At 38.6% G+C, this 214,822-nt stretch overlaps 3 protein-coding genes across 3 annotated transcripts; all 3 read left to right on the top strand.

Annotated features, from left to right (window-relative positions):
* The first annotated feature begins 28,550 nt into the window (after positions 1-28,550).
* LOC113417444 (uncharacterized) lies at positions 28,551-153,468 on the top strand. The gene is made up of 20 exons (XM_026675845.2): positions 28,551-28,999; positions 30,767-30,867; positions 35,258-35,327; positions 36,804-36,934; positions 38,078-38,163; positions 40,735-40,834; positions 50,787-50,830; positions 51,075-51,152; positions 52,807-53,003; positions 66,430-66,494; positions 67,437-67,543; positions 69,531-69,642; positions 72,261-72,360; positions 95,344-95,383; positions 106,901-106,952; positions 116,838-116,949; positions 119,501-119,584; positions 142,583-142,706; positions 149,732-149,822; positions 153,132-153,468. The coding sequence occupies exons 1-20, from the start codon at positions 28,831-28,833 to the stop codon at positions 153,204-153,206; spliced, it is 1,938 nt and encodes a 645-aa protein (XP_026531630.1). The 5' UTR covers positions 28,551-28,830; the 3' UTR covers positions 153,207-153,468.
* Positions 153,469-167,913: 14,445 nt separating this feature from the next.
* LRAT (lecithin retinol acyltransferase) lies at positions 167,914-175,145 on the top strand. The gene is made up of 3 exons (XM_026675881.2): positions 167,914-168,163; positions 169,442-170,117; positions 172,586-175,145. Exons 1-3 carry the CDS (start codon positions 168,099-168,101, stop codon positions 172,736-172,738), a joined length of 894 nt encoding a protein of 297 aa, XP_026531666.1. The 5' UTR covers positions 167,914-168,098; the 3' UTR covers positions 172,739-175,145.
* A 21,673-nt stretch (positions 175,146-196,818) lies between these two features.
* On the top strand, positions 196,819-210,714 carry RBM46 (RNA binding motif protein 46). The gene is made up of 4 exons (XM_026675879.2): positions 196,819-196,974; positions 197,987-198,454; positions 202,196-202,978; positions 210,473-210,714. The coding sequence occupies exons 1-4, from the start codon at positions 196,824-196,826 to the stop codon at positions 210,670-210,672; spliced, it is 1,602 nt and encodes a 533-aa protein (XP_026531664.1). The 5' UTR covers positions 196,819-196,823; the 3' UTR covers positions 210,673-210,714.
* Positions 210,715-214,822: the final 4,108 nt, after the last annotated feature.

Here is a 214,822-nt window from a genome sequence, read left to right as displayed (position 1 = left end):
GCATTAACTGTATCTTAGAAATCATGTTTTTAAAATTTTCCTGGGAATAACAAATTTCTCTTTTAATTTAGTTACACTGTTGTGTGACGACGGACAAAAATCTTAAGTTATATTCATTATATACCATCAGATTCCCCCTTTTTCTGTGACTTTCTCCCTTGACAGAGCATCCTTTGAAAACAATTTGGAATATCCTTTGAACTGAATGCAAACACACACTCCTCCCTTTGCTGTTAATGAAAGCAATGTCACTTTTTTAGATTACCACACAACACTGAAAAAGAGGGCCTAACTTTAAGAGTCTAATTGCTGACAATAGCTGTTTTCAAGAATAGTAGAGAGGTGCTGCATGTAGAGATCCAAAGCATGTATGCATATATACAGTGTGTGTGTGTGTGTATACAAAAAAAATGATGTGATATGAAACTATCCAAAAGTATCAGTATATATTATTAGTAATTATATTATTATTACCGGTATATATTACAACTGATTTCCTAGAAGCTGTAGAAACCATCTATTTCTTTGTTAAATAGTTTGGTGGCAAACTTCTTCATAGTTCCCAGCCCTTCTTTTTTAAGGAGGGAGCTAAGATTCATGAATAAAAGTATAATAGTATAATTTTCTGTGCAATGATGGATGGTCATAACTAATCAAAGGTGAGAGGGTGGGCGTAATGGAGGTGTGAACCATCTCAAGATTCAGTTCACACCTGTTGATAATGTCCTTTAGCAATTAGACCTCATCAGTTACACACAGTGAGTTTATTATGCCAAAGTGCCCTTAGTATGAAAGCTTGTACTTATCATATCATTGAAAACTCAGGATATAGAACCACTTTGCTTTGACTTAATCTGTAAATATATAGTGTTTACAGAACTGGAAATTGAAACATTAACATATAATTGCTGAAAATTTACTTCAAAGCATCTGTTGCAAAACTTGAGAAGACACAGTTGAACACATGGGTTTTCATTTATTTGTTTGTTGTCTTTAAATTATTGTTGATTCCTGATAACTGCCTGGATTAGTCCCTTAAGTTTTATTGGCAAAATTTTAGAAATGTTTTTTCCATTGCCTGCTTTCTAGGGCAGAAAAGGAGTGGCCGACCTAAGGTCACCCAGTTGGATTTGTGCCCAAGGCAGGTCTAGAATTCATAGTCTCTCAGCTTCTAGCCTCAAGAGCCATGGTTAGAATGTAGTATTGCAGGCTAATTCACTGCCCATTCCCAGGAGTTCAGTTCTGATTGGCTCAAGGTTGACTCAGCCTTCTATCCTTCCAAGGTTAGTAAAATGAGGACCCACATTATTGGGAGCAATATGCTGACTCTTAAACCGCTTAGAGAGGACTGCAAAACACTATGAAGCTATGTCTAAGTGCTATTGCTATGCCCTAATGACTATATTAAACTGGCTCCCATTATTTCTTATAATGGCTCCCAATAAACAACTATCAATCCAAAAAAGAGCTGGAGATTTCTGATTCTCACACAGATCATCCCATTACTAAGTGTGTTAAAGTGAAATTGTTGACTGAAATAAGGTTAAGAAAATTCATGTGAAATAAAAGTTTCCATCCCCAGCTAATTTTATGCTGCAGTTCCTTGCCATCATAGTTTACAGTGAGCAGGATGCAAACCTGTTAAATTTGCTTACTCAGTCTTCGTTTAAGGCATCAGACTAGGAAATAGAGCATATATATTTAAAGCATTCTGGCTGGGGAATTCTAGGAATTGAAGGCCACATGCCTTACAGTTGCTGAGACTAACATTGCTCTAGAACACATGTGTCAAACTTGCGCCATCACGTTGCCGTCATGTGACGTATCACAACATTTCCCCCCCAGAGCTGGGAGGGGCGGCATGGCCTGCACATGACACATCCAGCCCACCAGTCGCCACTGTGATAGCCCTGGGTATGATAGAAGGTATGAATAACAGACACTGGTAATGTTAAATCAAGCAGGGAAATAGCTCTATTTTCCTCTGTTCAGAAAACAAACAATATGAAAAGGGATATTAAATGTTAGCCCAAAATTCTCTTATCAATGAAGTCTTATTTTCATAAATTAATGTAATCCTAAAATCATTTTAAGTGAAAGTAAGCTCTGTTGAACAGTAGAAAGTAGTTTTAAATAAACACACACAAGTTTCCTACTCAAGTTAAATCAATGACTGGTATCTTTTTCAAATTATTTCTGGCTTATTAAAAATGGTTTAGCTAAAAAAGAGCATGTTTTGATAAAATAGAGTTTAATTGTCAGTTTAATTTAATTGACAATTACACAAAAATCTCTCTCAATGGTCTAAGCTCGAGAGTGATTTGGCAACAGCCAAATAATTTGCCATTTCTCCTGTTGTTGTTTTTTAATATAAATTTTATTTGGGTTTCCACAAAAACATAATACAAATAAAACATCTTTTTTGAGAATAGCATGATCCTGGGTTATCACTTCTTCATACAGACACAAACTCAACTTCATATTCATCTTTGTGTTCTATTCCATATCTTATTACTATTTTAACATTTTCTCCATAATTTTTCCCCTCCCTTGGTTTTCTCAACTTTGTTTTTAATTATCTCATATCTAAATTCAATTATATATCTTTTTCAATGTCTTTCCAATCATGTTTATACTTTTGTCTGCCCTGTTTCAATTTCATATTATCTTTTCTCATTAAACAAATTTTCCCCTGTAGTTACTAATTGGAGTATGACACCTTTATATATTTTAATTTTATCCATTCAACTCTTATTTAAATGTCAATTTATGCCTTTAAAATTATAACATTCAATATAGTACATAACTTCTAATCAAATTCTGCTTGGTACATTCTTAAAATACATACTATTTTCTCTCTCTCTCTCTCTCTCTCTCTCTCTCTCTCTCTTTCTCACAATAATAAATAAAACACTCATTCCATTCCAATTCAATTCTATCATTAATATTAGTTAGAATCTTAACATCTTTAACATTTCTTTTCAATTGAATATCATACTTCCTTTCCTTTCCTTCTTCCCACTCTTCTTCTCCCTCCCCTTTTTGCCCCCTTGTCTCTCTACTTCTAATTCTCTCTTCTGTGATCCTCTCTTCTGTTGCTTCCTAATATTGTAATTATTTTTCAAACTATTTTTTTTTTGGGGGGGAGTTTTAAAATCTTAAACTTTTCACTCTCTTCCCCACCTTTCCTTCCCCCCCCATAAAATTACTTGATCATTAAAGATGGCTTCTTCTTTGTCCCAATCTTCTTGTTCTACAAGCGTTTCTTGTTGTTTCTCATAGTTCCAAATCTCCATTTCTAAAAAGTGAAATATGAAGCCAAAAGAACCTCTTCCTTCTTGTGCATCTTCTTTCTGTTTTTTAAGTTCCATTTTCAGTTCTTCTAAAAGTGATGCCATTTTAAACACTTTTAAACAACCACCCGATTGATTTTAGTCATTTAAATCCAATAGCCAAAAATCCAAAAATCACCAAGTAATCCAAATAATCCAAACTGTTTCTTCTTGCTTCTTTTTTTCCACTTTCTCCTCCTGGGGTTCTATTATTTTGTTACAAAGTTTCAGTTAGAATGTATCTTTTCGGAATCTTGTTTCACTGTAAGTTCCTTTTAGTTCCAGGCAGTCTCCTCCATTTTTCCAGATCCCGCCCTTTTATTCTTTCCTTTTCTCTCCTTTCCTGCTTTTAAAGGTTTTTGAGTATCCAAAAGTCTTTATTATCCCTTTGACATTTTAATTTCAGCTTAAATGCCTATTGATGTCAAAGTGGATTTTTGTCAATTTCTTACTTAAATCTCTTAGCTGTCAGTATAAGGAAGGGAAGAAAAAAAAAGCCAAATCCTTTCCCTTCCCCCTCTCCTTTGCTGCTTCAAAGTCTTCTTTGGGAACAATGTTATTTTTTATAGTTCAAATTCCAGGGTACCTTACATTGTTGCTTTTTCAGTTTAATCCAGTCAACCAAAACTTTCTCTTCTTATCTTCCTCCTGCACATTCTTTTCCGGTCAAGTTCTTCTTTGAGGTGGCCATTTCTGACCACCGCTGCAACCTCCTTCGGGAAAGGGAGTAATGGCCAGCTGAGGAGGAGAGATGTGGCTCTCCTCAACCCTGCTGGTGGTCTCCCCCCTCTTCACCACCTCTATGGGATAGTTTATCCCTGAATCCAGCCGGCTTGGGGCGCTCCAGTGGCGAGCACGGATCGAAACTGCACATGATCGTGGATTTTGGTCCATCGCCGAAGAAGCTCAAACCGGAAGTCCCCATTTCTCCTGTTTTTATGTGTTGGAACTTGGTATGTTTAAGCTTTTAAAACTTATTCCTATTTGAGTATGAGTTTAGTATCACATATTCAATGGTAAATTCATAAATGTTATCCTAGCTGAAATCCGATGCGTTTGACATTGAATATAAAACCAGCCACTGTTATTGCTCATACAACATTCACAAGTTGAGATTCTGTATCTCAGAAGTACACAATGATCGTAGATGACAGTACACACACAGCTCAACATATATGCATTGAGCATATAGAACCCTAAAAAATTTGGCAATCTCAATAGAGTTATCTCTTAATACAATTTTTTTTTTACAGGTGAGCAGTATTGTTCTACTAGGGCTGTCATCTACCTATTAAAAGATGAGATTACTGTCAAAAGTTGCCAGCTTTTGTGTAACTCAGGCTGTAATCCATCTAGCATATATCATTCAGAATACAACACAGCAGAATTTCCTATTGTGCAATATTCATGGGAATGGGTGAAAAGTTGAAATAAATTGTCCTTAAGAAATAAAATGAGCAATGAATGTGACTATTGTGTTCTACTACTTGTCTCCCAGAGCATTTGCTCATTGAGGTGATCCTCCTAAAAATGATGGATGTCCAAGTAAAATACTTTTTCAGCACATCTTTTATTTAAAAAAAGGCAGAAAACCTCAGTTTAGTTAATGCAATTTAGCAAATAAGCCATGTATCTTCATTTGGAGGCCCCAGTACAATTACAATAAAAGCTGATCAAAAAAGGGAACCTTTTGGACAGGATTGATTGAAATAATTCTATGTGATAATCTTCATTAAGTCAAGAGTTAACTCAGCACTCCTCAAGTTTGACAACTTTAAGATGTATGGACTTTTAACTCCCAAATTCCCCAGCCAATGCAATACCTTAAAGTTGCCAAGGCTGAGAAACACTGAGTTAAAATATCACTTTTAATTATATTCAATTACTCCTCCCCTACTATATAACAAATCCTCTGCTGCTTTTTCCAATCTAAATGTCTCAGGAAATTTGGAGTTTCATTAGTACTATAGTATTTTCCTCCTTCATTGTTGAAGTGTTATTCTAATATCAGATTTTCTTTGAAGGTGAATTTAGGTTTAGTTCAAAGAATCTCCTCACGCTGTGCCTATGCCTTCACTCTTGAGAGTGGTATTGAAATCCATGAAATATGAATCCATGTTTGCAACAAAGTGCCTTGTTCAAATAAACCTTGACTGAATTCCCTTTTGATTGAGACAAACTTTTTACAGAGAAGTGTGTGCCCTCTCACTATTCTATCAAACTGTATGTGTAAATACTTAATATTATGATTTGGTAAAAACATTAATTCACTGGCAGCATGGAAAGTAGACACAATTAACAGAATATATTTGGGCTGATGGTCAGGAGATAGCTCCATACATGATCAATTTTCTTGACATTCATAAAAAAATATTTCCAAATTTCAGTTCAAGTCATTGCTTTAAAATCTGATTTCCAAAAATACTTTAAAATAACCCCAAACATACATCTCTAGGTAGTTATTAGGTAGTAATTCCTACAGGCACTTCACAAAACCCTGTTCCAGATCTTTTCTCTAATACTCATAAATTGCCCCATATCCAAATGTTTGTGTGTTTCCTACTATGATTCCTAAAACTGGTCATTATCAAAAACTGATACCAATTAGTTATCTCCAAGCTCACTAAAACTTGTACTTGTCAAAGCTTTGTAAATGATTTGGCATTAAACACAAACTAATGAAATAAACGTCTCTCTTTTCATTCACCTTTTATCTCTGGACCTTGGAAATCTGATAAAATATCACCTGTGAAGCTAAGATCAATTGGAACTAATGGCTTGCCTCATAAGAATATTATTGCATGACAATGAGAGGCCTTCCTACCTCTATCACTGTTCTTTGTCGTATCTGAAAAGCTAATGCCACCATAAGATTAAAAACAAAGTGGTGCCAACATTTGATTGAATCTGTATGGATAATGGATATGACAATTGAGAAGTTTTACTCAATCCCAGAGCCTCACTTATTTATTTATTTATTTATTTATTTATTTATTTATTATTTTATTATTTATTTAATCAAGCAGATATGTTTTTCAGTCAGAAAGACTCTGAGCAAATACTGTATAACAATATCAGAACATGTCTATTATTCTGATCAATTTTGGATGTGAACTTAGTGAGGAACAAAAGCCATCTATGTCCATCCACCATTCTGCTGAGCTCTTTCTCTATGTGTTGTGCTGTCATTACACACATTTCAGCCTTTTCACATCTTTGTGCTCTGTATTGAATATCTCTGTCCTTAAAGTGGGGGAACAAAATCATTAGAAGCCTTTTGGCTGGAGAACTTCTGAATGAAATTTCTGAATTGAAAGTTCTATTGCCTTTTTTTTCAACACAACTTTATGAAAATAGACATCCAGCATTTACTAACCCAAAACCAAATATCAAAGTAGACTAAATGTTAAGATTTTCTTTATTAAATCTCATTGTAGCAATTGATGAAATGCACCCTCATTTGCAAACTTATACTTCCTCATCTGATCTACCTAGAATATTTTTTTTATTTTCATATATTTTTTTATTTTCAATATGCTGACATTGTAAACTGCCCAGACAGTGCTGTAAAACACCATGGAGTGGTATATAAGTCTAAGTACTATTGTTATGGCTACTTTATCTGATATTTATTGCCCCCAATGTGAAATTGTGCAAATGAATATATTTTAGCATCCAATTTTACATGAAGATAGTTTAACAATGCTTACAAATGTAGTTCAAAAATCTCTTTTATAGACCATTGGGTATTGTCCTAATATAAACCCAACAAATTATTACTACTTAAAAGTCTGTGCAATATTGCCTAATGGTTGCTGTAAAATGCAGTAGTTCCATGTTTAAAATTACTCTTCTGTTAAATAAAAAAGATTTTGACATGATGAATTTATGGAAGTGCAGCTCAATAAAATGACTAAATCACTATCTTAAATTGAGATAGGTTATATAGGTTGGAAGGAAAACTAGCCATAACTCTTAATGAATTGTTGTACATGTCTATGGGAACTGTAAATCAGCTTGCTAGAAGTCATTATGCAAATTTATTGAAATATATTTATTGACTGATTATTTGTATACCACTGACTCCACATAAACACTCAGAATTTTTTTAAAATCAGACCTACAATTCAAAAGCCATTAAAATCATAACCAGAATCTTTGCCCCTACAGCAACCCAATTAAGATATCTCCCAATTTTTTAAAAAAAACCTCTGTAATTTTCCATTAAAAATTATTCATTAATAAATTCCTCTGCCAGTTATCATTTAATTAAGTTATCAGAACCCCTAAATTTCTGCCAACTTGGTGAAGGCTATAGTATTTCCGATTTTTTTTCTAAAAGAGAAGATTGAGGATCTATGCAGGGGGCCTGTAGCCAAATGAGATGTCATCAGAATGATAAAACATACATTACTATGTCCTGCCATGCAGGTAGAAAAAAGGCAGAGCTGGAGCTGGAAATCAGATTTTTCTATTTCATCATTTGGTCCCCTCTCTCCAGTTCATGGATGCCTGTGATTACGAAAGAAATCAGAAGCAAAGATGAGGGTTCAACTAATTCTTAAGAACTGGCTATTCCCCCAAGCCTGGACAGGGTGAAGTTGGAGATGGAAGATAGTAATATTAGTTGCATTGGATTGGTTCTGGTGCTTCAAATTTGTTTCTGCTTTCACTGTTTTTTTGCTGTTATTGTTTTATGACGTTTGGTTTTACATAACTTTCTGAGCTGTCCAGAGTTGTGGTTTTAAGATGAATGGCCGTTCAAGGCTTTTAAATAAATAAATAATTTGTGAGTGGCATTATGCTTTCCTTGAAATTACCATTTCATACAATCCGTTACAAATCTACATACAGTATATCTTGTCTCCAGGTAGCATCTGTGGCAAAAACTACTTCCACATTCCATAAATTTACCTTCTATTATTCCTGAGCCAACTGAGTCTAGCAATAGTTAGATACGTCTTAGTTATTTCGTGCTTACACCTTAAAACAATTTAGCACCTAGTAATTTGTTTTGCTTTGACTTTTTCTAGGTACAATGATCTGTAGGGACAATTGTGTTGAAGATGCTCCTCTCTCCCCCCCCACCCACATACATATTTTGGAACAGCAGCAACTGCAGGGGAGGCAAAAAAGACAAAATGATTGTTGTTGTAAAGAGCCAGAGCTTTTATTCTGCTGCTTCAGCACCTCATTCAGAAGGAAGCTCACAAATAGGGAAATTTTGCACAACCACACACAATTTTAGAAAAGGAATGAACAACAGGTTTTAAACATTCTTTTTAGCAGTATGCCATAGTGCTTTGATTATGAATTTTGTTATAAGTATGTGTTTTAAATTTTATTTCTGTTTGCTTAATTTGGTTGCTTTTAACTTACTTTTTTATTTTTCTTGTTAACTACATTACCTGTCCTGCTTACAGGTGAGGCATAAATGAAATTAATATTTCAGTGACACTATTAGAACTATTACTGTGCCTGACCCAAAGAAAATATTTTTCACTTAATTGAGTTGCTAATACAATTCACAGTTGCAACATTTCCCTTATAAATGTAAAGAATTAGCTTTTGTTCTTGGAAATCATATGTATAAAGTCTTCAAGACATGCTTAATGAAACATCTATCTTGAAATGCTAAATACATTTTTTCATGAGAATTTAAAAACACAAATACTTATTTCAATTTTGTTAATTGTTTGTAAATAAAATATTTTGAACCATTCTTTTGACATGGATTGAGATAGCTTTTACAAAACTGTAATTTATAGGAATTGAAAGGATCATTAGATGTTTATTTTCCAAACTGAAAGGAAAGATTTCTAGGAAGTATGAAAATAACCAGAATGCCAAGGAAGAGAAATAAACTAATTTTTTATGATTAACTTTTCTACTTTGTATAAATCAATGCTGCATTTTCGCAAACTCCTGATCTGTTAGAGCAATGTGATTTTGTATATATGCTTCTTACACTTTCAGCCTTGAATTTTTGTTTTGTGTAACAGTTTGTGTATTGTATTTGTTAAGGTATTTCTTTACTGTTTATAAATGCATGTTTGAGGTGGATGTTGCACATATGTAAAAAAAAGTCCATTTCATGTAGCATTAGTGTTGTTTGCTGTCAACACAAATGCTTAGATGTTTTTCCAAAATGTTCTCTTGGATTATATTGTATATTTTATATGTTTCAGAATTCTGTAAAGTCCACAATACTGTGATTATTTGCATTGCTAATTCAACTGATCTGATAAGAGCAAGGACCCAATCAATATGAAGGCATCCATTGAAAGGCGATTGCTCCTGATAATTTCACATCATTGGGCCAATTTTAGCTGGGAATAGGATGCCACTGACCATTTAAAAAATAAGCTGCAAATAAATAAAAAAGTAAAGTATGTTAAGGTCACTTGTTGCCATTTTCTTTAAAATAATAAAAGTTACAATAGCACTTTAGAAGCTTCCTGCCTTGTGTTTAACCAAGGATGGTAATATTTCTCAGTTTCAAACATTTCTGTCTATATGTTTGCAAATGTTGGTGAGTTGGCTTCTTTTGGAACCATTACCCCCCTTATTTTCCTGATTAGGTGCTTCTTCACACCCAACACCCTTTATTAAGCTGTACTCAAAGTTGTGCAGCCTTAATTCAGGTAAATCACAAAAAATATTCTTTGGAGGAGTAGTTTAAGATAGCAATTATAGCAAGGACTCTCCTAAGCAACAGATTATAGCACTAAATAAAATTGTGAAAAATGTTTCATCATAAAGCATCTAAACTGATTAAATACTCAGATGCTCAAAATATAAACTACATATCTACTAACTAACCTGAAGAGAAGTTGTAATTCAAGATGTAAATAATCTCATAGTTCTTAACATAGTGCCTATTTGTTATGAAAGTGTAAATACTTCTGAGAGTTCTTAGCATTAATATATTGTGATAGTTGTTGGAAGTGAGTGGTTTACTCTTCTGTTTAATCCACAACTTTATTCCCAACCAGTGTTCTAAATACAAAAGTACCATTAATAAATCACTGAAGACTTTTCTAAACAGTCTTGCAATTAAAACAATGCCTCTGTAAAAATATTAATTTGCATTTTACATGACAATTGTTTTATAAATAAGCAAATTGAATCTTAACTTAGTGATAGACTGCACAGCTACATTACAGGTAATCCTTGACTTACAACCATTTGTTTAACTATTCAAAGTTACAATGACACTGAAAAAAAGTGATCTACAACTGGTCTCCATGACTGTTGCACAGTCACATCATCAAAATTTAGGTGCTTGGCAACTGACATGTATTTATAATACGGTTGTAGCATCCCAGAGTCATATGGTCACTATTATCTCAGCCAGCTTCCAACAAGCAAAGTCAATGGAGACAGCCAGATCACTTAATAATCCTCTGATCAACTTAACAACTGTTTAACAACAGTGACAGAAAAGGTTGTAAAATCAGGCACAACTCACACTGCCTTGTTTAGCAATGGAAGTTCTAGTCCCAATTGTGACCCAGGACTATCTGTGCAATGTCTTTCCTCAGGATACATTTAGACTAAATTATCCTCTTAATAACCCCTGAAAGAAGCCAGGTTAATGGTAACTTTTTCTAGACAACCATGTGAGTTTTGTGTCGAATTGCCAATGTGAGCTCAGGCCTCACTAGTGTTTAGCTCTACCTTTGAGAAATGATAAAGTACATAGAATTTGGAAGGTGACAAGCACCCCTAGTTGGTGGCCTTCAATTTCTAATTAAAAATTTCTAATCTAACAGCTGCAATTACAGGAGCATCTTCCTTTATTCCCATTTGGGTAATTTGTATATTTATGTAATTTATCTTTTTTCCCCAGTGACACAGGAACATTTCTTTTAAACATTTCACTGTCTTCATTACTTATAAATTTCAGTATCCCAAGTTCCACCATTCTTCTCTCCATATTGATTCTATTCTTGCTTTTTCATACAATTTGATTTTACCTTTCTGTATTTTAAAAAACAATAGCAATTCTAAGTATAATGAGGACAGTTAGCATTACCGTGATATGAAAATAGCTATTGGCCTTCCATTTCTTATGCTGTATTTATTTTTATTTTCCTGTTAAATGCTGCAGCAGTTAGGAGGTTAAAAATACAAAGATAAAGTAAAAGATAGTTGCATTATCTACCTTTTACCTTTCTTTGCAATTATTCGATAAAATTGTTCATTCTTTTATATGCTGGGGCTACATCTTCCTTTTTTGTCTGTGTAAAACATAAGAGTCTTTCACAAAGGCATCATTCTTGTCCCCATGAATAACAAATACAATTAAAAAGTGTACTAATGGTAGGGTACCAGCTCTATATTCAGACTTGTTTGATTATCAAGGAGATCAAAACTTGAAGATGAGCAACTAAGTGACCACCTTTAAAAAATTGCATTATGTTGTGTTAGTGCAGGAGTGGAGACAGTTCATACTTAAGAGTGGAATTGTTGCAACCTTGGCATTATCTTTCAAGATTTCATTATTGAGTAATATTGTCAGTGCCCAGCAGAAAAGATAAGCTTTCAGTTTGATATTTAACAGCTTGCCTCACCAGCTGGGTGTCTATGGAGATTCTTAATCACCCAGGTCACGGTTCTCCCAAAGATGCTTTTCAAAAGGCAACTGGACTTTCTGACTGAAGAAGCTTCATGATGTGAAGCAAAACAATTTCAAAGAAAAACCAGGAACGTCCAGTTGCCTTTTTGAAAAACAGTTTTGGGATGACCAGCTGCATATTTTTTCCTACTTGTTCTTATTTATCTAATGTCGGTTCCTTCCTATATGAGTACCAGTTAAAAGGTGTGTAACAAGACAGAAACTTTCAAAATCTTGCTGGTAATTTAGCAGAAAGAGGACTGTTTTACATGTCTATGTACACATGAAAAAGTTTCCTTTCTAAAGTCCCAGTCCAAATCATTACTGTTTAGATAAACAGTTTAAAATTACTTAGGGTTTTACTTTTTTTGTAATTCCACATATGGTTTCAGTTCGTTTTTTCTGCAATTCCATTTCAAATGACAAGTGGCAATAAAAACCAAAAGTATACATATAGACTGGGTGAAACCAGGCTTAATAGCAGTAACTGAGAGGGATCTTGGCATGGTTAAGAGTGGACAAGAGATTAAAATGTTAAATGTTTAAAAATGATTGGCTTTAAAACTTAATAATAGTAGAGGTTTAGAATATTGCGAGTTTAATAAAATTATGGTATTGATGTTATTATAAAATTTTTATTATAGTATTTTTTTTAATATTTGGATTTATTGTCTAATTATGCAATCCTAAATTGCATTAACAGAGGGATGCAATCAAGATTAAGTGAGGTAATAATACCACTCTATAAAGCCTTAGTAAGACCACGCCTAGAATACTGCATCCAGTTTTGGTCACCACACTAGATTTTGAGACTCTAGAAAAAGTGTAGAGCAGAGCAATCAGGATGATTAGGGGACGGGAGATTTTGGGGGGGGGGGGGAAAAAAATACAGCTGAAGAACGATTACAGGAACTGGGTTTGGCTAGTCTAGTGAAGAGAAGGACCAGGGGAGACATGATAGTGGTCTCTCCAATATTTGAGAGGCTGCCACAGAGAGGAGGCAACTGGACTTTCTGACTGAAGAAGCTTCATGATGTGAAGCAAAACAATTTCAAAGAAAAACCAGGAACGTCCAGTTGCCTTTTTGAAAAACAGTTTTGGGATGACCAGCTGCATATTTTTTCCTACTTGTTCTTATTTATCTAATGTCGGTTCTTTCCTATATGAGTACCAATTAAAAGGTGTGTAACAAGACAGAAACTTTCAAAATCTTGCTGGTAATTTAGCAGAAAGAGGACTGTTTTACATGTCTATGTACACATGAAAAAGTTTCCTTTCTAAAGTCCCAGTCCAAATCATTACTGTTTAGATAAACAGTTTAAAATTACTTAGGGTTTTACTTTTTTTGTAATTCCACATATGGTTTCAGTTCGTTTTTCTGCAATTCCATTTCAAATGACAAGTGGCAATAAAAACCAAAAGTATACATATAGACTGGGTGAAACCAGGCTTAATAGCAGTAACTGAGAGGGATCTTGGCATCTTAGTGGACAACCAATTAAATATGAGCCTACAGTATGCGGCGGCAGCCGAAAAAGCCAATGCAATCCTAAATTGCATTAACAGAGGGATGCAATCAAGATTAAGTGAGGTAATAATACCACTCTATAAAGCCTTAGTAAGACCACGCCTAGAATACTAAATCCAGTTTTGGTCACCACACTAGATTTTGAGACTCTAGAAAAAGTGTAGAGCAGAGCAATCAGGATGATTAGGGGACGGGAGATAAAAAGATATGAAGAACGATTACAGGAACTGGGTTTGGCTAGTCTAGTGAAGAGAAGGACCAGGGGAGACATGATAGTGGTCTTCCAATATTTGAGAGGCTGCCACAGAGAGGAGGGAGTCAAGCTATTTTCCAAAGCACCCAAAGGCCAGACAAGGAATAATGGATGGAAACTGAACAAGGAGAGGTTCAGCCTGGAAATAAGGAGAATTTTTCTGACAGTGAGAACAATCAACCAGTGGAAGACCTTGCCTTCAGAAGTTGTGGGAGCTTCATCACTGGAAGCCTTCAAGAAGAGATTGGATTGTCATCTGCCATCTGTCAAAAAAGGTGTAGACTCTCCTGTTTGGGCGACAGGTTGGACTAGACCAGGGGTCCCCAACCGCCGGTCCGCGGACCGGTACCGGGCGCGGAACAAGCCTTACCGGGCCGCTGGTTGCTGGGCGCCGCCATCTTTTTGGTAAAAAGCGCCCGGTGAGCTTTTCCGGGTAGAAAGCTCACCGGAAGCGCCGTATAAAACATGGCGGCGCCAGCGCTTCGTGAGCTTTTCCGGTAGAAAGCCATTTCTACCCGAAAAAGCTCACCGAAGGCATGCCGCCATCTTTTTGACGAAACAGCGCTCGGTGACGCCACCGGAAGCGCCTTTTCGCATAAAAAGATGGCGGCACCCAGTTGACGCCGTACCGGGCATGGCACCCAGCTGATGCCGGAACCGGGCGCAGCGTCGAAAAGGTTGGGGATCCCTGGACTAGACAACCTAGAAGGACCCTTTGAACTCTGTTAATCTGTTAAATCTGTTAAATATTTTATTTTTTAATATACTGTTAATTTTCACTACAAATATCATGCATGTACATCACTAAAGATAGGTGAAACAGTAATTGCTGCTGCCCAACACACTGCTTTTCAGAATCCCTCCAAGCAATTCCAAATGTCAAGCCAGGAATTAGACAAACTGATTTTCATAATTTAAACAGATTGATTTTTAACAGATTATTATATTTTCAGGTATCTTCCCGGATGTTGATGTTAGGCTGATTGGTCTGTAGTTTCCTGGGTCTGTTCCCCCCACCCCCCTTTTTTAAGGTGGGAAGTACATCAGCTCTTTTTCAGTCCTCTGATAGTCCCCCGGTGCTCCAGGATTTTTGAAAGATATGGTGCAGTGGTTCTGAGATGACACCTGCCAGCTCCTTTAGAACTCTGGGATGCAACCCATCAGGTCCTGGTTCGTATTCATCAAAACCAGACAGGTATTCTCTTACCATCTTTTTGCTTATTTTAACTTTTATTTCTAGTTTGTCTTTTACAGTTATGTTTTTGGTAGGTTGGATTATAGTTTCTTTTTGCTATAGAGAAAAAGACCGATGCAAAGAATGAATTAAGCAGTTCTTCTTTCTCTCTGCTGCCTGTTACCTTCCTCCCGTCTTCTCTTTAGTGGACTGACTGTTTCCTTGATTTTTTTCTTGTTACCGTATTTATATGTTGGAAGAAACTTTTAAAAATTATCTTTGACTTTTATTGCAAGTCTTTGTTCATTCTGAGCCTTTGCTTTCCTGACTTCGTCTTTGCAGATTGTGGCTATCTGCTGATATTGAGCCTTAGTTATGTGTCCACAACTAAGTTAGTTCTATTGTTTGTACTTGTTCTTTTTGTCTTTCAATTTGTTAGAGAGATCTTTATGCAGCCATGCTGGTTTCTTCTTGGATTTCTTGTTTTCCTTTTTCAATGGTACTGAGCTGGTCTGGGCTTTTATGATCATATTTTTCAGAGTTTCCCAAGATTCTTGAATTGGTTTCCCCTTTAGCATTTTCATCCAAGGAATCTTTCCTAAGTTCTCCCTGAGTTTGTTAAAATCAGCTCTTTAAAATCTAAGACTCTTGTATCATTATATTCTATTTCTTGTGTTTATGCTATGTTGAATTCTAGTATGACATGGTCACACTCGCCCAAAGTTCCTGCAGTTTCAACTTCCTCTATCGCTTCTCTGTTTGTAAGAATTAAGTCCAGTATGGCTGTCCCTCTAGTTTCATCCTCTACCTTTTGGACAACAAAGTTGTCAGTTAGGTTGGTCAGGAACCTATTCGATTTCTCACTTGGTGCAGAATTAGTCTTCCAATTGATGTCAGGGTAATTGAAGTCCCCCATTACTATTGTAGTATGTTTCCTAAATACAGGTATATTTGTTACTTGGCTAGCAAAAATTACATCTATTTTTTTCTGCTTGATTGGGTGGCCTGTAGTATATATCTATGGCAATGTCATTCTTTTTTTCTTTTATGCATTTCCCATATGCATTCTAAGAGGTTTTCATCTTTGGTTTCGTGCATTTCGTACATTTTGAAAGATTTGCTTTTCACTAAGCTAGCAAAAGGACAAAATATCATATAAACCAGAGAGGCAAATTGTTTGAAAACCTTCATTTAAACAGTTTATTTATAAACTTATATGCTGCATTTTGCTTTCAGGAGATAATACGTAGTAAGTGGACATTTGCATTTCCACAAGACATTAAACTTGAATTTAATAATAGCAGGGGTTCTTATGTGGGCTTGAATTTGTAATGATCATCTTGTTGCTATCCAGTTGTCTAAACTTAAAATATCTCATGACCAAAAGAACACATTTAAATTTAATTCATCCAGAAATTAGAATAATAATTCTGAATTAGTTGCATAGTCTTATCAGATAGATATAAGATTCAACATTGTATTAATTCTGTGAGCTACTTGACACTGTTCTGACCAAGGCTTCCTGAGGCCATAATTAAGCACATGCTTAGTTAAAACAACTCTTGTTTTATTTCAAGGCTGGGAATTATGTCCAGCCTGTAATGAGTCCCAAACAGTCCCTTGAGATAACCTTTCTCTCCTTTGAATTGCTGCCAAAAACTAAAGTGCCAAATGAACTATAAAAAACTAACCGAAATACAAAGTCCACACAGAGCTTCAAGGATTAATCTGAACAGAATGAACGACTTTGCTTCTTACAAAGGTTTCTTTACCTTTGCATGTCCTTTATACCTTATGGGAGGGGCAATCACCTCCAACCCTTACTCCTGAGTTGTCCCTTTTGTCTCAGCTGCTCTTGCCTTCTAGCAGCTCTGCACGCACACACACACACTGGGAACAGGCTCCCCTGGATCCTCTGCCTCACTGCTGCCAGACTCCGGAGGCTCCAGAGTCAGCACACCAGTCCCAGATGCTCCTGACCCCATCTCTGCATTGGACACATGATCCTAGTCCCACTGCCCAATTCCACTACCATCTGCACAGACTGCTGGCATACCACAACAGACAGCTTATGTTTCATTCATTTCTGATATACCCAATTATAAAAACATTTATTGATTTCTCCCACATACAAGTATTACTCTAATGTCATAAGACCACTTAACATGAATGGGAGTGTTCCTAATGTCACCTTCAAACTGATGTACTTAATTAAGTGCTATATTTCATTACGGATTTCAACTCACTGTGGATTTCAGACTCATGAGACCATCTGCTAAGAACTGGGCAATGTTCCTTTAAGAAGCAGCTTTCTGATTCTTCATTCCCCACCCCGCCCCCGTCTTTGCTAACAAATTTCCCAGTGCTATGGATTACAACAAAGGAAAGAAACGTCAGTGCCGAAAAAGGAGACGAGGCAAAAGAGTGGAAATTTTTAATAGACTAAGGAATTGGCTCACCCTTCAATCCTTCTGACTAATTTATGCTCACTTGCTAACAAGATGGATGAAATACTCCTTTTAAATAGATGCAATTCTGATTTCTACAACGCAACAGTTCTCTGCTTTACTGAAACCTGGCTTAATGCAGAAATTCATGACAACAGCATAAATAGCCCAGGATTTCAGATATTTAGATCAGACAGAAACATCAGGTAAAAAGAAGTGTGGAGGATTATGTTTATATATCAACAACAGCTGGTCTCAGGATATAACTATAATATATAAATTCTGTGATGAAAACTTAACAGTCTTTATATATCAACTGCAAGCCATTTTATACTCCACATGACTTTTCCTCATTTCTCCTAATAGCTGTATATGTTCCTCCACAAATTTGTGTAAACAAGGCATTACGAACTCTAGCTCATCAGATTATGGAGGCTGAAGCCAAACACCCAGATTCCCTTCCCATCATTTTAGAAGATTTCAATCAAGCAAATTTAAGGAAAGAGCTCCCAAAATATGTCCAGCATGTCAATTGTCCCACCAGAGGCAAAAATACTTTAGACCACTGCTAGACAACAGTAAAAGATGCTTATAGGTCTTTACCACAAGCAGCTGTGGGACGCTCTGATCACTGCATGATTCACCTTGTATCTGCCTACAGACAAAGACTTAAAACTACAAACCAACAATTAAATCAGTGAGGACTTAGACCGATGAGGCAAAGCTGAAGCTACAGGCTTGCCTTGGTTGCACTGATTCGAATGTTTTCGAAGATACCTCTGCAGACCTAGATGCGCTCACAGATACTGTAATATCTATCATATGTCAGCTTCTGTGAAGTCCTATGTGTACCGACCAGGAACCTGCAAATATATAGTAACAATAAACCTTGGTTCACAGCTAAACTTAAGCAATTATGTTGTTCCAAAGAGGAAGCCTCCAACAGAAAATGCTGTATAATCAGGCCAGAAACTATAGGTGGTGTTCAGCAGGTTCTGATCAGTTCTGGAGAACCAGTAGCGGAAATGTTGAGTAGTTAGAGAACCGGTTCTGGAGAACCAGCAAATATCACCTCTGACTAGTCCCGCCCCCATCTATTCTCTGCTTCCTGAGTCCCAGCTGATCAGCTGGATCTTCTTTTGTTGCCCTGCATAGGAGAATGGAGATGGAAAGCAGGTTGGTGGGGTGGGGAAGGAATGGAGATTTTACAGTATCCTTCCCCTGGAGTGGGGTGGGAATGAAGATTTTACAATAAACTTCCCCTGCCATGCCCACCAAACCATGCCCATGAAGCCACACCACACCCACCAAGTCACGCCCACAGAACCAGTAGTAAAAAAAATTGAATCCCACCACTGCCAGAAATGTATTAACAAGAGAGATCAGAGCAGCAAAAAGAAGCTACTATGAAAAGTTAAGGAATCAGCTCTTAACAAATGAACCAGCAAACATGTGGAAAACTCTTTAAAACATCACCAACTACAGCAAACCTCCTTCTCAGGCAGAAGGAAATCAATAACTAGCAGATGACCTGAATGTGTTTTACTGCAGGTTTGAAAGGAAACTATAGCCACCAATCTCCACAACCCCCATCTCAAACACACCAACAACATCCAAAGCTCCCACAACTGATCCCAACCCATTGGGCTCACAACCTCTGGTGATCACAGAAAAAGAAGTGCAAGATCTATTTCACAGACAAAAGCCAGGAATAGCACCAGGCCCAGACAAAATAACTCCTTCTTGCTTAAAAGTCTATGCTGACCAATTGGCCTCCATCTTCACCCGAATCTTCAATAAATCACTAGATATGTGCTGTGTTCCTTCTTGCTTCAAATGCTCTACTATCATCCCAGTGCCAAAGAAGCCCTCCATCAGGGAACTGAATGACTACAGACCAGTTGCTCTAACAACTGTAGTTATGAAAACCTTTGAAAGGCTAGTGCTGTCCCACCTGAAAACCATCACGGACCTGCTGTTAGATACCCTGCAATTTGCATACCGAGCAAATAGACTCACAGATGATGCTGTTAATATGGCTCTGCACTACATCCTACAACATCATGAATCTCCAAATACCTACACAAGGGTCCTCTTTGTAGACTTTAGTTCAGCATTCAAAACCATCATTCCAGACATTCTTCTTACTAAACTAAACCAGCTAACGGTATCTGAACACACTTGTAAGTGGATCATAAGCTTCTTAATAGACAGGAAGCAGCAAGTGAAGCTAGGCAGAATCACATCTGATACTGGTACAATTAGCACAGAGCCCCCTCAAGGCTGTGTGCTCTCTCCACTTCTCTTCTCCCTATATACCAATGACTACATCTCAAACGATCCACTTGTTAAAATACTGAAGTTTGCAGATGATACAACAGTGATTGGTCTCATTCGAGACAACGACGAATCTGCATACAGACGGAAGGTTGTACAACTTGCCTCATGGTGTGACCAGAACAATCTGAAACTGTAGAAATGGTGGTAGACTTTAGGAGAAATCCTCCCAAACGACCACCTCTTACAATACTAGACAACATAGTATCAACAGTAGAGACCTTCAAATTTCTAGTTTCTATCATATCACAAGACCAAAAATGGATACCTAACATCAAAAACGTCATAAAAAAAGCACAAGAATGTTCTTTCTGCACCAACTCAGAAAGCTCAAACTGCCCAAGGAACTGCTGATACAGTTCTATAGAGGAATTATTGAGTCTGTCATCTGCATCTCTATAACTGTCTGGTTTGCTTCTGCAACCCAACAAGACAGACACAGACTTCAGAGAATAATTAGGACTGCAGAAAAAACAATTACCACCAATCTGCCATCCGTTGAGGACCTGTATACAGCACAAGTCAGAAAGAGGGCTGTGAAAATATTTACAGACCCCTCACATCCTGGACATAAACTGTTTCAACTCCTACCTCAAAACGACGCTATAGAGCACTTCACACCAGAACAACTGCACACAAGAACAGTTTGTTTCCGAATGCCATCACTCTGCTAAACAAATAATTCCCTCAACACTGTCAAACTATTTACTAAATCTGCATTACTATTACTATTAATTCTCCCATCCTTCTTTTCACTCCCTTATGACTGTATGATTGTAACCTTGTTGTTTGTATCCTAACAATTTTTATTGACTGTTTCCTAGTATGATTTGATTGCTTATTGTACCCTATGACCATCATTAAGTGTTGTACCTTATGATTCTTGACTCATGACAAATGTATCTTTTTTATGTATACTGAGAGCATTTGCACCAAGACAAATTCCTTGTGTGTCCAATCACACTTGGCCAATAAAGAATTCTATTCTATTATAGTATGACAAAAGTAAAGTTAATGTTGATTTTAATAACCATTTTGTTAGACATGAGTTTGGAATAAATATAAAACAAGGCTCTCTTGAAGCTGCCCCTTTGAATGTCACCAGAGGAAGCTTTTTAAAGAAAAGAAATGGTGGCAAAACCAGATTGGCTGATGTGTGGTAAAATTTTATCTTTTAATTCTAGTGACCCAACACTAAAACTGAGGGAAGAACTTGAAACAGAAGATTATGCTTGCCACTGGTTTATTTCTCAGCAATTGAAAGAAAGGTTCAAATTGGATAAAAAGTGCTATGGATTTGTTTTTGTTTAAAATGAATGGGAATGTCATGCCCCTGTCAGAATCTGATTCCGAGGGGGAGGCCAAGAAGCTGACAGGAAGTGGGAATGTGGTTCTGTTGGCTGTGGAAGAAACGGGGGAAGGGCAAAGTCCATCTGGGCAGAGCAGTGGAGAGGTAGAGCAAGGCAGAGGGGATTCAGAGGAAGACTCAGGGCCACTCCCTCTTCATCCTAGGGCACGCAGGGAGGAACAGAGAAGGGAGCAACATGAGTTGCATGGCTTACAGGGGAGGAAAGGGCCCTGATTCCCTTCATTAGCTGCAGCTGGGAACACAGTGTTTAAAAAGGGAAGGTACGCATAGCAAAGTTGTTGGAAGCAAATTGTGAGTTATCTATTATTGTCAAGGCTTATCTGGGTTCCTGGTGTCTTTCCAACTGTGTGTGTTTTGTTGGCCTTTGAAGTCTGCAATTCCTTATCCTGCCCTGTCAAGTTAATTGCTGCAGCATGGTTTGTGTGGATTTTTATTTACAGTTTGTATATACTTTGTTTTTGGACTGAATTTCCTCCACTTAAAGACTGTTCTTGGGAGAAGTTTTTCTCCAGTCGAAGGTAACCTGGACATTGGGGGCAAAGTTAGAGGTATTAAAGGGACTCTTCTTACTTATGTGACTGCGTTGCCTTTATGCCATGTCCCGGGTCATCACAGGGAACTTTCAATATGTGGCAACAATGAACATATAATTGCTAAGATTTATAAAATGCTATTGAAATTTAATTTGGAAAATGGACATGTATATGATTCAGTGGGCAAGGAACTTTCGATATCCAACGATTTCCTCCTTTCTGGATAATCTAAATCATGCGGCACAGCTGATGGTTGTCCAGCTGATAGTCGGAAATACTGGTTCAGCTGAACCGGTAGAAATTTTTTTACTATCGGTTCGGCTGAACTGGGCCGAACCGGTAGAATACCACCACTGATATGGTCCAAACAATCCATCCCAGCTGGAGATGTTGTCCAGTCACGCCTCTCCAGGTGTAAGGTGAACGTCTTTGACTGCCAGAGAAAAGAATGTTGTAATGGCTATATATTTCCATCAACTCCATACAACTCGTCCCATTTTCCCACAGCACTAAATGTGGCAGCCCTGAAGATCCAAAGAAAAAGATGGCCTCCAGGGTGTCAAAGAAAAAGATGGCCTCCAGGCTGTCACCCCTCAGCCAATGATTGCATCCTGGAATGAGAGGAACATAGGGTGAATCTCTAAGTCCATTGCCACGGCCATATTGTACCAGTCCTGTATACAATCCATATGCCAGCCTTCAAGATCTTCTACTATTGCTTTGCATCTTTCGGCTGTCATAAGTAACGGGGGGAGGAGTGGGGTAAAGTCTGGGAAGCGAGCTGGAGGAGTTACATTCTAGTGTTGTATAAAATGAGGAGGGGGGAGAGGACATTCTTGCTTAGGTTTCTATTTCTTGCTTAGCTTTCTTTCTTCTGCGCAACTGCAAACTTTTATCAAAGTATGCCAAGGTCAACGGACAGAAACCTCATCACCACCTGAGGATGTCCACATGATCATATTCACAACTTGTAATTGGAAGACTCATCTGAACTACTAAAGTCCCAGCAATAATCCTTCCAAGGGTTAATTTCAAGAACAGACCTTATCAGTCCTTGGATACTTGCCAGGCTGAGAGCTTCCAGTCACAAAGCTGTAAATTAAATACCTGTCAAGGAGTCTCTGTGAGGCACAATTCTGATAAGCAAATATTCCAAAAGAAATATGAACTAATTGTTTCCTGCAACCACCACTACCCTTTTGCTTCCATTTATTCCCCAGGGAGGGGCCATTCAGCGTCCACGTGAGCCTTTCCTTCCAAGTTGGCCCCTGTTCTTTAATTGTTCTCCTCTCCTGATAGCTCTGTGCATACATGCATCTGGAACAAGCTCCAGGTGTTCTTCTTCCCCACTTATCTCTGACTCCGTAGGCAGCTGGGAAATGTTGGACAGCCCTGGCCCTATCTCTGCTTATGATGCAGAGCATCCATCAGAGCCTTCCCCAGACTCTAGGACTGGCGCAAGATCCTCCCCAACCTCCTCACTGTTCGAGTCTGTTGCCAGCTCTGCTGGCAGCTGGTGGGCCACAACAGGTCTTCTGCCTGTGGGCCATATCTTCCAATCAGACCCAGAGGAGCTGCATCCTCTAGCTCTGGGGCTCCCTCATCATGTAGCTGGGCTATACAATCCACTGAGTCCCCTCATTCATGTTGTCCGCAATGGCCGACACTATGTGTCGCTCAGTCTGATATTAGTCCCCATAACGGTAAATGTGGGACCAAATCCAGTTGTTTTTTTTCCTGTTGTTACGGGGATGGGGGAAAAGCAGGAGCGACTCAGATGCTGTTTTTGGAGACGGCACTGGCGAGAGAGGCACCAGCACCGGTGGGAACCGTGGAAGCTACGGAGGCCTGAGAAGCAGCTGAAACACTGCCGGCGGACATCCATGCTGACACCGCCCACCTGCTGACCTGGGTCTGCAGCAAAGGTGCTTGGTGGGGGTAGGGAGCCATCCACGCTCCGCCATGATCGGCTGTTAGGAGCAGCTGATGGTGAGGCATAGCTGCCCATGGGGCACTCCTAATGGCAAGTTCTCCCCGCCTTCCCCCCCAATTTCGCATGTTTTAAAATAGCCCTAAATTTGGGGGAAGGGGCTTAATTTCATTTTATGCCTAGAAAACATGCTGGGTCTTCCTATTGGGGGGGGGCGTATTGTTGGAGAAACATGGTAGCTAAATTTGTATGGTCAGGGAAGAAACCCCAAATAAAATTAAAATTATTACAGGATATAGAAGTACAGGTGGCTTCGGACTCCCTCATCGGGAACTATACTATCATGCAGCAGCACTAGCATGGATTAAAGAGTGGATACTCCTAATCAATAAAAGAATACTAACCTTAGAAGGACATGACGTACAGACAGGATGGTATGCCTTTTTCTGGGAAAAAAAGAATAAAACACATTCACACTTTCAAAATCATTTAATTAGGAATGCATTATTACAGGTCTGGGGTAAAATTAAAAAAAACCACTATATTAAAATACCTGGCTGGCTATCAACAATGGAAGCAATGATCTACCCAAACACACTAGACATAACCAAAATGATAAGATACAATCAACTGTTAGACAACCAAGGAAGATTGAAAACAAATCAAGAATTGAGAGAACAGGGAATAAATATAGACTGGTTGCCCTATCTACAATTGCAGACAAGATATAAAAAAGATTTAAAGAATTTGGTGTTGATAGGGAACAACAACAAATAGATAAAATTGTATTAGGACCAGAAGAGAAATTTATAACCAAAATGTACGATTATCTACTTAGATCTGATAGGGAAGAGGAAGTAGTTAAAGGAAATATGATAGCCTGAGCAGGAAATTTTGGTTACAACATTCAATTAGAGGAATGGGAAAAACTGTGGTCTAAAAACTAAAAATTAACAAGGGTGGCTGCCTATAAGGAAAATCTTTATAAAATGTTCGGCATCTAGCACCGGCAAGATTGCCCAAAATATATCCAAACATGAGTCCAGAATGCTGGAAATGTAAATACAGACAAGGTATCTTCTTTCATATGTGGTGGTCTTGCCCCAAAGCAATAAAATATTGGAACCATGATAAGGAAACGGTTGCAGGAAAAAACTGAACTCAAACCTGAAATGTTTCTCTTAGGAATAATTAGAGAAGTATTTAAGAAAGAAATCAAATATATAATAATACATATATTGACAGCGGCAAGAATCACTTACGCACAGAATTGGAAATTAGTAAATACCCTCCCTCCCAATAGTATGATATTAAAGAAAATAATGGATTGTGCAGAAATGGTCAAACTCACATTGGAATTGCAAGATAGAGAAGATATGAAATATAGAGTCTGGGAGAAGTGGTATAATTGGTTAGACTTTAAACCAATTGGAAAAGTCAATGTCATAATGCTGAGAAGATTGTATATGAGTTTTTAAAATGTGGAAAAGTTCAATTAAATTTAAAAATAATAATAAAGATACCAGCTGGTCTCACTCACCTCACAAGATATCCTAAGGAAATCATCCAGATTTAAGGAAATATCTCATGCTCCCAGAAAGGCACTAAAAAAATCAGTGCCAAGCTTGCATCCTGCCTCTTGAAAGTACACCCCAAAAGGACAGTGCCAGGAACCACTAAAGTAGTGGAGGAAGACCCCCTCCCCAGATAGAAAAAGAAACCATGAGGCATGAAAAAATTCAAACACAATACAAATAATTAAATCACAACAGTTTTAAATCTTTTTAGAACTAAAATACAAGACTTTTACTGGCTCATTGCTGACACCCCAGGCAAGCTCAAGTGTAAACACTTGAGATAAACCTAACTACAAAGAAAGCAATTAGTGCTAGAATGTAGCAAAAGAGCAAACACAGTAGCTGTTGCTTGCTAAACCAGAATAGACACAGGAACTAGCCAGATTTCTGAACCCTGCTTCTTTTCAGGAACAGAGATTAATATTTTTCCTTCCAAACAAAGCTGAATAAGGAAATTTATCCCATCAATAAACACAGGATTAAACCTCACCAAGCACAGAATTAAACTTCACCAAAAACCAGTTTTAGACAAAAACTGAGAAAGGGTATATAACAATCACGTTTGAATGTCAATCTTTCTAGCTAGCTTGCTGAATGTCACTCATCTTGGTTCCTTGTCATTAAAAGCTTCTTTCTGACAGCTCTGCTTCATTATTCAATTATTTCTTCAAAGTGTTGATCATTGCATCCCGGCTGGAAGAACTCCAACAGGAGAGTATTTCCTCCCAACAGCAGTATAAAAAGCAAAACAACCCTTCCCCTTTAAGAAAGTCAAGCCCCAGCAAAGTACCAGCAAAGAGGAAAAAAAACTCCAGAGCTCAGGCAACAGTAAGTCTGTGTGTACTGCCAAGAACCTTTAACTCAGGGGTCTTCAAATTTGAGAGTTTTAAGACTTGTGGACTTCAACTCCCAGAATTCCTCCTCCAGTCATGTTAGCTCAGGAATTTTGGAGTTGAAGTCCACAAGTCTTAAACTTGCCAAGTTTGAAGACCCTTTAACTGAAAGGCGGTTTCAGTAAGCAGGGCAATAAAGATTAGGTTAGAAACACCAAGAAACAACAAGAATGTTTCCTTCCTGCATTCCTTACAAGATTAGCCCTATAAAGTAGAAAAAAACAAAAGGAGTTTTTTTCCAACAACCGGTTCTCTGAACTGCTTAGAAAGTTAACTGGTTTTAGTGAATAGATATGAACCGGTTGAATCCCACCACTCGTCACCACACTATAAAAAAGATGCTGTGACTCTAGAAAAAGTGCAGAGAAGAACAACCAGGATGATTAGGGGACTGGAGACTAAAACATATGAAGAATGATTACAGGAACTGGCCATGGCTAGTCTAGTGAAGAGAAGGACCAGGGAAGACATGATAGCAGTGTTCCAGTATTTGAGAGGCTGCCACAGACAGGAAGGGGTCAAACTAATTTCCAAGGCGCCCAAAGGCCAGACAAGGAATAATGAATGGAAACCAATCAAGGAGAGATTCAACCTAGAAATGAGAACTATCAACCAATGGAACAGCTTGCCTTCAGAAGTTGTGGGAGTTTCCTCACTGGAGGGCTTTCAAGAAGAGATTGGACTGTCAGAAATGGTGTAGGGTCTCCTGCTTGGGTGGTGGTGGGGTTTGGAGTAGATGACCTACAAGGTCCCTTCCAACTCTGCTAATCTGTAAAGAATCTATTTAACCAACCTGATGCTAATAGCTCAAGAAAGGTTCTGCCCGTTTTCTTATTAAAATTTCCATTCTGGATATTTTCCATACATATTTTATTTAAAAACCCAATAAGCTGCATCCACCCGCTCTTGACACTAGATTTCTCCTCTCCCTGCCCTGGAAATGTTTTATCATTGACTTACCCTTTCTTGTCTATATGGATAACAAACATTCTTCCAGTTGAGGTCAATTTTGCACAACTTTGTAGGAATCCATTTTTTTTTAATTTTGCCTCAAATAAACACTTCTTTTTCTTTTGGGAAGTTTTTTCTTCATCTTCCCCGTGTAGCTCCTGGTCTCTTTGATGATCTCCCATCAGGTTGTATGAAAGAGACTAATTGCAGCATGATTCATATATAGAAAGCTTAAGTTCAATCTTCCCACTAGTAATATCTATTTTTAAAAGTTTATTGACAATTGTTCTACAAACTACAACTTCAAGATATGAAGATTAGTTTTATTCCCAAGTAAATTGCAGTCTGTTTTACTATTAAAGCTTTGCTCTATATACTACTGTAGGCTCAATATACTACTGTAGGCTTTCATGTCCAGTATCTGTTGGGAGTGTTGGACATCTGGGCTTAATGATAGTGGTCTAAACCAGGGACCACCAAACTCATAATTATAAATCCCACGGATCACTAATATGAATTTTGACTGACGGTGGCTGCAGGAAAAAAAGTCTGCAAGAAAATTCCCCACCCCATTTTCCTACCGATTGATCATTCTTTATTTGGGATCGCAGGATACCGTCTCCAGCTCCGTTCTCAGGGGGAGAGAGAGAGACTTTTGGCTTCATGCAAGGAAAGCAGCAGAAGTAGCAGAAGTCTTTCTTTCTCTCCCCCAAACTCTTCCAGAAATGAGTCTTTGTGAGACTTGTGCCGGCGCAGCCTCTTGGAGGATGCCTTGCAAGGTACCACTCATTTCTGGCAGAGTTTGGGGAAAAGACTTTTGCTGCTTTCCTTGCGTGCAGCCAAAAGCAGAAGTGGAAAGAAGCAGCCCGGTGGCCTCCCCCACCCCTCTGCCCTTTCCCCCTCCCCTCACTACATGTTGTTCACAATGCGACACAAGCCTTGTGTTCCCATGGGCCATGTAGGTGGCGCAGCCCTGTGTTCCTGGGCAGCCTGGATTAATTGCTTTGGGGGGTGACATTTCTGTGCAGACCACCAAAATTTTCTCACGGACCACCAGTGGCGACCACTGGTCTAAACATTAGATCTCCTGACAACTGTAGTTGGCAGGGACTGACTGGGTTCCAGTTGTGTTTCTGGCCATAAAAACAGGAGCCTAGACAATCCTGCTCATTGTTTGTATTCTGCATAGGGGACCATTTGCCTCTGAAGGTTTAGTTCTCTTTACATTTCCATGCTAAGAAAACTACCTCCAAGGATTTTAGTTGGATGCAATTTATAAGAATATACAGCAGCAGAAAGAATTCTGAGAAAACACGGCAGCCTGCTTGTTACCTAGAATTGTACGCTTTATACTTTTTAATAAAGGTGATATTAGCACTTTAGCATGGCAGCCATGCTTTCTTACGCTCAAAAGACATGTTTTCTTTTTAGCCATTTTTACATGCAAAAAAATAGTTTACTCTTGAAGGAAAAAAATGAAACATGTCTTTTCTCAAGCGTAAATCAATATTTTTTTATTGTTGCTTCGCGTAGACCAAATGTGTCGTTTGTTTTATGTACTCTATAGAAACACAAGCCCCTTTAACGGGGCGGAAACAGCCATTCTCTCAAATGCAGGGAATAGGATTCCGCGCAAACTCGGCGCCCGAGTTTTTAGGCAACATCTTCAATATACCTATTTCAACTTCTCGTCTATCAAGACAAGCAGGGGCCATTTCCGAAGTTCTGCGCAGAAAAAAAATAGTTAAATCGTCCAGCGGCAAAAAAAGATGAGGAGAGAATTTGTGTTGTGACTGACAGCGGCCGCAAGCGGGCCTTTCCCACAAAACTTCTTCCCTCAGAAAAGCCCGCCCAGGGCCGCCCGCGCCTGCTGAGGAGACGCCAACATGCACCGTCGCGCGTTCTTAGGATTTCGGGCCACCGCCGTCTCCTGGCTGTGGACGGGGAACAACTGTAGCTGCAGGCGCCGTTGTAGCAGCGAACCAGGCGCTCCTCAGCCGCGCTCGGTGCGGATCGGCTGCGCCTCAGGCTTCTGGGGAGACACGGCGGCAGCAGGTATTTCCGAGGAAGCCGCGCTAGGGGCAGGCTCCGCCGCAAAGCACAGGCCCTATTCTTTACGCCAGGGGTCTCCAACCTTGGCAAGTTTAAGCCTGGAGGACTTCAACTCCCAGAATTCCCCAGCCAGCTTTGCTGGCTGGGGAATTCTGGGAGTTGAAGTCCTCCAGGCTTAAACTTGCCAAAGTTGGAGACCCCTGCTTTACGCCAGTCGACAGGCAGCTCCTAGGGCGGCTTATAGGGCGAAATCTCCGCAAACTTAAAATCTGATTCGAAAAACCGGGGGACGGAAAACACTCTCCGCTCCACCGTCACGTTCCCATGACGGGAAGTTAACTCGCCAACAGTTCTCAATCTCAAATGAACTGACTGACGAATATACGCATGCGCCGTACGACTTTTTACCTTACGTCCCGTCGACGATTTGCCTTCTGACTTATGGCCCTTATTTGTATTTGTGCCCTTATTTGTATTTGTGCCCTTATCAATTTGCCCGACTTCACGGTGCTGCAAATATCCCAATGGGAGCCCGTCTGCATTCTGTACGTTGCGCCTTTTCACCACGGGCCTTCCGACAGATTCCCCTCTCCCAAAACAACTTCCCTTTACTTCATTATGCCGCTCCTGAGCATTGGAGTCTTGAACTGGACAAGTCAAAACACAAATCTTCCCATGGCCCGGAACTTTCAAGATAACTTTTTTTTTCACATGCATGATCTGAAAATAAACTGGAGTACCTGATCACTGTCATTTTTTTGGAGCAGTTTGGGAGAGTTGTTGAAAGATTAATCATTTGCCTTATACTATATATTTTTAAGCCTCTGAAAGAGTGAATGTTTGACATTTAACAAGATGATCTTCAGAGAGTAAAAAAAAAATTTGAACCCAGGAGGGATGATGGCTAAGAATGAATGAAAAACAAAGCTGAGAGCTCCTTTATCCCCATTATACAACATTCTGTGAATTTAGGAAACAGAGTAGGAAAGGACAGTTATGTTGGAAGGGGATGTACAGCAAGCAAGTCAAAGGACATGCACAACCTAATGTTATAAGAATGAAGGCAAAGTTCATAAAGAGTAATTTCTCAGGTTAGCATGGACAAAATATAACTGAAAATATATTTTCATAGGCACTTGGCAACTTTTAAGATGTGTGGACTTCAACAATCAGAAAGGGAATTCTGGGAGTTGAAGTCCAAACGTCTTAAAGTTGCCAAAGTTTGAAAAACATGACTTCAAACAGTGGGGCTTTTACCCAAAGAAGTGGATTGGATTATAGCTAAAAGCACATTTGATAGGTAAGGTGAAATTCCATCTGGTTTACTAATAAAGTAAATTTGAGACAAAACTAGTACCCTGTATCTTAATGAAAAGCTTCATGGATATTTGAGAAATATGTTATCACTACATAAGCCTTGAATTAAAAGCCAGGGTTTATAAAACCAAATCAAGAATTCTTGAGATTTGGCATTGAGCTTTAAAAAATTAATCCTCTCATATGGGAAGGAGTATATGTACATTTATCTTGTTTCTTGAATTACATTTTTATAATTCTATATAACACAAAGAGGAGCAACTTTTGGAATTTATTGTGAATTAAATTTATTAAGGATAGTAGTAATTATTTTTCATTATGTTGTTTAAGGGTAAATATTTGTCCATATTAAAGTCAGTTTTCAGCACAGTGTTAATATTGTTTGCTTAATGAAAGGCCGCATCTTGAATTGTTTCTGTTTGTAATCTTTTTCTCTTGATTTTCTTTTATCAGTTCCTCAAATGCTCTACAGGGGAAAGCTGGATTTCCTGGTTTTTGATTACCTTTCTGAAATTACAATGTCTTTACTAGCTAGGGCCAAAGCCAAATCTCCAGTAAGTAATTTTTTGCAATTTTTGGAAAATAAAACCTAGAAAAGAATATACCTATGAACTATTAAAGCTGTAAGTTTTGTGTAACATAACTTTTAACTGATCTACTTTGTTTAGAATTTTTGAAATGCTAGAACAGTAAAATTTGAAAGAAACAGATCACTGTAAACTTAATTACTTCAATCTAAAATGTACTTTCTCTGCAGCTCTACTTGCATTATGGTTATATTAATAACTTTAGATCTTGCATTTCTTAAGGACTTGCTTATTTTTTTTCTACAGCTGAACAATTCAGCAATATTTCTTTTTTTTTTTTTAAAACAAGTTTTATTAATTTTTAAAACACACAAATTATCATTATTCATTACATTCATTACCATTCATTACCTTTTTTCATTGTAAATTTAACAAGTCAGATAAATTATGATTCTGTTTTAAACCATTTCCATATAACATACCAAAACCTCTTATTCAATTTCTCTTTACTTCTCTTTACTCTTACTCAATATCATTATTATTATTTCATCTGTTTCTTTCTGACTTAGTTACCATTATTCTCATTCTATATTTCTACAAGTTTTTACTAATTCTCCCCCAAAAAGACATATACACACAACACACAAAACATAAAAAAATCTTTTTGAAAGTAACTTGGACCCAGGTGTCTCTCTCTTCATGGACTTCAATTATATTCATGCTCATCTTACATATCATTACTTATTTTATTTACCATTCTAAACCTTCTATATTAACTTCTCCACATATTTCACACTTCTTAATTCTATCTTAATTAATCATCTTAGTTTGAATCATTATATTTGTATCTTTTGTCCATTTTTTATCATCCCTTTGTCTCATTCCTTATAAAAAAGAAGAAAATAAGTTTCTCCTGAAATCATTAATCAGAGTATGATGCCTTTCTATCTCCCCTAAGTTAATCAAATTAATCTTTAAAATAATATCCAATACCCAATCCGATTTTGCTTGGTACATTCTATCTAACTAATACATCCAACATAATTAAGTACATAATTAGACAATAAATCCAAGTGTTAAAAAAGATACTATAATAAAAATTTTATAATAACATCAATACCATAATCTTATTAAACTCTTTAATTAAAACAGTATTCTAAACCTCCCTATTATTAAATTTTAAAGCCAATCATTTTTAAACATTTTAACATTTTAATCTCTTATCAACTCTTAAACCATTACAATACTACCATCTCATCTTATGTACCTTAAAATCTTTTTTTTTTTAAAATTATACTTTATCCATTATCCATAAAAATTCCTTTTTTCATTTAATTTCAAAACATTGTAGCTTTTCTCCACCTTTTCCCTTTCTTTCTTCTCCCAACAAACCTTTCTACCCCCTTCTTCTAGCCTCTGCCTTACCGGCTTCCCTTCTCTGTCGTATTCCTTTTCCTTTTGTTTACTATCATCATATTGGTTTTGCACCTTATTTTTCCCTTTCTTAAATGTTTTTTAGATCTTAAGTCCTTAAGTCCTTTAATTTTCTTCTTTTCTCTTCTTTTCTTTTCTTTCTCTCTTCCTTCTTTCTTGATCAAATTCTGAGATTCATTAAAAATGGCTCCTTCCTTTCTTTCTTGTTCCTCTGCTGTCTTCATCTGTTGTAATGTTTGTTGATAATTAATAAGCGCCATTTCTAAAAAAAAGGAAAGCTTCTTCCACACCATCTTTACCATTTTTTTTGCTTGTTCATATTCTTTTCTTAGTTCCTCAACAGAAAGAGCCATTATAAATCTTTTCTTTTCTTTTCCCCTTCTTTCTTCTTACAACAACCAGAATATTCAAAATAAAATAAAAAAATAAAATAAAACAGTCCCAAAGTTATCAGTCAGTCCAAACCAAGGCAGAGTTCTCACTTTCTCCTTCTGGGGTAATATCAATCAAAGAGAAAGAAAGTCCAAATCTGTTTAAAATCTTATTGCAATATATTCTAGTCTTCAAATCCTTAAGGCATCTGCTCCAACAAAGTCTTAGCATACAAATATTTTCTTTTTAACCTCCTCTCTCTTCCCACTCATCGCAAAACCAATTTTCACCTAAAAAAATAGGTTTCTTAATATCCAGTTATTTATTCCGTAGGAAAAGAGGAAAGCTATCCTTTCAGCACCTTCAAACAGCCGCTTTTTCCTCTTCTGGCAGGTATTATTCAGAAAGTCATACTTTTCAGGAATTTTATTAAATATGTCTTAGAGTCCTAGGAGCCAAGAAAAACTTTCTCCTCTCAAGCACTTTCTCCACTTCCTCCTGCGCATTCTTACCCGGCTGCCAGCTTCTTTGTGGCGGCCATTACAGACCGCCGCTGCACCGTCCTGGGAAAAGGGGTTCTGCCGGCCGGGAGGGGTCTGCAACACCCCCAAACCCCTCTCCGGATCCCCTACCTTCAGCTGCCCCTGCAGGGCAGCCTAGCTCATGCCCGTCTGGGTCGGAGCCCCAAGCGACTAGCGCGGCAGGGATCGCGAGAGTCGCAAATCCCTGCCGCTCGCGAAGCCGACAAACCGGAAGTCCAACAATTCAGAAATATTTCTTGTAGAGTCAAACTGCAAAAATCTATGCCAAGAGGAAAATTTGCTTAAGAAAGAGTAAGATTGAATTCTAACATAATCAGAGACACTTAAATAATTTCAAGGGAATTATTCTAAAGTATTTTTATTACAGAGAACATGTCGGAAACCAGATCTTCAATTAATTTTACTGTTCAGAAACAATTAACTAGCAAAATTTCTAGTCAGAAGTGCCAGCCATAAAAATGTTCTGAGTTTGGGGGGGGAAAAATTGGAGCTGAATTGTAGTGTCCATTGCAAAAAGAAAATATCTAGAAATAGAACAAGATCTTTGCTGATGATTTGGTACATGATCTTCCTACTTTAATTTCAGCTGTTTCCCTACCAATGACTTGCAGCACTTATTGGAATCATCCAGTTCTTACAACATAGCAGGCTTTTTACATTGTCAAGCAATGATGGGTAACATTGTAAAAAGCAATAGGTCACTAAACGGAAAAGTACTCCCCTAAATAATGTGGGAAGATTGCATTGATACTTTAGAATGAGAGTTATCAATCTAGAATAGTGATTTTTAAATGGCTCCAGGCATGCATATGTCTATAAAAATCAATACACAACAATTTAATGGATTTTCTGACTTTGAAAAATGGATTTTGCTATAGGAATGGACTTAAGTTTGCAAAATAAGCAATTCTTTTATTCCATACTGCTTTCTTATGCCTGCCCTATAAGTCCCTCAACCAAGGATGTTTGAGATGGACTGCTTGTAAGGAAGGTGAATTTGTTCTGCAGGCAGATGTATTATTTATAGTGTGATTTTATAAAATCTGCAGGACATTAGTATTGTTAAGGTTTAATTACACTTGTCAGTTAAAGAACAATCTTGTGTGAAATACAGTACGGCTTTTCTTTTTCTTTTTAATTGGATTTTGTTTTGGAGAAAAATTGAAACTTTATACAGGTGATCCCCAGGTTACTAGCATTCCCTTAGTGAATGTTTGAAGTTATGCAAAAAGCGTCTCCTAATGTTTGTGAAGAAGGCCCGAAACTATGAATCTTGCAGCACCACTGCAGTTGTTTACCCTTACGAACAACTGCAGAGGCTCTGCAACATTCATTTGGCATGTGGCTGGCCAAAATGGAGCTTCTGTTTGGGTGTCCAAAGGCCTCACCTGGCACATTGCCGACTGAATATGGAACTTGTGAAGGGACGATCCGCCCCTCCGAAGCGCCATTCAGCCCTCCATGGGCCTCCCTTATCCTGTTGCAGGCCAAAATGGAGCTTCTGAGGGGAGGATATACCCCTCAGTAGCCCATTCTGGAGTCCAGAGGCATTGTCTGGGCTGTTGCCAGCTGAAATGGACTTCTGAGGGGAGGATCCGCCCCTCAGAAGCCCTATTTGGCCCACTGTGGGCCTCCCCCGGGCCGTTGTTGGCCAAAACGGAGCTTCCAGGGGCCGAATCTGGTGCTCCAATGCTCTGTTCGGCCCTCTGTGGGCCTTCTCTGGCCTGTTGCAAGCTGAAATGGAGCTTCTGGTGGCTCAGCCCCAGCCCCTGGAATCTCCATTTCGGCTTGCAGTAGGCTGTGGGGAGGCCCACGGAGAGCTGAACAGAGCATTGGAGGGCTGGATCTCGCTCCCAGAGGCTCTATTTTGGCCTGCAACCAGCCAGGAGAGGTATAAGATCCACTCCCACGAATCCTTGAGTTACAAATGGAATGGGCAGGCTCCATTACATTTGTAAGTCCAGGACTACCTGTAGTTGGTTCAACTAAGGAGGGTTTTATGGCACTGAAATGAACAACATAAAATAATATGTTATCTGGTAAAATGCTTATTTGGTGTTTTTTTTTAGGATTTGGGATACGTTCCTGATTTTGTATCAATTGCAATGGCTCCTTATATAAAGGACATTTGCAGGAAAGGTATGTTGGGCATATGTTTGTATTTTAAGCAGAAGTCATAATTTTATATTGATGTTTATAATCATGTTTATATTAACTAAGAAGTCACAATTATTCTTTCTTCCAATTTACAGTTCTGAAATATTAAATTTAATTATTTGGAGTCTTGGTTCATTGTCTGTTCAGTTACAGCTGTTGCCTTTCATTGCTTCTTCAAATGTCAGGTCACAAACAATCCTTGGTTTTTTGATCACTTAGTCTGCAGGTTCAAGCTGGTCCAGAATTTCTGCCAAGATGTTTAAGACAGTCAGAACCAAAATCTGGCACCAGACCTATATGAATCTCATTTCGTCTCCCCTCTCCATATGTCAGGGGGCCAGCCGCCAAGTGATGTCCTTTTTCATTTCTTCATATCAGTCTGCCCACCCACCAGTCTTCTATTAGGTTCTTTGCTTTGGGTATTCAAGCCACCATCTCACCTCTCCATCCCCTCCCTTTTCCTTCTGCTCCATAACCACCATTACCCAATCAAAGCACATCCAAGCTTGTCACAAGCAACCCCTCCATCTTTGCAGCAATTTATTTTTCTTACCTCCTATTATATATATAAAACAGCATGTCCAAGCTGCTGATCCACATCTCATTTTTCTAACAGCTTTTTTTTCATACCTTCCTGTTACCATGTTACCGATAGTTGGCATATCCAAGACATTTCTTTATTCTTCCATTGCCCCACTTCCTCCTGATGTCATCACTGATTATTTTTTCCATTCCAAGCTAATTTTTTTTTTGGAATGCCTTTTGTGGAACCAAGTCTGACTGAAACACACATATCTCAAATTCATACTTCTCAAAACTAGCTGTTCCATACACAGGATAGTTCATATGGAATATTTTACACTCCACGATGTGCCTGGTTGCTACCTTCTTTTTTCATAAAGCAGCCTAATCGATTTTCTGACTTGTTAATTCAGAATTTTCCAATTCAAATACAAGAAATGAAATCTAATTTTATATATTGGAATCTGTGGGTCAAATGCAATTTCTGATGGGAAGAAGATGGCAGCATGACAAAGGCTCTCAGTCCTTACAATTATTTCTAAAATTCTCTTTCAGTTTATAAATAAAAAATCTGAGGGCAATCATAAGATATTTGTTACTTTTTAGTCTAAATAGAATAAGCTATTACAATAATTTATAGTAATTTGGTAGGTAATTACATATATAAGAGTCTGAGCAACTTAATGAGAAATCAAATGATAGTAAGCCTTGGTTTTAATAGATCTAGGTTTAACTGACTGCATGTTATAGATAAAATATGCTGAATACAAAGACGTTATCTGGTGAATCAGGTCTCTTCAGAAGGGCCATTCATTGTTAACAGGAAATAAGCATTTGGTTTTAACAGGTATCTGTTCTCACTAGTCCCTTAAATTAGGGTTTGCGTGTATGTCTTAGCTATATGCCAACTGTTTGAAGCTTTTTAATCTTCTTTAGGTGTTCGTGTTATTAGTAATGCTGGTGGTATGAATCCACTTGGGTGTGCTGCTGCTCTTCACCAAGTTGCCAGAAATGCTAATGTTGACTTGAAGATAGCTGTTATTACTGGTGATGATTTGATGGGAGAGGTATTTCAATATTTTATAAAATGCTAATTGTTTACAACTGGTAATTTTACTAAGTTTGGTACAATAAAAAAAGTTTTGATTGCTATATGACCCTGAATCCTGATCAAAGTCATGGTATTTTCATTAAACTCTTATTTCCCAACTTGATACCAGGTACCACAGTCACTGAAATTCCCTAATACCATGTATCATATGGTGTGAGTGTATGTTTGTATATGTGTGTACCAGTAGTGCACAAACTTAATAGACAGTATAGTCCTAAATCTGTTTATTTTTTTAATAGATCTATCATTAAAAGGGGATTATACTTGATAAAGTACCATAAAATCTTCTGCGTATGTACTTAAATGAAGCTTATTAGTAAGACTGTATATCCCTGCAACTTAGCTTTTTCTTACAATGAACTTCATTCAATTGTGGACTCAAGAAATGGAAGCATCTTTGATAGTTCAGAGCCTATAGCCAAAATCCTTGATGCCTATAGGTGAAATCTTCTCTGTTCTTCAACCACCTTTCCAAATCTGCAACACCATTATGCTATTTTGTGTCTAACTTATCATTCACCACTTTGTTAAAAAGAATATAAGTTACAGGTTTGAAGTGGTTCATTGCAAACAATCTCACATGACTCTATTTAATTTCAACAATTTATCTGGATATAAATTGTATATGTGCTGCAGATGAATTGACGGATTTATCAATAGCAACAACTCTGCAAGCAAAATCAAAAGAGTAGGTTTGTTTTCAGCTACTCAGTTGCCTAAATATGGGGTTAAATTCAGATAAATACAGTAGATAGCTCAATAACTCTTTCTATATTTTAACCTGTGGTTTGCTACCATGGTTGAAAAAGATTACTCAGTTTACAGGTTAGCAGCACTTCAAACTTCATGGCAAACAGGCAAGTGTTTTTTAAAATATGTGATAAATAATTGCAAAGAAACAAACTTAACATGTAGTTTCTGTAGTTTGTTAAATATTGAATGCTTTTCTAAAAATATGAAATGTTGATTAGTGTTTTGTGACTGAGGAAGTTTTGTTTTTATTAATGTAAATGTTTACATAACATGTACTATGCTGTTTATATCTGGGCATTATAAAATTATATTTTCATAGCATAGGTTACTTTTTATTATTTTACAGTTAAACAATATAAGAAACACCATCATAAAAGAGGAGAATGGGAAACTATTTCCAGAAAATGTTCAGAGCATGAATGCGTATTTAGGGTAAGATATTTATATATTTATTTTCTAAAATGTTATCTCAAGGAGTAGAGTAGAGTTGGAAGGGACCTTGGAAGTCTTCTAGTCAGGGATGGGATCCGATCGATATAACTGCCGGTTCTGTGGCTCTGCATCGCGCGCGCATGCGCGAGTCACGCGAGAGCAATTTACGACCTGCTGAGTTTCCCGGACAGCTGAACAGCACTGCGTGCAAGTGCGCAGCGGTTGGAAAAGCCCTTTTTTCCTGCTTTTTCAACCACAGCTGTGTCGCGCAAAGCAGCTGCGGTTGAAAACGCAGGAAATAAAGGTCAGGTAAGAGCCCGGCGGGCGGGTGGGCCAAAGCAGCAGCAGACATAGAACTGGTTCTGTGTATGCTCTCTGTTTGCTACTTTTCAGAGCAACCGGTTCTACAGAAGTGGACAGAACCGGTAGAATCCCACCCCTGCTTCTAGTCCAGCCCCTGCTCAAGCAGGAGATCCAATACAATTTCAGACAAGTGACTGAACAGTCTCTTCTTGAAAAACCTCCAGTGATGAAGCACCCACAATATCTGAAGGGAAACTGTTCCAGTAGTTAATTGTCCTCACTGTTAGAAAGCTTCTCCTTAATTGCAGGTTGCTTCTCTCCTTCATTAGTTTCCATTCACTGTTTCTTGTCTTGCTCTCTGGTTCTTTGGAAAATAAATTGACCCTCTCCTCTTTGTGGCAGTGTCTCAAATACCGGAAGACTGCTATCATGTCCCCCCAAGTCCTTCTTTTTCTCTAGATTAGCCAAGCCCAAATCCTGCAACTCTTCTTCATATGTTTTAGTCTCCAGGCCTTTAATCATCTTAGTTGCTCTTTGCCCTTTTTTTTAAAGTCTCAACATCTTTTCTGTAACATGGGGACCAAAACTGGATATAATATTCCAGGGGGTCTTACTAAGGCTTTGTAAAGTGGAAGTAATACTTCATGTGATTTTGATTCTATGTGTAAGGTCCTGCCTCTTCAATCCTCTCAAGAAAGCATTTCAAAAGGAAACTTTTAATGAATGGTAGTGATAGCAAGAGGTCTAGGCAGGAATTAAATTCCCCACTTAAACACAGTGAATTAAATCAGTGCAGACAGAGCCCCTCCCGAAGTCCAATACATCGTCAAGCCAATTCTGAAACATAAAGATATTATGAGAAACCCAGGCTGAGAAGATGATAAATGCCGGTCTCCAAGGCAATGTTGCTGCTCTTCTCCAGAGACGAGATAAGGCACCTGGCTTGAGGCAAATTCTTTCTCCCTCCCAAGGCCCCAAAAGTTACAGCAAAGCAATGCAGGAAATAGAAACAGAAACTTCATGAAAAGATCCCTCCAAGCCTCCTCCCTCCCACGAGAATGCAGGTGTCCCTATAGAAATATATGGGACCTGAGGCTATGCCTCTGCTTATAAAACCAAGGATTGTATTAAGTCTTTTGGCTGCTGCGGCACATTTCTTGGATCCCTGCAAACTACTGACTCATATTTAAGTGATCATCCACTAGGACTCCAAGGTCCCTCTCACAGTTACTGTTTTTGAGCCAGGTTTTGCCTAAACTGTACTTGTATCTTTAGTTTTTCCTGCCCAGGTGTAAAACCTTGCTTTTCTCCACATTACATTTCATGTTAAAGGATAGGGCCCGTTGTTCAAATCTGTCAAGATCTTTTTGGATCTTGAGCTTGTCTTCAGGAGTTTAGTGTCATCTGAAAATTTGATGAGTTCTCCTTCTGTTCCTTCATTTAAGTTATTTATGAAGATATTAAAGAGTACTGGGCCTAAGATAGAACCTTGTGGTATCCCACCGCTACTCTCTCAATGTAGATATAGTACTCTTAAAGACGACTTGTTCAGTACAATTTGTCAGCCAGTTGAAGTATTTTTATTTTATTTTTGGAAGATAGAATCTGTCAGGCTATCTAAGATTTTAATGAGTAATATAGCCATCTGAACTGGTCTCTCCACACGTCATCCTTAGTGAAGCGTACAAACCAGAATCTGCATTTCCTACATCAGATGAGGAGAGTACATCTTTCTCCTTCTATCCTGACCATTTTTTACAGACGCACGATTGAGAGCATTTGGAACGGAACTGCATTACTGTTTGGTTTGGTGGTAGCAGTGCCTCAAATAGAAGGTCCATACAGAGAGTGGTAAAGACAGCTGAGAAGATTATAGGAAACTTACTTCCCGTTATTCAGGATACTGCTTATAAGCACTATGTGCTTAGAGCTTGAAGCATTGTTAGAGACCCCACATACCCATTTTATGGTCTGCTTCTGCTGCTCCCCTCTGGGAGGAGGTTTCAAAGTATTTCTAGCAGAACTATCAGATTCTGTAACAGCTTTGTTCCCTACGCGATCCATCTGGTAAACTCGCAAGATTCAATTTTCTCACCATGTACACGTATACATCCAGACTAGACTGTGTCATGTTTATTTAGTGTATATTGGAGGTGGTGACCCTTGGAGAGCTGTATGCAACGAAATTTCATTTTAATGTATGCCGATTAGTGTACATTTAAACTGACAAAAAAGTTTTCTAAGCCTAAGTCTAAATTGTTTCTTCAGCGCAACACCAATCAGCAGAGCTCTTGATCAAGGAGCAGATATTGTGGTGATTGGAAGATGTGTTGATAGCAGCCTTGTGTTGGGACCACTCATTCATTCTGTAAGTGTGAATCAATATTTTTAAAATAATTTTTTTTCCTACAAGCCATTTTACCAGACAAAATACTGGTAGTCCTTGACTTAAGACCACAATTGAGCCCAGAATTTATGTTGCTAAGTGAGAAATTTGTTAAGTGAGTTTTGCCCATTTTTGCCACATTTCTTAAGTGAATCACTTAAGTAACATGATTGTTAAGTGAATTTGGCTTCCCCATTGACTTTGCTTGTCAGAAGGTCACAAAAGATGATCACATGGTCCCAGGACAGCGCAACCATCATAAATATGAACCAGTTGTCAACCAGTTGTACCAGTGAATGTAAATCACATGACCACGGGGGAAGCTGCAATGGTCATAAGTGTGGAAAATGCTCGTAAGACACTTTTTTCAATACCTCTGTAACTTTAAATGGTCATTAAATTAACTGTTGTAAGTTGAAAACTACCTGTATTAGCCATCTTTATGGATTTTTATACAGTACAATTTCAACTGTTGTTTTCTACATCTGTTGAAACCAGTGTGTTTTCATTGTAATGCAGCATTTGTTCTTCCTAGTATAATATGACTTGACTTGTCTTTGCCTTTAGAAAAATCACATGTCTTCTTTCATACAGCCACCAGTTATCCCAACCATAAGAATCCACAATAATTCCTGCAACACAGCTAACACATACATTACATAGGAAGTAAATTTCCCTTCCCTTCTTCCAGCTCAAACTTATCCTTCCTCCCAACCTAAGCCCCATGTACATATCGATATATTTATTTCTGTTCCACCCTATAACCTTCTGGCAATAAACACCGTCTGTTGCTAATTCTTGTCATAAGGAAGAAATAATGTTCTCCTCTTAATGTGATTTCCTTTTCTTAGTTCAGTTTCTTCCCAATGCAAGTTTTAAAAGATTTAAGGGCCAGGCATTTTTATGGGATATTTGCTTGGACAGATGCTGTATTGGTAGTTTGACAATTGAGCCCCAAATTTCCATTGTTGAGCAGGATAGTTGTTGAGTGAGTTTTTACAATCTTTCTCGTTGTTAAGTGAATCATAGTAATATGGTTAAGTGAATCTGGATTTCCCATTGGTTTTGCTTGTCAGAATGCCACAAATATGATCAAATTCAGATGCCTGGCAACTGGCTCAATATTTACGATGGTTACAGTCATATATATAAGCCAGTTGCCAAGCATCTGAATTTTGATAATGTGACCATGGGGATGCTGGAATGGTCATAAATGTGAAAAACAGTTATAAGACCCTTTTTTTCAGCGCTGTTGTAACTTTGAACAGTCACTAAACAAACTGTTGTAAGTTGAAGACTACCTCTGCCCATATTATTTGTTAATTGCAGAACTAGAACTTGCTACTCACATTTCAAGTGAGAAATTTCATAATGTCCATCTTTCCTATATTTAAAAGAGAAATAAACCAAACCAAACACAACTAAAGTCCCATGTATGGCAATATTTGCATATATATAGGTTAGGTTTCTGTAATATCTTTACTCTAAATTAAATATACATCTGTTAAGAAATAGTTATGCATATGATAAACTGAAATTCGATTAATTTAGATTTCTTACACAGATGCAACTATTAATTGAAATTCTGAAATAACAACTTTTAAATTTGTGGTTGTGACAATTTTCTTCTCTTTTACAAAAAATATGGTATGCACTGTTCTTTTTCTAAGAAAAACCAATTAATTTCAAAGAGAGATTTTTAATGCTGTTTTTCATTCTATATTTTAAACATATGTGCTGCTTTTCAAAATAATACAGCATCAACTTTTCTTTCATCTGAATTTCTTTAACTACAACTTGCAAACAATTCAGTCCACCACAAGATGGCAGAAATGGTCAACTTATGAAGAAACAACCAAAACATGTTTAAATTAAGGGGGTTCTTTTTGACTTAGAAACCACAAGTGCTTAATATTAACAAGTTAGGTTTGAAAAGTTTTGCACTGGATCCTGTTTTAAAGATATTTGGAAGTCGGATGGATGGATGGATGGATGGATGGATGGACGGATGGTGTCAGCTCTGACTAGTTCAGCTTGGGACCTCACAGGCATCCTGCCATCAAAAGCAGAAGGGGGAAAGGATGAAAGGGAAATAACGCTTTGTGTGTATGTGATAGAAAACAGCAAGGGGGGAAATGACAGGTGGTATGGACCAGGGCAGCTGGATCCTGTTTGTACCAGCATCCTATCGCCAGGTATCCTAAGAAATATGTGGATTAACTCCCAACAGCTCAGAGTTCTCAAAACATCTTGGCAGGCTCTGATTGGCTGGAAGTGGACTGGTCACAGGGGGAGGGATGGGCTGGGGGAAAACATGCACCTTATTTTTGTTATCTAGCAAGCGCCACAAATTTCAGAGCTGGTTTGATTTTACTGCAACCAACATCCTTAGTAAAAGTACCCTTTGTTTTAACCAAATGGAGTCGAAGGCTTTTCTTTCCTAAGGAATCAGATTGAGGCAGGTTTGACATTAAGCCAGCTCTGCAGTTGTGGTCAACCTAGAAAGGAAACCACTTCCACCATGAGGACCATGCAAACAATGTTGGTTCAAAGAGCGACTAGGAAGAGATTTTGGCTTGGGGGAAGCACCCTCAAAACCCTGTCCTGGAGGGCTGGATCTATCTGAATGGCTTGTACAGGAGAGGGAGAGGACAACTCACTAAGATGTGGAACAATGGGAAGAGAAACCCATGGGAGTGTCATTTATTTACCCATGGGGAATGTGGGGGCCACTGGCGAGAGACCCAAGTGGATCTGGAGGAATTGGAGGTAGAATCAAGCGCAAGCTAGCCAGAACGAGAGGACTGGATGTTGGAGCAAACCATAAAGTTCCTGAGGAGCTTTTGGTAGTCTCAAAGCTCAAGAAGCCCTAGCCTGGGTGGCACATCCAGTTGACCAGCCAACTCCAGCCACAGCAAGTGAGAGGGAAACTACCTCTGCCACCGCAATGGCAGAAACAGCAAGCTCCTAAGTAATCACAGCCCCCCCACCAGCATCTGGTCCCACAGCCCAGCCTCATCCGCTTATTATTATCACCAATCTCTTTATGCTGCGTCACCTGTAAAGTCATGGAATCAATTATTAACCAATCCATTATCCTCCACTTAGAGGCAAACAACCTACTCTCTAATAAACAATTTGGTTTCAGAAAAAAACTATCCTATAATCTACAACTTTTACACTGCAAAAACATGGACTACACAGCTCGATCAGAGCAAAGCAATAGACGCAATCTACATAGACTTATGTAAAGCCTTTGATTCAGTGGTGCACGATAAACTACTACTAAAATCTTATGGTATCTCTGGACATCTACATAACTGGATAGAAGCATTCCTGTAAAACAGACAACAAATGGTCAAAATTGGGAGTGTCCTATCAAATTCTGTACCTGTCAATAGTGGTGTCCCCCAAGGCAGTGTTCGAGGACCAACTCTCTTCATACTCTACATAAATTACCTCTGTGATCACATTAAGAGCAACTGCGTTCTCTTTGCTGACAATGTAAAGCTATTCAACACCAGAGACAATACTGCTACCCTTCAAAAAGACCTCGACTATGTATCAGAATGGTCAAACAAATGGCAACTTCAAATCTCAACAAATAAATGCTCTGTCTTACATATTGGCAAAAAAAGTCAGAAAATAAAATACAAGCTGAATAGTCAAGACCTTGTTGATGATCCAAGCTCTGTAAAGGACCTTGGAATACTCATCTCTAATGATCTAAGTGCTAGAGCCCAGTGTAACTACACAGCCAAAAAGGCATTAAGAGTTGTTAACCTAATCCTACGTAGCTTTTTCTCTGGTAATATCACACTACTAACTAGAGCATACAAAACATTTGCTAGACCAATACTCGAATACAGCTCATCAGTCTAGAACCCACATTACGTATCTGATATCAGCACAGTTGAGAAAGTCCAGAAATATTTCACAAGAAGAGTTCTCCACTCCTCTACTCGTAGTAGAATACCTTATGCCACCAGACTTGAAATTCTAGACCTAAAAAACTAGAAGTACGCCACCTTCAGTCTGATCTAAGTATAGTATATAAAATCATACATTGCAATGTCCTACCTGTCAATGAATACTTCAGCTTCAACCTTAAAAACACAAGAGCACACAATAGATACAAACTCAAGGTTAACCGCACCAAACTTGATTGCAGGAAATACGACTTCAGCAACAGAGTGGTCAATGTCTTGAATACTCTACCTGACTCTGTGGTTTCTTCCCCAAACCCCAAAAACTTTAACCTTAGACTGTCTACTATTGATCTCACCCCTTTCCAAAGAGGTCTGTAGGGGGCGTGCATAAGCGCATCAACGTCCCTACCGTCCCTGTCCTATTGTTTCTTTTATTTTTCTTATATGTACCCATTTCATGTATTCATAACTATGTATATACTTATACCTATTATCTTGTAAGTGATTGACAAATCAAATCAAATCAAATAAATAAATAAATAAATAAAATAAAATAAAACAGCACCAGCAAAGCAGAGAGGACGCAAGGCACCAGACCCTCAAAGCAGAAGTCACATAAAGATCATCATCCAATGACACAGGAGGGGTGGCTGTGTATACCCAGAGTTTCATGACTTGACCTGCTGACTGACTAACTGGCCAGAAGACATCATGATTGGATGCTTCCAAGATGGGCTAAGTGACAAGGTCTACAACACCTGCATTTCCAGAGGCACACCCCCCCACACACACATCCCCTTCATGGCTGGTATGTCCTAGTAGAGGAAGTGGAAATTGACCTGGCTTGATCCAAATACTAGCCAAGCCATGGATGGTGAAGCCCCCGCCCAAAAAAGAGGCCCCAAAACTGGCACCATGAGCAGAGCTCATGCTGATGATCTAGTGGCTGCTTCAGGTGTTGGAAGGAGGGACATTGATCTGCTGACTGCCAAGCTCTTGCCCAGCCCAGAAGGCAACTGGATCCTGCCAAAAAACCAGCAAAACCACAACAATGAGTCCAAGAAACCGCTCTGAAGGGAGTAGAAGTTGTAAAGTTCACCCCATCCCTCAAAGAGGGTGAGGTAACTCCAACTGACCCAGTGGGCAGTCCAGTGAAAAGCAAGTCGGACTACAATGATGATCCCTTGGTAAGTTGCCCTGTCAACCCAGTGACCATCCCTATAGAACTGGTGATTCAATCCTCAGGGTGAAAGGGAGCCTAGCGGACTCAGGATGTACCAGATACCTGGTCAAACTGCCCTAGTCAAGAAACTGGGCATGAGACTCAAACAGCTTAAAGTGCTCATAGCTTTTTGCCAGCTGGACGGCTCAGTGGTGTTGGGGGCAGCAATATTTGTTACTGAACCAATAGCGATGAGGATGGGGCGCACTCACAGAGACCCTGAGCTTCATCCTAGCTCCTGGAATGGAAAGGCCCCTTGTGTTAAGACTTTCTTGGCTCCAGAAATGGAACCCTTGTGTAAACTGGTGGAAGGGGCTACTTGCTGCCTGTGAAGGAGGAGGGGGAAAGGGCCATCCAAAACTTACCCAAAGCTGCAGCAGGCGAAACTGAAAAGGGAGGTGGGAGTAGCTGCCAAAGATCAGCCCCAAGGTGACCCTCAGATTCACAAGAAATACTGGGACTTATGGAGCATCTTCAGTGAGAAGGGGTCAGACGCATTCTCACTCTACCAGTCAGCTGACTGTTACATAGAAATCCTACCGGAGGCCAAACTGCCCAAACCCAAATTGTATTCCATGCCCGCTAGGGAACTGAAGGAATTGCAGATTTTTAAAGACAAAAACCTGAAGCATGGATTCACCCAACCCCCCAGACAGAGTGGCTGCCCCAGTAGTATTTAAGGAAAAGAATGGGTCCTTTTGTCTATGCACTGACTATCATGGACTTAATGCTCTGTGTGTGTAGAAAATTTTATCCACTCCCCTGCATGAAGGACATGCTGGCCCATTTGGCCAAAGAAAAGGTCTTCATCAAGTTGGATTTGCGGGAGGTGTACTACCAAGTGAGGATCAAAGCAGGGGATGAGTGAAAAACTGATTTCAATTGCCCCTTAGGATGCTTCTGGTTCCTCTCTTTTGGACTGCAAGGGGCCCCTGCTATGTTATTTAGCTAATAAATGAAGTGTTGCAGGAACACCTATACAAGGAAATGTTAGCTTACCTGGTGACATTTTAATCTATACTGAAACAATGGCAGAACATGTAAAACTAGTCAGAGCTGTGCTCAAGAAGCTTCAAGCAGCCAAACTATATCCCAAGCTGCAAATGCAAATTCTATCAGATTAAAATCAACTATCTGGGCTACCACATCTACATAAGGGAATAGAGATGAACCCCGAAAAGGTGCAGACAGTGCTAGAGTGGGCTTCTTCCTACATGCAACTACAAAGCTTCCTGGGATTTGAGAACTTTTACTGTTCAAAGTAACATTAGAAGAAAGAATAACAATGATGGAATTAACAGAAGCAATTAACAGACAAAAGAATGGCAAAACACCAGGCCTGGATGGACTACCAGCAGAACTGTACCCCACCGCCCGCCCGCCTGCTTTACTTCGCTCTGTTGCTGTTTGCCTTCAACTAGTTGTTTTGCCTGCCTGCCTGTCTGGTTGTTTAGGCAGCTTCGGCTGAGAATAATAACTATTAGCCTTTTATCAGCCAAAGCTGCTCCGAAGCGAAGGGCAAGGCAGGCAGGCAGAGATGGAGCACTGTGGATTGAACCGCGATGGCAGGCGGGCGGGTGGGGTGAAACGGCACTTCGGGAGCCTTTTCGGCGACAGGACTGAGCCTTCCCGGCTTCTTTGGAGCTGCTGGAGGAGCGATAGAGTGACTGAGAGGGAACGAGGCAGACACCTGAGGAGGAGGGAGGAGACACCTGGAGGGATGGGGCTGAGGGAGGCAGGGCCGGCGCTCCTGAACTTGGTGGTTTGCTGGCAGACGCTTTATTACCCGACTCAGGTAACAACATCAGATGTTACCTAGTCAGGTAATGAAACGTCTGCAAGCAAACTACCAAACTCGATTCTCCCCCTCCCCCCCCCCCGGTCCTTGAAAAAATGTTTTCTGCTTGAAACCGGTCCCTGGTACAAAAGGGTTGGGGACCACTGGTATAAAACATTACAAGACTCTTTAAGCAACCCAATGTTGGAAGTATTTAATGAACTACTGATTGAGGCGGAAGTACCAAATTCTTGGACGGAAGCATAAACTACTCTCATACCGAAGGAAAACTGAGACTTGCAACAGATTAAAAACTATAAACCGATATCTTTATTGAACGCAAACTACAAAATATTTGCATCAATAATAGCAGAAAGGTTAAAGAGATTTTTAAATCAATTTATACATCCAGATCAAAATGGTTTTATGTAATAAGGAAAATAATAGAATATGTAATAATAGGATGTAATAAGGAAAATAATAGAATGTGCAGAAATGAACAGATTAACACTTGCAATTGAAGAGAAGGAACAAACTGAATATTATCAGATATGGGAATTATTTTATCAATGGCTAGAGAAAAAATATGAAAGCTAGAAATAATTATTAGACCATTGAAATACAGAAAATATGTTAATAGAATTGAATATGTAAAGAAGAGAAATGTTATAGAAATAGAAATGATTTGTATACTAATATTATAATATGATAAGAACAGAGAATTAGTATTTAAAAAAATGAATATGGTTGTAAAATTTAATTGTTATGGCACAAGACTTTTGTAACCAGATGACACACCGTTAAATGAAAGATGAATGTATGTACTTTAAATAAAATTTAAAAATTTATTTACAAAAACAAAAACAAATATACATATACAAAGAGTCCCTCACATTATGAAGTTCAAAGATGCTTCTTCATCCTTACTAAGACTCTATCTTTCATTAGTTGCTTTTGGGCAATTCAGCAACATATGACCTACAAGGTAGTGTTGGATTGAAATATTTACCTTGTTGGAAATAAGGAACTGAAATTCAAGGAAGACATATTAATATATTAATTTCAAACATTATCCATTGAACTCTTGGCGTAGTTAAATGCAGTGGTGGGATTCAATTTTTTTTACTACCGGTTCTGTGGGCGTGGCTTGGTGGGCGTGGCAGGGGAAGGATACTATAAAATCTCCAGTCAGAGGTGGGATTTGTTGGTTCTCCGAAGTACTCGAAATTTCCGCTACCATTCTCCAGAACTGGTCAGAACTTGCTGAATACCACCTCTGGTTAAATGTTTCCATAATGAAGTACTTACTTACATCTGAATTTAGAGAAGAGACTTGTTCAAATTTTATTATATATATATATTTTTAGTATATGCATCTATCACTGGATTGTTTCTAGAATATGAGCCATGTTAAGCTTTTGTTAAGGGTGGGCTTCAAAAAGTTTAGCAACCAGTTCTGTGCCCGGTTGCTGGGTTGGCATGGCCATGGTGGGGGGTGGCCTAGTTGGCCTCCTGCACCACCCTGGCCTGGAACAAAAATGGGTCGTGGGGGGACATTTTCGCCCTCCGAGGGAGGCCAGAAACAGGCGTTTCAGGCCCTCCAGAACTTCCAGGAGGCCCATTTTTTTCATTCTCCCTGAGCCTCCACACAGGCCCTGCACTTACCTGCCATCCAAAACAACTCGTGTAGGGACTCCGGGGAGGGGAGGGGTGGGCGGGGCCAGCCAGGAGTGTGATTTGCTGGTTCACCAAACTGGCCATAAAATTAACAACCGGTTCACCGACTCATCCCTGGCTTTTGTGAAGGTGCTGTCAGTGAAGTACTAAAAACAATGTTGTCACTAAGTAAGCTTAAGTAACTAAGGAGCCTCAGTGGCACAGTGGTTAGAGTGCAGTACTGCAAGCTACTCCTGCTCCAATTTGGCGGATCGAATCCTACCAGGCTCAAGATTGACTCAGCCTTTCATCCTTCCGAGGTGGGTAAAATGAGGACCCAGAGTGTTGGGGGCCATATGCTGACTCTGTAAACCGCTTTGAGAGAGGGCTGTAAAACACTATAAAGCGGTATATAAGTCTAAGTGTTATTGCTATTATGTCAGACTCCTTATAGAATTTCTATTGGTATGTTTCTTGCTTAAAAATAAGCTAAAAATAAGCTAAGTTTAGTCTTTTAAGTACAATTTTAATTTGATTTCACTTTAAATACACTAGTTTTACAATAACATAGTTCCAACATGTCCTAGATAGGTGGTCTGTAGCTACAGACCTAGAATTCAGGCTCTTCATAAGGAAAGATATATTGAAATTGAGGAGGTTTTTTTTGTGGCATGAGATTTATTCACCATTTCAAGAGCTGATAGCCACTGAGTGTTTAAAAATATTCAGTAGTACAGATCAACAATGACATGGCTAAGATAATAGAGAGCTTGTTTAATTATGTCATCTCCTGGGAAACTAATGGTAATAAGAGAGGTGGGGGAGGGAGAGGGAGGGAGGGAGAGATATCACACATATACACACACACACACATACAAAGCACATACATATACACATACAAAGAGTCCCTCTTTGAGAGGCAATTTAGAAATGTGAAATGTGTGTGTATATACCCATACATATACACACATGCACTATATGTGTGGGTCTGTTTCTGTGTATGAGTGTGTGTGTGTGTGTATGTGTGTATGAGAGAGAGAGAGAGAGGGAGAGAGAGAGATGCATATATGTGGTGCTACCTTCTTCTTTTGCCTTTGTTGGTCTAATTGTCAAATGTACAACCTAAGTGAAAGACAAGACAATGATTTCCAATGGATTGCTAGGTCACTAGAGTATTTTCTCTGCTTACTTTATAGTTGCACAGGCAAATTATAAAAATAGGAAAAAGGAAATTGGATGGATGATGGAGGGTGTCTTATGAATTTTTATGAGCTTTGGGAAATGTGATTAACATTCTTTTCACTATTTAATTTTATTTCAATGTGTATTTTTAAACATTTATTTTTCTAGTTTGGATGGACTAGAGATGAATTCAGCCTATTAGCAGCGGGAAGGTAAATATCATCTTTGTTTCAAAGAATACTGTTAATTTTAATACTGTTAAAATATTACAATGGTCAAAATCCCTGAACCAATAGTTTAGTGATATTTCAGTCTCTGTCAACAGGATATCAGTTTGGATGTAATAAAGATTTGTTTGTCTAAACATTAGATATTATACAATAGAAACTCTCAGTAGATGTTAAGTTTTTAAATTCACTTCATTAAAATAGTTTAAATATCAAATGTGATTTTTAGTCTTGCAGGTCATCTGATTGAATGTGGGGCTCAATGTACAGGTGGAATATTCACTGACTGGCATACTGTGCCCAACTGGTATGTTTATTCTCCACCAAAATACATGTTGGTGAATATTTTTGTAATATGTTTTAATACTTAGATTGCTGAATGATAAGAGTTATAAAGACACTATTCAGCCTATGATCATATTAATATCTCTACAAAAAATATATCTTCAAAAATAACTTTGACGCTAAGTAACCTTTATATCAATCTCCTTATAGAAATTCTACTAGAATTTCTGTTGGAATATTTCGAATAGAAATTCTACTAGAATTTCTATTATAATGTTTCCTGTTTAAAAATAAGCTAGAAAATAAGCCAGTTTAGTCTTTTAAGTACAACTTTAATTTGATTTCACTTTAAATACATTAGTCTTACAATAAATAACATAGTCCCAACATGTCCTAAATAGGTGTTTTGTAGCTACAGACCTAGAATCCAGGCTCTTCATAAGAAAAGATATGTAGTTTTTTGTGGAATGAGATTGATTCATCATTTTAAGAGCTGTCAGCCACTGCGTGCTTAAAAAAATTCAGTAGTGCAGCTCAACAATGGCATGGCTAAGATAATAGAGAGCTTGTTTAATTATGTCATCTCCTGGGAAACGAGTGCTAGTTAGATTTTTATGGAACTTGGAGTTAAAACTGAAAAAAACTGCTGGGTCCTGGGAGAGTACAAAGGTAGATGTTATTATGTTTATTCCCCCTTAGAATTAATGCCTTGTGATGAGAAATACCTCTTGCCAATTGGCACTTGTTTCTGTGATCCATCTTTAAATAAAAGTTACTGACAATGCTGAAAAAATCAATTGTGCCATTACAATCTGCCCACAGTAGTCAGTTTGTGAATTGGTGCTAGCTCATAATGTGTTAGCATGTTTCATTATAGCATAGCATTATTTTATCTCTGCTGTGTTTCATACTTCGATTTTTAATAAGCTGTCATGTTCATGTCCATGAAGATGTGGCTGCAATTTGTTAAAGCTGCTATAGACAACATTCTATAGCTGCTATAGCCACAACATTCTCCATTTTGTCCTTGCTGTTTCTTTCTGGCAACTCTTTCCCTTGCATGAAAGGCCACGTGTTTGCAATCTCTACTGCATTTTGATTGCAGTATGGCTGACTCCGAATACCTCAATTAGTTGAAACCTGTTGTAAAATAATACAGGTAGCAAATGTAGGCACTGAACCTCATATAGAATGACTAGGAATTGTTCTGAGAAGTAGGCAAAGAATGTTAAAGATTGCAGAATGGCTGATAACTTGGGAAAAATACATTTTTCCCATAATACGTTTGCTTGAATTAAATCTCACCAAAGCTGTAATGTAAAAGTGAGATGCAACAAAAGCAATTAATATCTGATTTTGTTTTGTTTTGATACTTTTACTGCAACATGAAAAAGATTGTGCTATATGTTTTCTTGGACTGATATTGCTTACATATTGATAGCTCTTTTTTAAGCTTTGATACTTTTGTCTCTTTTATGTATCTAATTGGTTTATTCAGTTGGTCATTTGGTTGTCTGTACGATTAAATTAAGGAGCTGAGCTAAAAGGACTTAAAAAAACAACTGGTATACATTTTGATAATTTGTTTACCACTATTTTTAACCACATAAACATTCCCCTGAAATACATTATTGATATACTTTCATATAATTAAATTTAATATTTTGAACTTTTAGGCATAACATCGGTTTCCCCATAGTAGAAGTTTCTTGTGATGGAAGTTTTACTGTATCTAAAGCACCTGACACAGGAGGCCTGGTGACTTTTGGCACTGTGGCAGAACAATTGGTATATGAAATTGATAATCCTAAAGCATATCTCTTACCAGATGTCACATGTGATTTTTCTCAAGTCTCCCTTACTGAAATTGCAGGTCAGTGTCTGCTGATATTGCATTATACTAGGGAAATGACAGGGGTATATACAGTTTTATTGTTGTTTGAGAAAAAGAATGCTTTTATGTGAATGTCATAGTGGATGAAGTGAATGTCATTTTATGTGGATGTCAAGAGGAATCACTCTTCTATGAAAAGTTTATTCATTCATAGTTCCCATTGTCTAAGGCTGCCTGGGGAATTCTGAGAGTTGAACTCATACACCTTATAGTTCCTAAGATTGAGAAACAGTGGTTTGAAGAATTATGATGTGCAGATTTTGATGCAGAAGAAAAATGAGTGCTGGTGGTGGAGTGAGTGTCATATACATACTTGCATTGTGGCACTTTTTTCATTTCAACGTATCAATGTGTGAGTGTCAAATCAGGTTATTGTAAATACTGACTTTAAATTCATGTTCATGTAACAGCGTAGAAGCAGAGAACTTGAGATGGAGATCCATGGGTGAGAATCTGTCTGAAAGTTAAATTATTATTATTTACACAGTTTTGGCAGACTTCATGACATAATTTTGCCATTTACACAGAAGTATGTCGTGATAAACATGTTGTAATTTTTACTGTATTATGACTTGCTAAAAACAGTGATGAAATCAGCCTTAAACTGGAGGCACCCTACTCACCTCGACTCATAGTTTATTTTTTAAAACTTTCATTGGGAAAAAATCGCATTGCGTATTTCATATTATTAGTAAAAGCTAAATCTTGCCAGTTTGTATTTAATCTGAATAATACATTGCAAATGTTAATGGAATGGAAGGAAGAGGGGAAAAAATGTTAGTCTTAAGTGAAAAGTTAAATAAAAGTTCCCCCCAAAATTGAGTTCAACTCTTGGTGACTTTGAACTGTGTAATTTTGAGGAGGAAACAATATAGAAATGATTTTCTATTCCTTCTTATGGGATATTTTATCCATTTCCCAGTCTAACCTATAGCCCTGAAATTTCTTGGCGCTTTTACCAACTACATTTCTGCTTAGCTTTTTGAGAGTGGCCAATGTCAGCAAATGCTGCTACTTTCTGGACTCCAAATAAATAGACATGCAATGCTTTCATAACTACCTATCAAAAATATGCAGTTTCTAAATTATACCAAGATTATTGCATATTTATTACATGTTTTAAATGAGGTTTAATGACTTCTAATGTAACTTAATGCATGGAATGAAGAGAGATTATGCAATAATGAGTTCTGCATGCATCAAATGAGAAAATGATCAAGAGATCTGGAAAAGATCATTCTCCAGGGCTGGCTGAGCAACACCTAAAAAATATGTGTTCAGAATGACAGTGGGAAAGGAGTTTGATAAAAGGAAATAAACCAGAGTTATATTATTCTCTGACATTGATAGAAACTGGTTTGAAAAGATCTGCCAACTTTAATAGCTATTGCTAATTATTTATTTGCACACTGCACTGCTTTATTGTCATTGACTTTTGCCTACATTTCTGAATTTAAGACCTTATAAATTTCTATTTGCAAACTTTTAATTATTAATACATTTTAACATTAATTTTTAATATTTTGCATGCAATTTTAAAATATTGTTCCTCCATAATGTAATCATCAGAGCAGAAAGATGGGATATCCATTGAATAACTAAATAAACTTAAGGTTTTACTGAATATATGCTGCCTTTGATCAACGAAGCATTAATAATACCAAATAGGCCACTTTTAATATACTCCTTGCATGATATCAGTCCTATTGGGCAAGGACATAAAACTAACCTAAATATTTTCTCAAAATGTGCTTTATTTGCTCAAAATTTCTTCATTAAGCAGGAGCAGCATTTAAACAGTGTATTTTAACCTTCAAATGAACTTTTAGCTTATAAATGGCCTACTATGACACATTAGAACTCCAAATAAACTTTCACATGAACTTTCAGTTAGTTATTCTGCTAGAAATTAAACAGATGGAAAGTAGACAGATTTCTGAAATATCTTTAGATATAACTGCTGTGACATGTACTCTAGAAAAAGGACTGCAGGCCTTTCTACTTTAATTGTTTACTTTAGTAAATAAATAGTTCATATGGCAGGATTAGATAAAGCATTTGAGTGAACTTATTGGTGCTCTTTTTAATATTTTAAGAGTGATTCATTTTGTAATATAACTGGAACCAAAATTCTATTAAAAGCAAAATACTATTTGTTTTTAAAGGCATATTTCCGCTAAGTAGAGTGTTAAGGGTACAATTGCACTGCATATGTGTCTACTTAAAACTAAATTTCAGAAAGCTGATGTGATGTAAACCCATCAAACTGAAGTGTGATTTTATATTCTTTTATGTTGTTTATATTTTTTTTCAGAGTAGATACTGGCATTTAAATGCTTAAATGTAAAATATTTATAAAATATAGAATAAATTTAAAGATTAAAATACTATTCAAAATAGTGAAAGAACCCACTTTTATAATATTCTTAGTTTACTTGAGTAGATAGTAGAGTAGAATGGAATCGAATAACAGCATAGCATAGCATAGCATAGCATAGCATAGCATAGCATAGCATAGTTGGAAGAGACCTTGAAGGTCTTCTAGTCCAACCCCCTGCTCAGGCATGAAACCCTATACCATTTCAGACAAATGGTTGTCCAATCTCTTCTTTAAAACTTCCAGTATTGAAGCATTCACAACTTCCTATAACATTTCAGATAAGTGGCTGCCTGGTCTTTTCATAAGAGCCTCCAGTGTTGGAGCATTCACAACTCCTGAAGGCAATTTGTTCCACTGATTAATTGTTCTGTCAGGAAATTTCTCCTTAGCATGAGGTTGCTTCTCTCCTTTATTAGTTTCCATCCCTTGCTTCTTGTCCTGCCCTCAGATGCTTTGGAAAATAGTTTGACTCCCTCTTCTTTGTAATAGCCCCAAGATATTGGAACACTGCTAACGTGTCACCTCTAATCCTTCTTTTCATTAAACTAGACATACCTAATTCTAGCAACCATTCTCCCCTAATCATTTTTGTTGCTCTTCTCTGCACACTAGAAAGTCTCAACATCTTTTTTACATTGTGACGAGCAAAACTGGATGCAGTACTCCAAGTGTGGTGTTACCATGGGATTACAAAATGGTATTAACACTTCATGTGATCTTGATTCTATCCCTCTATTAATGCAGCGTAGAAATGTGTTGGCTTTTTTGGCAACTGCAACACACTGCTGGTTCATATTTAAGTGGATTGTCCACTAGGACTCCAAAATCGTCTCACAGTTACTACTATTGAGCAAGGTACCACCTATAATATAACTGCATTTGGCTTTTCTTGCCTAAATGTAGAACCTTTCTTTTTTCACCATTGAACTTCATTTTGTTAGATAGGGCCCAGTGTTCAAATCTGTCAAGATCCTTCTGTATCTTAAGCCTATCTTCTGGAGTTTGGGCTATTCCTGCCAGCTTGGTATCATCTGCAAATTTGATGAATTCCCCATTTATCCCCTTCATCCAAATCATTGATGAAGATGTTGAAGAATACTGGGCCTAAAACAGAGCCTTGGGGTACCCCACTGCATACTTCCCTCCATGTACATACAGTTCCATTGAGAACTATATGTTATGCAGTTGGTCAGATAGTTACGAATCCATCTGGTGATGATGCTCTCTAACCCAGGGGTCATCAAACTCATAATTTTAAATCCCGTGGACCACTAATATGAATTTTGCCTGACAGTGGCTTGCTGACGTTTGGTGGGAAAGTCGGTCCCATATTCCAGAGCTGCAGTAGTCACAGGACTGGCCCTTTGGTCATCCCGCAGCAGCTGCTCTTCCAACCCGGGTACACCAGGCCTGCCATGGACTGGAGGAACTGTTCTGGAATGACCAAAGGGACAGTCTTGTGACAACTGCAGCTCCGGAATATGGGACCAACTTTCCCACCAATGTCAGCAAGCCACCCCAGGGCAGATTTCTCTCTCCTGCCATTGGTCTTACCTTCCAGTTTCAGCTCGCATGGCTCTACTCAAGGTAAGGTTTGCACTTGGCCGAAGGGTGAGGGCCAGTGGGTGGGCGGTGCATCCTTGTGTTCCCGTGCAGCCCGGATTAATTGCTTTAGGGGGACATCTCTCTGCGAACCACCAACATTTTCTTGTGGTCCCCAGCCCACCGGTTAGCGACCACTGCTCTAACCCACGTTTTTCTATCTTATCAAGTAGTACTTTGCGGCCTACTTTATCAAATGCTTTACTGAAGTTCAAGTAAATTATATCAACAGCATTCCAATGGTCCACTAATTTTGTCACTTTGTCAAAGAATGCAATAAGATTTGTCTGGCATGGTGACAAACCCATGTTGGGTTTATGACAAACCCATGTTGGCTTTTGGTTCTGACTTTGTTTGCCCCTAGATGTTTGTTGATTTGTTGCTGGATTATTTTTTCCAGAATCTTCCCAGATATTGAGGTCAGGCTGATAGGTCTGTAGTTTCCTGGATCTATTTCCCCCCCCCCAGTTTTGGCTAGCAAGGTGCTGCCTTCGCATCTCTCCCCCCACTGCCACCATCATCAAGGACAACTACAATGCTGATCCGGCCCTCGAAGAAATCCAGTTTGGTACCCCTGGATTAGACTGTTTTTTCCCCGTATAAAGACAGGTGCATAAAATGAGTTTAGTAGCTCTGCTGTCAGATCCGTGTATCTGCCATTCTTCAACGGAAGAAGAAGGGGGGCGGGGAGGAAATTGGTACAAGTAATCCTTTTTGATGTAACTTGAATATCTTAAACCTTATATTGAATCTGTATAACTTGCACATGATATACAACTGGAGGACTGGAGCCAGATGTCTAGAAACTTGTCACCTCTTAGATAGCAAGAGGAGAAGGGACCATAAAAATTCCAGCTCTGGAAGATACTCCCTGGGAAACTCTTCTAAAATACATTCCCAGAAAAAAAAGGGGGGGGGGGGAACTAACATGTTGGTTCTTTGTTTGACTAAATCCACATCAGAATAAGGGGAGGGGTTCTAACTCCCTTTATCTATTACTGTATGCCTGGAAGCATCTTAGATTCTGCTTTGACTAGTGATGGATTCACTTCCTTACAATAAAGAATTCCTTTTGAAGTACCTAGCTTTCAGAAGTTCATTCTTTTCGGTTGAAGGGGAAAAGTCCGGTGCTTACATCTGCTTTCTTCCAGTTGCTTGTCACCTTCTTGCCATTTTCTCCCACTAATGAAAGAAAAAAGTTTCTTTGACTTTTTTCTTTTTTCTTTTACATGTTGAAAGAAGCTTTGTTGTTGTTGTTGTTGTTGTTGTTGTTGTTGTTGTTATTTTTTACTTTTTTTTTAAAACAAGTTTTATTAATTTTTTCAAAAACAAACAAATCATCATTAGCCATTACATACTTAAACCTTTTTCCATTATAAATTTAACAAGTCAGATAAAACCTTAATTCTATTTTAAACCATTTCCATAAAGCATACAAAAACCTCTTATCCAGTTTCTCTTTACCTCTCTTTACTCTTATTCAGTTTCATTATTATTGTTTCATCTATTTCTTTCTGACTTGACCACCATCATTCCCATTCTATACTTCTGCAAGGTTCTACTAATTCTCCCAAAAACATAAACACACAACACATATAACATAAAAGAAAAGAAAAAAAATCTTTTAGGAAAGTAACTTGGCCCCAGATATCTCTCTCTTCATGAACTTCAATTATATTCATGCTCATCTTACATATCATTACTTATTTTATCTACCATTCTAAGTCTTCTATATTAACTTCTCCACACATTTCGCTCTTCTTAATTCTATCTTAATTAATCCATCTTAATTTGAATCATTACATTTGTATCTTTTGTCCATTCTTTATTGTCCCTTATAATAAAAAAGAGAGAGAATTTCTCCTGAAATCACTAATCAGAGTATGATGCCTTTCTGTCTCCCCTCTAAATTAATCAAATTAACATTTAAAATAACACCCAGTACCCAATCCGATTCTGCTTGGTACATTCTATCTAAATAGTAAATCCAAAATAATTAAATACATAGTTAAACAGTAAATCTAAATGTTGAATCTTATAACATTCCCATTGTCTTTTCCAAAAACAAATGCTATAATAAAAATTTTATAATAACATCAATATCATAATCTTATTAAACTCTTTAATTAAAACTCAATATTCTAAACCTTCCCTTTAATATTATTAAATTTAAAATCAATCATTACTAAACATTTCAACATTTTAATCTTTTATCAACTCTTAAACCATTTTAATTTTCTATTTCTAATACAATGCTACAATATCATCTTATGTACCTTGCAAAACCTTTTTTAAAGAATTTATACTTTACCCTTTATCCCTAAAAAAGATTCCTTTTTTCCCATCTAATTTCAAAACTTTGTAGCTTTTCTCCACCATTTTCCTTCCTTTCTTCCCCCACCAAACCTTTCTACCCCCCATTCTTCTAGCCTCTGCCTTACTGGCTTCCCTTCTCTGTTGTGTTCCTTTTCCCTTTTGTTTACTATCATTATGTTGCTTTTGCACCTTATTTTTCCCCTTCTTAAATGTTTTTTTAGATCTTAAGTCCTTCATTTCTCTTCCTTTCCGTCTTCCTTCTTTCTTGGTTAAATTCTGAAATTCATTAAAGATGGCTTCTTCCTCTCCTTCTTCTTCTTCTGCTGTCTTCATCTGCTGTAATGTTTGTTGATAGTTAGCAAGCGCCATTTCTAAGAAAAGGAAGGCTTCCCTCACAGCATCTCCACCATTTTTTTTTGTTTGCTCATATTCTTTTCTCAGTTTCTCAACAGAAAAAGCCATTATAAATCTTTTCTTCTCTTTTTTTTCCCCTTCCGGTTTGTCGGCTTCGCGAGCGGCAGGGATTTGCGACTCTGCGCGATCCCTGCCGCGCTAGCCGTTTTTGGTGCTCCGATCCGGATGGGTTCGGAGCTAGGCTACCCTGCAGGGGTAGCTGAAGATAGGGGATCCGGGAAGGGGTTTGGGGTGTTGCAGACCCCTCCCGGCCGGCAGAACCCCTTTTCCCAAGACGGTGCAGCGGCGGTCTGCAATGGCCGCCACAAAGAAGCTGGCAGCCGGGTAAGAATGCGCAGGAGGAAGTGGAGAAAGCTTTTGAAAAGAGAAAGTTTTTCTTGGTCCCCGGGACTCTAAGATATATTTAACAAAACTCCTGGAAATTATGGCTTTCTGAATGATACCTTCTAGAAGAGAAAATAAGCGGCAGCTTGGTGGTGCTGAAAGGAAAGTTTACTCTCCTTCTCTACGGATTTAACAAGTGGATATTAAGAAACCTATTTTTTTAAGGTAAAAACTGGCTTTAAGTGATAAGTGAGAAAGGAGAGGACTAAAAAAAATATTTGTGTGCTAAGACTGTTGGAGGAGATGCCTTAAGGATTTGAAGACTGAAATATATTGCAATAAGACTTTAAGAAACAGATTTGTACTTTCTTTTCTTCTGATTGATACTACCCCAGGAAGAGAAAGTGAGAACTTTGCCTTGGCTTGGACTGATTGATAACTTTGGGACTGTTTTATTTTTATTTATTTTTTTGAAATATCTTGGTTGTTGTAGGAAGAAAGAAGGAGTTATTTTTTACTTTTGTCGCAAGCCTTAGTTCATTTTGAGACTTAGCTGTCCTCAATTCATCTTTGCATGCTCGGGCAATTCGCTGAAATTCTGTCTTATTTATGTTCGTTCCCCTCTTTCCACTTATTTTTTTAAATTCTTTTTGTCTTTCAGTTTATCAGAGAATTGGTTATGCAGCCATGCTGGTGTCTTTTGAGAGCTGTTATTTTTCTTCTTCATTGGTATTGTGCTAGAATAGGCTTTTTATAATCTCACTTTTTTAAAAAAATTCAAGCTTCTTGAGTTATTTTCCCCTTGAAGATTCTCATCCATGGAATCCTTCCAAAGCTCTCTCTAAGTTTAGTGCAATTAGCGCCCAAAAGTCTCATTTGACTTTCCTCTATTGCTTGTGCTTGCATAATGTTGAATATCAATAATGCACCTCCCCCAAGGTTTCTGTAGCTTCAACACCTTCATCATTTCATCTCTTGTTAGTGAGAATTAAGTCCAATATGTCTGATGTAGTTCCATTCTCTACTTTTTGGGTCTGCTAGCTTGGTCAGAAACCTTTTGATCTTCCACTTGGTGCAGTTTGTCTTCCAGTTGATGTCAGGGTAGTTAAAGTCCCCAATTGCTATTGTGATGTGCTTCCTACATACCTTAGTTAACTGGCTAGCAAAAAGTTCATCTATTTCCGCTGTTTGGTTTGGTGGCCTATAGCACATATCTATGGCAGTCTCGTTTCTCCCCCTTTTATATTGACTCAAATGCATTCAAGACAGTTTTCATCATTGTTGTGCTCTATTTCTGTACAGATGTAATTATTTCTTATATATAGTGCAACTCCACCTCCTCTTTTATTTGGTCTATTTCTGTTAAATAATCTAAATCCCTCTAGCTGTATCTTCCATTTGTGGGTTTCATCCCACCAAGTTTCCGTAAGGGCAGCCATATCATATTTGCCCTCATTTACTTGAATTTCTAATTCACCCTGTTTATTCCTCATCCTCTGTCAGTCTGTGCTCCCTTCAAATCCCAAGAAAGAAATACTCAGACTCAATGGGTTAGAGCAAAGTTATTCTTTTACTGGAGAATAAAGTGAAAGCTACAGATTTAATTCCGAATCTGAGAAATTGGCGCGCAGATCACATATACAAAGGGATGGAAATGCTCCCACCCCCCAAAGTCTAAATGAGTCTTCCAATTAAAAGTTCTGAATACGATCATGTGACCATCTCCAGGTGGTGATGAGGCTTCTGTCCGTTGACCTTGACATATTTTGATAAAAGTTCGCAGTTGCGCAAAAGGGGATAGAAGCTAGCCAAGAAATGGAAAGTTAAAGACAGGAATCCCCCTCCCCTTGCTACCCACAGCAAAAGGAATACAAAACACCTCCAGCTTTCTTCCCCTCCGAGTTCCCCACTCCCTCCGTTGCTAATGACAGCCGAAAGAAATAGATTTGCATAGCAGCAAAGAAGATGCAATAGTTAGGAGGCAGAATATATATATTATGGAAGATATCTTGAGGCTGACATCCTCTGTGCATTGGTATATTGACATTTGAGTCCTTTTTGACTGACCCTGTGTTTATTTTCTACATAACCTGTGCTGTGCCTGGGTTCTCCTATTTCCTTACCACATTTATACAATCTAGTATTTGTATTTTGCCATTTTAATTTTATTTTAAAGTAGTATGATCTTTATACCGTGTTTTTCACATAATAAGGCCGGGCCTTATTTTTTTGACCCCCGAAAAACGGCTAGGCCGTCTTTTTGGGGGTGATTTAATTCCCCCTTGCATCCTCGGGTGGGTGGGCGGGCAGCGACAGCTTGGATGTTTGGGAGACCTTCGGGTTTGGGCCACCGTTGCTTTCCCTTCTCCCTTGCTGCCGCGGCGTTAGAGCAACGCCGCGGCGTTTGGCGCAGCCACGTGCGGCCAGTCAGGGCTCCTCCCTGCAACCGGAGCCCTGAGGAGACATTTGGCTTCAGGCGCTCCCGTCGCCGCCTTCCCTTTGCTTTCGAAGGTAAAGCGAATTATTTTAAAAATGACACCCTACTACAACAAAGCCTCCCCTGCCTGAGAGGGCAGCCCTACCCCACATGGGGAGGCGAATCTCCCGGGGCCTCTTCGGTTCCTCCCCGACCTCCCTACAGTGCGCACCTCTGACGTGCCGGTCCCTTCAGCCCAGCAAGCTCTTCCACCTCAAAGAAAGGCCAGGCGGGCGGTTGCGAAGCAGCGGCAGCAGGTCCGAGCCACTCGCAGCGGAAACAGCCACCACCCTTAGCCCAACGTGGGGAGAACGACCAAGGTTAGCGCCCGCCAGCCCATCCTTCCCGCCTTTGAAGGCACCTGCACCGAGCGCCTCCGCGGCTAGCCTAGCCACGCCGCTTTAGGTAAAAATTTATCTTTTCTTTTAGGTAAATCACTTCATTTTTGTTTTTAGATTTTGAGAAGGTGCATTTGTATTTTATACACTTCCAACTCACGGTAATCATGCAATGTATTCTTAAGTACTTTTCTAAACTGCAGTTGATCTGTATAAAGAAAAGCTCTTTAATTTAAATGAGCACCCCATCTACCAAAACTGATAATGATAATAAGCAACAGATCAGCTCCACTGAGATAATCAGGCAGATTGTTTTAAAGTTCAGTACTCAGGATAGCTCTATCAAACTACAGTACTGTTACAATACAGTGTTGAATCATATAAAATGCTATAGTTAGGATTATTATACAGGAAAACTAATGTCAAGTGCTGCTTCAGCACAATTATCATTCCTATTTTAGGGGTGGGATTCTACCAGTTCAGACCAGTTTGGGTTTGTTATGATTCTGCGCAGTTCAGAGAACTGGCAAATTGTGCCACTGGCTGCCCTTCCCCTCCTTCCTCACTCCACTCCTTATCTCGCATGCGTGCCATTGCTGCCTGCTTTCTCCCGTCTGCCATCGCTTCCTGAAGCCAGAGCCAGCCATCCGCCGTGGCCCTGCCTGATCTCCCTGGGTGAGTGAGACTCTGCAAGCCCTGGTCACCTACCTGTTGCTGCCGCTGCCCGCCCCAGTTGAGTCCTGACTCCCGGGCTGCCCACCCACCATCCTCGCCCGCTATTGCTGCCTGTTTTCCATTGCGGTCCTGCCTGATCGAGGCTCTGCAAGCCCCGGTTGCCCATCGCAGCTGCCGCTGCTGCCAGCCCCAGTTGACTCCCAACTCCTGGGCCACCGGGCCACCATCTTCACCCGGCCGCCACTGCTGCCTGCCTTTGCGATCGGTGAGTGAGCAAGCAAGCCCCGATTGCCTACCTGCCGCCGCCGCCAGTCTTGGTTGAGTCCCAACTCCTGGGCTGCCTAGTTGCCTTCACTGCCACCTTCACTGCCTGCCTTACCCAGCTGCCATCTTCACCTGGCTGCCATTGCTGAAGGTGCTGCCGCAGATCGGTGAGACAGCCGCCTTTGCCAATGATGCCCACTCCTGCTGCCTGCCTCGCCTGGCTGCCATCTTTGCCCACCTATTAGAAAAAAGCAAAGAAAAAACAAGTATCAACAAAATATGCAACAAAATAAGTTTTATTTATTTTATGTTTTTATTTATTTTTTAAGAGTATATTTTGTTTTTATTCACAAATAATATTGTATTGTCAGGACATATCATTTAGGAAGAAGCAAAGGAAAAACAAACAGAAGTATCAACATATAACAATAGTAGTAGTATAACAAAATAATTTTAACTACATTTCTCTTTGTATTGGCTTATTTATAATTGGGTTAATTATATTAACATGTTTATAATTATCAACCCTCTTTGTATTTAATTCAAACAGTAATGATTGTTCTACGCCTAATTTCTACCTCTTATCTCTAACCACTTTTTTTAAGAAGCATAAAAAATTCAATACTAGTACAGTTGGGTACAGTTAATTTTATGTAATGATAATGACAATAATATTAATGAGTACATAACTGTTTCTCCATTTTAATGAACTTTCCTTAAATAATTGGTCTTTTCTTTTATACTTTTAGATTTTTAACTTCTGTTTCTGTTAACCATTGATAAAACAAATCCCACGTTAAGTATTCAAAATCTCCTTCTTGATTTTAAGTATTCTAATCTATCCATTTCTGCACATTGTAATATTTTTAATTACATTTTCATCTTTGGAAGTGGTGGCTACCCTTTTTGGGCTCTTGTACCAAAAATTGTGCATGTGCTTGCACGCTCGTGCTCACATGCCAGCACCCAGAAGGCAATGCGCGCCCCCGCACACACACACCCTACACATGCACGCGCAATCCCACCCCAACCCCTGCCACCCCCTTACCTGCACTGCGCCTCACAGCTGATTTTCGGCCAGTTTGAGGCCTTTTTCGGCCTCCCAAAGGCTTGAGGAAGGCAGGCTTCTACAAGCTGTGTAGGCCGAAATCTAGCCCCGTTTCATCACTTCTGGTTTTTTTCAGGAAAAACTTTATGAAAGTTTATGAAAATTATGAAAATCTGTTACTCTCTTCTCTGACCTGCAGGAACAAGAAGATTGTTTTGTTTGAATATGTGTTTGGTGTTTGATTTTACAGTTAAGTAACTTTGTGGTGATTAGACTATTTTCTATTTAGTTTGCCTTTGGATTTGTTTACTTTGTTTACTGTTTATTTATGCTTTTAATCATATTATTAGGCACTACCCAATTGGATGTACTAGTACATGTACAAAAATAAGCAAACTTGGATCTATTATGGTAATTCCATGGGTGTCTAGGTTTCCTGTGAGCAATATTGCTCACAATTATTATGTTTATGACCAGTGCTTATCTAGTTATCTCAAAAGGTTTCATGGATGATGAAGTGGGCTGTACAAAAGGAAAAGTTATTGGCACATGTACTAGTAAAAGAGACCTCCAATTTTCAGAAGAATAAGTTTTGGGACTGACATCTGATCAGCCGCAGTGGCGCAGTGGTTAGAATAAAGTACTGCAGGCTACTTCTGCTGCCTGCTGGCTGCCTGCAATTTGGCAGTTCATATCTCACCAGGCTCAAGGTTGACTCAACCTTCCATCCTTCCAAGGTCGGTAAAATGAGGACCCAGATTGTTGGGGGCAATATGCTGACTCTGCAAATAAATTTTCAGTATAGAAGTCTAAATGCTACTGCTACAGCATTCTCTGACAACTTACAGATTGAATAAAAATTCTATAAGAGTAGAGATTACATTCATGACTAAAACCCACATATAGAACTATCCTTTCTATATGACAAGTCTCATTTGTTGTTATTAACTGTGAAATATAAAACATATTTGTTATTCACTTTACTGCACCAGGAAGTTAGAGTTCCCATTAATACAACTTAATTGTTGATGTTAGTTGTTGCCTCATTATTGCTGCAGCAATAAATTTGTCTAGATGGTTTCACTTAGTAAAAGATAGATATGAAAAATCTTCCATTCTTCCAGATGAACCTAGTTAAAGGGATTACATCCTTTCAAAGTTACACTGAAAGACATATTGAATTGTCTCAATTTCCTTAAATTCACAAGTGCAAAGGTTTGGAACTACAGGAATTTTAGTCTATCTGCCAGATAATAGTATTGAAATATGTTATGCCTGATCCTGAAATATGTTATGCCTGATCCTTTAGCTTTTACAAGCTAAAGGAAGTAAAGGTAGAAATACCTTGCTAGTTCCACAAAGCCTACTTTTTTTAGCCTACTTCCGAAGCTCTGAGAAGGGAAGCTGACTTCAGACTGGTGTTCAGAGTAATCCAATGTTTTCTCTTCTCTTTTAATTGATTTTATTTGACTATATTTATTGCTCAGCTGTGTAAACTGAGATTTTTATTCGATTTTTTTTCATTCAATTAAATAAATAATCAAGAATTCTTAAAATGTTATTTTTAGGCATTGATGGTGCCGTAGTGAAAGTTCAAGGAGCCAGAGGATTGCCTCCTTCACAATTTTACAAGGTTCTTTTTCATTGATTTACAATTACATGGACTAGAGTTAGGTTGGAGATAATGTAAAACTATTACGATTGAAAAGTTTCAAGTGTAATTTTTGTCATATTTTAAAAAATGTACCTATGATTTAAAGTTAAGAAGCTTTAAATTGTTGAAATGGGGTTGGACTAGAACAACAGTCCCCAACATTTTTGGTTCCATGGTCCAGCAGGGAAGAGGGGATGGTTTTGCACATGCAAACATAAGCCTGCAAATGGAGCTTTGCATGCCCGCCTGTTGCTTGCATAGCTCACTTCCCAATGGACCACAGCCTGGTATTGTTCCATGAACTGTGGTTAGGCACCCCTGGACTAGAAGAACTTCCATAGTCCCTTCCAACCCTGTATTTCTCTTATTCTGAAATATATTTGCTTTGAAGTACAGAGTATATGGAATATAAGTAACATTTCATTAACAGAACAATACAATCTATATTGAATGTTTATAAAAATAAATGAAATATCTGGGAAGCAACAGAATTCTTTGCAAAGGCCAGTATATGTGCAGGACAATTAGCAGAATGTGTGCTCTCAATCAAAGTTCCAAACATCAAAAAATGAAGGCGGCTTTAGTCATGTGACCATAGCCACTATCTTCCCCTTTTTGATCCTCCCCTTAGGGGTCCTTACATTTGTGATTATTAAATTTAAAGGTCTTGGCTCTTGAATTCTTTGGAGGTTTTACAAGAATAATATAATAAGCTCTTTATTAGTTCCATAAATAAGCTTAGGTTTTAACCCTTGGTATACTGACAACATAATTTGCAATGATTCTATTAGTTTATTATTACTACTATAATAAAACAGACTATGGTTATTTGATAAATTTCATAACCATAAAATTGAATTTTTATATTTCTAATCAGAGATTGTCTAATTAATTATAAATCCTTTGCAACTACTCCCCCAGGTAAATGCCACTTATCTTGATGGATTCAGAGCAACAGCCTGCTGCCCAATGGGAGGACCAAGAGCAATAGAAAAGGGAAAAAGAATGTCTGAAAGTATTTTGGAAAGGTTAGATGCTAATGCATAATACATTTCCCAATTGATTTGTTATAAAACAGTAAATTATTATTTGGTCAGGATCCTAAAATGAAACTATTTCAAATGATGAACAGTGTCATATATACCCAGTGTTTCAAATAATGTGTTACTGTTATTGTGTTATAAATTATACATTCATGTCTATCATCATCCATAAATGTTGTTAAAGGGAGAGTGATGGTTTTCAAATCCTAAATAAATGGGTGCCTAGATTTCCTGCAAACAATGACAATATGATTGTCCCCTGCAATAAGACAAAAGAGGTAAAAATCTGGACTGGTTTCCAACATTTTTTTATTTCATGTTTTCCAACTATGGTTAAAAAAAGGGCCAATGATGAGGAAGTGCTTGAATCCCAAAAATTCACATAGCAGTAAAGACCTTCAAAAAACATCAAAGGACAAACTCAACCAAAGTTAGTCACTCTTTAGTTATTTATTTATTTCCCTTCAAAATTTACAATGAAAAGGTGATCTAAAATCAAATTTAAAACAATTAAACAATTAAAATAAAGAAAATGAAGAAATAAAAAACAATTAAAATAAAAGCTTAGACAAAAGGAGTATTTAAGGGTCCTTTCAAAAACCTAAGAAGAGGTTAGGTCCTCAATTTTTACAATTTAAAGACCAGAATTTGCAACAGAAAAGGCTTTATTCCATACTACCATTAAATGAATTTGCAGTATCTGAAGTTCTTTAGATAATATCTACAAGGAAATATTCTGTCCTACCCTCAAAAGGACGCTATAGAGCACCGCACACCAGAACAACTAGACACAAGAACAGTTTTTTCCCGAAAGCCATCACTCTGCTAAACAAATAATTCCATCAACACTGTTCAACTATTTATAAAGTGTACACTACTATTACTGTTAATCTTCTCATCACTCCTTATCACCCATCCCCTCCCATTTGTGATTGTAGGACTGTAACTTTGTTGCTTGTATCCTTACGATTTATATTGACTGTTTCCTAGTATGATTTGATTGTTGATTGTACCCTATGACTATCATTAAGTATTGTACGTTATGATTCTTGATTCTTAACGAATGTACCTTTTCTGTATGTATACTGAAAGTATTTACACCAAGACAAATTCCTTGTGTGTCCAATCACACTTGGCCAATAAAGTATTCTGTTCTATTCTATTCTATTCTATTCTATTCTATTCTATTCTATTCTATTCTATTCTATTCTAACCTCAAATAATCTTTTCTTATCTTTTCTTTTATGTATACTGAGAGCATTTGCACCAAGACAAATTCCTTGTGTGTCCAATCACACTTGGCCAATAAAGAATTCTATTTTATAAGGCAAATTACATTGGTACCAGTTATTACCATATGTTATGGTAATTGTTTTCCAGAAAGGAATGCTTTTGGCATACCAACCAGAGCTTATAAAAGGATTTCTGGAAATCACAATCTACCGTGTTTCTCATATAATAAGGCCGGGTCTTATTTTTTTTTGAGCCCCGAAAAAATGGCTAGGTCATCTTTTCAGGGGTGACTTAATTCTCCCTCCGTTGCATCTTCGGGTGGGCAGCGATGGCTTGGATGTTGACCTCGGCGTTGGTGGGGCACTTCGTATCGGGGTCAACGCAGGCAGCACCATATCCGAGTGTGCAACAAAAGTACTTCCTAACGGCAAGCCCCCACCACCATTCCCCCATTTCGCATGTTTTAATATAGGCCTTAATTTGGGGGGAGGGGCTTAATTTCATTTCATGCCTATAAAACATGCTGGGACTTCCTATTGGGGGAGGCCGTATTGTTGGAGAAACAGGGTACTAGTTTATAGCTTGATGCCTTTAACCAGAACACGAGGCTGGCTCTTGCAGACTGATGTTTTTACTTATGATTTTATTATATGTGTCCAGTGCTGTGATATAATGTGAGGTGGGATAAAAATACATGCAAATAAAATAGAAAAAGCAAAGATTGTATTTTTTTTTTCAGGACACGGATTATGTTTCATCAGCAGGGATATCAGGACTACAGTGCAGTTAACCTACAGATTTTAGGTTCTGAAGAAACATATGGACCTCATGCAAAGCAGAACATAGACGGTGTAAGTATGAAATGGATGGGCTTCAGGGATTAAGAGGAAGTCAAAGATTACACCTTTGCATTCTTCCTTCCCTTTGACTCTCCTCCATCATTTCACTTTCTTCATAAAGAAAAAGGTAAGAAGGCTGAATGGAAATAAAGATAAATATTTACAGAGAATGCTTCTTTTGTTTGTGGACTCTAATCTGCTATTCTTAGATAGGAACCTGGGCAGAAATGCAAGTTTGAGCCTAAGCATCGATAAGAATAAAGTCATTTTCATTAATGATAATTTATTTTTATTTATATAACACAGGTCTTCAGAGTATATTGTTTTTAGAGAAAGGTATAAGCTGTCTAATAAAACAATTGGGTTAGAAATATTTTAAAGAAGAGCTGTGGCCATTAGTCATCAGTGCTGAAGGGTGTTTGTTTTTATTGTTTATAATAATTTGTTAATATATTTTTATATTACAAACTGCTGGGACTGGTATAAAGATTGTTGATAAATAACTGCTTAGAATGTTAACAACCAGTTCTAGCGAATAGGTGCGAACTGGTAGAATCCCACCCCTGAGTATAAAGATATGCAAGTGGCCTCATAATTTATTGTTATCTTCACAATTTTCTTTTAATTTCATTTAGTAAAATTCTTTATGAAATCACATAACATTATAAATACAATACTATTTCATTGTAATATGGTTTCACTTCAAAATATAATACAATCAATAAATCAAATTCAAGCAAGATGGTTCCCTTATATACAATAGCAAATGTAACACTTACATTATGGCTTCTAAGGGAACCAAAATGCTTGTAAACATTGCAAATTAGTAGAGGCAGAAAGGGAGGAAGTTAGAAACCAAAAATCATTTTAAAAATGTTTTTAATTCGTGTAGTTTGTGTTTTTCCTCTTTCTACTTTATTATATATAAATGATTATAAGTAACATATGTATAAATAATAAGTAACAGTATTGTGAAGAGACAGAAGACAGAAACCAGAAACCTTTTATTGTTTAACAAATAGTTTGATTCTTCAGTTGTTCATTAATTTAAATAACTTTATGCTTATCAAGATTGACATTTTAGAAATCATAGTTAATATTAACTATTTACATATAAATCATACAAGCCATGCTTCTTGATCAACAGTCTAAAGATCATTTTGTATACAGGTCATTCTTGCTTACTGAACATTTAGTGGCCACATATTCAGCATCTGTATGGACTTCTGACAGGATTGAATGATGGTATTTACATTGAAACTCAAAGTTCCTACCATTGCGGCATCCGTGTGATCACATTATTATGATCCTGGAGCTTGACATCCAGCTCCTGATTACAATGTTGCAATGTCCCAGGGTCACATGACCATCACTTGCAACCTTTTTTTGGCAGCTTCCTACAAGCAAAATAAATGCGGAAGATAGGAAGAGATTGCAAATAGTGACCATCTTTGCTAACCCATGATGATTACAGGTTAACACCAGCAATCTAAAGTGCCAGAATTTCCCTTGTTAAATGCTGCAGTCATGTGACATTGTTCTTTGTGACCGCAATTTAATAACAGTAATTCTGGCCCTAATTGCATTTATTAACCAAGGACTACCTGTACACATTATTTCTATTGCTAGATCATTACTTTTAATATCTTTATATATATATATAAAAGTGAAATACCACTCACACAGGATCACGAAATCTCCAGAACTGTAAAGCCTACAAACTTGAAATTTGGCACGTATGTTCCTCTTGGCTTCTAGATGCTCATTAAGAAAGGATTTTTTGAAATGACTATCACAGTATTAGTATTTCGTATATTATTATTAACACGCTCTGATGCTAAGGAGTTCTACTCCACTTCCCCAGCTGAAAAGAACTCTGTTCCAACTGCCAGTTTCCTCACATTCTGTTACCTTAGTCACTTCACAGCCATTTGCAGCACTCAGGTGACCCAAGGACATAGACAAACCTCCAAGTTGCCTCAACAACTCTCTAAAGCAATGCAAACTACACTTCCAAACAGGAAGCTACTTTGGCATCAAAGGTTGTAGTATTTTTATTACCCACCATTCAGTTAGAGCTGAAGAAGCTCCTTGGATAAGAAAAACCAGAAAGTGCAGTTTCCTCAAAAAAAAAAAACACCTTTTGGAACAACAGTTGGAGGATCGTATTTTACAACACTTTTGCTGGATGGATGGATGGATGGATGGATGATAGAGAGATGGATGATGGAGAGATGGAAAGGAATGGAATGCAATGGAGAAAGGAAAGGAAAGGAGAAAGGAAAGGAAAGGAGGAAAGAAGGAAAGGAAAGGAGGACGGGAAGGGAAAGGAGGAAAGAAGGAAAGCCTGGGCTCCTGCATAGCCCGATCACAAAGTTTTGTCATGAAGCATGGGTATCCAGCTAGTTTAACATAAGGTTTAGTAAGAGTGCTCAGTTACAAATTTTACAGAATAATGACAATTTCTTATTAAGGTTCCGGGAAGTAGTATATAGTTTAAGTTACTGCAGCTTATGATTTCTGATTCACAGTTTAGATTTTGCTTTTCACTTTTAAAATAATTGTATAGTAAACAAATTCCTGTTTGTTCTATTAACCTGTCTTTTCTCTCTTCTAATATTTCAAAACAGGGTCCCAGAGAAATTGTTATTTGGCTTGCTGTATTTCATAAACAGAAAGAAGCATTAGAAATCTTTTCCAGAGAGATTGCTCCAGCTGGAACAGGAATGGGTACATCTTCAATTTCTAACTTTCCCTATTTGACAATTCAAAGTCATCACATTTGGGTTTTTTTTTTGTTTTTTTTGCTATTGTACTTTACAAATGATTTCTAATTAATTCTAATTAAGCTGTAGAAAAACTTGTGGTCTTTTAATTAAAAAAAATAAGTACTAATGATTAAAAGGGAATTTTATATATGGGCAGAAAACTTTCAAATTTTTAAAAAACTTATATGTGGTGATTCCCTGGCAGATTTATTCATTGTTAATTTCATTAATGAAAACAATTAATAACTTTCAAATTAATACTTCATGTATTTATTCAAAATCAACAATTTAGGAATTGTTAGCCAAACAAATGTTTGTATTTACAAACCATTTAAAAGAATTGGTTCTGAAAAATATCAGCATTTAAAAGTTGAGTGGAAAACAAGGTTTTCATTAGTGTGCTTCACACATTACAGATGGATCAGAATACTGGATCTGTGTTTTGGCTTACTATGTTATATAAATCCAAATATGTTTAAGGACAGCTTCAGAGTGACCAAAAGTGTTGTACTCTTCCTCCCACCTAAACCAATTAAGGGCCCCATCTTGTTGAAGAAAAGGAGCCAGTGAGTGGTGGGATTCAAATAATTTAACAACTGGTTCACCCAGGGTCAGGTTAGCCAACATGGGAGGCATGGCCCATCCCCGTCCTCCAGCTCCGCTGCACATGCGAGACGAGCCGCCCATGAGGGCCAACCTGACACTGGGCAAACCAGTTGTTAACTTAATCTTAGCATACCACAGTGCACTTCCCATAGCAGTTTTGGAGGGCCAAAACAAAAATACTACTACATGAGCTGAGACTGTGCCCCTGTGGACAAGGGGCCATTGAAGCTATAGCTTCACATCTTGCTGTACTGTATCTTCTATAAGGACTTACAGACTCAATTTATAACACCATACCTAATAAAGTATCCAGGAAATACTGCTCTTTTTATGTGAAACTACTGCTGTCAGATCAGTACAAATGATTTTGTCTTTAAATGTGGCCAAATTTTGCTCTGTGAAAATTAGGTAAAGTTTAATTGCCCACTGATAATCCACCATCAACTGTAATATATTCTGTTTGCCTTTTATTCTATTTATTATTATTATTGTTTTAATGCTTTTTTATGGTACTGGTCTATGGCCGTAATAAAGATTGATTGAACCAACAGAACATGAGAACACAAGCGAGCAGTTAGACAAGGAGATCCAAACTCATTGTAGCCTCATGCAGCAATTGACAAAGACATTAATTCAATTTTGCAGTACTACAAATGTTGGATGAGCAGGACAACAATAGGCAGAGAAATGATCGAAGCCCCTTGTCAATCAGCAGGAACATCAACTTATCAGACACTTAGGAGATGAGGGCGCAGCAGTAGAAGGAAACAAAAATCAATGATTTATGTCATCATTAAGCTTGAAAACTTGGAATAAAAAATCTTTGGTCCCAATAATCAACTCAGATTGGATCCTGCAATGTTAATCTGAGACATTTACCTTCGTTTGTGAGAATTAGAATAATATAATAACTAAGAATCTAAGTTTTGACTTGGAAACATTCTACTTCAGAAATTATTTTCATTGTAAATATATAGTTCATTTTGCAAGCTGTCGTATTTAGGGCCATAAACCTCAGTGAACTGAAGCAATGTCATAAAGAGTGATGGGGTCATGTAATCCTCTTTTGTGAATCCGCTTCTGACAAGCAAACTCAACGGGGAAGCCAGATTCACTTAATAACAATGTTACTAATTTGACAACTGCAATGATTCACTTAAAAATGTGGCAAGAAAAGTCATAAAATGGGGCAAAACTCACTTAACAAATTTTTCATTTACCAACATAAATTCTGGGTTCGGTTGTGGTCGTAAGCTGAGGACCACCTGTATTTGTGTGTGGCGAAAGAATGTGAACTTCTAGGATTAGCAGTTCATTTGGAAGAGAAATTAGAATAAAATGTTTAGAGTAAAATGATAACCAGGTCTGGGTATAGAAAGCCTGTCCTTATTTAAAGAACAGAATTAATCAGATTAATTAATCAGAATAGAGCTGGAAGGGATCTTGCTCAAGCAAGAGACCCTGGACCATTTCAGACAAGTTATTGTTCAGTCTCTCCTTAAAAACTTTCAGTGATGAAGCACGTACCACTTCTGATGGCAAGCTGTTCCACTGCTTAATTGTCCTCACTGTTAAGAACTTTCTCCTTCATTTCAGGTTGCTTCTCTCCTTGATAAGTTTCCCTTGATTGTTTGTTGTCCTACCCTCTGGGGCTTGGAAATAAGTTGACCTCCTCCTCTTTGTGGCAGCCTCTCAAATATTGGAGTACTGCTCTCATGTCACTCCTAATCCCTCTTTTCTCTAGACTAGCCAAACCCAAATCCTGCAACCATTCTTTATATGTTGTAGTCTCCATGCCAGGGATATCAAACTCCCGGCATGAGGGCCAAATGTGTTACGCGCTAGTCACACCCACGTTCTGTGGGGAAAAAAGGTGCTGATACATCACGTGACGCCGCCATGAGGACATGTATTTGACACCCCTGCTTTAATCCTCCTAGTTGCTCTTCTTTGCCCTTTTTCCAAAGTCTCAACATCTTTTTTGTAATATGATGACCAAAATTGGATGGAGTATTCCAGTTATGGCTTACCAAGGCTTTATAAACCGGTACTTCATGTGATTTTGATTTGCCTTTGTTTATATAATCAAGGATTGTATTAGCTTTTTTTGCTGCTGTCGTACCTTGCTGGCTCTGTGATGACCCAGGGTAGGATACAAAACAAACACAGACACAGAAAACAGGTGAAGCCCCTTTTATTCCTTCACTTTGTTTCCAAGCTCCGAATATTTTTGACGGAAGCCAAAATACTCCACACAAACAGTTACAAGAAGAAGGGAAAAAGCTACACAAACCAGGCAAGATAAGAGCTGGAGGGCGTCCACAGATAATACACACTGGGAAGGACGCCAAACTCAGGAAGGAATCATAAACTGGAAATATTTCCATGCTTTTTTTCCAGCATTCATCCGTATTCTTATTCACTTGTCACAGCTGCAGCCCATGAAGAGGATCAAGGTCCTCTTCCGAGTGGGCCACAGCTCCTGAGATGTTGGAAGGCTGCGATCACGTCCCCCTAGTCCTTTTCTCTAGACTGGCCAATACCCAATTCCTGCAACTGCCCTTCGTATGTTTTAGTCTCCAGCCCCTAATCACCTTATCCTCTCCTCCGTGTGTGCCCTAGGATGGATAGGGGATGGGCCTGGGTCCTCCTCTGACTGCTCAGCCGGCCTCCTCTATAACCTCCAGAGCCACACTTCCACTCCCTGTCAGCTGTCCCTCTTCTCCCTCAGAGTCAGTCTCCACCAGGGGCATGACAGGCTCATATTTAAGTGATCATACACTCGGATTCCAAGGTCCCTCTCACAGTTACTGTGTTTGAGCCAGGCTTTGCCTAATCCATACTTCTACCTTCCATTTTTCCTGCCTAAGTGTAAAATCTTGGTTTTCTCCACATTAAATTTCATTTTGTTGGATAGAACCTATTGTTCAAGTCTGTCAAGGTCTTTTTGGATCCTGAGCTTGTCTTTTGGGGTGTTGGCTATTCCAGCCACCTTAGTGTTATCTGCAAATTTTATGTGTCCCCCTTCTATTCCCGCATCTAAGTCATTTATGAAGATATTGAAGAGTACTGGGCCTAAGACAGAACCTAAGACAGTAATCAGGTACCCCACTGATTATTTCACTCCATGTAGACATAGTACCATTAAGGACGACTTATTCAGTATGGTTTGTCAGCCAGTTACAAATCCATGTGGTGCTGATGCTGTCTATCCCACATTTTTCTAGCTTACCAAGAACTAAGTTGTGGTATGCTTTGTCGAATTCCTTGTGACTATACTATGTCCACAGCATTTTGCTGGTCTATTAGTTTATTCACTTGGTCAAAGAATGTAATAAGATTGGTTTGGCATGGTCTTTTTTAAACAAACCCTTGCTGGTTTCTACTTACACTTTTATTGGTTTCTAGATTTCCATAGATTTGTTTTTTAATTATCTTCTCCAGTATTTTCCCAGGTATTGGTGTTAGGCTAATTGGTCTGTAGTTTCCTGGGTCTGTTTTTTTTCCTTGCTTTTTTGAAAATGGGAACCACATCTTTGAATCTTTGAATCCTCAGATAATACTCCGATGTTCCATGATTTTTGAAAGATATGGTACAATGATTGTGAGATAACATCTTCAGAACTCTGGGGTGTAATCCATCAAGGACCGTTGATTTATATTAGTCAAGATCAGATAGGTGTTCGCTAACCATTTTCTTGCTTATTTTAATTTTAATTTTTAATTTGTGTTTTACAGTCAGGTTTTGGGTAGATTGGGCTCTCTTAGGTTCATACCACTTGAAAAGTTGTACTTATGCTTTCCTTCTTTTATATAAAGGGGGATGTCTATAGTAGTCTGGGATCTGAATAAAAGTTAATTATTTTAAGGTAATAAATGTAATAAGTAAAATATTTCTGGATCTAACAAAGTCACGACACATATAATGCTTGATCAGTCTATCTTCATTTCCTTAGCATACACATTCATTTTATTGTTGAAAACACTAGATATTTAGAACAGCTATGTTAAATATTTGTTCATTTAAAGAAAAGGGAGCGACTGAATAAAAATATTAGTATCAGACAATTTGGTTAAAAAAAGATTTTTTTTAAAGAAATTCATACTCAGGAAACTATATTGGAAAGTAATTATTACCCTTATTTGTTTTGACTAAACTATCATAAGTCTCCATTATCCATTTACAACTGTGAAAATTGTGATAATTACACAGGAAAAATTAAACATTTTTGGGATATATTACATTTACTTCCAATTAACTAATTATACTACTTTGAAACATGTAATACAGTGATATAAGTATAAAAATAAATTACTCAGCCCTTGCGTCTAGGGAAGATGGATGTATTGTTGATTTTAAGTTCATAGAGGAACCTTATAGTGTTTATAGAGGAAAGGTCAGTTTATGGTCATAGTCTAACTGTCATTAAATTTTATTTTCTACCAAACAACAAAGTAAAGGGATATTTTTCTGTACAATTTTAACGTTTACTAAGATAAGACAGCTGTACTCATCTTGATTTTGTTATTGATGGATATTTGCTTTTAAGAGCATTTTTAATATTTTAAAAACATTTCCTTATGCTGCATATCTTCAAAAAATACTGTTTACTAAAATTTAATTCCTCGGGTCATATGTAAGTATAAGTTTCCTTAAGTGCTATTGAAAGTTCAAAGCATGGTTATATTATAAACATGAAAAATCAATTCGCATACCTTGTAGAAAGAAAGCTATATTATTTTATGGTGATCAAAAATCAGGAATTGTCTTGTAGCATCTTTTGAGATTAATAAATGTTATAAAAATTAATAAGCCTTTATGAATACAGTCCCTTTCTTAATGACCTTGGTACTGTCTGAGCTTGGTTGGTTTTTTCCCGACATTTCATTATCCAAACTAACATTAACTAGGTATCTTTTGCATAATATGTAGATATTATTTATATTTGTTTTCTTAAGTTTTCGTGGGTATTTATATGTATGGTATTCAGCTCTGTTCAGGTATTTTCCCACGTCATTATAGTTGTGCTTTTAAAGTTGTAGCGACATTTCGGCAGAATCTCATCTGCCATCATCAGGCTTCTGTATTGTGTTCGTCTGTGAGTCAGACTTTCACTGCCATTTCTGTTTATGTGTCTACTGATGGCTAATTAGTCAGAGTGCCAGGCTTCCAGAAATTCCCTAGCATTTTTAGACTTGAATTGTCTAGGATGGTCAGTGTTTCCCAGTTGAACTATGGTTAAGTTATTGATTTGAGCTGTGAGCTTGACAATTTGGTTGCAAAGGTTTCGTCTCCATTTGATGCGATATCTTCAGTGCGCTTTGGAGTGTGTCTGGGGGTGCACTGGCCTTTAAAGTTACCTTTAAATACCTTTCTGAGTGCTGATCTGATTTCAGGTTTTGTGATGGGCTGGATGTAATTGCTGAGTCATAGCCCTTGGTTTTAAGTGCTTAGACTAAATTTAAGAGCTACTAATATTCAATGAACTGTGGTTAAATTTGTCCAAATGTTGCTGTCTTCTCATTGCTAGTTGGTTCATGTATGCATTCTGTTGGTCTTCTGCCTGTTTCTCCAACATAGTGGCTGTTGCTGTATGTTGTAGATGACTCCTGTTATTATTTCACCCAAGCCCTGTTTTTACCCCAGTGCACCAATTCCCAATTAAAATATTATTGTTGCCTTAAAACATTGTATAGGAAACATTCTAAAAGGCACACACATTTAAGGTGTTGATCACAATTACTGAAAATGAGAATGTACGAATTGTCTTTGAATTTTAAAGTGATTCAACATAAGAAATGTAATTGATATGATAAAGTATTGGAGTGAGGTTGCAAAATATTTTGCATGGTTTTATTTCTAATTTTAAAGGCTTTGATCCTATAAAAGAGCTTGCCAAAATGAAAGCATATTGTGTTGCTGTTGAAAAGCAGAGTTTGATGAAGTGGACGAAGCGGCCTTAGATAAACTGCTTCAATCCCATATAGATAGAGGAAGTTTCGATAGAGTCTCCAATAACTTGTTGAACAGCAAATAGAAGGCAGGAGGAAGTCCAACAAGCCACCACAAGCTTTTTGCTTCTGAGTTCTCTTCAGTTTTGAGTGCATTTTTAAAAATGAACTGGCTAGAAGGTAGTGCTTACAATGTAGAAAGGAGAGGTAACAGTACATGGAATTCTTGTTTAAATGTGAGCAGTATCTATATAAGGGAAAGAAAAGGGCAAAACACTAACTGTGTTTTTAAATAAATCTCCAAGAAAGAGATCATCAGCCTCCATAATACTGCAGCCTCAATGCCCCTCATGTCTTATCCATCAACCTGTCATCACTTATTTTCAAGATATTACTCTAAATTTTCATTATTGAATTATGAATTTAACTCTGTTTTAACTCTGTTTTAACTTTCTACAGTATGTACTTTATTAATTGCAATTGGTTATATTTTAATTACAAATGTTTTTCATTCTTGAGACCCAATATTATTTTTTCTATAAGCCCTGTTATTCATATTGCATAATCTTATATAGTGTAAGTGTTGCTACAAGCCCCAAACTATCATATTATATAATAACCAACTACAGTAGCTCTGTTCACTCATTGTGTAGATTGCATTTTGTTAAATAAACTGCAACAACTGGGTTCACAGATAATCTATAAACAATGCTTGATAACCTATTATGGGCATGTCATGTTAAACTAAAACCAACCACTTTATGGTTTCCCTTGCTTCAAAGTGGTTCAAATAGAAATCAAACCATAGTCTGAATATAACTATGAATAGAATTTCTGCCCTCTAGATCAGGGGTCTCCAACCTTGGCAACTTTAAGACTTGTGGACTTCAAATCCCAGAGTTCCTCAGCATAGCTGGCTGAGAAACTCTGGGAGTTGAAGTCCACAAGTTTAAAGTTGCCAAGGTTGGAGACCCCTGCTCTAGATTCTAATTTTCTTGTAACTTCTCAGGAGTATGTTGTTGGATTGTTTATGTGGTTTAACATTATATCAAAACCAATCCAATGGGACCTAAACATCCATAAAACGATTATCATTGGTGAATTGAATTATTGGCAGTGATTTGGACTTTGTCAGTGTTCCAAAATAGACTTGACTCGGAAATGAAAGTTGTACAAACTAAAATTACTTCCTTTTAAATTTATAGTAACTGAATCTTGCAAGTCTGAACGCACTTCCCCACCTCTCCCCTCTTATCTTTATGAGAACCAGGGAAGGCCTTGTCTGAGACACTTACTCATGTGACAGATCTGCCTTGGATTCAAATTTCTTTTATTTGAGGGTTACAGCTCTTCCTCCTATTCCTCAAGTTTATTCCTTTTTTCCATTCACTCTTTGAACAGTTATGCCTCCTTATGATTATTTTATTTGAGTTGAAGGATTACTCTCAGGACAATGGCCTGAATAGAAAAAGAAAAACAAACAGTTCTTAAAACTTTTATATATGACATTTTATCATGTTGTAAGAATTTTAAAAAAGTCTTTTAAAATAGTTTAAGTTCTATTTCATGTAAATATTCTTGAATATATCTTTAGAGACAATGCAGTATAAATCCATAAATTTTAATTTAAATATTTTTGGAATTGATATTTTTATCAAGAAACATAAAATTGTAATAAACAACTGTTTCTGTGCCTTAAGGAATTCTACAGTGGTTGCTTATTTAAGATACCCTAATAATCTTTTCTAGTTTTCTATATTTGTAATCCAGTTGAAGTAACTAAAAGCCTGATTCCTCCTATTATTAATAAATGCTTTCCTTGTTATTTTTTTATATTCAAAATAATAAAATCTGATGGATAAAATTCCAATACCATAAACAAAATCATTTTAATAACTATGCTGTCCAGTAGTTATTTCTAAAGCAAAACTAATTTGCTAACCCTTATTTCACATCTATTTGACCGGAGGTTGACACTATGATGACAGCTGGTTAAGACAGTTGAGATTTTAAAGTCCTCAGTACATGTAAATATTATGAACAATGACAAGTGTGTTGGATATGTTTCCAACCAATTTAATAGTCAGATCAGTCTTCATTCATGTTTGAGTAGATAATCCTAAAAGATTTGTTATCTCTCAGTTGGGCGGAAATGGCTAAAGCAATTATAACTGACCTCTGCAAGTTAAGTGTTTTGTATATAATGCACAATATTGTACTGAATGCAGAACATTTGGTTTTAATTAGTTTTGTCATCTAAAAAAACCAGATTGTAATAACTTCAATGGCTGGAGCATTGTCAAGAAACAAAAGACTATTTTCCAACATAGGTTTTTATCTTCTGGGCCTCTTATCCCATTTAACTTGGCCTTAGATCTAATTACCATTTTCTGTTTTATGTAATCAAGTTATTCTTACTAGCCACATTCCTTTTCTGCTCATTAGCCAGTCTCTCTCTCATCTCTTTGTGTCTCTTCACTTTTTCTAGTACATTAGAATACCTAGTAATATGGAAGTAAGAACAAGTAATAGTTCCTAGTAATCTCTTGCTTATTGAAATTGCTTATCTTATTATTTCTAGGAATCAATTGTTACTTTCTACCCCATTGTTATTTCAATTTTTTAAAAGAAAAGCTCCCTATGCAGTCATTTGGCTGATATTGATGCTTTTGTGTTTTGTGGAACTGGGAAATATTAACTTCACCTCCAGCTTTTATTATGAGCCATGGTGGTGCAGTGGTGAAGAGTGCAGTATTCCAGGTTACCTCTGCTGATTGCAATTTGGCAGTTTGAATCTCACTAGGCTCAAGATGGACTCAGCCTTCCATCCTTCCGAGGTGGGTAAAATGAGGACCCAGATTGTTGGGGGCAATATGCTGACTCTGTAAACCGCTTAGAGAGAGGGCTATAAAGCACTGTAAAGCGTTGTCTAAGTGTTATTGCTCTTGCTATTTTATCTCTTTTAAAAAAAAATGCAGAACAAAGCTGGCAAAATGAATAATTATTATATTATTATGAATTATTAAAAATATTATTTCCCCCACTTCTAAATCCGTACTGATAGATAGCATAAATATAAACCAGCTTTGCCGCTGTGATTTTCATTAGTTTTATTGAGCAGTAGACTTTTGTGGATTTTGGGGAGGAGTTGATGGGGAAGAGGTTATATTGTCATTTTTCTGGTTCTGTATTTTTTCCACATATATTGTAATAAGTATGAGTTCAGAATTTTTCATTTGAAAGGAGTTACTTTTATACATCCAGATTGAAAGATCTTCATAGTCAAAGCCATTTTTCAGTTTTATAATAACTAAACCTGTACCTTGAAGCAGTTCAGAGTAAGTTTATTGAAGCTATCCTTGCTGTTCCAAGATGTGTTAAGAATGCTGTTCTATATTTGATGACTGTCTTGATATCTGCAGATGCTAGAGCTTGGTACTATCTTTTAAAGCTTTGGTTAAAGCTTTGGTTTTTCCTTCAATGAGTCAGCTCCTCTGCTTATAGAATACCTTACGTGAACCTGTTTAAAAATATTGTTGGCAAACTCTGTTCCCTAGAACTGGAAAGGTGTATCCTCAGGCACTTTATCTGGGACACATAGCTCTTTATATAAATTGCCGACTTCTTAGTTCTTGGGGTCCTTTCAAATGGACATATGCCAGTAATTTTGAAATGTTGCTGAGTGTTACCTTTGGCCAGCCTGGATGCCTTCTTCTTTGCTGTTTTGCTGTGGCTTTACAAAAATATCCCCTTATATCAACACATGTGTCCTTGTAGAGATGCCTTGCTTTAATCCTTCAGCTTTATGCTTTAAAATTGTTCTCGCCAGCTAGACACACACACACACATACACACACACAGGTTTTGGCGTGTTCGGGTCTTTTCCTGTGTAAGATTGAGAGTATCTTGGCGACGTTTTGACGAGGTCCTACTCGCCATCTTCAGGCTGGTGCTTTTGGCTTCGTGCTTGTGCGAGCAAAGCGTGATCGGAGCTGCAGTCTCTCTATAAATACTGGTGGGGACGTGTGGTGTGCTGGCTCTGTTGTAAGTGGGCTGGTTGGCTGTGTTGTTATTTCTTGATTGGTTGATGGAGTTGATGTTTGCAGATTGGTTGGCTTTTTCATAAGAACCTGTGAGGCTGAGGTACTGGCTGTGTGTCTATCAGCCTCCTGTGTTGTAACGACCTGGCTAATGGGCTGTGTGATGACCTTCTGAGTTCTATTGTTGTGACATCCTGGTCTTGTGATGTAATCTCCTGGGTCGTAATGACCTGGGTCATAGGCTGTGTGATGACCTTCTGAGTTCTATTATTGTGGCATCCTGGGTCTTGTGCTGTAATCTCCTGGGTCATTGGCTGTGTTGCAACATCCTGAGGTTTTCTATTTAACCTCCTGAGTTCCGTGATGTGATATCCTGAGCGGATGGCTGTGATGTAACATTCCAGGTTTTCAATCACGCTTTGCTCGCACAAGCACAAAGCGGAAAGCACCAGCCTGAAGATGGTGAGTGGGACCTCGTTTAAACATCGCCAAGATACTTTCAATTTTACACAGGAAAAGACCCGAATATGCCAAGACCTGCATACCTGTACCCATGAAAATCTATATGTATGCGTGTGTGTGTGTATATGTATATGTATATATGTATATATATGTATATATATCTATACAGCATGACTCATTCTGAAATTTCAATTTTTCAACATAAATATGACTTAAAATGTGATCTGTTCTCTATACAAATTCTAAAACTAACTAAAGATAACTTAATTAAACATCAATATTATACTTGTTCATTTATCCATTGAGAAACATGATACAAAACAACATACAGGTAATCCTCAGTTTACAACAATTCATTTAGTCACCGTTCAAAGTTACAATGGCACTGAAAAAAGTGAATTATGACCATTTTTCACCTTTATGACCATTGCAGAATCCCTTTGGTCATGTAATTTCCATTCAGATACTTGACAACCGATTCATATTTATGACAATTGCAATGTCCTGGGGTCATGTAATCCTCTTTTGTGAATCCGCTTCTGACAAGCAAACTCAATGGGGAAGCCAGATTCACTTAATAACAATGTTACTAATTTAACAACAGCAATGATTCACTTAAAAATGTGGCAAGAAAAGTCATAAAATGGGGCAAAACTCACTTAACAAATTTTTCATTTAGCAACATAAATTCTGGGTTCGGTTGTGCTCGTAAGCTGAGGACCACCTGTATTTGTGTGTGGCGAAAGAATGTGAACTTCTAGGATTAGCAGTTCATTTGGAAGAGAAATTAGAATAAAATGTTTAGAGTAAAATGATAACCAGGTCTGGGTATAGAAAGCCTGTCCTTATTTAAAGAACAGAATTAATCAGATTAATTAATCAGAATAGAGCTGGAAGGGATCTTGCTCAAGCAAGAGACCCTGGACCATTTCAGACAAGTTATTGTTCAGTCTCTCCTTAAAAACTTTCAGTGATTAAGCACGTACCACTTCTGATGGCAAGCTGTTCCACTGCTTAATTGTCCTCACTGTTAAGAACTTTCTCCTTCATTTCAGGTTGCTTCTCTCCTTGATAAGTTTCCACTGATTGTTTGTTGTCCTGCCCTCTGGGGCTTGGAAATAAGTTGACCTCCTCCTCTTTGTGGCAGCCTCTCAAATATTGGAGTACTGCTCTCATGTCACTCCTAGTCCTTCTTTTCTCTAGACTAGCCAAACCCAAATCCTGCAACCATTCTTTATATGTTGTAGTCTCCATGCCAGGGATATCAAACTCCCGGCATTAGGGCCAAATGTGTTACGCGCTAGTCACACCCACGTTCTTTTTAACAAAGGGGGGAAAAAGTCCTGATACATCACGTGACACTGCCATTAGGACATGTATTTGACACCCCTGCTTTAATCCTCCTAGTTGCTCTTCTTTGCCCTTTTTGCAAAGTCTCAACGTCTTTTTTGTAATATGATGACCAAAATTGGATGGAGTATTCCAGTTATGGCTTACCAAGGCTTTATAAACCGGTACTAATACTTCATGTGATTTTGATTTGCCTTTGTTTATATAATCAAGGATTGTATTAGCTTTTTTTGCTGCTGCTGTACCTTGCTGGCTCATATTTAACTGATCGTACACTCGGATTCCAAGGTCCCTCTCACAGTTACTGTGTTTGAGCCAGGTTTTGCATAATCCATACTTCTATCTTTCATTTTTCCTGCCTAAGTGTAAAATCTTGGTTTTCTCCACATTAAATTTCATTTTGTTGGATAGAACCTATTGTTCCAGTCTGTCAAGATCTTTTTGGATCCTGAGCTTGTCTTTTGGGGTGTTGGCTATTCCAGCCACCTTAGTGTTATCTGCAAATTTTATGTGTCCCCCTTCTATTCCCGCATCTAAGTCATTTATGAAGATATTGAAGAGTATTACATTATTTGTTTTGACTAAACTATCATAAGTCTCCATTATCCATTTACAACTGTGAAAATTGTGATAATTACACAGGAAAAATTAAACATTTTTAGGATACATTACATTTACTTCCAATTAACTAATTATACTACTTTGAAACATGTAATACAGTGATATAAGTATAAAAATAAATTACTCAGCCATTGCGTCTAGGGAAGATGAATGCATTGTTGATTTTAAGTTCATAGAGGAACCTTATAGTGTTTATAGAGGAAAGGTCAGTTTATGGTCATAGTCTAACTGTCATTATATTTTATTTTCTACCAAACAACAAAGTAAAGGGAATTTTTTCTGTACAATTTTAACGTTTACTAAGATAAGACAGCTGTACTCATCTTGATTTTGTTATTGATGGATATTTGCTTTTAAGAGCATTTTTAATATTTTAAAAACATTTCCTTATGCTGCATATCTTCAAAAAATACTGTTTACTAAAATTTAATTCCTCAGGTCATATGTAAGTATAACTAAAAGTTTCCTTAAGTGCTATTGAAAGTTCAAAGCATGGTTATATTATAAACATGAAAAATCCATTCGCATACCTTGTAGAAAGAAAGCTATATTATTTTATGGTGACCAAAAATCAGGAATTGTCAAGTAGCATCTTTTGAGATTCATAAATGTTATAAAAATTAATAAGCCTTTATGAATACAGTCCCTTTCTTAATGACCTTGGTACTGTCTGAGCTTGGTTGTTTTTTTTCCGACATTTCACTATCCAAACTAGATAACATTAACTAGGTATCTTTTGCATAATATGTAGATATTATTTATGTTTATGTGTCTACTGATGGCTAATTAGTCAGAGTGCCAGGCTTCCAGAAATTCCCTGGCATTTTTAGACTTGAATTGTCTAGGATGGTCAGCGTTTCCCAGTTGAACTATGGTTAAGTTATTGATTTGAGCTGTGAGCTTGACAATTTGGTTGCAAAGGTTTCGTCTCCATTTGATGCGATATCTTCAGTGCGCTTTGGAGTGTGTCTGGGGGTGCACTGGCCTTTAAAGTTACCTTTAAATACCTTTCTGAGTGCTGATCTGATTTCAGGTTTTGTGATGGGCTGGATGTAATAGTCATAGCCCTTGGTGTTAAGTGCTTAGACTAAATTTAAGAGCTACTAATATTCAAAGATATTTCAATGAACTGTGGTTAAGTTTGTCCATATGTTGCTGTCTTCTCATTGCTAGTTGGTTCATGTATGCATTCTGTTGGTCTTCTGCCTGTTTCTCCTACATAGTGGCTGTTGCTGTATGTTGTAGATGACTCCTGTTATTATTTCACCCAAGCCCTGTTTTTACCCCAGTGCACCAATTCCCAATTAAAATATTATTGTTGCCTTAAAACACTGTATAGGAAACATTCTAAAAGGCACACACATTTAAGGTGTTGATCACAATTACTGAAAATGAGAATGTACAAATTGTCTTTGATTCAACGTAGGAAATCTTTCAACCTTTCTTCATATGTTTTCGTCTCCAGGCTTTTAATCATCTTAATTGCTCTTCTTTGCATTTTTTCCAAAGTCTCAGCATCTTTTTTGTAATGTGGTGACCAAAACTGGACGCAGTATTCCAGGTCTGGTCTATGCCTGTGTTTATCCAACCAAGGATTATATTAGCCTTTTTTGGCTGCTGCCGCACACTACTGACTCATGTCTAAGAGATTGTCCACTAGGACTCCAATGTCCCTCTCAAAGTTACTGATTCTGAACCTGGTTTCACCAAATCTGTACTTGTACCTTTGGTTTTTCCTGTTCAGGTGTAAAACCTTGCTTTTCTCCACATTAAATTTCATTTTGTTGGATAGACTTATCAAAATATTTTTAAATCCTGAGCTTGTCTTTTGGGCTGTTGGCAATTCCTGCCAGCTTAGTGTCATCTGCAAATTTGATAGTTCCCCTTCTATTCCCTCATCTAAGTCATTAATGAAGATATTGAAGAGTTGTGGGCCTAAGAAGGAACCTTGTGCTACCCCACTGCTTATTTCCCTCCATGTAGATGTAATACCATGAAGGACTACTTGTTGAGTATGGTTTGTTAGCCACTTACAAATTCATGTGATGCTAATGCTGTCTATCCCACATTTTCCTAGCTTACCAAGAAGTAGGTGGCAGTCTACTTTGTCTAATGCCTTGCTGAAGTCTAAATATGCTATGTCCACAGCATTTTGTTGATCTACCAATTTATTCATTTTGTCAAAGAATGAAATAAGATTGGTTTGATATTATCTGTTTTTAACAAACCTCTGCTGGCTACTAGTTATAACTTTATTTGTTTCTAGATATTCACGGATCTGTTTTTTTTTATTATGTTTCCCAGTCTTCCCAGGTCTTGATATTAGACTGACTGGTCTGTAGTTTCCTGGGTCTTTCCCCACTTCCTCTTTTTTTTTTTTTAAGATGGGAACCACATCAACTCTTTTCCAATACTCTGGAAATTCCTTGGGGCTTGTGATGACCCGGGACAAGGCATGAAGGCCACACAGCCAGCTGAGAGCTCAAACTCCCCTTTAGTGCTCCAACTTTACCCCAAACACCCCCATGTTATGCAAGTCCCAGAGCGTCCACACACACACACACACACACACACACACACACACAGAGAGAGAGAGAGAGAGAGAGAGAGAGAGCCCCTAGCTGTGAGTAGTCCAGCAAAATGCTGTTAACACAGTGGCTTCAAAACAAGAATTCCAGCGAGGCACAGGAAGAAGGAAATGAATCCACGAAGCAAGGCAGAAACAATGAGTGCATGAAGCACGGAAGAAGCAATAAGTCCATGAAGCAAGAAAGAAGCGAGCAGTCTTGCAAACGCCAGACGTCGGCAATGGCATACAAGCTCCACAAATTCAGCATTTGTTCCTGACAAATGCCTCTCCCCACAGCGTTTATTTTAAGTCTCAGTCCCCAGGTGTACCTTGTAAAGAGGGAAGAGACGCTCCCCTCCTGAGTTGTCAGGTTGGCCTGCACTGTTCACCCTCCTCTCCACTCTCCGTGCTCAGGGATCAGGAGGGGATGGTCCTTGCTCATCGCCTGAGTGACATTTTTCCTCATTTCCACTGCCTGCCCTCTCTCGGTCATCCTGCCCCCATTTTTCCCTGCTGGCAAGCTGTCCCAGGTCAGGCGGGTTGCCTCATCCTGCTCTTCCCTGCATTTCTCCAAAACCAACGAGGCTGCCCCCTCAACTTCCATCAACTCCAGCTCCTGTTTGTCCTCCGTGGATTCAGGTTCTGACGGGATTTTTTAAAGATACGATATAATTAGTACAGTAGAAGATAACAGTTTTACGACCACCACTTTTTGCTTTTACACAACAGTGTGTACAAGCCATTTCAATAAGAATAAGCCTATCTGGTTAACAAAAACAAAATCAACGTTTCATTTTTTCCCCATTAAAAGCACAAAATCCAGAAAACAGAAACAAAGTTTGATAACAGAATCAATTTGAACATATCTGCTTCATAATTTATATTAAGAAAATCCTCTATATCATTTTTTTAACCCTAAAGGGAGAAAACACTTTTTTTTGGTTTTGATATTTCTTTAAAAAGTACTCAAGTATTATATATATGTAAAGGAGAAAAAAAGAAGACCCTTCATTTTAAACCCAGAACCCAAAACACAATATTACATTATTCAGCATCATGTAAAAAGACAGAGATCATATATTTACACTCATTTTAAACATACAAAACTAACTTCAAGCTTTCTTTCAATACATATCTATCAAACTTATAAAAGTCCACCCTAACCAATTAAGTCATTAAATTTAAGTCACTCCCTCAAGCTTATCTTTATAGAAAGAAGTCTTTTTCTCATCAGGGGGAGTCTTTTCTTTAAGAAGTTATCAGCCTTATTTACATCCATGAAAAAAAGTTTCCAGTTGTCCTATTAGATGTTGTAAATTAACCTAGAGCTAATCCTTGCAGATTAAAGCTTCCTTCTCTAAAATGACTATCATATGGTTTTTTTCTCAAAGTATTCTCGACTTTGTTAGTATCCATGAAGAAAAAGTCCCAAACTTGACCTCTTGAGAGTTGTGACTTGGTATTCTTGTTTCAGTTGCACTGGGAGGTTTATATTCAAACCATCATCATAAAAAAAAAAAAGTTAATATCAGATTTATATTCCAAAGGTTCAGTTAGGATATTTGCATTGTCCAGCATTTGTAGAGTTGAAACAAAGTGTTGATAATTTTCTACACCTAATTGTATTTCTAGTTCTTTTTTAATATCCTCTGTATAATTAATATCTTCTAATTGATTTATGAAGAGAACAATTTTCTGTATGGACATTGAACATTTCTTGATGGCAGACTCCAGCTCAGGGTTAAACATCTTTGTAGCTCCCCCTGGTGGTCAAAATGTTATTTATTTATTTTTCCTTTTTCTAGTCAATCAGAGTTCATAAAAATCAACAAATTTCAACTACCCACAAAAAAATAATACAGAGCTACAGATTATTTTAAAGATAGTAGATTAAAACCACAACTTCTATCCCTATATTTCAAGCAAAAAATTTCCACATTTCCTTCTTTTGGCTGCTTCTAGCAACCATCTTCCTTGTCGTTTAACAATAAAGAGGACTCAAAAATGGCATTCAGATGTTCAGTAAGGAGTTATAGGCTGTAACTAAAGGGAGCCTCTTTTAACTAATAGAGATAATAGTCTCATGAATTGATTAGGAAATGAAGTGCACAGCTTATTGTCCATTCGAAAAATAAGTTTCAAAATGGCTGTTTTACCCAACAACAATGTGATTTCAACCCACCCATCCCCCCCAGCTTCAACTCACCAGTTATTCTGGAAGCTTGACTTCTAAAACTACTTGAATATTGTTGCTGTTATCGGAGGATCTTGAGGGATGATTCTGAGACTCTTCCTAACACTGGAGAGTCAAATAAACAAAAGGAAGCCTGTTCCTTCTGTTGTTAGGTTGGAAAAGCGACAGAGGAGATTCGCTGGGTTTGCTCGCTGCTGGCCAAATCTTCACCAGAAGGGCCCCACCCCCTCAATTGTAGTTTAAGCCCTGCTGCTAAGATGGACCAGTCATTTTCTGAATATATTTTTTCCAGTTCTTATGGGGTGCAGTCCATCCACAGGTGGGATTCAGCTGGTTCTCACCGGTTTGGCCGAACCGTTAGTTAATTGCTTACGCAGTTCGGAGAACCGGCTTAAAATAAAGTGCAAGAGAGGTTTTTCTCTCTCTCCCCCTTCAGTTAATAGCTCTGGGCAGACAGCCAAGAACCACTTAAAAAGTTGCAGCTGGAATGCAGCCATATGCTGAATCAAGTCAACAAACAACAGAAATTGACAAGATTAGGGCAGGGAAACCCATCAGTCATCCATCTAGGGATGGGATTAACCTCTTCCCTTCAGGAAGAAGGACAAGATTACAAACATTTTCATTATAAAGGGTATTAAGTAACACTTCTGTGATCAGCTGATACTCCCTGGAATTCCCTAAGACCTTTTATAACTGCTGCAGTGTTGAATACTTCTTGTTTCTTCCTGAGGGGAAAAGATACAGGAGTGGACAATAATGCAGCTTGATTATACAGGCGTGAATTTAATGCATGTGTGGTCCAGCCAGCTGTATTGCTTCTGCTGTGAAGTACCCAATTTAGAACATAGAGAACATAGAATAATAGAGTTGGAAGGGTTAATGGCTTTTGGCAGCATGCCCAGGCTTTCAATTAGCCTGCTCTTAGTTTCCTTCTCAGCTGCTGTGTTTGCTTTGTGTTTTGATTTTTCTTTTTAAAGGAGGAATGGCTGTTTTAAGTTTTCTGCATGGTTTTAGTGGTTCCTGGTACTGTCTCTCACATTTCTCTCACTCTTTTTGAAAACCTCTAGTGATGGAACACCCACAACTTCTGAAGGCAAGCTATTCCATTGGTTGATTGGTCTCACCCTTAGGAAATTTCTCCTTAGTCCTAGGTTGTTTCTCTCTTTGGTTAGTTTCCGTTCGTTGCTTCTTGTTGTGCCTTTTGGTGCTTTGGAAAATAGACTGACTCCCTCATTTTTGTAGGAGCCCCTCAGATTTTCTGACAGAACAATTAATCAGTGGAACAACATACTTCCAGAAGTTGTAAATGTTCCAACATTAGAAGTTTTAAAGAAGAGATTGGATAACCATTTGTCTGAAGTGGTGTAGGGTTTCCTGCCTAAGCAGGGGGTTGGACTAGAAGACCTCCAAGGTCCTTTCCGACTCTGTTATTCTATTCTATTCTATTCTATTCTAAATATTGGAACAGTGCTATTTTATTATGCTATTTTTATTGTGAGTTGGACTAAGAAGAAATTTCCTAAGAGTGAAACCATTCAAGTTGGCCGTGCTCACCCAGTCACATGACCACTCAGTTATTAGGCCCACCCAGTCAATAGGCAGAGAACCAGTTGTTAAATTATTTGAATCCCACCACTGAGTCCATCCCTTGCCAGTAGCCCTTTATCTAGGTAAAACAGACCATGGTCTAGGAAGCCAAAGTTCTGTTGAAACCAGTTTTTAAGCCAGTGGTTCATTTCTAAAATCCTTTGCTCCCTCATTAATTGCTAGCCTTTCGTTGGAAGTACAGATGAAAACAGCACTGTTCTCCTAATTATTTAATTTTCTTTTCTAGCTGTTCATAATCACTTATTATTTTCAGATTCATTGTTGTGTCATTAGTCCCCACATATAGGAGAAGAAAAGGACAGTAAATTCATGGGGTTGATTATTTTAGTAAGGTACTGAGTTACATCTTTCTTGCTCCAGAGAGACAATATACTCCATAGATTGACTGGCTGGTCTGCAGACTATAGTTTCTGTTCCCCTAAGAATCAAATCTCCTATCATCAATATTCACTTTTTTTTCCCCTAGGGAAGTCTGGAATACTTTTCATTCTATCACAGGGATGCTGGGTTGTCTCTCTTGTTTTAGAAACTATTGATGAATGCTCTTTTGTGAGTGTCCATATATTTTCTTCCAGGGAGAGGCTATTGTTCCATTCCAGAAGGGCTTCATTGGAGTGGGCTAGGGTAAACAGGGGCTTTGCTCTTGGTTGTTGTTTTCTTCTAAAATGACATATTTCCATTGGTCTTGCTCTTTAGCATATGTAGGCTCATTTTTTATGAAGCTGTTTGTTCATATTGTGTTTAATTTTGGATTTATTGATTTCCTTCTTTATGTTCATATATGGGGGTCATCACTTTTTTTTTAAAGTTTGCTCCCTGTTGTATTTTATTTTGTGTAGTCTCATTAGGTTGGGATTTCTGGCTTTGTTCATTGAGTTTCAGAGTGGCTAGAGTTGCCTTTAGACTCTTTACTTTTGAGCAATAGCAGTAGCACATAGATTTATATACCACTTTATAGTGCTTTACAGTTTACAGTTTCTCTAAGCAGTTTACAGAATCAGCATATTGCCCCCACAATTTGGCTCCTTATTTTACCCACTTCCAAAGGATGGAAGGCTGAGTCAACCTTGAGCCTGGTGAGATTCGATCTGCCAAATTGCAGGCAACTGACTGTAAGCAGAAGTAGCCTGCAGTACTGTACTCTAACCACTGCACCATTGAGGCTCTTTTCTTCTAATAATTCTGAGGATTCACTAAGAAAGTCTGACCTTAACAACACAATGTGCTGTGGAAGTGTATCGTGGCTTCTGGGTATTTCTGAAAAATAATTCTTAATGTCACAATACTATTTCCAAAAAATTAGCCCACTGCCAAGCAGATCATGTATAAATGGAGGCAATTCAGCACCGTTGATACCCTTACTACCGTGTTTCTCATATAATAAGGCCGGTCTTTTTTTTTTTTGAGCCCCGAAAAAATGGCTAGGCCGTCTTTTTGGGGGTTACTTAATTCCCCCCCCCCTTGCATCTTCGGGCGGGCGGGCGGTGATGGCTTGGATGTTGACCTCGGACCCCTTGGTGGGGCACTTCATATCAGGGTCAATGCAGGCAGCACCATATCCGGGTGTGCAACAAAAGTACTTCCTAACGGCAAGCCCCCCCACCATTTCTCCACCATTTCGCATGTTTTAATATAGGCCTTAATTTGGGGGGAGGGGCTTAATTTCATTTCATGCCTATAAAACATGCTGGGACTTCCTATTGGGGGAAGGCCGTATTGTTGGAGAAACAGGGTAGGAATGATTAACCAATCATAAGGTGTGTAAATACTCCAGGAGATTTTAAAGAATCTCAGGCTAATGTCTAAGGAACTAAAGGATTCTCTTGTATTGGTGAAAGTCAGAGTTTATGAGACCACCATCAGAAGAATATTGTACACAATGGTGTGTGTGAGACAGAATTGCAAGGAGAAAGTTCCTACTCTCCAAAAAGAATATTGTTCTCATTTACATTTTACAAAATATGTGGATGAGTCAGAATGCTATTGGAAAATGTCCTGGATGTCGATAGATGAGACTGAAATATAACTTTTTGGGTTCAATGAAAAGTGTTGATTGGTGAAAGATAAATACTGGATTCCAGCATAAATACCTCATCCCATCTGGAAAATATAATGGTGGCAGTATCATGGTTGACCCTGCTTTGCTGTCTCAAAAATGCAAGATGGCTTGCCATCATTGATTGAACTATGAATTCTGAACTGGACCAGTAAAATATACAGAAAAATGTTAATGGAATACCTGGGTAATACAGCAAGAATTATCCAAAATTCATAAGTCATATGACTAAAGAATGTTAAAGGAAAAGAAGTTATCGTTTGAAATGGCCCAAATCCTGACTTTAATCCTAGGAATGTTAGGGTTGAACCTGAATTGGGCAGTTATTTGTATCTGACTTTTGGCCATGGAGTTGTGATAAAGACTTGATTTGAATTAATCAATTATTTTTGTTTTCTTTCTACTAGAACAGAAATAAATAAACAGAAGATAATTGAAAACTAGAATGCATATTCCAGACTGAAATTGATACACATTGCAATTTTTAAATTTTCTATTCATTTTTTAAAATGCTGTTTTAAAAAAATTGTATTTTGCTATTAAAAAAATCTATATTAATTGAACGGTTGATTTAATATTTAAATGCATTTTGCCATAAGATAGATACTAAAAGTATTTTTTTACTGGTCCAGTTACAGCCCTATAATTTCTCATTAAGATTTCATGGTTTCACATACTTTCATTCCAGTACAGGTAGCCCTTAACTTCAGATCACAATTGGGGCCAGTATTTCTGTTGCTAAACAAAGCTGTTTTTAAGTGAGTCATGCCCAATTTTACATTTATTTATTTTTTTGCCATTAAGCAAATTACAGTGGTTGTTAAGTGAATCCGGCTTCCCGCATTGACTTGGCTTATTGGAAGCCACGGATAAGCTCACAAATGGCAATTGTGTTGCTGAGGAGACTGCAGCTGTTGTAAATACATGCCAATTGCCAAGCACCCAAATTTTGATTACATGACAGTAGGGATGCTGCAGTAGTTGTAAGTGTGAGAACCGGTTGTAAACCACTTTTTTCAGTGGTTGTTGTAATTTCCTACAGTTGCTAAACAAATGGTTCTAAGCAGTGGTGGGAGGGTCGATCCTGCGCTTTTCTCTTCTTTATCCTCCCAGCTGATCGTCAGAGCTTCTTTTTTTTTTACAACTGATTTGGCTGAACTGGGCTGAACATTTCACCATTGGTTGTAAGCCAAAGACCATCTGTAGATATCTTTTAAAATAAGAAAAAGAAAAGAAACTTTCCCTTCTCTTATTTTAATTGAATAAATAACTACACCTAATCCTATCATTTGACCTAGATGTTTTTAAATTGTTAATATTCCATTAAATGGCATTACTGTTTTAGAATTTAATTTTAGCTCTTTATGAAAGTATAAAATGGCTTTGGAGTATATTTATGACACGGAAAATTACAGTCATTCTTTATGAACTGTCTTGGCTTTTTAATGTTCCTGTGTTGACTTTTTCATTTCATTCATTTTTAGCACCTGGAGTCACTGCAATTATTGGAGGACGTCCAAAAATGTAAGGTGTTTTTAGAGAATTATATTAATTACTGCTCTTTTCTGATGCTCTAATGGTTTTGCATCCTAAACTCCAGATTGTTGGCTGGGGAAGTTAAAGATGAATTCAGGACACGCATGATTTGAAGAAGGGTACTGCAGTAGCTTAGTTTTCAATATACAAAGCTTCATTAAAAGTAATGATTCCAATGTCATAAGTTACCGAAAGAAGGCAGTTCTGATATAATAGAAACTCTGACATGTTCTTCCGCATCTGCTCTTTCATTTTACTTTGTGGGGAGTTTATGTGAGAAAAGATTGTTTTGCTATTGTTTATGAAATGGATGCCTGCAATTTATACTTGTCAGTGTGCTTTAAGCAATTCACTGGAGAAATTCTTCCTATGGACTATAGGTTGTTTATAGTATTTAGTGTGTTGATGTAAGTAACTGCATTAAAGCTGGTGAACCAAAAAGAGCTGATTTGGGTGAGCAAGAGCAAATTGGACAACGTGTGTAGCAATATAAGAATTTCAATTGAGAAGAGCTGATAACCTGCTTAAGGATTTCTTGAAAGATGAAAACTCCAAGAGATGAAAATTGCCAGAAAATATTATTACGCCAAAAGAATGAATCTGAGAAATATCTTTATAAGACAAAATACATAACTTAGAAATAAAGTATAAGTCTATGGAATATCAATCACAAAGTTTCATCTACAGAAAAAAATTGAAAATCTAGGGCTCCAGCAAGAAAACATAGTTACTGTTGAGATACAGATGACATTAATCACAGGGTTTTCTTTGAACCTTGTACCATAACAACTAAGAATGCTACACTGTATCTCTCAAAAATTGTTAACTAGAGCTTGGAAACACAAGATGGACAGTTTGCTGCAATATGACTATTCTAGGTCTCACATCACACAAGTCATCCAATAAGGAATTGTAGAGTTTGATCTCTACTATTTGACTCAAATGAAGGAGTAGAAAGTACTCTAAGGACCTGGCTGAAGTGAAAAAAATGTGGGGTACTCTGAGGACAACTTTAGTAAGTTTTAGTAATGTTAGTAAGTTAATGACTGGCTGGGTAGGCATGGCTGGGTGGTCATGTGACTGGGTGGGTGTGGCCAACTTGACATCACATCAAGGGGCGCCTCATCTCTCCTGGCCTCTCCTTGCCATGCCCGGCCAAGCCTCACCCCTCCCCTCCCAGCCACTCCTTATCTCACCCGGCCGCTCACCTCACTGGAGTGAATAGTTTCAAATAAAAAGAATGCCTGCCTTGTGCAAATAAATAAGAAACATCTTGACTTCAGGTTTGATGCATCTTGCAAAGTATTACTGTTCATTCTAGGCTCCTTTCCTACAAGCAGGTCCATCTCAGATTGTAATTTGCTACAACCTCTCTTGTCTCTTTCATCATTCTATGGGAGATTATTCTGAAATACTATCTGTGATGTTTGCATCTTTAGAAGTTTGTTTCCTCCAACCCTGTTTTCACATGCAATTCTTACAAGTTATTTTGACATTTCTTCCTCCTTTTTAAACAAAGTAGTGGTAAAGATGCTGGTCTAGAAACCATTAGACTCTGAGTTCTAGTCCCATTTTAGGCTTGAAAAAATGGCTGAGTGACAAGTCACTCTCTCCCAGCCCAAACCACTTCTTAGATTGTGGTTGTGGAGAAACTAAGAATATTAGATGAGTTCTCTATCTTTAGTTCTTATGAAGTAATAAAGACAGGATAAACATCTAACAAAATAAATAAATCATTTGTGAGAATGATGTCCTTCTAAAGGAGAAGGGGTGCCTTGTCACATGCCTTACACTACTGGATTTATTTCATTTTATTCACTTTATTTTTCTCTACTTTTTAGTTTATTCTTCAATGACTGCATAGACCAGTGGTGGCTAAACTTTTTGGTACTGAGCGCTGAAATGGGAGTGTGCGCACACACACACACACACACACATGCGCCAGAAACCAAACAAGCAGCTCCCTGATGCGCATGTGTGGGAGCGCTGGAAACTGGAAGCTTAGCTTCCCGGTGCATGTATGCCCACCAGCCACCTGGCCTTGCAGTTTCTAAAGCGCATGCTTGCGTGAAGACCAGCTGGCCAGCATGTGCATGCGCTCTGGGGAGCTGCTTTTCTGGTTTCCGGTGCTACTGCGCATGTGAAGACCTGCTGGTCGGCACACACGTGTGCTCCAGGGAACTGCTCTTCCAGTTTTCGGTGCTCCCATGCATGCAAAGACCAGCTGGCTGCACGCGCTAGAAACCAGAAGAACAATGGGCGACAGCTGGAGTGGCCAGAGAGATGGCTCTGCGTGCCACTTCCAGCACGAGTGGCATAGGTTCGCCATCACAGGCATAGCCTGTGAAATTCTTACCAGTCTCACATGTCAAGGTTATGTGTGAAAACATCAGGTAAACACATCCATTTGACTGACAGACAATGGCAGCAGAAATCACTAAGCAGCTACATAAAGACAGGAAGGTGGAGGCACCAGGGTGCAAAAAGCAGAGGATCTCAGGGACAAGAGAACTGAAACATCCACCTTTCATCAAACTGGCACAACCTAGTCAACTACAGAAAGATAGGAAAGTCACCCATGTCTCTTTTATGTGCTCTTTCCATGGAGATTTGACCAGAACCACTCTGGAGGGGTGGTGAAGAAAGGGGGACTGCCTGACAGGTAGAGGAGAGCTGCATCTCTCCTCCCTGGAAAGGAAAACCCCCTCCGAAGACGAGCTGTAGTGGTAGCCAAAATGGCTGCTATGGAGATGGGAGGCAGCCTGAAAACCTAAGACTATGCTGGAGCAAAGAAGCAGTGAATGGTGTGTGGACTGGGTGAAAAGACTTTGAACTACAAAAGGTAACCCCAATAAAAATAACAGGAAAGAGATCTGGCAAAGAATTGGACTGGCGTCGATTTAAAAGTTAGAGAAAAATTTGGGAAACGTAAAAAATTTAATTTTTAAAACTTAAATGGAAGGGAAATAATTCAAAGAGAAAACGTTTACAAAAAAAGAGAATAAAATTGGAATTGGTGATTGTACAGGATTTGGCGTTGGATAGGCATTATTTAAATGTTGAAATTGACTGTGAAAAAAAGAAAATAATAGCTAACATTTGAAAACGTTGGCAAAACTGATGAAAGTTTAAAGAAACAGGAAAAAAAAAGGTGGAAAGTGAAAAGTGGAATAAGACCACCACCTGCTGTTAAAAAATCCTGTAGATCCCTTAAACTTTATGACCTATTTAAAGTGTGAATTTAAAAGAAAATAAAAAGAACTATTACAATAAGACCCCAGAAAATTGGAACATTAAAATTAAAATGGTGGAGGAATATATGAAGATACTACCCCTGGATTTTTAAAAAGGAATAGACTTATTAAACTTGGGAAATAAAGACTTAAGGAGATTGGACTTATAGATCAAAGAAAAACGCTGGTTTAAATAAAGACTGGGGGACAATTGGATACTTGGACACAAAAATAAAATAAGCAAAATAAAAATAGATACAGATAATCAGAGTTGGAAGGGACCTTGTAGGTCATCTAGTCCAACCCCCCGCCCAAAATGAGTGAAATATGCAAAGAAATAGTGTAGGAACTTCAAACTATAAAAGAAATGATATACAGGAGCTTGGACTTATGGAATAAAATAGAGCATGGAAGAAAATTTGGAAATAGTGACACAAACTACAGAAGAACAAGGAATGCAGGAGGAGGAGGAGGAGTTAAATAAAAGAGAAACCAGCAAAAAGGGAGCAAAAAATAAAACAAAAGGACAAAAAGGAAATTAAATTTAAAATGTTAATGATTGATGTAATAAATCAAGGAGAGAATATTTTGAAGGTAAATCAACAGGAAAGGAAACTACAGAAAGAATATTTGGAGGTGGTGGGGGTAAAACCAGATAACCAGAAAAAGAAACAGTGGAATGCAATAGAGAAAGGAGGTGTCAGGCTACAGAACTTTTCCCATTCAATCAACTAGAATGAACTTCTGAAAACGTATCAAAAGGAATCCTTTATTGAGATGAGACAATTCATGTAGGGGTAAAAGCAGCGCCTAAGGTCTCTCAGGCATGCAGAGATGAGGGAGTTTAAAACCTCTCACCTTATCCTGATGTGTATTTAGTAAAACAAAGAGTCAACATGTTAATTCCCCCCCCCCTTTTTAGAATGATATTTTTCAGAGTTTCCCAGGACACATCTCACTGTGGAATTTTTATGGTCTCTTCATCTCCTGGCTGTCTCTCTCAGAGGTGATAGGCTCCAGCCATCTGGGTTTCATCTCTCCATTGTATCATGTGTAGGTTATACAAATTTGATATAAGATTAAATATATTCAGGTTACATCAAGAAGGATATCTTTATCAGTCTTCCCTCCCCCCTTTCCTTCTTCCATTGAAGAAATGACAGATCTGACATCAGGAATGAGTAAGAGAAAGGGTCAAAAAATGATAGAAAATGGAAGGCAAGCCAGGAAGAGAATAACTAACATAGTAAGGAGAGTAAGAGATGATGGTTGAAGAAGGGAAGGATAAGGATTCCACATCAATGGGTGTTTTATTAGTTAAGATATAATTATTGATTTTGATGAATCTGGAATTAATACTTATCATATAATTATTATTAAAGATATATAAAATATTAATTAGAATAAAAACAAGGATTAATATTTTAATTGGAATAAATATGGAAATAAGAATTTACTATATGATTGTTATTTAAGATATATAGTTGTTTAAGGAATATATAAGAAAACCAATATGATAGTATGGGGAAGGAAATGCCATATCGAACCTAATGGAGAACATATATGTATATAGTAATAGATAAAAATGATTATATTGTTATTAGAATATATAATTTGTTAAATGAAAAAAAGATGGAAAGTATGATTTGTGTAATGTAATGAGATTAGAGAGGGACTTAGTATTAAAAATATAATGGTGGCAAAATTAATATTAGAAAAGGAATAAATACTGGATAATATAAATTAAGATGAATTTAAGAATGATTAATTGAATGATATAATTTGATAAAATTTGTAAATATGATTACAAGAATATGTATAAAATGATATTAAGAATATAGAGATTGATATAAAGTAACATATGAGAATATTGAATGAAAAAAGTAATAAATAATAATGTTTAGTAAATATTATAATAAATACATAAATAATTTAAAAAATCCAAATATTTTTGGATGATCTCTGGCGGGAGCGAATGGGGGTAGTGCATCCATCCTTGCTCTACTTGACGTCTCAGAGGCTTTCGATACCATTGACCATGGGATTCTCCTGGGGCCTGGTTCATTTCCTTCCTCTGCAGCCTCTCTCAGTCAGTGTTGATAGGAGGGGAGAGATCCAGCCCTCGCCCACTGCTTTACGGGGTTCTGCAGAGCTCGGTACTTTCTCCACTCCTGTTCAACATTTATATGAAGTTGCTGGGTGAGATCATCCATCACCATGGACTGAGGTATCACCAATATGCTGATGATACTCAGCTGTACGTCTCGGCCCATGGTGAGTTAAGTATTGCTGCGTCCTCCCTCTTGCAGTGCCTGGAGGCTATTAGGGGCTGGATGAGGAACAACGGGTTGAAACTAAACCCTTGCAAGACCGAGTGACTCTGAGTTTGGGGTTTGTTGGCTCAGGGAGAATTGCCACCTTTGGTCTTGGATGGGGTGGCACTATCCCAAAAAGACCCTATGTGTAATCTAGGGATTTTCCTGGACTCACGACTCCTGCTCAAAGAGCAGGTGGCAGTCATGGCCAGGAGGGCCTTTATGCAACTGCGGGTTGTGCACCAGTTATGCCCTTTCCTAAACCAACGGTCCCTACTCATAATCACTCATGCCCTGGTCACTTCCTGTCTTGATTATTGCAACACGCTCTACATGGGGCTACCCTTGAAGAACATCCGGAAGCTCCAGTTGATGCAAAATGCAGCGGCCCACATGGTTTTGTGCAGCTCCCGGTGTGCACATGTTTCACCTCTTCTGCGGGAGCTGCATTGGTTGCCGAGTTGCTTCTGGGTGCAATTCAAGGTGCTGGTTATCACCTTTAAAGCCCTTCATGGATTGGGACCAGGTTATCTGAGGGAACATCTTCTGCCGGTCACATCTACCTGACCCATCAGTGCAGGGAGGCAGGGAATGCTGCGAGTCCCATCTCTGAGGGAGATACACCTGGTGAATATCATTCCCCCAGAGATTAGAATGGCCCCCACTCTAGCACTCTTTCGGAAGGCACTGAAGACCTGGTTTTGCCAGTGGGCCTAGGGAACCCAGAGCGGGATGGAGCCCATCAAATGGCTAGTGTGATCTGCTGTCATCGGGGTGGGAGATGGGAGTTGGGGGGTGACTTTTTATTTTTCCAGATTTTGTTCTATTGTACTTTATTAATTTATTTGATTCTTTTTGTTAGTTTTTGGGTTTTTTTGTTTTTTTTTTTAAATATGGTTTTACATTGTATGAGCTGCCTCGAGTTGCCATGGGCAAATAGATGGCAATATAAATTAAATAAATAAATAAATAAATAAATAAATAAATAAATAAAGCTGCATCATTGTCCCCTCCTATATCTTTTTCCCCCAGGAAGAAACAAGAAGTAGTCAAACACTGCAGCAGTTATAAAAGTTCTTAGGGAATTCCAGGGTGTATCAGCTGATCACAGAAGTGTTACTTAATATCCCTTTTTAATGAAAATGTTTGTAATCTTGTCCTTCTTCCTGAAGGGAAGAGGTTAATCCCATCCCTAGACGGGTGATTGACGGGCTTCCTGGGTGTTTCTCTGCTCTAATCCTGTCTATTTCTGTTGTTTATTGACTTTATTCAAGGCATGTGTTGGCTGCTATTGCAACTACCGTATATACTCGAGTATAAGTCGGCCGAATATAAGCCGAGGCACCTAATTTTACACAAAAAAACTGGGAAAACTTATTGACTCAGTATAAGCCGAGGGTGGGAAATGCAGCAGCTACTGGTAAATTTCAAAAATAAAAATAATTAATTTGGGAAGCGATCTCACTATCTCCGTCGCCTCGGAAGGGGAAAGGCAAGCGCTTTTTGCCTTTCCCTTCCCGGCTAAACTGTTGGGAGTCGCCGCCGCCTGCCTTTCCCTTCCCGGCTGGGGCTGTTGGGAGTCGCCGCCGCCTGCCTTTCCCCTTCCCGGCTGGGGCTGTTGGGAGTCGCCGCCGCCTGCCTTTCCCTTCCCGGCTGGGGCTGTTGGGAGTCGCCGCCGCCTGCCTTTCCCTTCCCGGCTGGGGCTGTTGGGAGTCGCCGCCGCCTGCCTTTCCCTTCCCGGCTGGGGCTGTTGGGAGTCGCCGCCGCCTGCCTTTCCCCTTCCTGGCTGGGGCTGTTGGGAGTCGCCACCGCCTGCCTTTCCCTTCCCGGCTGGGGCTGTTGGGAATCGCTGCCGCCGGCGCGGCCCCCAGTCCCGCCGCCTCGGGAAGGGAAGGCAAAGCGCTTTGCCTTTCCTTCCCGGCTGGGGCTGTTGGGAGTCGCCGCCAGCCTGCCTTCCCTTCCTGGCTGGGGCTGTTGGGAGTCGCCACCGCCTGCCTTTCCCTTCCCGGCTGGGGCTGTTGGGAATCGCTGCCGCCGGCGCGCCCCAGTCCCGCCGCCTCGGAAAAGGGAAAGGCAAAGCGCTTTGCCTTTCCCTTCCCGGCTGGGGCTGTTGGGAGTCGCCACCACCTGCCTTTCCCTTCCCGGCTGGGGCTGTTGGGAGTCGCCGCCGCCTGCCTTCCCTTCCCGGCTGGGGCTGTTGGGAGTCGCCACCGCCTGCCTTTCCCTTCCCGGCTGGGGCTGTTGGGAGTCGCCGCCGCCTGCCTTTCCCTTCCCGGCTGGGGCTGTTGGGAGTCGCCGCCGCCTGCCTTTCCCTTCCCGGCTGGGGCTGTTGGGAATCGCCGCCGCCTGCCTTTCCCTTCCTGGCTGGGGCTGTTGGGAGTCGCTGCCGCCTGCCTTTCCCTTCCCGGCTGGGGCTGTTGGGAATCGCTGCCGCCGGCGCGGCCCAGTCCCGCCGCCTCGGGAAGGAAAGGCCACGGCTGAAGCCGCCGCTGGAGTGAAGCTGCGGCGCGCGCTGCGCTAGCATCGGATCGGGCGCTGGGCGGTTCCGACCGAGCCCCGGCGTCGTTTTGGCGCCCGCCCAGCGCGCGGAGCTCCCTGTGCCGGGAGAAGGGAAGACACCCCCGGGCGGGGCAGGGAAGGAGCTTCTCGCCCGCCCCTCTTTCCGCCCACCGGTGTCCCAGGGCGACCCCCGCCCGCAGTCGCCGCCGCAGAAAGAGACGGGCCGGGGGTGGGTAGAAAAGGCGCCGGGCGCTCTTGGAGGAGAAGGTCCGCGTTCGCCTGTCTGCCCGCGGATGTCAGCGGAGCTTTGTCGCTGCTTTGTCCGGGGTCTCTGGGCAAACACGTCCACCCGAGCGGGGCTTGTCGCCTCTGGCATGCAACGAGTGCTGCCCTCGGATTCCCTGTCCGGTTGCCCCCTTTTGAGGCGATGGCAGTAAACTGTTCCCGTAGCAGCGGCTGCTCCTCTTTCCGGCTGGGCTGATGAAGCGAGGCTTCGCAGGGCACCTTCGGCTCAGCAATTCTCTCCGCCAGAGCAGCTGGTCCCGGGAGGCGGCCCCTCTGCCCGGAGGGGCTGGGGGAGGGGCTCGGTCCGGCCTTCCGAGCCGTGAATTCGTCCCTCTCGCTGATACGCCTGAGGCGCCCCTGGTTGCCTTGCCGGCTGGTTCCTCCACCACAGAGCTAAAGACGCGCTTCCCTCGAGGAGAGCAGGGGATGCGGGTCCTGAGGCAGCCAAGTCCCCCAAATGCTCGCAGTCCCACCTGCCAGCCGGACGGTCGCTGCGCTCCCCTCTGGACTCTGCCGGCGCCTGTGCCCTCCAGAAGGCAGGAGGGTCACCCGGTTGGTTTGTTTTTAGCAAACCTGAGAGGAGCACCAGGGTGGGGGAAAGGGAACACGTGACTACGCAGGGAGCTGTTCTGGGATTCTTTCCTGCTTCTTGTGCAATCTCAAGCCCCTCCCGAGAAGGGACACCCTGACCCCCATTTGGGACTTGCACCTGACAGGGGCCTGATGGAGTCCAGAGCTTTGGAAGTCATTCATTCTTCCAGGCTGCACATGAAGGACATGAAGAGCTTCCAGGCTCTTGAGAAGCGGGGGGGAGAGGCCAGCCTGATGAGGTCTCTGCTCCATCTGACCCTGGAGTAGTGGGGTAGTTGTGATTGCAGGAAGCCAGGCAACAAATTACAACTCTGGCCTGGCGGGTTGATTCAGACCGCCCTGAAGGAGGACAGAACCCACGTGAAGTTGTGATAACATTCAGAGCCAAAAACAGCCCCCACCCCTCTTCGGAGAACCCAGTAGTTCCCACCAAAGAGAGGCGAGGTGCAAAGGCTGGTCTGAACACAGCTCAGATCTGGCTTTTAATCAGAGCCAGGGAGCCCCTGAAATGCAGGTCCTGGGCCGCATCCTGATACTTTCCTTGGTGCTCCGGGCAGAAGTAACTGGCCTGCTTCAGTCACAGTTCAGCAGAACACCCCACTAAGTACCCCAAGGTTTAGTGAACCATAAACCACTGTTGGCTCCAACAAGGGGACAGGCCAGGAAGAAGTAACTGGGGTTTAGTAAATCTAGAATCATTTTAATCCCAATCCAGATTGAATTCATACAGTCCATACAGTCTTAACTCTGCGAAGCCTCGTTCACCAGCCCAGCCGAAAGAGGAGCAGCCGCTGCTCTTGACGGAACAGTTTACTGCCATCGCCCTCAAGGGGGCAACCGGACAGGGAATCCGAGGGCAGCGCTGGTTGCGTGCCGGAGCGACAAGCCCGCTGGGTGGGCGTGTTTGCCCAGAGACCCCGGACGAAGCAGCGGCAAAGCTCCACTGACATCCGCGGGCAGACAGGCGAACGCGGGACCTTCTCCTCCAAGAACACCCGGCGCCTTTCTACCCACCCCCAGCCCGTCTCTTTCAAGCGGCGGCGACTGCGGGCGGGGGTGTCCTGCGGGGACACTGGTGGGCGCGGAAAGAGGGCGAGGTGGGAGGAGCTCCTCTCCCTGCCCCGCCCGGGTGTCTTCCCTTCTCCCGGTACAGGGAGCTCTGCGGCGCTGGGCGGGCGCCAAAGTCGGGGCTCGGTCGGAACAGTCCGGCGCGCCCGATCCGATGCTAGCGCAGCGACTGCGCGCAGCTTCACTCCAGCGGCGGCCTTCCAAGCCGTGGCCTTTCCCTTCCCGAGCGACACGGGACTGGGGCGCGCCGGCGGCAGCGACTCCCAACAGCCCCAGCCGGAAGGGAAAGGCAAAAGCGCTTTGCCTTTCCCTTCCTGAGGCGGCGGGACTGGGGCCGCGCCGGCGCAGCGATTCCCAACAGCCCCAGCCGGGAAGGGAAAGGCAGGCGGCGGCGACTCCCAACAGCCCCAGCCGGGAAGGGAAAGGCAGGCGGCGGCGATTCCCAACAGCCCCAGCCGGGAAGGAAGGCAGGCGGCGGCGACTCCCAACAGCCCCAGCCGGGAAGGGAAAGGCAGGCGGCGCGACTCCAAACAGCCCCAGCCGGGAAGGGAAAGGCAGGCGGCGGCGACTCCCAACAGCCCCAGCCGGGGGAAAGGCAGGCGGCGGCGACTCCCAACAGCCCCAGCCGGGAAGGGAATGGCAGGTGGCGGCGACTCCCAACAGCCCCAGCCGGGAAGGGAAAGGCAGGCGGCGGCGACTCCCAACAGCCCCAGCCGGGAAGGGAAAGGCAGGCGGCGGCGACTCCCAACAGCCCCAGCCGGGAAGGGAAAGGCAAAAAGCGCTTTGCCTTTCCCTTCCCAGCGGCTGGACTGGGGCAGCTCCGGCGGCAGCGACTCCACACCATTTTTTTTTTCAGAGGGGAATCTGACTCGGTATAAGCCAAGGGGATTTTTCAGCACAAAAAATGGGCTGAAAAACTTGGCTTATACTCGAGTATATACGGTAAGTAGCCTGTTAAGTGATTCTTGGCTGCCTGCCTGGAGCTATTAACCGAAGGGAGAGAGAAGAAAGAAAAAACTTCTCTTGCACTTTATTTTCAGCCGTTTTCCAACTGCATAAGCAGTTAGATACCGGTTCACATGAACCAGTACAAACTGGCTAAATTCCACCACTGATCCCTGTCATTCAATTCTCTGAACTGAAGAAGTTTCTTGGATGAAAAGCAAAATGTTTTTAAAGAAAAAACAAAGAAAGTCCAACTTTTGAAACAGCACCTTTGGCACAAGGTTAATGTTCATAAATGAAGGATTATCTGTCATATATAATTATAATCAAATAAGGTACTGGCAATAATCAAAAAGCTTTCTGAAGCAATTCCATTTTAGTAATTTTTTGAAGGTCAGAATTTGGGAGGGGGTGGGTAACATCAATAATTATGTTATGTTGTCAATATTTAAATTGATACCCTCACATTAAAACTGGGCTTAAAGAGTTACAAGGACTATATGAAAGCCATTTGAAAAGTATTTCCTGTTCACATCTATTTTTAATTTGCACCTTTTTTCCCTCTCCAGAACTCCTGTTTTCAAACCATTTTTCTTCCTATATCCAAAGAAGTATATCAAGGTAGGAGCTGCTATTTAGCATTATTTCTAGAAAGAATGGCAAATCTAATATATGAAAATTTAAAAATAGAATATTTGGGGAATAACATTGAAAGAGGAAAGTGTAAGTTGCCAAGGTTATCTGCTCCTTAGAACTTGCATGGTATTTCCTCCATTTCCATAGAGAGAAAAAGCAGATAAGATTGTGGAAATAGAGAAGCTGGAAAGGGAAATGATGATAACCGGAGAATATCAATTTTACCAAAAGGATATGTAGAAAACTGCTGCGGTCAATATTCTATCTTGCAACAATGTAAACTTTACATAATTTGTTATATTTTAATATGAAACTTAACAACATGTGCATTCGTACTTTGAATTTCCCCATCTATCAGCTGGTGCTCCATTCAAAATCCAAGAAAGAAATACATAGACCCCATTAATTAGAGAAAATGTGGTAGCATCAAAGGAATTCTGAATCTGAGAAAAACATCCAGCTTGCTTCTCATAAATATTCCACACACACACACACACACACACACACACACACCGTTGCTTATGACAGCCGAAAGATGCGAAGCAAAGGAAAGAAATCTTGAAGGCTGACATTCGGCTCTCCTGCAAAAGAGGCGTTAGCCCTATAAAAGAAAGAGAATACAAGATAAAAGAATAATATACATGTGACACAGTACTATCATATTTTAAGGTTTGTCAGGATATTTAGCACGAAATGCCTGTACAAGTCTAGGGGCTCGAACATCCTTCTCATTCACCCATTCCGACTGGGAAGGAGGAAGGTGTTTCCAGGTGACTAAATATTGGAGGTGACCTCTTTGTTTCCTAGAATCCAAAATTTCTTTAATTTCAAAATGTTGTTCACCCTCAATTAGAAGAGGAACGGGGAGATCGACCTGAGCCAGTCTCAGGTCAGAGGTATGTTCAGGTTTCAATAAACTAACATGGAAAACAGGATGGATTCGTCTAAGGGTTTTTGGTAATTGCAATTGGACTGCCACGGGATTCACAATTTGTTCAACCGGAAAAGGTCCAACATTTTTAGGCCCTAGCTTTTTTGACTTTTGGGTGGTCTGCAAATATCTAGTGGATAAGAAAACTTTGTCTCCAACTTGATATTGTTTCTGTGGAGCTTTCTTTTTGTCTGCACATTTCTTATGAGCTTGAGGAGCATCATCCAATGCTTTACGGGTAACCAGCCAGGTAAGCTAGAGTTGGGTTATCCACTCACTCAATGACTGAATATTAGGTTTCTCCTGTGGAAGCTCAGGTATGGGTACAAAGTCTTGTCCCGAAGCCACTTTAAATGAAGTAAACCCAGTTCTACTATGAACCGAATTGTTATATGCTACTTCAGCAAATGGCAATAGGTCAGCCCAATCACCTTGTTGATAATTAAAAAAACATCTAAGATATTGTTCTAATACTAAGTTAGTCCTCTCACAAGCCCCATTGGTTTGTGTGTGATAGGCGGAGCTTAAGCCCTGGGCGGAGCCCAATAACTTCAAGAACTCCTTCCAAAAGTTTGGGGTAAATTGGACACTCCTATCTGAGATTATCCTCTCAGGAACACCATATAACCTATAGACATGTAAAATAAACAGTTTATCCAAGGTTTTCGCAGATGGGATTTTTGCACAAGGTATGAAATGTACCTGTTTGGAAAATAATTCTGTTATCACCCAAATAACTGTATTTTCCCCACTTTCAGGCAATTCCACTATAAAATCCATAGAAATTTCTTTCCATGGAGCAGTTGGTCTAGCTACATTTTGTAGCAGGCCCGCTGGTTTACCAGGCAGCCATTTGGCTGAGGCACAGATAGGACTACTAACCACATAAGTTTCAATGTCCTTTTTCAAAGTAGGCCACCAAAATTGCCTTTTAACCAAGTGTAAGATTTTTACAAACCCAAAATGTCCAGCAGCTTTAGAATCATGAACTGGTTGTAATATTTGGTTTCTCAACTTTGCTGGCACATATAATTTAGCCCCCACCCATGCCAATCCATCTCTAACCATACAGTTATTTGAGTGAGTCAGGAACCAATCATCAAGTTTCAGAGCTTCTTTTAACTGTGCAGATAAATCATTTGATAAATCAACTTCCCCTTTTTTCTGGGCCCTGATAACCATTGGAGCCGCCAACTGTTTAGTTGGGACAATAGGGCAGATCATTTCCGGATGGGCACTGTTATATTGAGGCAATCTAGATAACGCATCCGCCATGAATTCTTCCCCCCTGGAATGTACTTCAATGAAAAATTAAACCGTTTGAAGTACTGCGCCCAGCGAATTTGCTTAGGCGACAGTTTCCAAGGCATTTTTAGAGCCTCTAAATTCTTATGATCCGTCCACACCTCAAAGGGGTGTTTTGCCCCTTTTAGAAAATGCCTCCAGGTTAACAGAGCCCAACAAAGTGCAAAAACTTCTTTTTCCCAAATGGCCCATCTTTTTTCTGTCTCAGTTAGTTTACAGGAGGTATATGCACATGGTTGCAGAGTCCCTGTCTCATTTGCTTGTAGTAACACAGCCCTCACTGCTACATCACTCGCATCAGCTTGGATTACAAAAGGAGCGTCCATGTCCGGGTGCTTGAGCAACGGCTCAGCGGCAAAAAGTCGTTTCAGCTTCTCAAAAGCGGCTTGACACTCCATGGACCATTCCAGCAGCCTACTCGGCTTCGGTTTCACCTCCCCCTTGGTTTTCAAGAGATTTGTAATAGGCAATACAATCTTCGCAAAAGCCGGGATAAACTGATGGTAAAATTTAGCAAATCCCAGGAAACTTTGCAATTGCTTCCTGATGCAGGGAGGGGCCCATTCCAAGATGGCGTGAACTTTTCCCGGATCCATCTCTATACCGTCATGTGATATGCAATAGCCCAAATAGTCAATTTTCCCTTGGTGGAATTCACACTTGGATAACTTCGCGTACACTTCAGCAGCTTGAAGTTTTTTCAAAACTGAACGCACTAGTTTCACATGTTCATCAAGAGTCTCATTGTAGATAAGAATATCATCAAGATAAACCAGCACCCCTTTGTATAAGATAAACTAGCACCCCTTTGTTGTTCATGCAAAACTTCTTTTATCATTTGCATGAATACTGCAGGGGCCCCTTGTAGACCAAACAGGAGAACGTTGAACTGGAAACATCCCATTGGGCAATTAAAAGCAGTTTTCCATTCATCTCCTTCCTTGATTCGAATTCGGTAGTAAGCTTCTCTCAGATCGAGTTTCGTAAAAATTTTCCCTTTGGCTAGGGGGGCCAACATGTCCTTCATTAAGGGGACATGTTCTCCACCGAAATCACATTTAAATTTCTATAATCAACACATAAACGAAGAGAGGCATCTTCTCGCAGAACAGTACTGGAGCCACTACCCGAGGCAGGATGGATGAAACCACGTTCAAGATTTTTATCAATAAATGACTGCAGCTCTTCTAACTCCTGTGGTGTTGTCGAGTACAGTTTAGGTTATGGGAGTTTCACTCCTGGCAAAATTTCAATACTGCAATCTGTTGAGCGATGGGGGGTAAGCTCGTCCAAGGTTTTTCACTGAACACCTCCTTTAAATCCCAATATTCTTCAGGAATTTTCTCGTCCCCCCTCAGGCTCTCACTGCCCATGGATGCCAGCTCTTTGGAATTCTGGGGTTTCGGTTGATATTGCCCCTTCCTTTCTGAGGGTTGATCAGTGCATATGAGTAATGATTCCCTCCTCCAATCCACTTGGGGGTTCCACTTTCAGAGCCAGGCAAACCTGGTAGTAGGGGTGCTCCATCCCAGGGGCAACAATAAAACACAAAGTCTCTCTATGCCTCCCCATCAACATTTCCACTGGTTCTGTTATGAAATGTGCAGGGCCACCCCCAGCTACCGATCCATCCAGTTGGCAAAATGCTATGGGAGTTTTTAAAGTCCTTAGCCTTAAACCCAGTTTCTCTACAACTTCTGAGCTGATTACGCACCTTGTGCATCGAGTCTAACAAGGCCAATATTTCCCCTTGGGTTCCCGATGTGGGTACCCTTAATCTCATTGGGATGGTCATTGGGTCCTTGTTTGGACTTACCAGAGGGTCGTCTTTTGATTCAGATTCACTTTCACCAGAAGAGGTCGGAGTTCCCAGCTCCTCTCCTTTCGGAAGGGCAATCTCTACAAAGTCCTCTGCTTTAAGAGCCGTTTTGCGAAGCTTGACTGGAGTTTTTTCTTCCTCCTCCTGATGCCCCCTTTGACTCTAGCTTGGCACGACAGTTTGCAGCCCAGTGACCTTCTTTCCCACATCGGAAGCATGCAGTAGTTTTGGGTTTTGCTGCCAGCCCTCCCTTTTGAGGTTTTGAGGCTTCTTGAGGGCTGCCACCCCTGTGTCTGTTTCGGGTCAGATCAATTTCCACTTCTGCTGCTAGCACATACCAGAGCTGCAACTCACTGGAGCCTCTTCTGGCAATGCAGCTTTGATAAACATCTTCGTTCAGCCCATCTTTAAAAGCTTCTATCAGGGCTCCCTGGGACCAGCCTCGAATATGGCACGCCAGTTCTCTAAATTCCTGAGTGTATTTGGCCACTGATCTCCACCCTTGATTTATGGTTTTCATTCTAATCCTAGCCTTGAGTTCAGCTAGTGGGTCTTCAAATCTGGCACGCAACACTGTCATGAACAGGTCATAATTCATCAGCTGGGGGCATTATCATTAGGCAAAGTCACCATCCATTTTGCAGCTGTCCCTTCTAAAGCCCTGGTAACACATCTGCCTTTAGCTACTTCTGAGGAAAAATCCTCCCCATGTTCTTCCATGTGGCTCCAGACTTGAGCCAGGAAGAATCCTAACTCCTTGAGATCCCCTCCATATTTTACTTCCAACGGAGGCACCTTTGGAGTTCGACACCTTCAGGCAATTGCTCCCCCTGCTGGGGGGCCCTGGGCTGCTTCCGCCAGTTGATTTACGGGGGCAGCTACTTGGGCTCTCAATAGCTGGGGCTGCCTCCCCCTTTTCCCTCTCATACCTTTGATCAGCATGAGTTCCTCCGACAGCTTCATTCAGAAGATTTAGGGCTTGAGCTAATAAAATATTCCTTCTTTCATCCTCTTGCCATGGTTCCTCTCTCCTATGCCGTCAAGTAGTGGTTACTCCTGGGGGGGGGTGTTCTTCCTCCGATTCTTTCCAGCCGACTCCCAGGGACCGTTTAGGTTTTACGGCTGCCTTCTCATCGAGATGTAGCTCTGCTGACAACTCAGCTTCCCCTGCAGCATCTAAAAGCAGGGAAGTTGGTCTCCCAGTAACTCCCAGGTCTTCTTGGTCACTGGCTGGGTTAGACATTGTTTTCAGACCCCCTCAGAAGAAAAAGTATTAATTCTCTGGATGGGCTGGTTAATGGAGATTCAGAATAATGTCAGCTGGTGCTCCATTCAAAATCCAAGAAAGAAATACTTAGACTCCATTAATTAGAGAAAAGATATCTTTTTCTGGAAATTGAGTGGTAGCATCAAAGGAATTCTGAATCTGAGAAAATGAGCGTGTAAATCACATATACAAAGTGATGGCAACGTTCCCACCCACAATAATCCAAACTGTCCACCCAATTAAAAGTTGTATGTAACATCATGTGGGCATCTTCAGGTGATGATGTGGCATCTGTCCGTTGACCTTGATATATTTTGATAAAGAGGTGCATAGCATAGGAAAGAAACATAAACAAGATACTTCTCCCCCCCAACTTATACAGTTTATTCTCTGAAACCTCCAGCTTGCTTCCTATAACTATTCCACCCCTCCTCCCCCTGTTATAGTCGAAAGATGCAAAGCAAAGGAAAGAAATCTTGAAGGCTGACACCATCCTATATTCCAGGGGTGTCAAAATCAAGGCCCACAAGGTTCGAGTTCTGGCCCACGGGGCCACCCTGGAAACAGTGGACCAACCTGCGGTGCCTCGTCCCAGCCTAGGCCGTCCAGGTGCTGATCTACAACCTGGTGGAGGTTGGCAGAGTGCCGTAGGAAGCCTTGGCAGCTGAAACGGAGCTCAGGAGAACCCAGTACGTCCCTCCCGAGTTCCCTTTTCACTGGCAGTGTGCTGGAGGAGCCATGGCAGCTGAAAACAGAGTGCTAGCAAAACAAACTACTAGCAGACGTGGCATTTGATCACAAGGCAAGGAGGCATCAAGAAATGTTTCCCCTTTTGCATTTGAACATCAAAAATGAACAGAAAAGGAGAAAAGGAAAAAGGAAAGAAAGAAAAAGAAGGGAAAGATGGGAAGAGAGCAAGGAAGGAAAAATAAGGAAAGAGGGTAAGGAAGAAGAAAAAGAAAAATGAAGAGGAAAAGAAGAAAACAAGGAAGGAAGGAAGGAAGGAAGGAAGGAAGGAAGGAAGATTATCATGAGAGGGAGGGTTGGTCTGAGGGATGAGGTCAAATACAACCCTGATGCAGCCCTCAATGAAATCAAATTTGACACCCCTCTTATATTCATTTGGAAGTGGTAGAGACTATACTATTTCCTTGATGTATGGAGATACATACATACATACATACATACATACATACATACATACATACATACATGTGTGTGTATGTATGTGTGTAATTTATATATATAAATTGGCTTTCTGTAATACAAATAAATATTTCACAATCTGACAAAAATGAAATCTGTTGCAAAAAATTTATATCCGAAGACTTGTATAACAATATGTAAATTCTATTTTTTATTTGCAGAATACCTTTTTTCTTTACAATAAATTAATAAGGATCATTGTGGCTTTCTTCGAGCTTTGGTGTGATCATGTAAACTTTAAACAGAATGTGTGTTGTTTCTAGCAACAGATGTAAAAGTGCTTTTAGAATGCATATCATTTAATGTTTTATATTTTAAGGGAAATAAAAACCAATTCTACCAATATTTTGTTCAACAAAGTATTTTTAACATCTACTAAACAGGTAATATTGCTTTATGTCATTTGGCTATAAATGAATTAACTGGATTACTGGGTTGTGGGTACTCATAAAGGAGTGTTGTAAATTTGTTATCTCCAAATTGAACTTGTTTTTTAACATCTCTTCATAGTTATTTCAGCATCCATTTGCTATTAAAACATCTTCAGAACTGACTTTTTAAAAAGAAGGTGACAAAGACCTTGATATGGTTTGCTTTTAAGTGCAGCAACTGTAATGTTTGCTTTACTTTCTTTAAGCACAAGCCTTTCTAATCTAATCTCCCAATGCCCACTACAGAAGTTTGTATCAACATATTTTTCACAGAAAAGAGTGTAAGTCCGATTGTCAGGTCTGCTTCCTTCGGCCTGCCACCTCACTGGCACCCTGCCATCAAAGGCTAGGGAAGGGGGAGGGGCATGGGGGGGGGGAACAAATGGGCAATAAAACCTGTGTGAGTATGTGATGGAAAATAGGGAGGGGGATTGACAGCTTGATAAAGGACAGAAGCTCAAAATCAATTTGTGCCAGCACTCAAGGCCACGCATCTGAAAAAGAATCTGGATTACCCCAGATATTTCAGAGTTCTCAAACCGCCTAAGTGAATCTTCATGGACTGAAGACGAACAGATCATGGAGGGAGAACTGGGATGTGGGGAAACATTTTGTATCTTTTTCACGCAGGAAACTTAGTTCTAGCTGGACTTTGCTGCAGTCCGTATTCTTTAGAAAAAGAACCTACGAAATGAAGTAGAGGGTGTTTCTTTCCTAAGGCGCCTATCTGGAGCAGCACTGACATTAAGCTAGAACTGCAATAACAGCCAACCCGAAGAGACACCGTTACCTTGGGGGCTGTGCAAAGTATCACAAGAGTGACCAGGAGGATGTCGAAATCTGGGGGAAGGCGACATCTTCAAGTCCCATGGTGGAATAGACACCCGCAAGTGCCTGGGCAAGATGGAAGCCTGTGGCAACCAGCCAAGACCCCAATGGTCTCTGGGGAAGAAAGAAAGAGGACTGGGAAGACGTCTGGGATGGCATTCACTTGCAGGAGCCAGGGAAGCCACTGGAGAGAACCCTGCGTGGTGATGGAGTAAGACATATCTCAGTGCGGGGCAGATTGGGAAGACTAGATGCTTGAGTGTGCCATTGAGTACCTGTGGGAAGCTTTTCACAACCTCAAGGCGCGAGAAGCCCTGGCACGGATGGCATCTCTGACTGTCCAACTGCTGCAAATGAAACAAACAAAAGGTTAAAAAGTTGTAATATGTATGTAGTTACTTCCAAGCGCATCTAAATTATATTAAAGTAACTAAAATATCTTTACAATCCCCAAGGCATGTCACAACTTTTGAGCACTCCTAATGTTTGGAAATTGAAACTTGTAAAATTTGACATGCCCTATATACTGCAAGTCCCCACCAGTGATGCCACAGCCATGCCTACTGTTCACCCCAGCAGTTTAAGTGTAGGGTTTGGCTTCCACAACTTGCTGCCACCCTGCAGCCTTAGGTTGGGCTGTGCCACTGAGAAGGAAAGGTCACAGATCATCAGTTCTCAGGATGAAGTATAACAGAGAACCTAAGCAACTGGGATTCTCCCTAGCCCATGTCTGAACCTTCATGCAGGAGTATGGCCCAGTTATAACTACTGAAGGGGCATAGATGCAATGCATAACAATGGCATTGGAAGGGACCACAGCCAAGTGGATGGTCAACCTCCACAATGCCAATTGCCCCAGAACTATGGAAATTCAACTGCTTCATGGGGGTCCTGCAAAAGCATTTTCAGGATCCCCTGGCTGACCACAATCAAGACTATAAATCAGGGCCACCAGTCTATAGTTTCCTGCACTCAAGAATTTTGCAACCTGGCATAACAATAAATGCTAATAGAGTATTTCCAGGATGGGCTTAATGACGATGTCTACAACTCTTGCATCTCCAGGACCACCCCGCCCCCACATGCTCCATGCCTGATGAGTTCTGGCTGAGGGAGGTTTAAATTGACACGGCTTGTTCAAGGAATCAGCCCCGTCGTGTGTGGAGGAGTTCCCTCCTAGAGAAAAAAGAAGCCTGAAGCCACCAGCCCACAAACAGTGCCCACACCAGCAGTCAACTGGCTCTACTACACATAAAAAGCAAGCTGACAAAAAGCTGTGTGAAACTGAAGGACTTCAAAGTTGGAGACAAAGTCTATTTATCCACCAAGTACTTGCAATCTAGACAATCCTCCAAAAAACTGGGCCCAAAGTCATTGGCCCTTTTTCCAGAAAAAAAGCTATCAACCCAGTGACTGTTAAACTCAAATTACCAAAAAATCTTAGACACGGGCATCTGGCATTTCATTACAGCCTTCTAAAGCCAGAAACCACATCTTTCCTATGCCCACAATCACAACCACCTCCCAATCCCATCATGATCAAGGGAGAACAGAACTTTGAGGTTAAAGACATATTGGACTCTTGCACACCTTGAGGGAAAACTCAATATTTAGTACCCTCCCTCAGAGACATAGTGGGTTAATTCCAAACACGTTAAAGTATCCAGATTTCTTAAAAAAAATTCCACGAACAATATCTGGATAATATCTGGATAAGCTTTGATGACTGTTCAACTAATTGTGCCTTTTACGTGTGTCTCTCCCTCCCCTCTTGTCTTCTTTACATGAGTAATGTCTCTGTTAAGGTGGGGGGGAGTATGTCAGATCTGCCATCTTCGGCCTGGCACCTCACTGATATCCGGCCATCAAAAACTAAGTGGGAGAGGGGGGCATGTTTAATGGACAAATGCAGTCAAGAGTCTTTCTTTCCTAAGGGACCTACCTGGAGCAGGTCTGACACAGATGTTCATTGGGTAACTGTACAGTCATATGTAACTTTACAGATTACTCCTACTCTCATAGATTTTTATATTCATGGCATTAGAATATCTTCTTGTTTAAATCAAAATGTATATTTTTCCAGATCAATATATTTATGAATGGACAACATGTTGAAACATTTCAGGAAGATATTTCATTCACTTCAGATCTAACTGCTTCACATGATGAGCCTCAGTCTGAAGAAGATTTCAAAGGTACTATTGTTTGTTTATTTATGAATTTATTATAGCTTGTATTATCTGTCTTCTTGTGAGATCAAGGCTTCATACATTGGGAGTCCACTCATTTTATTCCCATAACTGGATGAGATGGATTGACAAAAATAGTTATCCAGTTACCCTTTTGTTAAGTGCGAATTTGCATACCACTCCACTATATTGTCCTTGAAAGTACTGCTGTTTAACACTGTTTAGTTACTCCATAAGTAAAATGTTTTATGTGTAGGCCTTGCTTTATTCAGAATATGTTGCACCGTTCACCTTTTTCCAATACATACTCATGTTTGATTGTAAGGAAAATCAAATGAAGTACAGGAGTTGCTGAAATCTAAGAGTTTCTTATTTGTCAGTAAGAAATCTTTTTTTTTAATCCACAATTCCCTAATTGAGCCAGCATTTTTAGGAAGTCTATTTCAAAACTATAAGTTCACAATAATCAGATGCTCTCTAACTTAACAACATGGTAAATATTCAAGATATACAATAAATTGAGAGCTAGTTTAATCTAATGGTCAAGGTACCAGGCTGGTTCCACCTTAGGCATGAAAGCTGATTGGGTGAATTTGGGCCAGTCTTTTTGACCTCATGGGGTTATTGTTGTGGGGAAAACAGGAGGAGGAAAGAGTATAAGGTATGTTTCTCATCTTGAGTTATTTTTTTTTTTCAATTATAAAGAAGGGATAAAAAATAAATTATGTCAACTATTAATATAGTTCCTACCAATCTTCCTCTCTTAAATATCTAGTAATACATCTCTTCAGTTGAAATGAGAATGCCAAGTTCATGTAGATGGAAGAAAATAAATGTGATGAAAAAGAGTAGTCCTTGATATATGATTCTAATGGAGCCCATTACAATAGTGAGTCATGACCATTGTAAAGTAGGTCAGTCACATGACTAACCCAATTTTATGATTTTTTTTCCAGAGGTCATTAAGCAAACACCACAGTCATAAAGTGAATGCCACAGTCATTAAGCAAATTGTTTGCTGTAAATACATGGGATTTGCTGGAAAATGCTGACTTTCAGTAAAATGATCATAAGACACGATTATCCGGCCCACGGGGTGCTTAGATCTGGCCTGCGGAGCCACCTTGGAAACAGTGCAGGATTGGCTTGCGGTGCCTCTGCTATAAAAAATGGAGGGTAGGCGTGGCCAGCTCAAAATCGTGCAGCCCTCTCAAGCTCCATTTTCATTGGCAGGCCATCACAGCCAGGCTCCGTTTTTGCTGGCAGAGGGCTGCACGATTTTGAGCTGGTCACACCCACCCTGGTCACGCCCACCCTGGCCACGCCCACCCCACCCATGCTCACTCGCTCCCATCCAAGGTCAAACCTAATCCTGATGTGGCTCTCAATGAAATCAAGTTTGACTCCCCTAGTCTACAATATATTTTTTATCCATTTTATTTTTTTTAAGAATGAAATGTTGGAAAGAAATTATATAAAGTCTCTTGGGATTTTATTAACTGTCCACTAAGAGAATAACTCCGATAACAGAATAAAACCATATTTGGTGTGATGGAGTAAGCTAGTAAAAATCAGTTTTAAAAAGCGGAAATACTGCCAGGGGTTACAGAGCAAACAGTTCCTGAAAAAAATGTTTATACATAGATAGTATATTTCTGAGGCTTGAAAAAATCTATTGAAGAATAAAATTCTATCAAACTAACCACATGCTGATATTTTTCATTTTATCTTTAAATTATGAATAAAATTGTACATTTACTTTTCCCTCCCAAGAGTTAGACTCCCAAGAATTTCCAATTAAACTTAATTAGCTTTTTGAAGCTATCAAGACGTAAGTTACAAGACTGCACTAGTTCACCTTTCCACCGCACCTTAATCTTTAATAATTTGAAACTAGAGGAGGAAGTGAGTTTACCTGTAAAATTCTGTGCTGCAAACTTGTTATCTGCTAAGGAAATAATCTTGATGGGGAAAAGTGCTCTACTAATTGATTGTTATATCTTTGCATATCTTTCTGGCAACCATTGAAAGTTTTGTAGATATAAATGTATCCTGGTGGTATTTTTTTTGGCAGTAGACCTTTGAAATACATGTTTCAGAGAAAGGGATGAACATGCATTCCACCTTATCCAAGTCCTATCACTCTCCTGGCACATCATTGGACTGGAGCCCAAAGCTTTGTTAACTTTTCACTGGGTATTTTCTTTCTCTTTGACTTCAGTGAAAGGAGATAATGAAGCTTTGTTTCTCGCGGCTGGAAAACAAATTTTAAGATCCCGTGTCTAGGTATTCTTTTGAGCTCATTCTTTTGTGAGCTCGTCTGGACTGTTGATTGAAAATCAGAGTTTTTCCTGCCTTGGGCGATCTTAAAAATGGGAGTAGGAATTATAATTACCCATACTTCTTGTTTGTGTTTCTGTAGGTTATTTACGGAAAAGATTTCCTGCCAAATTAAAACTATATAAATGAGCTATGAATACACTTAAATAGAATCTTTCTAAAAATCCAATTTTACTGTTACAGTTGAGGAAGCAATAATCTGTCTCATTTTATATAGATCTACCAAGTGGTCCTCATGTATATCGTCTGGAAGATCTTGCTTATACAAGAAGTGGAGACAAAGGCAACACAGCAAATATAGGTATTTGTCAATCCTATTTTAAAAAAGAACTTCTAACTAAAAATACATATCAGCATTATGCCATAATTATTCTTTCTGTAGTTATAACTGAGTTCAAAGCGGTGTAAGAAAATGATAAAATATTTTTAAAAATGTACCAGTTTATGTTTTTGTTACTTTTCATAATAAGTTTTCATGGTTGGGTTTTAACTTGTTCTCCAGCTCCCACTTTTTGTTTCTCTTTTTTAAAAAAGCTTAAACTTAAAGAGAAACATTTATACTCAAAATAATTAAAAGATTGCCTAACTTAACATTCTTCACTACTCATAAAATGCTTCTCATCTTCTCTGAATCAAATTTAATATAATTTTGTGGATAATTCATGCAGTTTTCTTGGCAACTATTGCTTTGACTCCTTAATTCAAACTGCAGCCTTGATCTTCCATTCAAGTACTAACAAAGCCCAACCCTGTTTAGCCAAAACAAAATCAGTCAGGTGCTATCCTAACTGGGATAAGATCACACAAGCCACATACTAAAATAACCTAATTCCTGTTTGTGATCACATAGGATCACAATGAATTGAGTTCAGTAGCCAGCAATTGGTGGAAGTGTCTCATTATGAAAACATCTTTCAAAAGAACTATAATGCTGTCTTGTTTTAAAGGAGAGTGAAAGTCACCCCCCTTATCCAGATATTTGTAGGGCACCAACTGTTCTACAATCAGGCTGTTTTTCATACTGTATTTTCAAATTTATGTTTTTTAGAATATGTTTTTCTTATTGTTCCATTTGATTGGTTTTAGTAAATCAGTGTACAAACTGCAGTCCATAACAATTGGAGAATTGGAGAAAATGAAATATTTACATGATCCTTCATCATGAAATGTGACTAAATTTATTTTCTATTGCTGTGGAAATTAACAAAATTATTTGTAAAATGCTTTAGGTTTGTTTGCCTTTTAGTCCTTATAAGTAATAATTTTTTTTAATCCCAAAAACTTTATTAAATACAAAAAGTTAATATACACAAATGTACAAAAATGAAAGACAAAAAGTCATACAAATAAACGTCACACTTTCTATGATAAAACTAGTTATATCTTTCTTCAATACATTTGATAGTGAGTTAAATATTTCATAATTAATATTAAATGGCAGTTATTTCCTATATCCTGTAAGTTATCTGTTACTTATACTCTATAAAACATAATAATCTATTATTGTTATTTGTTGTTGGATTATAATTATGTGTTTTTGCAAATATATTCTATCTATTATTTAAACAAAGAGCGAGGAGATCTAAAACTAACATTTGTAAATTCCTGTCTTTTGGTATATATGTCATAATATGTTTCATAGATTTATTTTCCCCGCTTATTTCCTACATTCTTTTTTTTTTTTTTGCGCTCTAACTAATCATAACATTTATCCCAAATCGAATAAAATGCCGAGTCATCCTTTCTTTTTAATTTTAATGCTAGCTTCTCCATTTCAGCGCATTCGTAAATTTTTTGGATGATAAAATGTATAGGTGGTATAATAGGCGTTTTCCAGTATTGTGCCAGTGAGATTCATATCGCTGTTAATATGTGAACAATCAAATCCTTTACTTTGGGGGAATAACCCTCTTTGATAATACCCAGGAGGTACAATTTAGGTTCCCACTCCAATCCACCTTGAACAATTTCCTCTAACCAAGTTTTGATTCTAATCTAAAAAATTTTAACCACCGGGCATGTCCACCAGAGATGAAAGAAGGTACGATGGTTTCCCTTGCATTTTCAACAAATTGGATTTACTGTTGGGTACATTTTTGTCAATCTGGAGGGTGCCAGATGCCATCTATATATCATTTTATATAGGTTTTCTTTATAAGATACAGATTTTGTTACTGTAAGATTTCTCTGCCAAATTTCTTCCCAGTTGTCTAGGTCTATATTGTGGCCAATTTTTTTTGCCCATGCTACCATTGATCCTTTCACGATTTCCTCAGCTAATTCATAGTCTAGTAAATAATTGTATAATTTAGATATCACATTTTTTTCTGGGCCCAAAAGTATCTTATCAAGTTGAGTATTTTTTGTTTCTAATCCAAATTCTTTTAAGTCCTTCTCATATCTTATTGCTATTTGAAAATATGACCAACGATCAATAATTATTTCTTGATTTTCTAAATCTTGGATCAGTTTAAGTTTCCCTTCATTATCTCGGATTTGGTGATATTTAAGCTTTTTGCTAATATCCATTGTATTAGGGTGGAATATTGCCTCCATTGTTGATAACCATGTCGGGACTTTAATATAGTGATTTCTCCTGATATCTTTACAAGTTTTAATCAAAGATTTACGTAGAGTATGTCTATGGAAATATGAATGGCTTTTACTATTCGGGTTCCACAAGAAGGCATGCCACCCTATTTGTAGGTCATAGCCCTCTAGTGTTAGAATTCTTTTATTTTCCAATTTGATCCAATTCTTTATCCACACTAATACTGTTGCTCTATAATAGGTCTCCCAAGCCGGGAGTCCAAAGCCGCCTCTGCTTTTATTGTCTTGTAGGTAAATTCTTTTAATTCTTGATTTCTTGCCTGCCCAAATGAATTTCGTAAGAATTTTGTCCAACTCTTTTTTAAAAAATTTGTCTGATAATATAGGGATCATTTGAAATAGGTATAGCAATTTAGGTAGAACATTCATTTTGATTGTGGCAATTCTGCCTAATAATGAGATCTGCATTTTAGTCCAATTTCACAAGTCTCTTCCGATTTGTCGTAATACTTTTGTATAATTATCTTCCTTCAGGGTTATCGTTTTAGATCTTAACCAAATACCTAAATATTTGATCATTTACAATTTGTAGTCCCATTATTTCCTCTAATTCTTTTTGTCTGTTATTTGTTAAATTTTTGATGAACATTTTAGTCTTTTCTTTATTAATTTTCAGCCCTGCTAATTTACCAAATTTATCAATTTCCCTTAATAATATTGGTCCTGAATCTATTGGATATTCTATAATAAATGCCATATCATCCACGAATGCTTGCAGTTTGTATTCTTGTCTTTTAATCTTTGTACCTTTGATTTCCTCATTCAATCTAATTCTATCCAATAGTGTTTCTAATATTGTTATGAAAAGCAGAGGCAACAGTGGGCATCCCTGCCTGATGCCTTTATTTATCTCAAAAGGATTAGTAAAATCTCCATTTATCATTACGCTTGCCTTCTGCGTCGAGTAGATTGAATGTAACATCTTTGCAAAGTTGTCACCAAATTTCATCAAATTTATCTGACATTTCATAAAGTTCCAATTTAGGTTATCAAATGCCTATTGCGCACCAGGAAGACAAGAGCAACTTGACTGTGTCTCATAAAATTCTAATACATCAATTATAGTTCTTGTGTTGTTTCTAATCTGTCTCGTGGGAAGGAATCCATTCTGGTCAGGATGGATCCCATCATTAAGAATTATCTTCAATCTTTCCGCCATCACACTCAGAAACATTTTGTAATCTGTATTCAAAAGGGATATTGTCTATAATTTTTTATTTGGTTGGCATCTGCACCCCTCTTTAGGGATCAATATAACATAGGCCTCCTTCCATGATTCAGGGAGTCTTGCTTCTAATAATACCTCATTGCAAATTTCTAGAAGCAGATTTTCTAGTGACCATCTGGACCTGGGGTTTTGTTGTTTTATTGTCTATTGATCGCTTCTTTTAACTCATCTAAAGTTACTTCCTTATTTAGTATCTCCCTCTTATCTTCCATAAGTGGATGTAGTGTGCTTTCTTTCAAATATTCCTCTATTTTATTCGATTCTGTTACATCTTGATTATATAAATTCTCGAAGTAATCTCTTACAATTGTTTTCTTTTTCCTCAAGTCCGTCTCTATTATTCCGTTGTTATCTTTCAATTGATATATAGTTCTTTTTTTATTTTATTTTTTCAATTTATACGCTAGCCATCTACCAGGTTTGTTTGTGTGTTCCAAATGGTTTTGTTTTGTATATAGCAGTATCTTAGCTAAATCTTCCTGATCTAACATATTCAATTCATGTTTAAGTAATGTCAAATCATTTCTAATCTGTTCATCCCCTGAGGCTTTCAGTAATCTATCTTCTAGATCCTTTATTCTTTTCGTTAACAAATTTTGTTTCTTCCACTTTTCCTTATTTCTGTTGGCCGTATAGGCTATAGATATTCCCCTTAAATACACCTTCATTGTGTCCCACAGAGTTTGCAATGAGGTATCCTGTTTTTTATTAAATTTAAAAAATACATCTAATTCTTCCTTAATTTTTTGAGTATTCCATTTTTCTTTCAATAGTTGTGGATTAAGTGTCCACCTACTTTTTTTGTGAGTTTGATCTTTCAAGACTATCTGCAACGGATTGTGGTCTACCCAAGTATTAGTTGACATCTCTATATTTTGTATGTCCTTAAACAGATCATTATTCACCCATGCCATATCTAACCTTGACCAAGATTTATGTGGATTGGAGTAGAAAGTAAATTGAGTCACCCCTGGGTTCAATTTCCTCCATGCATCTACTAAATCTAGTTCTTTGGCCATATCAAAAAAAACATTTAGAAAGTATATTTTGTTTTTGTTTTTTAATGTTTTTGGTCACTGGCATAATCCTGTTTATTATTAGAAATTGCATTATAATTGCCAATTATGCAGATCATGGAATTTCCTAATTCTATTAGTTTCTCATATAGGGTTTTATAAAATTCATTTTGATTTGTATTAGGGGCATATATCCCTACTAGTAAAATCTTTTTATTTTGTATAACCACCTCTACAATTAATATTCTTCCAATCATATCATTATAAATCAATTTCGACTCTATTTCTTCTTTAATATATAATGCTACTCCTCTCTCTTTTTCCTCTGCTAGTGATGTATATAATTTCCCCAGTTTTTTGTTTTGTAAATATATCTGATCTTGTAGTTTAATATGAATCTCTTGAAGACATATTATGTCCAATTTCTGTTTCTCTAGTTTCAAAAATATTCTTTTCCTTTTTGATGAATCATTTAATCCATTGATATTAATAGATGTTCGTGTTAGTCCTTTTCCCAGTATTCCTTATTCTAGGTTCTATCTCTCATTGGTTTTGGTTGCTGTTTGGCATCTAGTTTTGATTCCTGTTTCTTCTCGAATAGTTTAGTATTTTTATTTAGTATTTATTTGATTTGTCAATCGCTTACAAAAACAATAGGACAGGGATGGTAGGCATGATTGGAGCACTTATGCGCGCCTCCTACAGGCCTCTTAGGAAGGGGTTGAGGTCAATAGTAGACAGTCTAAGGTTAAAGTTTTTGGGGTTTGGGGAAGAAACCACAGGGTCAGGTAGAGTATTCCAAACATTGACCACTCTGTTGCTGAAGTCGTATTTTCTGCAGTCAAGTTTGGTGCGGTTAACCTTGAGTTTGTATCTTTTTTTTTTATTTTTTTATAAATAAATTTTATTAAATTTACAATTAAAAACATATCGACATTACATACACAAAAGGGAAAAAAACAAAAAAAGAACACTCGGTCTTACAAACTGGAAAGAAAAGAGAAGAAGAGATGTAAAAGAAAGAAAGAAACAAAGGAAGAGAAAGAGAAAAAAAAAAAAAGATGCGTTTAAAAACAGACAATATCCTTTTAGACAGTCTGCAAGATCCAATTCTCCTACCTTAATTTGAATACACACATCTTATCGATATCTATGCTTAAATTACCCATTGTCCATTAAGCAGTTTATCTCTGGACTAACCAATTATACCAAGAGTTCCAATTATCGTAAAATATTGAAGACTCTTTGTTTTTAAGTGCTATAGTTAATTTATCCATTTCTGCACAGTCACATATTTTCTGGATGACCATTTGTTCTGTAGGTGCATAGGGTGATTTCCAACACTGGGCAAACGCTAATCTGGCTGCAGTTAGGATATGAATTGTTACATATTTCATCTTTTTGGGTAAATGTTTATCAGAGATCCCTAGTAGGAAGAACTCTGGTTTGTATTCGATTTGTTCTTTGGTTATCTCCTCCAACCATTTTCTGATTTTTTGCCAATATTTCTGGGTTTCTTTGCAAGACCACCACATATGAAAGTAGGTTCCTTCTATGCTTTTACATTTCCAGCATTTTGGACTCGTGTTTGAGTTCATTTTCGCCAACCTCGAAGGGGCAAGTGCCATCTATAAAACATTTTGTATGTATTTTCTTTATATGCTGCCGATTTTGTAATCTTAATATTTCTGTTCCAAATCTTTTCCCATTCTGATAGTGTAATACTTCTTCCGACATTCCTGCTCCAGGCTATCATGTTCCCTTTGACTATCTCTTGTTCTAATTCTACTTCCAGTAAGTATTTATAGAATTTGGATATGTTCTTTTTGTTTGATCCTAGTAAAATTTTATCTAAATACTGCAGTTTGTTATAAATTCCAAAGTCTTTTATATCTTGTTTGTATCTACTATGGATTTGTATATATAACCACTGATCAATTTTAAATCCCTGTTCCTGTAGTTCTTGTCGAGTTTTTAATTTTCCTTGCGGATCTAATAAATCTTTATATTTAATCATTTTTGTTATGTCCAAATTATTGGGGTGTACCATTGCCTCCATTGTTGATAGCCAGATCGGAATTTTTAGATAGTGTTTTTGCATATTTTTTCCAATTAATTAATAATGAGTCCCTAATGAGGTGTCTATGAAAGTAAGACTGCTTGGGTTTCCCCACTTCCCATAAGAAGGCATGCCACCCTCTCTGGAGGTCATGCCCTTCTAATGCTAAAATTCTTTTGTTAAGTAAGTTCACCCAGTCTTTTATCCATAATAAGATAGCTGCCGAATAATATAATTCCCAATTTGGAAGGGCTAGACCCCTCTACTTTTCGCATCTTGTAAGGCCTTTACATTGATCCTGGGTTTTCCCCTGCCAAATAAATTTAAGTGTGATCTTATTTAATTCTTCAAAAAAAATTTTGGCAACTTAATTGGGATTGTCTGGAATAAATAAAGAAATTTTGGTAATATGTTCATTTTAATCGAGGCAATCCTGCCCAATAAGGAAAGCTGCAACTTATTCCAGGATTCTAAATCTTTCTTTGTTTGTTGAAGTAGTTTATCATAATTGTTCTCTTTGAGTGATTTACCTTGTGGTGTTAACCATATTCCTAAATATTTGACCCTTTTGTTACCTGTATCCCCATCATTGTTTCTAATTCTTCCTTCTGGTTTTCTGTTAAATTTTTGGTCATTAATTTTGTCTTTTTTCTATTAATTTTTAATCCTGCCACTGTGCCAAATTGTTCTAATTCTTTTATTAGATTATAACCTTTTTCCATGGGTTCCTCCAAAAAGAAAACCATATCGTCAGCAAACGCTTGTAGTTTATATTCTTCTGATTTGACCCTCACTCCTCTAATTTCAGAATTTTGTCTAACCTGTGTTAAGAGTGATTCTAGGGCAAAAATGAAAAGAAGAGGTGAGAGAGGGCAGCCCTGTCTGACACCTTTTTCTATATTTATTGGATCTGTTTGTTCGCCATTGATTAGTATATTAGCCTGTTGTGTGTTGTAAATAGTTGTTATAATGTTTTCAAATTTGGTGCCAAGACTCATATTGTAAATTTTTTGAATTAAAAGTGCCAATTTAAGTTATCAAATGCTTTCTCAGCATCTAAAAACATGAGTGCGGATTGTTTCTCCGGGTGGGCTTCATAATATTCTAGGACATCGATAACGGTTCTTAAATTGTTCTTTATTTGTCGGGACGGAAGAAATCCATTTTGATCTTCGTGTATATGTGGATTTAAAGCTTGTTTTACTCTATTAGCTATGATAGAAGTAAACAATTTATAATCGGCATTTAAAAGTGAAATCGGTCTATAGTTGTTGATGTATCTATGATCTGCATCCTCCTTCGGGATTAGCGAAATCAGCGCCCCCTCCACGAGTCCGGCATCTTGGCTGCCAGAAGTACCTCATTAAACACTTCCAGCATCAGTGGTCCTACTAGTTCCAATATTGCTTTATATAGTTCTGCCGAATCCCATCTGGTCCTGGAGATTTGTTATTACTTTGATTCTCCATTGCTGACTTCAATTCAGACCATGTAATATCTTTATTCAATAACTCTATCCATTCCTCTCCAATTACCTTGTCATTCGTCTCCTCTAAATAAGTTCTTATTTTATCTTCATTAACTTCCTCCTTTTTATATAATCTTTGAAAATAGTTGTAAATGATATCTTTTTCTTCTCTATCTCATGTTGTAAGACATCTTTCTCATCCATTAGCTGGTGTATCAATCTCTTTTCTTTCACTTTTTAAGTTTATGGGATAGCCATCTTCCTGGTTTATTTGCATGCTCAAAATAATTTTGTTTGGATCTTTTCAAGTTAATTTCTATTTTATCTTGTTCAAGTAAGTTCAATTTATGTTTAATTGTTATTAACTGATTTTGTGTTCTCTGGTTTTAGGGATTTTTGAAGTTGTATTTCTAATTCTTTAATTTGTTGTTGGAATTTATTTTGTTGGGCATGTATTCTTTTATTTCTCATGGCATTATAGGAGATTGTTGTTCCTCTTATAATTGCCTTCATTGTATCCCAAATATTTTGTTTCGTGGTTGCTTCATTATTATTTTCTTTTAGAAAATAATTTAATTCCTCTTTCAGCTTCTTAATGTACTCTTCTTCGTTTATTAACTGAGTATTTAGTGTCCATCTTTTCTTTGTTTTTCTCCTATCTCTCCAAATTAGTTGTATTGGGTTGTGGTCGGCCCATTCATTTGGTAGGATTTTAATTTCTTTTATTTCATTGGCCAATTCCCCATCCATCCAGGCCATATCTATTCTGGTCCAGATTTTGTGTGGATTTGAATAATATGTGAACTGTTTCTCTTCTGGGTTTAGTTTTCTCATAAGTCTATTAAGTTTAATTCTTTCATCATGTCCTTACAGGGCATAGAAAATTCTCTTTTCCCTTTCTTGTTCTTATTCACATTACTATGGTCTTTTTGATGATCAGCAATGGAGTTGAAGTCGCCTATCATGCAGATATTCCTTTTTGAAACCTATTATTCTCTGATGAAGATCTTTAAAAATTTCCTTGTTCTTCATTTGGCGCGTAGATTGCTACCAATAAAAATGTAATATGATTAATCCAAATTTGTATAACCAGAGTTCTTCCTTCCGGATCCGACCAGGTTAGTTCTGCTTTTACATCATCTTTCACAAATATTGCAATTCCTTTCTTTTTATGTTTGTCTGCTGGTGCTGTAAAAAGTTTTCCAAGTTTCGGGCAAATTAAATATCTTTCATCCTTTTTCCTAATGTATGTTTCTTGTAGGCATATTATGTCGGCGTTTTGTCTAATTAATTTAGTTAATATCCTTTTCCTTTTAGATGTTGAATTTAAACCATTTATATTAATGGAGAGGAGTTTCTTTCCTATCTCCATTTATCTAGGTCTGTTTAGTTTTTGTCTAGTGGTGATTCGGTTTTCTTCTTGCTGTTGTTGTGAGATTGGTTCTTCTCTCCTGGTTGTGGTTTGTCGTCCCTAAATTTTGAGGAAGTCCTTCTTTTTGGTTTCTATGGCGATTACGATCATCCTGTGGTTTCCTTTTAGTTTCCTCCTTGGTGTATTGGTTATCCGTGCCTATTAGCTGATCATGAAAGTCTTGGGCCTGTTCTATAGAATCTATTTTGATTTTTCTCTCTTTCCAAGTTATTAACATCCCTTCCGGGATTAACCATTTAAAAGGAATTTCTTTTTTATTTAAATAATTGGCCAAGAATTTATAATCCTGTCTTATGACCCTCACTTTCCTTGGGATTTGTTTTAGGATCGTAATCTCTTTACCTCTATATGTTATTGTTTCTTCTCTGGACCTTTTAAGAATTAGGTCTCTCACACACCTCCTTGTGAAACGAATATGAATTTCTCTTGGGCAGTTATGGCGTCTAGCATAACTTGTGCTGACCCTATACACCTCGTCAAATTCTTTGATTAGATCGTCTTTTTCTTTCCCTAACCATTCAGCCAATAGTTCTGCCATTAATTGTTCTAGTTCTTCATTTTTCGCTTCTACCACATTTTAAAACCTTAAATATGCTGCTGCTTTATCCATTTCGGAGGTGGACGAGGGAGTCTTCGGTTTCTCTAGTTACATTTCTAAATTCCTCCTCTATCCTTTCAAAGTTTGTCTCCATCCGTTCTGTCCTACTCTCTATTTCTCTTATCTTAACTTCATTTTTCTCCATAGCCTGTTGCAAGGACCCTATCTTATCCTCCACCTTAAGTAAATCTGCTTTCATTTCCACTTTAAGCTTTCCCATCTCATCTTTTAATTCGCTAATATCCGCTCTGGTTTCTTTGTGATTCTTAATCATTATTTCTTGCATCTTGGATATTGCTTCTTGCAAGGATAGTAGGGTAGCTTGTATATTAACGTTAGAGACATTGGACTGTTTTTCCCCTATTAGAGATTCTTCAATGGTTTTTGGATTGTTGGTGAAGCAGAAGTTAAAGTAGTTGTTAGGGTCGGGGTGGTCTTCCTTCCCGATTTCAAAGCCATAGTTGTCGTGGAGGTCATCTCTCTTAATATTTGTTTTTGTTGTTGCACTATATTGGATATATTGTCCCAGATCACCATTCAGTGTTTAACTCCTAAAATAAAAATTCTATTCTAATACTTCAATCAAATATATAGATAGGCAGTCTGTACACCTATATTATAAAATGTTATCTAATAATATAATAATCTTTATAATTAATTTATATACTGAATATCAATATTAATCACCAATAATACATCAAATCCAACCCAGTTACTTCTTTAAGAATTAATCTTAAGTATTCTAAATAATCTAAATCAACACTATTTTTCACTCTTTGTTGTTACTATTTAAGACAATCAAATCAATTGTCACTGAAATCTATAAGGACAATATACCTTTTTTTTTCCCCTCCTTTTGAGTAGGTAAATTTATCAGGCTTTTTAAGGGGTTAAGATAGGAAGGAGAAAGACTGAAACAATGGGGGAAGAGAAGAGGGAAAAGTTTACCTTGATTTGAGGCAGTCAATAAGCAAGGGGCTAGAGGTTCAAATTGTAAAAATAGTGCCCAAATGGTAATATTAAAGTATTACCAAATATAAATTCCAACAAATAAAGAAATGTGATAAGAGAAAAAATATAAAATAAACTCTATAGTCAGTCTTCAAGCTAAAGGTTTAAGTTTTGAGTTTCTTCCCAGCACTCCGGGAGCGAATGGTATAATGTGCTGATTAATCGCAATAAGAAGTCAATCCTTCCCAGCCTTCTGTTGGTCTCTTCTTCCTTCTTCCTCTTCCTTCTTTCCCCTTCCCGGTTTTGAGTTCAATGTGCAAATCTCCTTCACCTATTATTCCCTCCAAAATCCAATAGTCATCTCTTCTTGGTCGCTTAACAATCTGTCCTCCCAGCTGTATTAAATAAAGCCAATAATCCTATTGAGCTCAATTCAGAGAATTAATAAGTCACTTTCAGTGCCGCAATTTTTCCTCCTCTGTCACCTCCTTCCTCTCAAATATTGTCAAAAGTTAATCCCAAATGCCAAATCACTCACAAAATCAAGTCTCCAATCTCCTGGTTTCTGATGTTCTTCCTCTCTCCCAGGGGTTTCCCTTTCAAAAGCTGTAATCCACACTTTCGTTCTAACGAGCCTTTCTGCTCGTGATTGTCACACTTCCGCTTTTCAAGCTGCTTTTCTGGCCGCTTTTCTCTCCTGCTTCCACAAAGTGCTACTCACAACCAGGAAGATAAATCTCTCACCCCACTGTCATTCTTCAATCTTCAATCTTCAATATTGTATTAAGCTCTTTCAACACCTTTTCCTGCTCCGATCTTGCAGGCTGTCACTATCTTGCTTAGTCACCTCAGTGGCAGACCGGACTTTGGAGCCGCCATAAACTGGCAGCTAGCTCTTCCACGCTGGGCTCAGGAGCTCTTCTCTTCGTTACCAGGGGGGTTGCCTACCCCCACCCTGTAACTCGAGATTCTCCTATACTGACACGAACCTCTCCGGGTTTGTGTATCCCCTGGGATCGCTCCAGACGCTAGAGAAGGTAACAGAAAACCACAGCAGTCTTCTCCACCTCTGCACGTCCCTGTCCTGCCACAGGGTTTTTCGAGTTTGTATCTATTGTGTGCTTTTGTATTGTTATGACTGAAGCTGAAGTATTCATTTGCAGGTAGGACATTGCAATGTATGATTTTATATACTATATTTAGATCGGATCGGAGGTGGCATAGTTCTAGGTTTTCTAGGTCTAGAGTTTCAAGTCTGGTGGCATAAGGTATTCTGCGATGAGTAGAGGAGCAGAGAACTCTTCTTGTGAAATATTTGTGGACTTTTTCAATTGTGTTAATATCAGATACATGATATGGGCTCCAGACTGATGAGCTGTATTCAAGTATAGGTCTAGCAAATGTTTTGTATGCTCTAGTTAGTAGTGTGATATTACCAGAGAAGAAGCTACGTAGGATTAGATTAACAACTCTTAATGCCTTTTTGGCTATGTACAGTGGGCTCTAGCACTTAGATCATTTGAGATGAGTACTCCAAGATCCTTGACAAAGTTTGGATCCTCAACAAGGTCTTGACTATTTAGCTTGTATTTTATTTTCTGATTTTTTCTGCCAATATGTAAGACAAAGCATTTATTTGTTGAGATTTGAAGTTGCCATTTGATTGACCATTCTGATACATAGTCAAGGTCTTTTTGGAGGGTAGCAGTATTGTCTGTGGTGTTGAATAGCTTTACATCATCAGCAAAGAGAACGCAGTTGCTCTTAATATGATCACAGAGGTCATTTATGTAGAGTATGAGGAGAGTTGGTCCTAAAACACTGCCTTGGGGGAACACCACTGTTGACAGGTACAGAATTTGATAGGACGCTCCCAATTTTGACCATTTGTTGTCTGTTTGACAGGAATGCTTCTATCCAGTTATGTAGTTGTCCAGAGATACCATAAGATTTTAGTTTTAGTAGTAGTTTGTCGTGTACCACTGAATCAAAGGCTTTACAGAAGTCTATGTAGATTGTGTCTATTGCTTTGCCCTGATCGAGTTGTGTAGTCCATGTGTTTTTGCAGTGTAAGAGTTGCAGATTACAGGATAGTTTTTTTCTGAAACCAAATTGTTTATTACAGAGTAGGTTGTTTGTCACTAAGTGAAGGATAATGGATTGGTTAATAATTGATTCCATGACTTTACAGGTGATGCAGCATAAGGACATTGGTCTGTAATTTTCAACTAGGTTGGGGTCTCCCTTTTTGAAGATGGAGATGACCGTGGCTTGTGACCATAGTTTTGGCAAGGAGCTGGTCCTGAAAGATTTTTCAAAGATTATGCTTAGAGGTTTGGCTATGGCAGTGGATAGCTTTTTTAAGAAGTAGGCACACATTCCGTCCGATCCAATTGATAGGGATGGTTTTAGATTGCACAGTGCTTTTTCAACAATGTCTTCTGTAAAATCAATATGTATTAGATCATTGTAGTTGTCTGTGATTTGACTAGGAAGTATTGGGCTTGATTCATTGCTGTTTACAAATACTGAGCCAAAGAATGTGTTAAAGATGTTTGCTTTGATGGTGTCGTCATTGCAGTCTTTGCCATTAGGTCCTTTCAGGGGTAGGATGGACCTTGAGTCTTTTAGTTTGTTGTTTACAAAATTGTAAAAAGCACGGGTGGAATTTGTGCATAGAAGGTTTTCCTCTTGCTTAATGTGATAATTAGTGCATTCAGTTTTTATCTGGTGGCATAGATTTTTGTATCGGCTTTTGAAGTTGGCAACGTGACCAGATTTGTTTTTTCGCCAAAGTGATCTCTTTTTGGATTGAAGCTTCCTTATTGTTATGGGTAATCTGTTTTTCCTGGTTTTGGGAGTTGTTATTGGTACATATAGTTTGATGGCTCTTGCTCTCTTGTTTTCACTATTTTCCCAGCGTTAGGGGTGGGAAGCTAAATCGCTGCTGCCAACTTCCACCCTCACCCCTTTCACTCTGGGCTTCCTTGATGCACACAGATACCCGTTCCAATGTTCCCATTATAATCCAAATGGAATTTCCAACCTCATTAGCTTGCCAATCATCCGTCCACTATCGTCTCGCTGCTTCCTTCCTTGATAGCTCATCGCATCTCTGGGTCTGCTCGCAAAGGGCTGACTTCTTCCACCTCAGACTTCAGGCTCTCTTCTTTGACATTTCGAGATCGCAACTTCCCAAATTGACTCCAATAATTTCTTCTCACTTTGTTGATCCCTCCAGGACCCAAAACCACCACGAACGGCTGTCCAGTGGTGAAAAACCCAGCACAGGAGATCAGAGCAGATATCTCCTGCACTGCCACGATGCAATGTCACCGGAAGTCCCGTCCCCGTCTACTTCTCCTTATAAGTAATATTACTATTGCATAGGAGATTGTAACGTTTCCCATCTTCCATTGTTTCCATTGCTGGGTCTTTCTCTTCTAAGGTAACAAGTGGGCTGCCTTTCCAGTATAGGAGATACTTTGCACTCATTATATAGCAATAGCACTTAGACTTTTAAACAGCTTCACAGTGCTTTTTACAGCCCTCTTTAAGCAATACAGAGTCAGCATCTTTCCCCCAACAATCTGAGTCCTCATTTTACCAACCTCAGAACGATGGAAGGTTGAGTCAACCTCGAGCTGGTCAGGATCAAACCCCTGGCAATCAGCAGAATTAGCCTGCAATACTGCATTCTAAGCATTGCACCACCACTGTGCTATATCTCAGTACAAATAGTCCTCGAATTACAACAGTTCATTTAGTGACCATTCAAAGTTACAATGGCACTGAAACAAGTGATTTATGACCATTTTTCACACTTATGATTGTTGGAATATCCCTATGCTCATGTGATCCAAGTGTTCGAATCTCTTGGAGCCTGTCTTTATCCAGCTGGCAGTAAAAGTTGACAAGAGGGTGCTGTTGGTGTCGACTGTGACACTCGGCGTCACACTGCAGCTCAATGAGCTCCAGCTGCAGGTGGTCTGGAGCGTCGTCAGGATCCACAGAGAAAGGAGAGGAAAAAAGTGTGATTTCCTTTTCAATTGCTGCAAAATCCTGAAAGTGCTGTTGAAACTCCTCAGTCAGAGATGAGATGTCTGCTTCATACCTCCTTATTTGCGCACTCATATTGTTCTGTGGAAAACTGGTCATTATTTCCTGCAGTGATGGGAAATGTGCAGACTGCGTTTGTGACAGGTGTCTTTGGAAAAGTAGCAGCTTGGTCCCAAAGGCTTTGATATGTGAATACAATTGGCTTACCACTGCATTTTGTTCCTGAAGGCTCATGTTCAGCGCGTTCATATGTCATGTTATGTCAATTAAAAATCCAAAATAAGGCAGCCAAACAGGATCAGATAGCTCTGGCATCGTTGTCCCTTTTTTGCCAAGAATTGTCTGATTTCCTCCTAAGAGGAAGCGCTATAGTGCAGACTCCCAACTGAGCCATCTTACCTCGTTGTAATACCCAACACCTCCATATTCAGCCCGGATGTCTAGTAGAAACTTTTGAAACTGGGGGTGGTACAGGGCTTTGGAGCAAATATAATTAATAGCCTTCATCACCAGTTTCATAACATGATCATATTTCAGATGTTTGGCACAGAGAACTTGTTGGTGAATAATATAGTGGAGTTTTATAGCTTTGTCTCCTTCTTCTCTGACTTTGTTACAGACTAGGGTTGATAATCCACTTTGCTCGCCAGCCATGGCAGGTGTGCCATCCGTAATAATTCCAGTGACTTTATTCCATGGTAGTTTCATGTCATCTACAGCGGAACAAACAAACAAATAAATCTGTTCCTCTTGTTTGGTCCTTTATGCTCTGGAGGTCAAGTAGCTCTTCACTCACGTTTGTATCATTGTTCATTCCTCTCAAAAAAACAATAACTGAGCGGTGTCAGATGCTTGAAATTTGGAAACGGGCCACAATTGGCTCCCCGGCCGGACTTTGGACATGCCTGCTGTAGTAGGATTCCTTGGGAGGAAAAGTGGCCGGAGTGACTCAACTTCCCTGCCGGCTTCCTCATTGAGTTTGCTTGTGGAAAGCTGTCAGGGAAGGTCACAAATTGTGATCATATGACAATGGGACTCTGTTAACCTTATAAGTGCAAGGTAGTTGCCAAGTACCTGAAATACAATCACATTATCACTGGGTGGCATGAGCACCGTTTTAAGTATTCATTCACATCATTGTAACTTTGAATGGTCACTGAACAAGTGATGCCTATAGTGATGCATTAATTGCTAAGAGTATTTTTAGGTACAGTAATACCAGCATGGCCATTTCTGATAATTTTGAGAGTTTCCACCTATCTGAAGGCTATCTACCTTAAGACAAGCCAATCCATATAATTGGAATATCAAGAAGAAAAGACTTCTAAATATGTCAAAACAATCTATTAGATATTAGTTTACTTAGGAAATTGGTTTGTTTTTTCCCCATAAGAGGACTATATTTGGGGACTTCCGGTTTGGCGTCACAGTGAGACAGACGAGGAAAGCTGATTCTACTTCGTTAGGAGGCCCCAACGTAAAGTCACCCTGGAGGGGTGACGAAGAAAGAAGAGACCTCTTGTTGATCACAGGAGGACAGCTGTCTTCCCACTAGATCGGAGGGCACCCTTCTGACTAACGGAGAAGAGAGGTGACCGTTATGGTCAGACAAAGCTGGGGCAACCAAAGAAGAAGTAATAACCAGCTGATCGTGAACAGTGTACTGGAGCAGGTTGAGACTTTTTTAATTTCTAGGCTGGAGACTTTTCCCCAAGTAAAATAGTTTTTGACAATAAAGACTCTCCAAAGTTTTTAAAAAGCGGCAAATTAATCAGCAAGGAGACACTCAAAAAAGAGATGTAATTTCCATGGGATGACATTTTTTAAAAATAAGGAGAAGACCGGACTGGAATTTATAATTGACAACAATCTGAAAGACAATTTAAACTATTTGAAAATATTTTGGAACGCTGGATGTAATTTTGTAAAGCTTTGTAAAGAAAAATTAATTCTTTGAATTACTTGACAATCAGCTGATAACTATTTCGCTTTAAAGGTGGAAGATAGAGGTAGGGTGACATCTACTGGTGGAAAAAGGTACTACATAATGGAAGTGAATATGAGCATAGACTAAACAAGGCTGGAATTGATAAGAAAGGAGATAAATACTATCTGCAAGGCCGGTCTTTTGTTGTTTGGGAACAGATAGTGTTTTCTTTTTGGAACTTGCTGAACTTGGTGGATTACAAACACAGTTGGCTTTGAGGAACTGTTTGGAAACTGAGTGAATTTTTTTTTTTTTTTTTTTGCTTTTTGGCTGCCTTGGCTTTTTGGGGTGTTTGGTGGGCCATTGTAAATATCTTTTGACTGAATACTGTGAAAGAAGAATGAAATAACATTTGCAGATCTGGTCAAGATACCAAACAGAAAATTTGGACCACAATAATTTTGATGTGGACTTTTTGACTTTGTACTGTTTCTATCTCCTTAATGGACCTAATATTTTAATATTGTAGTTTTTATAATGCTTAAACTCAGAAATAAATTGTAATAGTGTATCGAAGAACTATATGTTATTGTGTGACTATAATATGGATTTGTAAGATTAGATTTTTAAGATTAAATGACAATAAGAGTACAAAGTAGAGTGCAGGAGGGAAAGCAGATTGTGGGGGGATGAATGTTCAAATTTAACAAAAACTGGAAAGAAAGCATCTTCCACACTGTCATCTGCAGCATCCAGTCCATCAAACCAAACATCAATAAATAAAATGATACAACAGGAAAAAATGAATAATCCCCCCCCCCCCCAAAAAAAAAATACAACTGGTGCTGCAATCCATTTAAGAAGCTGTTATCTCACAGAAAGAGGAAGCAAGGAAACATCACAGTGAGGTGAAAGAATATCTGGAGAAGATGAAGGAACAGATCCAAAATATGTATGAGGGAATGGGAAATTTTCAGCAAATGATAACAAAATGTTCAGAAAATAGAGGACAAAATAGAAGAAACAGAAAAAGATAAAGAAGACGAATCAAAAGCTGACACAAGCAAATAAGGATCTTGAAGAAACAGTTATAACTCTCAAATGGAAAAAGCAGCCTACTATTTAAGATTTCAGGATATAGAGGAAGATAAAGAAGAGAACCTGCAAGTGCCCAAGAGACAAGAAACAAGAAATAGAAGGGAAGATAGTTGAAATGTTTAGAATGAACATGAGCTATGCAAGAAGACATAAAGTCCCAAGAGAAGTACGTGTCGAATTTATTAAAAAATGAACAAGAGATGAAATACTAAAAAGGGTAAGAGATGATCCATTGCAGTATAGAGGGAAAGAAGCTGTGGTGCTGAAGCAGATCCCTAGGAGGGTTAGAGATTTATGAAAATAATACCAGTTTTTGCTGTTGAACTGATTACAAGGGAAGTAACTTTTATATGGTTGGTGACAGAGGGAATACTAGTGAACTGGGATGGTAAGAGATATAGACTGGACTCATTAGAATTCTATGATAATTATATTGTTCCATATGAGGGACAAGAAATAAGAGAAGAATCTGAAGATTAGAGACAAGAGGAACTGATGGGAGAAGAGAAGAATGTACAACAAGCAGATGAAGAGGCAGAGAGAATAATACAAGAAGGACCGAGAGCAAAAGATCAGAGACAAATAATAACTAGGATTATAAGACCTATATACAACTAAATGAGATGGAGGGGGTAAATGAGATGTTATTATTAAACATAAATGGATTGAATTCTCCCATAAAAAGGAAAAAAAATTTACACACCTACAAAAATGAAAAGCAGATATAATCTGTCCCCAAGATACTCACTTAAAAAGCAACACAGTCAACTATTGGAGTGCCACGAAATTGAGAAATTATATTTCACACCAGCATAAGAAAAGAAGAGAGGGGTAGGTCTATCTATCAAAGATACAGTAAATTCCAAACAAATATACACAGATGAAGAAGGAAGAATTTTAATGGTGGAGATAGTAATGAAGCCAAATAAGACACGATAGCATATTTATGACAATATTAGCAGAAAGAATGAAACCAATTTTGAGTGAACTTATACAAACAAGAAGAATTTTACCAAATGCTGTATAAGAAAATATTGGAAATGTCATATGAAAATATTTGTGTTGTAAGATATTTCAATGCAATAGTGGATGAAAAACTAGACTATAGAAGTAGTGAGGGGGGGGGGAGCAAGAAGGATACTCCCTAAGGCATTATTTCAAATAGTACAAGAAACTTGTATACTGGATTTATGGAGAGAAATGAACCTGGGGGAAAATCAATATACATTTTACTCAAATAGACATAAATCATGGCCCAGAACTGACATTATCTGGATGACTTCCAAACTAAGAACAAACATACAAGAGACAGGTAGAAACTAACATATGGGCTGACCACAACCCAATACAAATTACCCGGGTGGTGGTCAAGTGCTAAGACAGGACTTTCCTCAGATTCTCCCTCGCTGTCATTATACCTACCTTCCTTCCTTCCTTCCTTCCTTCCTTCCTTCCTTCCTTCCTTCCTTCCTTCCTTCCTTCCTTCCTTCCTTCCTTCCTTCCTTCCTTCCTTGTCTTCTTTTTCCTTCCTTCTTCATTCTAATTTCTTCTTCCTTCCCCTCTTTCCTTCTTTTTTCTTCCTTGCTTTCTTCCCATCTTTTCTTCTTTTTCTTTCTTTCCTCATTCCCTTGTTCCTTTCCTGCCCCTTCTTGCATGCTCAAATGCAAAAGGGGAAACATTTTTCCTTTTGTTTTGTTTTTAGTTTTGCAAGCCCACTGCCAACCAAAATATTTTTGGCCTGGACGGCCTCCTGCAGCACTCCAGCAGCCAAAATGGGGTGCGGGGGATTGATGTTAGTCGATTTGAAATAAGAATGAAACCATCAGGAAAAATCACCTTGCTAACAGTTTGGTTCTTTCCACAAGAAAAGAGTTAATAGAAGTCAACTCCATTGATGAGCAGGAAACAGAAAGCAAGTGTGGCAATTTGACTTTAGTTGAATTATGCATGTAAAAGCTGGGGAGGAAGATAATGAGCTCAGAAATATGACAAACAGCTTCAAGAATGAGGGTGCAAGTTCAGAAAGTAGTCGTAAAGACGTCAAGAGAGGAAAAAGAAAGAGAAGCAGAATCCAAGTCAATATAGGACTCCAGAAACCTCAGCCAAGCCAACAGTGCCTTTTCTGTGACAAGTAGAATCTGTTAAAAAGAAGGACATGTTTAATTACCTCTTTGTGGAATATAAACCAGAAAGGGGGTGGGGGGCATATGATTTTCTGAAAAGTCTCAGAAAGAAAAGAAAAATTAATTAAGAAGCAAAAGTCACAGCAGAAGAATGCAGAGGACATCCCAGAGGAAGGAAGAAAAGGAAATTCAGCCCAGAAAAGACAGCCAAGGAAACTGTCCAAGCAAGGAAAGAAACCCTTCTGGCTATAGGAAAAAATGACAACGTGCACCAACTAGAAAGTGCAGTGAAAAGTTGGGGTTAGAAAAAGGCTGAATGAGAGAAAGGAAAGAAATGCTAAGGAGAACATCTTGCTTGACTAGTAGACAAAATTCAGATAGTCCTCTCAACAAAGCAAAATTAGGTGTCAAAGTTTCCCAACTCAGAAACCTCTTGAACCTGCCAGTGCACAGAATTATATTGTGCCCAATTTCACTGTCTTAAGAAATTGACCCTGGAAGAGAGATTTCCTAGGTAACTGGAGTTTGTTATCCAGTCCACAGTTTGTGTTTTTAAACTGCTTTTCTCATTCCTATGCCATCCATATTTCTTCTGTGACAGTGTGTCTCCCTGCACCTTATATTTGGACTCCGCTCTCTTTGGCCACCTCCTTTTTTGGAAAAAAAAGTGATATCCTGGCCAATTCTTTTTCTTCTGATTGCTGCCTGTGTTCCCAACTATTTCCTTTCCCAACTATTTTCTTCTGCCACCCTGGCAGTCAAAATAGAGTACGTGGGAGGGGACACACAGGATGCCCCCCTGTGCCCTGTTTTGGCCCTGGACAGCCTCATCAGCACCCAGGAAGCCAAAATGGGGCATGTGGGCCCCATGCAATGCCCCTCACATCCTGTTTTGGGTACAGACAGCTTCCTCCAGCACTCTGGAAGCCGAAATGGCCTGAATGGCCTCCACCACCCTGGAAGCTGAAACAGGGAGCAGGGGAGGATGTGACACCACCCCCCCTGCACCCCGTTTTGGGCCTGGATGGCCTCCTCCATCACCCTGGTAGCCAAAACAGGGCACAGAGGGGGGGACATGACACCCCCCCGCACCCCGTTTTGGCCCTGGACAGCCTCCTCCACCATCCTGGAAGCCGAAACAGGGCCTGGATGGCTCCTCCACCACCCTGGAAGCCGAAACATGACATGTGATGCTGTCAGGATTCTGGCAGTTACTCCAATTAACTCATACGCCTCGAACAACACTCCCAACACTTGAAAGGATTCATTAGAAATTAACATACTGGCATTAGCCTGGGCGTAGCCAACTCTGAGTACGTAATTCACTGTCACCCTTGATCCTGCTTTTCCCCCCCATCCCTCTGGGTGTATCATCCAACGAAACGTGTCCATAGCCAAGAGTCATCAATCGTGCTCTCCAATTAGATTTTTGTGCGACAGAAGCCTGTGCCCCTTTTGGGACCTGTACGGCTTCCTCTACCAACATGGAAGCCGAAATGGGGCATTTCAGGGTGGAATGTGATGCCCCCCATGCCCCGTTTTGGGCCTGGACGACCTCCATCACCACCCTAGCAGTTGAAAGGGAGCAGGAGGGCTGTGCAACAACCCTCGTATCCCATTTTGGGCCTGGATGGCCTCCTCCACCATCCTGGAAGCCAAAACAGGGTGCAGGGGGGCTGCATGATGCCCCCAATGCCCCATTTTGGGCCTGGACAACCTCCACCACCCTGGAAGCCAAAACAGAACAGGAGGCGCAACACCCCCTCCGTGCCCCATTTTGGGCCTGGAGGGCCTCCACCACCACCCTAGCAGCTGAAATGGGATGCACGGGGGCCATACAACACCTCCTATGCCCCATTTTGGGCCTGGACAGCCTTCACCACCTTTGCAGCCAAAACAGGGCATGGGGAGGCCGTGCGATGCCCCCCCCCCCAAGCCCCATTTTAGCTAATAGAGGTACCGCAGGCCGGTCCTTTGCAATTTCCAGGCCAGCCCTACGGGCTAGATCTGACTCACAAGCCTTGATTTTGATGCCCCGTTTTAGAAGAACCAGTGGAATCTGGCTCTAAGTTAATGGAAAAAATAGAAGAATATGGAAAAGTTGCAGGACTGAAAATAAATAAAGATAAAACAAAAATGTTAGTTAAAAATGTCACAGAAAAACAAAAAAAGGAATTGACAAAAAATTAGACCTTTAGATAGTTAAGAAAGTAAAATACTTGGGAATATACCTAACAGCAAGATGTGTAACAATTAAAGATAACTATGTAAGACTAGTACAACAAATGAAAGAAGATTTGGAGAAATGGAAAAATCTGCAATTATCAATGGTAGGAAGGATTACAACTATAAAGATGAATATTTTGCCAAATATACTTTTTTAATTTCAAACAATCCCCATAGAAATAGATTTTTTTTTTTTTTGATGAGCTGAATACAATAATTTTGAAATTCATTTGGCAAGAGAAAAAAGCAAGAGTAAGATTGTTTTGTTTTTTGCTGGTTATTATTTTTTGTTGTTTTAACATATATGTCACCAAGATTTACTGAAACAATTGAGTTAGATTAATAATTAAATAAATACTAGATGCTGCAAAAATATATAGGTTTAGTCTTGATTAGCTGAAGTTTAATATAATGTGGACTGAATTATTTGTTTGAAACAATAATAACATTGTTTGGTGATCCATGAAGAATAACAAGTAATTGCGTTCTGTTTGTTTATAACAGGTGTCATAGCACGCCATCCCCTTTACTACCCATACCTCAAGAAAACATTAACTGCTTTGGCTGTAGAAGATTATTTCCATCATCTTTTAGAAAGAGAACGGCCTGAAGAAATCTTGGTATCACGGTAGGCACTCCTTGAATTCAATTTTTCATATAGTATTGTTTGATTACCGTATATACTCGAGTATAAGCCGAGTTTTTCAGCCCATTTTTTGTGCTGAAAACCCCCCCCTCAGCTTATACTCGAGTCAGATTCCCTCTGAAAAAAAAATGGTGTGGAGCTCCGGAGCTGGGCAGGCGCTTCCCTGCTTCCGTGTTTCCTTTGCAACTTTTAAGCATGGGGGTAATCGGAAGCAGAAAAGTTCTTGCATGAGGATATATTGTTTTTCTTTGTTTAACTGTTTTTAGGGGGGGAAAGACCCACCGTCATGTGAGAATGCTCAGACACGAAATCTATCCGCCCGAAAATAAGTGTGTGTGTGTGTGGGGGGAATTTTAACAGAGGGAAGATGTAGGGAGAAGGCAAAAGCGACGGAAGATCCTTCAGGGGAAACTGAGGGGGAGACTCACCCTTGGTCCAGATGAGCCCCTTTCCCCGCCCCTAAGGAAGCAGAGGCAGCCAGCAAGGGCAGGCAGGCCCCACTTCACAGACTCTGTCCGTCCTCGCTCCCACCCAAAGCCACGAAGTCCCCCAATCGCGCAGCCCAGAATCACCCTCCCTCAGGGGCAGCAACGACGCCCGGTTTTTCCTGAGACAAGAAGCTCCGCCGTGCAATGAAAGCGCCCTGGCTCTAGGCTCGCGGGCTCAGAAAACAACGCGAGCCGAGGTGGCTTCGCCCGCCTCGGCTTCTCCAACATCCGGCACCGCCCCTGTTCTATGTGCCGGGCCAGGCAAGTCCGAGCAGCCAGCGCATGGAGCAGGACGGCGCCAGAGATCGTTGGCTGCCTTTTCGCAGCACGGAGGCCTCCCGGCTGGCCAGCTGCTCTCCTCCTTCTCTGCCTGGGAGGCTTCTTGTGCTGCAAAAGAGGCGGCTAATGATCCCTGCCCGCCGGCTTCTCCAACATCCGGCACCGCCCTGTTCTATGTGCCGGGCCTGGCAAGTCCGAGCAGCCAGCGCATGGAGCAGGACGGCGCCGGAGATCGCTGGCTGCCTCTTTCGCAGCACGGGAGGCCTCCCCGGCTGGCCAGCTGCTCTCCTCCTTCTCTGCCTGTTTGTTCTGTGTGACCGAGGAGGAGGAGACCGCCGGCTGGTTGGGGAAGCTTTCTGCGCCGAGGAGGCGGCTGCTGGTGTCCGGCTTTGCTCCGCTTCTCCGATGGTCCGGCGCGCCCTGTTCTTTGCTTGGGCAGCCGGGTGCCCAACGGCGCCCACGGCGGCAACAGGCAGTTCCGCCCGGGCTCCGCTCAGGTGTCCGGCTGGGGCTGTCGGGAGTTGCTGCCGTGGTGCCCCTATCCGCGTCGCCTCGGGAAGGGTGGGGCAAAACCAGGAGCCGCTGAGCCTGAGCCTCCGGTGCCGCTGCTGCTGTTGCAAAGCGCTGCCGCGGCTCTTCCTTTTTGCCTTTCCTTCCCGAGGCGACGCGGGACTGGGGCCGCGCCGGCGGTAGCGATTCCTGACTCAGGGGCCTCCGAAGGAGGGGAAGAGAGTGACTCCTGCCTCCCGCTGTCATCATCATCTTCTTCTTTTGGGTTAGTGAATCAATTAAACCTTTCATGATAGTGAGATCGTTTCCCAAATTAATTATTTTTATTTTTGAAATTTACCAGTAGCTGCTGCATTTCCCACCCTCAGCTTATACTCGGGTCAATAAGTTTTCCCAGTTTTTTTGTGTAAAATTAGGTGCCTCGGCTTATATTCGGGTCGACTTATACTCGAGTATATACGGTATATTGAAAATTTTTAGATTATATGAAAATCCTCATGTAAAACAAGGGCTTAACAGTTTGGCAAACAGTATATTGCTCATATATGTACCTCAAATTGTATTGATTCAGTCCTACACTAGGAAGAGAGTGAGCTATTCAAGAAAGCTTCAATACCCTACTATCCGCTTAGCAAAAATATGAAATGGATCCTCGATTGTACTTTTTAATTAGGACAGTGGAGAATAAGTACTTGTACAGTAGTGACAAGATAAACACTTCCAGCTATAGTGCTGTGAACCATTCTGCCCAAGGACTCTTCTTCAAAACTTGAACAGGCTCTTTAATGTTCCTTTTATCATGCCTTCTAATCAGGGGTGGGATTCTACCAGTTCACATCTATTCGCTAGAACTGTTGTTAACATTCTAAGTTCAGAGAACCGGTTGTTAGAAGAAATTACGGGCCTAATCCTGTAAGGAAGGCAGGAAAGAAATATTCTGGTGTTGCTTACAGAAACTGCCTCTCCATTTAGAATGTTAACAACCGGTTCTAGCGAATAGGTGTGAACTGATAGAATCCCACCCCTGCCACCATCGTGTCAGAACTGAAGAAGCTTCTTGGATGAGAAATGAAATGTCTTCAAAGAAAAAATAAGAAACTCCAGTTGCCTCCTGAAAAAGCATCTTTGGAACAACCATGACCTGGATGACTGAGAATTTCTACAGACTTTAAACAGGGAAATATTGAAAATATTTTAGGGTTAGGGTTGTATATCCCGTCTTACTATATTTATATTTATTTATGTTTATATTTAGTATAAAAACATACAATATATACCCACATAATTTCTACCCCCAGGATATATGGATGGGTATTTTATGTACCTGTTACTCTGGAAGCAATATGGGCCATCCACAATAGCACAGCTAGGGGTATATATTTGAGAACCTCTCAATACAGGGATTTTTAAACTGAATGAACTTTCTTGAGTCCAGATATACTTCCTAAAATACAGTATCTCTTGAGAAGAGTATTAGAAATGAGGAAAAGCAGTCCCCATCTCCAAACTCTGTGTTAAATCCTGGCTTAGGGCTGACAGTATACTGTTACTTAACAATCAGAGGGTTCTTATGGGTTGGTAGTAAAGGAAAAAGTATCCCTTTTCTTCTCCTGTCTTGAAATATATATATATATTATCATAAATTCACAGGTAATACTAAGCCACAATACATTTTATTTTTGCCATGGGAATATATTCAAACTAAGCCATTTATAACAGTATTCTAAAATCATAGATAAAAATTCTGCCTTCATGTTAAGCAATTCTCATTTTTCCAAGGGCTGCCTGAATGGTATCATGTGCCTAGCGTCACTAATAGCGTCACTCTTAGGAAATATGGCATCCACTTCAAAATTTGATCTCTCTCTTCCTCTCCCCCTCTCTCTCTCTCCTCCCTCCCGCCTCCCTCCCTCCCCTCTCTCTCTCATGAACTACAGGTAGTCCTCATTTAATGTTTAAAATTGAGACTATCAACTCAGTTGTTTAGCAAATGGTTACTAAATAAAACTGTGACTGGGCTTACGATCTTACTTAAACTTTCCTTTGCTTTACAGACCAATGAATTGGAAATTGGAAATCTGAAAGTAGCCATGTTTAGTTAGATAATTTATGTAGTTATTTTAAGTTATATTTTCAGAGGGCAGCATCTCTTTGACTGTTTCTACTAACCTCAAGTCCCACCAGTGGTAGGATTCAAATTTTTTTTTACTACCGGTTCTGTGGGCGTGGCTTGGTGGGCGTGGCAGGGGAAGGATACTGTAAAATCTCCAGTCAGAGGTGGGATTTGCTGGTTCTCCAAACTACTCAAAATTTCCACTGCCGGTTCTCCAGAACTGGTCAGAACCTGCTGAATACCACCTCTGAGTCCCACCTATTGTGAATCCACATCCATTCTCATATAGCATTTTATGAGAGATTGAAGTTTATGTTGTTATTTGTGATCTTGTTATAGTCATTATTTCATCTAATTGTGGTTTGTGCATGAAATTGCCTAAAATTTTATAAGGACATAATCCTACTTCTTTTTCTTATTTTTAATAAAATTGATTTTTAAAATACACTTTATGCTGTTGTAACTCCTCAAAAATAGGACAGAGTGTTTTCTGGTCACGGATCTCGAAAATAACAGGGGCTAGAAAATGACAATAAAAATTCATTTTTTTCATCTTTATTATCAATATCACTCTTGTCATTGTATTATTCTAATTACTGGAAAATAAGTATTCAAACTAGGAGATGCGCTGTATATCTCACAAGCTGGTTTTAAGGAGAAGGAATCCAGTTGGGACAGATAAAGACAGACGATGGCAGCAATAAGATATTAGAAGCTGCTCCAAGGCAAAGTGGGTGAGGATATTATACGAAGTGCCAGTGGGAGAATTTGGACGGCTATACCTTCCAACAACTTTTATAGGCCTGGGCCTCTGTTACTACAATAATCCTAAACTCCATCATAAATGGGTATGGTGTATCTTTAGGTCTAAATATGAAGGTTTTCCATTATTAAATTAAGGTGTTTTCTAATAAATCGGAGAACATTTTAACATTTGATGTGAAATCTTCCACAATTAATTCAACCCTTCTATAGTTATTTGTCATATTGGTGGATCATGAACAATAATGGTCAGTGCTTCTTTTTCAACCAGACAATTCAGAGATAAGAAAAAAAGTAAAATATTTCACTGCTGTTATGAAAACTGTTCAAGTAAAATTAAAATGTTTGATTACAATAAACTTTTATTTTAATATGAAACCATAGACTTTTTGTTCTTTTAATAATGTATTCATAGAGTAATGTGAATAGAATTAAAATAAACTTGCAAAAGAAAGAACACTTTTGTGTAGGTCTTAAGAATTAGAAGGAATTATATTCACATGTTTTAAGCTCCCTGAAGCTTCTTATTGAACTGGGATAAACACCATGTTTCTAAAGGAACAAGAACAAATGGAAACAAGTGTTCTATTGAACAAAGAGTTACATAAAAGCATTAGTTGTCAAATGAAAAGATGGATATCATTCTTGTATACTATCAGTATAATTTTTGTGTTTTTCAAATTGCCAATAATAGATAACTTTTTAAATATAAAAATGTAACTCCTACTGTTTAAAGCCATTTTGAAAGACATATGAACAGTTACATGTTCTCTACTATCTGTTCCACAGCCAGTCAGAGTGTTTATAGAGAAGATCTTGAAAGACACAGCACATTTCACCTGAATTCATTTGTAATGCTTCATGTGACTGGTTTCTGTATAAATCTTTTACTTCAATACCAGACATCTTCATTTCCACATATTCTTTTACAGAATGTTTAAAAATTTGCTTTAGGAACTACTCTAATAAAGTAACACTACTGTTTTCTATCAACAGTTAATAAGTCCCAAATGAGTTCATGATTTTTTCCCTAAGATGATAAATATTGTGTTGCTAAAGTTTGATGAGTCCTCATATTTAAAAAAAAAAAAATCTATGTAAATTAAATTTAAGTGAAGGCTTAATTCATTTAAACATATATATTTTTTTTTAAATCGGAACTTTAATTAATGAGAAGTAATTAAATCCATGGTGTTTTATATATAAATAACTGTTAAATTGAAAGGTTCTAGGTGAAAGGCTGTAGAGATTCTCAGTCATCCAGGTCACAGATGACTCTTTGGTCACTCTATAGACCAAAGGTGCTTTTTCAGGAGGCAACTGGACTTGCTTGTTTTTCTTTTGAAGACGTTTTGCTTCTCATCCCAGTAACTTCTTCAGCTCTGACAGGATAGTGGGGAAGGGAAGGATTTATAATCCTTGGTAATCTGGTAATCTGCATCCTTTTAGAGGGTCATTGAAGCACTTGGTTATTTGGGTCCTCAGGATCACCTGAGTACCAGGTGCACTACTCAGATGACCCTGAGGACACAGATAAATCTCCAAGTACTCTAAAAGGAAGCAAATGACCGCCTGTCTACAAGGAATATAAATCTTTCCATTCCCCACTATCCTGTCAGAGCTGAAGAAGCTTCTTGGATGAGAAGCAAAATGTCTTCAAAAGATGAACAAGAAATACTAGTTGCCTCTTGAAGAAGCAACTTTGGGATGATCTAGGCTGAAATAAATGAAGCAATAAATAAAGCCAAAATATGGTGGTCAACTATCCTTTGTCACACCAAAGAAAAGATATGATGATTCTGTTCAAAAGCAAATTATTTTCAGAGACATGAAATAGTGATGAGGACCAATATTTTGTCTTTTGTTCTAGAAAAAATCTGCTAGATCTGGTTATTCCAGGATATTCCTAAATACACCAATTAGGAATATCGTGGAATAACCAGGTTTAGCAGATTTTTTCTCCATTTAGAGGCAGACATAAAAGGATCAGCTACTAGTGACTTCATAGTAACAAGATTAAACAGCAACACTGAAGAAAAATAATAATGTAATGTTTCAATAAACTTAGCGAACATGCTTTTCAATAGTTCTAAGCAATTTATTCTGCCCAATCATACCATAATAACTTATTTTTGAATCACAGAATCAAATATGTGGAAGGACATCATTTGGGTATAAGTTTCAGCATGTAACCTGAACCCATTTTTCTATGTCTTGCACTCTCATGCAGAAGTGGGTTTCAACCGGTGTTACTACTGGTTCGGTGAGAGTTGCATTTTGCTGCGTGCGCATGTACAACGTTTGCAAAAAGACAAGCGCTGTGCGCAGTTGCACAGCATTTGAAAAGCCTCTTCTTTCCTGCTTTTCCATCCTCAGCTGTGCCGCGCAAAGCAACTGAGATTGAAAAAGCAGGAAATAAAGGACAGCCAAAAGCCCGGGCAGGCGGGTGGGCCAAACAACCAACCAAAAGGTCATTGCACCAAACTGGTTCGGTTTCAGCTGCTCCTAAGAGCTACCAGTTCTATAGAACCGGGCTGAACTGGAAGCATCCCACCCCTGCTCTCATGTGCTAGAAAACATATTTGGGCTTTCTGTGTAATTACGAAGTACTTAAAGAGTGTTGTCATAGACCTCAGTCTTCTCATCTTCAAATTCTCTTCATAAAATTTAATTTCTAGTTCCCTGATCATCCTTGTTGCCTTTAAATTTCTGAAAAGTTTCACAAAAGCTGAATCTCATTCAAGGTATATAGGTATTGCCAGCTATGTTGTTTTTGCATTTCTGAGTTGCCTTTTTAAAAAATTCTTATCGTCTTCCTTTAAATAGATAAAGTATGGTATTTTTTATCTTTATAGATATGACTTGCCAGGAATATGTGGATTAAATTTTGTTCTAAAAAACTCTCTTGGTGGTGGTGGCACAGCATCTCTGAGAAGTGACCCACAAGTAGGTATTTATTTATAAAGAATCATTCAGCTGGTTTGTTCAGCAAAGCAAAGATTATATAAAGTGGCATCAGTTTCAAATGTATGTATATGTATATATGTGTGTGTGTATATATATATATATATATGGTGTGTTCGGCTTGGTTCGGGTATTTTCCCACGTCATTGTAGTTCTTTTAAAGTTGTAGCAACGTTTCAGCAGAATCTCATCTGCCATCATCAGGCTTCTGTATTGTGTCCGTCTGTGAGTCAGACTTTTACAGTAGTTTCAGATTTGAATTTGGGGCAGCCTATTGCTGTGCCAGAATGGTTTTTTCTTCATCCTGATTGGTTGGGGGTCTTGGTCTGTGTTTATTGGTCTCGGAGTTTGCTGTGTTCTGCTTGATTGGTGTCTCTAATATCTTCTGTCTGTTTTTTGGCTCTTTTTATCTTGATTGGCTGGCAGCATTGTGTTGCTTTAATGGAGGCCTTTAGTGCAGCTTGGCTTCGGGTAAATGGACGGCTATCATTAGTTAGGAAGCTGGGTTTCATCTGGGTGCCTGGTTGGGGTGTGTTTGAGCTGGAGGTATCAGGGGATCTGTTTGTGTCCAGGTGTTTGCCTGGCTTGTGGTGTGGAGATTTTTTGTTTGTGAGTGCAGGCTTCCAAATGATTGACAGCCTGGTGGAATCAATCAGCAACCAATCAGGATGAAGAAAAAACCATTCTGGCACAGCAATAGGCTGCCCCAAATTCAAATCTGAAACTACTGTAAAAGTCTGACTCACAGACGGACACAATACAGAAGCCTGATGATGGCAGATGAGATTCTGCTGAAACGTTGCTACAACTTTAAAAGAACTACAATGACGTGGGAAAATACCCGAACCAAGCCGAACACCATACATGTAAGTACCCGAAAACTTAAGAAAACAAATATATATATATATATATATATATATATATATATATATATATATATATATATATATATATATATATATACATACATACATACATACATACATACATACATACATACATATATAGCCTTCAGCTTTGTTCGGGTATTTTCCCACGTCATTATAGTTGTGCTTTTAAAGTTGTAGCAACGTTTCAGCAGAATCTCATCTGCCATCATCAGGCTTCTGTATTGTGTCCGTCTGTGAGTCAGACTTTTACAGTGGTTTCAGATTTAAATTTGGGGCAGCCTATTGCTGTGCCAGAATGGTTTTTTCTTCATCCTGATTGGTTGGGAGTCTTGGTCTGTGTTTATTGGTCTCGGAGTTTGCTATGTTCTGCTTGATTGGTGTCTCTAATATCTTCTGTCTGTTTTTTGGCTCTTTTTGTATCTTGATTGGCTGGCAGCATTGTGTTACTTTATTGGAGGTCTTTAGTGCAGCTTGGCTTCGGGTAAATGGATGGCTTAGGAAGCTGGGTTTCATCTGGGTGCCTGGTTGGGATGTGTTTGAGCTGGAGGTATTAGGGGGGATCTGTTTGTGCCCAGGTGTTTGCCTGGCTTGTGGTGTGGAGATTTTTTTGTTTGTGAGTGCAGGCTTCCAAATGATTGACAGCCTGGTGGAATCATCTCTTCTGTTCATGCTTTCTGGTCTTTTTTCAATCTCTATGGCTTCTCTGATGATTCTGTGGCTGGAATTTTCTATAGTGGCTAGGGTTTTGGTGCCATTGAAGTTGATGCTATGACCTGTGGCTTCCATGTGTTGGACTAGTGAGGAAGTGTGTTCCAGCTTTTTGACTGCATTTTTGTGTTCATCCAGGCGGGTGCTTATTCTTCTATTGGTCTGTCCAATGTATGTGGCTGGGCATGATGCACAGGGGACTTCGTATATGCCTTGGTTTTCCAGGTCAATTTTGTCTTTGGGGTTTCTGAGGATGGCTGCTATTTTTCTGTCTGTTTTGAAGGCAGTCTTGATGTGGTGTCTGTATAGTATCTTACTAATTTTGTCTGTAGTGCCTCTTATGTAGGGCAGGACAGCTGTTCCATGGGTCTGTTCATCTTCTGGGTCTCTATTATGTCTCAGTGTGTTTTTGTGGATCAAGTTGGTGATTTTGCTTTTGTGGAAGCCGTTGGCTGTCAATATTTTAGTCAGGGTGCATAGTTCAGTCTTAATGTGTGTCTTGTCTGCCAGGCGTTTGGTTCTAGTAATTAGTGTTTTAGCCACGGAGTTTATCTGTGCTGGGTGGTGGTGGGATTGGGCGTTGAGGTAGCGGTTGGTGTGTGTTTTCTTCTGGTATATGGTGTGTCCTAGTGTGCCATCTGTTTTTTTGTAGATTAGTACATCTAGGAATGGTAGTTGTTTGTTTGTTTCTGTTTCCATGGTGAACTTGATTTTGGGGTGTGCGCTGTTTAGGTGTGTTAGGAAATTGTTTAGGTTTTCTTGTCCATGGGGCCAAATCACGAATGTGTCATCGATGTATCTTAACCATAGTTTGGGTTTGAGGATGGCATTAGCCAGGGCTCTGGATTCGAATTCTTCCATGAACAGGTTTGCAATGACAGGTGACAGTGGTGATCCCATGGGGGCTCCTTCTATTTGTTTGTATCTTTGTCCTTTGTATATGAAATATGTGTTGGTTAAGCAGTGTTCTGTTAGTTCCATGAGGTGTTTAGCTGGTTGGTATTTATTTTTGATGATTTCAAGGGTCTCTTTTATTGGGACTTGAGTGAATAGTGAAACCACGTCAAAACTTACAAGCAGATCTTCTTGCTCCACGTGTAGATCTTTGATCATTTCCAAGAAGTGGTATGAGTTTTGTACATGAGAAGCTGCTGTTTCAGCATGGGGCTGTAGCTCTTTTGCTAGGTGTTTAGCTAGGTTTTGTAGTGGTACTCCTCTGGAGCTGACTATGGGTCTGAGAGGTATGCCTTCTTTGTGTATTTTTGGGAGGCCATATAGTTTGGGGCATCTGGAAGACCCTCTCAGACCCATAGCTCTCAGACCCATACATGTAAGTACCCTGAAAACTTAAGAAAACATATATATATATATATATATATATATATATATATATATATATATATATATATATATATATATATACACACACACACACACACACACACACACACATGTTTTCTTAAGTTTTCACGGGTACTTACATGTATGGCATTCAGCTTTGTTGGGGTATTTTCCCATGTCATTATAGTTGTGCTTTTAAAGTTGTAGCCACGTTTCGGCAGAATCTCATCTGCCATCATCAGGCTTCTGTATTGTGTTCGTCTGTGAGTCAGACTTGCACAGCTTTTTTTTTAAAAAAAATTCTCTTGGCTGAGTTGGAATTACAGTTTTTTTCTCTTTATTTCTTTTACAGGGCAAAGCACTTGGACAAATGCTACTCGACTTCAAGATTAAAAATGTTCCAGATTTAAAATCTTTGACAGAATAACATTATTATTTTTATTCCATTTTGAAATTGCAATATTTTAAATAAATTTTAAAAACCAAAAGTTTTGGTGATGTTTACCATCTAAGGATTTAACTGAATCCTAATGTTCAGATACGAAAATGTTCTGAGTAATGCCAGATCTGCTACTGTGTATATCACTGGTATTTCCTGTCCGCTGCATTCGATGATGATCCTATTTATTTCCTGTGGATATAACTAAGCAATAAATTATAGAATATTTTTCCAAGAGGTAACTACTGCTGTCAAGTAAAAACTGTCTCTCTTTCTCTGCTGCTTCGTATTACAGACATAAAACTAGGAATATTTGCACATAATTATAACTATAATTATATGTTCAAACTATATGGCCACCCAGAATAAACAACAGCTGTCCACAATAATAATGGAATACTACTGGATTTGTCAAAATTAAATCTTACTACCAAAGGGTCTAGATACTGTTTTTGTGTTTATCTGGCATATTTTCTAATAACTATTTTCTTATGATAAACTAAGATGTTTGCTTGTTTGCAAGCAGACATAAAATACTGAACAGAAAAGCTTAAGTAAAGCTTAGCTATTGGATTTAACAGAAGACCTATAGTATGTACAGATAGTCCTCAACTTACAATATAGTTCATTTAGTGACTATTTGAAATTACAACAGCAGTGAAAAAAATGACATGACCATTTTTCACACTTGGGACCACTGCAGCATCCACATGGTCATGTGATTTACATTTGGATGATTGACAACTAACTGCTATTTATGCCAGTTGCAGTGTCCTGAGGTTGTGTGATCCCCTTTTGCGACCATCTGACAAGCAAAGTCAATGGAGAAACCAGATTCATTTAACAACCGTGTTAATAATTTAAGAACTGCAGCGATTCACTTTACAAATGTGGTGAGAAAAATCATTAAATGGGGCAAAACTCAACAAATTTCTCAGCAACATAAATATTGGACTCAGTTGTGGTCATAAGTTGAGGACTTCCTGTACATTATTTTAAACATTAAATTATAATAAATTATATAACATTCTTTAAACATTTTAAACATTCTTACATCTATACAGCCTCAATTATCCTCACGTACAATAATTTGAGATTAATGTAACTTTTATGAGTAATTTTATTTATATAATATATAAATGCAGATATATAGAATGTGAAAACTATCATTTAATATCCTTAAACTCACATTCTAGCAAAATTATAATTAGGATTATCCAATATAGATTAGAGTCCTACATGGAAAGTGAGATGCCAAATACACACTGAAGATCAATGATAGCCACAGCAGCCATCATGGAAACCTAAACCATTCTGTCTGAATACCTTGATAGGATAGCAGTAAGAGCCTTGGAAAAGATATTCAGATGCCATGATGTATCTTCATCTACAAAGAATAGAATTGTACAAGCAATTAGTTTTCCTATGACACTATATGGAACCAAAAGTTGGATCCTTAAGAAGCAGAATAGAAATAATATTGATGCTTTTGAATTTTGGTATTGGAGAAGATTCTTATTAATCTTCTCCAGTACCAAAAAAGACAGATCATGCCAACATTTTATTCTTTGACAAAGTGATTAAATTAGTGGAACAGCAAAATGCTATGGACATGGTATATTTAGACTTCAGCAAGGCATTAGACAAAGTGGACTGCAACCTACTTCTTGGTAAGTTAGAAAAATATGAGATAGACAGCATCACCACCAGATGGATTTGTAACTGGATGACAAACTGTACTCAGCAAGTAGTCCTTAATGGTAGTACTTCAACACGGAGGGAAGTAAATAGTGGAATGCCACAATGTTCCATCTTAGGCTCAGTACTCTTCAATATCTTCATAAACAATTTAGATGAGGGAATAGAAAGGGAAACATCAAGTTTGCAGATGGCACTAACCTGGCAGGAATAGACAACACCCCAAAAGATAGGCTCAGAATCCAAATGAATCTTGACAGACTTGAACACTGGGCCCTATCTAACAAAATGAAATTTAATGTGGAAAAAAATAAGGTTTTGCACTTAGATAGGAAAAACCAAATATGCAAGTACAGATTAGGTGCAACCTGGCTCAAAAGCAGTCCCTGTGAAAGGGATCTTGAAATCCTAGTGGACAATCCCTTAAATATCCAACAATGTGCTGCAGCAGCCCAAAAAGCTAATGGAATCCTTGGCTGTACAAACAGAGGGATAGCATCAAGATTAGGTGAAATATTAGTACTACTTTATAAACCTTAGTAAGACCACATCCGGAATACGGCATCAAATTTTGGTCACCACATTATAAAAAAAAAAATGTTGAGACTTTGGAAAGAATGCAGAGAAGAACAACAGAGATGATTAGGGGCCTGGAGATTAAAACATGAAAAACAGTTGCAGAAATTGGGTATGACTCATAATGAAAATAAGGACTAGGTGTGACATGATAGCAGTGTTCCAATAATTGAGGGGCTGCCACACAAAGAACTTATTTTCCAAAGCACCAGAAGGCAAGAAACAATGGGTGGGAACTAATCAAGGAGAGAAGCAACCTAGAATTAAGGAGAAATTTCCTAACAGTGAGAACAATTAATCAGTGGAACAGCTTGCCTTCAGAAGCTGTGGGTGCTTCATCACGGCAGGCCTTTCAGAAGGGACTGGAAAGCCACTTGTCTGAAATGGTCTAGGGCAGGGGACCCCAAACCTGGCAACTTTAAGACTTGTGGACTTCAACTCCCAGAATTCTCCAGCTAGCATAGCATGAATCATTTGTCAAGCGTCCAAATTTTGATCACATGACCATGGGGAAGTCTGTGGAGATTCTCAGTCATCCAGGTCATAGTTGTCTTAAAGGTACTTTTTTCTTCCAAAGGCAACTAGACTACTTTTTTTCTTCCTCAACGAAAAAAAAAGTCCCGTTGCCCTTTCAAGAAAAAAGCACCTTTGAGATGACTATGGGGATACTGCAATGGTCATAAGTGTGAAAAACAGTTATAAGTCCCTTTTTTTCAGTGCCGTTGCAACTTCGAATGGTCACTAAATCAACTGTTGTAAGTCAAGGACAACCTGTACAAAATGGAATATTTCATCAGCCTTTACTATGCATAGAAAAACTGAGGAAGATTCCAAAGTAATAGGAGGTAGCCATTACAGCAGATACACCATTTGAAGTCTTTGAAACTCTAGTACAGTATTCTAGTCCTACCTGAAACTGAGAATTCACACTACGGCATTTTAATAGAAACATAAAACACAGTCACTGATAAAGTGTGGTATTTGTTGCTCCTCATTATACTTCTTGTCTAGACCACATTGAAGGCCAACAACATCTTAAGAATGCTTTCATTCTTATCCTATAATAACAGACCTACATGTTATGTAACAGTTCGTTTTTCCACGTACTCTGAGATTCATATACATAAGCTATGCACATGTACCAAGCCCAGCTTGGAATCTTCTAGACCAGGGGTGTCCAACCTTGGCAACTTTAAGACTTGTGGACTTCAACTCCCAGAATTCCTCAGCCAGCGAGGAATTCTGCGAGTTGAAGTCCACAAGTCTTAAAGTTGTCAAGGTTGGACACCCCTGTTCTAGACCTTACAGAAACATTTGGTGACTGACTGCCCAACATCCACCCCTCCCCGCCAATACCACCACATACTATACGGCTAAGCATCACTTCCTCTGCTGTATTCAACCATCTAAATAAATAGCACATTCATCCTCTTCAGCTTCTCAATTTTATCCAGATTCTTATTTTCTTCTATTATCTTTTTCATCTTATTTATTTTACTGTTTATCCTCTCAGTTCTTTGGGATCAGCACAGAGTTGTGGGGTTTTTTTGTACTCCAATATATGTCTTTGGCCTTAGGGCTCAACTGGACAAATGCCAGCTCTGCAGATCTCCTTTCAGGTCATTTTATTTATTTATAAACAAATAAAATGACCAAGCGGAAATTAAACACAACTCAACATGCAACCAATTTAGGAGCCAAGACTGTTAACCTCCAATGTTTTGTGTTGTAATACCAGGTTGTATTCCTCTGGTCTATTGGAGGTTAAGAATAGAAATGAATACCTTTCATTTGACATTCATTTGTCTAGTCAGCAGTAAAATTGATGACATTCTGGATAGGCTCTTAAAAGATTCATTTAATAGGATTCAGAGTTGATAACTATATTTCTTGTAGTTACTCTTCGAGAGTCCTCTCATGCTTTGACTATAAATAATAGGTTTTTAGATGAGTACCCCCTAGATTTCTTGCTAGACAACACATTTCACGCCCAACGTCAGCCTCCAAGAATCCTTCTTCTGCTTGTCTCTTTTGGGGAGAGAAGAATAATTGGGCCTTGTGGGGGGAAGAGTGCTGGAAGACGAAGTTGGTGAATTGTAAAAGTTGGGATGCTTTCTTGATTATGCTTACTTGCTTACTGCGCAGAAATAGCCCCTTATCTCTAGGCCAAGGTCAACTGTCTTGGCATACCAGATGTGTGAAATGCCACCTGAAGATGCATCCACATGACATTATACACACCTCAGATTGGATGGCCAATTTGAACTATTGGGGGTGGGGACAGGGGATAACTTTGTACATGTGATTTTTGCGCCTATTGCCTCAGATCTTGTATTTGTTCTGATGCTACCACTTTAAATTCAGTAAAAGTCGCTTTCTCTATAACAATGGAGTCCAAGGTTTTCTTTCTTGGATTTTGAATGGAGCTACACCTGACACCCAGTTTAATAGTGTTAGATGTCATCCTCAAATATCCAAGTGGCATCTTTGATCTTCATATTTTCCCCTTACTAGTTATCAAGTACTGGCTCACTTTCAAAATATGAAGGTCTACCACATTTGTGAGTGCTTTGGTTTAACTTCATAACAAGTTGCTCTCTAGATTCCAAAGCAACTTCCATGCTTCTCAGAAACCTTTTCATCTGCAAAAAGGAGCAATTAAAATCATCCCTTGAGAAATTCATGGATGTTTTCTTTCTTTTCCAAATATATTCAATCCTAATTAAGGATTATGGATGGAAATCCATATTGGATTTCTGCTGTTGTACGTTTTTGAGAGGTTCTTGTTTCAGGATGAGAAAACTTATTCCATTTTTTATCCTACAGAATGGAATATTCCATTACCATTAGAATACATCTTGCATTGTTGGGGCACTACAGTGCCTTTCTAAGAAGAATCAAACTTATTAATATAGGAAGTGGCGTGTAGTGAAGATATTGCCTCTTGCAGATAAACCTTTAAATCTTTATGAAAATGGTTGCTGCCTTCTAGTTCTTCAGTATCATAATGAAATTCTTAGGAGAACCCCTTTTAAGGGAATAATTTTTTTAATGTAAGAAACATTTTCATTTATAAAAATTAACATTTTTAAAGCAGAGTTTGTAAATGGCCTTCTGAAGCATGACATCATCCATTTAATCTAGCTTTTGAATTTTATGGCACACTATATGTTGTAACCTGTAGTTACAAAACTACTGTACTTACAGAATGGGATATATTTTGTAGCAGGCTTATTGTTGTGTTTCTAGAGCATCCAATCATTATTTCTTTCTTCGTTTATAATAAATGGATCTGGTTGCCATTTTAATGGTTTTTCATGTTTTATCGCAGCTCCAAGAATTCAGTGTATGGTGTCTATTGTTGCTTAACTCTGCCTCTAAGACGTCCTGTTCTCATATTGATGTTTGGCTTCTTACCATGGATTTTAGTACAGAACTATTCTGACACATGCTCAAGTGCTTTTACGGGATAATCTTCCCTCGGATTACTTAAGAGAAATTTGCCCCTTTTCCCTTACAGATTATCCTGTTCCTGGGACAGATATTGTCAGAGGAGTGTTTTTTTCTTCTATTTTTACCAAGATTTTGTATCCTTCAAGCACACAAAATTCTTGATGCAAAAGCCAGAGCACACAATGTTCTTCAGCTCATCAACCACCTATGTTAGCTGCAACCTCAATTCACACCAAATGTCCCTATAAACTCTGGAGGTTCCTTTTTTTTAAATAGTCATTTAATTAAACTTGACTATTGAAGAGATAGAAACTAATACAAACTAAGATATCACTAATACAAACAATAAAAAGTTCCAAAAAGAAAAAAATAAGACTATAAAGAAATATATACAGAAACGATTTCTCTTTTCATTACAAGTATAAATAATTTTAGCAACTTATCATCTTCTTTTAAAATACAATGGATAATCTTCCTGTATCTATGAACAAATTCTTAAAGCCTCATCAATCAATCCTGACCAATAAAAGTCCATTAAGGATTACCAGAGTCACCAACATATCACTTTTTTTCTTTTTATGACCCTTTAATCCCTTTATTCAGGATGGAGTTGGGTTGACTGGATGTAGCTGAGTGTTTACTGGATGGAGGCCTTTCCTGGTGACTACAAGGAAGCAGCAGATATTTTCTCTTTGCACCCCTAATAGAATAATATCTGCCACTGCCTAGGATTGAACGCTCAACCTTCCAAGTGGGAGACAAGCATCTGGGCCACCATGCCGTGTCACCAACATATCAATAAAGGAGAATAGCTCAGGGTTCAAATGAGGGGTGCTCCCTGAGTTTGGTGGTTTTCCAGCAGACATTTCATTGCCCAAACTAGGTAACATTATCAGTGTTGATGATGTTACCTAGTTTGGGGTAATGAAACATCTTCAAGAAAACAACCAAGCTCAGGGAGCACCAAGGACCTCTTACCAACACATATATTTAATCTTGATCAAATAAGCCAACTTTATATACCTTCCTTTTAACAATCTTGATTTTATTCTCTTCAAATATTGTCTTATAACTTGATTTCTTTCCATTTTTGTTGTTCTCTCTCACAAAATGCTTTACAGTTTTAATGTTTTATCTTGCCCTTTTTTATAAACAATTCAAAACAAAAGCATAGAAGGATCGGTATGATTAATTCTAACATTTTATTTCAAATCTATCTGGATCCTTACTACATAGAATTCTTTATTGGCCAAGGTCGCCGCCCGGGGAACGCCCACTGCTTTCCCTCGCCAGGGCCGGGCGGTGGCGTGTTGCCCTGTGCCGCGTGGCCCCCGCCTGGCAGCGCTTCTCGGCTGGTCTCCTCCTCCTCGGCCATACAGAGCAAACAGGCAGAGAAGGAGGAGACCAGCCGGCTGGTTGGGGGAAGCTTTCTGCGCCGAAAGAGGCAGCTACTAATCTCCGGCTTTGCTCCACTTCTCCAGTGGTCCGGCACCACCCTGTTCTATGCGCCGGCTGCTCGGACTTGCTGGGCCTGACACATAGAACAGGGCGGCGCCGGATGTTGGAGAAGCAGAGCGGAGCCGGAGATCATTAGCCGCCTCTTCCGCAGCACAAGAAGCCTCGCCCAACTGGCCAGCTGCTCTCCTCCTTCTCTGCCTGTTTGTTCTGTATGGCCGAGGAGGAGGAGACCAGCCGGCTGGTTGGGGGAAGCTTTCTGCGCTGAAAGAGGCAGCTACTAATCTCCGGCTTTGCTCTGCTTCTCCAATGGTCCGGCACCACCCTGTTCTATGCGCCGGCTGCTCGGACTTGCTGGGCCTGACACATAGAACAGGGCGGCGCCGGATGTTGGAGAAGCAGAGCGGAGCCGGAGATCATTAGCCTCTTTCACAGCACAAGAAGCCTCCCCCAACTGGCCAGCTGCTCTCCTCCTTCTCTGCCTGTTTGTTCTGTATGGCCGAGGAGGAAGAGACCAGCCGGCTGGTTGGGGGAAGCTTTCTGCGCTGAAAGAGGCAGCTACTAATCTCCGGCTTTGCTCTGCTTCTCCAATGGTCCGGCACCACCCTGTTCTATGCGCCGGCTGCTCGGACTTGCTGGGCCTGACACATAGAACAGAGCATGCTGCAGGCATCTCGCAACAAGCCCCAGGACATGTGGTCACCTGCTGGCTGGCCGGGCCAGGCCGGGCTGGAAGAGGCACGTTCTCCAGGAGAAGGAAGAAAGCGTGCTCCGGGAGGGTGAGTGCCGGGCAGGTGGGCGGATATTCCGGGACCACTTAAAGGTCGATTTTAAGAGTGCCCCCATGGAAGAAGCCGAGCAAATGTAGTGGCGGCAGGAGTGACGGGGCATGTGTGTCCCTCCCCAAGGAGTATGAAGGGAGGCAGACACCGCACCTCTCAGGAAAAAAGTAGGTGCCAAAGCCCTGGCTGTCACCTGGGAGGGGACCGTGGAGGGACCCATCACATGTCCTTGTTGCCCCCACCGCCTCTACTTTTGTTCTCATTCTTGGCTTCTTCCATGGGGGCGCTCTTAAAGTCAATCTTTAAGAGCTGGAAGACGTTTTGTTAGATCGCCACCAACTCATCGTTGGGAGAGGTGTAGCCCCTGAATACACGAGAAGTCTTGGGCAAAGTTCTCTGACTTTTAAAACGCATCTGTGCGGTGTTTGCCTCCCTTCATGCTCCTTGTGCATGCCGGGAGCACCTAACTGGAGCAAAAGAGAGCGAAGTTGACTGCTATGAAATGAGCACCTTGGCTTCCCCTCTTGCTCCTCACAGTTGCCCTGAGCTGGTGCGGTTCTTTACTTGGGCAGCCAGACGCCTGCAGCAGCGCCCGCAGCAGCAACAGGTAGTTCCGCCCGGGCTCCGCTCAGGTGTCCGGCTGGGGCTGTCAGGAGTTGCTACCGCCAGCGCAGCTCCGCGCGGCTCCAGTCCCGCGTTGCCTTGGGAAGGGAAAGGCAAAACCAGGAGCCGCTGAGCCTGAGCCTCCAGTGCCGCTGCTGCCGTTGCAAAGCGCCGCCGCAGCTCTTCCTTTTTGCCTTTCCCTTCCCGAGGCAACGCGGGACTGGAGCCGCGCGGAGCTGCGCCGGCAGTAGCAACTCCTGACTCAGGGGGCCTCCGAGGGGAGGGGAAGGAGGAGAAGAAGGGGGGAAGGGGGGGCAATTCCCAAAAAATCTTGTGCTGACCCGGCCTATCTGTCAAATTTTAAAAGTCAATGAGGCCCCTGAGCCAAAAAGTTTGCCCACCCCTGATTTAGACCAAGGTGCTTTTGGTGATTCCCATTCCAGGGTTGGTGCTGAAGGGGGTGCGGGTCTGGATTCCTGACAGGGCGTACAAGCTGCAACCCATTTCTCAATTTCCTTATCCATTCCAGGCCACCAGGTAGAAGCTTCTGGCTAATGCTTTCATTTGTACTATCCCTGGGTGACCCTCATGCAACATCCTTAAAACTTGTTCTCTCAAATTCTTGGGTTTCACAACTCTATCCCCCCACAACAAACACCCCTTAATTACAGACAGTTCATTTTAAACCATTTTAAATGGTTTAAAGTCACTTTCTAGCACTTCTTCCAGCCATCTCCTCCACACCCAGTTTAAAATATGCGCCAGAGTTTTGTCTTTGGTTGTTTGTTTGGTGATCTCTGATGCTGTGATAGGGCTGGTGGCAATATCTTCGATGAGTACGGATGGGGCTGGAGCTGGGTCTTCAATGGGTTCTGGAAGTGGGCAACAGCTGAGGGCATCTGCATGATTGATGGTTCTGTCAGGTTGATGAATAAGATGATAAATTATATGTGGCTTGGAAAACAGTCCATCTTATCATTCTGGGAGATAATATGTTTGGGGTTGGTTTGTTCCCTGCTGTGATGCTGAGAAGTGGCTTGTGGTCTGTGACTAGTTCAAAATGTCTCCCATAAAGATATTTGTGAAAACGTGTTATGCCTGCTACTGCAGCTAGTGCTTCCTTATCCAGCTGGCTGTAATTTCATTCAATTTTGGATAAAGTCTTTGAGTAGAAAGCAATGGGTGCTTCTCTGCCATTTGGGAATTTGTGGCTGAGAACACCCCTACCCCCAAAAAGGATGCATCACATGTTAATAAAAGAGGTAATGTCTCATTATATTGTACTAAGACACTATTAGAAGTCAGAAGTCCTTTTATGGCTTCAAATGCAGTTGCTTTTCTGTCTCCCCAAGTCCATTCTGCTTTTTATCTAGGAGTCTGTGAAGTGGTTCAACAAGTGTTGCCTTCTGTGGCAGAAAAATACTGTAAAAGTTTAAATGTCCTAGGAAAGTTTGTAATTCTGTTTTATTTGTTGGAGTGGGGGCTTCCTTAATTGTTTTTATTTTGTTGTTTGTAGGGTGTATACCTGCCTCATCAAGTAGATATCCCCAAAATTCAACATTTAGTACTGCTATGTGGCATTTATCTTTTTTTATTTTAAGTCCAGCTTCTTGAAATCTGCTCAGGACTAGCCTTAGTCATTGTTTAAGCTGTCCTTTGTTCTCTGCTGCCATGAGGACATAATCAAAATAAGGTACCACCCCCACAATGCCCTGTAGCAGGCGCTCCATTAAGCTTTGGAATAGCCCTGGGGCTATGCTGACCCCGAATTGCAGTTGGTTGCATTTAAATGCTCCCCTGTGAGTTACAATGGTCCGAGCTTCTGCTGTTTTTTCATCCACTGGTAACTGCTGATAGGCTTGAGCCAAGTCTTGTTTGGCAAAACATTTCCCCTTTCCAATTGAATGCAACAGATGTTGTACTACTGATACTGGGTATGCACTCTGTTGCAAGACTGTATTTATTGATGTTTTGTAATCTGTGCAGATTCTTACTGACTCATCTGGTTTAACTGGGGTGACTATAGGGGTCTCCCTTTTAGCGTGGTCAACAGGCTCTAGGACCCCCTGGGCTATTAGCTTATCTAATTGTTCAGCCACCTTGGGCCTCAGAGCAAAAGGGACTCGCCTCTGTTTTAGTCTGACGGGGAACTTTGAGATCAAGGTTGAAAGAAATAGGGGTCCCCACATACTTGCCTAGGCTTTCATCGAAAACATCCTTGAATTCAGTCTCCAGGTCTTCTCTCATTTGATTGTAATCCTCTGCTTGCATGGTGTGGATGGTTACTTCCACTCCTATGGCTCCAACCCACTCTATTCTGAGTAGGCTAGGTAGTTCTTTTTCCACGATAGTTAAGGGTAATTGACCAATGAAGTTTCTGAATTTAAGATAGGAATTTGGTTCCCTTGGTAGTCTTTTAGCGTTAAACATTGTGGTTTTCATTGTTGTCAAGTTATTCCTGGGATTGCTTTCTTTATAGTTGTCCAGGACACCATAGATATGTAGGATCCAGAGTCAATTTCCATATCACAAAGTTTGTCTCCTATTATCACTGTTTAATTTATTTGATTTATGGGTGTCGGAATGCCCCACTATTGTTTGCTCATAGTCTCTGTCCCTCTCCATTCTATTATCTTCCTGCCTATAGTTTGAATTTGGTGGTCTCTGGAATCCCCTTTGTTGTGGACCATGTGGTTGGTTAGGGAAACCCGATTGTCTCTGACTGGGGTAGGCTAGCAGATTTGTTCTGCATGCTTCAACAATATGACCTCTCTTCTCGCATCGGCGGCAGATTGCATCTCTGAATTTGCAAACTGCCCTGGGGTGGTTTCCTTTACAGCCTGCACATCACGGTGGTCTCTTGCTCGCCCCTTGGGGCCCTGATCTTCTATCTGGTTTTACTCTATGTACTTCTTCCTCCTCTTCAGTGCTTTCTCTATTTCCCCTCTCTCCCTGATATTTGCCAGTCCTTCCCAATGCTGAGTGAATGCTTCCGGACTTCGGCTTTGCGGTTGCCGATTTGTCTAAGATTTCTGCTGCTCTATTACTTCTTTTAAGGAGATGCTCTTCTTAGCTATTAACTTCCTCTATAACTTCAAGTCCCTCATTCCAACTACAATTCTATCTCTTAGTGTTATTTCCACATTTTCAAACTCACAGCCTGCAGCAATGTCTCGCAGGTTTGTAGTGAAATCATTTATGGTCTCACCTGGTTTCTGTTCTCTGCGGTAAAATCAAGTCAGTGAGCCAGCAAGGAGCCAGCAAGGATGTTCTTCTAACATTTTTTGTAGTTCTTTCCATTCCATTGTCTCCACGTCTTTTGGTGCAGCTAGGGTTCTAGCTGTTTTATAGAGGCGATTTCCACAGTATCCAAGGAATAAAGCTCTCTTCCTCTGTTCTGTTATATCATGCAAATGAATTTGCTTCTAAAAGCATTCGAAATTGTCTCATGTACATGACCCAGTCATGCTTCATTGGATCAAAAGGTTCTGGTTGAGCGTGGGTGGACATTCTGGTGGTCAGCACAGTGATAGAAGTGTTCTGCTGTAAAAAAAAAAAGTCCATCTACACCACATTTCCTTTGTTCTCTTCTAGAATCCCACCTCCATCACCAGTGTTAAGATATGGGTTAGATCGAAGAGGCAGGACAATGTGGAGAGGTAAAAAGATTCTGTTTATTCTGCTCTGTTTAAAAGACTGCCACCCAGCGCCCCTGCTGTTCTTTTTACAGGTCGCTGTCCAAAACTTCAGCTACTGATAGCTGTTCATTTTCCCGCCCAGAAAATGAACCAATGGGGAAAGACTGACATCACTGACTTTTCCCATTGAATATTCAACCGTATCATCATTGTTTCATCATTGGAATTTATCTGCCCATACAAGGAATGTCAAACTCTCCGTTTGCCAGGCAAGGTTTCTACATTCTGTCTGCTGGCAACCCATGGGACTGGCCTGGGTCACCAGGGCATGGCTTCGTCCACCCCATCTACCAAACCACAGTACTATGGACTCAAAGAAGTATGCCAATACAGAATGTGCATGGTGTGATATTGCTCCCAAGTAGAAGCATTCCCTGTTCCTCTTGTCTCTATTACATTCTCTGTTGCAATATTGGCTTGGGAATAGGAGGACTTGTAGGCAAGAAAACAATGCTCAAATAACTGCTGATTCCATGAAGTCTGAGACAGCAAGCATGACATAGAAGAACTATATATATATAGCATTGTGATTAAAAATAAATAAATAAAGAGGGTTGCCTTACATTTGAATTCCTGAATCATATTTGCATGAAGTTTCTGCTGGGGCCCAACTAAATATTTTGTCAACACTTTAAGTTATATTATATTATGTGTTATTATGTTATATATTACGAGCCTCAGCGGTGCAGTGGTTAGAGTGCAGTACCTCAAGCTACTCCTACTGCAATTTGGCAGATTGAATCCCACCAGGCTCAAGGTTGACTCAGCCTTCCCTCCTTCTGAGGTGGGTAAAATGAGGACCCAAATTGTTGGGGGCAATATGCTGACTCTGTAAATCGCTTTGAGAGGCTGTAAAGCACTATAAAGCTGTATATAAGTCTGAGTGCTAGTTCTATTGCTATATCAGAACAAATAGTATATCTGGTTCCATGAGTGAGGGTAATGCTCATTTGCTGTTTAGGAATTGGCATCGGTTTAACTAGGTCTCCATGGACTTATGGAAGAATTAGCCCAAATCAATGCTGAAACTGGCTCTCTATGCTCCTCACAATGAAGGAATTATGTAGCAATGAAGGAGAGTTGAGCACCCTGAATCTCCCCCATGGCAATTAGGTTTTATTGTCCTTCATGTCTGCTGGAAAGCGAAAGGAGAAGGTTTATGACATGTGAAGAGTGCCACTCCCCATTCTCTATCCATCATGATGTGAAATGCATGCATTCTGATCTGCTTGTTCAGTGTCCTAGCATCAGATCACTGTCTCCATGTGAAACAGCAGCCTGGCTCAGTTGAGGAGAAAAAGGAAAAGGTGGAAGGCTGAGATCCATCTTGGCTTCCTTCCTCCACTTGGTAGCACAGGGCAATTTAATACAAGCCTTCTTACTTGGCCTAGAAAAATGTCCAAAGAGAATGCTTTGATGTGGGCTTGGCAAAGACTTTTGGGAGCAGAACGGCTATATTGTCTGGTGGCATAGAATAGAAAGGGCTTAGCATGCCGTATTGTAGCACAGTGCAACCGGAGTATTGAGTGGAACTGGTATGAATTCCTGTGGTTTTGTAGTACTTGCAGTATGGGTGGCTGCACCACCTACAGTCTCTTCATAGCTTGGAATCATAGCTAGGAACTGATAGCAAGCAGGGGCTTGCCATTGTGTTTGCAAGGGAATCTACAGAAGTGCTCCTTGATAAAGTATATGACTTTGATAATGATAGTGAACTATTTGCGGGGATTACTTGGCTCTATTGCGTTATACCTTTCACCACCCTTTTCCTCTCTCCCTCTTTCCCTTCCCCCACCCAATGTCCAGATATTAGATGTCTCTGAGAGCCATCATGATGGAAGCAGCATTAGTTTACCGAAGGAGTTGAATATTAATTATCAGCAGAAAGATAGCCAGTGTGTGCATGCTGCAGTCAAAGTTCTGCCAGTAGTGCAGTCTGATGTAAGCCAAGAAATGGCCTCTAGCACCCCTCATTTAGTTCCATATAAGATATTGAAAGGAAGATGAATAACAGGAATTCAACAAGTTCCAACCGTAATTGGAGTACTGATCACTAAGGCAGCATATTAGCAGATTCTAGGACTTGTCTTGCCAAGCATGTATTAAGAACGTTACTGGGCTGCTTGACCATCCATCCAAAAGTGGGAGAAACCCTTAAAAAGGAACATATTGCCTTTGAACAGATCATTCGTGATAAGTTGAACTCCTCCCACAGAAGCCAAATCTTGCTTGCTCATCTGTAAACAAGATAAAGTGGTGCCAGATTAATTCTGCTCTCCTTTAAATTGTTTCAGAGAGGTCTTACGTTACGTAAATACAATAAATGTCATACAATTTAAAAAGAGTCTGTCTCTCTCTCTCTTTCTCTCTCCCAACTACTTGAATGAGGGGGAAAAGAACACCGCCCCTTTCCTTTGTCCTTCCCCCCTTCTTCCTTCAGGTCCCCCGGGGAGACTTTTATTTTCTCTCTCTCTCTCTCTCTCTCTCTCTCTCTCTCTCCCCTCTCCCCCCCCCCCAACACCACAAGACTGAATTGGGAGACTTGGCGAATTAAACAAAGCAAGCCTGGCTGCCAGGAGCGATCTAAGAAAAAAAGCCACAGGCTGATTGTGAGAATGAGGGGGCTCTGCACTGTGGCGTCACCCTCTCTTCCAGAATCTCAATCCTTGGTGTTTTCCAGGTAAGATGAATGGCTCACATCATCAGTATTTCCAGCCCGCAGGGCACCGGAAAAGATCCTCTTGCCATCAAGCTCAGATGGGAGCCAAGTTGGGGGCGGAGGGAAGAAGCTTTTTCCTTGATCCAGTATAGCTTTTTTTGGACAAAACTTAAGATTTTTGCATAATTAGATCAACATGCGATCCACTTAGAAACACTGATTTTACCATGAATGGAAGATGGTAAATATCAGATTTTTCCCATATATCACCCTGAAAGCTTAAGATAAGATTTCTTCTTAGACAACAAGTCCCAACCCATTCACATTAACATACGCCTTGAACATTTTTATTAGCAATTGCAAAAAATCTGGAGTTACACAATGGCATAGAAAGATTCATACTTATAAATAGTCTAGCAAATCCATGGATATATTATTGTTAAGAACTACTTGAAGATTGTATGTATTGGAAGTTATCCATGCCGTTAATTATATATTTATAGCAAGTCCATTTTTGGTTTTGTAGTACAAACTGGTTGTCTTGAATATCATGAAAAGAGACATGTCTAGTTTTCATGTCACCTACATATAATGATTTTACCTAATACTAGTATTTTTTTTTTCAAAATTAAGACTGCAGACCTAAATGTTCTCAGTGCAGAATAAATATCAGCCACATACATTTTCGAGGAGATTTCTCTAAAATTAATTTTATGCATTATATCATAATTCTTGATTGCTATTTTAATATGTTTATTTGCAAGTAAGTCCCAATGACCCCCCAAAATACTTATGCTCCAGTAAATATGCACTGGCTTTCTAGCAAGGTTTATAAATATTTTCCTCAAATGATTTCAGATGGTGAGCTCATAAATCATAACACAACGTTTGCATCAGAAACTCAGTTATTATTACTATTTTGGCATGCCTGACATACATCTTTGACAATGATCAAATAATTCATTTAATTAGCACTTTCATTTTGAAAAAAACAAAAAACAAATGATTTAAGCAGGTAATTTTGTTGTTAAATAACCAACAAATAATAAGGATTCCTATAAAAACTCAGATGAGAGCTATCAACCAATGGAAAAACCTGCCTTCAGAAGTTGTGGGTGCTCCATCACCGGAGGCTTTCAGAAAGAGACTGGACACCTCTTTGTCTGAAATGGTATAGGGTCACCTGCTTGAGCAGGGGGTTGGGCTAGAAGACCTCCAAAGGTCCCTTCCAACTCCATTATTCAATGTTCTATATTCTAAAACTTTTCAAATAAAGAACCACTTAATTTTGCTCCACAGGAACTGCCCATTTTCCTGTCTACCAATCAAAACAGATTCAGTGTGTGGGATGGCCCAACTTGCTATACTAAAAAGAGACCAAACCAGAATAAACCAGGAGCAGCTCGTACAGCAAGGAAAAAAAAACATGAAAAACCCAATGTATGAAATACCATTCCTGTTACTGGAAAAGTTACTTCTGCTTGCCAACTTGAAAGTTCTTCAAACAAATTCCAATGGAGAGAAGGAGAAGGAAAAAAACCACATTTGTTGTTATGACTCTTCCTATTTCAGACCAGGAGATTTGCTAGAGGTGCCTCGCACTCTTTTCATTCATTTTGGCATTTATTTGGGAGATAACCAAGTAGCACATCTTATGCCAGACATGCTGCCTGCTTTCACTAATGACCGGAAGTTGATCCAGAAAGTAGTGACTAATAAGAGACTTATCTTGGGGGTCATCACAAAAATGGCAAGGATCCGTGTGGACACAGTGGAGGACTTTGCATATGGAGGCTCCATCCTGGTGAACAGGATGGATTCGTTTTTCAAAAATGGTATCCTTTGTAATGATGAAGTGGTCCAGAGAGCAAAAAGGCTGGTAGGCACAACTGAATACAGCTTACTCTGGAACAACTGTGAACATTTTGTGACCTTCTGCAGATATGGCTCTCCAGTCAGCTTCCAAACAACCAAGGTAAATTGTCATTGTCCAAATATCCTCTGACAAGTGGGGGGTATATCCTTGTTTTGGATTATGATGTGCTAGAAGGAGGAAGACCAAGAAGCTTAAGTTTATCAACATTATAATATAGATTTTAAAAGCATTTTTGTTTAAAATAGAGGTTTGTCTAGGATTTTGGAGTGGGTAGATGTGGGGGAACCCCTTTAGTAACTGATATCTACCTAGTCTGGCTTTAAAATGGATCATAAAAGTCTAGAACATGTTTTACATTGCCTATTAGATTCAAGTCCCAGTTTTCTTTCCTTATCAAAGAGACTAATATATAGATAGCAGAAGTGAGCTGAACTGAGTTGATGCTGCCAAGGAAGCACAATGATACTGGTGTAACTTTAATCCTTCAATGTCCTTATCTAAATGCAGACCCAGGAAGAGAGTTATTCTGTTCATGATGTGTTAATTGGAGTATATTCTGCTGAAGCATAATTCGCTTTTGACTTTACAAGTAAAAGAGCGAATACTGCAAAACTGCCATTACTTTTATAAGAGATAACTATCTCTATTTACAGTTTAGCAATATATTATTTTGCTGAATATTGGCAATTAATTGCTTTAAACACTCTGGTCCCTCTTCTTAGATCAAATATTTTTTAATTTGTTTGTTTATTATGAAATTTATTTGCTGCCCTTCTCGTGCCAAATTTATTGCAAGGGGCAAACCATTTCAGAAGAGATCGTTTCAGAATCTTAATAGTATATACGATGTGTTGTTTTAGATGGCAACAGGTTTGATCCTTGTTAAATGGAAAGGTGCTTCTTAAACAGCAAACTCTAGCTTTGAATTTACATTTGAATCTTAATCTAGTTCATGTTTTAATTAGCTTCCTTAATATTAATTCATTAAGTCTGTGCAGTAATGGGGTAAGTTTTAGTATTGCAAAAAGTTTAAAAGTCCACCTTCTATACAAAAATAAATGTAAGGGTTTGTCCATTTATTTTCCTATTGTGCCACAAGTATTCCTATATGATGTCTCTAAACTTAATATGCAAGAAAAATTCTGCTGGGAATGGTTTATTAAAATATTAAGAGGGAAACCAAACGAGTCTCCCCTCACTGTACCCCAAAATGAAGGAAATGTATGCTTGTGAAGGGATGTTGACAGGAAAATCTTTGAAAGGAATACATCCTATATTTAAGTCAGAAGCAAATAATTTCTTTTAATGGATATAATGTTTCCGCAAAGGTAATTAGAATAGAACATATATAGATACATCTGTGAGGAATCACTTAAAGTGTTAAATTTGAGCAAAATGCTGTTAAAGACATTTAGATTTGCCATGTTTCTATGAATTTAACAGGAATTAATATTTAGTACTCTTCATACCAAAAAATCTAAGGACAATTTCATCAAGTTTATAATGAATTGTTTAAGAAGGAGAAAACTCGGTTTTTCAATCACTAGAGATGACGTGCCTGGAAATGGATAACAGTACCTTTTATAACTAAAAGGCGGGACTGAAAGAGTTTTTCTTGTCCCAATGGAACACTTATGCTCTACCTTTTAGAAGAAATGGTTGCTTTTACGTTGGTTACATTTTTGAATTAAAAAAGGAGATTTGGGAAAGTACCACCCAGTGTTTCCTCACTGGTAAATTAGAAAAAGCCCACAGGCAGGTACATTCAAATGAGAATACAATGCCAGGAATGTAATCCAATTAATTGGAAAGTTAGGCTGATTTGGGAAGTCAGAATCCCAGAACTAAGATGAGCAATTCTGGCAGTACTTGGCAGTTGAAATGGCAACCCTCTAGGAAGGCAACATCTCTTCTGCCCTGCATTCCCCAAAACTTTGGGTGCAGAAGCAAGAAATTATTATCTATTGTCCCTAAGGAGGAAAAAAAAATACAAGGGGAGTTCTCCTTCATCTTTTCCTATTAAAAACTAAATCCATATCCTGTTTCAGAAAACAAGCAGTCAAGGAAACATATGCTGCCACTCAGTCTTGAAAGCCAAAATGCCCTTTCAATATTCAAGTAGTGGAAGCAAGACCCAAGTTAAACATTAACGTGATGCCATGGCCTCCAATGTGAATTTGAAACTATCAAAGTTCTAGACACCTGAAAACATAACTGCTGGAAAGGAATGGAGACAAATGGAGACAAAGATTAGAGTGGGCAAAAAATGAGCTAAAGCTCACAAGAAAGCTAAAAGAAAGGTTTCTATCATCCCATTTCCAAGGGGAAACAATTTTAGACTCATATAACCCCTTATCATTACTTATGTTAGCTAGAATTGATGGGAAAAGCTTATGTTTCAACGTGTAAATTCTACAGGTTTACGCAGGACTTCAACCTGCACATTCAAATCCTTGCATGGAAGTCATACTAAACAAATCATGAAACGAAATATCAAAAATGTCCTCCCATGCAAGGAAAGGAACATGTTTAATTTTTTATTCTAAAGTCTTCTACTCTCTTTGCAGTTCTGTGAAACCGTGAAGACCATCATCCGAGACCAGAGAAGTGTACTTGTTTCGGCACTGCTGGGACTGATTTCTATACTTTATTTGGGGCTGGGACCTTCTACTACTCTTCCTACTATCATCATTCCATTTATGCTGTGGATGGCTGGTTAATGATTCCACATGCCCTACCATTTATTGGCAACTAGATGACCCATGGCCTATTGAGTCCTCTTTTCAGAGACATTTCCTTCGCTAAACAAAGAAACAGAATGACCAGGGATGGGGAAACAAGCAATGGAAGCAAAAGATATTTCTGGCTTCCTACTGGTTTCCTGATTGGCTTTGCTTGTGGGAAGCTGGCAGGAAGTATCAGAAATCACAATCACATGATCTCAGCTGACCACGGCAGCACTGCAACAATCACAAGTTGATGAATACAACTGAAGATCCTTAAAATTTCAATTCCATGGGAGCAATGGATTTTCTGCACATATTTCAAATTAGAAAATTTGAAGTAAGTTGCTTCAGAAACAGTTGCTTCAAAACTTGTTGCTCTATGATGCAACGTTTTGGTCAACTGAAGGTTACAAATAGACAAAACAGGAAACTAGTATCTAGATTGTAAATAGGATGTATCATGTATTTATGAAAGCTCAAACTGATAATATTATACAGTGAAGAAAATGTGGAATGAGTAACATGCAGCATATAGAATACAATGAACAAGCAGTAACTTGTAAATTAAGCTTACTGGGTTTTGTGAAAAAATTTCCAAGCAATTTCAGGGATGACCATATTGGGTTTATTCCCAAAGGAAAAATGTCTAATCTGCAGTTTTACATTCAGCAATACATTTTGGGGAACTTAATGAGTGTGATCTCCCAAGTAAATATGCATTATTTCAAAGTGAATAAGTAAAATTATCAATGGCATTTTCTTGCATATGGGAATGTTTTAGTATCGATAGGACAAAGCAATGTTTAGATAGTTTAAAAACTGCTATTCTGCTTTGCATCTTTTTCTAATTTCCCTAGGTTTACATTCATTAACTGTATTTTTATTTAAATGATATAACTGCATTTGAGCATTCTGCTTGGACTTGAGATGAACAAAATATTTGCACCAGAATTGTCTCTGCTATTCCCTGCTAATGAAATCCAATATAAATCAGTCCAATGAGCTTCTGCAATCTCAAGATAAGTGACAAGCAAATTAGTGAGCAAGACATCTTCTTTTGGATTTTTCCTCCCACACTATAGACAAATAATTTTCAACCGTGGAAAAGGATGCACAGACATTACTGCGTGTTTGTTAGAGCTGACATTAAATAGGACAAAAAACCTTATCCGAGTTTGAGGGATTATGTTAAAAAGACATCAGGTTATTGATTACTTCCCGAAATAAATGTCTAGCTTGATAAGACCAAATGTTGCTGGTTTTTTGTTGTTTAGAATACTACAGCACACTTCCTCTGAGTTTGCAAGTTGCATATTTGCCATCATGGCAACAAGCATTAATCTATGTCCAACTAACATTCATATAGTCAGGCTGTACTTGTATTAATGTATATCTCTTTCAGATTTACAATTTCCTTTGCTCCCTGATTTGAGACATTTCTAACTTTATTGGGACACCAGACATGTAATAATTTAATGATATTCTATAAGATAGAGATATTTTACATTTCAGTAAAATGAGTTAATTCCCATGCTATGTTCTACAATTTCTCTGCATCCCATTATTAAATGTCTTTATGGTACAGAGTCAAAGGGAAACCAACAAGCATATGATGTTTTAAGATAAGATTATAATATTGATGATAAGATTATGTATATTTTTGCCTTCTTTTAATCTTATTTTATTGGGCTGCATATATATAGCATTTTTACATAATTCCTGTCATCTACGAAGGTGCTGGTAACTGCCTAAATAACAATAATAAATCACCTGCTTTGCTGATGTTCAAAGAAATAGAATGGCAGGTAGTATGTGACATACATTTACACCCATTGCTCCTGTTGGAAACTGAGTGAAGTTCTTGCTTTATGATTGTGGTCTCAGATCCTATTTACAAATTACAATAACAGCAAAGGTTGCACTATAAGTTGCTTGGTATGGGTAAAGCTACTTAGAACTATCAAAAGTGAAATGTTTTTGTTGTATAATTAATGCATATCCCATAGATAGACAGCCATCCAATCAGCTAATGGTCCAAAGATATCCTCCAATGCCTAATCACAACTAATGAAAAATGTACTTGACAGCCTACTTCTCAATGCTTGTTTCCAAAAGAGCAGCTACTTTACAAATAGAGTGCTTAAGCCATCTTCATGAAATGTATGCATTAGAAGTTCAGAAGGTGTACATGTTTATGAATTTTACAGTTTATGTTTTCTCTACAGCATAAGCTACATCATAACCATGTTGTATTTTGAAAACACCTATTCGAACATGAGACCAATATGTTATTTCTCATGTTTCCTGAGAATCCAGTGAGAAATTGTTGGTGTGCTTGCACCTCTGCTGTCTGTACATATGTCTATGGAGGACATTTTAAAGACACAATTCTAACAACTTCTGCTTGTTCTTTTTACATGGTTGCGTGGGAGGGTCTGGAACAGAATATAGGTAGTCCTCAACTTATGGCCACAACTGACCCCCAAATTTATGTTGCTAAGTGAGAAATTTGTTAAGTCAGTTTGGCCCCATATTATGACTTTTTTTGCCACATTCGTTAAGTGAATCACCGCAGTTGCTAAATTAGTAACATGGCTGTTAAGTGAATCCGGTTTCCCTGTTGACTTCGCTTGTCAGAAGATCAAAAAAAGGGGATTGCATGACACCAGGACACTGCAACTCTCATAAATGTGAGTCAGTTTTCAAGCAACCAAATGCAAATCATGTAACTATGGGGATGCTACAATGGTCTTCAGTGTGAAAAATGGTCATAAGTCATTTTTTTTCAGTGATGTTGTAATTTTGAACAGTCACTAAAAGAATTGTTGTAAGTCGAGGACTTACTTGGAAAACCACACAGGACTGCAGAACTGCAGGGTTTGTGTAATGGGTATAGTTTTAAGTTGGTTGATTATAGCTAGTTGCCCTCTTGAATATTATCCTCCTTCCCTCTTTACCCCAATTGCAAACCACCTATGGGACAAGTTTCAGTTTGGACAAGCTGAAATAGTAGCAATGGGCAGCCCAGCCATGCTGTGCTAACAGACAAGAAACTCCCCTTCCCTAGAGAAATTGTTCAAAAATATATTTAGAAGGATTTGTGAAATCAACTGAAAATCTTGGCAAAGTTTGTAGGTATTAGTAAACTCAATAGAAACAAAGGTGAAGAAAAAGGCCTGCTGCTCTGGAATATAAAGGGAAGCGGGACCTTCTTTGTTTCCCGGACTCTCTAAGCCTGTCATCTTCCAAATAAGATAAATGGCCTCCATCAATAATCTTGGCGGCCCTTGGTGAAATAGGAGATCTGCTTTGGTCCCAAAGTATACAATCCCCCAACGGGGGAGAGAGAAAGGGAGCAAGGGAAGAGACATTTGTATGGATCTGACAGAGGTGCTTTTTTGTAAAATAAATTGCTCATTTGCATAATGCAAATCGTTGCACATTTTAGTCATGCTGCCCCAGATGATGGAATTAAGAGTAGTCATTTGGGATCAATTTGTCAGCCAAAATGAAATCAAAATAATCATAAAGGAAACCCAGATGGTTTTATAGGGATGATGTGTTTTCCTTCTTCAACACACATTAGTGTCAGAACATAGTGCTTAATATTATCACTCAGCTTCTTGATTTGTATAAAAAATACATTCTGTATATTACCTATCAATTTAAGCTAGCTAATATTTAGTCAGCCATAACATGTAGTCCTTGACTAATGACCACAATTTTATGACAATTTTTATGGTGGTCGTTATGAATCACCATGATTGTTAAATGAATCCTGTGGTCATTAAGTGAATCTAGTTTCCTCAATAGGAGTTTTTTTTTTTTTTGCTGGAAATTGGCAAAAAAGATTGCAAATTGCAAGCAAGTTGCCAAATGTCTGAATTGCAATCATTTTACCATGATGTTGATAAGACATTGTAAGCATGAGCACAGATCCTAAATAACTGTTTCTAAGGCCATTGTAACTCTGAATCATCATTAAACAAACAGTGAATAAGTCAAAGACTCTCTGTGATTTTAAAAGGTAATCAGTAAGCTTCTCAACAAATAAATGCTCTGTCTTACATATTGGCAAAAAAAGATCAGAAAATAAAATACAAGCTAAATAGTCAAGACCTTGTTGAGGATCCAAACTTCGTCTAGGACCTTGGAGTACTCACCTCTAATGATCTAAGTGCTAGAGCCCACTGCAACTACATAGCCAAAAAGGCATTAAAAGTTGTTAATCTAATACTACGTAGCTTCTTCTCTGGTAATATCACACTACTAACTAGACTAGAGCATACAAAACATTTGCTAGACCTATACTTGAATACAGCTCATCAGTCTGGAACCCATATCATGTATCTGATATTAACACAATTGAAAAAGTCCAGAAATATTTCACAAGAAGAGTTCTCCACTCCTCTACTCATTGCAGAATACCTTATGCCACCAGACTTGAAAATCTAGACCTAGAAAACCTAGAACTACACCACCTCCGGTCCGATCTAAATATAGTTTATAAAATCATACATGGCAATGTCCTACCTGCAAATGAGTACTTCAGCTTCAATCATAACAATACAAGAGCAAACAATAGATACAAACTCAAGGTAAACTGCACCAAACTTGACTGCAGAAAATACGACTTCAGCAACAGAGTGGTCAATGTCTGGAATACTCTACCTGACTCTGTGGTTTCTTCCTCAAACCCCAAAAACTTTAACCTTAGACTGTCTACTATTGACCTCACCCCTTTCCTAAGAGGCCTGTAGGGGGCGTGCATAAACGCACCAATCATGCCTACCGTCCCTGTCCTATTGTTTCTTTTTGTTTTTCTTATAAGTATCTATCTCATGTATTCAAAACTATGTTTATTTTATACCTGTATCTTGTAAGCGATTGACAAATCAAATAAATACTAAATAAAAAAAATACTAAATACTATTAGGGGCAAAGCTAGTTCCAAAAGCTCTTCAAAACTTCTTTAAAAACTTGACCATGTTTCCTTAAAATATAAGACTGGGTCTTATATTAATTTTTGTTCCAAAAGGCATATTAAGACTTTTTTTCCAGGTAATGTCTTAATTTTGTCCATGTGCAAAAGACATGTCAAACACAAGGCCCATGAGCCAGATGGGCCCATATATGGTCCGTGGGGCTGCCCCAGAGATGACGGGGGACCAGCCCCTGGGTACACATGCACAGGAGGGGGCGAGTACAGAGGGGCTGATGGTGTTGGGCAGCAACTGCAGTCCACCAGCCCCTTGGCCAGTGCACTCTGGGGCTGTGCAGCCTACACAGTGTAGGCGAGTCCCAGTGCTGCAACTGCTGGGCCCGTCCTCCAAGCAGCAGGCCAAGGCTGAGGCACAGGGGGAAAGACACACAATCCAGCCTGCCAGATGCCACACGGCCACCTGCCCACTCCCTCCCGCCATCTTTCTTTGCTTGCCCGCTGCTGCAATTATCCAAAACCTTATCCTCCAAGGAGAACTTTTTTCAAGGAAGTTTGAACCATTACCTCTCTCAAGATGGTAGGCCTTTACCTAAAGAGGCTTTAACACAGCGGTCCCCAACCTTTGCAGCTTGGCTGGCTGGCTAAGGGGAGAGGGGAACCAGGCCATGTGAGTGATGGGCTGGTGCAGCACATGTGTGCACAGCTCAACTTGCACAAGTTGAGCTGCATGTGTGTGTGTGCACACGTCAGCCTGCCACTCGCTACTTGCATGACCCACTTCCAAACAGAACACAGACTGGTAGTGGGCTGCAGCCCGGGAGTTGAAGACCCCTGCTTTAACACTCCCTGTACTGCTGCATGGATATGAAGAGCCACACTGCTCAAGAGCACCGATTACTAGTCTAAGAATCAAAATATATCATCTATTTCTTCGGATTGCAAAAAGTGAAACTGAGTCCATACACACTGATTAAAATTTAGTAGGAACTATTAAAATTTTAATACAATTTAATATGAAGAACAAAACTTTTGTCATCTAATTTGACCTGAAGATAGCCATTTTTTTTCTTCAAAATACAGTACAAATTTAGCTAAGTAGCTGAATGAATAATAAGCGGAATCTGCAGTTAAATTAGTGCTGAGCAGTCCAGCAAGCAATAATTAGCAGCCATTTCACATATCTATTTCTCCGATGATCTATTCTCCTTCCCCATGGCCTTGTTAGAAGATCATCTTTAAGAAGGCCATTTATCACCATTTTGTGTTGCATCGAGACAGCCCAGGAAAAGGAAATCTGGAACGAGCTTTAGTGTCAATTCATAATTTCTGTGTAGTTTTTTTATAACAAACTGATAATAGGCAAGACCCACATACAGAAGGGAATCCTTCTTAATTAACCGCTCAGGCAGAAACCAATTAGGGAATTGGCCTTACTATGCCAAGAGTGCCAAAAAAAGCCTCATGAAAACCTCTCACATATCCTGGGCAGGTCCCTTATAATCACACACACACACACACACACACACACACACACACACACACACATATATATATATATATATATATATATATATATATATATATAGACACACACACACACACACACACACACACCACTTTATAGTGCTTTACCCTCTCTAAGCGGTTTAGAGAGTCAGCATATTTGAACTGCCAAGTTGTAGGCAGCAGAAGTAGCTTGCAGAACTGCTCTCTAAACACTGCGCCATAGAGACTCCTAATTGCTGTGTTGTGTATTATTTCCTTGTTTTACTTCCTTGAAACACTTCTGATTCTTTCTGCTGTTTTCACCAAAGAAGTTGATTTCTTTTTCCTCCCTAATGAATGTTGTCTCAGAACATTTTCTCTGAATGAACATTAAGACGCCGAGGCAAGTGGAAACAAAGCAAGTCCCATGTTAAGTTCTGCAACGTACAGTATTGATTACTGTCTGACTTATCCACCTCATATCTTGGTCCTCACTTCAAATAGAGTTATAGAGTAGATGACTTTAAGATGACCATTTATTCAGAATCCTGATGATGTCAGCATTTGGGCATCTCCCCTTTGTCTCCCTTCCTTCAGGTACTTATAACATGTATGATCAGACAGTACTAAATAACCAAATCATGTCTACTGCCAGTCCAGTGGACTCCATATAGACATCTCCACCAGCTTTGAGGAGAACAAAAAAAGAAAAGAAAAAACTGATTTTTGTTACACTTTAGAGAAGCAGTCCAAAGGACAGCCTCCCCTGGCATTGCCAACTAAACAATGGTATTTATATATAGCCCTCCATTCTGAAAACAGTTCCAACTGGAGCAAAATTTGCTTTCACGGGGTGAAGCAAGTTTGAAGAATCCTTGCGACTAGTTCACAGCAAAAAGGGCTGGGCAGGGTACAGATGCCAAATGCTTTTGCGATTATTCTTTTTTTAAAAAAATGTTTTCACTGCAAATGCAATATGAGAAAGAAAAGGGTTCCTCTTTCATGTACTGAACACTCTAATAATAATAGTCTGTCATGCCCCTGTTGGAATCTGATTCGGAGGGGGAGGCTGAATAGCTGACAGGGAGTGGGAAGGTGGCTCCGTTGGCTGTGGAAGAAACTGGTGAAGGGCTGGGCAGAGCAGGGGAGAGGTAGAGCACGGGAGAGGGAATTCGGAGGAAGACCCAGGCCCAGCCCCTCTTCATCCTAGGGCACGCAGGGAGGAACGGAGGAGGGAGCAACGTGAGTTGCGTGGTTTACAGGGGAGGAAAGGGCCCTGATTCCCTTCATTAGCTGCAACTGGGAACACAGTGTTTGAAAAGGGAAGCTGCACGCAGTAAGTTGTTGGGAGCAAATCGTGAATTTCTCTGGTATTGTCATGGCTTATCTGTGTTCCTGACGTCTTCCCAATTGTGTGAGTGTTGCCGTGCTTTCAAGTCTGAAAGTCTTTCTCCTGCCCTATCAAGTTAATTACTGCAGCTTTGTTTATTTGGATTTTTATTTACAGTCTGTATGTACCTTGTTTTGGACTAAATTTTCTGCAGTTAAAGGCTGTTCCTAGGAGAGTTTTTCACCAGCCAAAGGTAACCTGGACATTGGGGGCAAAGCTGGAGATAATAAAGGGACTCTTCTTGCTTATTTGACTGTGTTGCCTTTGTGCCATGCCCCAGGTCATCATATAGCCTATAAAAGTCCTTATTTTTAAAATTATTATGTTTGGATCAAAGGAATGTTGTCACCTCTGCTATGTGCAGCTGTTTTGTAACTGGACTTTCAAATGTACTTGGTGTTGCTTTTTCCTTACATTAAACAAAAATACATTACGTTATAAAAACAGTATTTATCTAATGACTGGATTCTCCTAGATGATTTTAGTATGTGGCAAAAGGGTTAAACGCTGTAAAATACTGAATATAAAGTAGTTACTATTTTACAATGAAAACCCCTTGCATATAATTAAATTGCATGAGAGTTGCTCTCCACTTTTGTACAATTTTGTTTAATCAGAAATATGACGGTGTATTTAATTACTAGCCCAGAGCCACTGATAGTATAGCAGACACAAGCAACCTATAAATCTCAGATATATTATTTGCAACCATTGAAGCTTCAGAGACAGCCAGTTATTCTTCTTTCTGGCCATTCAATCAGTGGGTGGATCAGGAACAGATAATTTCTGTTAGGGATAACATTGTTTTACCCTAACTGTTTTGGGTAAAGATAATAAAATGATGAATCATGGTTTGTCAGATAAAGTGTATGTGACTTTAAGCTAAAGGAATGTAATTAAGGGTGCAGCTGTACAAGTACTATATAAGCAGCAAGGCACTCTCTGGCTCTTACTGGCTGGCTTATTGAAGACTGCTTTCTTGCTGGATCGGGGAGGAGAAGAAGTGTTGGATTACTTTGAAGATATTTCTCAACGGAGAGAAGATAAGTTTTGGACAGATTTATTATATGTGTACTGACACTGGCTATTCGACACGGACTTTGCAATTAGAGTATCCTCGACAAGACTTGACTGAATTTGGTATATGACTAATGGACTGTTTATATGACTATGCTATAATTCTTAAATGGAATAAATTATAATTTTGATAGCACAAGCGTATCTGTATTTTTACTGCATGTTAATTAGAAAACTTATCTCACACATTTACCTGTCTTCCTATCTGACTTCGCTGCACATTCTGTTTAGTTTGTTTTCCTTAACACCCGTTGGGGAATCCAGGCTTAACAATTTCCATTTTTGGCTCCAGAAAATCAGAGACTTGAGCAGAATCTCCTTTTTCCAGCACTTCTCTCAAGATCTCTGGTATCTTAAAACAGTACTATTTGTTCTGTCGCGGGAAAGACTTGACTCGAGACCAGTGTGAATTCAGCTCTTTATTAGCTATCAGTAACTTCAACAAAACCGGAGCCGTGGCAGCCTCTTTTATAGCGGCTGCTCGCGGCTCGCGGCCAATGGCAGTTCTTTAAACTTGCCACCGTCAGGCGGACCAATTGCAACAGTAGTTAAGTAACCAATCAATAGGCGGCAATGGCAGTCCAATCAGAATGGAGTATTACGAGTATACAAATCTCTATATACAACACTATTAGTAGCAGAAAACTATTATTCTGTTCCCATCAGCTACTTGATTAGGTTGATCAGCTTGCTAGCAAGAAAGATACACAGCCTATAACAGGAACCAGTCCTGGGCATATAGGATTCTTTGTAGGGAAGAAATAAAGAGTTTTGTTCTCTTCCCTCCTAATATTCCTGCTCAACGTAGGCAAATGTGTTTGTGTGAAATGTAGATGGGTTTGCATGCATTTCAGGATATAGTACAGTATGTGAGACCTCCAACCAACAATCAATGTAGCCCTTATAGCAAAGCTGTCAAACTCAAGCCTGCAGGCCAAATGCGTCACACGCTGACCACATCCGGTTTAGCAAAGGTGGAAAAAAAGCTGTGATACGACATGTGATGACATGAGATTGACATCCCTGCCTTATAGGAAGTTCTTCCTTACAGGAAGAAATTAATCAAGAAACTTCTTGTTTAAGCAAGTGATGGAACAGGTGGCTGGACACGGAAGAAAGCTTTCTGCCGCTTTTGTGTATCAAGGATACAGAAAAAGTGGGATACCAGAAGAGGATGCCTCCTCCTTTGTGCACTTTACTTAGAGGTTCTAATAAAAGAAATATCCACAGTAGAAAAGGCAACCAGTACAGATTGGATATCAGTTCTCACAATTACCAGACAACATTATCCATAGGCATGGTGACTATAATATACCATATATGTCATATAAAGTAAGGCGTAATGATAATTATATTTCAACATAACTGGAAGGGATGGGTGGGAGTCTTTGAAAAAAAAAAAGGTTGAAAAGAGAACTTGAAGACAGTGCTTGATTGAACAGGAATAAGTGATATCGAGTTGTCCTTGATCTAGATTCCACATATAAAGAAAACAATTATTAAATTCAGACAGCATGATACATTTCTTCTTTTTATTTGCATCTATGACTATAGTAGGAAAATTCTTGTTTTATAAGACACATCACTCATACAATTCATACCACAAAATAAACAGCATTTTAAAAAGTCCACTTTAAAAAAACCATCAATGTTGTTATTAAAAATACTAAGAGACAGTAGTATTGCAGGATCCAATCTGTGCTTAGTCACCAAGACCAGAGTTTTAGTCTTCCAGGCTTTCAGACTCATGCTGAAGCCCATTCTTAGGTAACTTATGTCTAGCCAAATGCATGCTTTGTGCTATTCTATGCCTACCTAGTATCTATGTGGTACCTGGTTGAGTGTGGCTTTTTAGTTGTTGATTAGGGTGTTGATGGGCAGTTATTAAGTTGTTGGCTGTTGGCTGTGCTGCTCCTAAGTACCTGATAAGCTGGTGGTTCCCTGAGGAAGGGGTCCATCATGAGTCCTAAAGCTCAGAAGTAAACCTTTGGTCCTGATGTTTGACTCAGATTGTATCCTACAACATTATCCTAGGACAGGATTATAGATAATGCAGCTACCTCACTAGTTCCTTGAGATCCCCAAGCCTGTTGACGCAGTCATGTTTTGAGGGATTTCTGGAAGGACAACAAATATGGGAGCCAGTCTCACCTTGGGAGGAATAATATTGCACAAGGCCCAACATCTACGTCAAGATACAGACATTACACTAATGGACAATATTTTTATCTCTGCAAGGTAAGTTCATCCCTTACTTTTTTTCCCCATTCAGCAATAGGCAAAGCTGGGAACCACTGATATTTCCATTCATACAGTTTTCATTGGGGTATGGTGTACATATACCACTGATAGGCTGTAGGTATTTTTAAAAGGGATCCCTCATTAGCCATAGAATTACTCTCTTCTTCCATCAAATTTTGCCAAGGGATTCCTGAGAAATCAAATGTTGTGCAGCTCTACTATGGTATTTTACATCATATAATATTGCCACCTAGTGGTTAAACAGGGATCTTAGTATAGTATTGTACATCTCAGATATAATACTTTCAACACTTTTTGACATTAATATTAGAATATTCAACATCTTGGAATTTTATTTATTGGGACAAATAATGTGTGATTCTGTTCTCTATGCACAAATAAATAATAAATTATATTATTATAATTTAATAAAATATGTGTGTGTGTGTGTGTATGTATGTATGTATGTATGTATGTATTTGTTTTCTTAAGTTATCGCAGGTATTTATATGGTATTCAGCTTTGTTCGGGTATTTTCCCATGTCATTATAGTTGTGCTTTTAAAGTTGTAGCAACATTTTGGCAGAATCTCATCTGCCATCATCAGGCTACTGTATTGTGTTTGTCTGTGAGTCAGACTTTCACAGCCGTTTCTGTTTTAAATTTGGGGATAGCCTACTGCTGTGCCAGAATGGTTTTTACTTCATCCTGATTGGTTGGTCTGTGTTTATTGGTCTTGGAGTTTGCTGTGTTCTGCTTGATTGGTGTTTCTAATATCTTCTGTCTGTTTTGTAGCTTTTTTTTGTCTTGATTAGCTGGCAATATTGTGTTTCCTGTATTGGAGGCTTTTAGTGCGGCTTGGCTTTGAGTAAACGGATGGCTATCATTTATTAGGAAGCTAGGTTTCATCTGGGTGCCTGGTTGGGGTGTGTTTGAGCTGGAGGTATCAGGGGGAGTTTGTTTGTGCCCAGGTGTTTGCCTGGGTTGTGGTGTGGAGACTTTTTTGTTTGAGAGTGCAGGCTTCCAGATAATTGACAGTCTGATGGAATCATCTCTTCTATTCATTCATCATGATACTGTAGAATGAATAGAATAGAATAGAATAGAATAGAATATATTATTATATTATATATTATTCTATTCTATTCTATTCTATTCTATTATAATTAATAAATTATAATAATAAATAATAAAACAAATGGCAACTTCAAATCTCAAGAAACAAATGCTCTGTCTTACATATTGGCAAAAATAATCAGAAAATAAAATACAGGCTGAATAGTCAAAACCTTGTTGATGATCCAAACTCTGTCAAGGACCTTGGAGTACTCATCTCTAATGATCTAAGTGCTAGAGCCCACTGTAATTACATAGCCAAAAAGGCATTAAGAGTTGTTAACCTAATTTTACGTAGCTTTTTCTCTGGTAATATTACACTAATAACTAGAGCATACAAAACTTTTGCTAGACCAATACTCGAATATAACTCATCAGTCTGGAACCCACATTATATATCTGATATTAACACAGTTGAGAAAGTCCAGAAATATTTCACAAGAAGAGTTCTCCACTCCTACTCATTGCAGAATATCTTATGCCACCAGACTTGAAATTCTAGACCTAGAAAATCTTGAACTACGCCCCCTTCGGTCTGATCTTAGTATAGTATATAAAATCATATATTGCAATGTCCTACCTGTCAATGAATACTTCAAGCTTCAACCATAACAATACAAGAGCAAACAATAGATACAAACTCATGGTTAATCGCACCAAACTTGATTGCAGGAAATACGACTTCAGCAACAGAGTGGTCAATGTCTGAAATACTCTACCTGACTCTGTGGTTTCTTCCCCCAACCCCAAAAACTTTAACCTTAGACTGTCTGCTATTGACCTCACCCCTTTCCTAAGAGGTCTGTAGGGGGCGTGCATAAGCGCACCAACGTGCCTTCCATCCCTGTCCTATTGTTTCTTTTATTTTTCTTATATGTATCCATGTATTCATAACTATGTTTTTACTTATACCTATTATCTTGTAAGCAATTGACAAACCAAATAAAATAAATAAATAAAAAATAAATTCTTATTTCTATTAGCAATAATACTTTTATAATTTTTTTTATAAAAAATATGCTTTTAGAATATGGAACTTTTCAGGGACCCATGCTTCCAATGAAGTTTAAAAAATGAACTGTAAAACATATTTCTTCTTTGTATAGGTCCCTGTAAAGTACAGTGAAGCCAGTTGACTAACTGAGGGTATTTGGTATTCTTAACTCTACATTAAATACCAAAGTATGTATCATTTGTGTCTATTTGCAATCTTTGCATAATACCAAAGAGTTGATGCTCACAATGATAAGAAGTTTAATAAATATTTCTAAAACTATCAACAGGCATGGACTGACCTATCTTCAAAAAAGAGACAAGCCTCTTCCCTTGCACAAACAAGTATGAAAAAATTGAATTAAAATCTTATTCTTTTAAATTGTATATTTTTTAAACTAAAGGAAGATTGATAAAATTCCTGTATTGCACCCTTCATTCATTTTCTAATAAATATTACTAGTTAGAATTCTGAGGACCTTATTCTCTGGACCCCTTCCAGTTAAGGTTGCTACAAGAAACATCTTATTAATTCCAATAAATGCTTATTCCCTGTACAATTTGGTTAATCTTGCTTCAAATACTTAGATCAAATTACTAATTCATTTGATGTACTGTTGACTGCTGAACAGGTTGCAAATGCTTTCTCTAATATAAGAAAGTAACACAGATGCAGCAAAGCCAGACAGATTTCCAAATTACCCAACAGACTCAAACACTTTCTCAGATGACACAACACATGAACATAGATCTAACTCTCTACATCCCAGCTCAATGCTCCTTGGACTATGCTATTTTACTCTCCTGATTTCTTATCTGATAAATGCAACAGAAATGCAGAGAAATTCAAGTTTTCATGACTCAGTTGGAGTTGTATGTATCATTGAGATTGATCATTTTCCCTAGCTGAATCTTAGGTGCAACAGAGCTGTCAAACCAGCAATTCCAATTCTAGAGAATAATGACTCTATGTGATCTTTTATGGCAGTTTTATGTTTACAATTAGTTGGCTGGGGTAGATGTAGCCTAGTCGGTGTGGCCCAATGGGTGGGCATGGCTAGTCCTGGGGCAGCATGGGTGGTCCTGCACTGACATCCCCATGGGCCAACTCTGCAGCCTACTCAAGCCACAAATTTGACACATCTGAACTAAGAGATTACTAAGAGTTAGGAGATCAATCTGATTACCTCAAAATGGACCTTAAGGCAAACTCATACGTTGTCCTGGAGCATCCCTAAGAAATATTACAAAATTCTGAAACTCTTGCTCATATCTTCATATTGTGCTCTATGATGCCTCAAATGTGCTTTGATTGCCCCAATTAAATAAAAGGACCACACAGTTAACTTTTTTTTTATGGAGCGCTAACCCTACATTCACATATCAGCATGCTAAATGTCTGCACAATATGTTATACAAATATACAAAACTTTTAATTAGATGTTTTATTGTCCTATTATTTTCCCTTCCCCAATAAACATAAATAAACAATAAACAATTGGAAATAAACAATCACCAGCCAAAACTTCAAAGAGAAAACAATGGTAATTTTATTCTTCATTTTGCAAAGAGGGTGGACCATATGCACCCTAAATCATCAATACATTTACCTTATATTCTCTAGTAGGGTTACAAATTTACCTCCCACCTCTTCTTCATTGGTTTAATAATAATGATATCACAACCTATCCAAAGGGTCTAAAGTGAATACATTATCTCCGCCCCTGATTACATCTCCTACAACTCTAGTTCTATCCAGAGGTGGGATTCAACCGGTGTTACTACTGGTTTGATGGTTACGTTTTGCGCATTTACGTTTTGTAGCACACCTAAAGCTGTGCCGCCCAGACAGCTGATAAGCTCTGCGCACAGTTGCGCAGCGTTTGAAAAACCACTTTTTAACATGCTTTTTCAACTACAACTGTGCCGCGTAAAGCAGCTGATGTTGAAAAAGCAGGAAATAAAGGCCAGGTAAGAGCCCTGGCAGACGGGTGGGCCAAACAGCAGCAGACACAGAACTGGTTCTGTGTCTGCTGCTCTTCAGAGCCACCGGTTCTATAGAGCTGGGCAGAACCCATAGCATCCCACCCCTGGTTCTATCTCTCTCTGCCCTTATTTACAAATTTCTTTTTATGGTCCTAGTTTCTAGGGATTGTCTTTAGACTAACTATCATGTCAGTAAATTCTGGTTATGGCCGGTTTCTAGCATAGCAGAGGCCTCTTACCCTAGCTCCTATGTACAATTCTCAAGCTTCAGCCTAGCTTATGAGATTTGAAATGCATACAATGTGTTTTGTTCAGAGGCCAATGTCTTCTTACAGTTCTGTAAAAACAATACAACTCTTGTTTCCCACAGGTTCTTCCAAGAGGATCCACAAAACATATTAAGCTTTCAAATGTTTCACCTGTCAGGTTCTTCTCTGTTGGTACTACATTTGCCCTTTTAAAAACAGTTGCTTTTAATTTGCCTTATGAGCAATTTACCTTTAAGTAAAGATGTTTCAGGACTGGAATTGCTGCTTTGGGCCTTTCGTTCTAAATAAATGCTGCTTGTGAAAGAAATTCTGATGATTTAAACAAGATATTCTTACCATTGGAGACATCTGTTGGAAGGGCAAGGCATTCTATTCAAGTTTTGTCAGTCCTACAAAGTAGACCCAGTTAAGAAACTAATGCCGTGTCGGTCAGCACTTCTTTTATTACACCAGCTGTAGTAACAGAACCTTGCAAGTCTGAATATGCTTCCTCCCTCACTTTGTGTGAACTGGGGGAATCTGAGATGTTTACTCAAATTAGTCTCTTGGAATAGGCTCACACACCACTTACCTGTTCTTTTTGTAGTGGCCCTTCCCTTTGCCCCTCAAGGCCATTTTCTATGTCATCCACAAGTTTAGATTGACCACAAGAACTTGAGTTATCTACAGATTACATAGAAAGCACAAATAAGATGGACACAATTTTCCTTCATTTTGACATCTGTATTACATATGTCCCTTGCTTACAGAAGAGGCAGATTGACGCTCTTTCTTAAGTCTGAAGTGCATCACCCCACAATCCAATGATGACATTGCAAAGGCAAGTGCTACTTTGGAGCAATACCTTTCTTGTTCTGTTAATCCTAAATAGATGTAATTGGCTGTAACAGTAACCTTGAGGAATGAGAGGGAGAGCTACCAAAAAAAAAAAAAGGGTCAGATAAAAATAAAATTGAGTCCAAGGCAGAAAACACAGATTGGACCCTTCCTGATTTTCTTGAAGATAGAGGAGGAGGCATGTTCAGACTTGCAAGATTCTGTTATTGTAACTCTATAATAAAAGTAGTTTAAGTAATCCTTGATTTACAACTGTAAGGGAGCCTTGCCCATCATTACTGTAAGTTGTGACAATCTTTTTTTGTGGCGATTTTTAAGCAAATACAATCTTAAAATAGCCAATGTGGTCCTTAAGTGAATGAATAGTTTGCTCTGGGCGTGGTTTTGCTGAAAACTGTTAAGTATATGCTATAAAGTCATGACCACGGGACACTGCAAATGGCTGCAAATGTTGCCCAGTTGCTGATCACCTGAAGTTGTCACATTAACATCACCTGAAGTTGTCACATGACCTGCTTGACCATCAGAACTTCAAATCCAGGTTGTAAGTAGCTTCTACCTAGGTCCATGATAACATTAGTCAACAAAACAACCTGTTGTTAGTTAAGGACTACCTGTATTAGCATTCATAACTTGGGTTTCCTAATCTGGTCTATTTCAGAGAGTTGACATCAAAACAGTTGGGCTGAACAGTTCCCTAATTAATGTCTGTCTACAATTCATTCTACTTGCATGGTGAATAATCCAATAACTACACAGGCTAGATTGCATGTTGTCACAATAAAAGGGAGATGATTAATATAAGTACTGTTAGGAACAATTAAAAGACGCTCTGCCCATGGACTAAAGCAGGGGTCTCCAACCTTGGTAAGTTTAAGCCTGGAGGACTTCAACTCCCAGAATTCCCCAGCCAGCTGGCTGGGGAATTCTGGGAGTTGAAGTCCTCCAGGCTTAAACTTACCAAGGTTGGAGACCCCTGGACTAAAGGACAAAAGTGAAATCTATATCAGAAAAAAGAGATCGCCAAAGCAAGTGACGGCTGTTTAAAAATTTAAATGTGTTTGCTTATAAGAACCCAAGCTACTGAAAGTCAGATAATAGTGGTAGCAAGGTAATGTTTGGGTTTCTCCTAAGGGAAAAGGTTGCCTTATACGTGGGGTCTAATTTGTCATAAAATGGTCAATCCACTTCGCAGTGATAGACGACACGCAGTATACGCGCTTGCACTGATAGGATGGAGTTTCCTTGTCCGTTGGAATAAACGTTACCACAGACCGACATTCTCTCACCCGCCCTTCCCAACTAACGAACCACCAACTTCAACTCCGCCCCGTTTGAAAACCCAAGTGGGGAAAAAAGAGAATCTTCCATCCCCAATTGGTTAGAGGTTGCTGTCAATCCTATATCTATCTATCTATCTATCTATCTATCTATCTATCTATCTATCTATCTATCTATCTATCTATCTATCTATCTATCTATCTAAAAAAAAGCAGAAGGCAATTTAAAAAAAAAAAAAAAAGCCCGCTCAAGTTCGGAAGAAGCCTGCCTGAAAATTGCGCGGGCCGCGCGTTACTGCGTGTGTCGGTAGAGTCGCGAGTCAGCCGCCGTTTCCTCTGCAGGGAAGGCGCGGTAGGGCTAGTTTTGAGGGGGTTGTTTTGTGGGGGTGCGCTTTGAACGACGAGGCGTCGCTTGTCGTGGCGGGTGCTGACTTACCGACCCTTGGGAGTATTTTCGTTGCAGTATTTCCATTGCCTCGTGCAGGGCCACCTCCCTTGAAAAGGGCGCCTCAAATGCTTTTGGGGGGGGGGGTTGTAGAAAGTAGAAACAGTTCTCCGTGCGAGATATTCAGTGGAGGTGTATAAAAAGTGCCTTTTAATTTTTTTTCCGGCCGTTGTGCGCTAATTTAAGCGGGATACTTCAGCCAACGATAGTAATGAATTGTTCATTATTTGTCAGTAAAAGAAGCAGAAGTGCCTTCGCACTGAAAGCGAACTGTTGAGGAGGAGTAACCGAAGAGAAAACCGATAGAAACTCGGCGCGTTGAGGCAGGGCGGGACGCTTGTGATGGCGGGGAGGTTGAGGGCTCAGGCGGGAGTAAAAGTCGCGGTAATGTGTTCATGGAGGAAGAAAGTAGAGGTGCAAAATAGCTATAGCTTAATGGTGGATATAGCCAGATATTATTTTATTACTCCCTACTGGAAGGCACTAGAATATCGCTCTTTTCTTTTTTAAAAAAGTCAAAAATATAACCAAAATAATTAAACCAAGATTAGCCCATAAAGCCTCTATCAAAGTTATCAAAGCTATAATATCAAATGTGAAAGTCCAATTTAAAGAGAATTGACTTGACACTTTTTCCTAGAGCCAATCAGTTTTCTATTAGCAATTTCTCCAATCCTGCCTCGAGATATTTTTTTTATTACAATCCTCATTTTATCTAGTTCAACCAGAGGTGAAAAGAATTACACCTGGATGTAGATCACGTAGTTATTTTACATAGGCTTCAAAAATCGGCCTTCAACCTATAAATTTTTATGATCAGGCAGGCTCAAAATGAAAGAGGCAGCCTTTTAAGTGATGACAATAAGGAAACGCTATTGTTTCCATTATTTGCAAGCATATTTTTCAGATTACCAAAACCATTTGGAATTTTTATAACTTTAATTTTGGATATCAGGATAGTGTATGATCAAATTTTATCTTAAATATCAAATAATAAATGGCAAATAAAACCTTTAAAAGCAGGGCTGGTCATTATATTTTGTTAAAATATTTTTATATCTTCATATATTTTAATCTTCAGATTCATGACTTTAAAGACTGTTGAAAGGTGATTGCTTTCCAAACTTAAGCAATTTCTGAGCTTTCATCTAGCACACATGAAAATGGTTTTTATATTACAAAATACTGTCATCAGTGATCAGTGTATGATCATTCTAAAGTAGCTGATTTACATTCTAAGGCATCTGAAAAGCAATTTGGCAATTGTTAATCTGTAGAGAGGTTGGTTTTTGCAAAATACTGTTTCTTTTTTGCGAAATTCTTTTAGCAGATAAGCTCCATAGTGTGTGATGCAGAGTGCATTTATAGAACTTCTCCAATACAGTGTTTTCATGGTAGCCTTTCAGCTATGTTTTAGATTATATTTTGATTCAGAAATTAAAAAGTGATTAATATGGATATTTTTATATAGTGATGTACAATCTCCATACATTTTAAGAAATACACAAAACACAAGGTGTATGCTAGAGCAGTAAAAGATATATTTATTAAGTTTCCTCCAATTACTATACATAATTTTAACATTCAAAAGGATGGAGCTGACCTGTGAAATCTGTTGTCCAAGCAAGTTTGCTTTCCATATCTAGGAAAAGTGCTTGGGATGAATGGTATTTATGCCATTCCTCATCTGATTTTTTTTCAATATAAAAACTGTCCTGTTTATTTAACCAGGCCTATTTATATGAATCAGGGATTAAAAAATGACAAATGTGATCATATCTGTATAGAGAAAAGTCTATAAATTTAATCTTCAGGTTTATTGCTGTTCTGTCTTATACAGAATGAAATTAAATATACTTTCAATAAGTAATAAACTTAATACCACTTGGTGTTTACTTGAAATTTCATTTTTGTCCACAGATATTAATCTGATCAGATTTATTGGGCTGGATGATTGATCAGTGTTCTGTTTGTGCAACCCATGTATTAAAATATTTATTTCAAAACAGTTTGATATTTCAAAGGACTACAGAACACAGTCTGAACTGATTTTGAAACCTAAAAATCTTGTAAGTTTTAATCTTTCTAAATTATAATGTGTGCGTATAAATTACTTCTTTTTCTCTCCTCTAGGTACTTTGAACACTAGTATGTAAGTTTTAAAGTACAGTTGGAACAGGGCTTCACAAAGTGATCAGTATTAACCCCAGGGTGATAGAATTACCCAAGAGGTCGATAAATGATGGAGAGTTGATTGGGTTTATTTAATCTTTTGGGATTTCTGAAGAGCTCCATATGAGTCCCTTGTCCTGAATGTGAAGTAGCTAGCAGGCTAGCTTGTTGCCTAGGTTGGATAGCCACCAGTGAGAGCAGCTTTGTCTTATTGCTAATATTCATAGCATTATTAGTTAAAGTAGATTTATTACATTATTTGCATTTAATAAGCATTTAGGGTCAATGAAGAATCTAAAATTTAATGAAGGATCAATTAGCTGAAGAGTTTGGGGACCCCTGATCAAACATTAATGTAATACTGTTTATCACTTTGCAGACTTCATCCCTTTTGCACTTACTCCATAACATCTGATGCAAGTGCGCAAACAGCATAATTTGTACTGTGATATCACAATGCATATATCACTTTGATACAAGTTGGCTTTCTACAGATACTCATTTTGAAAATATTATTTTCCCGTGGAAATTTAAACATTGGTAAAAGTCTGAAATCTAATTCATGCATGAAATGTTAAGTTGACATAAGTCAACCATTGTGTGTGTGAGCCCATTTTGTTTTTTGAGAAGTCTACTGAAAAATTTTCCCTTCTTTGCTTATCAAGTTAAGAATTTTAAAATGAACTAAATTAGCAAAGGATAACTGTCAGCTCTGAAGCTGGCATAATTTTGGGATAGCAGTTTTTGTTACTCGTCTATTTAATTCACCACCACTAGTTTAGGTTTGTCTTTAAATTCTATTATACCTTCATCTGTAATAAAGCAATATGTGACAGATATTTTTCAGTGTTCTTCAGCAGAATGTGCTTCTAAAATGCATTGTATTAAGATTGTCAATCAGTTTGAGATGTTTCTGAGTTGAAAAAGCTGTTTCAGAGTTGAAGAAATGCATTTTGGTGACTTTCTTCAAAGTATGTTTTACAAGTATACACAAATAGACTTACAACCATTTATTTAGTGAAATTTCAAAGTTACAATGGCACTGACAGAAGTTACTTACACCTGGACTTTGCATTTACAACTATCACACCCTATGTTCACATGATCAAAATTAAGGGCAATTGGTATGTTTATGATGGTTGCAACATCCAAGGGTCATGTGATCACCAATTGAACCTTCCCACCTGCTTTCAACAAGCAAAATCACTGGGAAATGCTTAATGACCATTTGATTCACTTAATTACAGTGATTCCCGTAAAAACCATGGCAAAAAAAGTCCTAAAATTGGATTCAACTACATTTAAAAACTGTGTTTTTTTTAGCAAGAGAAACTCTGGTCCCAATTGAGGCTGTAAGTCGAGCAGTACTGTACTCCAGTCTACTCTACTAAATTTTCAATCCCAAATTATTTATAGAATAAATGCGGGATTAATTCAATTATGATGTTTGAAATCACATATGAATTTAGTTCTCCATAATGAAGCATTTCAATTCAGGTAGTTGATTAATAGGTATTTAAATCAAGAAGCAATGGGTTCTGCTATAAAACAATAAGGATTCATTCCAGGGTGGATAAAAACTGATGATATTTTTACATTTTTTTAAAATTTAAATCAGATTTTTAAAAACAAATTTATTTTAATAAAATGCTTTTGGAGCAAAAAATCTATCTAAAGATATTTTATTTATTTAAGATACATTAATAATTTAGTTTATTCAGCATGAAATGGAGTTTAGTTATGTTAGCATGAGGCTGCGTATTCTGCAGTATTTACATTTTTGGTAAACTCAATGACTCCAAGCTGCAAGCTGAGATAACATGCACTGCATTGATGCATTCACACAATTTCATAGTAATCATGAGATAAATCATAAAACAAAGTTCAGGAATATTCCTTTATCCCATTATTTTGCAAATCTATATACACTGCAAACTGTATGTTTGAAGAGAAATGCATCTGTACCACCAGACTCATAAGTGTGAGGAGGAAGGACAAGCAGTAAAAATGAAAGTGAAACTTTCTAAGCAGCTTGTAAATATAATATTAAAGAGTGCCTGTCATTTCAGATCCATCATGGCAGCGCCTGTTACTGGGCATCCACTCACCTGCTGTCTGCCACATCCCTTTGTTGTGTCACTGCCATATTACCAGCCATCCCATTAAAGTGAATGGGACTGTCAGTGAATCAAGAGCAGGTCAGGAGGAGCTGCTGCAGAACAGAGATGACAGTTGCTCTTTAAAAATTGTGATTTAAATCGAATTGATTTAAATCAAACCTTTTTACTAGTGATTTAAATCATGACTTCAATTGTGATTTAAATCAAATCCACCCTAATTCATTCTTATAGAGAACTCTACATAATTGAATACTATTTATTATCATATTTTTGTTGATTTGTTTTACCTAAAGCAAACATGTTAAATAAGAATTTGAATAGGATTCAGTCTCTAATAATTACCATCATGTATTTGAATTTCTACCCAGAGAGAGAGATATCAACAAGAGTATTATAGCTTTTTGATACTGTTGATATTTATAAAAATGTATGCTTTATATTATATGAACATATGAAAATTTTAATATTCACTATTTTATTCGTTAAATTTATATCCCCATCTCGCCTCAATCAGCTCAAGTAGTGTTCATATATTCCTTCTCCAATTTTCCCAACTAAAATAACACTATGAAGTAGGTTGGGCTAAGTTATCAAGTCAGCCTCTGGGGCTAAGAATTGACTTTTACTTGACTTTATATAGCTTTGCTATAACTCGCCAAACAAAATAATGCAAAGCCCTTTCTCAGAGGACTTCAACATAATTTGCAAAACAGATGTCCACAAAATAATTTAGACCAGTCGATATCATATTCCCATCTTAAATTATCCGTACAGTAGAGGGCTGTGCATCCAGAAAATTTCAACTGGATTTTCCATAATCCTGTGATGGTAAACCTATGGCATGCGTGCCACAGGTTGCATGCCAGAGCCATTTGTGCTGGCACGTGAGCTGAGGCAAACTTAACTCACTGTGCATGCACGCATTTCACATCTGATTTTCAGCCTCCCAAAGGCTTGAGGAAGGCTTCTTCAGGCTTCTACAAGCTTTGTAGGCTGAAATCTAGCCCCGTTTCGTCATTTCTGTTTTTTTCGGAAGCCTTCCTCAAGCCTTTGGGAGGCCGAAAAAGGCCTTAAACCGGCCGAAAATCAGCTGTGAGGGGTAGTGCAGGTAAGGGTGGGGCGGGGTGGGATTGCGCACGCGTGTGTGTGTGTGGGGGGGCACATTGCCTTCTGGTTGCTAGCACGCACACAATTTTTGGCACAGGAGCCCAAAAAGGTTAGCCACCATTGCCCTAAACCATGATATATGTTATCTCTTTTCAAGATTCCATTACGAAAGGAAGTTTGGTTAAAGGAGATTTTTGACATTAGATTTCTCAAAGCACTTTCTATAATCTCAGAAGGAAAATGTAAATCTTGAAGTCTATGAACATGATTTCAATTTTAATTTAATGTACAATATGCATAATTTGGATAGTTTGATTTAGTTTGCCATTCTGCAATCATTTACATATATATAGCAGTTGATTCTTTGAGGAATGTAGCAGTAAAATCAGAAATAAACCATACAATGTATATGTTGAAAATCTATGTGATCAAAATCCCTATTTAATAAGCCAGCTTGAGAATCTTTTGCTACTCTCTATAGGTATAGCTTTACTTTTCCTTAAAATTAATATAAAATTATTTATACATGTAAATGTTTGATTTTCATGTAAGAACTCATTTCTAAGGAATGTGTTCCATGTTTATAATAACTACTATTGGTTCTCAAGATGTTACAGAAATGAATGAAGAACACACAGATATAACAAATGGATGTAATAAAGTTAGATCTCGTACTCAGAATGAAGCTGCCTTATTGGCTCTTATGGAGAAGACAGGCTATAATATGGTTCAAGAAAATGGACAACGAAAATTTGGTGGACCTCCACCAGGTATTTGATTATTGCTTGATTTGAAAATACTAATTTTTGGAAAAATAAATTAAAAAATGATTAATATAGCAAAATAAAGACTCTATAATTATTGCCTAAGTAGTAGCCTAGTTTTGGTTAAGGTATGTGTGAAATGGGAGAATCCCTAACTCATAATAAACCATTGTATTTCAAATATTCTGCTGAACCATTTCAGGTTAGCTATGGTTGCCAGAACCAAAATCCACGTGGAATAGGTATGGGTGTACATTGTAATCTCTCTGTCCCACATAGTTCCCAGTGTGTCATACTCCATCAAACCATCTTACTTTTCTGGCACTGTTTCTTCCTTCCCACCTCTCAACTGCCAGCTTAACCCAGTAGTGGTCCACTGGCTTTCCTCCCATTGCTTCCTAATTGCTTTGTCCAAGTGTTCCCTTCCATTATCCCCTTATCTTCCTAAGCTGCTGATATCCTTGGCTTTTTCTCTTCTGTCCCACCATCATTTCTGTCCAGAACAAAACAGACCCATTTTATTTCACATATAGACCAGAATCCCCCAACCAGGCATGCTTAAGTGCAGAATGGATTACTCAGTAACTGCTATCTGCATAGAACATTTTTGTACATCTGTGATGAATAACCATGGAGTGCACATTGTATTTCTTTACAATTCATTGTTAAGTTAAAATAGTTTACTTAATTTAGGTATTCCAAGTTGAACCAAGTATGTTAAGGCTATATTCCTCACTACTCATATTCAGGACATTTAAATCAAAGCAGTAGGTCTTTGTTTAAATAGAAATCACTGGAATAAATTTGACCAGATAATACAAGCCATATCTAATGGAGAACTATTGGACAATCAGTATTTGTAGAATGCACTAGCATTTTAGTTTATATAATCTGTTGGGTATTACATGAAAACCTTCCAAATTGTTTTAAGGTAAGTGACAGTGGCATAATATGATAATTGGCTAGGATTTTTTTCGTAGTATCAATTAATAAAAATGTGTTGAATGTGTTTTTTAAGGTTGGGAAGGTCCGCCACCACCCCGAGGCTGTGAAGTTTTTGTGGGAAAAATTCCTCGTGATATATATGAGGATGAATTAGTTCCTATTTTTGAAAGAGCTGGGAAGATTTATGAATTTAGATTGATGATGGAATTTAGTGGTGAGAATCGTGGATATGCTTTTGTAATGTATACAACAAAAGAAGAAGCTCAGTTTGCCATTAAGACCCTTAATAATTATGAGATTCGTCCTGGAAAATTTATTGGTGTTTGTATAAGTTTGGATAACTGCAGACTATTCATTGGAGCCATTCCAAAGGAAAAGAAGAAGGAAGAAATCTTGGATGAAATGAAAAAAGTCACTGAAGGTGTTGTAGATGTTCTTGTTTATCCAAGTGCAACGGACAAGACAAAAAATCGTGGGTTTGCCTTTGTAGAATATGAATCCCACAGAGCTGCAGCTATGGCAAGGAGAAAATTAATTCCTGGTAAATACGTTCATTCTTCATGTAGAAGGTTTAATCATATTCTTGTTAAGAACATGTATGTTTAAATTATACTAAAAGCTACTCAGTATGCCAGAGTGCCAGATTCCTTTGCTTCCATCAAGAAGTCAAGGCATAGATTATGAAAAAAATAAACATGCCTGAAGTGTATTCAGCTATCCCCTGGTTGTAGGTTTCTCTTTTGCAGTCTTCTTTTCTAGAACCTTTAGTGTTAAAATTATAAATACCTCCCATTAAAATTATAAATACCTCCCATCCCTACACTAAATGTAGATATTTGTATATTGCTTTTCTAAAAGTGAATATTCTTGATTTGAAGGCAAGGTACAGCAGAGAGGAAATCTCAGTATTTTTTGTAAAGATGGTGGAAGTTATAGGTGACATCTGTGCATGAACACACTATCATGATCTATGTTCAGGTTATATCCTAGAGGATTAAGAAAGCATGGTTTAGACTTTGGCAAATTAGCCAAGATAGCTAATGATATACATGGTATTCTTACTGTTAATTCAGCCATGGACTATTCTATTCTGAATTATTACAGTGAGATTATATGGATCTCAGCCCCTTATTATTCATGGTATAAACTTAATTTGAAGTTTAATTGCTTTATAAACTTAAATTTAAATTTCAAGTTTAATGCACTGTATTTGGGTTATAGTAGAGGCAATCAATTTTTGCAGTTAAAAGGCTTAATATTCAATGTTTTAATAGACTTTTTAGAACAGCTGTGCTCTCAGCTCATGGTATAGGGAAACAAATAGTTTTAGAAATAAGATTGCAAAAAGCAATCATGACAAAAATTATGTCATAAACCACTTACCTCAATCTCTGTTTGACTTGATATTTTATCTAATTAGTTTAGATTGCCTGAGTTTTGTAAGCAAATTTGCAGTTGTCGTTTAGACATGTTTTTGATGGGCTAAAACAGGTCTCCAACACACACACACACACACACGGTCTGTGGACCGGCATCGGTCCACAGCATGCCAGAAACCAGTCCGCACAAACAAGCAAAACCCTATCAGTGGGATGCAGGCATCAAAAACCCTTCGGTCTGTGGAAAAACCTCCACGGGACCGATCCCTGATGCCCAAAAGGTTGGGGGCTGCTGGATTAAAAGGCAGGCAGACAGGGTGTACTCTATGTTTAGAGTGCCAGTTCTTAAGGTAAGAGAAAATACCTACATGGCATACGACCAGTGGGCATAAGAAAAATGCCTACTCAAAACAAGGAAGAGTGCAATACAAAGCTTTGAGTAATTGCTGGTAAAAGCAACGTAGCTTACACAATTGCTTGTAGTACTATTATTGGTCAACTGCTACAGCCAAGAAAGGGCAGCAGGGGTAGTAGCCTGATCTTGTTCAAGAGTCCTAACATGTTAATGCTCTATATTACTGGAAAGCTAAATGACCAGCAAGTCAGGAGAAGTTGTCTTGTCAGTTGCTGTGTTAGCATCTCAATCACCTCTGATGCTTCACTAACCAGGCATGTTTTAGGGCTCTTCAGACAGGCTCTTAAAGCTGTTATAGCGACCATTTTCCTTCAGTACCAGCTTCAGGAACTGAAGTGACACAATCACCAGATTTTCCCAGGGTTTAGAATGTCCATTTTTGCATTCTATATTAGAATTGTGTCAATATGGTTTAAATCTACAAGAACCACTGATCAGGAATTCAGATTAATAACAGAGCATTAAGAGAGCAAGTGGCAAACTCCCAACCTCCAAAATTACCAGCTACTACCCCTGCTGCCCTTTCCTGGCTGTAGCAGTTGACCAATAATAGTACTACAAGCAATTGTGTAAGCTACGTTGCTTTTACCAGCAATTACTCAAAGCTTTGTATTGCACTCTTCCTTGTTTTGAGTAGGCATTTTTCTAATGCCCACTGGTCGTATCTTGTATTATTCTAGCTTATTTTCCTTGTATTATTTTTCCTTGTATTTCCTTGTATAATCTTCCTTGTATTATTTCTAGCTTATTTTCTACCTTTCACTCACTTTTTCCTTCACGTCTTTTCTTTAAAATGCTTCCCCATTGCCCTGCTTTAAAGGCTTCTTTTGATATGGGGGAGATGTTACAAAGCAAGAACTTGGTAGGAAAGAATTGAACGAAGAGGGGAGAATGTGTTTTGGGGTGTTTCATGACATTTATTAAGGACTGTTTTACTAGCTGCCATACTTTTGAAATCCAATTGATTTTCCTAGGAGTGAAGGTTCAGCAGCAAATTTTCAACAGAATCAAATATAAATAGCTCAGGGTTTAACTATGGAATCTATGATGATCTCTGAGAGTGGTTATTTGCTTGCAGATTGGTAACCTCATTGGTGCTAGAGAGTGAGTTTGTTTCCCTCAAGCAAATGATACACCTACTAGCACTGATGATGTTGGGTAATAAAATGTCTGCAAGCAAACAAACAAACTTAGAGAACACCAAGAATTCAGCAGTAGCCTTTTCCCAGTTGCGTTGCTTCCATTTAATGAGAGGAATTCAGATTGCAACATTGCCAGTCAGCTACTTGGACTTTTCAGAACCAGCAATTTAAGTTTCTAGAGTGCATTGCAAAAAGCCATACCTAACTGGATAAAGTTTGTTTTTCCAGCAATTATTGATACTTTATAATTTAGCAGTCACCAACTGATGGTCCGCAAGAAAATTTTGATGGTCCGCAGAAAAATTATTTGCATTTTTTATATGGCACTAAATCACCTCACACTAGGCCCTCTGGGCCGGATACGTGCAATGAACATTTGTGTTGCTGCATTTGTCTCCCCCTTTTTGTGCAGGTTGGAGGGGGGCAGAAATTCCGACTTGGGGTCTGTTTCAGCCTCCTGGTGCGGGGCTTTGGGTGAAGGCTAGAGGGAAGTGCCGCTGGTGTCAAAGAGCCGGAGAGCCTTGTTGCAATGGGATTGCATCATGGCCTGGAACTGGCTGGTCATCTCAGCTCGCTAAGCCTCCAGGCGACGGTACCTGGCCTTGCACTGCAGGTGTTCTCTCTGCTTGCAAAGCCTATGCTGGTAGTCTTCAGTGAGTTGCTTCTGCTGAGCCTCCTTCTCGGTCAGATCCAATTTGAACTGAGCCAACTGTTTTGCCAACTCATGATGGCTGCTTTAGTTCCAACAACTGCTTCCTGTTGGGACCCTAAGGAGCCCGGGCAGGCAGGTGCGGAATGGCTGGGAGGGATGGAGCGAATAGAGGCCGGCGAGGCACCCCTCAAAGTGAGTGACATGAAGTTGGCCAAGCCCACCTAGTCACATGACCACCTGGTCACGCCCACCCAGCTGGTCATTAGGCAGATCATAGTAGTTCGCGGGATTTAAACTTATGAATTTTGTGCTCCCTAAGGTCCAAAAGGTTGGTGACTCCTGTTACAATTCATAGAGGTCTAACAAGTTTATTAATTTATGAATCACAGTACCACACAGTGAACGCCCCTAAGTTAATGCCATAAAATTCATTACCATAAGATTTCTGTTAGAAAATTTTATTTCAATTAATTTCTTATGATAATTTATTTTAAAATACATTCCCTTAGTGTTCTTGGCGTTTAAACCTAATGGCAATTTATTGTATCTTCTATTTTGTTCAGAATATGTGTTTTTTAAAATTCTTTTAAGTAATCATAGTCTATTGTGTTGTGTATTTTTCTTCAAAACTAGGGAAGGGGAGCAAAACTACTACTATTTAAAAAAAACTGATGAAGACTTTTTTTTTTTGTAGGAACTTTCCAGTTATGGGGGCACACTATTCAAGTAGATTGGGCAGACCCAGAAAAAGAAGTAGATGAAGAAACAATGCAGAGAGTAAAAGTACTTTATGTTAGAAACTTGATGATGTCAACCACAGAAGAAACAATTAAGGCAGAGTTTAATAAATTTAAACCTGGAGCTATTGAACGGGTAAAGAAACTTCGAGATTATGCTTTTGTTCATTTCTTCAATCGAGATGATGCAGTTGCTTCTATGTCAGTTATGAATGGAAAATGTATTGATGGTGCTAGCATTGAGGTAACACTAGCCAAGCCAGTGAACAAAGAAAGTACTTGGAGACAACATCTTAATGGCCAAATTAGCCCCAGTTCTGAAAATCTTTTAGTCTTTACAAACAAAGAAGATGGTCATCAGAAATCACTAACAAAACCAGCAAATCTTCCAATACGCCTTAATGGGCAGAATAGTCCAAGTCCTCCTGAAATTGAAAGGTGTACTTACCCATTTTTTCCAGGAACAAAACTTACTCCAATTAGCATGTACTCTTTAAAATCTAGTCATTTTAGTTCTGCTGTGATGCAGTTAGATTATTATTGCAACAAAAATAACTGGGCACCTCCAGAGTATTATTTGTATTCGACTACAAGTCAAGATGGAAAAATTTTGCTGGTATATAAGATTGTTATTCCGGCGGTTGCAAATGGATCCCAGAGTTATTTTATGTCAGACAAACTCTGCACAACAGTAGAAGATGCAAAAGAGCTTGCAGCACATTTTGCACTTATGCACTTGGGTAAGTTTTAAAACTTCGGTTTTAATTTTAATCATTTAGCACTCAATTATTATTTTGCCATAACATATCTAAAATGCCCATTCCACTAAGTAGGCACCTTCTTCAGAAACATTTGTGGTATTTCAAGTTTTTCTCCCATTCAGAGGTATGTGTGTATGTACAGTAAAAATACTATCACCTCAGGATGTACTAGTGTATTTTTAACTTATTAAGAAGCAAACCACATCTTGCTGATTACTTTAAAAAAAAATCTTCGTAGCAAATGTAGAGAACTAATATTTTTAGAATTATTTTAGATAGACAGTTTGGTTCTATCCATAGATTCTTTGCCTTTAAGCCATATAACACAGATATTATTTCTAGTGTTATTGAAAAGGCAGTGGCAGTTAATTTGGATCTCTAATATCTTCCTATTTAAAAATGCTATCATTAAAAAAGGTTCAGTAGAAAAAAATGAAGCAATGTTTGGGAATTGATTTTCATACCTAATTTCTTTTTCCTTATGGTTTTAAGAAAGTTAAATTTCACTTACGTTAATTATAGTATAAAGTTTGGATCTCCTTTTTTAATTACATTTGACATAAGTCTACAAGATAGTAACCTTTAAAAATCTTTAAAAACTTCTTAGTACTTAACAGGGAAGAGATGGAAACACTGTAATTTTTATGGTAATAGGTAAAGAAGTCCCTGCAGGTTTTATTCTGTTAGTCATAGCTGACTAGGGGGTGGTACTCATCTCCGTTTCTTTAATCCCTTGATCCAGAGCTGTATGAAGACATTTCCTCAGTCATGTGGCCAACATGACATCACGCTGCAACGCACAGTGTATGGTGAAACTTGGAACGCTGCTATCTTCCCACTGAAGTACCTATTTACAGGGTGAATTTGATTTAAATCACAATTTAAATCATTTATCACTAGTAAAAAGGCTTGATTTAAATTAACTTGATTTAAATCATAATTTTTAAAGAGCAACTGTCATCTCTGTCCTGCAGCGGCTCCTCCTTTGATCCACTGTTGACTCACCGACAGTCCCATTCATTTTTGTGGGATGGCTGGTGTGGCAGTGACACAACAAGGTGAGGCGGGCAGCAGGTGAGTGGATGCCCGCTAACAGGCGCTGCCATGATGGATCTGAAATCTCAGGTCCTCTTTAAATGTAAGGACTCATTCTTGCTGTTATTTAGAATATTTAATATGATTTGCAAACAAAATGAAGGTTTCCTATTTAGCTTGCAGAGCTTGGATTCATTGAATGAGTTTATCAAAAATGTAAATATTGCCTCATGCTACATAACTAAGCTCCATTTCATGCTGAATAAACTAAATTATTAATGTATCCTAAATAGAAAACTACCTTTGGATAGATTTTTTCTCCAAAAGCATTCTATTAAAATAAATGTGATTTAAAAAATCCGATTTAAATTTTAAAAATCTATTTAAAAAAAAACACCAATTTTTATGCACCCTGCCTATTTATCTACTTGCATTTACATGCTTTCAAACTGCTAGGTTGGCAGGAGCTCACTTCGTCACTCTCTCATGCAGTAGTATAAGTATAGATCTCTGGCATCTTTTAAGCCACTGAGCCATTGCACCTCTCAATTTTTGTAGTAGTCAATTGTATTTTTATTAGAAAAGACACTTCCTTGTTATGGCAACTTACTTGATTTCTCAAGCTGGATTTTCACATCACACTAAGCCTAAAACATTTGAATTTACTGCAGTATGATTCATTACAAATTGAAGTTTTTGTTTTTCATGTATTGTACTATCAGAGAGTTTAGTGTGATAATGTGAATGTAATTTATGTGAAACAAAAAAGTGTGATCTATTCATCCTCTCCATTTTGCTCATTCTGCTCATAATATGTCAAACAACCAAAAGCAAGTGATTAAATATAACAGTTTTAAATTTATAAATATATTTGGTTGCGGTTATATAACATTAAGCCCATAAATCATAATTATAAGTATAATGGCATGCCTAGAGTTCTGAAACATTGTAGAGCCATAGCACACTAAAATAATTAATTTATGTCTTTTGCAATCATGCAAAGGGAGGCTATTTTCAACTTTTCTGGTCAAGCACATTTTGTAAATGGGAAATAACAAGCTTGCTATTTCATGTAGTAAATATGTGAAATATGAATATTGATATATTCTGGAAAGTTTTTGCTGAAAAATAGAGATAATATAGAAATACTGTCATTTGCTTATGCTACTTTATAGCTGTGTATTTTATTTAGCTCATTGTGTCTTCATTATGTGCCTAGAGAAATGGATAGAACTGGAGGTAATCCTTAATTTGTTTTGTTTTTGTAAATGCTACTTAATTTATCAGTGATAATAGATTCTGTTTGATATTTAAGGGAGCTGGATTGATTTCCTTTATGCAACAAAGAAAGGGTGGATTTTTAAATTTTAAGATTCCCCACTCCCGCAATATTATATAGAAAAACAGCTGGAAAGTGAATAACTCTTCCATCAATGAAATTTAATGAAGGAAACATTAAATGGAAAAAATTCAAATAGGCCCAATTATTTAGGAAAAAGTTTGAAAATGAACTGTAGCTAGAATATATTTGTTCATGGAGATGCTATAAAGCACTAGGAGGATATGTGATTAAAATATATATTGCCTGAGAAACTGGATAAAAGTACAGTTAAAGGGGAAGTTGTAGTTTATAAAAGTATATCAAAACTGAAAGGAACAAGTTTTTTGAAATGAAAATGTGAATCTTGTCTTATATATTAAATATGAATGTGTATAAGCTCACAACTTGAAACAATTAAATTAATCAAATTATGTTATGGCTTTATTTTTATTGGAACTTACTATTAATTTCTTTCTGACAAGTATATTAAAGTAATATGTTGAAATATTGAACTGAAAAATACTGAAACAATTTGCTAAAATTCAAATTTTCATTTTGTTTTAATCTCGATCATCAGTCTTTTTTGAATATGGGAGATATCTACTGTCTCTCGCAATTGGGAAAAGCCCATGGACTGGTCTTATATATTCTTAACTTATAGTTAATTTAAATAAGCTATATTTAGTGTTAATACCTCCAATATTTATTCATACCATTCTGAAAAACAAGTTACCTTTGTTGCTTTTTTGCTTCCCTTAAAGTATTTTATCATTTCCAACAATTACAGACTCACATATTAATATGCTATTTTCCCATTGATTTTATATTCGCAAATAACATATATCAGACATACTACTCCAGATAAAATACTGAAATATAATGAGATTTTAATAAACATAAACTATGCTTTTCTCAGGACATTGCATAGGTTTTTATGGTAACTTTTTATTTAGCAGTTGTATCCTGATTCCAAAACTACCTTTAGAAAAAAGGATCTGACTGAAAAAGGGAACTAACTCATAAACATTCCTCATGGTGCTTACTTAATATGATAGTGCATTATCTGAAAAAGTTGACTTTGTAATGTTTACTGCTTAATTGTAAAAAATATTCTACATTATTTTTAATAAAATCTCTACACTTTACATAAACAACTATCGTGATTTACATTATGAGAAATTGGTATTAGGTGAAAACTTTGGTCATATTTTAAACATTTTTAAAAAATAAGAATATTAAAATCTTCAGTACTTTTGATGATTTTATATTAAGCGAAATGAAAATATATATGCAACATTTGACTTCATTCTTATATTCTAAACCCACTTATTGCACATGTTAGTTTACAGTAACAGCATAATACAATAAACCTTATGGATATTGGGTTTGTAACCTCTTCCATAGCAAGATAATTAAAAACATAATGTATGTATCTGCAACATTAATGCCCTCTTAACAGTTTTATCTAAAGGATTATATATACATAAAAAGAAGTGAAATATATAGTATGGACTACTGCAGTTAAATTAGTCCCAGAATTTCAAACACTTCAATGAAGATTAATATCACCTTTGAAGAGTGTTACATTCTGTCTCCACCACTTGCAGAAAGGGTACATAACTTCCAGTCTGGATCTGCGTAGGAAAATTTGGACAAAGTAAACAGGTAAGTAACTTAAGTGAAGCAAACATGAGTAAAATTGGTGCTTGATTTAACTAGCAATTTTTTGGTACTGTATTTGACATTGATACAATAGTATAAACTGTCCTTACAGTATAATAGTATAAACTGTCCAGTTTATATTGTGAGCATTGCATATTCAAAATTACAATGTTCAAATTTTCAGTTAACTGTAGATAAGAGAATAAGAATAGAATGTATGCTAAATTGACAAAATAATGTGAATATATTTATAGAAATATGCTATCCGAATTTTTTAATCAATTTCATATAAGAAAAAGATGGAAATAATTTTATTCTTATAGCTTTTACTGAATATTTGTTTTTAAAATTTCACCCAGCAAATTCAGATTACTCTTTATGATCTATATTTTTATATTGCTTTTGAAGCTATGCTTATATGTGATACTGTTATAAATATTAAGTATTATGTGCTGTAGTTATTAGATGTGAAATTTATGTTCGAGTGGGGAAAAAACTTTGGAAAATATAAGGTTCAATAAATTAAATTAGAAATTAAAACATTTAAAACTATTTTAACCTGACTAACCTAATTGTATATAATCAGCTCTATAACCTTAAAAGTAGCAAAAAAACAGAAAGAATGTTTTTCTCAAAGATATTGAAGTTCTATAAAATAGATGTTATGTTTACTTTGTCTTGATAAGATATTTACACAGCATTCAGTTCAATAACTGCAAAATTATTGCAATATAGCATTTATGGTAAGCCATGTACTTTAACTATGTCAAATTTCCGTAAGTGTATTTTATTGCCTGATGATGGAATGAAAGAGGCTCATTCTATGATTTTAATAGTGTTTTGTTTAGGCTTATGTTGAAATTATTATTTCAACCTCACTTGTTATCTTATGATGTACTATATCATTTTTTAGGGAAAATTACTTTCTATTGAGTAATACAGGTAGTCCTCAACTTAAGACTACAATTGGGCACAAAATTTCCATTGCTAAGCAAGGCACTTATTAAGGGAGTTCAAACATTAAACAAATGGTTGTAAGTCAGGGAAGATATATTATGCATAGCAGTGCCCATGTATTGCAGAAGATTTTAATAATTATACTTAAAAGCCCTGCTTTAGATCTAAAAGCTGTCACTGCTGTCTTTAAACATTGGCTGTGTAATATGACTAAAAATGCTGCCACTTTATTTTTTCTGAATAGTTTATTGCTAACAAACACCATGTTCTACCTCAATTATAAGCCCAACCCTAATTTTGGGGGTATGGGCCTAATCTTACTCCTACCTCAAAAATAAGCCCGGAGGAGATGGGCGTGACCAGCACAAGTTGCAGCGTGGGGGGGAGCAACTGTCCGGCTGCAGCCCGCTGCCTCTTGGGGCAGCACAAATACCGCTTTTGCCGTTCTCTTTCTGGGTGCTGCGCTTCTGCTTGTTGGGCCGCTTCCCTGAAGCCAGCAGCTCCGCGGCCAGCTGCTTTGCTTTTTCCCTCTTTGGGAGGCTCACGGGAGGAAAATGGGGAGGGAAGATTTTCCTGCCTGTCTATTCCTCAAGCTCAGCACAGACTGAGGGAAGGATGGCAGGCAGGAAAATTCCCCCTCCCAATCCCCCCCCCCTTTGCCAAAAAGCCTCCATTCTGAATGCTGAAGGTTCGAAATGGAGGTGACAGTGCATCCCCAGCGCATCCAGTTCACTGAGTCTGGCCTGCTGCACCTCAAAAAAAGTAAGACCGCCTCGAAAATAAGCCCAAGTGCTTGTTTTCAAGTCTAAAAGAAAATAAGACTCGGCCTTAGTTTCTGAGAAACACGGGTATGAAATCTTAACAGCAAAGATTAAACAACCTTACTTTTTGAAAGATTATTTTAATTTTATTGTGACAGGAAAATAATTTCCTTTTGCTTATGCAAAATATAAGATGTAACTAAAAGTTTAAATGAAGATGTTTAAATTTCCAATACCATACATTTATCAATAATGTAGTTTTGATTATACCTAGAAATAAACCCTATTGTGTAAATGAGATTTATTTCCAGGAAATGAATGTATGCCTCCAATCCAAACACATTAAACATGACCTAATTAAATATATAGATATAAATATATCAACAACAGGGGGCGCAATGGCTTATTGGTTAAATATGAGCTTGACAGCCTGAGTTTGATACCTGAGCACTGTGCAATGGAGTGAGCTCCCATTACTTGCCTCAGCTTGTGCCCACCTAGCAGTTCAAGAACATGCCAATAGATAAATAGGTATGACTTTGGTGGGAAGATAATAGCGTTTTGTGTATAGACATGCTGGCCACATGACTATGGAAATGACTTCAGACAATGCTGGCTTCCTCAGTTAAGAAGCAGAGATGAGCACTACTCCCTAGAGTCAGATACTACTGCACAGAGGAAACCTTTACTTTTACCTTCATATTAATATCAATGGTTTGGGTTTTCCTAAGAAAACAGTGTTGAATCCTACTCACTGTATCCAAATTGTAAGGTTTTAAATAATGTGCATTTGTGTATAATCATTAAATATCTATAGCTACTTGGAACAGAATATTTTTGTTATATGTCATAACAAGATTTTGCAGTCAGTTCTTGCCTTTCAGTGCTTTTTTCCTATTAAAATATGTAACAGTGTTTAACAGTCAAATATTAATTATGTCATGTAAGTTATGTAAGAATAGTGTACACTATGGATGTATTGGACAAGTTGTAGGAATTAATCAAGTTACAGGTTGATTCTTCAAATTAATCAGGTTACAGGATAGTTCTTCAGATTCTTCATTTTTTTCTCATTGAAACATTCAGAGTTATCTAGATTTTAGCCAGTAGCTTATGTGAAGAATCATAAAAGTTCTACATTTAATTCATTATATTAACATATATTAAGATAGTAATATTCATTCTTTTGAGGGGATGTGCATAATGTGTTTAGTTTCTTATGTTGAGGAGTGGATGCAGGGCAATTACCCGATTGAGATTTTATACTTTATCCTAGTAGTAGGAAATGCCTTCCTAGAAATTGCCTAGGAAGAAATGCTGTTTTTGTTCCCAATTGCTGAATGAAAAAGGTAGCTTGTGTATGCATAGTACTTTTGCAGAAGTCACTTATAGCTTTTGGAATTGTTGGACCTTGAAATGACGTGCTTTGCTTTTATAAAAAAGATTGTTAGACCTTTCAATTTGCAAAGAGTACTTCATGTGAAATTTCATCAAAACAAGGCACTACAACAAGGCACAACTCAATACAAAAGGTTTAGAAAGTCTGGATCAAAATTGCATTTATGTAGTAGCCTGCAGTGTAATTCCTATGTTTTTGAGTGATAAGAGTTAGAATAAGAAGTATTAGAATAATAATAAGAAGAGTTAGAATAATAAGAAGGGAATTATGCTGATCATTATGATTTCTCCAGTTTTCTTTTGAAGTTGATATTCATGCTGCATAAATTTCTTTTGCAGAATACAATTTTTGTCGAAATCCAGTAAATAACATTTCTCCTGTTAGTGCTACGCTTTCTTCTGGAACAACTAGTGTATTACCATATACATCAAGACCATATTCTTATCCAAGCTATCCCTTATCGTCATCAATTCCGCTTGCTAATAGCAACCATGTTGGACAGCGTTTGTACATCTCCAGTCAGGCCTCATTCTTTTGAGGGGAAAAAAGCTGGATGAAAAAAAAAATACTTTTTTTTTAAAAAAAAACCTATAATGTAGTTTTAGTTTTAATTGGGTTTATATAATTGCTTTTGCTTGGTTATTTCATATTGCTTATAAATTATAGGTAAAAAAACCCATTTAAATGTTTTTTTAAATAATTTTTCTCATTAAATAGAAGCTTTAAAACATTTTAAATGCATGCAATTGTTGTAATCTTGTTACCAAGGATCCATTCTTTGGAGATGAAAAGTAGTATTTGGTCAAAAGCAAGGTATTATGTAAGAAGGAAATGATGCACGGTATTTTTTTTTTTAAAAAAACCAAAAATCTTAACTCCAAACATAAACATTTGGGGTCCTTTAAAATTATATTGTATATTTTAGTTGCATGATATTTTATTAATCCACAGTTTACATTGTTAAATTTTATTTGTTAAAAATATTGTTGTATTTGCATGTTGTAATGTTTTTAATGTTCATATCATGTGTTTAATTCCCAACTTAAATACAGTCGCTTTGGCATTAAAATCTTGCTGTATTAAAATAGTTTGGATTCCTTTTTGATATTTAAAGTAAATATTGATAAGTTTATTTTTTTCTCCTGTAGCAATTAAGCATGAGCAAACAATAGGCAAATACAGAAAATAGCATGAAATTTGTGGATCTGAAGCTACTTGAACCCTCACCACAGGATTAAGATTTTAGATGTTTCTGTAGAGAGACAAAGTTGTATGTCTGGATTCTCTAGTTAGTTAAAATAATAGTTCTGCCTCTGACCTTTGAGTGGCAAAGCTGTTCCTTGTAGCAGAGATAGAACTGTAATAAAATTGTAGAATTATAATAAAATTTATTTTGCAAGCCATAGTATATAATGCTTCGTTTATACTGCAGAAGTTGATTCCCTATTCCATTAGACCTAATTAATACAGGAATCAGGCAAAAAAGATGAGCAATATTCTTTCATAAGAGAACTCACCAAATCGTTTGTTCAAATTTATTTCATTTATGAATTTAAAATATGCTGCTATATGCCAGCAGAAGAAACATTTTTGTTGGGAAAGTTTCACATATTTTATTGCAACAAAAGAAATGTTGCATCTTTTAGAGGTCATATTACATCTTCTAATGTGGGTACCCATTGACTCCAAAGCAAGATTTAATAATGAGTGCCTCATTATTTTAATCTGATTACATTTGTATTCATCTTTTCTTTCATTTTATCTAAGGAAAAAAATGATTGTTCCATGACCTTCAAATAATCTAAATACCATAATAGCAATTGGGAATATTGTAAACATTTTTATACATTGTATCAACATATTTTTCTCTCTTCCCATAAGGTAAATTTGAAAGGTATCTGCATAATTCTGCCTCAGATTACAGATTAACAGAGTTGGAAGGGACCTTGTAGGTCATCTAGCCCAACCCCCCCCACCCAAGCAGGAGACCCCACACCATTTGTGACAAATGGCAGTCCAGTCTCATTTCCCAAAGAAACATTTAAGCTATAACAATACCCAATATTTTTAGATTTCATTTATATGGTATTTAAATGTGCTCTCTAGATAAGAATTTAGATAGAAATTGTTTTAAATGGTCTGAAAGTCTCTTGAAAGTGGAACACATAATGAGGTCATGAATGTCTATTGTTATAGTCAGGCTCACAGGCAGATGTTTAGACTGGTTTGGGGATTTTTGTTCACCTATGAAATCCTTCCCAAGGGCTATAATTTTCAGCATATTTTTTTTTTGCTGGTTTCCAGTATTCTGATTTCTAGCAATATCAACAAATGGGGGGAAATTAAAGTTTGTTTAATGACTGGTATTCAATTGACTGCAATAAAAAAGGTTATAGCAATTATGTTGTGACCCATTTAATAACCACAACTTACAACCATAATTCCTAACTCAATTAGAATCATACATTGAGGACTAATTGTTGCTTCAGTACAAGTTCTTCTCTGTCCTTCAGATATTCTTACAATGACCAACTATCTCCTTGGTAAACAGTTTGTCAGTGTAATTGTGTGGATGAGGGGCATGATACATTGCCATTATTTTTCTGGTCTTCCCACCCAAAACTACCTCAGCTTGCGTCCAGTCCGTTATTCAGCTGCATGTATATGACTGAAATTGCCCAAGTGTTAATTGCCTTGATGGTATTTCCATCTCTGAGTTTAGACTTTTAAGATTTTTTTCACTCTTCTGATGTATTCATTTCTAACTTTTTTTTTTTGACTTCAGTGTACTTGATGCTGTTAGCCAAAAGGATGGCCAGATATTTGTAATGATTGTCCCATCCAGCCTCTTGATATTTCCATAGAGCATCTTGATTCCTTCAGGTTTCACTGTTTTCCCTTGTTGATCATAAGGGTGGTTCATTTGTCTAGTCCAAACTCCACTGCAATATCTTCGATGTATATTCAGACAATGTTGAGCTGGAAGCCATTTCAGATAGTGGTATTTTCCCCCATAAAGCTTCAGATCGTCCATGTAAAGAAGGTCAGATAGTCTAGCTGGTAATCTTGATGTTTGATAACCATGGACTGACTTATTCAGTATTGTTTACAGAGGAATCAATGCAAGTAGTGGTGATAGTATGCTTCCTTGAAAAGTTTTTCTCTTGATAAGTTCTCCCATTTGTCACCCTTGACAAGTAGCTGTGTCTTCTATTGTGCCATTGATCTTGCACAAAGCTTCAGTTTTAATGACACATTATTTTTGGCACTTAGTTATTCAGTCATGTAGCAAGGAGCTCTGTGCCTTCATATAATCAGCCCAAACTACATTCAAGTTGGTCTTCCTTCTCTTGCAGTTTTCCAAAGTCATCAATTAGGAGCTGATCTTTCGTTCTGCTCTTCAAGCAGTTTCCACTGACATGCAAAGAGGTTGTTTTCAACTAGATGCTGTTTGATTTCAGCTACAGGGATCCATTTTCTTCAGCGGAGGAAGGCAAGACCAGGATGAGTGCCAAGCCCCCTTGTCCACCAGAGGAGCTTCACCCCTCTCAGGCCATGTGGAGAACCCCCAGACAGCACCACAGGCTGCCTGGAGCCATGGGCAGTGGAGGGCAAGCTCCCAGCCCGGCCCTCAAGCTTCCAGGGCACTGGGACCCCAGAGTCCAGTCCAGACTCACTTCCTTGAGGGGGTCCCTGGGTGAGCTGCTGCTGCTATGCTCGCTCTCTTTGGGCAAGTTGCTCATGGTGTGTGTCTGTGAGGGCAAAGTTTGGATCAGAGGGAGGCCCACTCCCTTTCTATACGAGGAGACCCAGCCTCATTTCCTTCCCCTTTTTAAAAGCTGACAGAAGCTTCTGGCAGCGGCTCCCCATTTTGACCCCATTGTTGCCTCAGGGTGGCTCAGCTCATTTCTCCCAGACCCAAGCTAGTCTTTGTGTGTCTGTGTCAGTGGTGGGATTCAATTTTTTTTACTACTGGTTCTGTGGGCGTGACAGGGGTTATTGCAAAATCCCCATTTCTCATCCTTTCATTTAACATAGCTTTCATTATTTCTGATACTTTAGGTAATGCAACTTTTTCCAAGTATTGTTTTATTTTATCTTGCGACACTTTCTTGGTCATATAATTTTCAACAAAATTCCTGGATTATTTCATTTTTGGTTTCATTTTGATAGTGAAGATTCCCCTTCTCATCTAACAATTTAAATGTCATTTTCTTTCTCTTTTTTTCAATTTGTGTGCTAACCATATTAATTTATTAGCGTTTTTGAAAAAAATTGTTTTGCTCTTTTAATTTTTTATGCCATTTCTTTTTCCATTAAGTTTAATTACATTTTGTTAATTCCATTTTATCTTTTAAATTCCTCTTTTGCAGACCTTTCTGTAGATCTATCTACAGCCTTTTAAGTTCTTATAACTTTTTTGACATTGTTTCTTTTTTAAATTTCTTTGCTATGTATGCTATAGTTAATTCTCGGATAAATGTTTTAGCTGCATCTCAAATAATCAATTTCTTTTTCCATTGTTTGTATAAATTCCTTAACTTTTAATAGTTTGGTTCAGTGTCCATCCCAGTCTCTTCCTTTGTCCTTTCCATATAATTTTTATTGGGTTATGTTTGTTTCTATTTCGACCTCTTGAACATCTACTCTTATTTCTGGCAACATCCAATTCTAGACCATGATTGGTG

Source organism: Notechis scutatus, chromosome 4, assembly GCF_049901735.1.
Source record: "Notechis scutatus isolate UNSWTSFEM ecotype Mainland chromosome 4, rNotScu1.2, whole genome shotgun sequence".
NCBI classification, from domain to species: domain Eukaryota; kingdom Metazoa; phylum Chordata; class Lepidosauria; order Squamata; family Elapidae; genus Notechis; species Notechis scutatus.
This window is presented reverse-complemented; position numbering and strand designations above follow the sequence as displayed.

Coding starts and splice junctions, on each gene's coding strand:
- LOC113417444 (XM_026675845.2), top strand. CDS start 28,831: ATGCACCGTCGCGCGTTCTTAGGATTTCGGGCCACCGCCGTCTCCTGG. Junction 40,835..50,786: donor TGGGACCACTCATTCATTCT/GTAAGTGTGAAT, acceptor TTATTTTTCTAG/TTTGGATGGACTAGAGATGA. Junction 116,950..119,500: donor GTCTGAAGAAGATTTCAAAG/GTACTATTGTTT, acceptor CATTTTATATAG/ATCTACCAAGTGGTCCTCAT.
- LRAT (XM_026675881.2), top strand. CDS start 168,099: ATGAGGGGGCTCTGCACTGTGGCGTCACCCTCTCTTCCAGAATCTCAA. Junction 168,164..169,441: donor CAATCCTTGGTGTTTTCCAG/GTAAGATGAATG, acceptor TTTGCTCCACAG/GAACTGCCCATTTTCCTGTC. Junction 170,118..172,585: donor TCAGCTTCCAAACAACCAAG/GTAAATTGTCAT, acceptor CTCTCTTTGCAG/TTCTGTGAAACCGTGAAGAC.
- RBM46 (XM_026675879.2), top strand. CDS start 196,824: ATGAATGAAGAACACACAGATATAACAAATGGATGTAATAAAGTTAGA. Junction 196,975..197,986: donor ATTTGGTGGACCTCCACCAG/GTATTTGATTAT, acceptor GTGTTTTTTAAG/GTTGGGAAGGTCCGCCACCA. Junction 202,979..210,472: donor TTTTGCACTTATGCACTTGG/GTAAGTTTTAAA, acceptor TTTCTTTTGCAG/AATACAATTTTTGTCGAAAT.